General features: G+C 50.6%; 76 protein-coding genes across 76 annotated transcripts; 40 read left to right on the top strand and 36 right to left on the bottom strand.

The window, feature by feature from the left end:
* Positions 1-6,544: 6,544 nt before the first annotated feature.
* On the bottom strand, positions 6,545-8,245 carry BJX67DRAFT_374133 (uncharacterized protein; the record flags this gene model as incomplete). The annotated part of the gene is made up of 8 exons (XM_071031510.1): positions 6,545-6,631; positions 6,665-6,830; positions 6,870-7,064; positions 7,146-7,217; positions 7,266-7,281; positions 7,315-7,567; positions 7,619-8,109; positions 8,206-8,245. 8 exons carry the CDS (start codon positions 8,243-8,245, stop codon positions 6,545-6,547), a joined length of 1,320 nt encoding a protein of 439 aa, XP_070883111.1.
* A 577-nt stretch (positions 8,246-8,822) lies between these two features.
* Positions 8,823-10,133, bottom strand: BJX67DRAFT_374132 (WD40 repeat domain-containing protein; the record flags this gene model as incomplete). Its single annotated transcript, XM_071031509.1, has 5 exons — positions 8,823-8,906; positions 9,213-9,216; positions 9,437-9,678; positions 9,742-9,785; positions 10,109-10,133. 5 exons carry the CDS (start codon positions 10,131-10,133, stop codon positions 8,823-8,825), a joined length of 399 nt encoding a protein of 132 aa, XP_070883110.1.
* A 208-nt stretch (positions 10,134-10,341) lies between these two features.
* BJX67DRAFT_374131 (WD40 repeat domain-containing protein) lies at positions 10,342-13,752 on the bottom strand (the record flags this gene model as incomplete). Its single annotated transcript, XM_071031508.1, has 16 exons — positions 10,342-10,425; positions 10,750-10,860; positions 10,981-11,034; positions 11,083-11,157; positions 11,194-11,349; positions 11,419-11,503; positions 11,633-11,775; positions 11,806-11,847; positions 11,887-11,919; positions 11,953-12,078; positions 12,160-12,254; positions 12,285-12,389; positions 12,420-12,466; positions 12,509-12,590; positions 12,912-13,080; positions 13,258-13,752. 16 exons carry the CDS (start codon positions 13,750-13,752, stop codon positions 10,342-10,344), a joined length of 1,902 nt encoding a protein of 633 aa, XP_070883109.1.
* Positions 13,753-16,842: 3,090 nt separating this feature from the next.
* BJX67DRAFT_362108 (uncharacterized protein) lies at positions 16,843-18,679 on the bottom strand. The gene has a single exon (XM_071029959.1). It carries the CDS (start codon positions 18,304-18,306, stop codon positions 17,338-17,340), a length of 969 nt encoding a protein of 322 aa, XP_070883108.1. The 5' UTR covers positions 18,307-18,679; the 3' UTR covers positions 16,843-17,337.
* A 5,930-nt stretch (positions 18,680-24,609) lies between these two features.
* Positions 24,610-26,208, bottom strand: BJX67DRAFT_374130 (uncharacterized protein; the record flags this gene model as incomplete). The annotated part of the gene is made up of 4 exons (XM_071031507.1): positions 24,610-24,735; positions 24,803-24,880; positions 24,911-26,082; positions 26,193-26,208. The coding sequence occupies 4 exons, from the start codon at positions 26,206-26,208 to the stop codon at positions 24,610-24,612; spliced, it is 1,392 nt and encodes a 463-aa protein (XP_070883107.1).
* A 9,921-nt stretch (positions 26,209-36,129) lies between these two features.
* Positions 36,130-38,107, bottom strand: BJX67DRAFT_228854 (general substrate transporter). The gene is made up of 4 exons (XM_071025888.1): positions 37,766-38,107; positions 37,040-37,706; positions 36,481-36,989; positions 36,130-36,415 (listed from the first exon to the last, which is right to left on the bottom strand). Exons 1-4 carry the CDS (start codon positions 37,964-37,966, stop codon positions 36,191-36,193), a joined length of 1,602 nt encoding a protein of 533 aa, XP_070883106.1. The 5' UTR covers positions 37,967-38,107; the 3' UTR covers positions 36,130-36,190.
* A 434-nt stretch (positions 38,108-38,541) lies between these two features.
* Positions 38,542-40,451, top strand: BJX67DRAFT_374128 (cytochrome P450; the record flags this gene model as incomplete). Its single annotated transcript, XM_071031506.1, has 5 exons — positions 38,542-38,694; positions 38,745-39,321; positions 39,389-39,846; positions 39,910-40,217; positions 40,280-40,451. 5 exons carry the CDS (start codon positions 38,542-38,544, stop codon positions 40,449-40,451), a joined length of 1,668 nt encoding a protein of 555 aa, XP_070883105.1.
* A 261-nt stretch (positions 40,452-40,712) lies between these two features.
* BJX67DRAFT_362098 (WD40 repeat domain-containing protein) lies at positions 40,713-42,628 on the top strand. Its single transcript, XM_071029958.1, has 3 exons — positions 40,713-40,846; positions 40,913-41,078; positions 41,131-42,628. The coding sequence occupies exons 1-3, from the start codon at positions 40,809-40,811 to the stop codon at positions 42,247-42,249; spliced, it is 1,323 nt and encodes a 440-aa protein (XP_070883104.1). The 5' UTR covers positions 40,713-40,808; the 3' UTR covers positions 42,250-42,628.
* Positions 42,439-43,905, bottom strand: BJX67DRAFT_228840 (zinc-binding alcohol dehydrogenase family protein). The gene has a single exon (XM_071025887.1). The coding sequence runs from the start codon at positions 43,755-43,757 to the stop codon at positions 42,627-42,629; it is 1,131 nt and encodes a 376-aa protein (XP_070883103.1). The 5' UTR covers positions 43,758-43,905; the 3' UTR covers positions 42,439-42,626.
* Positions 43,906-44,202: 297 nt separating this feature from the next.
* BJX67DRAFT_384122 (serine hydrolase-domain-containing protein) lies at positions 44,203-45,192 on the bottom strand (the record flags this gene model as incomplete). Its single annotated transcript, XM_071033603.1, has 1 exon — positions 44,203-45,192. One exon carries the CDS (start codon positions 45,190-45,192, stop codon positions 44,203-44,205), a length of 990 nt encoding a protein of 329 aa, XP_070883102.1.
* Positions 45,193-45,902: 710 nt separating this feature from the next.
* On the top strand, positions 45,903-48,067 carry BJX67DRAFT_384121 (transcription factor domain-containing protein; the record flags this gene model as incomplete). The annotated part of the gene is made up of 5 exons (XM_071033602.1): positions 45,903-46,110; positions 46,160-46,394; positions 46,442-46,973; positions 47,026-47,769; positions 47,837-48,067. The coding sequence occupies 5 exons, from the start codon at positions 45,903-45,905 to the stop codon at positions 48,065-48,067; spliced, it is 1,950 nt and encodes a 649-aa protein (XP_070883101.1).
* Positions 48,068-48,154: 87 nt separating this feature from the next.
* Positions 48,155-50,721, bottom strand: BJX67DRAFT_390250 (MDR family MFS transporter). The gene is made up of 4 exons (XM_071034613.1): positions 49,520-50,721; positions 48,968-49,474; positions 48,732-48,892; positions 48,155-48,643 (listed from the first exon to the last, which is right to left on the bottom strand). Exons 1-4 carry the CDS (start codon positions 50,106-50,108, stop codon positions 48,230-48,232), a joined length of 1,671 nt encoding a protein of 556 aa, XP_070883100.1. The 5' UTR covers positions 50,109-50,721; the 3' UTR covers positions 48,155-48,229.
* On the bottom strand, positions 50,610-53,009 carry BJX67DRAFT_362092 (Zn(II)2Cys6 transcription factor domain-containing protein). Its single transcript, XM_071029957.1, has 4 exons — positions 52,677-53,009; positions 51,870-52,619; positions 51,556-51,818; positions 50,610-51,503 (listed from the first exon to the last, which is right to left on the bottom strand). The coding sequence occupies exons 1-4, from the start codon at positions 52,769-52,771 to the stop codon at positions 50,857-50,859; spliced, it is 1,755 nt and encodes a 584-aa protein (XP_070883099.1). The 5' UTR covers positions 52,772-53,009; the 3' UTR covers positions 50,610-50,856.
* A 57-nt stretch (positions 53,010-53,066) lies between these two features.
* BJX67DRAFT_362090 (putative guanine deaminase) lies at positions 53,067-54,868 on the bottom strand. Its single transcript, XM_071029956.1, has one exon. It carries the CDS (start codon positions 54,568-54,570, stop codon positions 53,206-53,208), a length of 1,365 nt encoding a protein of 454 aa, XP_070883098.1. The 5' UTR covers positions 54,571-54,868; the 3' UTR covers positions 53,067-53,205.
* On the top strand, positions 54,824-56,702 carry BJX67DRAFT_384118 (uncharacterized protein; the record flags this gene model as incomplete). The annotated part of the gene is made up of 3 exons (XM_071033601.1): positions 54,824-54,868; positions 54,925-55,948; positions 56,005-56,702. 3 exons carry the CDS (start codon positions 54,824-54,826, stop codon positions 56,700-56,702), a joined length of 1,767 nt encoding a protein of 588 aa, XP_070883097.1.
* A 74-nt stretch (positions 56,703-56,776) lies between these two features.
* Positions 56,777-57,577, bottom strand: BJX67DRAFT_374121 (SDR family oxidoreductase; the record flags this gene model as incomplete). The annotated part of the gene is made up of 2 exons (XM_071031505.1): positions 56,777-56,936; positions 57,003-57,577. The coding sequence occupies 2 exons, from the start codon at positions 57,575-57,577 to the stop codon at positions 56,777-56,779; spliced, it is 735 nt and encodes a 244-aa protein (XP_070883096.1).
* A 664-nt stretch (positions 57,578-58,241) lies between these two features.
* Positions 58,242-58,907, top strand: BJX67DRAFT_228784 (uncharacterized protein). Its single transcript, XM_071025886.1, has 2 exons — positions 58,242-58,716; positions 58,782-58,907. The coding sequence occupies exons 1-2, from the start codon at positions 58,436-58,438 to the stop codon at positions 58,858-58,860; spliced, it is 360 nt and encodes a 119-aa protein (XP_070883095.1). The 5' UTR covers positions 58,242-58,435; the 3' UTR covers positions 58,861-58,907.
* Positions 58,908-59,573: 666 nt separating this feature from the next.
* BJX67DRAFT_374120 (cytochrome P450) lies at positions 59,574-61,420 on the top strand (the record flags this gene model as incomplete). Its single annotated transcript, XM_071031504.1, has 6 exons — positions 59,574-59,826; positions 59,876-59,967; positions 60,022-60,254; positions 60,318-60,689; positions 60,750-61,203; positions 61,265-61,420. The coding sequence occupies 6 exons, from the start codon at positions 59,574-59,576 to the stop codon at positions 61,418-61,420; spliced, it is 1,560 nt and encodes a 519-aa protein (XP_070883094.1).
* Positions 61,421-61,822: 402 nt separating this feature from the next.
* Positions 61,823-63,457, top strand: BJX67DRAFT_384115 (DUF3425 domain-containing protein; the record flags this gene model as incomplete). Its single annotated transcript, XM_071033600.1, has 3 exons — positions 61,823-62,649; positions 62,702-62,792; positions 62,846-63,457. 3 exons carry the CDS (start codon positions 61,823-61,825, stop codon positions 63,455-63,457), a joined length of 1,530 nt encoding a protein of 509 aa, XP_070883093.1.
* Positions 63,458-63,557: 100 nt separating this feature from the next.
* BJX67DRAFT_228759 (uncharacterized protein) lies at positions 63,558-65,295 on the bottom strand. Its single transcript, XM_071025885.1, has 4 exons — positions 65,171-65,295; positions 63,896-65,103; positions 63,800-63,843; positions 63,558-63,743 (listed from the first exon to the last, which is right to left on the bottom strand). Exons 1-4 carry the CDS (start codon positions 65,282-65,284, stop codon positions 63,658-63,660), a joined length of 1,452 nt encoding a protein of 483 aa, XP_070883092.1. The 5' UTR covers positions 65,285-65,295; the 3' UTR covers positions 63,558-63,657.
* Positions 65,296-65,910: 615 nt separating this feature from the next.
* Positions 65,911-67,927, top strand: BJX67DRAFT_374118 (sulfatase family protein; the record flags this gene model as incomplete). Its single annotated transcript, XM_071031503.1, has 7 exons — positions 65,911-65,934; positions 65,971-66,095; positions 66,143-66,228; positions 66,294-66,790; positions 66,846-67,356; positions 67,403-67,512; positions 67,565-67,927. 7 exons carry the CDS (start codon positions 65,911-65,913, stop codon positions 67,925-67,927), a joined length of 1,716 nt encoding a protein of 571 aa, XP_070883091.1.
* Positions 67,928-69,318: 1,391 nt separating this feature from the next.
* Positions 69,319-69,897, top strand: BJX67DRAFT_390247 (cupin domain-containing protein; the record flags this gene model as incomplete). Its single annotated transcript, XM_071034612.1, has 1 exon — positions 69,319-69,897. The coding sequence occupies one exon, from the start codon at positions 69,319-69,321 to the stop codon at positions 69,895-69,897; it is 579 nt and encodes a 192-aa protein (XP_070883090.1).
* A 1,661-nt stretch (positions 69,898-71,558) lies between these two features.
* Positions 71,559-73,511, bottom strand: BJX67DRAFT_228752 (nucleoside phosphorylase domain-containing protein). The gene is made up of 2 exons (XM_071025884.1): positions 71,740-73,511; positions 71,559-71,680 (listed from the first exon to the last, which is right to left on the bottom strand). The coding sequence occupies exon 1, from the start codon at positions 73,390-73,392 to the stop codon at positions 71,962-71,964; it is 1,431 nt and encodes a 476-aa protein (XP_070883089.1). The 5' UTR covers positions 73,393-73,511; the 3' UTR covers positions 71,559-71,680; positions 71,740-71,961.
* A 16,077-nt stretch (positions 73,512-89,588) lies between these two features.
* BJX67DRAFT_228737 (putative MFS transporter) lies at positions 89,589-91,998 on the top strand. The gene is made up of 7 exons (XM_071025883.1): positions 89,589-90,033; positions 90,093-90,422; positions 90,478-90,522; positions 90,581-90,923; positions 90,995-91,057; positions 91,128-91,332; positions 91,436-91,998. Exons 1-7 carry the CDS (start codon positions 89,809-89,811, stop codon positions 91,788-91,790), a joined length of 1,566 nt encoding a protein of 521 aa, XP_070883088.1. The 5' UTR covers positions 89,589-89,808; the 3' UTR covers positions 91,791-91,998.
* Positions 91,999-92,652: 654 nt separating this feature from the next.
* Positions 92,653-94,945, top strand: BJX67DRAFT_390245 (glycoside hydrolase family 32 protein; the record flags this gene model as incomplete). The annotated part of the gene is made up of 2 exons (XM_071034611.1): positions 92,653-94,502; positions 94,584-94,945. 2 exons carry the CDS (start codon positions 92,653-92,655, stop codon positions 94,702-94,704), a joined length of 1,971 nt encoding a protein of 656 aa, XP_070883087.1. The 3' UTR covers positions 94,705-94,945.
* Positions 94,946-95,754: 809 nt separating this feature from the next.
* BJX67DRAFT_228713 (NADP-dependent oxidoreductase) lies at positions 95,755-97,092 on the bottom strand. The gene is made up of 2 exons (XM_071025881.1): positions 96,180-97,092; positions 95,755-96,123 (listed from the first exon to the last, which is right to left on the bottom strand). Exons 1-2 carry the CDS (start codon positions 96,996-96,998, stop codon positions 95,878-95,880), a joined length of 1,065 nt encoding a protein of 354 aa, XP_070883086.1. The 5' UTR covers positions 96,999-97,092; the 3' UTR covers positions 95,755-95,877.
* Positions 97,093-97,278: 186 nt separating this feature from the next.
* On the top strand, positions 97,279-99,078 carry BJX67DRAFT_384105 (F-box protein; the record flags this gene model as incomplete). The annotated part of the gene is made up of 2 exons (XM_071033599.1): positions 97,279-98,748; positions 98,806-99,078. 2 exons carry the CDS (start codon positions 97,279-97,281, stop codon positions 99,076-99,078), a joined length of 1,743 nt encoding a protein of 580 aa, XP_070883085.1.
* Positions 99,079-100,060: 982 nt separating this feature from the next.
* BJX67DRAFT_374111 (mannitol dehydrogenase family protein) lies at positions 100,061-101,575 on the top strand (the record flags this gene model as incomplete). Its single annotated transcript, XM_071031502.1, has 1 exon — positions 100,061-101,575. The coding sequence occupies one exon, from the start codon at positions 100,061-100,063 to the stop codon at positions 101,573-101,575; it is 1,515 nt and encodes a 504-aa protein (XP_070883084.1).
* A 641-nt stretch (positions 101,576-102,216) lies between these two features.
* BJX67DRAFT_228733 (putative hexose transporter) lies at positions 102,217-104,028 on the top strand. Its single transcript, XM_071025882.1, has 3 exons — positions 102,217-102,920; positions 102,974-103,602; positions 103,651-104,028. Exons 1-3 carry the CDS (start codon positions 102,318-102,320, stop codon positions 104,009-104,011), a joined length of 1,593 nt encoding a protein of 530 aa, XP_070883083.1. The 5' UTR covers positions 102,217-102,317; the 3' UTR covers positions 104,012-104,028.
* A 557-nt stretch (positions 104,029-104,585) lies between these two features.
* BJX67DRAFT_384102 (uncharacterized protein) lies at positions 104,586-105,906 on the bottom strand (the record flags this gene model as incomplete). Its single annotated transcript, XM_071033598.1, has 5 exons — positions 104,586-105,000; positions 105,057-105,582; positions 105,636-105,672; positions 105,717-105,742; positions 105,789-105,906. 5 exons carry the CDS (start codon positions 105,904-105,906, stop codon positions 104,586-104,588), a joined length of 1,122 nt encoding a protein of 373 aa, XP_070883082.1.
* A 496-nt stretch (positions 105,907-106,402) lies between these two features.
* Positions 106,403-108,659, top strand: BJX67DRAFT_228665 (FAD-binding oxidoreductase). The gene is made up of 4 exons (XM_071025880.1): positions 106,403-106,913; positions 106,967-107,369; positions 107,420-107,435; positions 107,486-108,659. Exons 1-4 carry the CDS (start codon positions 106,528-106,530, stop codon positions 108,562-108,564), a joined length of 1,884 nt encoding a protein of 627 aa, XP_070883081.1. The 5' UTR covers positions 106,403-106,527; the 3' UTR covers positions 108,565-108,659.
* On the bottom strand, positions 108,659-110,227 carry BJX67DRAFT_390239 (Gfo/Idh/MocA family protein). Its single transcript, XM_071034610.1, has one exon. The coding sequence runs from the start codon at positions 109,909-109,911 to the stop codon at positions 108,754-108,756; it is 1,158 nt and encodes a 385-aa protein (XP_070883080.1). The 5' UTR covers positions 109,912-110,227; the 3' UTR covers positions 108,659-108,753.
* A 19-nt stretch (positions 110,228-110,246) lies between these two features.
* osc3 (oxidosqualene cyclase helA) lies at positions 110,247-112,599 on the bottom strand. The gene has a single exon (XM_071029955.1). The coding sequence runs from the start codon at positions 112,460-112,462 to the stop codon at positions 110,258-110,260; it is 2,205 nt and encodes a 734-aa protein (XP_070883079.1). The 5' UTR covers positions 112,463-112,599; the 3' UTR covers positions 110,247-110,257.
* Positions 112,600-112,868: 269 nt separating this feature from the next.
* cyp5081A1 (cytochrome P450 monooxygenase helB1) lies at positions 112,869-114,538 on the bottom strand. The gene has a single exon (XM_071029954.1). The coding sequence runs from the start codon at positions 114,491-114,493 to the stop codon at positions 112,943-112,945; it is 1,551 nt and encodes a 516-aa protein (XP_070883078.1). The 5' UTR covers positions 114,494-114,538; the 3' UTR covers positions 112,869-112,942.
* A 483-nt stretch (positions 114,539-115,021) lies between these two features.
* On the top strand, positions 115,022-116,518 carry cyp5081B1 (cytochrome P450 monooxygenase helB2; the record flags this gene model as incomplete). The annotated part of the gene is made up of 1 exon (XM_071031501.1): positions 115,022-116,518. The coding sequence occupies one exon, from the start codon at positions 115,022-115,024 to the stop codon at positions 116,516-116,518; it is 1,497 nt and encodes a 498-aa protein (XP_070883077.1).
* Positions 116,519-116,554: 36 nt separating this feature from the next.
* On the bottom strand, positions 116,555-117,407 carry sdr1 (short-chain dehydrogenase helC). The gene has a single exon (XM_071025879.1). It carries the CDS (start codon positions 117,362-117,364, stop codon positions 116,591-116,593), a length of 774 nt encoding a protein of 257 aa, XP_070883076.1. The 5' UTR covers positions 117,365-117,407; the 3' UTR covers positions 116,555-116,590.
* A 219-nt stretch (positions 117,408-117,626) lies between these two features.
* Positions 117,627-119,330, top strand: cyp5081D1 (cytochrome P450 monooxygenase helB3). Its single transcript, XM_071029953.1, has one exon. The coding sequence runs from the start codon at positions 117,663-117,665 to the stop codon at positions 119,202-119,204; it is 1,542 nt and encodes a 513-aa protein (XP_070883075.1). The 5' UTR covers positions 117,627-117,662; the 3' UTR covers positions 119,205-119,330.
* An 82-nt stretch (positions 119,331-119,412) lies between these two features.
* On the top strand, positions 119,413-121,076 carry helD1 (acyltransferase helD1). Its single transcript, XM_071029952.1, has one exon. The coding sequence runs from the start codon at positions 119,435-119,437 to the stop codon at positions 120,887-120,889; it is 1,455 nt and encodes a 484-aa protein (XP_070883074.1). The 5' UTR covers positions 119,413-119,434; the 3' UTR covers positions 120,890-121,076.
* Positions 121,077-121,340: 264 nt separating this feature from the next.
* Positions 121,341-122,724, top strand: cyp5081C1 (cytochrome P450 monooxygenase helB4). The gene has a single exon (XM_071029951.1). It carries the CDS (start codon positions 121,445-121,447, stop codon positions 122,666-122,668), a length of 1,224 nt encoding a protein of 407 aa, XP_070883073.1. The 5' UTR covers positions 121,341-121,444; the 3' UTR covers positions 122,669-122,724.
* A 182-nt stretch (positions 122,725-122,906) lies between these two features.
* On the top strand, positions 122,907-124,497 carry helD2 (acyltransferase helD2). The gene has a single exon (XM_071029950.1). It carries the CDS (start codon positions 123,029-123,031, stop codon positions 124,355-124,357), a length of 1,329 nt encoding a protein of 442 aa, XP_070883072.1. The 5' UTR covers positions 122,907-123,028; the 3' UTR covers positions 124,358-124,497.
* A 79-nt stretch (positions 124,498-124,576) lies between these two features.
* Positions 124,577-125,276, top strand: BJX67DRAFT_228628 (uncharacterized protein). The gene has a single exon (XM_071025877.1). The coding sequence runs from the start codon at positions 124,647-124,649 to the stop codon at positions 125,187-125,189; it is 543 nt and encodes a 180-aa protein (XP_070883071.1). The 5' UTR covers positions 124,577-124,646; the 3' UTR covers positions 125,190-125,276.
* Positions 125,277-127,485, bottom strand: BJX67DRAFT_228630 (amino acid permease/ SLC12A domain-containing protein). The gene is made up of 6 exons (XM_071025878.1): positions 127,100-127,485; positions 127,045-127,051; positions 126,832-126,992; positions 126,394-126,782; positions 125,854-126,342; positions 125,277-125,800 (listed from the first exon to the last, which is right to left on the bottom strand). The coding sequence occupies exons 1-6, from the start codon at positions 127,291-127,293 to the stop codon at positions 125,364-125,366; spliced, it is 1,677 nt and encodes a 558-aa protein (XP_070883070.1). The 5' UTR covers positions 127,294-127,485; the 3' UTR covers positions 125,277-125,363.
* Positions 127,486-127,700: 215 nt separating this feature from the next.
* Positions 127,701-129,483, bottom strand: BJX67DRAFT_362061 (kinase-like domain-containing protein). The gene is made up of 2 exons (XM_071029949.1): positions 128,696-129,483; positions 127,701-128,648 (listed from the first exon to the last, which is right to left on the bottom strand). The coding sequence occupies exons 1-2, from the start codon at positions 129,327-129,329 to the stop codon at positions 127,840-127,842; spliced, it is 1,443 nt and encodes a 480-aa protein (XP_070883069.1). The 5' UTR covers positions 129,330-129,483; the 3' UTR covers positions 127,701-127,839.
* Positions 129,484-131,469: 1,986 nt separating this feature from the next.
* BJX67DRAFT_374097 (major facilitator superfamily domain-containing protein) lies at positions 131,470-133,047 on the top strand (the record flags this gene model as incomplete). Its single annotated transcript, XM_071031500.1, has 3 exons — positions 131,470-131,603; positions 131,654-131,917; positions 131,970-133,047. The coding sequence occupies 3 exons, from the start codon at positions 131,470-131,472 to the stop codon at positions 133,045-133,047; spliced, it is 1,476 nt and encodes a 491-aa protein (XP_070883068.1).
* A 243-nt stretch (positions 133,048-133,290) lies between these two features.
* Positions 133,291-134,107, bottom strand: BJX67DRAFT_390229 (uncharacterized protein; the record flags this gene model as incomplete). The annotated part of the gene is made up of 2 exons (XM_071034609.1): positions 133,291-133,592; positions 133,654-134,107. 2 exons carry the CDS (start codon positions 134,105-134,107, stop codon positions 133,339-133,341), a joined length of 708 nt encoding a protein of 235 aa, XP_070883067.1. The 3' UTR covers positions 133,291-133,338.
* Positions 134,108-134,345: 238 nt separating this feature from the next.
* On the top strand, positions 134,346-135,128 carry BJX67DRAFT_384088 (putative quinol monooxygenase; the record flags this gene model as incomplete). The annotated part of the gene is made up of 3 exons (XM_071033597.1): positions 134,346-134,399; positions 134,453-134,583; positions 134,639-135,128. The coding sequence occupies 3 exons, from the start codon at positions 134,346-134,348 to the stop codon at positions 135,126-135,128; spliced, it is 675 nt and encodes a 224-aa protein (XP_070883066.1).
* A 41-nt stretch (positions 135,129-135,169) lies between these two features.
* BJX67DRAFT_384087 (uncharacterized protein) lies at positions 135,170-136,341 on the bottom strand (the record flags this gene model as incomplete). The annotated part of the gene is made up of 5 exons (XM_071033596.1): positions 135,170-135,366; positions 135,423-135,823; positions 135,874-135,956; positions 136,004-136,100; positions 136,151-136,341. 5 exons carry the CDS (start codon positions 136,339-136,341, stop codon positions 135,170-135,172), a joined length of 969 nt encoding a protein of 322 aa, XP_070883065.1.
* A 238-nt stretch (positions 136,342-136,579) lies between these two features.
* Positions 136,580-137,215, top strand: BJX67DRAFT_384086 (uncharacterized protein; the record flags this gene model as incomplete). Its single annotated transcript, XM_071033595.1, has 1 exon — positions 136,580-137,215. The coding sequence occupies one exon, from the start codon at positions 136,580-136,582 to the stop codon at positions 137,213-137,215; it is 636 nt and encodes a 211-aa protein (XP_070883064.1).
* Positions 137,216-137,545: 330 nt separating this feature from the next.
* On the bottom strand, positions 137,546-137,901 carry BJX67DRAFT_362059 (uncharacterized protein). Its single transcript, XM_071029948.1, has one exon. The coding sequence runs from the start codon at positions 137,862-137,864 to the stop codon at positions 137,634-137,636; it is 231 nt and encodes a 76-aa protein (XP_070883063.1). The 5' UTR covers positions 137,865-137,901; the 3' UTR covers positions 137,546-137,633.
* Positions 137,902-138,636: 735 nt separating this feature from the next.
* Positions 138,637-139,966, top strand: BJX67DRAFT_374094 (sialidase family protein; the record flags this gene model as incomplete). Its single annotated transcript, XM_071031499.1, has 4 exons — positions 138,637-139,169; positions 139,244-139,360; positions 139,423-139,471; positions 139,535-139,966. The coding sequence occupies 4 exons, from the start codon at positions 138,637-138,639 to the stop codon at positions 139,964-139,966; spliced, it is 1,131 nt and encodes a 376-aa protein (XP_070883062.1).
* Positions 139,967-140,664: 698 nt separating this feature from the next.
* On the bottom strand, positions 140,665-143,103 carry BJX67DRAFT_374093 (transcription factor domain-containing protein; the record flags this gene model as incomplete). The annotated part of the gene is made up of 4 exons (XM_071031498.1): positions 140,665-140,852; positions 140,892-141,310; positions 141,362-142,572; positions 142,606-143,103. 4 exons carry the CDS (start codon positions 143,101-143,103, stop codon positions 140,665-140,667), a joined length of 2,316 nt encoding a protein of 771 aa, XP_070883061.1.
* A 230-nt stretch (positions 143,104-143,333) lies between these two features.
* On the top strand, positions 143,334-145,254 carry BJX67DRAFT_374092 (flavin-containing monooxygenase; the record flags this gene model as incomplete). The annotated part of the gene is made up of 3 exons (XM_071031497.1): positions 143,334-143,626; positions 143,674-143,958; positions 144,012-145,254. 3 exons carry the CDS (start codon positions 143,334-143,336, stop codon positions 145,252-145,254), a joined length of 1,821 nt encoding a protein of 606 aa, XP_070883060.1.
* A 637-nt stretch (positions 145,255-145,891) lies between these two features.
* BJX67DRAFT_384082 (uncharacterized protein) lies at positions 145,892-146,827 on the top strand (the record flags this gene model as incomplete). Its single annotated transcript, XM_071033594.1, has 2 exons — positions 145,892-146,032; positions 146,111-146,827. The coding sequence occupies 2 exons, from the start codon at positions 145,892-145,894 to the stop codon at positions 146,825-146,827; spliced, it is 858 nt and encodes a 285-aa protein (XP_070883059.1).
* A 1,365-nt stretch (positions 146,828-148,192) lies between these two features.
* Positions 148,193-149,103, top strand: BJX67DRAFT_362057 (ankyrin repeat domain-containing protein). Its single transcript, XM_071029947.1, has one exon. It carries the CDS (start codon positions 148,267-148,269, stop codon positions 148,840-148,842), a length of 576 nt encoding a protein of 191 aa, XP_070883058.1. The 5' UTR covers positions 148,193-148,266; the 3' UTR covers positions 148,843-149,103.
* A 3,501-nt stretch (positions 149,104-152,604) lies between these two features.
* Positions 152,605-153,192, top strand: BJX67DRAFT_384080 (uncharacterized protein; the record flags this gene model as incomplete). The annotated part of the gene is made up of 2 exons (XM_071033593.1): positions 152,605-152,958; positions 153,037-153,192. The coding sequence occupies 2 exons, from the start codon at positions 152,605-152,607 to the stop codon at positions 153,190-153,192; spliced, it is 510 nt and encodes a 169-aa protein (XP_070883057.1).
* Positions 153,193-160,200: 7,008 nt separating this feature from the next.
* BJX67DRAFT_384078 (uncharacterized protein) lies at positions 160,201-181,907 on the bottom strand (the record flags this gene model as incomplete). The annotated part of the gene is made up of 4 exons (XM_071033592.1): positions 160,201-166,869; positions 166,924-173,478; positions 173,538-181,352; positions 181,410-181,907. The coding sequence occupies 4 exons, from the start codon at positions 181,905-181,907 to the stop codon at positions 160,201-160,203; spliced, it is 21,537 nt and encodes a 7,178-aa protein (XP_070883056.1).
* An 805-nt stretch (positions 181,908-182,712) lies between these two features.
* BJX67DRAFT_362050 (uncharacterized protein) lies at positions 182,713-183,765 on the top strand. Its single transcript, XM_071029946.1, has 3 exons — positions 182,713-183,159; positions 183,250-183,331; positions 183,475-183,765. Exons 1-3 carry the CDS (start codon positions 183,031-183,033, stop codon positions 183,675-183,677), a joined length of 414 nt encoding a protein of 137 aa, XP_070883055.1. The 5' UTR covers positions 182,713-183,030; the 3' UTR covers positions 183,678-183,765.
* Positions 183,766-184,062: 297 nt separating this feature from the next.
* On the bottom strand, positions 184,063-186,186 carry BJX67DRAFT_390219 (MFS transporter; the record flags this gene model as incomplete). Its single annotated transcript, XM_071034608.1, has 5 exons — positions 184,063-184,510; positions 184,726-184,927; positions 185,026-185,413; positions 185,490-185,730; positions 185,802-186,186. 5 exons carry the CDS (start codon positions 186,184-186,186, stop codon positions 184,209-184,211), a joined length of 1,518 nt encoding a protein of 505 aa, XP_070883054.1. The 3' UTR covers positions 184,063-184,208.
* A 1,090-nt stretch (positions 186,187-187,276) lies between these two features.
* Positions 187,277-188,241, bottom strand: BJX67DRAFT_384076 (uncharacterized protein; the record flags this gene model as incomplete). The annotated part of the gene is made up of 2 exons (XM_071033591.1): positions 187,277-187,562; positions 187,634-188,241. The coding sequence occupies 2 exons, from the start codon at positions 188,239-188,241 to the stop codon at positions 187,277-187,279; spliced, it is 894 nt and encodes a 297-aa protein (XP_070883053.1).
* Positions 188,242-190,686: 2,445 nt separating this feature from the next.
* Positions 190,687-196,467, bottom strand: BJX67DRAFT_390216 (uncharacterized protein; the record flags this gene model as incomplete). The annotated part of the gene is made up of 6 exons (XM_071034607.1): positions 196,360-196,467; positions 195,737-196,215; positions 191,348-195,675; positions 191,006-191,040; positions 190,906-190,953; positions 190,687-190,705 (listed from the first exon to the last, which is right to left on the bottom strand). Exons 1-6 carry the CDS (start codon positions 196,425-196,427, stop codon positions 190,687-190,689), a joined length of 4,977 nt encoding a protein of 1,658 aa, XP_070883052.1. The 5' UTR covers positions 196,428-196,467.
* A 795-nt stretch (positions 196,468-197,262) lies between these two features.
* Positions 197,263-202,502, top strand: BJX67DRAFT_390214 (uncharacterized protein; the record flags this gene model as incomplete). The annotated part of the gene is made up of 8 exons (XM_071034606.1): positions 197,263-197,608; positions 197,671-198,712; positions 198,770-199,003; positions 199,057-199,736; positions 199,794-201,217; positions 201,298-201,381; positions 201,452-201,829; positions 201,905-202,502. The coding sequence occupies exons 1-8, from the start codon at positions 197,393-197,395 to the stop codon at positions 202,500-202,502; spliced, it is 4,656 nt and encodes a 1,551-aa protein (XP_070883051.1). The 5' UTR covers positions 197,263-197,392.
* Positions 202,503-202,526: 24 nt separating this feature from the next.
* Positions 202,527-203,969, bottom strand: BJX67DRAFT_362032 (aminotransferase). The gene is made up of 3 exons (XM_071029945.1): positions 203,818-203,969; positions 202,734-203,748; positions 202,527-202,675 (listed from the first exon to the last, which is right to left on the bottom strand). The coding sequence occupies exons 1-3, from the start codon at positions 203,963-203,965 to the stop codon at positions 202,663-202,665; spliced, it is 1,176 nt and encodes a 391-aa protein (XP_070883050.1). The 5' UTR covers positions 203,966-203,969; the 3' UTR covers positions 202,527-202,662.
* A 258-nt stretch (positions 203,970-204,227) lies between these two features.
* BJX67DRAFT_362031 (RTA1 domain-containing protein) lies at positions 204,228-205,684 on the top strand. The gene is made up of 2 exons (XM_071029944.1): positions 204,228-204,580; positions 204,644-205,684. Exons 1-2 carry the CDS (start codon positions 204,377-204,379, stop codon positions 205,568-205,570), a joined length of 1,131 nt encoding a protein of 376 aa, XP_070883049.1. The 5' UTR covers positions 204,228-204,376; the 3' UTR covers positions 205,571-205,684.
* A 114-nt stretch (positions 205,685-205,798) lies between these two features.
* On the bottom strand, positions 205,799-207,251 carry BJX67DRAFT_390211 (aminotransferase; the record flags this gene model as incomplete). The annotated part of the gene is made up of 5 exons (XM_071034605.1): positions 207,088-207,251; positions 206,994-207,026; positions 206,794-206,934; positions 206,102-206,733; positions 205,799-206,038 (listed from the first exon to the last, which is right to left on the bottom strand). The coding sequence occupies exons 1-5, from the start codon at positions 207,122-207,124 to the stop codon at positions 205,799-205,801; spliced, it is 1,083 nt and encodes a 360-aa protein (XP_070883048.1). The 5' UTR covers positions 207,125-207,251.
* Positions 207,252-207,693: 442 nt separating this feature from the next.
* Positions 207,694-208,460, top strand: BJX67DRAFT_228535 (uncharacterized protein). Its single transcript, XM_071025875.1, has 3 exons — positions 207,694-207,863; positions 207,943-208,180; positions 208,242-208,460. Exons 1-3 carry the CDS (start codon positions 207,727-207,729, stop codon positions 208,320-208,322), a joined length of 456 nt encoding a protein of 151 aa, XP_070883047.1. The 5' UTR covers positions 207,694-207,726; the 3' UTR covers positions 208,323-208,460.
* BJX67DRAFT_390209 (acyl-CoA thioesterase) lies at positions 208,440-209,736 on the bottom strand (the record flags this gene model as incomplete). The annotated part of the gene is made up of 2 exons (XM_071034604.1): positions 209,281-209,736; positions 208,440-209,216 (listed from the first exon to the last, which is right to left on the bottom strand). The coding sequence occupies exons 1-2, from the start codon at positions 209,410-209,412 to the stop codon at positions 208,440-208,442; spliced, it is 909 nt and encodes a 302-aa protein (XP_070883046.1). The 5' UTR covers positions 209,413-209,736.
* Positions 209,737-210,131: 395 nt separating this feature from the next.
* Positions 210,132-216,627, top strand: BJX67DRAFT_390208 (acyl transferase domain-containing protein; the record flags this gene model as incomplete). Its single annotated transcript, XM_071034603.1, has 7 exons — positions 210,132-212,418; positions 212,452-212,612; positions 212,646-212,681; positions 212,712-215,415; positions 215,469-215,954; positions 216,015-216,130; positions 216,190-216,627. 7 exons carry the CDS (start codon positions 210,132-210,134, stop codon positions 216,625-216,627), a joined length of 6,228 nt encoding a protein of 2,075 aa, XP_070883045.1.
* Positions 216,628-217,160: 533 nt separating this feature from the next.
* On the top strand, positions 217,161-219,343 carry BJX67DRAFT_228508 (Zn(II)2Cys6 transcription factor domain-containing protein). The gene is made up of 2 exons (XM_071025874.1): positions 217,161-217,415; positions 217,465-219,343. The coding sequence occupies exons 1-2, from the start codon at positions 217,267-217,269 to the stop codon at positions 219,203-219,205; spliced, it is 1,890 nt and encodes a 629-aa protein (XP_070883044.1). The 5' UTR covers positions 217,161-217,266; the 3' UTR covers positions 219,206-219,343.
* Positions 219,344-220,144: 801 nt separating this feature from the next.
* BJX67DRAFT_390206 (alpha/beta hydrolase family esterase) lies at positions 220,145-221,441 on the bottom strand. Its single transcript, XM_071034602.1, has one exon. It carries the CDS (start codon positions 221,247-221,249, stop codon positions 220,341-220,343), a length of 909 nt encoding a protein of 302 aa, XP_070883043.1. The 5' UTR covers positions 221,250-221,441; the 3' UTR covers positions 220,145-220,340.
* Positions 221,442-222,735: 1,294 nt separating this feature from the next.
* On the top strand, positions 222,736-225,263 carry BJX67DRAFT_362015 (glycoside hydrolase superfamily). The gene has a single exon (XM_071029943.1). It carries the CDS (start codon positions 223,147-223,149, stop codon positions 224,545-224,547), a length of 1,401 nt encoding a protein of 466 aa, XP_070883042.1. The 5' UTR covers positions 222,736-223,146; the 3' UTR covers positions 224,548-225,263.
* Positions 225,264-225,741: 478 nt separating this feature from the next.
* Positions 225,742-227,266, bottom strand: BJX67DRAFT_390198 (M20 family metallo-hydrolase; the record flags this gene model as incomplete). Its single annotated transcript, XM_071034601.1, has 3 exons — positions 227,063-227,266; positions 226,756-227,014; positions 225,742-226,701 (listed from the first exon to the last, which is right to left on the bottom strand). The coding sequence occupies exons 1-3, from the start codon at positions 227,188-227,190 to the stop codon at positions 225,742-225,744; spliced, it is 1,347 nt and encodes a 448-aa protein (XP_070883041.1). The 5' UTR covers positions 227,191-227,266.
* A 604-nt stretch (positions 227,267-227,870) lies between these two features.
* On the top strand, positions 227,871-230,061 carry BJX67DRAFT_384063 (sodium:solute symporter family protein; the record flags this gene model as incomplete). Its single annotated transcript, XM_071033590.1, has 4 exons — positions 227,871-227,978; positions 228,028-228,198; positions 228,249-228,272; positions 228,364-230,061. The coding sequence occupies 4 exons, from the start codon at positions 227,871-227,873 to the stop codon at positions 230,059-230,061; spliced, it is 2,001 nt and encodes a 666-aa protein (XP_070883040.1).
* A 1,549-nt stretch (positions 230,062-231,610) lies between these two features.
* On the top strand, positions 231,611-233,863 carry BJX67DRAFT_384062 (Zn(II)2Cys6 transcription factor; the record flags this gene model as incomplete). Its single annotated transcript, XM_071033589.1, has 4 exons — positions 231,611-232,230; positions 232,278-232,712; positions 232,760-233,156; positions 233,204-233,863. The coding sequence occupies 4 exons, from the start codon at positions 231,611-231,613 to the stop codon at positions 233,861-233,863; spliced, it is 2,112 nt and encodes a 703-aa protein (XP_070883039.1).
* Positions 233,864-233,891: 28 nt separating this feature from the next.
* BJX67DRAFT_374072 (putative MFS transporter) lies at positions 233,892-235,805 on the bottom strand (the record flags this gene model as incomplete). Its single annotated transcript, XM_071031496.1, has 4 exons — positions 233,892-233,918; positions 233,974-234,863; positions 234,910-235,474; positions 235,794-235,805. 4 exons carry the CDS (start codon positions 235,803-235,805, stop codon positions 233,892-233,894), a joined length of 1,494 nt encoding a protein of 497 aa, XP_070883038.1.
* Positions 235,806-236,059: 254 nt separating this feature from the next.
* On the top strand, positions 236,060-237,807 carry BJX67DRAFT_374071 (putative extracellular lipase; the record flags this gene model as incomplete). The annotated part of the gene is made up of 2 exons (XM_071031495.1): positions 236,060-236,683; positions 236,752-237,807. The coding sequence occupies 2 exons, from the start codon at positions 236,060-236,062 to the stop codon at positions 237,805-237,807; spliced, it is 1,680 nt and encodes a 559-aa protein (XP_070883037.1).
* A 373-nt stretch (positions 237,808-238,180) lies between these two features.
* Positions 238,181-239,616, top strand: BJX67DRAFT_362007 (putative 1-aminocyclopropane-1-carboxylate deaminase). Its single transcript, XM_071029942.1, has 2 exons — positions 238,181-238,401; positions 238,453-239,616. The coding sequence occupies exons 1-2, from the start codon at positions 238,217-238,219 to the stop codon at positions 239,306-239,308; spliced, it is 1,041 nt and encodes a 346-aa protein (XP_070883036.1). The 5' UTR covers positions 238,181-238,216; the 3' UTR covers positions 239,309-239,616.
* The last annotated feature ends 523 nt before the right edge of the window (positions 239,617-240,139 follow it).

Here is a 240,139-nt window from a genome sequence, read left to right as displayed (position 1 = left end):
TCGCACCAGGTAAGACAAGTCAATCCGAATCCTTCTGAAGTCCCGTGTGAGAGCCCGGGGTTAGGAGCGCACGAGAGGTCGTCGCTTCGATAACACTTAGTTTGCTATCAGGTCCTGACTAGGTCATTCTTGCTCTAATAGTATAGTCTAACATGTTAGTTTCTAGTATTATAGGTAATTCTAGGTTGTATTATAGCATGATTAGTACTATTATAATAGCTTCTTTTATTATATTAAAAGTTTTCTATTATTTTTTTGTCTATTTATATGCTTGTTCTTTTTAAAGTAGCTTAAATAAAGGTGCTATATAGAACATATATTAATTAATATACCTTTAATAGTAATTCAAGAGTCCTAGAAACTGTTATAGTTCTTTTAGGTTTTTTAATATAGGCTATTCCCTAATAGCTATTATTTTAGAGGCTTCAGGTTTTAGCTTGTTTGTAGTAATCTAGTGGCCTAGGAACTTAGTCTTTTAGATATAGAATTTGTATTTCTTGAGTTTATACTACAGTTTGGCTTTCCTTATTCTTCTAAGGACTTGCTTAACATGCTTTACATGTTATTTCTTGTTTTTCAAGAAGACTAGTATATTATTAAGATATGCAAGTGCAAACTTGTTTATTAGTTAAGGTAAGTTCTCCCTATTATTCTCTTCCTCTTCTTTATTTTCTTTATCTTCAGGCTTCAGTACTTCATCAATAAACCTCTAAAATATTGGTAGTGTATTAGTAAGCCTGAATAGTATTACTAGGTATTTATAAAAGCTGAATTTTATTTAAAATACTATTTTCTATTCTTCTCCTTTTACAATTCTAATATAGTAGTAGGCATTAATAATATTAAACTTGGTAAACCATGCTACCCCTTGGATTTTGTCTTGGATCTCTTGAATTAAGGGTAGCAGGTACTAGTCCTTAATAGTCATGTTGTTAAGTAGTTGGAAGTTAATATATAGTTAGTTACTTCTATCTTTCTTTAGTATAAATAGGACTCCATGCCCTATTAGTAAGTGTAAAAGCTGGATATTTCCTTTCTTAAGTTGGTTGTTAATATATTCCTTTAATACTTTGGATTCTTGGTTATTTAGTAGTAGAATTTGTTTATAGTTTAATTCTACACCTTTTTTAATAAGTATAGTGTGATTGTGAGGCCTGTAAGGTAGTAACTCTAGTTTGTTAGGTTATTAGAATATGTCCTGGAATTGACTATACTTATCTAGGATGATTGGTTTCTTATAGGTCTGGTTACTCGTGGCTAGTATCCCCTAAAACCCTACTCCTTTGCTATTTGTGATGATTTTGCTATTCATGATATTGCTAGTAGCCTAACTAGATAAGTTTATTAGCCATATCCTTCTTAATAATCTTAATGTTGCTGCAATAATTTGTTCTACTGGATTCTTAATGCCTGCAGATTGGTTACTAGTCTTTAATCCCCCCATGGATTACTTGGTCTTATGCTTTGCTATATAAGCATACTATAGGGTACTAGCTCTTTCTAGTCCCTTTTACTCCTTGGGCTATTTATTATTTCTCTACTAAATCTCCCTTTTGATCTAGTTAATATCCAGGTTGAGATCCTTAAGCTATAGGATCTCTAATACTATATTATACTTGCCCAAGGGTATAATATTAAAACTTAGTTTGAAAGTCCTTTCCTTTACTATAACAGGCAGAGGTCCCAACTTAACTATTAACAAGGTATTTCCTAGATTTTCCCTGTTTAGTCCTGCTATAGGTATTAGTATTTCTTTCTAAATATCCCTAATCTCTAGTTTTTCCGCGAAACTTGGGTTAATATAGTTTCTAGTAGCTCCCAAGTTAATCAAGATATAGGCCTGCCTTTCTTGCACTTTAGCAAGTTAGGTAAAATATTTTCCTACCTAAGTCTTGGTAGCTATAAGGTACTATTTTTCCTATTTTAGTATCTGTTCCCCTTGTCTTAGGTATGGGAAGTAGTTCCCAAGCTTGGCTTGGTAGTATATAATATAGTAATTCTTATAGCAAGCTGTCTAATAGTATATCCTATACTCTAGGTATTGCTGGTATAATTTATATAAGTATTGCTTTTTTTGACATGGGTATAGGTTGTTCTAGTTAATTATTCTTAGTTGCTTTGGCTAGTAGCATGTAATTTACTTAATATCCTTATAATATATATAGTATAAATTATAGCATATTAGCCATAATATATTATTATATTTGGGATGCTATATATTAGTATTGATATATTTATACCAATCCTGCTAGCATGGTAGATACCTTCTAGATTCCTGGGACTGCCTATCAGATAGTTTGCATAATTACAAGTAGTAGTTACTGTTATTTTATCTATAGATAGTACAGGTTTCTAGGTGCCTTTTACAGGTCTTGATATGCTTTTGCTAGTAATTCTTGGTCTTCCCCTAATATATTAGGTTCTAATATGGGTACTAGTTAAAGAAATCTTTTAGGCCCTTGGTAAGTTTCCAAGGGTCTTTCTATATAGCTGCAATAATATTATCCATCTAATAGGCAAGCTTGTCTTTGCTGGTCTTTAAAAACTCAAGTTATTATCTCTAGTATTGTTTATTTTTGTGTAGTCTAGTGGCCCATGGCTAATACTAGTATGGTGTATATTCTTTAGTATTATCTTTTTGTGGGGCTTTTTCTTCTAGGGTTATGAACCTACTACTAGGTTCCTTCTTGCTAGGCTTGAGGCCTTCTAGCTATGTCCTGTATTATTTGTTAAGTAGGTTAACCTTCTATATGATTGCAGGAAAGTTGCTATACTCTCCCTCTTAAACTAGCTTGTTATTAGTAGCTTTATTATAGTAGGACCTACCCATCCTCTTAGCTTCTTCTTTATTAGTTCACAAAATCGTGGTGCTAAGCTGATATTTTGGCTGGTGTGGCAATTCTTCTTGGAGGATTCCATCTAGCCACTTAATTATTTTTTTAATATTCGCAAGAATTTTGGTAATTGCCTTGAGTATCTTTTCTTTCTTGCATACCTTGCTAGTAATATTGGTGATCTGCTTGACATACTTTTTGATATCCATTCCTATATCTCCAGGTGACATGGCTATTGCCCCTGGCAGGTCTGGTATAAGGTTTGGATCCTGTCCTTTAGTATTTTGTCCAAGCTTATTCCAAGCTGCTAGAGGTATGCTTTGCCTTCTTCTGGCAGCATCCTAGGTATCATCATTAGTTGCAGCATGCTTGTCCTGAGTGAAGGCCCTTCTAGCCTTTTCTGGGGAATTATTGGTTACAGTAGGTACCTTGCTGGTGCTATTGTCCCACTCCCTAGTCATGTTTAATATTGCGACTTCCTGCGTGGCTCTTAGTTGATGTTGTCTAGCTCCTTTCTAGGGTCTCTAGCCATGCTATTTCTGCTTTTTATAGTCTGCTATCCTATGACCTGGCTTGCTACAGGAAAAGCATAGATTCTCCTTCTGGCGACAATCTTGTTCTACCTTTGAGATGGTTGTATCCAAGTCCATAGGTCAAGGTCTATATGGATTACTATTTCCCTAGGGTCTAGTCTAGAGTTATTGGTTATTATTGGCACGATAGCTATTATATCCTCCCCAATTCCTTCTAGAATAGTATCCCCCGTGATTCTATTAGCCTTATTATTCCCTTAGTTCTCTAAGCTAGTTCCCTATCCTAGATGCTAGATTGTATATCCCTACTAGGATATCAGGTCTAGGTAGAAATACTATCTTCTCCTAGATATTATAATCCAGGGCCCTTTTAAAGTGGTATATAAAAGCATCATCTTCCTATGTTAGGTACAACATGATTTGTTAGAATTCCAAGATAAGTAAGTCTATATCCCTTCTAGACTAGCATATCTTTTTAATCTATTTTTTGGTATTACAGGTTTTATTAATGTCTCCAAAGACACGAGTAAGCTGTTCCTTGAAGTGATTGTAGCTTGTAAACAGCTGCCTAGTATTACTAGCTAGTTTGTCTCTATCTTCTCTAGCTTCCTGCTATTCTCTTATAAAAGGCTTGAACTACTTGTATGCTTTTCCCTTAAGGTAGGTAGACACAAATATGACCTTGTTGGTCTTGCTGACTAACTTGTCCTGGTTAATATTAATAAAAGTTTATATCTATATAAGGAAGAAGTGTAGCTTGGTCCAAGTGCTATTAAAGGGCTTGGGTGCCTTAACCTTCAAGGCCTTGGCCCTAAGTTTGGTTTCAAGCATGAGGATATGGTCCTAGAGCTGCTCTAGTATCTCTTAATACTTCTTAGAAGTTTTATTATCTTTAGGTGTATTGGATTGCTGGTTCAGGTTGCTAGTAACCTAATTAATAACCCTAGTTTGCTTGTTAAGCTATGCTTGTATTCTGGCAATAGTTTCCTGCAGGGTTTTATCCTTAGAGAGCGTGGTAACTTGGTGCTGGTATTAAGATATTATATTAGTGGTTTTTAAGTTAATCCAAGATATAACTTGTACTAACTAGTAATCAATTTATTATCAAAGTAATAACCTCTTGTGTGCTTCTAACCCTGGGCTCTTACACGGGACTTCCAAAGGATTTGGATTAACTTGTCTTACCTAGTATAATCATGTTTAACAAGTATAAGGACCTATTATAGTTGGGTAGAAGTTAAGATAAAAGGGCAGGACTAGCCTATAGTATATATACTATAGCCTGTAGAGTAAGTACTAGACAAGTTACTTTGCAAAGACTTTTAGAACAGGTTACTCTAGAATAATAGTAGTATTAATTATAAAAATAGGAAAGCTAGATATAATAGTAATAAGCATTCTTAAGTATTCCCAAGTTCCTACTATTTTCCTACCCTTAAGATAGTATACTAGATAGTATATCTAATTAGATTACCAGGTCCTGTATACTATTTTCTTATTCTTAAGATAGTATACTAGATAGTATATAGCTATATAGTCTTTTACTAGGATAACTTTATTTACTATATCCTTAGAGCAATTTAAAATTCTCCCTTGTAATAATTCCTATTTTCTTTATCCTTGTAGTAGGCTATAATAGTTATATAATAGCCATAATTCTAAACCATAATCTCTCTATTATACTTGGAGGATATATAGTATTTCCTTATAATAGTAACTATTATTTATATAAGTGTATAGTCTATAGGTTATATTCTTGTAGTATTGCTTGTCCTTATCTTAGAGTTGGGCAATACTTAGATTTGTTGGTTTGTTGTTAAGGTTGGATTTAAATCCAAAGTGGCCCTTGGTAGCTGGTCTGTGGCCCAAGGCTCCCTAGCCTTGACTTTCTGCCTTGTGACTCCGCTCTGCTGACTGTAGGCTGAGGGTTCATAACATATAATAGGAAAAGCCCAAGAGTAATTCCCTCACCTCTATTAGAGATATGAAGAAGCTAAGAAAGAGCTCTCTTAACTAAGGAAAACCCTAGCAGACAACACCTAATAGATAGCTTGGAGAGAATATTTTTATAATATACTTGTGCTTAAAATTAACAAATAGATTAAGTAAATACTTGGCTAGTCTAATATTAAGTAGTCTAATACTAATAGTTCCAAGGACAAGGATTAGGAGCTTCCTATCCCTGAATATATATTCCTTGAGCAGGTATAACTTGTAAAAAATTTCTACAGGCTAGAAGTGGAGAACTTTAACAAGGATAAGCTACTTGCATAACATATCCAAGTTACTAAAGATATGGTCGCCCTCTTGGAGCTCTGCAAGCCAACCTGTCAAGGCAACTAAATTAACTGGGATGTTGATGATGATAACAATGATGAAACTGAGAAGTTGGAAGAACCCTTGCCTGCCAAAGGAGAATTATTGGAATGTCCTACAAATGTTTGCATTATCTGTTGCGGTCAATCTTAACTTTTATTATCTAATCCTCCTCCACATAGATTTCCCCCCAAGCAGAAAGATTCACTCTATTAATATGTTATTGATTCTTATCTCGCCTATGTGCATGACAGGGTTAGCTGCACGTGGCCAGCATACCATGGCATCCCTAAGTTTACTAATATTACTAAATTTTTAGTATATGCTATAACCATGCATGTATATAACATAAATATTAAGCTATATTATCTTTTGATAAAACTATAGCTTACATGTAGTAATACTTCATCTATTAACAGTACTATGGAATCTATAGAGTCTTATAATTGGTTAGGTATTAATACTCTTGCTTCCTCTATGGGTCCCAAGATAGCAAGTATTAACCCATGCTTGTTGGAGTCCTACAAGCCCAAGGTTATAGAGCCTCTGTTGTGTTGCTCAAAGAGATTGCGATTTTAATGAGAGTATGGAGGATGCTAGTGTTGTTCTAAGTGTATATTTGTTGGTATCTGTCTGGATAGCTAATTGTATATACTTTCTAGATATATCTGATATATTTTAGACCTGCCTTATAAGAGCATCCATTGCAAATTTACAAGCCACTAGAATATTAGTACCTAGTGCTGATGTTAATACTTTTTATAAGGAGGAATCTACAAGTGGCACTTAGAGTTTCTTTGCTGTCTGCTCTAGTAGGTTGCAAATCAAAGTACCTATTATATATTAATGCTTGTTAAATAACTATAAGCATTTGAAAAGTCCTTCAAGAAGTTGGCTGTCGGTGGTTAACCATCTTAAAGCATTCAATCTGTCTTGATTCTTTAACATCTTTGTTTTGGCAATTATCATATATTGTTAAACTTCAACTGGGCTGATATCATATGAATTTCTTCCACACTCTTGTACTCTCGGGAAGTTTTCTTTTGTTACTAGGGCCTGAAGCTTGCGGTTTTTGAATAATAATAATAGCAATGCTACATCTAGCGTATCAAAACTTTTAAAGCATGCTCTGGCCATATCAACTGCCCTTTGTATGTCAAGCTAGGTTGTTGTATGCTTAATGGACCATCCTAAACAGAGAGACCTAATATGTTTTGTCCATGAGCTACTCGCAGCAGGATCCGCAAATTCAGGATAAAGATCATATAATCCTGCTTGAATGAGCTGTGCTAATAATACCATTCTAGACCGCCTAGTATGATGCAATAGTCCTTGTAATAGATACTCCCTATTATCATAATATGAGTTTTCTAGACAAAAACTAAAAAAGCTCTACATATCTTCATCGAGTTCTGGAGAGTCACAATAGGCCCGAAGTAAGGACATGTCCCGAGCGAATTACCCACGAGGAAACTTTCTTGTATTAATCATGCAAATTTCAATGTTAGCAGGGTCACAGCGATGTTGGTAACGTCTCCAGATCGCGTATTAAATCATAAATAGTAGAGAACTACTCCACGACATTAGGTTGTCGGCATCTTCCCCTCCAAAACATGATTTAGTCAAATAACTATACAGCATTCGAGTTATTTCCTCTCCTGTCCTTGAAAGGAGATTGATTCTGCTGTGCCATGATGTCGTGGAAATGCTCTCAGCAGAAGCTATGATATTATAATCACTCCTGCCAGAGCTTTCTTGGTCAAAAGCTCTAAACAAGTATCGCGGGACATCTGCAAGACAATAATAAGGAAGGTGATTTGCTGGTGGATAGAATAAGGTAGGCCTATTGGGACATTCACTCAGGGCCTGAACCCAAAACCTGATCTATTGTTCCCTTTGTAGCCTCTCCTTTTTGGATTTGTGCTCGCATTTTACACAAAAGGCCTTAGTATAGCTATTGTTGATGGCTAGGCAATCTTTATGCTTGTAGTAGTCCTTGCTTTCAAAGTCGGGGTTGTAGGGCCATTTAAGACTGGCTTTGCCCAGGGGAATAAAGTAGTTGTTGGAGTGCAGGGTTCCAGAGGTATGAAGAGCTTGACTATAGCATATCTCTAAAATCTCCTGTAGAGTATTGCTATTATTGCTGCTGTTATTAAGCATATTACAAGTGATACTCCTCAATTTGTTGGTAAAATATGGTAGCATTTTCTGTACTAGTATCCCTGGACCAGCAAGTAATAAAATATACATGATAATATACTCTTCGGCTGCATTGCTAAATGTCTTTGTGATTCTTGTAAGAGTGGTGGTTTCTCTTCTCAGGGAGCTTAGTTCCATAATATCCTGGCTACTAGGAGTACGTGTGCTTCTAACCAAGGTCTTGACTTGTTGTGCGTGTGCTAAAGTAGCTTTGCAAGACTGTATTACTGTCTAAATTGCCTCTACGAGAACTTGTTAAGTTGGGGTTGAGTAGTTAGAGGTTGATCCAGTCAGTTTAGTTATCCTATTAGCAAGGCTTAAACCTCCAATTAAATCAATAAGACTAGTAAACTGTTTAGCCATGCTTTTAGAACAGAGGGCAATCTAAAAGGTTGCCAAATAGTAGGCTATTCTGTACTGTAGGGTCAGCGAGCGAGAAACAGTCGCGGTATGGTGGTAGGGAAAGGCAAAGGGGTTAGAATACCTACGCTCTTCCATGCTGGACGGCAATGATTTATATTTGATTTACTCTGGTGAAAGTAAAAAGGATTTCCAGCTATTTGCAAGTTTATGTCTCATGATTGTCTCATAATTGTCCTTCTGGGATTAGACAGCGTTGTTTTCGAGCTTTTACCAGAGATCCCTTTGGTAAGGACCGACGAAATACTTTGTTATGTAAATCAGAATCGCCAAGACATTATTAGTGACGACTCATCACTCAGACTTAATTTGCGGTACTAAAGTGGGGCAAGACTATTGACTAAACCTTAACAGATAGAATCCTGGTCAATCCTCTGAAATACTCGCGACTTTAGCGCACCTGAAGCTACAACAAGATTGGTTTACAGTTCTGGTGATACCCTACTTCAGAGAGTCAGCGCAAGAGTAAAAGATACTTGAAAATATAGGGATTCAGAAAACAAAAATTCTTTGATACTAGTTATTTCCGGAATTCAAAAAAGGAAACCCGATCTGACAGATGTCCTAAGGCAAGTATGTTCGCCCTGGCTGCTGAACAAGAAAACTGTCAGAGAATCGGACATTGACAGCCAATGGATTCCGCTGTGCCGCAGCTCTGCGCCGCGACGCTAAGGAATAACGATGTGCCAACCCGGTTGTATTGGATGATATGATGCTAGGGCTAATCGAGACTACAGTCATGCTCGTCAAAGAGAAAGAGCATGATGAGGATGAGCGCCAGCATGCCCGACAAAGAGAAAGAGCATGATAGGCATGATTCAAGAAGCTATATAAGGACTATCATTACCTGTATCTAGAAGTTTTATTCTCTGTCTGTTATGAACCAGATTGACAATACCATATTGTTTACCAATCTGAACCCCAAGCATCTGCCTCTTTCTATATTCGTTTGACCCTTTAACGACTATACTCCCTTCATTTGCTTCCAGAATACCCTTAGGTTCCTACCTTTGGAAGGATCGGCGGACCTAATCTAACAAAAACCTAGCTTTAGGAGGGAGCTATAGGGCGCGTTGCCTATTAACAGCTATCTATTCTCTCTGTAGAGATATGTGTGAGTCTATATTTAGTGACTTGGCGATAGACTGGCCACGGGAGAATTGGATCTTAAACAATCCTAGGTTAGTGAGGAGATAGGAGCTGTCTTGCGAAAATTTGACTACCATGACAGGACTATCAGTGCTCAAGATTTCCTTCAGAGCGCCCGTGGCTGGATCCCAGAGCTGTATAGTCTTATTGTACAAGCCAGATGCCAGCAGCCAGCCATTGGGTGAAAAGGCCACAGACAAAATCAAGCTTGTATGGCCCTCAAGTATCTACTAGAGGGTGCCTATGGCTGGATCCCAGAGCTATATAGTCCTATCATCCAAGCTTGACACTAGCAGCTGGCCATTAGGTAAAAAGGCTATAGATATAACCAAGCCTGTATGGCCCTCAAGTGTTTACTAGAGGGCACCTGTGGCTAGATTCTAGAGCTATATAGTCTTATTATACAAGCTAGATGCTAGCAGCCAGCTATCAGGTAAAAAGGCCATGGACATAACCAAGCTTGTATGGCCCTTGAGCATCTACTAGAGGGCACCTGTGGCCAGATCCCAGAGCTGTATAGTCCTATTTTTCGAGCTTGATGCTAGCAGCTAGCTATTGGGTGAAAAGGCCATAGATATAACCAAGCCTGTATGGCCCTTGAGTATCTACTAGAGGGTGCCTGTGGCTGGATCCTAGAGCTATATAGTCTTATTGTACGAGCTAGATGCCAGCAGCCAGCCATTGGGTGAAAAGGCCATAGACAAAATCAAGTCTATATGGCCCTTGAGTGTCTGCTAGAGGGCGCCTGTGGCCGGATTCCAGAGCTGTATAGTCTCATTGCTCGAGCTAGATGCTAGCAGCTGGCTATCAGGTGAAAAGGCTACAGACAAAATCAAGTCTGTATGGCCCTTGAGTATCTACTAGAGGGTGCCTGTGGCTGGATCCCAGAGCTATATAGTCTTATTGCTTGAGCTAGATGCCAGCAGCTGGCTATCAGGTGAAAAGGCTATAGACATAACCAAGCCTGTATGGCCCTTAAGTATTTGCTAGAGGGTATCTATGGCCAGATTCCAGAGCTGTATAGTCTCATTGCTCGAGCTAGATGCTAGCAGCTGGCTATTAAGTGAAAAGGCTATAGATATAACCAAGCCTATATGGCCCTCAAGTATTTACTAGAGGGTGCCTGTGGCCAGATCCTAGAGCTATATAGTCTTATTATACAAGCTAGATGCTAGCAGCTAGCTATTAGGTAAAAAGGCCATAGAGAAAACCAAGCTTGTATAGCCCTTGAGTGTCTGCTAGAGGGTACTTGTGGCTGGATCCCAGAGCTATATAGTCCTATTATCCAAGCTTAACACCAGCAGCTGGCCATTGGGTGAAAAGGCCATGGACATAACCAAGCTTGTATAACCCTCGAGTGTCTGCAGTTCTGCACTCCAGTTCTTGTAAACTTGTGGGAATTGGTAGATCTAATCAGGAAGCTTTGATTGGAACTGCTCGCAAATTATTACTATTCAAGGGGCAAATACTAGCCCTGTATAATAAATTTGGAGTAGTGCTTTGTTGGCTATTTATTAATTTTTTAGGACAAACTGCTTTGTATCATGTAGAAAGGTGGCCAGACTAGGATTAACCTTATGGTCCTATCCTTATTAGTATGGCTTGTGGATAACTGCCTATTATATACTTACTGTCACTATTGTTTGGAGAATGTCGAGTATACCTATTATGTCTAATATAAGACCTAGCAGGCTTATTGCTTCCATCTAATAAAAAAAATGTTTCTAGAGGAATAGCTGCACCTCTTCTATATCAGAAGATAAAGCCTGGCTATTTTTGAGATGATACATCCAGTAGTAATAGGAGTATTGCAATTCCAATGGTAGATATTTGTGGATATCTAGAGGGTTAATTTCTATCCTATATATTCTAGGGTCTGCTAGATTGCAGATATCTCTCTGCAGAAGACGTCGCATAGTTCTCAGGCAGGATTTTGCAATATCTTTATACTTGCTTGGCGCATCTACATGAAACTTAGTTATAGTCTGGGCCAAAAATTCTGGAAATGAGAGATGTAGAATCCTAACAGGCTGATCTTTGTTGCTTAGGATACTTAGAACCAATTAAAAGGAATCCAATCAATTGCTAATCTAGTCGACTCCTATCTCAAGAAATACAGATAGTATGTTAATAGAAAGCAGAATAGCAAGAAGGATGATAACCCCTATAATATCCTAAAACTCTTGTAGAAATTGCTGTTGTTCCCTTTTATTATTTTCTTGGTCATCGAGGAGTCGCGTTAGTATTGGCAGATATGTCTTGTCCATTTTGGATACATATTTAGCTTGGTCCTTGAGAAGCTCTGTAAGACATGATTTTGGTTCCTATTTTGGATCCTTGATGTAGCAACACACGGTGGCAGCTGAAATAAATAGTGGAACAGATATCCTAACTAACTCTTAGATAATATTGTTGCCAGGCCAGTCCTAAGGAACTTTTTTAAAGTACTGGATTTTTGTAAATTGATACTGTAGGAATAACTGTATGTCGTGTTCTATTACCTCTTCAGGAATCTCATGAAGGGCCGTGTCTTGATATACATGGTTCCCGATTTCAGAAAACCCAAGGCTGATGGAGAGCTCTGGTCTGCTGGTCAGGAAGACCCGAAGGTAAAATGATTTTAGCTCCTGCAGACGAGGGAGCAGTCAAATAATATTTTTAATATCTTGGCCATGCTTATATTTGTCTAAAGCATTAATAATGATTACAGCATTTTGAGAGTGTTGACTACGCCAGTCAAGTCTATGCAATGGTTGTAGGAAAAGTTTCTCAAATTGCTCCTGCAGCGATTTTAATGCTATGCCTGGGTTATTGCCAAGTGCCTTTTGCACACTAGGTTTCAGCCCAGAGCTCCAAAGCATTAATTGCCTGGTTAATGTTGGGAAAAATTTCTTGGCACTTTCTTGGTCCTCTTTGCCCCTCTTAAAAAAGAAACTGGCTCCAAGCATCCCTTATTCTTTAAAATAACGCGAGATTGTCCAAGAAATTGTTGACTTTCCAGTCCCTGCCATGCCGCTTAACTAGAAAATGTATTTTTCCTGAGGTGAATATGCCTACTTTTTAATCTGGTTGAGTAGCTTGTATCTAGTCCCTGGAAGGCACTTGTCATCCTTATTCACGTACAAGTTAAAAGCTGCCCCTTTAATAACACTCAATTAATCTAGATCGAGCTTTATAGAGATCCTGTTCGTGCTTGTCTTCAAGTTTCCAAGCTGCTGGTTGATCATTGCTGTGATGAGAACAAAAGCATATTAGATCCAGATCGTCTCTAAGCGCCAATCAGGAACGTGATGGTAATACTAACAGATCTCTTTTGCTAGCTTCTCCTGTGACACTTGCCTACGGGGGATATAACCAAGCAACTCTTTTGTGTAGGATGCAGCCGCCAATACTGCATATCCTTGCCACTGTTTATTTTTATGCGAGTCAGTGTAGTCGCAGATCCCCTGGATAATAATACACGGGAAGTCCTGCATTAAACCTATAGCTTTTATCTTAAAGCACAAGGTACCTGTTTCTTGCCTAAGTTGCTCCTGTATGCTACCATACTTTATAACTATGTTTCCCAACACAATAATGCTATAATGTGGCTGTGGGTTGTTGTTCTTACGTGGACCTCTTGGGATCTCCTACTTAACCAAACAGTTATCACAAGCGGCTGCGTCTGACAGATGTTTGTACTGGATTTGGAAGAGTTGGTCGTGTTGTGGATCTAGTTGACTGAAACTTTGTCAGGTTCGCGCGGTCCTATACACTGCTTGTTAGATGTATAATGGGTAGAGTAGGTTATCTTGCAGAGCTGCTACTCTTATTTGGTTAACTACAGCCAACAACAACCTGGGCGGACTGTTTAATGAACTGGTGCGGGTATGTTTCCTATTTTCATTAATCTTCCCTATATCATGCTGAAGTATGCCACCGCAACTGCCTGTAGGATAACTGATCACGATATCACCAAGTTGTATGTTGTGTGTAGCAGAAGGGATCCCTCCTCTAATACCCATTATTAAACTAATCTGTAGCAACTGGGAAAATGTTTGTATTATATGATTAGCCATAGTTGTTGCTGAGGTTATACTATAAGGAGCTCCCATGCATGTAATCACAATGTAATGCTTCCCAATGTAGCCTAAAGTGTAGATATTAGTGTCCATATTATCTTGCTCATCAAGTGGCCCAAAGCTTTTGTTAAGTATCTCCTGAGTAGTGGCGGCCTTGATAGGAAGGGCATAGATCCAGCTAATTTGGTACTCTTCGAGTATGGGAGGGGGCATCGCGCCTGTATTAGTAAACCTCTGCATTGTGGGACAAGAATAGTAAAACAGATCAGGAACTAGGGTTTTCCTTTTGAATCTTAGAACTGTTGGGATAGAGGAATCAGTAATGACAGACCCCCTAAAGACATTATTGTCGACGCTAGCAACCCCTATCGCGACGTTGAAACGAGGGGTAAGAAACAGCGGGTAAAATGAGTCTGTGTGAGAGGATGAGTATCTATTGGCGATCGGACCCAATCACATGATTAAATTATGGAGGAGAGCTCTTGGGATGAGTTGTGAGAAATGGCCTTAAGGCCATTTGTTCGTACTCTGCTTATTGGTCAGCGGCTTGGCTGTGGGGCGCAACATACTGTGGTTGACCCCGGTGATTATGTTAGTACGGTGGGTCCAAATCCTTCGAAGCGGTCAAGCCCTTGAAGCACCGCCTTCCTAATTAAATTTTAAAATGAAGCTAATGAAACCTCCGAGATAGCCGGATTTCGAAGGCCTCTGGTGGTGAGCCGCCTACCGACCTGCCCGCCTACCGACCTGCCTGCCTGCCTGCCTACCACGCCTGAGCCTATCGAACCTCCAATGCAGAGATCCGCACGCCTTAGTCGAGATGATCGAATTCGAGTTTTAACCTTGCGAGATGCAGGCATGACATACCACTAGATTGCTTCTCAACTGCAGATTACACATCGACAAGTCCAGTATACCTGCTAATCTGAGCGTTCTACCCCTAAAAAGGCACGAGGGCAAAGGCCTAAGCTATCTAAGGAGGATATTGATAAGATAATTAACTTTATCTCTTCATCAAAGCGGGCCAGGCGCCTATCTTATTATAAGGTTATTCAGGAGCTAGACCTTCCTGTTAGGACAACAGCATTATCTCAAGCTCTAAAGAAATAAGGCTATACACGATGCAAGGCTCTTCACAAGCCACCTTTATCTGATTCTAATAAGCGTGTACGTCTTGCTTGGGCCCTTGAACATGCAAATTGGACAATAGAGCAATAGTATCGAATCCTTTGGTCTGATAAGACTTGGGTTACCTCAGGCTATTACAAGCAAGTCTACATGACAAGACGAGCAGGTGAGGAACTTAAAGAGACCTGCCTACATACAGAACCTTCTAGAAGGCGTGGCTGGATATTTTGGGCATTATTTCATGGATCTTTTAAAGGTCCATATCTCTTCTAGGAGAAGGATTGGGGGTATATCAATGCTAAAAAATACAGCAACCAAATTATACCTATTATTGATAGCTATATCCGCCTAGTACGGCAGCAAGATATCTGGCTTCTTTTCATGCATGATAATGCCCCAGTGTTATGAACCTACGACCTACAGTCAGCAGAGCGGAGTCGCAAGGCAGAAAGCTGAGGCTAGGAAGCCTCGGGCCACAAACCAGCTATTAGGAGCTACTTTGGATTTAAATCCAACTGGGACAGCGAACTAAGGGCAAGGAGCACTACCCGATCACGGGACAAAGATCAACGACACCATGCGACCGGGGTCAACAGACTACGCGCTCTCTGCAGCAACAATCACCATCATCTCTGGGTTACTCCGTAATCCTCGGGGACGGAGGAAAGACCACGAGTTAGAAACCATGGCCATCACGTGAAGCCAACGCCAAAGAGTATTGTGAAGTATACTCTGAGGTAGCTAGCAAGACGCGGAACTCAGCGCCCGCCTTGCTAAGCACGTGACAAGGTATATCGCCAAGAATTGGTATACGACATACCAGCCAGGTATACCGCTACCCGATGGTAGGTCCTATACCACCATGGACCAAGAGGACCGGAGATGGGAAGAAATACTTAAAGACGCTCATTACCACTGTATCTAGCTTTCCTATCTTCATGATTAATACTACTATTATTCTAGAGTAACCTGCTTAAAGGACCTTTGCAAAACAACTTGTCTAGTACTTACTCTTTAGGCTATAGTATATATACTATAGGCTAGCCCTACCCTCTTTACTATAACTTTAACCCAACCATGACAAGTCCTCATACTTATTGGACGTGAACACACTCAGGTAAGAATAAGTCAATCCGAACCCTTCGGAAGTCCCGTGTGAGAGCCCGGGGTTAGAAGCGCACGAGAGGTCGTCGCTTCGATAACACAAAGTTCCTATTAGAAAAATATCTACCTCTAATTGCTCTCTGGATATGTCAAGAATCCTGCCTGCATACACTAAAATTATATGCCTTAATTTAATATCTAGATTTGCTAGAATGCTCTTTTTATTTTAATCCAGTTCAAGACCTTCTCTGGTTGAGCTGCAATATCTTAAGTGATTCTAAATACTTAAAGGAGCTATAGGCTTCCTACCAGACTTCTATTACTTAATTCAGGATTCTCCTTGTCAAGGATACAGAATAGGAAGGCTGGAACAAGTCTTCTTTGCTGGCTCTGTTGATTTTGCCTACTTTATGGACTATTATACTAATAGCAGATTGTCACGGTCGGTGCCTGAACCGACAGGCATCAACGACGACCCCTCTCTGACCCCGCTCAGGTGGCTGCCCGACGGCGGCCCGACGGCCGATTATATGAGGATCCTGACTCTCGCATGTATCCTAGTTCCCTAAGCGATTCGTTCTGTTCCTCTTGCAATAGAATCCTCCGCGTAAACCTGAACAAGTCCCTTCACGAAGACTAGGCAGCTCGACGCTTGCTGGCACCCGGCGTCGCGACGGCTGAATACTTTCGCCGAATCCCGACGCCTTACACAGATGATTATAAGAATGGCAAACCAACTCCATATAGTATTAACAAGTACCAGGAATTTGCTATAAGATACTAAAATAAATATTCTAAGCTCTGCAAAGCTATAGAGCTTAGTGTGTTATATCAACTTGAGTATATAGACCATAATAGCAATTATTACCTAAATATATATTCATGATGAATATATTAGTGTTTGGTGAGGGTCTATCAGGCTCAAGAAGAATATGACTAATGCAAGAACCAGAGCCTGGAATATTAGCCAAACAGTATCTGATATTATCTGTTGCAGCACATACTGAGCTAGTCAATACCATACACGACTGGCATCTGGATGCAGATGTAATGACAACATAGTTATGCAAGTCGCCAATATTAACGCCAATCAAACGCTGCCACACCCTCACTGGTGGGAAAAGGAAAATCGAAACTTAAATACCAGGGCCGCCTGCGACTCACACCTGATCATCCCCGATTCCAAAGCTTCTCTTCCCTTTACACGTACCAAGCAAGATAACATCTTCCGGTGCTGGGAAACTACACCAAGCAACTATCATGGATCCGCCTTCCCACGTTATTCTTCATCACAACCTCAAGATCTGAGAAAACCATAGTGCAATATACAGTACTTGGCTGACAATATCAAGAGTTACTGCATGGCCTAGGGAAGGACATCATCCTGCCGAGCGCGGAAGCAGTTGGCGAATAGGTTTCATCGTGAAGTCACCACAATTTGCCTGGAGAGCAAATCGAATCGAAAATCAATACAGTACTTAGTAAACAGAACCACCAGATAAGTTCCTTCATTCAGCCTCTTAAAGGATCGAGCTCTCGTCCACTAACGAGGATCTGTCCGCCTCGTAGAACGATCGAAGACCCAACCTGACCTCAGGTCTCCCGGATACGCTTCTTGATAATGTTCAAAACAAACGGCAGCTCCGAGTCGCGCCCACCCTCACCGGCGCCTCTGACAAGCTCGGCCATCTCATCCAGCTCTTCAGGGCAATAAACAACAACCTGATAGTCCCTTACAAACCGAATACCCTTCATAGGCTCTACAATCCAAGGAATCGTCACAATCGTCACACCCCTCTCCCAGGCCATCTCGGCAGTGAGCGAAACATGCAATGTCTGCAACCCGGTCATCGAAGCGATAACATCCCAGGCCTCTTTCCACGTTGCAGGGGCGTTGAACTGCCAGTACAGCACTGAATAGGCAGTAATATGAGACATGATGCCCATTACTATCGCACACGTGTCAAACTGCAGCGAGCGGATCATTTGCAGTCTATGCGGACGGATCACCCGTGCGAGATCGCAGATTGCGCTATCTGAGCGGACGCTGAATGTCGTCACTGTGTAGAGAAGGGTGATCGATTCCGCGTACACAGTCCGGCAACACCGGAGGATGGATAGGTAAACTCTGACCCGCCCGCGCTTCCTATGCGGCGAAAAGTCAGGATACTTCTTGTTTCCCTTCGCATCGCGTTTGCGCACCCAGCATCGATGGTTCCAGGGAAGCAGGTTGTTTCGACTCTCGTAGCAGCATACGCTCGCCAGATAATTAGTCCTCTTTTTGTAGTGTGTCGAGATGTGTAATCGTGAACCCGGAGGTGCCAAAAGTTCTCGGTAGATAATCTGGCGAATCTCATAGGGGAGCTTCGTGAGAAAGGAAGACTGGGATTGGTCGTACGTTTCTTGGGGCTTTGGTTTGCGGAACCAAAGCCACGAAGAGGATGCGGCCTGGGGTGGGAGCGGAGGTGTCAGGGCGCGCTTCCGGGGCGGGAGGGCCGGGACTGGCGTTGAGGGTGGGTTGAGCTGGGAGGCTATGTGGCTGGGGAGGGATGTCTCGGGCATTATTTAGGGACCAGAGGTTGCATGTCATGGAGCTTATCTGGAGGGAGAGCGGCCTCATTAAAAGGAGCGCTTGTGAGGGGCAGCCTTAGCTCGTATTGCAAGCTTGGCAGGCATCGAGATAACTTATATCGCTTCGCTCCCCAGAGAGGACCGAGAGGAGAGAGTTTTGAGGAGGACTGTTTCTTCTGTGATCCTGAGTCAAGAATAGCAGCACAGCATCTGTATTTCCAGCAACCATGGAGGTGATCATTGCGCATTGAGGTTGTATTCTTCGAGCTCCTCCCCAGATTGCACATCCACATTTGCGACGAAAAAAAATTCACAACGTGGTCCATGATGTTATGGCTTCTTCAAAGGCAGTACACTTTAAATGCTGTTCACACCACTGCATATGTCAACAGGATTGGAAAGATGGTTTTAATGACAAATCGCGGTACTATACAATGCCTTGAGAGGCATATTTTTTGGCCAGGCTTGCACTCCACGACTGCTCATGGGCTCAGGTAATTATATTATCTAAGAAGCAGCATTATAACAGGTTAAATTTCCCCATGATCTTATTAGCCACGAGTCTGTTTAAATGCAATTGATGACTGCAGGCGCTGAAGTACTAGCACCTTCAGCCAACTGGCTATATAACTATAATTGGTTTACAGCTGATCCCCTGCTTCAGTGGTCTAGCGCTTTGGTATCTCCAGCTGCCAAGGGATAGATATTGTTAAGATATCTTGTCTTGGAAATGGCATGATCTTGGGATGGCCTTGTCATAGGATATGCGTTTCTTGGATCTACTTATTCCTGGGATAAGCGTTCCTGGTATCGGGATAACTATAATTCGATAGGCCCATGACCAATGTAGTCTAAATGGTTTGCAGGATGGACTCTTGATTCAATATAACAAGGGCTGGAATATTTTCTCAGTCAGCTTTAAGGCGAGACAAAATCTCGCCTAGGTGTTCCTGCTCCAGAGACCTGAGCGCTCGAGCATTCTCTAGCATGTCTATCAGCGTAGAATTTACTATATCATAAATCTTATCGCCAGTCGAATTATAGTTGTGGGTCGAGAACTGGCATGTGTAAAGGAAATCATGATATTGTTGGCGCCTGGTACAGTATGTAATGAATAACTCTATGTGTTGGCTCCAAGAAGACTGAAATGCAAGCCCTCATGCAGCATTATTGGGCGTATGTTTTTTTTGTGAAAACATGACGACAATTCCCAGGTTGGCAAATCTAGAAAAGGGGCAGTTAGCCAGGACCAATCAATATCTCGAGGCAGAGGACCTAGTTAGAGGGCTAATGAGATTGGCATGCCAGCAAAAGGCTGTGACATGGCAGCCCTGCTTGCTTTTTCCAAGCTGTATCCTGAAGTATAGTAGTGTCGATAATTGGTTTTCCAGGGGTGCATGACAGCCTCACAGCCTTAGCCTCTAGCTTATTTACCCCTCCATTTCCTTCAGGGGAGAATTGCGCATCTCTTGAAAACAATTGACCTTCGAAACCAGATGTCTAACTCTTAGTCTACCCGGCCTGACTATTCCTAGGCTTACTGTCTAAGATGGAAAGCATAGTTGATGCAATTATTTTGGCTTTGCTACTTAGTTTAGTGTTTGTTATCTTCCTCTTGACATGGCACGGAGACACCAGAAAAAGCCCTCTTAAAAACAATCCTAAGCCTGACCAAACCTCCACTTTGCAATCCTTTCTATTCCCTGCAAGTCCTGCTATACCATCTGCTCCCCTGCTAGAGATCCTTCCTTCCAAGAAACCTATAGATTATACTATCGCCTGGATCTGCGCTATATCAACCAAATACATAGCAGCTCAAGAATTCCTTGATAAAGAGCACGAGGGACCAGACTTTGTATTGCTAGGTGATATAAATAATTACATACTAGGCGAGATTGGAGAACATAATGTTGTTATTACTATCTTACCTAATAGCAAATACAGAACTGCTCCCATGGCCATGGTAGCCACAAATATGCAGAATAGCTTCCTAAATATTTGAATTAGGTTACTGGTTGGTATTGGTAGTAGTGTTCCAAGCAAAAGGCATGATATTTGCCTGGGTAATGTTGTTGTTAGTATACCATGGGACAGGAAAGGGGGTATATTCTAGTATGATTTTGGCAAGATAATGCAGGGTCAATCCTTCCAACACACGCGGTTTTTTAATTAGCCTCTAGTAGCTCTTTATATTATACTAGCAGGACTGCAAGCATGATATAAGAGAAAGGAGCACTATATTAAGAGTATAATTGATAGCATCTTGAACTAGAACCCATGGCTTTGATAAGAGTATAAATAGCTACTAGGAAATGCTGATACCTTGTTTCAAGCTAAAGTAATTTATAATCCAAGGGGCTATATAGAATTCTGTGCTAGTAATATATTAAATATCCTTTAGTAGTGCATGCAAGCTATAAACAAACTAAACCTAGCTCTTTATTATAGGCTTATTACTTCTATAAACCAAGTAATAAAGGATATATTAATACGCGATTAGCTAGTAGCTAAGAATAATATCTTTTGTTTTAAAATAGAGGCCACGGGGTTAATAAATTAATTCCCTTATCTTGTTATTTGTGGTATAAGTAACTATTTGGACTTGTATAAGAATAAGGAGTAGTAAGGCTTTGTAGTAATAATAGTAGCTATATATATAAAAGATATAATCTACTAGCTTCCTTTAAGTTTAATTTAGGCTAAGAAGAAGCTTAGTAAAATTATACTTGGTATTTACAAGTTTTAAGAATTATAATTTTAATATATATTAATTATATCTCCAGGCCTCTATAATACTATTAAAGAAAATCAAGACTTAGCAAAGCAGACCCTAGACAATATAAAAAAGTAGCTTAAAGCCCAGAACAATTTTACCAGGAAAAGGTTATCTAATAAAGAAGAAAAGTGTTACTAGCTGTTCTGCCTTACTAGTAATAGCGGGGGTAAAACCACGTATAAGTAGTATAAGAATCAAATAGAGAAGAGGGTTAATAATACATGCCTGTAGTTCCTACAGCACGAGAATTTCTAGAAATAGTTGCAAGCTAAATCCAGCCCCCTGCTAGTCTTAGTAGATCCTGGCTGTGGAAAGTCAGTGCTGGCCTGGTACCTGGTTAACAGTTACCTGCTGCAATTGGTAATAATAACAATCTGCTACTTTTTCTTTAAAAACAAGGTCCAGGAGAGAGTCTAGCAAGCACTTTATGTGCTGCTTCACCAACTCTTCTCCTAGAAGCCATATCTAATTAAACATGCCATGCCAGAGTACAGCAAAGATAGGAAAGGTCTAATCAACTCGATAGAATTACTATGAAAGGTTCTAAGAAATACAACTAGAGATCCCCAGGCAGGGCCAATAATCATGGTCCTTGATACCCTAGATAAATGTAACAAGTCAGAGCTTCTAGATCTTACATGGAATATAGAAAGCCAATTTAGTAGCAGCCAGGGCAAGCTAAAATATTTCCTAACATGCTATTTATATAAGTTAATTATATCTAGATTTAGCAGCTTATTATATATCTTTCCAAATATTTATATACTAGGAGAGGAAGAGTTGGAAACTATTAGCTATAAGGTAAATCATATTATCATGTATAAGGTTAATTAGCTATTACAAAAAAAGAACCTCTTATATAAAGTTACTAAGAAACTAGATAAAGGACTATAGACAACTCCCTATTATACTTATTTCTAGGTATATCTCATGTTTAACTACTTAGAGAAAGAAGACTTTAAAAAAATAGTAAAAGGGGCCAAGTCTATCTTAAAGATAATTCTAAGAAGTATTAATATAGTATACAAGCAAATCCTTAGCAAGTCTAAGGACTGCTTAAAGGTTTAAAAAGTCTTGAGTATTATCTTGGCTGCAAGCTAGCTATTAACTTTTTTAGAAATAAACATTGCTATAAATATAGAAGATATATTATAGTCTATTAATAATCTTAACTTGAAGACTAAAAAGGACTTTAAAGCATGCCTTAGAGTATTATATAGGTTGTTTATCTTAATTTATCAGGGCAGGATTTATTTTCTCTACTAAATAGCTTGCGAGTTTCTTCTAGGAGATTTAGAATTGTCTAATACTAGCTAGTATTACTCTATTACTATTACTCAAGCACATGAGGTGCTTGCAACTATCTATATGTGCTATCTTGACTTCTTAAATTCTAATACAAATATAGATAAAGATAGTAGCAATATTATAAGTAGCCATAACTTCCTAGATTACTCAGCTAAAAGCTGGACTACTTACTTCTATAAGGCTAGTATTACTCCTACAGCTGCTATACTCTCCTCTGCCCTAAGAATTTATAACCCAAGTTTGAGAAGTTATGTAGCATGGTTTGGCATCTTTTAGTAAACTACAGGTTTTAAAGATACCAAGGATTTTTTAAATCTTATGCTAGCATTATACTGCAGGCATTATATAATTACCAAGATATTTCTAGAACAGGGTGTGGATGCAGATTCCAAAGACTCTAAATATGGTTAAACACCTCTATTATAGGCTGCAGGAAATGGATATAAGAAGATTGTCCAACTTCTTATTTAGACTGGGAAGGTAGATGTAGATTCCAAGGACTCTAAATATAGTCAAACATCTCTATTATAGGCTGCAGAAAACGGACATGAGGATATTATCCAGCTTCTTATTTAGACTAGGAAGGTGGATTTGGATTCCATGGACTCTGAATATGGTTAAATACTACTATTATAGGCTGCAGAAAATAGATATAAGAATATTGTCCAGCTTCTTATTCAGACTGGCAAGGTGGATATTGATTCCAAGTCTTAGTCTGATCGAACACCTCTATCATGGGCTGCAGAAAATAGATACAAGGAAGTTGTCCAGCTTCTTATTTAGACTGGGAAGGTGGATATTGATTCCAAGTCTTGGTCTGATTGAATACCTCTATCATGGGCTGCAGAAAATAGATATAAGAATGTTGTCTAGCTTCTTATTCAGACTAGGAAGGTGGATATTGATACTAGGGACTCTAAATATGGTTGAACACCTCTATCATATACTGCAGGAAATAGACACAAGAAGATTGTCCAACTTCTTATTCAGACTGGGAAGGTAGATGTGGATTCCAAGGACTCTAAATATGGTCGAACACCTCTATCATGGGCTGCAGAAAACAGATACAAGGAAGTTGTCCAGCTTCTTATTTAGACTAGGAAGGTGGATATTGATTCCAAGTCTTGGTCTGATCGAACACCTCTATCATAGGCTGCAGAAAATAGATATAAGAATGTTGTCCAGCTTCTTATTCAGACTAGGAAGATGGATTTGGATTCTAAAGACTCTAGGTATGGTCGAATACCTCTATCATGGGCTGCAGAATATAGATACAAGGGGGTTGTCCAGCTTCTTATGCAGACTAGGAAGGTAGATTTGGATTCCAAGTCTTGGTCTGATCAAACACCTCTATCATGGGCTGCAGGAAATGGACACAAGGAGATTGTCCAGCTTCTTATTCAGACTGGGAAGGTGGATGTGGATTCCAAGGACTCTTATGGTAAAACACCTCTATCATAGGCTGTAGAAAAAGGACTTGAGGATATTATTAGACTGCTTCATCAATTAGGAAGCAGAACTATCTAGCAGGTACTCTTAGCAATATGTCCGCGGCACAACAAATACATTTAACACTAGTTGATTAGCCAAGTAAAACATACATATACTGATGCATATCTTAATAGGCGAAGTATAGCTTCCCGTGATCTTTATATTGGGCAACAAGAGCTTTGTAGTTGATCAAACAAGATAAAAGGGAAGACCCAATAATGCAATAGAGGAAGAAAGAAGTAGCTGCAGTAGAATGGTCGAAAAAAGAACCCCTATGAAGCCTTTTTTCCTGATAGCTCCAGGGATTTGCACAAGTATCCTATAGAAGGCAGGAGACAACCAACTTCATCACACTTTAATGCCATAATGGTGTTCAAGGACCCAAGACTCATCCCGTTCCAAAGCCCAGGGGGGCTCTACCCAAGGTTTATATACGTCAAAGTTCACCTGCTTTGAGGGTTCAGTTACTGTATTTGAGGCTGAGCGTGTCACCGACGGTAAGAACCATGACGTTAATATTAACTATGGCAATAAATTGTGTCAGATGCTGCATCATGAGTCGTGCTTGAACTAGGACAGAAGATGAGATCAACCCGCACATCATTGTCTGCGGAAGAAACTCATGAAGACGCGGCGTTTCCGGCCAACAGGTGTTGAAGCTGAGGTGATATGATCATTGTCAGAAGCATGTCCTGAAGCTGGGTTGGGAGGTGGAATATCTAACAAGGCACAAGGTGGCTGACTTTCTGGGGACTCGCTGTTTTCCAAGCCGAAATGGCATTAGTTGAGGATATCGCGTGCGGATGATGTGAGCCTAATACTTGGTTGCGGAGGTCTGCACATTTCTTAAGAAAGGCTCAAAGCATCTGGGAAGTTTCCAAGTTGCTTTAGAGTAAAGGCAAGGTTGCTGACACTGGTAAGAGTATCAGGATGCTCAGGTCCAAGTACCTTCTCACGACCTTGGAGTGCCTGTTGATACATGGCCTCTGCCTCCCCATACTTGCCCTGTCATGCAAGGACTAAACCAAGGTAGCTGACACTAGTAAGAGTATCAGGATGCTCGGGTCCAAGCACCTTCTCTAACCCTAGTAGATCCCGTTGATGCATGGCCTCTACCTCCCTATTCTTGTCCTGTCGTGCAAGGACTAAACCAAGGTTGCTGACACTGGTAAGAGTATCAGGATGCTCGGGTCCAAGGACCTTCTCACGACCTTGGAGTGCCTGTCGATGCATAGCTTCTGCCTTCTTATACTTGCCCTGGTCAGCAAGGACTGAACCAAGGTTGCTGACACTGGTAAGAGTATCAACATCATCTGGCCCACAGGCTCTTTCTCGCATTTCTAGGACATTTCGATATATAATCTCCGCCTCGCCATACCTTCCATCACTCTGAAGACAGCTTCCTGTTCTTGCAAGGAAGCCATGGTAGTTGTCCTGGAGAGCCAGAAATTCTCCGCTGTTCGCCAAATACAGTGCATGAGGTAGGTACTCCCTCCACTTTTGTCGACTGTCATGGTCGCTATTGGGAAAAATCCTGTCCAACTGGCCGGCAGCTTTCTCTACCCAACTCTCAAGCCTCTCTCTTTTCCTGAGCCAGTTCCGAGTGACAAGATGCACTAGTCGGTGAAGACTAAAGATGCTGTCATCAACCTGTGCACTAACAAAGGAATATGCTTTGAGAAGACCTAATGCTTCCACTTTTCGTTTTGCCGAAGTTGTGGCTGGAAGAATTGACTCTGGTATATCTCGTGGGTTGATACAAGCCATGAACGACAGATAGTCGCTTGCTATTTGATCCACTTGGTGGATCTGCAAGAAGGAGACCAGCCAGGTTGTGGCCACTGGGTTCTGGATCTCTGCGTACTGTCCGTCATCCTCAAACTCCTCGCCAAGCAGTTCCATTGTGCTCGCTCCTTGTTCACCCAGCAGTAACATGTATTTTGCTAAGGAAATGTCGTTTTGGTTGATATAAGCAGTGGCTTGGCTGATTGCCAGAGGGAGAAAAGCAAGCTGCTCAAGGAGCGCGTTTGTCACACAATCATCTTGTAGTAAATCCTTCCGCATGAGCAATTTCCGGAATATCTCCTTGCCAGTCGTTGGATCCACATCGGGAACGGAGACCACGTTTGAACCTGCCAGCTTCAATGCAAGCTGCCGGTTGCGCGACGTGAAGAGTATGTGGCCATTCTCACCTCGTTTTTACGCCTTAAAATATTCAAAGTGGCTTTGCTACAGCTAGTATACAGCCATTTGATCCCTAGCAAGTCCTTAATAGGTTGAATATCGTGCTTGCTACACCAACTCCACCTGGAAGCCATGATGGGGCATCTACAAGCTCCTCGACACTAGCAACACCTTATACAGTTTACTAGCTGCAGAAAAAAGCATCTTCGCTTAAAAAATTGCTTAAAAACAGTTCTCAAAGCCCTCCAACACCTTCAAAAACGGCACTACAGCAAGTTCTAAAAGGTTGCGAGATAGCTCTATACAACGCTGCCTATCTGGCCCAGGAAAACCACAAGCTCCGCGCGGAAAATGAGAAGGCGAGGCAGAAAAGGCGTTGGTCTAAACGCCAGATACCTAATAATGGAGGCCTATCGATACAAGAAGGTAGAGATCTCATGGTGTTGAGAAATGATCAAGAACGTGAGGCAGGGGTGTCTTCGACGATGTCTGCAGGTCAACCTTCTGAAGCGCCAAGACGCGCTCCACCAACATGTTCAAATTGCAATACTCAGGGCCATAAAAGAACTAGATGTCCCGTACCTTTAGATACCTAATTTCAATTAATATCGGCGTTGGTTGGTGGTTGATAATCGCTTCAAGTTCTAAAAGCGCGTTGAAAATCGAGGCGGTTGGCGGTTCGGTGGGGTTGGCGGTTCGGTGGGGAAATACGTTATTAATCTGGTTAACAATAGATAGTAAACAAAGCTTCTAGATATAAGTAATAACAGTCTTTATATATTAGTTGCATATTATAGCCATTATATCCTTTAATTATATTAGCTAGGCTAGCTATTATACTTATTATAGTCTATGGCTTGGATAGCTATGACCATATTTCTTGGCATTATATTAATACATCTATATTGTTATGATTGGGTCAGCATAATATGCTCCTATTAGTATTATAGCAGGCTGCTATAGCATATCAGATTTATTAGCTATTGACATCTAGTTTCTCTAACAATCCCCCTTCTTCAAGGTCTTTGTCCCAAAGATATAATAAATAGTACTTTCTAGGTAAGTTTATTTGTAACTTATTCTATTTTTCTCCTAATATCTTGGTGCTAACTCCATGATATCCTTAAAGTCGAGTATCAACAAGAATAGGCTTAACTATTGTCTCGAGGAAAACAGCTTCACGATAGTTGTTCCTTGTATTCATTATAATCAACTCAATAAATCCTGTGTGAAGTCTAAAGGGTCATCTTGTTGTAACAAATATATATAGTTAGGTTGAAAATGTGTTGTAGGTTAAGAGACATTTTCTAATAGCAAGTGGCAGTGTCTAGTTAATACTTAAAATAAAATTTACTCTTAAGAAAAAGAAGCTCGAGCTATAATAGCCAAGGTAATAATAAAACTTGATTATCTCCAAAAACAAGACAATTTGCTTCAAAAGTGCGTGGGTAATTTTATCATTTGCAATATTAAGAAGATTAAAGAGTTAGAGAAATTAGAAAAAGAAGAGTACAAGCAAAAAGAAATTAAAAAAGCATAACAAGTATTAATTATTTCAAATAAAGCCTTATAGGCCTTTATCGCCCAGGCTACTAATACTTTCTTGTTGCCTTTTTTAGAGGACTTTTCCTTTAACTAGTTTGTTACTAGAATTCCAGAATCTTCTCAGGATAATTAAGGTGCCTGACTAGTTCCCAAGAATTATTCTTAGATAGGTAACCCTTCTACTTGACAAGGTACTAAACCTAACCCTTCTCTGTCTATTAGTCTAGGATTTATTTAACTTTATACTCCTTATTAACCTTAGTTATTTTATTATTAGTATTTTCTAGATTCTTTATTAGTTCAAGCAATAAAATATAGAATACCAGGTAAACTTGTATTCTTGCTAGTAATATTAAGTAGTAGTTATTATTTACAAGTTTCTTTTTGATTTTAAATAGTCTATATTTTATAGTATCAAGTTTATTACTTAATTATTTGCTCTTAATATTAAAATTCTTTTTCCCTATTATTTATTATAGCAGGTAAACTTTCTCTCCCTTCTAAAGTTATAGTATGTCCTTACACTTCTTGTTATAATAAAACTTTATTTTTTCCTCTACCTATTTAATATTATTAGTTATAAATTAGTGTAATATCTTTATATAAGCAACATGCATTAATACCATATTTAATTATCCTTTGGCTAGCAGTATTTCCTAATATATTCTAGGATTTCTTCCAAGATTTGTATAGTAAGGTATAATACCTGTTATTATATTCTTTGTATTATTAATTGCAAATTAAGCTATAGGTAATAATTCTACCTAATTATCTTGATTCTAGTTTACATAGTATTATAGATATTATTTAATTAACTAAATTATTCTTTCTATTTGTCTATTAGTTTATTGGTAGTTAGTAGTAGACATATCTTGTCTTGTTCTACATGCTTTTATAAGCATTTTCCAAAACTTTAATATAAATAACTTGTCTTGGTTAGAAGTTATTTATTTTAGTAGTCTAGTCTAAATAAACACTTCTTATAGTATTAATTATGCTAACTTTTTTATAGTAATATCCTTCTATATTAGTCTGATAATTATATATTTCATATATTTGTATATAATCATGATTATATCTATATACATGATCTCTATAATAGAATCTTTTAATAATAGTAATTCTTGGATAAAATCAACTACAATACTTTCCTATAGTTTTATTAGGATTTCTAGTATTTATATCTTGCTATATAGTTAATATTATAACTACTTATTTTAATTATACTTGTTATACTATATAATATAGTCCTATATTTTTTCATGTATTTATAGAAAGTAGTATGCCTGTTAAATCTTTTTTATTATTTTCTTAATCCCTTAGTATCCTTTAAATAGCAGGTTATAGTGCTTCTAGATCACTTCCTTAACTATTCTATTAGGTACTATAATTATTCTGTTCTATAGTATTACTCTATTGCTTTTTTTAATATTACTTATGTTAAATCTCTAGGTTTAGATTATTTTATCTTCTTTTTACTCTTTCTTAAGTTGCACAAGAAACTTATAGTTATTTATTATAACTACTACTACTAGTTATATATCTTGATTAAATTATAACCTGTTTTTATCAATTTTTAGCATATTTGCTTCTAGGTTCTTAATATTAATTATATAGTTAGGGTTTCTGCTTAGCATGTCTGCTATAATATTTTTCTTACTATTAATATTCTTAATCTTAAATTAATATTATGAAAGTTCTTGAGCCTATTATACTTGTTATCCTTTAAGTTCTTTTATTATTATAAAAAATATTAAATTCTTTAATCTATTTAAATAATTATTTTATACTTGGCTTCTTACAAGTAATATCTCTAATACTTGAATCCTTTAATAATTACAAGTATCTCTTGGTCATAGGTATTATAGTTTCTTTTAGCTTGGATTAGCTTTCTTAAGTAAAACAAAACAGGTTATAGTTTCCTATTATTATTTCTTTACTTGAGGATTATCCCTATTCCTCCTCCTAATACATCTATTTTTATATAGTTCTGTTATTCCAGGTCATGTAATTACAGGATTAGCACTTTCTTAACTATTTTCTTAATTAAATCTATTAATTCTTGCTCTTTCTATCCCCAAATAAATAATATATTATCCTTAAGTAGTTCTATTATTAGTCATAAATTCTATACATATTAGTAGAGATATTTTTATATATATCCTAATATCCCTAGGAATCTTTAGACTCCTTTCTTGTTGGTTGGTATAGGCCAATTTAATATTATATTAACCTTTTCTTATAGTATCTACTATCTTTCTAGTATAAACTTTATTCCTAGATATTTAATTTTAGTAGTATTAAATTTATATTTCTTAATGCTAAGTATAAGTCCAGCTTTCCTTATTATTGTTATAACTTCTTGTATATACTTCTTATGTTCTTCCAGGTTTCATAAATAGACAATCATGTTGTCAAAATAGATAGTAATAGTTTTGTTCAAATATTATTATAATATATAGATTATAAACCTGGCAAATTCTATAGGCAATCATATAAGTCCTATAGGTACAACTACCTATTAGTATAACTTTAAATCTGTTAGAAAGGCTGTTAAATATTGGTCTTCTTTTCATAGCAGGATGTTATAGTATCCCTATTAGATATTAAATACTGTCATAATCACAGCTCCTTATAGTAAGTCTCTTTTTTGTCCTATATATAGTGCTTTATTAGCATCCTTAATTATAAGATCATTTAGCTATCAAAAGTCAAGAACAAATTATTGTTTCCTATCCTTCTTGGGCACAAATATAGGGTATATTAAGCATGGTAAATCCAATTCCTTAATATATCCAATAGTATAGAATTTTTCAACAAATTCCTGTTCTAGCCTTAGTTCTTCTAGTGATTTTCTAAATTATTAAGCTTGCTTCAGCTTTACTCCTTTAACTAGCTATATTTTAGCTTCATAGCATGTATTATATCTTGGTAGTTAATAATCTAGTTTTATAAATAATTCAATGAACTTGTAATACTTCTTTGGTAATAGCTTCTTAACTTTAGCAAGTTTGGCTTTATAAATTTTTTTCAGTTTTGGCTTGGGATATCCATTCTCCTAGAGTTGGATACCTGTTCTATTATTCCTAGTTGTCTGTCTATCTAATGCCTCGTGTATCTTCTTTGTCATTACCAATAATTTAGTCTTTATTTTAGAGGCTATCGTTACCTTTTAATCCTTATTACTAGAGATTATCCCTAATTCTCCTCTAATTTTATAAGCTTGCATGTTGTAGTCTTGTTTTTCCATAACCAAATAGCATCCTTTAATCATGATTTCTTCTCTAATCTAGCTAATACTTGGCTCATGTTTTATTAACTAAGGCATCCCCACAACTGCATTATATTAGCTTTTATCTATTAGTATAACTCTAAATGTTAACTCTTTGTTATATACTCCAGAATTTATTTATATCATTTCTATCCTTATCTTGGGTTCATGGTATAGCATTTTTCCTCCAAACCCAATAATTCTAATCTAGTTTCTAGTAGGCTTAGACTTGATTTTATACTATTTAGCAAACTTAGGTCTAATAAATTCTATTATTGCTCCTAAGTCTAGCAGGATCCTTGCATTATATCTATTAATTATTATGAATATAACTAGCAATATTTGATTCTTAATTATATAGAGCTAGACCTCTAATCAGTATTTCTTATACTATTTCTGCTTTTCTTTATAATGGCAATTCTTGTCATGTAGTATTGCTAGTTATCCCTTAAGATAGTAGATATATTTTTTAATCTTATAGTTGTATGTTATTAGGTTATAATAACATAGATATCCCTTGCTTGTAAAAGCATAATTATAATCTTTTCTTATAGGGCAATTATAATCTGGTTTGTCCAACACACTTGGTTTCTATAGATACTATCTATATTCTTGTTTTACATGGATATGTCTTCTATAAAAGTTATTATAGCAAAATATCTAGTTAATACTATAGTATAATATTCCTCTAGTAGCTAGATAGTAATTATATAGGCAGTTTTGCACATATCTAATTTGCTTATTATAGAAGCATGTCCCTTGCAAGTTTAATATCTATTTAAATTCTTCTGCTACCTATTTCTATACTTCTTTATATTCTAGACATGGTAGAAATATCCAGTCTCTATATTATTTGTATTCTATAATATAATCTTGCCATATTTTCCTAGACTATTCCTAATATATTACTTATGGTAGCATGCAAGTGCAAGGTTTATCTTCTAAAAAGTTACTAATTTTATAATTTTCATCTTCTCGCGGGGTTTCTATCTATATTTTACGAGTCTTATACTAAGTTATTGCTATTTTATTAGTACTTTAAACCATTAACTATCCATGGAACTTGTTAGTTAAAGAAGAGATCTTTTTATTGTTATTTTATTTTTTTTTTACTAAATAATATTGTTTATTATCTATATTATTGGATTTGTACTAGTATATTTCGCGATAATTTATAGGTGATTTGTTTATGTCATGTAATATCTAAGCCAACCTCTCTTTAAAGTCTAGTAAATATCTTCTCTGTTTCTTAGTATCCAATATCAATTTTCCCTTGTTTTCTTTTTGGTACTATTCTTTTCTTTCTTTGTAGATTTTCATGCCAATTTCTGTGTTTGCAACTACATCAGCTAATTTCTTCACGTTCTCTTGCCATTCTTTATATGGCTCATTCAATCTTGAGGCAATTATTATATTATCTCTCATGTTGACAAGTATATATGCAGCACTAATATCCTTGCTTATATATACTGGTTGCTATTCCTAGTCCATTGGTTCAGTTATTAAGTAGGCAGTATTAGCTTGTATAATTATTATTGCAATACTTATTTATAAATCATGGGTGGCTGGTCCTTGATTCTTTTTGTCATGATATTTCTTTATAATATATCCAGGTTTTCCACACTTGTAACATTTGCTATTAAACTTCTTCTTGTTACTATTCTAGTTACTTTAGTTCTTGCTAATAGCAGCATTTATCTACATTTTAATATCTCTATCTTGATCTTTCTTAATACCATATTGTTTCTTGTCTTTTTAGTTATTCTAGTTTTGCTAACAGTTTTCCCAGTATCATTTAATTATTCAGCTTTTGATTCTAGATGCTATCTTAATTAGCTTATCAAGGGTTTTTGGCTTGCACGGGATATACATCATCATGTCCTTGATTTCTAGCTTGAGTATATAGTAAAATCTTGATTATAATGCTATATCATCCTATTCAAGATTCAATACTATCTAGTAGAACTTCACAGATAATTCTCTAATACTTATTTTTCCTTGTTACAATATGTTGATTTGCTATTTAGCAGTATATTTAGTATTAGGGTTACTAAAAGCATGTATAATCCTTTCTTTGAATTTCTTATAGCTGCTAAATATTTCTTTTATTGTATTATCTTGACTATTATTATTCTACTTATAGTAGTCTTTTATATAGGGTTTAAACTAGTTAAACATGGCACCTGTAAGATAAGTACCTGTAAACATAACCTTGTCTACCTTAGCTGTAGTAGTAAGATTATTAATTTAAAGGTACATGTCTATTAAGGTTAGATACCTTCTCAACACAGAACACTTACCATCAAACTGCTTAGCTTTATTTATCTTAATACCCTTAAATATCTTTAGCAATCTAATCTCCAAGGTCATGGTCATAAGCTATTCCTTAAACATTTCAAGTTCTTTAGCAGGGGTAAGCTTTTTCGCGATATTCTTAGTAGAAGCTAAAGCTGCCTTGCTGCTTGCAATACTACTATTTTTACCCATGTTATTAATAGTGATGTCTCTCTTTACTTAACTCGAGAGTCTGTTATTGTTAGATTAGGTCCGCCAATCCTTCCAAAGGTAGGAACCTGAGGGTATTCTAGAAGTAAATAAAGAGAGTATAATTGTTAGGGGGCCTAACGAGTATAGGAAGAGGCAGATTCTTAAGTCTTAATTGGTAAACAATATGGTATTATTAATCTAGTTAACAATAGACAGTAAACAAAGCTTCTAGGTACAAGTAATGACAGTTTTTATATTTTAGTCACATATTATAGCCATTATATCCTTTAATTATATTAGCTAGGCTGGCTGTCATACTTATTATAGTCCATGGCTTGGATGGCTATGACTATATTTCTTGGTATTATATTGATACATCCATATTGCTATAATCAGGTTGGCATAACATGCTCCTGTTAGCATCATGGCAGGCTGCTGCGGCACATCAGATTCATTGGCTATTGACGTCCGGTTTCTCTGACAATCTAGAGAAAATGGTCTATAATTTTTTAGCCACCTGGCAGGAAGCAAGAAGGCCCTTTAGTTCCATAGGATTGGATAAGCTACCCTCGCTTCTATTAGAGAGATGCTTTGTAGGGCTAATATTATTATCTTGGCTATTATTAGCATTACTAGGGTGACTTTTGCAGGACAGGCCTATTCTACAACCTTTGGATATAATTAAACATGTTTTATCAAGGCATAGCCTGTCTTCTATACTTTAGAGGGCTACTAAAGCCTTATAGCTCCTAGTATTACTATTATTTTATATCCAAGAGAATAATTTGTCTAGATAGGGCAAGTTATTACCATTAATATTAATGCTACTTGCCTTGTCATAGTCATTTTCAAGCCTAGGGATCATATCTAGACAGGGGTAAGATTACTAATAAGCAAGAGCCTTAGGCAGTAAGACATGGTAGACCTGTACAAACCTTTACAGGATAAATAGATAACACTCTCTATATAAGGGCTACTTAATACCCTAATAGAAGATGCAGTTGCATAATAGTATATAAAGGCTTTTTCTTGATTATTGTTTACAGGGATGGATTTGCTATAGCTAACATGCTATGCTACCATGTTGCCTAGTATAGTTGCAGGCTTACAGGCAGGAGGAGTATAGGCATGGAAGTGCATGGAAATAGGAGGTTTTAGAGGCAAGAGATAGTTTATCAGGATTAATAGACATGAAGCTGGGAAATTAGAGGGTAAAGGAGTGGAAGACAAAGGGCTATTATAAGAAACTTAGTAATCTATCCAGGAAAACATGTAAAGTAAGAAGCAAAGTATAATATTAAGGAAACTAGTAATGCTATCTATGTTACCTTTTAAACTTGAGATAGATAAGGGTATTTATAACCCGTGGATTAGGCAACAGCTTAATTCCCAGGCCCTTATTCTCTAATAACAAGAAGAATAATACCCCTAAAAGCTAAATTATTGCAGAGTAGCCTGATCCTGCACTCCTGCCTACATGCCTTGGGTCCTAAAATAGTGTACTATATTCCACAAGTATAATTAGTTATTCCAAGGAACTTATTAGGGTATTATCTGTAAAGAGTAAATACTAGATGCCTGGCAGGGATTTAGTAAAGCCCATGTCAGCCTTAGAGCTTGACAATATTCTACAGGAAACACCACAACAGCAAATAGCCGTGCTTGCAACATCATGCTTTCCACAAACATCTACCACAGGGCGCAGGAGACAGGGCGCAGGAGACCAGATGATCGAGGACCAATTGGCCACTAGTCGGGCAAACGAAGGTTCCACAAGAATATGATCAAGGGTAGTAATAATAAGGATAACAGCAGCTAGCAGAGCTATAAATAAGGCATTTATACTACTAGACATGTTTCTCCAAGGCCCTTTTCTTGTTGCTATCTATTTAATCTAATTAAATGCTACAACACGCGGGATTAGCATGGCAGGGACAAAAACAAAGGCACAGGATAGGCAACTACTAGAAAGGGGGGAGAATAGGGTAGGCATAAAGTATAACGCGTAATCAACCTTGCTTGGAGCCTGTCGGGAGTATAGAGTATTAGACTCCTTCTTTAATAAGGGAAGTCAAGAGGGTAGATACTATAGAGGGCTGGCAGGCAAAGCAAGGCCCTAGAGAAACAAATCCTCTAGTATTAGCAGGTGGAAAAACAGAAACTATGAATTATTTTGCTAGATGCAAGCCAAAAAACAAGAAGGAAAAATTTAGCTGAAGAGCTGGTCCAGCCTGATAGGGTAGGGAATCTAGTAGTAAAGGGAATAAATAAAAGGTATAGCCGCAATTTTCAACAAGAAAAAGGGGGCAAAGGGGGCTAGCATTTTCAGAGTGGATAAGACAACAGGCAGCAACCAGGTAAGTATAGAATACGGGAGGGGGCATGGAGAAAAAAAAAGAAGTTGGGAGCAGAGCAGCAAGAATAGTTCTTATATTCTTAGAGAAGCCTCGAGGTGGTGATGACCATACAGCATACGGGGCGGCCATGCCGGAAGCGGCAAAACTAACCCGAACCGGGAACTCACAGGTCCTCGCTTTACAGACACAATAATTATCTTATTCTATTTAATTTCAAATGCTTTTTTTACAATGTTCTGAGAAAAAATATCTCAAAGAGACGCGATTGTTTTTTTGGGAGAAGTCAGATTTTCGTACGCCTGGCGTTTGTGATGCTCCCAAATATGTTTCCGTAGCTAAATATCCATGCACGGAGTATCAGGGCATGAAATTCTACAAAGAGGCCCGCCAGTACCGAAGAGCTCTGAATGCAGGAGAAATGAAATGCCGAGACATCAAACCTATGCCGGACCGAGGTTACTTCCCCCAGTCACTCTTCAGGCCTTCTGCATTTACTGCGTCCATCCTCGCCGCCTCGCGAATCAAACACTGGTAGCCCGCGAACTTGCGAGCCGGAACCCGCGCAGCAAAGATCTCATCCAACTCTTCCAGCGACCGACCCTTCATTTCGGGGATGAAGAAGTAGAAAAACACGAGACAGGCGAGATTCGAGGCGGCCCAAATATACCCATAGCGGGCGCCCTACAAGCAGTGCATGTCAGACTGCGGTCAGTCGATCAGTGGAGCATAGGGGCCTCGTATCTTACCCAGTTCAAGTGCTCCGGATTGATGAAATAAGGGGTACAGAAGTTCACCAGCCATGCAAGCAAGTAACCCAGTGACGTCGCGGTACCGACTGTCCACGCGCGGAGCCGTGAGCTGACCAATTCCGTGGCCACGGGGTAACTCGCTGCGCCGACGCAGCCGTTGTAGAAAAACTTGAAGAGCGCGGTGAGGGCAACGAGCACTTTCCCCGTTACAAGCGAGGTCGGACTGCTCACTGTCGCTGCGATGGCACTCCCCAGTTGGCACAGGCCGCATGCGACGGCCCCGATCATGAGGATTGAGCGTCGGCCGAACCACGCCTTGATCGCGTACAGTCCGACGTTGACACCCAGGAAGCCGAAGCATGTGGTCATGATAGAGAATTCGAACGCCTTTGCTAGCCCCGAGACGGTGAAGAAGTAGGTTTGGTATCCAATTAGAAACCATACTCCTGACGCCGTCTGGCAGCCTATCATACAGTAGCACAAGATCGTCCGGCGGAGATCAACCCCTATTTCGGCATCAGTATATGGAAGTGTTGGAGGGACAGACAAAACTCACCTCGGAACATATCCAACCCTGCGACACTGCCTTCGGTACGCTTCTCCTCTTCAACCCCCTTGACCATTTCCGCCCACTCGACTTCCAGAAGGGCGGGTGCCACCGCGTCGTCGGTTGCTCCGTCAGGCGCTGAGGACATACGCAGCGTGGCATAACTCGTTCCGCGGAGCTGCTCGAGTGCCTTTCTCGCAGCCTGCGTGTTCCCCCGATGCAGAAGCCACCGCGGACTCTCCGGGACAAAGAACAACGCGACAAACAGGAGAGTCGGCACAATGTATAGACAAGCCAAGGGGATCTGGTACGACAAGTGATCCATCCTCTCCTTCGTCTTGTTGTCAACTACGGCGCCCATAATGCTCCCGATGTTCACCCAATACGCGAAGAGCGCGACCATCACCCCGCGCATGTGGGCGGGAGAGGCCTCTGCGGTGTAGATGTTGGAGAACGTGACTAGAAACCCGTTTGCAAAACCTAGGAGGAGGCGCCCAACGTATAGGACGCCCGCTGATGGAGCGCCTATTTGGATACCGCATGCCACGGCGTTGATGATACATGCGAGCCATATGGCTTGCCGACGGCCAAGGTAGGCTGCAAAAAATCCCGCCACCAGGGAGGAGACAAAGGATCCAAGAGTCAGAAGCGACGTTATCAGCTGTTGTACGGTGCTCTGTGGATGGTAGACCTGTCAGCTTGAGCTCAAGAGCACGCGCTTTTGGTCCCACTCACATCAATTGCGTACCCTGTTTCCGATCCTCGAACTGAGTACCCGAACACTTTGAGAAAACCGGGCATTGCCTGGAGGGCTCCGACTGCGGCCAGGTCGAATCCGTATTGCAGGTTGGCCATGGAGACCACGCAGCAGATGATGAGACATTTCCGGTTCTGCCATAGGGTCGTCGCATCAATACTACTAGCAGTCTCCGTCATGATGTGTTGCCAGCCTTTCAGAGAAATTTGACAACTACGGCACCGTGCTGGTGTTTTCCCGACTTTTCTATTTCAATGTCAGTCCCCCACATGTCGATCAGCACGCCTCGGACGGAACACGGAGGACGTGCCGAGAGCCCCTTCGGAATAGAGACTCTCCACTGTGTCCATTGTGAAGTGCAGCCAACTTTCTTCTGTTGGAGGCCAAATGACTCGTGTTCATGGTGTACCCCACAACCCCCGCAAATCCCCAGCTGGGAGTCTGGGGTGCCACCACAAGTGTCACCCACTCGACTGCCCAAGATAATGCCCATCAGCCAGCTTGACAAGCAGCCATCTCCAACATCGTTGTGAATGATGTGGGGCTCTCCTCTTCCAGATGCTTTTGGAGGTCTCAAACGCGGTCCGATTTGACTTTGGAAGACGATCCCCCTGCGGGGGTCGGGATGGCGCACCAGATGTGACGGTGGATGAGGTGGGGAACCGATGATAGGAATGAATAATATATGGAGAGAAAGCCATTGTAATTGCGAGATGTGCTGCGTGTCGGAGGTGTTCAGCTGTGATTGACAACGATGATAGCCGACCGGGTTGAACAGCTCACTTCTCTCAGCCACGGTCTCTGGGAGAGGTTGAGCCTAGCGACCGTGGTTGCGGCGGTATTTATCATCCTGGGTCTGACCCTGATAGTTGATTATGGACAAATGATATACCTTCATTCTCGAATGGTGAGCATCTCCGAACAGAAGGAGTCTCGTCAGATGTGCTAACCATTCAGCCACCGGGCCCATTTCCCTTACCTTTGATCGGAAACACACACCTCTTGCCGGCTGAGAAACCATGGATCTACTTCGAGAAGCTCGCAAAACAGTACAACACTCCGCTGATAACCTTCTGGACAGGCCGACGCCCAACGATCTGGATCTGCGACGCCTGGACAGCCAACGAGCTCCTCGACAAACGAGCTGCGACCTATGCCTCTCGCCCACGGATGGTCGTCTTCAGCGAACTCGGCGCCGGCCAGACGAATCTCGTCAACATGTACTACGGCGACCGGTGGCGGCTGCACCGAAAATTGACACACATGGCGGTTGGGCTGCAGCAGGTGCGCAAGTACCGCGGGTTCCAGAACGACGAGAGTAAAGTCGTGGCCTTGGATCTTGTCCGGGAGCCGAACGAGTACGTGAGGCACTTTGAGCGGTACGCGACAAGCGTTGTCTCGATTATCGGTTTCGGACGACGGGTGGCATCGAACGCAGATCCGATTATCACGGAGGTTATTGCGGTGATGCAGCGGGCGGCCGAGCTCAATGTGCCGGGGAAGTCGTTTCCCATGCTCATGGAGACGTTTCCTTGTGAGTACGATTGTTTCCTGTCCGTTATACGACTTGATCCGTTTGCTCACACAGTCTCCCTCCCAAGTCCTCGCCAAATTCCCGAACTGGATGGCCCCCTGGAAGAAGGGCCTGGTGAATGGCAAAGGCCGCGGCAGGCCATTTTTCTACGCTCTGGCTGAAGAGGCTGCTAGTAAAGCAGACTCAGCGCAGTGCTACGCGAGGAAGCTATTCGAAGAAGGCCCGAAACACGATCTCTCGAGAATGGAGATCTCGTCGCTCTCAGGGAACTTGTTCGGTGCGGGAAGTGACACTTCCAGCTCGACGCTTGTTACCTTTATCCTGGCATGCTGTGCCTTCCCCGAATCGTTGCCCAGAGCGTGGGAAGAGCTGGACCGTGTTGTGGGACCGCATCGGAGTCCGACGTTCGATGATGAGGCGGACCTGTTGTATGTCAAGGCGTTTGTGAAGGAGGTTCTACGATGGAGATCTGTGGCTATTATCGGCGGGCAGCCGCATGCGCCGATTCGAGATGATGAATACAAGGTATGTACCTACATCTGCACCCGCAAACCTTGTTTGTGCTGACAAGACGAACCCACTTCGTAGGGCTGGTTGATCCCCAAACACACCTGGGTCCAAGGTAACGTCTGGGCAATCCACCATCACGAGCGAGAGTTCCCCGACCCGGACCGGTTCAATCCAGATCGATATGTTCCAGGAAGTGCGGATTCCCGTCCGTTCCCTGGTGAGAAGGGCTACATGACATTCGGCTGGGGCCGGCGTGTATGTAGCGGGCAGGGACTGGCCGAGCAAGGGACGTTCATCACAATTGCACGCTTGCTGTGGGGATTCAGAATCGAGAAGGCGCGAGATAAGCATGGGAATGAGATTCCTGTGGACATCTTCGACTTTACGTAGGTTTCTTTCCCCAAGTAACTGCGGATGTGGATGGCTAACGATTGTTTTCCGTCTCCAGGAACGGCCTCAACATGCGACCAAATCCTTTTGAGTGTCGAATTAGGCCTCGTAGCGACGAGATACGTGCCACGATTGAGCGAGAGGGAATGCAGGCACTGCAGGATTTGGCTCAGTTCGAGGGGGAGACAAAGTACCGGATGAGCACGTATTATGCCGCAGAGAAGTTGTAATGCACAGACCTTCTGTTATATATACCGTATGAGGCATTGTTAGCCGACGGCGCACTGTATCCGGTCAGTCTTTCTGTTAAGGGCCTGAAAATCGGGAAGATGTCAACATCATCGAGCACTGGCCAGTTGATAGCGCCTTCCCGTTTTGGCCGAGTCACGTGGCCGCGGAATAGTAAGTCCGACCCCGCGAACCGGGCAGGCGGTGAGGTGCAAACTGCCCGTGCAGCGACAAGGCTCCCGCTTTGCGTTGCCTGAGCCCCGGCGAGAGGGAAGAAATGCCCCTCCAGGTGTAGATGTGTATCTGCATGACTGAATGCGGCGCGTCCGACTCCACTGCTCCATGTGCAGACGATCGCCATGAGCCAGATCCTAACCGCTAATCAAGCAGCGGAGCTGTGAGTGTTTTCGTTGCCCGCTGTTGACCCCCAATGGCGCGCACTGGCTGGCTGACTTGCGGACAGGCACAAGTCGATCGTCGCCTATCTTTCGTCGATAAACGCGTCACAGGGCGCTGCAACGTTACGCGAGGAGCTTCAGCTGGGTGAGGGGTTCGATGAGGCCACGTCCAAGAAGTATGAAGGGCTGTTGGAGAAGAAATGGACGGGAATTGCGCGACTTCAGCGAAAGGTAACTACCGAACACGTTGAAACACTCAAGAGACACGAGCTAACAGCCTCAGATTCTCAATCTAGAAGGTCAAATCGCCAGCCTCCAAGCGGAGCTCGACGCAGCCCCAACCACCCGCTCGAAACAGTCCCAAAATCCCGAAAATTGGCTCCCTAAACCTTCTTCAACACACACGTTTGAGTCGCACCGAGATGCCATTCGATGCATCGCCTTCCATCCCGTTTTCACGTCTCTCGCCTCTGGTTCGGATGATTACACAATAAAGATATGGGATTGGGAGCTCGGGGAGCTGGAGCGGACGCTCAAGGGCCACGTGAGAGCTGTATCCGGCCTTGACTTTGGTGGCCAAAAGGGCAACACGCTGCTGGCATCTTGTTCAGGAGATCTTACGATCAAGATCTGGGATCCAAGCAAGGATTACGCAAATATTCGAACCCTTCACGGCCACGACCACTCCGTCTCCACGGTACGTTTTCTCACATCGACAAACAATCTTCTTGTCTCCGCTAGTCGAGACGCAACCCTGCGGGTCTGGGACGTTTCGAACGGTTATTGCGTCAAAGTCATCCGGAATGACTCTTGGATTCAGGACGTGTCCCCTTCGTTTGATGGCAAATGGCTGGTGTCGGGTGGTCGGGACCAGATCGTGAAAATTTGGGATGCCTCAACAGGTGAACACAGGGCTGCGTTGCTCGGCCACGAAAACGACATTCAATGTTGTGTCTTTGCACCTCCAGCGAGCTATAAGTACTTGGCTGCACTTGCTGGACGCAAATCACCACCGTCCGCTGATAGCTCGTCGGAATTTATTGCCACCGGAGCCAGAGACAAAACTATCAAGCTGTGGGACTCGCGTGGACTACTGATAAAGACTCTTACTGGCCACGATAACTGGGTACGAGGTCTGGTATTTCACCCGGGCGGGAAGTATCTGATCAGCGTGGCGGATGACAAGACGATTCGATGTTGGGATCTCTCCCAAGAAGCGAGAATGGTGAAGACGATTGATGACGCCCACGGCAACTTTGTTACTTGTGTCCGGTGGGCACCCGTTGCCAACGCCGATACTGCTGTGGACGCCAACACGGCGAATGGGGCGCCCGCAAAGCCGAACTATCAATGCGTGATTGCAACAGGGAGTGCAGATTCGTGTGTGCGGATCTTTACATAGCATCGGCGTCTACACGAAGAGACAGGGAACACTCCTCCAGCAGTGTCCCCGCCAACTGATGACCTTACGCATATCTTACTATGTATCTTAGTCATGATCGGACATGGAGAAGGGCCTCCAAGGGAGAGAGCACGAAACCGTCGTGGTAGGTCTTGACGCTGCCTGTGTCTGACAATGCTGCTGTGCTGGAGCACATGGCTCGATGGATTTTCGAATAAGCCGTTTAAAGTGGTAGAGCAGCTTCACGAGTCAAAAGATGGAACGGTTGCCGTCTCTGGGACGGAGAGAACTGAAATGATATAGTAGAATTTCCTTGCAGTGATATTACATCCCATATTATCAACACCGAGTAACTAGAATAGCATCCCTTTATACCCCTACAGAACAACAACAACCTTCCTCGCGCTCACGCCCTTCTTCTGCAGGTCCATCCCCTCCTGAATCCCCTCCAGCCCCCTGGTCGACACCACTAACGCCTCCGGCTTCGTCTTGAGCAGCCCATTCTCCAGCGCCTGCGGCACAAAGTCCCTCCAAACACGCATAATCTCGCCGTCAGGCTTCACCCACTCATCCCCGTCAATAAACTCCGCCTTGATTCGCTTGACCGCAGACCTAACCGCCGTCGCAGCCATCCACCAGACCATTCCGCCAACCATGGAGATCGTCCCGAGCGCTCCCGTGGGGAGCGGTCTCGGCGACGGCGGCGACGCATACGCGATATACCTATTCGCGCAGTCGTCGACCTGCGACAGCACGGCGAAGGAGGTCTCCACGGACCCGACGCCAATCGCATACGCCCCGGCGACCTTCCTCCCCTTGCACGCCGCGACGAGATCCCGCGTCAGCGCTGGGGAATTGTAGTCGAAGACCTCTGCGGCGCCGAGCCCCCTCACGTACTCGTGGTTCTTCGGCGACGCCGTGCTGAGCACGCGATATCCCGCCGCGACAGCGAGCTGGACAGCGCAGGTGCCGACAGAGGAGGCACCACCCGTTATCAGGACAACAGGCGAGGCATCGTTGACCTCCCTCCCCGGTACTGTCGGCAGGTCGAGGCCCAGAAACCGGCTGTGGAACAGCCCGTACGCAGCCGTGGAAATCGCCAGCGGGAGCACGGCGGCATCCTGGAAGGTCACGGCGTCCGGGATCTTCGCGACAAGATGCTCGCGCAGCACGGTGTACAGCTGGAATGCGCCCTCAGCGCTCCGATTCGACTGGGGGGTCACGGCAAGGGCCTGCCCTATGACGCGGTCGCCGACTTGGAACCGGGTCACGGCGCTGCCGACTTCGACGACTTCGCCTGCGACATCGTTCCCGAGGATGAACGGGTACTTGATGTGCCCCAGCAGGAGGTTTCCGAGGGCTTGCTTGGCCCAGTCGACGGGGTTGATTGCGAGGGCGCGGTTGCGGACGACGATTTCGTGGGCGGTGGGGGGCGTATATGGGGCGTCGCGGACTTCAAGGGGGTAGGCCTTTGCGGCTGTGAGCCAGGCGGCCTTGTTCTCGGGCATGTTGACTGCTGTCTGAGAGACAGACTCAGGGTCCGACTGTTCTGGAGCAAGAAGAACTCATCGTGAAGAAGGGATTGTCATCAACCGTCAAGTGTCGACATCTCCTCCCAGCATAACCGGAGTTTCTTTGGCTCTGGGCGGCTTTCAGGCTCCGCTCACCGCTGCTGTCAAACAATCAAGGCTTTTTCTTTGCTTTTGGGGGAGGACTCTGAAGTGACGATCTCATTGGCTTCGTCGTGTCGAGCTGATCGGCGGTGCATCTGGTGTTGGGCCCAGAGGACTGGGCTCATTTACGATGATTCTTCAGGCTCATTATTGGGAAGAGGACAATCAACCACCGAACTCACGGTCCTTCTCCGAAAAGGCCGTAAAACTCAATTCTATCATTATTATCGCCTATCCCGTCTATCCAACGGAAAAAAAAAAGGAAAAAGAAAAAACAGCGTCAATACCGTGTAACCACCCCCGTCTCGCGCGCAATCGCCAGGATCGCATCCACCACGGCCAGCACGTCTTTACTCCGGATCGGAACCCTGTGCTCCCCGTCCCACTCGATCAATCGTGCACTTCCTTCGTCGCACCCATACTCGAGCAGTTCCCGGTGCAGCGGCAAGCCCGGATCCTTCATCCCGTGGACGTGGATCGTCGGGAGCCGAATCGTCTCTGGGATGAAGCCAAATGTCGGCAGAGGCAAAGGCAGACGCAGATCGTCCTCGTCTTCGTCCTCGTCCTCCATCCTCAGCGAGACCATGGGCGCGCGTCCAGCCAGGAGGACTGCGAAGCGGTAGTCCACTGACGAATCTGATAGACTCCGTCGGTCACTTTGCTGCTGCTGCTGCTGCCGTAGCAGCAGACTCGCCGCCATCTTCGCCCCCTGACTAAACCCCAGCACGCCGACCCAGGGTCCCGACGCGCCGGCTTGATCGTCCTCGGCCATGGCAGCCTTGATACTGGACTCGATACTTGCAATGACAGTCCGCGACGCGGACGCGGACTCGCAGATGGGCACGGGCCCGTCACGCGGGCTTCCCGTTGCTCCAACGCCGTACCCCGGCGGGAACCACGAGCGGAAGGGCCCCCATTTCTCGTAGACCTTGACGACGTCTGGGCCGGGGGTCGTGAAGAAGGGTGCGTCGGCGAAGACGAGGCGGAAATAGGGGCCGAGACGGGCGCGGAGGGCGCGGCACTGGCTGCGGAAGATGCGGGCGTTTGTGCCGCCGCCGTGCAGGCAGAGGAGGCGGGGGAGAGTGAGGGTTGGGCCTTTTTGGTGTTGTGGTGCTGGTGCTGGTGCTGGTGTCGGTGTCGATGTGAATGAGGGTTCATGGCGTTGTTGGAGACGGGGTGTTGGCAGGGTGACGGTTGATGGAGTGGAGGACTTGGTCCACGGGGTGAATGTTTGGGCTGGCGTGGCCCATAGCTGGAGTGCCTCGAGCATTGGAGATGTGTAAAAGCGTAGAACCGAGATGTAGGGGTCAGTAGAGAGAGGACGAAGAGGTGGACGGAAGAACGACACCAGAAGTCGATATCCCTTATAGCAAGATGCGACATCGGCGTCCCCGTTGGTCTCACTGCCGACCAGCCAGCCATGCCCAGAACCCTTCGTCACCCAGCGCTTCGTTATCAGGGCATCGGACTTTCTCTCCTGCGAAGATGTCCCTCGCTGTCTTCAGGCATCCAGCACGGTGAATCAACGCTGACGTGTCCCGTCGTTCTGGGCGCTCAGCCTCGGACTCCGGACTTACTTTGCGCGGACGAGCCTCAGGATCTTCAGATCCTCACGCAGGATCCAAGTCGAAAGCCTAAATTATGGGCTCGGGTTCCTCAGGCGGCGCTGCAGCTGAGCCCAGGGGATGTGCGTCTTGGACTCGGTGCTTGTTTGATTGCCGAGGGGCTCGGCCAGCCAATTGACAGACGTCCGAGCAGGCAGGCCAGGGAAGACAAAGTTTTGGTTCTGCAGGAGGGCATTGTGGCAGAATGGCCTTCTTCGTCTGTTTCTTTGCTGTTTCCGTGGGCATTGGCCGATGGGAATCGAAGAAGGATCGTCAGTTTGGACGTGTTGGGGCCAGGCGTGACCGTCAGGCTTGTATAAGGAGTTGGCCAGGGCTACAGCAGCGGTGACACCTGTGCTGCTCCATAGCTTCATCCATGCCCTCACGACCACCGACGAAGCGGTCTCTCCGCCAGCAGCCTGGTCTCGCCTGCGAAGAGTGCCGCAGACGCAAGGTCCGATGTGACCGGGCCCAGCCCCAGTGCGAACCGTGTAGGGTGAAGGGGGAGGTGTGTCTAGTGAACTATAACCGGCCTCGACGGGGGCCAAAGACGGGCCAGCTCAAGGCACTGTACTCGCGGCTACGTGAGTTACACAGCTTCCGTATCAGAGTGGTTTCGTTGACAGAGTATAGACGTGCTGGAGGAGCAGCTCGTGGTCCAACTGGATCCCCCCGCGGAAGAGACACCTACAGCACCAGAACCTCCCTCGCGCAACTCGAGTCTGAGCCAGCAGTCGATCGTGAACGACGACGATGATGCCCCTCACGAGCCGTCCTCGTCGAAATCGTCCGTCGAGGCAGAGCCCCGCCAGTCCCCTGGACCACCATCGTCGAGTTCCAGTCCCATAGACATCGTGCTAGCAGACCTGTATTTCCCCCCTGTCCCTGTGTCCAACGCCACTAACAAATCCCGAGAGATCAGTTATACTTCGACCGCGTGCATCCCATAGCCCCATTCCTGCACCAGCGACGATACTTCTCCTGGACGACTACCGAATCTCCCTCTCTCCCACGCGCTGGTCTCCGCTCAGCCATGCGGACACTCGGCGCTGCAATGTCCGCGCAGTTCGGCAGCCTCACAGACAAACTGTACGCAGAGACGTGCCAGATCCTGCAACAGCTCGATGGGATGCAGTGCGCACCGGCGGTCGAGCAGATCCAGGCGCTGCTGCTGCTCGCGCACTACGAGCTCCTGCACATGCAAGAGTCGCGGGCGATGGTCACCGCAGGCCGCTGCTTCCGACTCATCCAGTTGACGCGGCTGTACGATACAGACGCGCACGAGGCCGAGACCCCTGCAGTGTCTGTGCCCGTGCAAGGACAAGAGACATACAACGAGTGCTTCGCCGCAACAGAGGAGAAACGCCGCACGTTCTGGGTCGCCTACTGCTTCGACCGGTTCCTGAGCAGTCGGCACGAGTGGCCGCTCACCCTCCAAGAAGATGCCGTACGTGCCCTTCCCTCTTTTATAAATAACCATCCTAATGAAGCCCAAGCAGATCCGCACGCGCCTCCCACACCCCGACGCTACCTTCCAAACAGCCCCGGTGACCCTCCCCCTCTCAACGCCCCAACCCCCCTTCCTGCACGAAGCAATCGCCTCAAGCGGACACACGACCCTGCCCCCCTTCTCCGAATGCATCGTCCTCGCAACCCTGCACGGCCGCGCCATGAACCTCCGCCGCATGGCGACCGTCCTCTCAAGCTCAAGCCCCGAACACAACGCATCCACCGCGAACACCACCACCTCCTCCTCCTCCACCAACAACGCAAACTCAACCACGAACGCATGCCAGATGAAGAACTGTAACAATCCTAATACTCATTGTAATAACACGAACGCCTTCTGGACCCGCCACAAGTCTCTCTCCACGCTCGTCGAGCAGCGCACGCAGCTCCTAGCTCGGAACCTGGCATCGCCCAGCGGACTGGTCGACCCGATGCTGGCGTTCACGCACGTCCTTGCGCGGAGCACGGTTGTTTATCTGGGGCTAGTTGCTGGGCGGGTTGTCCCCGGTTCTGGTATGGAGTCTGCGTCGGTTACCGGCGTTGGAGTGGACTGTTGGGGTGTTTCGGGCCAAAGCACCGTATCTAGCACTGGCATTGGAGGAGGAGGAGGAGGAGGAGGAGGAGGAGAGACGACGCAGCGGATGGTCAGCGCGGCGTATACGAGACGGGCATTCCAGGCTGCGAAGGAGATTGTGAGGCTGATACAGGGCGTCAGGCCGGTGAATTGTTTCAAGGTGCCTGCCCCCTCTTCTATTACGATCTGTCGAGAGTTAGGGTTACTGATGCTGACTCCGCTGCCAGGCACATCTCTTCCTTCCCAGCGCGGTATCCCGCGCGGCGGGGTTCCTCGCGACGCATGGGAGAGTCACGGAGTGGGAATGGGGGAATCACACGGGTGGGACGGGGAAAGAGGTCGACGAGTTACTGGGTGTGTTGAGGGACGTGCAGGGTGTGAACAATATGGCGAGGGAGTTGCTGGCGGAGTTGGAGGGGGGAGGACAGTCATATGGGGATGGGAATGGGATATCATGAATGGCCTTGGATTGATGAGAGACGCAGATTCAACAAGTTTAGATGCATGTCTAGGGGACATCAAGCATATACGGCTTGGGATTGCATGTGGATTATAAATTATACCGCGTTTCTTCACCTCCTTGTTCACACAGCTCGTATCCATCCCATCCGTATAGACCATTAGGGCTCACTCTTCGAAGCAACCTCCTCAACGGCCTTAGAGCCTTCCTCACTCTGCTTCTTCCTGACATCCCTCCACCCCAGCCCCCAACACATGACAAACGCCGCCCCCGCAAGCCCAATCCCCATAAACATAACCCTCCGGATACTCTCACTGTAATCCCCAAGAACAACCGCCAGCTCTTCGGGGTCCCTCACAACATTTCTGACACTCCTTGCCCCCGCAGAAATAATCAGCGCAACGCGAGACCGATCCTCCAAGTGCGACGTGAGCAAATCACGCAGACTATTCGTGAAGATCGTCTGCGCGGCGCACAGAATGACGGCGCCGCCGAGGAACTGGCAGAAGACGACGATGGCCATGGCCGTTGGGATTTGAGCCTTTGGGATGAGAGACGGGATTGCGATGAATGGCTACACACACACACACACAGAAAGTTTGAGGTCAGTTTCCACTCGATCAGGCAAAATATAGAGACATGGTGTCGCGCAGCGTACGTACAATGCTACTGGTCATTCCGCACCCGGCGCCGAACAGGATCTGGTATCCGACCCAGTCGCGCACCTTGGTGTCCACGTCGAACGTCGAGAACAGGCCGTACGCGACTGTTGTGAGGGCCGTCCCCGTTACGATGGAGGGGAGGTAGTACCCAAATCGTTGGACTGCCGCCTCATTAGTAGACATCCCTTTTTGTATAGAAGGTTGCGATTTAGAGAGGTTGAAGGGGGGGTGAATACTCATCGACCCGGCAACAAGGGCAAGAATAACCTGCGCCAGAATCGTCGGCAGATAATGCACGCCACTCAGCAGCGCCGAGTCATCCTTGACAACCTGGAAGTAAATAGGCAGGTAATAGTTCGCGCAGAAGAGCACACCGCAGACGAAGAACATCGTCGCCGCCGCAGACCAGATAATCTGCGTCCGCAGCAACGGCAGCGGGATCATGGCCTCCTCCTTGCGGCGCGAGCGCTCCCAGACCAGGAAGACCGCGAATGTGACGCCGGCCCCGACAAACAGCCCGATGATCCGCGAGCTGTCCCACGCGTACTTGTTGCCTCCCCATTGCAGCGCCAGCATGAGCATAACCACTGCGGGCGCACAGAGGACGAAGCCTACGAGGTCGAGGGAGCGCACGGCTGTGCGGAGGACCTCGCGGGGGGCGGGCTTCTTGGTTTCGCCGGGGACGCGGAGGAAGAGGAGGAGGAGGAAGACGGCTCCGCCGACGGGGAGGTTGATGTAGAAGCCTGGTTCTGTTAGTTTCTCATCAGTTAAAGGGGAGGTGGACAAACACCAGCGCCAGGAGACTTTCTCGGTGAAGACGCCTCCCAGAAGCGGACCGCACGCGACACCGAGCTGGCCCAGAGAGACGTTGATTCCGATGATGAGCGGCTGCTTGTGAGGCGGGACAGCGGCCGAGATGATGGTCAGACTTCCATTCATGAGGCCTGACGCACCGAGTCCAGCGACCGCGCGCCCGACAATGAGCATCGTGGACGAGGACGCCGCGCCACAGATGACAGAGCCGAGTTCAAAGACCGCGAAGAAGACTAGGAACGTCCACTTGACATTGAAGAACGTGTATAGCCTCCCACTCAGCGGCTGAAACGCCGAGTACCCGAGCTGATACGCACTGCCATACCAGCCCACATCCAGCAGAGACTTGAAATGTGAGGTGATTTCCGGAACAGCGGTCGAGACAATCGAGGTGTCAAGCATGAGCAGGAAGAAGGCCAGCGTCACGGGGAAGTTGAGCAGGACGAGCTGCAGCACCGACATGGGCTCATAGTCGGGGCTATCGGTCTCATTCTCCTTCGAGACGGGGGACTCAGGCCCGTCCTCACGGGGCGCATCTTTCTCGACGTCAAGACTTGCTGTCATGGTGGCTTGATGAACTGGCGGAGTCAATTCCGCCCAGCGAGTCCTCCTTTCCTGAACATGCAGGCTGATGCTTATAGATTACGAGGATCGCAGGAAAAGATTGGCCGGAATCGGAGCCGGGGACGAAAGCCGGCGCAGCCTGTGGGTCGAATTGAGACGATCTTCTGCAGCAATCAATAGCCTTGAGGAGGACTCCTGGTGGAGAGCATCCTGCAGGACCGAGTGCTTCCTCCAGTGGTTACTCCGGCTGCGACGCTTCATGAGCTGCTGTGGCCAGAGTCGGAGTTTTTCTTGGGTCCGTGTCAGCCACGGGGAGTTGCACGCTCGACGCTCGTTGGACCGGGAGTTGCTAGACCGATCACTCATCGAGTTGAGTTTACAGAATTTTTTCCAGGCCCTGCTCAGGTATTTCCAGACACTGTTCCCCTGTATCCCCGTTGGACCAGTCTCTCATCGGGTTGAGTTTAGCGTCACGTGATCAGGTAAACGCACGTGACATTTCTTCAGGCCAACCAGAAGACAGAACGCTTTGCCAAGAAATAGCTCGATCCCTCTATATCATGATCACGTGGCCCGAACAAGGGCTTACGGCCACCTGCCTACGACTCGCTGCTCACTCGCAATCACTCCGTCACCATGAATATTGTCCTTCTGGTATCGTAAGCTTAACATAGACGCCGTGCGGTGTCCCAAGCAGGACTTTCAACTTCACTGGCTCAGTTTCAACGGTTCAGCTTCATGGCTCGACTCAAGGTGGCATCCGCATCGACGACCCCGGCAACGGCAACGACGAAAGAGTCTGCAGCCATGTCTCATTCCCATACGCAAGAGAGTCCGTCAGCTCCGCGCTCATATCCCAGGGGAACTGCGTTCCTGACGCCGAACAACCCGACGGAGCCCATCCTGGCATACCCTCATTCCCGTCTCTCTGCAACTGCGACTCAAGCCATGCCCGTATCACCGCGCCGAGGCGCGCAACCTGCGTCCAGAAATCATCAGAAACCGGATTAGGGCCCGCGATATGATCCATTTTCTGCGTGGTATGCTTGACAACCTCAAGGAGATCGACGGTGTTGCAAACGACTTCCGGATCCCAACCGGCCTCCGTATAGGTCGATAGCCGGTATAGTGTCACCAGGCTCCGAGCCAGCTGCGCCCAGAGGTGAATCGTAAAGGCCATGCAATCTGTCGACTTGAAGGCGAAGAATACATCCATCCAGGACTTTATTGCCTTCACGGAGCCTTGCATGCTATCTACGCGTTCCCAGTCCGAGCCACTGTTAGGGGGGCTAGGAGCACTAGGGGTTCCGGCGGGAGACTCGAGCGAGCCTTGCGGGAGGAATGCAGTGGAGTTTATGCTCAGTTCTACGTAATACAGGTGCGCGAGGAGCCAATCTGCACAGCAGGGGTCAGTGTTTATACATTACCAGAACCGAGGGGAATTTACACTTATTGGGATGCTCAAGGGGTATCGACGCGCGGAGTGCTTCGAGCTGGCCCCGGAAAGACGTGAGGAAGAAGGCTATGGGTAGCAGCCCGTTATGTTCGTCTCGGACCTGTGCCGCTCGCTGCGCCAGCAGCTGTAGACGCACATGCAAGGCCAAAGCATGGTCATTTTGGTGCTCTGCATTCGCCTCTACAGTGCGGAGAAAGTCCTCCATTTGCGATGTCCACCGCATTGGGTCATTCTGGGCGAAGTAGGAGGAGATGCTAGGTGGCTTGTGAGCCTCCAGAATTCCACGGACAAGAAAAGTAACTTACACTGAAGCCAACAAGAAACAACCAAGAACAGCGCGTTGCTCTTCCAGGGAGTGACGCTCAGGAGCCTCCGATCCCGAGCAGAACGCCTTCCCACCTAACAGGGTCATCATGTGGTGATCACCCGGTAACGGCTTGTTCAGGTGGACGTCATAAACGATGGATAGAGCGATCTGCATCAGTCGCGACGTAGTGGGCGCAGAGTGGATGAAATGGTCATATCCCCAGGCAACATACGTCAACAAGCCCAGAAGCAAGTCAATACTTGAGCGGTTCTCAACCACGGTCGCCTGCGCCAGGGTGGCCTTGAACTGCTGCGCTCTCATCCGCTTCTCGCGCATCGATCGCGTGGTGACGGCGAGAACGGCCTGGAAGAAGAATGGTCGCTCCTTCTGCAGATATTGGGCGGTTACGGTGGGTGGGAGATAGATGAAGGGACAGGCGCGCAACATGGTGTCGCGGAACAACGCCAGCGACTCCTCTGTATTCCGCGACTCATCAGCAGGCATATGATACGTAGGCGGGACAGACGATGGGAGGGACATGGACGTGTCAGACGAAGAGTGATCCCCAGTCACACTGGTCTGAGATGCGGTGGAAGTGGGGGCTGGCGGCTGCTGCACGGCTTGCAGGAGCGAGAAAAGGTCGTCGAGCTTGGACTCGAGCTGAGCGATTCGCGAGCTCTGCGCCTTTTGCGAATTCCGCCTCCGTATGGAGTCCGACGGGTTACACTGCTTCTTGAGGCGGTGGCATCTGGGGAAGCGGGTCAGGATGGAGCATTCACGAGCAGGGAGTGGATGGCGGACCAACCTCTGGCATCCATCGCCCTCGGGACGGCCAACACACTTGCTCTTGGCCTTGAAGCAGTTCATGCAGGCCAGGCCGTACGGCCCTCGTCCGTCCATATCGGAGATCGTTAAGGCAGCGCTCAGACGGAAACGGAGGCCGATGCAGCGGTCGCGTTGAGGCGACCACGAAAGCCGTTGAGAATCACTGGACCAGAGCGTGGGTTCCAGAAGTCAGTCAGAAATAAAAATAGCTACTATAGCCCGTCCTGACCCCCTGAATGGGACATTTTCCCTTTTGATGTTGTTGACGAAGAGAACAAAGAACCCGCGAGGGGCGCGGTCACGTGGCTTCATGTTGGTGCGACTTGTGGTTTATACTTGGATTATGTAAGTAGTGCATGCATAATTAGCGTGCGTCCTCCCCTCAGTTGAACACCTGCCGTGACGGATGAAAAAGCTGGAGTCGGTACGATATTTCCATGGTTTTGGAAGAAGGAATCATTCTTGATTCACTATACTTTGCATACCGATTGAGTCTTCACCCTGCGCGATTACGACCCCGTTCTTGTCCCTGCCACTCGGCGGCCCCTGACATACACGTGGGCTACGTTGCGATCATCGCCCGTCATCACGTATTTCTCAAACACCCTCCTCAACGAGTCCGTCTCTTCTCGCGGTGTCATCGCCGTTTGCAAGGCCGTCGTTGTCGCCACCCACACCGCATCAAACTCCTTGCCGACAGCGAAACTGCCTATCCGGTCCTCCATACATAGAACCTTTGCGCCGCCTAATGTCGCCAGGTAGAAGACCTCCTCAATCGACAGCCCCTTATCGTGGCCATCTGAGAGCACTTCCCGTGCATTCGATGCAATCATTGCTTGCCGAATTACGGCCAGCATATGCGATGCCCACCCGCCGCCGCTGTCCGTCCCCAAGCCCACCTTGATACCGCGCCGCAAGAAGTCCCGCACGGGGGCGACCATGAATCCTCCGCCCACGGTCATGTTGGCGACCGGACAGTGTGCAACACCGCACTTCAATGCCCCAATCCGTTCCTTTTCGTGGTCCGTCATGATGGTGCAGTGGGCGAGGATGGAGCGCGCGGTTAACAGACCGTAACTCTCATATAAGTTAGCTTCACTGCCGCCAAACTGGGGGAATAACTCTGTTGTCGCATTAATCTCCTGCTGGGCCTCGTTGAAATGGGTCTGAATTGCAAGGGTGTCGTCGCGTTTCACAATCTCCCCTAGCCCCTGCAGCAGCTCCGGGGTACAAGAGATGGCAAATCTCGGTGTCACAACGGGCTTTATCAACGCTGTATCGGCATTATTACAGCCAGGGAGGGCTCGTATATGTCGGATACACTCCTCCGTCTCCCGCAGCGAGGCAGTCGCACTGCTCTCGCAGATATAGTCAGGCGCGCTCCTGTCCATGTTGCACTTGCCCACAAACGCTCGCTGGCCCTTCCTGTGGCATATATCGGCCAGAATTTTCGTTCCCTCCAAATGCCGAGAGCTATAGTACGAGGCCGTTGTGATGCCCTGGCGCAGGAAGTCGGCGACGGTCTGCTCGTATACCCTCGTAGCGTACTCGGGATCGGCAAACCGGGCTTCAACGGGGAATGTTATCTCGTTGAGCCAGTCGAGGATGTGAAGGCCCTGACCGAGACCACGCATCGGCCATTGCGGCGCATGATTGTGCGTGTCGACGAAGCCGGGAATCAGAAAATCGCCCTGGGGCAGGTGATGGACTTGGGCTGTGGTGGGGATCGCATCGGCGGGGATTTCGGCATGAGACTTGTAGAAGGCGGATATATGACCATCCGTGACGACGAGGGTGGCATTCTCAAGGACTTCGAGTGCCTCAGGACCTGTGGAATGGATCACGGCACCTTGGAAGACAAGGACAGATGCCATGATACCCTTTCCTGGCGGAGGAGGGGCTCTGAGGGGTGCACCGGCGGAGCGGCAACTGACTCGTGTTGGGTCTGGGTCACCTGACCGACACGAGTCAACCCCATCGCGCACTGCCCCCGGGGGGGTGGTGGGGGTTGGGTGGATAAGGCTTTCGCCGTCCAGCTTGGTGTCAGCGGCCCCTCCAGCAACACGAGGCCAAGGAGGCAGGCAAGGTGTTCTCCTGTCTGCCCGCGTTTTCAACCCCAGTCTCCTGATGGCGACCCTCCCTCTCGAGATATGGAGAGAAATATGTCTGATAGTACGTCGGCTTTGTCTCGACCCTATGTGGACTGTAACAGCAGCTGATGATCATAGCTTCTACATGAAGATCTGCGACCAGAGCTGTTGGCACTCAGCCGGACGAATCGCGGCTGTTATAGCATCGCGGCACCATTCTGCTACAGGTCTCTCACAATCGAGTTCACCACCGTCGAAACTCTGCAGAGCATTACGTCGCAGTTGAGCAATAAGGGTCTCGGCAAGCCGTTCTTAGCCCATGCCCGGAGCCTCAGTCTCATGCCTATTCACGAGGAGCATAGCTTAGGTATAAGACACAACGGCAAAAGCATCGTTCAAGTCTTTAATCCTGCTACGAATGAGGCTTTCCTTCAACCACATCTCACGGGCGTTCCTTGCGGGGGTGGCTTGAGCATTGCGGATCGCGGCGGAAATGATTCCGTGTACCGCCAGCAATGGGAGCCAGTGATTTCCTTGATCGCTCGACTCCGGCATCTGGAGGAATTTAATTTCTTCATACAGAGCGGATTCCCCTCTTCGCTGCGCAAGGCTCTATCAAAATGTCACCCACATTGTAAGGTGAAGATCTGGTCTTCTCAGCCCGCGGCCTACGCCGAGCCGAATGTGCAACGATGGATTCTCCCCACAGCCAGTGAGACGCACAGTAAGGCCTGTCAGATCGATTTCGAAATTCTTTTCTGGGATCGGCTGGACACTTTCAATGCCGAGATTCTCTTAACGGAACCTCCTGGGTTGGTGAACGAAATGCTGCCCTTCGTGTTTGCGGCTCCGAATCTCAAGCATCTCATTCTCACACATACATTTCCACTCGCGCCCTCGCTGGCCCTGGTTGAGTTTGTAGAAAGGAAATGGCGAGATCTGGCTGCCGTCTCCCCACCTGCGGGAATTGCCAATCTGGAGTCGCTTACTCTGTCCTCCGTCTACTTCGATGATACTCTCTTTCCGGCCCTGGCGACGGTTACGGACCTTTCTTGCCTGCGCTCCCTCGATATCTCGGGATACATGCATCCTGACATGCTCGCTGATGCTGCAAAGCTTTTAAAAGGCCTGGAGAGACTCTTCGTAACCGTTGATTTGCCCCGTGTGTATCCCGGCACTTGTTGTAACGGGACATTGCTAACATTAGCCCATCTTCAGATGACGAAGATGTGATTACTGCAATAAAGACCTTCACCCCCCTAAAATTTCTCTGCCTCCGAGGTCACGGATCCGCCGCGTCCGTCCTCAGCGTTCTCGAACAACACGGCCCCTCATTGCAGGGGTTGATCCTGGAGCTGGTATGCTACAGGGGAGTATTCGTAGGGCGCGACGGAGAAAGGCTTCAACGTTTCCACCATGAGTACCCCCTGTTTAATCTTTCCCAGCACAACGAGATGGCCGGACTTTGCCCACATCTCCAGGAGCTGCGCCTCCAAGTCAAGCGGCCTGCAAGAAAGACTGCCGAACTGGAAATGTACAGAGCACTGGGACAGTTCTCGTCCCTCCGTAGCCTCGTTCTAGACTTACATTTCCAGCCTGAGGGTTCTCCTATCGGAAACGTATTCCTCAACGACACGGTCGACGAAAACCTCGCCCGTCAAGTATGGAATGTGATTACCACCAGCCAGTCCTCGCAACACTTGATGAAATTACGTCTCGCCCCTTTCGGCGATATTTACTTCTTGGATGACGAGCTGTACTACTCCCATCATACGCGGAGCTTTCTGCTCACTCGTGGTGGCAGGGACGGGCTTAGCGTGCGAGAAATTGGGAAAGTCACGTCAGATATCTTGGAACAAAAGAACCGCCGCTTATTGAATAAGGAGAACAAGTCTCCGGCTACCAGCCGCGGATGATATTACTTCAGATATAGAGCAGGGACATGGAAGGGCAGGATAGCACCCAATAAATGTAGCGAGGAGCAGGGAAATCACCACGGAAACTCTGAGCCGTCCCAGACGCGCCACTTCCCACCCTCCGTTTCCCGTGTGGCACCATCAATCGTGCGCAGAATCGCATCCACAGTCTCGCCCACGGTCTGCGATGGTGTTGGGATGCCCGGTTTATTGGTCATGTCCGTCAGAACGTAGCTAAAGTCTGACGTCAGCTTGATCGTCCACCACACGAGACGAGAGGGAGGGCCTCGCCCCGCTTACCCCGGGTCAGATACGAAGCTGATAAAGTCCTCATTTTCGAGATGAATCTTGCGCACGAACCAGTGCAGCATGGCCTTACTGGGCCCGTACGCTGCAATGGGGAAGGGTCGCTGCTCCATTCCGCCGATAGTGCCCAATGCGCTTCCGACGCCGACGAATATAGGCTTCGTGCTCCTTTTCAGGAGCGGGTGCGCGGCTTGGTAGAGGAGTAGCGGGCCGTAGGCATTCACTTCAACGTGCTCTTTCAGAACGTCGAGGGGGACTGTGTGGACGGTGGAGAGGTCCTCGCTTATACCGGCGTTTGCGATCACGACGTCAAGGTGGTCGATGCCGTGGTCGTCCTGTAGCGTTCGAATCGCGGTGGCTGGGTTGGTGGGGGACTTTGAGTCGACTTTGACAAGGATTAATAGAGACCCAGGACCTTTGGTCAGGGTTTTGAGTGACTGCGAGGTCTCAGAAGTAGGGTTACGGACAGCCGCCACGACGGTGGTGTCGGGACGAGCGAGAAGAGCCTCAACGAAACCGCGGCCAATACCGCGACTCGCCCCGGTGATCAGGTATATGGTGCTGGCCATCGTGAGAATATTGGCCGATGTGCGAGGAGCATTTTCTCAAGAGGTGCATCCTGCCATTTATACCGAGTGACTGTCCGAGGTGAGATGGAGAGTTATAAAGATGAGTCAGCTGACGAGGCGGCCAACCCCGGCTCTTCAAGGCTTCGAAGCCTTCAAAACCAATCTTGATGACGTCTCTGCGTGGGCCTCGCAAGTTGTGGGCCCTTCCTGGGTTTGATTGTTTGGACTTTGTGGGCGGATGCATAGTTGCAAGAGCCCCGGCTTTGTCTCCGACCCAATGAGTATGACCCTCAATCGAACTGAGGACGAAATACCAGTTCAGCACTAGTTTGCCAAAGGTCTTCGCAGGTCTGAGTCCGTGGACAAAGAAGTGGCAGGTGGGAGAGAGATATGTGACTCGGCTCTCCTGTGGCCAGATATAAGGGATCTGTCATTTAGATAATCAAAGAAATTAGCATTAAAGCTGAAATTACTCATGAAGCAATGGTAGTAAAAGACTGAGCAGGTCTAATAGACAGTCAACTACATATTTTTGAAGACCTGTGAGTAAATTTAACCTGCCAATGCAAACACACCTGAGCACGGGAAACTCTCAGGCATGGGAAACTGGTGATGGGAGCTTGGAACCGTCAGCTTTAAGCCCAGAATAACAGTGGCAGGGCCAGTCAAGCATCGCTGCTGAATTGCCATTGGTTGTCAATCGAGCGAAATCAGAAGCCATACCCTTTTGGCGCCGGACATCCACCATTCCTCGTATTCATCCGCACGCGCAAAAATTGCTTGTGATCAGCCTTAAACCCCTCTTTTAATGGAGAGTCTTTCCTCTTCAGCCTCAAATTCCCACAGTTTCATTTGACGATGCAGCTTTCTTCTCTCCTCGTTGGTGCTTTCTTTGCGCTGGGTCTTCACGCCGCCCCCATTGCCGACAGCCCTGGACAGACCGAGGTCAGTGACGGGACAGAGATCTTCAAGCGGTCTGGTCAGTCTTGCAGGGTTCTCGCTGATGAAGTCAACTGCCGATCTGGCCCGGGGACAAACTACAAACGGGTTGTCGGACTCAGTAGCTCATGGACTCGCGGGTATTACTTCACCTGCGTCAAGTCAGGGGAATGCATCACCCTGAATGGTGCCGTCAACTGGTACGTTTACCTCGTGTCTACCCCGAGGTCAGATAATGTGAAGTTGTTGGCTGATTGTGTTTGAGTGGTTGGGATTATTTCGAGGAGGACAGGTGTTATGTAAATGGCCATTATACTGACAGCCACTGCACTCTGGGTATGTAACGACTGCACCTTCTCTGTCCAGCTTGCTAATGTTGTTCACGATAACAGCCAAACTCGGGCGGTGCTGATGCAAAGATTGCCAGTTACGATGTGTCGAGGGGAGCTCAAGAACAAGAAATTGAAGTGGCAGATATCTCCATAGAATCCAACGAAGTCGCGCTATGCAAGATGTCTCCTCCATGATGTCCTTTGCCTTAAGACTGAACATGCCAGCCTGAGATGACAACAGACCTTTCACAATTTTCAGTCCTCAATCCCTCTCCAATTACAATCCTGGATTTGAACAATCATGACTTCCCTCACGTACGCCCAGAGAGATCTTCGATATCGGGACCCCCCACCTGCCGATCCCACAGAGTGTGGTGCATGCGCAGGTCATCCCTCTCGAAATAGTGTGATAATCCTCTCCCAATGCCGACTCTGAATAAATCTCCGCTTTCTCCGACGATCTTCTGAGATCCACAGTTCGCAATGCCGCCGCTAACGCGTCCCTCCCAATCGGACCCTCCTCCCCCCTCTCTCTCCACACGGGGATCGGATTAACCCCACAAGATGGTGCTGCCCTCGACGTTCGAACAGACATGGCAAGTTTTCGGAGCAGAACACCCGATTTCCCCTCCTCTCGAGTAGGCCTTGATGGCAGAGGCGTATAAACTTGGGGGATAGGGCAGGTATCTAGTCCTACCAACCACTCTTTTGTCTTACCGGTCAACATGCTCCTGTCGTCGTCGTTTTTCTCGTCCTTGAGTAGGATATTCCTTCAGCGGTCGCTGTCATTAGCTCTAAACCTCTTGGCCCCCAGTGTGCTGCTCTTCAGTGTCGGATGGCTTGTTTATACCCGCTTTTTCCACCCCTTAAGCCGTATTCCCGGACCCTTCTGGGCATCAGTTTCAAGGTACTGGCTTGGGTATCAAGTCTTCACTGGAAAAGCGGAGTTCGTGCAGCGCAGATTGCATGAGATATATGGTAGGCTCCTCCTTTGCTGATTTATAGGCCGCCTTGACTGAACCATCAGGTCCTCTCGTGCGAATCGCCCCGGATGAAGTGTCCGTGTCAGATCCCGCCGCTGTCAAGATTATCTACGGGATAAAGAGCGGTTTCACAAAAGTTACTGAATCATTCCTAACGCATATCCGCCGGACTAACAGTATCTCCATACAGACTGACTTCTACCCGCCGTTCGCTTCTGGCATCAGTCCCCATGGAGACCACTTCGCCCAGCAGGATGAGGCAAAGCACTCTGCGCGAAGGAAGCTCGTGAACAATATCTATTCCATGTCGAGTGTACTGGAGTCAGAGCAGTACATTGACACTTGTACTGAGGTCTTCTTGTCGAAGATGGCCAAGTTTGCCGAGAAGGGGCAGGTCGTTGATCTTGGTGAATGGATTCAATGGTACAGAACACTAGATTTCACCGTCCACTTGTACAGATAAGAGCTTACTATTGATCTTTTCAGGTACACCTTCGACGTCGTCGGCGAGCTGTTCTTCGGCCAGCAGTTCGGATTCATGCGCGACGAGCATGATTTTGGAAACTATATCCTCAGCCTGGATACAATGATGCCGACAACGACGCTCCTGTGCGTGCTGCCGGTATTCCTGAGATACTTCCAAGTTTTTCTCGGACTTCTGTTTCCAAGCATCCGCAAGGCTGTTGAAGGATTCAACGAGATCCGTCGTGCTGGGAAGTTCTGGGTGGACCATCGACTGCAGCAGATGGCAGACCGGAAGGTCAATAGATCTGATCTCTTGGATAAACTGTTCAAGGTGCGGCAGAATAAGTCTGATTTTGACATTCCCGAGATTCAGAATGAGTCAGTCGTCGCCATGTAAGCCCTTCTCGTTAGTTTACCCGTTTAGTATCTCTCGCGCTTAACTATGCGCTACAGATTCGCCGGCAGCGATACAACAGCCATCGCCATCCGCTCCATTCTCTACTATCTGATGAAAACCCCAGACGCTTATGCCAAACTCATGGAAGAAATCAACAAAGCCGATAGCGATGGACGGCTGAGCAAGCCCCACGTCAAATACAATGAGGCTATCAAGCTGCCCTACCTCGTTGCGTGCTGCAAAGAAGGCATTCGGATGCACCCCAGCGTCGGCTTATCCCTCCCCCGTTATGTCCCCCCCGGTGGGAGCCAGATCGCCGGCCGCTTCTTCCCTGCCGGATCTAAAGTTGGTATTAGCGCTCCTGTGCTACATAGTAATACAGATATTTTTGGAGCGGACGCGGCAGTCTACAATCCTGATCGATGGATCCGGGATCCTAAGGCGGCCGCAGAAATGGATCGGTATATGCTTCATTTTGGAGCGGGGTCGAGGACATGTATTGGCAAGAACGTATGTACTTCCCCTCAGTACCTTAGGGTTCGCGTCGGGAGTTAGGCTAACAGGTGTCTAGATATCTCTTGCGGAAATCCATAAGATGATTCCGCAACTCTTGCGGTCATTTAAATTGGAGCTGGTAGATCAGCAGAAGGAATGGACAACGCACAATTTCTGGTTCAACAAGCAGACAGGGATTGAAGTTCGCGTCACTTCTCGACGTGATATATAACGCCGAGGAGTGTGCTTCGGGAGGTACAGGTTTCCATTATGTTCCCTAAATTCAACGATGGTCAGCCATTCGCTCTACGCCTAATAGTACTTTTGTGTTGCCAACCTTGTTTTTCAGATAGTTCCCGTGCGATCCATATCCTGGAGGCATCCCGAGGGATATCGATCTGACCGGGGAGGACGACGGGGGATTTTCCGACTTCTCCATCTGGGGATCCCCAACTGTCGGTACCAGGCTTGTGACCTCATTTCCCCGCACTGGCAGGGTTGGCTGCGCTGTCCGAGTACCCCACACGAACTGTGGGATAGACCCCTGGTCCAGGGTCTCCCTTCCTGACTGACTCGTGAAACCACCCCCCCTTCTCCCCCAGTCGCCTCGCTGATACATCCTCTTCCTCCACTCATGGACGGTAATCAGTTTAGTCAGATTGACAAGTTGCAAGATAAGTGCCGTCGCCTTGAATTCGAGAATCGCAGATTGCGGCGGACGTTGCGCTGCGTTGATTGCAACGCGCGCATATTCAGTGCCGCTGCGAAGAGCCCCGTTGCTGCTCCCGGGAAGGCAGGCACAAGGCGTGATCAACAATATGGCCCTACTCCGCGAAATGGCCGTGCTCTTTCCCCGTCTAACGCGAAGATCAAAAAGATGGAGGGCGTGTCGCCCTCGCAGAGAGATTCCAGCAATCCGTTCTCATCTCGCGCTCCCCCAGGCTTTCTCCTATCTCCCGAGCGTGGTAACCTGATCTCTAACCCTCCATCACCGCTGGAGACCACATTGGGTGATTTATGTGCTTCAGCAATGAATCCGATTGAAGAGATCACAAACGATCCGCTTCTATCATGGGCGATTCCAGTAGAGAATACTCAGGACTCCCCTTCTTCCACGGAATTTCTGAAGCCATGGTACATCCCTGCGGATGACTCGAGCTCCGACCAATTATCCATTCTGTTCAATCTCCAAGGAGTAACTCATTTGACGCCAGACATATCGCCGCTCCCCCAGGCACCATCAGTTTCGCCCAACCCCAAGCCTCCAGAGGGCCAGAAAGCGGCACAGCGCCACTATGTCCGAAGCTTTGCTATTCCACCGGGCTTGGATCTTCCAGAAGCAACTCTAGCTCTCACTTCCGGGCTTGGCTTCTACATGGGTGAGGCGCAACAGAGAATGGACCGGTACATCATGGCACTGGGGGTATCTATCAAGCAGGCTTTTGGGATGGAGAATACTCCGTAGGTCTACCCGTCTTGGCATGACAGCAGGCGTGAAACTGACAAGAATTAGTTCCAGGGCTTTGGAGTCATTGGTTTCATACGGGGTCCTTTGGATCGTAAGGGAGGCGTGGCCGGCAGCAGAGGGGTTTTGGAAACTCACAGTAGGCACACGATGGTCTACACAAATCTCTTTGATCGTCTAATGCAATGGTAGGCATCCCTCAATGGTTTCGTTCAATCGGAGCTTTGGAGACTCTTCCCATGCCGAGCATCTTACGACAAACTCCACCCAGCCTATCGACCAACTCCCCTCCAACTGACAGTGCCTCACTCGCCGCTTATTGACTGGCTTCCGTGGCCTGACCTTCGAGATCGTATAATCGAAGTTCAAGACCAGATCGATGTTGAGACTGTGTGCAAGACGGCAATCCAAAATGTAATGGCCCACCGACACCTCGCTCCTACGCATGAAGGGGAGGTATATCCGCCATCCTTCCGGGTCTGGGACCTATATCTACTCGAGAAACAAAGCGGGCTCGGCCTCACCAACAACCAACTCTCATACAAACCACGCTCCCCTGCCGTTCTCGAAATAGAGAACAGGTACAATCTGGAGTATGACGACTTCACGACGCAGAAGTTACACCCCGCGTTCTTCGAGAAGTATCCATTTCTTGCCTGCGAGCGGATAAAGACAAAGTTCTATGCACAGGACGTACCATTGGTGGGCTATGAGGACGTGGGATATCCGAAGCCGTTTACGGAAATGGCGATGGTGCAGCTTCGACAGCTGGCCACAACGCGTGTACACCGACCCGACACGTAGACTTCTTGAATAATCGGCGAGCACGGAAGCCGCTGGGATATACTCTGCGGTAGGGTAATTGTACATGACACAAAGATCGAGATTATTCTAGCTTTAACATGTATCCAGCGATAGCATCCACGATAGAAACCAGTGCTACCCCTCCAATCAGCAACCGCAGGAGGGTATATTCAGAATGCAAGCTGGATCTTGAACAACCATTAAGCCTTGAGTGCCGTGATCTTTTCGACCTTAGGGAAGGTCCAACCTCCGTTTGACAGTTCATCACTCGGGGCATAGAAACGGACTGGATAAGAGTAATGTTAGGCTGATCGACGACCCCCGTTAAAAAGCTTGACTTACGCGTAACATCGAAATCACCACCGCCAGTCGGCGCAGGAAGCCAGCTAGAGTTCACGTAAGCACATGCATAAGCCCGAGGCGCAGAAAGAAACATACTTGGATGTCCAATTGCCGGGAGGAACCACATCAGCTGGCTGTACAACAATCTGGAAGCTTTCATCTCTGTCGCCGCCGTCATAGATAGGCTGACCATCCGAGTACGTCAGGTTGGAGCGATCACCGAGTGAATACCTGTCGAGTTCGTTCGGAATCAAGTACAGGTCCGGCCCATATGCCGTCAAGCTCCAGAATCCCTTGTCGTTAAGAGGCGGCTTCGTGCTAAACGTGAAGAGGTATGCTTCATCGGGGCCAAGGGAAAACCGACCCCCGACTTCGCCTCCCGGAGTGTACATGGGATAGAGAGACTCAGAAGCTCGGAGGGCGAGATACCCCCAGCCAGCAACAAACGCCCTCATCTCGTAGTTTGTCCCAAAATCTCCCTGCGCTTCCGGAGTGAGTTGGATCCAGTTGTTCTCCAGTGACATTATATTCTCTGGTTGGTTTACTGCCGTTGTTACAGAAGCTTGCGCTGCCGCAGCCACAGCAGTGAGATTGCGAACTCTCTGATGGTATCTGCCGTCCCAGATACCGGCGGCTGTCAATGTGGTTTTGACGCGATGAAAGTCTGAGATTTCGCGTGGAGGGTTATATGGGGCGATTCGGGCAGTTAGCTGGAGTGCCCGAGTTATGGGGTCTTCCGGAAGAGATGAGTTGAGCATTGCCACGGTCAGCGGAGGAGCATGGCGACTTTCTCTATTCACTAGTTTCACAGACATTTCATCTTGGATTTCGTGGACGGCCTCTAGGCCTGTGCCGTTATTCTTCAACAGGATGCGAGGAAGGACAAGGCCATATGGAGTTGGGGAATTAACGAGCCCAACAATGCCATGCTGGCACTCGCTCTTTAGTGTTGCCAGGTAGCATAGCTGCACGCCAGGTTCTTGACGTACAGCAGGGCCATATCGTATAAGATACCGGCCGGGAGGGCTGCCTTCGACACTGCCAATATTGGCGTAATTGTTACTGTAGACGTCGTAAAAAGGGAAAACCCAATATCTGTCTTCGATGGCTGAGACATCCAGAATGAGGTCATTCTCGGAGAGATCTATTAGGACGGTCGAGTATAAAGTGTCGGCGTTTGGACGAACAATGGTTTTGTCGTGCACCGTTGAGAGCTCTCTGGCATGGGCAAAGGTATTTGTTGCCCCCGCCGCTGCGAAGGCAGTGAAGGCATACGTCGTGAAGGGAGTGAGAGGAAAGCCATACTAGAGACGTTCAGCACATCAATTGCGAGAACCTCGCATAAATTACATTGAAAGGGGACCAACTTACAATCAAGGCAAACTCCGTGGCTTCTTCCGCAGTGAGGTTCGCGGGGTCATGAGAGCCACCAGAGGCAACGCCCAAAGTTGCGAGAGCCACAGTAGCCCAAAGTGTGTGATACATGTTTGTTGATGTCTTGATGTCTTGATGATCTGTGTGATGTTCTTGCCTCTTTATATCCTGTGGTCCCGGCCAAAAGCCCAAGATCTTGCGAGGTCCCCTAAGGAAGGGGCTGTACGTGCACAGCCTTCCCAAGGCCGAATGCCGCTCCGGCGTATCATTAATATTCAAGCTGTATGGATGGTGCTCCCTTTGTGGCATTGCAGCTCACATCCAGGCCACCAAAAGAATGGCGGCGCACGCCGAGCGAATCAGATGGTCTCAGCTCCGAGGTCGCGTGGATTCTAACCCAAACCAGAAAAGCTTAAAAAAAGTTAACCAATAATATTGAATAATTTGCGGAGCTCGCAAGATCCCTGTCTTGTGGCGCTCCATACGCACGCTGATTGGCTGCCCAGCACCCCGTCGATTTACTCTCGCAAAGGACGATGATGGCTATCCATGGATGCTGTCTGGGAACTCCGCATTATCTTTGTGTAGCGGACCAGGACAGACACGGGTGTTCGCCAGCAGAGAGGTATATATATTACGTTGCGACTTGCCTTCTCTGACCTGGGAGTGACCACCGCTCATTTTTCTGTTTTCAATTTGATCTCAACCACTCTTCGGGAAGAGCCATGATTCGCATCATGTATATTCTGCGATCGCTGCTAGTATTCTTGCAATTGGTACGCGTGCTTGCAAGACAGCCGAATATCATCTTTATCCTTACCGATGATCAAGACGCCCAGATGGACTCGCTGTCATATATGCCATATGTGCAGCAACATCTCGTGGAGCAAGGCACCCATTACCAGCGACACTACTGTACAGTGTAAGTCCAAATGCCGTGTTTGCTTGTCTAGAACTAACGCAGCGAAGAGCACTCTGCTGTCCTTCTCGGGTCAGCCTGCTCACGGGAAAGGCGGCCCATAACACGAATGTAACCGACGTGTTCCCTCCATATGGTAGGCTGACCCTTTACTCCATGTCAATACGTCCAGGCCTACCACTGACACCGGATGTACTACAGGGGGCTACCCAAAGTTCGTCAAGGAAGGATATAATAAGGAATACCTCCCCATATGGCTGCAGGATGCAGGGTACAACACGTACTATACAGGGAAATTCCTCAACTACCACCACCTGCTCAACTACTTTGCCCCTTTTCCTGCCGGGTGGACTTCCTCCGATTTCCTCCTTGACCCTTTCACCTATAACTACCTCGAGAACGTCTGGCAGCGTGACCGCCATCTCCCAGTGAGCGCTTCCGGGCAGTACAGCACCGACGTCCTCGCAGAGAAGGCATACGCATACGTCGAGGAAGGCGCCAAGGCAGGACGCCCATTCTTCCTCACGGTTGCCCCCATCGCACCGCACGCTAATCTCATCGTGGACCTGACGAGTGTGGATCCAACCGACCCGGGCTCTGTGAATTTTGAATCGGGAAACCCGGTCCCCGCTGAGCGGCACAAGGACCTTTTTCAGAACGCCACGATTCCCCGGACGCTGAATTTCAATCCTGATAAGGTACGTGTCCTTTTCACGGTGGTTCGTTCAGGTTTACCGACGCTTTCGATCACAGCCAAGTGGCGTCAGTTGGATCTCGCGATTGCCCAAGCAGAACGACACGGTCGTGGCCTATAATGACGAGTTCTACCGCGATCGACTCAGATCTCTACAAGCGGTGGATGAGATGGTGGATGGTATCTTCCAGCGCCTTGAAGAGCTAGGAATATTGGAGAACACGTATGTCGTCTATTCCTCCGACAACGGCTTCCACATCGGGCAGCACCGCCTGCAGCCGGGAAAGCAATGTGGGTTTGAGGAGGATATCAATGTGCCGTTGATTATCAGGGGCCCAAATGTGCCCAAGGGCCAGGTCACCGATATTGTTACCACGCATACGGATCTGGCGCCGACTTTCTTCTCCATGCTGGGGTTGGAGCCTAGGTCGGACTTTGATGGCGTTCGTATTCCTCTCACGCAGAAGGATATCGAGGAGGCGCAGTGTACTCGTCACGAGCATATCAACGTTGAGAACTGGGGTACTTCTAGCGTGGAAGGTATCTATGGAAAAGAATACAACGGCGAAAGTAAGCAGCCTCAAGGGACGCACGGATTGTGCTAACAAGTAGGCAGGCAATGGCCAGGCAGAAAATACGTACAAAGCAATGCGTCTTGTTGGCCGAGAGTACAACCTCTATTACTCTGTGTATTGCAATAATCAACGAGAGCTCTATGACATGAATGTAAGCGTTCCCTACCAATAGATGCGGCATTCCCAAAGCTAAACGGAGCTAGGTTGATCCATACCAGATGCATAATCTAATTAAAGGAGGCAACATGACCTTTCCATCCTTCCGAAACACCACTGTGATAAACAATCACACGGTTATTAATATCGTGTCGCGGTTAGACGCGCTCCTGATGGTATTGAAGACATGCAAGGCGAAGGACTGCATCCAGCCGTGGAGCGTCCTCCACCCCGGCGGAGATGTCAACACGCTTGAGGAGGCGCTCAATCACCGCTATGACCACTTCTATTACGAGAGCTTTGAAAACAATAAGGTCTCGTTTTCAGAGTGCGAGTACGGCCAAATCCTCTCCTCGGAAGGGCCGCTAGACCCGTGGATCTATAACGATGGCATTGGATGGTCTCCTTAGCAGCTGCAGTGGAGAGGCTGTATACGGGTAGAGTGAAAGAGTTAAAGCAGACCAGTCAATAAGAAACATAAATTGGAGCCCTGAAACCCTTGAGCATAACCCTTCCCTGTGGAGTCCCCACGTACAGGTAGTTTCCATACCATCCTGAAGCCAAACGTTCGTGCCACTATATCAAGAACTCCCACAAAGAAAACAATACAACTCTCCACGAATCTAACTCCGCATAAGACTTGGCACTTTAATCTCATGCCGAAGACATCGCACCATCAGGCCTCGGAAGGATTGGAGCTAGAAGACTTCCCCCGGGCCACGGTCCTTGGACCAACAAAGATCCAACCGGCGCCACTCTAAAGGGATCCCAGGAGGATGGATTGGGGCTGAATTGGTCTTGGGGGGTGTTCACGACAATGCTGAGATGAGTGAGCTGGCGAGCTGAATTCCACACCTCGAATATCCTTCCCGGGAGAGCATAGTTCCTGCAAGCTTGACGCTTGATTCCGAGATACAATTTACAGGGGCAATCGCAGCCTCTGAATTTGGAGTTTGTTCAAGAACCCTACCATATCACCCACAACCATGAGTGCCATCGAGCTTATTAGTGCCATTGGCACCGCGACAAAGACCCTTCCGGGCAAGGTTACCGACGAGGAGCCTATTGCGCCTCCGCAGGCATGCGACAACGCGAGGAGCGTCCTTAAGGTGTGTGCGACCCCCAACCGCACTGAAACGCAGTTCACGCAGCTACTGGATGACGCAGGCTTCAATCTTGTCAATTTTTGGAAACCTGAGGCGGTTGTGCCAGGCTCGACTACATTGTTCGAGGCTGCAGTGATTCCGTGATAGCCCTAAACTGGCCCGCCCAATCGTTTTATACAGTAGGTCAGCCTTTTCTATAAACCACGCTCCATCAGACCAAATTATAAACAGCCGAACCCTTTTTGAAATTGCAATATCGAATGAGAACTTCTCGTCATCCACCTGTATCCTTACGCAGACTAAGCCAGTTCTGTTTTGGGGTCCCTACTGGGTGCCGGAAGCACTCCTCACCCAACCTTGGGAGATTTCAAACCAGGTTTCGAGCTTGAGGGACGCTCCACAATATCCCGGTTTTATGCAAACCCGAATCGTATAGCCTCGGAGTATGCAGTGAATTATGCGGGAAAGCGGTGCGTCAGTAAGCGTCAGAATCTCGTGTCTCTGTGGTGCTGTGGGAGCTTACGATGCCGCGAATCGTGGCCAGGTTTCCTGCCAGCTGAGTGCAAGCTGCCAGCCTGGCAAAGGCATATATCTACCTCGTCATTCCCTTGACAGCATAGAACGATCTTCTGAACACTTCTCTGCTTCTCTTCGCAAGCATTATAGAAACCTTGTTTCCCCAAAACATCCACACAATGACTACTCCAGGCGACTTGGCCGACAAACCCGTGTCCTACTTGAGACAAAGGACCCGAGTCATCACAACCCACCGAGAAGACGGCAAGGCTGTTATCCATTCCTCCCGCGAGGGGAGATGGTATGAGATGCGTGATGTCGCGGTGGCACTCAATCTCGTGTACACCACCTCCGAATTCCCGTCGCAGATGAACGACGACAACGACATTAAGGCGCACAAAGCCGTCGAGCGAAATGGGCTGGGCCTCGTCAACCAAGGAGGCACCGTCTGTCGAATCTCCAATTTTGCGCCTGGCAACGAGGCCATCATGCATCGGACCAGGAGCCTGGATTATGGCGTCGTTTTGGAAGGGGAGATAGAGATGAGTCTGGATTCTGGTGAGACCGTGCTCTTGAAGAGGGGGGATGTGGTGGTTCAGCGTGGTACGAATACTTGGAAGAATACGAGTGCCACTGAGTGGGCCAGGACGTTTTTTGTTCTGCTGGACGGGCATCCTCTCAGCATCGGGGGGGAGCAGTTGGGAGAGTCGCTCGGGTACGCTGCCCACGAGCTGCAGCCAAGCAATAATGTTGAATGAGCGTTGAAGTCTTAGAGAGCCGTATGTGTCTATAATGTTAGAACAGTGAACGTTCTCTTATAACCATTTCTTGCCACGGTTCTAAACAAGCTTGTAGCCGTCAATGTGAGTGCAACGTTTCGAATCTACGAGCATAGTAGCCACAGTCTTAGAACTTATGCATTGATGGACGTACAGTAAAACTGATACATTAAACATTGCAACCTTCCAAAGGTCTATGACTGCCATTTCAATGACAACCCAGTTACATCTTCGATTTCCACGATTCCTCGGCCTGGATTGACTGCATGATGTCCTGATATCCTGGATCGGCGCTCCCTTTGCGCGCTCCATGATGTCTCTCGAGGACCGCAGAACTCAGTCCTCAATTTAGGCCAGTCAAAGTCCGCAAACTGTCCTTTTTCCTTCACAACCCGGCTGTCAATCAACACCGTATCGAGGTCAGATGCGTTGGCATAGAGTACCAGCGCTGCGACGGGATCGTGGACCGCAGTAAGTCTTGGAGAAGTGGTTCGAGTGACTACCAGGTCCGCCTTTGACAATGAAGGTTACACCGGCATTCACCGACTCAGCGCTCCCATCAACTCTCCCAGGTACACATCATGGGCTGTACAGCATGAGCCGTACACGTTCCAAGTGTGGAGGAAATAGCCTACAGCAATGTATCCGAAGTAATGTTCTTCAGTTGTGGTTGGCTAGTTTATAGATATTAGAAATAAATAGGGTGCACTAATTATCTGTGTTAGAAATACTATGCCTGTATTAGTATAGAGCTATATAGCAGTGTCAAGGCTATTCACTAAGTGCATAAATTTCTTTATAAGGGTCCTAATCGTTCAACCATCAAGTTTACATTTAACAAAACAAAGGAGTAGATTACTTCTAGTGACTAGTCTCTCCATATGCTCTATTAGGGAACCGCCTTGACGAAACTAAGAACATTGCCTTGAGTGATAAGACAATCTGGTATTTGTACTCTGGTCATCCTGCCTCTAGTAATTGAAGAGTGATAGAGAAAGGGTCCTTGCTGTATTTGTATCTGCCTTACCTCATATAGATATTATCTGTACACCACCGCAGTAACAATCATCACGGCTGTACCAGACATCCTGATAGCCCTCGCACTTGCTTCTCTTGGTTCTCCAAAAGCTCGTACTGCATCAAGAATAGCCACGAGAACGCAGCATATAATCCCACAATACTCCCGGATGAGTACCGAGCGTAGAGCCCAGATATAGATATAACTACAAAAACTAATAATTGCCACCTCCCACCAAAGCCCCTCCCTCCAGCGTCGATATACATCCTTCCAACCATCAATCACGTCCCAAAATGCACCCAAAATATGCATTATGGTTAGCCCTTTGATTAGGCTCAAGGTACTGAATACTCTCCACCGCATCCGCGGAATGTCAGGGTCACCAACAGTGCCTAGACCCTCTTGTATGCTCGAGTATTGAAGCTCAGATGGAAGTGGTATGACCGTAGGCGGAGATGGGGTTGCGTGATGAGTTCGATGCCGGGTGAGGCGCATAATTGTCGGGTTGTTCAGCAACCAGGTTACGATTCTCCTGGCTGAGCCGGCTGTGCCATCATGGGAAGTAACTGTGGATCCGCCGTCAATCATCTCTTTCCAGAATTTCTCTTTTAGTTCGGCTGCTCTGGCGTGTTGGCGGTCGTTCTCCTCTGGGTCCATGTATGGTGGTTTAGCCCATTTAGTCGTGACTAACATGATATTCTCAAACGCTTGTACTCCACACAACTTTTCGAAAAGATATATATGCTTCGGGACAGTTAGTGCTGGTGTCTAGCATTATACATATGAGAAAGGAGAATACTCGCATTCTCGGCCAGTCGGCCGAATCGGGGCTGCGTGATATCGTGCAGATAAATTAGCCCCTTGAGTAACTTGTCCCTCTGGATCGTGTCCACTATGAGCGTCATGATCTGCTCGTCTGTCAGGCGCGTATCGTCGAATCCGGGCGTGTCAATCAGATAAATCGGCGTGCTGTCCACCGTTGCTTCATAGTAGTCAAGTTCGTTCGTGCCTACTCAAGGTAAGCTTCACAAAGCAAATCCCAGGAGGAGGTAGACGGTCATACAAGATTCCAAGCCATGGCAGACTTCCGGCGGATACCCTGATCTATTCCGTCCACCGAGCAGATCGATAAAACTGCTCTTCCCGACCCCGGTCTTCCCCAGAATACCAAAGATCGGGCGTGTGGTATCTAATCCCCGATTCACTGGCTCGAGTGGTGGCGTCTCAGGGGTTTCCCAACGGCCAGCCCAAACGAGCAACATAGAGCTCATTGGGAGAAGAAATATGGCAAAGAGAGCTAATAACCTGGTCAGATGAGCTTTTGAGGAGGCCGCCTCGATTTCGAACGTCTGCCTTCGAGGAGGCTCCAGTTTAGCATTTGGGTCCACGTCCGCGAACTGCTTGAGAAAGGCCTTCATGCAGGCTGCAGCGACAGCAGCAGAATAGGGCTGCCAGTCCTTGTCCTTGTGGCTGTCCGCGTAGTCACTCACGCTCTTGATGACGACCGTCGACCGGTTATCCCACACGCCTGCGCCTTCCATTTCGAACGCGATCACCCCGTGGCTCTCGGCAATCCGATCACGATGGGTAGCAGATCGAATGACCTGGTCGCCCGAAGCGATCGGACCAAAAAGGATGCGCAGGTCCGGACTGATAATTCCCTCACATAGGCCCAGCTTCGGATCATCCGCCTCTAGCAATCTTCGAAGCCGTGGACGCCGGAGCAGTTTTCCCTCGTCGCACCCGAGTTCTCTGCAGCTTGCCCCGATTGCTGTCTCGCACACCCGCCCTTCAGCTTCAGAACAGACACCACCACACGTCCCCGCGGCGCGATGCACATGGCGATAATTCACGGGAAAGAGCCGATCAGCCTCGACACCCGGATACCGTGACGAATGAAAACCAGGCTTCTCTAGCAGTTCCATCAGATACGCGCCTGTGTCCTCCCTCAGCCGGTTCCGCCCGATATACCCACTCAGGTACTTGATGAACGTCCTTAGTTCGCTGGGCGCCCGTCCCAAACTATCTGCCACGGTGCGCTTTTGCTCGAACCCGCCCTCGTGCAGTCGACCGAAATCAAACTGCACGACCTCGGTGCTGATGATCACATCGCCGAGGATAATCTCGTCGTCTCTGTGGCTTTGAGGGTGCGGGACCCCGCCACAGACTCCGACCACGATCACGAGCTCGATCTGGGGGAAGGAGGCGAGGAGCATTGCGCTGGTGCTCGCGGAGGATACCTTGCCCTTGTGTGGGAGGTAGGCGAGGACGACATTCCAATACCCGATTCGACCGAGTGTGTAGGTGTTGGGGTCGTTGTTGGATTTCCCTAATCCTGTTGGTCGGGGCCAGACCTCGTCGAAGATTCCCTCGACGGCGTTGGATTCGGATCCGAGGGCACAAATGACTGCGATGTTGAACTGGTCTCGGCCGATCGGGAGACTGGAGACGGCCATGCTGTCATCGCGCGTTGTATTAACTGTGAGAGGATTAGATATTCAAAAGTCGAGAGGCAAATTGAGGGAGAGAGAAGGAGAAGTGTTTTGTCGGAGAGTTGGGAATGCTGCGAGGCTGCGAAGCTGAACGAAAAAAAGAAAAGAAATTCAGAGGGGATGTCAGATATTTACCACTAGGCTAAAAAGGCAACATTGCTTATTAGACAGTGGTAAATACCGCCTAATTCTAACAGGGGAAAGAAATCACCTGCACTCTGCCTGCGTTTCCCACCATCGTCGGATTCTATTGGTGGTTGCTCATGTTCGCAAGGCTGAGTTGTCTCTTGTTCCTGCTGTGCGGTTGTTCGCAAGGCAGTAGCAGCTTTTGCGTTTAGTCAAAGGGTATTAGCCCCCAACATGCAATATCTAAGGTAAAAGGGTTGTGGCTAATAAATAGTGAGCACTCTTCCTGGTAACAAGAAACTAATTATAGTTTCTTAAGATCTATGTCTGACTAGGTCGATGGCAGGTTGTGTATTCCCAAGAGGTTTCCAGGCCACTCACTATATTGTCCCTAATACAAGACTGGTCAAATACCTGATAGAGCTTCTAATGAGAAATTCGTGTTAATAGACTCAATGTTCCTTTGCATATGCTACAGTCTGTACCAGTTAACTATTGTACAGCATGTTTATTTCTCAGCCCCTTTCTCTATTGCCAACTGATATCTCCAAATGCGAAAATGAAACAAGCAATAAGATCAACTTTAAGTGACATTTTCCCATTTAGCTAACAAACTGGAGAGGAACAGTAAGATCATAGATAATGTTAGTTTCACTTTATGCTCTAAAGATTCCCAGCCCTAATAAGACCACTAAGGGTTGTTCCCTGAACTATATAAATACTTGCCCAGTTGGTGATGTGGGCTCATTGCGGGACTTTCCAAACAGGGAAATAAATGGGTAATCCCATTTCATCACCCTAGTAGGGTCATGAAATAATTACTGTTTGTTGTTCATTTCCGTTATGGGAGTGGTAGGCAAAAGTCATAGTCATGGGGTTACACCCCGTGCTGAGTACGTAATTGCCTCAGGCTGCTCAGGCCTACCCAGTGAGCAGGAAGTAAATCGAGTACACATATGCTGTACTGGCCTTTTGGTCTACTTTATCGCACAACCTGAATGCTTCAACCCTGTCCCTTTTTGTCAACTCTTGATAATTCCGAGATTTGTTTCCCGATCCAGAAACTTGGACAAGCATCAGGATACACCACAACGAAAAGAAGGAAATTCAGAGGGGAAAGAAATCACTCTGCCTGCCTTTCCCACCATCATCGGATTATCGGCTACGGTCAGTATTCGAAGGGGAAAACAGAACGATCTATTAGAAGGTCTAAACCGGACATATGAAGATGCTTAGGGAAGAAAAAAAAAAAAGAAGAAGGTACGAATCTATCGCAGGGAGGAACGCCATATTTAAATTCCTCCTTATAAAGGAATACGTAAATCTCCGCTGTATTGTCACGGTCGGTGCCTGAAGCGGCAGGCATCAACCACGACATGACCCTGCTCAGCTCGCTGCCCGACGCAGCCTGATGGCTGATTATATGAGATCCTGCCTATTCCGTGTATTCTAGTTATCTAAGTGATTTGTTCTGTTCCTTCTGCAGCATAGCCCTCCCCGTAAATCTGAACAGGTCCCATCTTGACGACTAGGCAGCTCGACGCTTGCGGGCTCTCGGCGTCGTGACGGCTGAATACTTTTGCGGAATCCTGACGCCTCACATGTATCTTCTAGATCCTATGTTCCTTTGGCAACCTTTTCTTTTGTATATTCCATGCAGATTATCTTTATCAATCCAGCCTTCATACAAACAGCTAATTGGCCTGATAATTCTTCTAGAATACTGCTGCAGGCTAATATACCTGCTGGCTATTATGTTATAAAGCTAAAAATATTGCCAAAACAGAAACTAGATAGATAATTATGGTAGTAAATTGGTAAAGTACCTAACACTAATATTAAAGTACCCTGGGCCCGGCAACCTTCCGTAAGTGGCACTGTGACCAAACTGCCCACAAATTATCCCTTGTTGTGTGATAACTCCCCAATCGCCTCTCTTGGTCGCTCGAGGACAGGGCCGCGGTTCTACGTACCCTCCTCACCTTCGGACCTAGAGTCGCCCATTCAGCTCAGAGACAAAGTCTGGAACTCCAGTGCTATATACTGTCAACTTGCGGCCAACACCTTTTGTCTCTGACACCATAACGCACACCATCATGCATGGAATCCCATTTGGCGAGGGGTCTGAACTCCCAACAAGTCTTTTTAGGACAATTTGATGGCCGCCCTCGAACCTGCAAGGCCCGCGCCCTGCTTGCCGTCCGTTCTTTTACTAGTATTAGGAGCCAGGAGATATCTATATTATTATAATAACTGTATTATACTAAATTTACGATGACCAAGATGCTGCAGATTTGGAATTAAGCCGCTTTCGCAAAGACACTCATTATCTGAGGACATTAGTTACTCAATCGTGAAAAAGTGTTATGCCCCAGTCATTCCTTACAACTCCAAACCGTGTTGTTATCAACATGCACGGAGCTATACCTCTCTTGCCCGCTTACCACTCAGGCGGATTTCCTTGGTCTATCTCAGAACTTCAACTTCAGCCATGCTGTAGGTCGAGGGAAATGAACAACTAAACCCGATAATAAGCTAGGTCTCCGATCTGCACGAGCCTCGTCCCAAAGCACCAACCACTGGACTGGGAAATTTCTATAACATATCCTAATCTCCAAGAATATTAATATGATTTGGTATCCAAATATTATAGGTGATGGGAGTGGTCAACTATTAGTGTGCTGGAGATGCATGCTACTAACTTGTTGTAAACATATACCAAGTTCCTAGAATTAAATCAACTCTAATTAATTTTTTAGCTTGTTTTAACCTAGTAAGCCTTTAAGAGAACTAAATTATAGTTTCTTTAAGAATTTTAACTCTTACTAACTTGTTTATTTTTTAGCTTGAAACTCCTATAAATACTAGAATATTTTTAAAACACTTCCTATTATAATAGCCTTTATTCTAGAATTTATTCCTAGGGATACTAGAAGAACCCCTTTATTATATAAAAGTAATAATAATACTCCTATGTTATCGAAGTGACGACCTCTCGTGCGCTTCTAACCCCGGGCTCTCACACGGGACTTCCAAAGGATTCAGATTGACTTGTCTTACCTGGTGCAATCATGTCTAGTAAGTATGGAGACTTGTCATGGTTAGATAAAAGTCAAGGTAAAAAGGCAGGGCTAGCCTATAGTATATATATTATAGCCTATAAAGTAAGTACTAGACAAGTTACTTTGTAAAAATCCTTAGAATAAGTTACTTTAGAATAATAGTAGTATTAATTACAAAAATAGGAAAGCTAGATATAATAGTAATAAATATTCTTAAATATTTCTTTGTTTCCTACTTTTTAGTATACTTTTTAAAGTATATTTTAAGGTATACTTAATTATATTATACAGCCTTGTATATTCTAGGATATATTTTTAGGAGTATATACTAAGATATATAATTATATAATTCTTTATTAGGATAACTCTATTTTCTATATCCTTAGAATAATTTAAAATTCTCTCTTGTAATAATTCCTATTTTTTTTATCCCTATAGTAGGCTATAGTAGTTATATAATAGCCATAATTTCAAACTATGGTCTTTCTATTATACTTAAAGGATATATAGTATTTCCTTGTAATAGTAATTATTATTTATATAAGTATAGGGTTTATAGGTTATATTCTTATAATATTACTTGTCCTTATCTTAGAGTTAGGCAATACTTAGGTTTGTTAGTTTATTATTAAGATTAGATTTAAATCCAAAGTAGCTCTTGGTAGCTAGTTAGTGGCCCAAGACTTCCTAGCCTTAACTTTCTACCTTATAACTCTGCTCTACTAACTGTAGGCTAAGAATTCATAATACTATCTCCCTTTCTTTCAGTTTTTGTCCACAAAAATATAAATAGCGTGAACTCCCCTATTGCCCTAAGGTAGGTTTCTATTTTCTTTAAATCCCTTTGTAATGGTTCATTATGCCTGATTGTTGAGTTGCTAACCACCTCCTTTAATACTAGAAAATTGTTCAGGATAGCATTGCTATTAACAATCCTTGCAAGTACTATTACTCTCAAAATATTCCTTGTATAATAGATTTAAAAAGTTGAAACTATGCGTCGTGTACTTGCCATAGTTAAAAATATGAAAAATAGTTTTATAGCAAGCAAGAGTAGAAGGCCCTGAACAAACAAGCAGGACTATCTCTATCAGGAGATTATAGAGGCCAAAAAGGCTTCTACTAAGATTTTTGCTAAACTAGTCCATCTTTAGAAACAAGATACTTTTCTTAAAGAACATGGGGATAAAATATTTGTTCATGATGCTGCTGTATTAGAATGCTTAGATAAGGAAAATCCTTTAACTACCAAGGATTTCCAAGAGCTAGAGTGCCTTGCTAACAAGTATAAGGCTACTACTTAACTTGCTACTATATTAGATAATCCTAGTCTAACTTAGATAATTAAGTCTCTATCCTTCTAGTAGAATATTAACTTTTCCATGCTAGATGCTGCTAGTAGTATTTCTAGACCTTCTAGATATAGCCTATTAAATTCTTGATAGGTTCCCAAGTATTTTCTAAGATATTGTATCCTTTCTACTATATAAGATATTATAAGCATCTACTGACCTTCTAGTAGTCCAGGATTTTTTTAACTTTATACTCCTGTTCCTCTTCTTTGATTTTGATATTGTTAGCAATTTTAGTGTTCTTGGGTGCTGGTTCTAATAGTAATATATAGAATATTAGGTATATCTTCTTTATAGATTTAGGTAGCTTTAATTAATAGTTGACTAGTCCCAATTTCTTGTTGATTTTAAATAGTCTAATTTATACATGGTCAAGTTTCTGGCTTGGTTACTTAATTTTAATATTTCTATAGAGTAGGAATACCTTCCCCCCCTTTTTAAAGTCTAGTATCTCCTGGTACTCTTTATTATAGTAAAACTTTATCTTAAGATTAACAAACTTAAGATCTTAGATAAGTTATATTTAGATTTCTTTAAATTTCTACATAAAGTGGTTGGCTTTTTCTATGACTAGTTCTTTTTGGATTAGTTTACCATGCAAGTTTAGGTAATATCTATAATTTGCTTTAAAAGGTATCATTCCTATTATATTATAGATTAAGTTGTTATACACAAACTAAGCTATAGATAGTTGCTCCTTCTAATTATTTTATATATAGTTTATATAGTATTATAGGTATTGCTTAATTATCTAGTTAACCCTCTTAGTTTATCTATTTAATTATAATCTATATATAGTAGTTATATATAGTTTAATTCCTATAATATTAGTTACTAATTTCTAAAACTTGGATATGAATAGCTTGTCTTAATCTAATATAATATATTTTAGTATTCTATAGTTTATAACAATTATATTAACAAAAATAGTTACCATTTTTTTTACTATTATATTTGTTTATATTAGTTCCAAGTAGATATACTTTATTAGTTAGTCCAAGATTACTATAAGATAGTTGTGCTTTTCCTTTTCTTGTTATATCTCTAGTAATAGTCTAATAAAATTAACTATAATCTATTCCTATAGTTACTATAGAACTTCTGGGTTTTATAGTTTCCTATATAGTATATACTATTTTAGTTTGTCCTATAGACATACTTTATAATTATTAATATAGCTTTTAACCCTTTTTCTTATATTCTAGAAGTAGTAGTTATATCTAATATATTTACATGTTTGGTCTATATTAAAATATCCATATACTAGTATGTTATAATATTCCTTGATAACTTATAAAACAAGTATTAGTAGAATATAGATAAGTCCTTTAATCTAAAAAATCCTGTCTTTCTCTAATGCTTCTAGTGTTGACGCGAGGACTTGTTATATTAGCTTGTCCTCCTTTATAGCTTCCTTAATAGTATTAATTATAGTTTCTAATAATTATATAATAGCTGCTAGAATTATTAGATTATTTTTAAGTATCCTATTTTTGTTTTTCTTTAAGATTGCTGGTTAAGGTTCCCTAGTCTTGTTCTTGTAGTCTAGTCTCCTGCTAAAAATATTAGCTTGGCTATTCTCTATATTCTTGCAGTATTTAATCCTATAGTTATATTATAAAAGTAGCTCTACCTATCTTGCCTGTTTTCTTGTTAACTTTTTAGTTATTATAAAGTAGGTAAGGTTTTTATGGTTAGACTTTATAGTAATAGTATACCTTGCCCCTTGCAAGTAGACTCTCTAATATTTAAATATTACTATAATAGCTAGTAATTCTTTATTATAGATATTGTAATTTATTTCTAGTCCTATTAGCTTCCTTAACCAGAATCCTACTAGTCTTGGTTTGCTATTAGGTCCTAACTAAGTTATTTTTGCTCTAATAGCATAGTCTGACGTATTAGTTTCTAGTATCATGGGTAGTTCTAGGTTGTATTATGGCATGATTGGTGCTATTATAATAGCTTCTTTTATAGTATTAAAAGTTTTCTATTATTCTTTTATCTATTTATATACTTGTTTTTTTTAAAATAGCTTAAATAAAGGTGCCATATAGAACATGTATTGGTTAATATATCTTTAATAGTAGTTTAAAAGTCCTAGAAACTGCTATAGTTCCTTCAGGCTTTTTAGTACAGGCTATTTCCTAATAGCTATTACTTTAGAGGCTTTGGGTTTTAGTCTATTTGTAGTAATTTAGTAGCCTAGAAATTTAGTTTCTTGGACATGGAATTTGTATTTTTTAAGTTTATATTATAGTTTGGCTTTTCTTATTCTCCTAAGGACTTGCTTGATATGCTTTACATGCTGTTTCCTGTTTTTTAAGAAGACTAATATATTATTAAGGTACACGAGCATGAATTTATTTATTAGTTAAGGTGAATTTCCCTCCTCTTCCTTTTTGTCTTCCTTATCTTTTTTGTCTTTTTTCTTATTCTTATTATTTTCTGGCTTTAGTACTTTGTTAATAAATCTCTAGAATATTAGTGGCATGTTAATAAGCCTAAATAGTATTACCAGGTATTTATAGAAGCTAAACTTTATTTAAAATACTATCTTCTATTCTTCCCCTTCTGCAATCCTAATATGGTAGTAGGTATTAGTAATATCAAACTTGGTAAACTATACTGCCCTTTGGATTTTGTCCTAAATTTCTTGAATCAAGGGTAGCAGGTATTAGTCCTTGATAGTTGTGTTATTAAGTAGTTGGAAGTTAATACATGGTTAATTACTTCTATCTTTTTTTAGTATAAATAGGACTTTATATCCTATTAGTAAGTATAAAGGTTAGATATTTCCTTTCTTAAGTTAGTTGTTAATATATTCTTTTAATACTTGGGATTCTTGATTGTTTAATAGCAGAATCTATTTGTAGTTTAATTTAATATCTTCTTTAATAGGTATAGTATGATTGTGAGGCCCGTGAGATAGTAACTCTAGTTTATCAGGTTATTAGAACATGTCCTGGAATTGACTGTACTTATCCAGGATAGTTAGTTCCTTATAAACCTGGTTACTCGTGGCTAGTATCCCCTAAGACCTTATTTCTTTGCCATTCTTAATGATTTTACTATTTATAATATTGCTAGTAGCCTAACTAGGTAAGTTTATTAGCTATATCCTCCCTAATAGTCTTAATATTACTACAATGATTTATTTTGCTAGACTCTTAGTACCTGTAGATTAGTTACTAGTCTTTAATCCCCCTATAGATTGCTTGGCCTTATATTTTACTATATAAGCATGTTATAGGATACTAGCCCCTTCTAGTCCCTTTGGTTTCTTAGGCTATTTATTATTTCTTTACTAGATCTCCCTTTTAATCTAGTTAATGTCCAGGTTAAGATTCTCAAGCCACAGGATCCCTAATACTATATTATACTTGCCCAAGGGCATGATATCAAGACTTAGCTTGAAAGTCTTTCCCTTTATTATAATAGGCAGAGGTCCCAACTTGACTATTAACAAGGTATTTCCCAGGTTTTCCCTATTTAATCCTAATAGAGGTATTAGTGTCTCCTTCTAAATACCTCTAATCCCTAATTATTCTATAAAACTTGGGCTAATATAGTTCCTAGTAGCTCCCAAGTTAATTAAGGTATAGGCTTGCTTCCCTTGCATTTTAGTAAATTAGGTAAAGTATTTTCCTATCCAGGTTTTGGTAGCTACAAGGTACCTTTCTTCCTATTTTGGTGCTTGTTCCTCTTGTCTTGGGTATAGAAAGTAGTTTCCAAGCTTGGCTTAATAATATGTAATATAATAATTCTTATAGCAAGCTATCTAATAGTATATTCTATATTCTAGGTATTACTAGTATAATTTATATAAGTATTATTTTTTTTAGTATGGGCATAAGTTGTTCTAGTTAATTATTTTTAGTTGTTTTAGCTAGTAGCATGTAATTTGCTTAGTATCTTTATAATATATATAGTATAAGTTATAGCATGTTAGCTATAATATATTATTATACCTGGGATGCCATGTATTAGTATTAATATATTTATACTAATCCTATTAGTATAAAGGATGTCTTCTAGATTCCTAGGACTACTTGTTAGATAGTTTATATAGTTACAAGTAGTAGTTACTATTGTTCTATCTGCAAATAGTATAGGTTTCTAGGTACTTGTTACAGGTCTTGATATGCTTTTGCTAATAATCCTTAGTCTTTTCCTAACATATCAGGTTCTAATATAGATATTAATTAAAGAAATCTCTCAAGCCTTTAGTAAGTTTTTAAGAGTCTTTTTACATGGCTACAATAATATTATTTATCTAATAGACAAGCTTGTTTTTACTAGTCTTTAAAAACTCAAGTTATTATCTCTAATATTATTTATTTTCATATAGTCTAGTGGCTCATAGCTAATACTAGCATGGTTTATATTCTTTAGTATTATCTTCCTATAGGGCTTTTTCTTCTAGGATTACAAACCTATTACTAGATCCCTTCTTGCTAGGTTTAAGGCCCTCTATCTATGTTCTATATTATTTATCAAGCAGGTTAACTTTCTATATGATAGCAGGAAAGTTACTGTACTCTCCCTCTTGAACTAGCTTGTTATTAGTGGCTTTATTATAGTAGGACCTACCCATCCTCTTAGCTTCTTCTTTATTAGTTTATAAAATTATGGTACTAAGCTAATATTTTGGCTAGTATAGCAATTCTTTTTGGAGGATTCTATCTAGCTACTTAATTATTTTCTTAATATTTACAAGAATTTTAATAATTACCTTGAGTATCTTCTCTTCCTTGTATACCTTGCTAGTAATATTAGCAATCCACTTGACACATCTTTTAATATCTACTCCCGTGTCCCTAGGTAGCATGGCTATTATCTCTAGCAGGTTTGGCACAAGGTTTAGATCCTATCTTCTAGTATTTTATCCAAGTTTATTCCAAGCTGCTAGAGATATGCTTTGTCTTTTGCTAGTAGTATCCCAGGTATTATTAATAGTTATAGCATGCTTATCCTGAGCTAAGGCTCTCTTAGCCTTTTCTAGGGAATTATTAGTTATAGTAGGTGCCTTGCTGGCATTATTATTCTACTTACTAGTTATATTTAGCATTACAACTTCTTGCATGGCTCTTAGTTGATATTGTCTAGCTCCTCTCTAGGGTCTCTAGCTATACTATTTTTACTTCTTATAGTCTGCTATCCTATAACCTGGCTTGCTATAGGAGAAGTATAGATTCTCCTTCTAGCAATAATCTTGTTCTATTTTTAAGATTATTGCATCCAAGTCTATAGGTTAAGGTCTATATAGATTATTATTCCCCTAGGGTCTGGTCTGAAATCATTGGTTGTTATTGGCATGATAGCTACTGTATCCACCCTGACCCCCTCTAGAATAATATCCCCCATGGTTTTGTTAGCCTTGTTGTTTTTTTAGCTCTCTAAGTTAGTTTCCTATCCTAGATACTAGGTTGTATATTCCTATCAGGATATTAGGTCTAGGTAGAAATGCTATCTTCTCCTGGATGTTATAATCTAGGGCCTTCTTGAAGTAGTATATAAAAGTATTGTCTTCCTATATTAGGTATAACATGATTTGTTGAAACTTTAAGATAAATATACTTATATTTTTTCTAGACTAGCATATCTTTCTAATTTATTTTTTGGTATTACAGGTCTTGTTAATATTTCTAAATACACAAGTAAGTTATTCCTTGAAATAGCTATAGCTTGTAAATAGCTGTTTAGTATTATTAGCCAGCTTGTCCCTATCTTCTCTAGCTTCTTGCTATTCTCTCATAAAGGGTTTAAACTACTTATATACTTTTCCTTTGAGATAGGTAGATGCAAACATGACCTTGTTAGCCTTGCTAACTAACTTGTCCTGGTTAATATTGATAAAGGTCTATATCTATATAAGGAAGAAGTATAGCTTGGTCCAAGTACTATTAAAGGATTTGGGCATCTTGACCTTCAAGATCTTGGCCCTAAGTTTGGTCTTAAGTATAAGGATATAATCCTAGAGCTGCTCTAGCATCTTCTAATATTTCTTAAAAGTTTTATTATTTTTGAGTATATTAGATTGCTGGTTTAGGTTACTAGTAACCTGATTAATAACCCTAGTTTACTTGTTAAGTTGTGCTTGTATTCTAGCAATAGTCTCCTATAGGGTTTTACCCTCTAAAAATATGGTAGCTTGATACTAGTATTAAAATATTATATTAGTAGCTTTAAGTTAATCCAAGATACAACTTGTACTAACTGGTAATTAATTTATTATTAAAGTAATAACCTCTTATATACTTCTAATCCCAGGCTCTTACACAGGACTTCCAAAGGATTTGGATTAACTTGTCTTACCTAGTGTGATCATATCTAACAAGTATAGAGACTTGTTATAGTTAGATAGAAATTAAAATAAAAGGGCAGGGCTAGCCTATAATATATATACTATAGTCTATAGAATAAGTACTAGACAAGTTGCTTTGCAAAAATTTTTAGAATAAGTTACTCTAGAATAATAATAATATTAATTATAAAGATAGGAAAGCTAGATATAATAGTAATAAATATTCTTAAGTATTCTTTTATTTCCTACTTTTTAGTATACCTTTTAAAGTATATTCTAAGGTATACCTAATTATATTATACAGCCTTGTATACTCTAGAATATACTTTTAGGAGTATATACTAAAATATATAATTATATAGTTTTTTACTAGAATAACTTTGTTTTCTATATTCTTGGAGTAATTTAAAATTCTTTCTTGTAATAATTTCTATTTCTTTTATCTCTATAATAGGCTATAATAGTCATATAGTAGCTATAGTTTTAAACCATGGTCTTTTTATTATACTTGGAGGATATATAGTATTTCCTTGTAATAGTAATTATTATCTATATAGGTATAGAATCTATAGGTTATATTCTTATAGTATTACTTGTCCTTATCTTAAAGTCAGGCAATACTTAGGTTTGTTAGTTTATTATTAAGGTTGGATTTAAATCCAAAGTGGCTCTTGGTAGCTGGTCAGTGGCCCAAGGCTCCCTAGCCTTGACTTTCTGCCTTGTGACTCCGCTCTGCTGACTGTAGGCTGAGGGTTCATAACATCCTACTCTAATATAATAGTATATAATAATAATATTTAATAAACCAGAGGGCGTAGTTAATTACCTCTATAATAGAACATGAATAAGAGTATATCTTATCTATCTATTATACTTGGGATAGATCTTCCACTAAAAAGTTGTCTATTTCTCCTCTTGGTTACTTGGAATTTGAAACTTGAAATATAGCTGTTTGAATATTCCATCTCGAGTTTGTAATGGTGGAATGGTATACCATGTTGATATTGGGAATCCTCTAGACATGATATAAGTGCCAGTCCTTGGGGTAAGGACAGCAGTAATGTTGTTGTTTGTTGCCGCCATAATCGTTCTAGTATCAAGTCAGCCTTATTATTTATATTACTTTGTGTTAGATTAGGGTCCGCCGATCAATCCGTAGGAGAACGCCTAAGGATATTCTTGACAGGATGAAGAGAATATAGATTGTTTGAGGTGAAACGAAGTATAGAAAGAGGCAGATGACCAAAGTGATCGGTAAACAATAGGTGTATTGTCAATCTGGTTAATAATAGACAGAGAATAAAACTTCTAAGTACAGGTAATGACAGTCCTTATATATTTCCTTGATTCATCCTCATTATGCTCTTTCCCTTTGACAGGCATGCTGGCACTCATCCTCGTCATGCTCTTTCCCTTTAACGGGCATGACCGTAGTCCTGATTTGCCCTAGTGTCATATCATCTGATACAACCGGGTTGGCTCATTGTTATTCCTTAGTGTCGCGGCGCAGAGCTGCGGCACAGCAGGATTCATTGGCTGTCAATGTCCGAATCTCTGACACTTTGGTTTTTGTCGGGTGGCTGCTATGGAACATACACCTCTACCATGTCTGTTGGTGCAGATCCTGATATATAAGGGAATGGCTGCTATAAAATTAATCCTACTACCATGCTATTAATATTGGTGGATACCCTAAAATATATTTTATATACAAAGGGGTCCAAGGAGGGGCATGGCTTTGGCATTAGACCTAAGGCTATAATATACTAACTTGATCTAATTAGTATACTATAAGTAGCTGTAGTATACTAGGAGCTTGTATTATATACTAACAGGCTTAAAATATTGCTATTATGATAAGGGATATATAAAGCGTGGGATAGATGTGCTAGAGGCGCGGCAGAGAACTAGCGGTCGTTAAGAGCCATACTTGAGATTTCATCCTGGTTAGCGGAGGCGTAGGCTGCCCAGCTCAATCCACTCATTTCGACAATTAGGCACGTAAATTCAAAGTCGTGATATGAAATGTGAGGTTTTCTTATCCAAAAAAGTCCTGGCAAGGAGAGGGCAGAGGGTCTGCTTTTGATTCTTCCCTTTGAGGCTGTGCTCCTGGGGCTGAGGGGGGCTGTATAATTCTTGGCGGCTCCATCTACTCTGTCGCAATGGTAAAAAAAACCTGATGGTTAAGCGACCCCTGAAGATATTTACTGTTTCCTTTAGAATCAAGAGTCATCTACCTTCACAAAACCCCCAGCATTTTATTAACTTTACTAACACCGGGAGCTAGAACTAGAGGAACTATGCCTGTCCAAATACAGTTTAGTCCATGTCTACAGCCACATAACTATTGAAAACAAAATCCTCATGCTCCAATATCTCTTCCTCAAGAAGGCACTGTTGATACTAACATCGAGTCCTGGAAGTAGCTTAACAAGCTTAGAGGCCAGAGCCTATCGGGCCTTGCTAGCAGGTGCTATTTTATACCCAAAACAATAAACTTCAGCGTGGCGGAGAAATATATCCATATAATTAAATCCAAGATTAGTATTCAAAACTTCTATTCCAACACAACCTCTATGTTAGCTCGCTCAAGAATAAAGGTATAGGCGTCAGGAAGTTTTGCAGGGAGCTGAAATAGATAAAAGATATTTTGCAAATACCAAGCATCAACTTTATAATCCTGACAACCTTAGATAAGACTGTTATAGTAAGGATATGGGTTACCTGTAAGCAAAACTAGAACGCAAGAGCCAGCTTGAGAGCCAAAGTACCAGTGACAGACAAAATGCCTTCCAATATGTACTGATGACGTGTCCCAGATGCCTTGCAGAGCAACTCATACTTGCAGTCCCCTGCTCCTTGCCTTCTGATAACTATATGAAAGGCATTAGGGCTTTTTTTTTTCTTATATTTTGCCAACATTTCGTCTCGCTTTTCTCTCAGTATCACCGAAAAATGGGAAAACAGAAGTCCAAGCGGCCGTCGCAAGAGGTACCCAAGCACCCACTGCCCGTCCAGGTGTCTCCAAGGATTGACTATCATCGACCGTTGTCACCCAAGGCAGCGCTGACGCTGTTTCCACCAATGCAAGGGTAACCGGAGGGTGATATCCACATCTCATTTGTGGATCTGTTTTAGTTTGTGACACCCTGCGATGGTCCTGGCTATATGGTTCCATCCACCTCGAGACATGGCCATACAGATGGACTCGGACGACGACGAGATGTTAGAGGTTCCTCTATTAGGAAGCCTCACTTGCGTATTATCATTCGTCGCCACGATGCTCAAGAGCCTAGCTTACGTGCAGGAACTTTTAAAGCCAAAGATCACCGACGCATCGGAGCTCCTGCTGTCTCGGAAATAATGGACATTAGAAAGTGGCACCGTGGTAAATTCATGTACAGCCCCCGAAGTCCATATATTGGCTTCAGGATCGATGCGCGCACCCACAGCGCGGCCATGTCGCGGGCCGCGGAGAGGCAGTCCTACAGTGGAGCCCAGAACAACGTCACAGGTTCAAGGCTGAAGCCCAAATCGATGTGATCGACGTCTAACCTCTCTTTACAAGCAGGAGGTCGCGCACGAACTATATTTCAACAGGATCACCCAGCTTACACGTAGGTGTTGCGGGGGCACACGGGCGCGCTTCGCACCCTGAAACTGTAACCGTATGTGGCGCTCGTCATACAACAAGCCTGAGGAAATAAACAGTCAGGTTTCCAATTCCGCCCGCTAGCAGGATCTAAGCGGAACTCCCTCGCCTTGTGCAATGCATGCTTTGGTCTGATACGGAGTACATCGTCTTATGCGGACTCCTATCCATTGGACAGGCAGGGCCCATGTAAGATGCGGGTGTAGGGATCAGGGGTATATGTCACTTCAAGTCCTCAACCTACCAGTCCATCGAGTGGAAATGTGGTATGCTTACAAGCGGCTCTTCGGCTTTCTGAAGGAGGGAAGGACCCTTCCAAGGCTACGGCCAAGGGTTTGGTGGGAGATCAGAAACCCGGTATCTATCTGTAATGGAGTTCGAAAAAACAACCTGTCCAGGGATTTCTAGTATAAATATGTGTTGGCTTTAACTCCATCAAAGGAATCTTTCAGCAATCATCTTCCAGTGCCTTCCTCTATCTAACTACAACCCCTTGTATTTTACTGTCTCCATCGTATTATCTTCATCTAGAAACTTGCCCAACACGTCACGCACGCTAATACAATAATACTTTCAACCTCGCAGCTCCGATGACCCCGCGCAGCTGTGCGTCTATCTCAGCAACTACGAGCCCAGCAACGGTGCGACCTCGCACGCAATCCCGGTCGCTGGACTCGTCAAGAGCGAGGCCGGCCATGTCGATATCCCAGGGCGGTGTTGGGAAGATCTAAGACCCCGGTTCGTATATATATTTCTACTTTATTATTTACCCAGCCTTGTTGTCCGGCTAGTCGGATAGGCGCTCGTGCGCCGTGAGCTTGAAATTGGCCTTAAGGATGAAATTGAGGTTGAGATTGAACAGTGAGCGCATCTCACACGTAACCTGCGGGGTGGGAGTGGGGGTAGTCGTAGCTGTATTCAAGGTGCCCTGTTTGTCCTTTCTTTCTGTTCGGACTTCGGTCCAGATTTTTCACCTCGGTGAAGGTTCGAATGCAGAGACGCATTGTGTAAACATACCCCAGAGTCAAGTCCTCGAACAGAACGAACAGCAGTAGTGGCCCGCATTATTATTCAATATTTGCTCGCCTTCGTAACCCGAAGCAGCATGCAAGTCCGAGATCACGCCACCCGAATGTTCCAGGTGCACCGGGACCGAACAGGTGTCGATGCTCAGTACTACTAGGTATAAAGCTGGATTGTAAGCGGGGATCCACGTGGAAAATTCCGAGTCCTGTATCGGAGTAAGGTAAACGCCACGTCGGGGACCTTGGACCGAGTTCGAGATTGGCTGGGAGTTCCCGGTGGATACCTTGTTTGAGAGTTCCGTGGATGCCAGAAAGGCTCCATCGAGCCCAGGCGCTAAGGGCAGCAGCCCTTGACTTGTTGGTGTTCGTACTATCTCTTGGTTCTCCGTAGCCGGGTCGCAACACAGAAAAAAAAAAAAAAAAATAAAATAAAAACGACTTGCGAACCTGTTCGACCCTGGTATATGACCAACAAGATATTGACAAAAACCGTCTCCTTCCCGCCTGCACAACACTAAGCGTGTCCTGCAGATTCTCGGCGCGAAAACTCTTGCATCTTATCTTGGAAGCCTTGGCCCCAATGGGCCAGTGTCTTGGCCCTCCGACCGGCTCCACTTGAGATTATCTGATGATCTGATAAATACGCACAAACCCCAACCTGTCTCGAAAACTCCCAGTCAGCGACACTCGGAACCTGCCCGAAACCGCACCATCTGTCTGCTCCACGTGGTGTCATGAAGGTTCTTGGGCGGGCTGGATTGATAAATAGCACCCAATTTTTCTCGTTCCAGCGATCTTCATTCTGGCTCGTGCACCTCGTCCATTCTCGCCTTGCTGTCTCTCAAGTTCTTTCACAATGGGTGTCGATAAGACGAACATCAAATCACCGGCAGATGTGGTCGCCAACCCTCTTCCTGAGGACGCCCGCTCGAATGAGTCCGACACGAATAGAGCCGATGTCGGGAAGCGGCCGCCGCCATTGCTCGCAAAACTGTTTACAGTCTTTCTGATCTCATGCATCAGCTTCGGCTCGCATTGGAGCACGGGCGTTACGGGCGCGATGAAGAGTACGATTAAAAAGGTACTGACACCTTCCTTCTACCAATGCCCCTCGTGGCTTTTTGTCTAACATGCGTGCAGCAAATGAACATCAACAACACACAATTCTCCCTCCTCGAAGCAAGCGAGGACTTTATGGCGACGGTGCTCATCCTGCTGAGCGGGATTATCACCGATCGCGTCGGTGGAGCCGGGATGATGGTCGCGGGGAACATTGTCTACACGATCGGATCGATCCTCGTCGCGGCGGCGACACAGGTTCGCTCGTTCAACTTTATGATCGGGGGCAGAGTGATTCTTGCCCTGGGCGATATTGCGACCCAGATCGCGCAGTATAAGATGTTTTCGTCGTGGTTTGCGCCGAGTAATGGGTTTGCGTCGACGCTTGGGTTTGAGTTGGCTATTGGCAAGGTGGGCCATTTCTGCCCTTATACAGTTGAGAAACTTGCTAAAGTAGACTATGTAGATCGGTGGATTCGTCGGCAAGTCAACTGCGAATGTTATCGCAAAGGTAGTACCTCCCCCCATGTCTCATCGTATAACCCTTCCCCAATGCTAAAAACGATTAGAACACCGGCAATTTCTCCTGGGTCTTCTGGACCTCCGTCTTCATGAACCTCTTCACCAACTTCACAACCGTCGTCTTCTGGTTCTTCACCCGCTACTGCAACAAGCACTACCTGGGCCGGCGCGACAACGCCACGAAAGAGGAGCTCACCGACAAGAACAAGAAGTTCGAGTGGCAGAAGATGATGCAGCTGCCCTGGACCCTTTGGTGCATTCTTGCGTTTTCCCTGTTCCAGACGAGTGCCGCACTCGTATTTAGCCAGAACGCCACCGAGCTGGCGGAGCAGCGCTTCGAGGTTGACTCCGTCAAGGCGGGGTGGTATAGTGCGTTGTCGCAGTACGCTGGTACGCTTTATTCCATACAAAACTAGGCTGTATACGCGAAGAGAGCGAATGGCTAATTGATTATTGTAAAGGCTTCTTCCTGGTCCCCTGTCTAGGCCTCTTCATCGATATCCTGGGCAACCGCGCCACAATCAGTAAGTAACACTTGCCTAGATCTCCTCTCCTCTTTGCTTCTTCGTCCACATCGCTAAACCTCGTATCAAGTCTTCATCTGCGGCCTCGGCACATTCCTCGCCATGGCCCTCGTCAACTTCGCCCCCTCGCACGGTGGAACAGCAGCCTCCTTTGCCGTCTACGCCATCGCGTCCGCCCTCGGCCCAACCTCCATCATCGACAGTATCCGCACGACACTGTGGCACCAGTCCGTCTTTGGATCTGCTTATGCATTGAAGATAACAATGAATAATGCGTATGGCCCGCCAACCCATCTCCACTGCCTGATATATATCCACGTACCCCCACCAAATTAAACCCAAACATGATGCGCTAACCAACTGAACTGTACCGAGTAGAGTGAACATAATAATCCGCATCATAACCGGTGCACTGCAAGATGCCGACAACAACTCCTACCAGCGTGCCGTGCAAGTCTACCTCTTCCAGGGCGCCGCAGGCCTCGCAATCGGGCTGGCGATCGTCGTCGGCACGTTCTTTGCGCAGGAGCTCGAGCTGCTGCAGTGGACGCGCTGGAAGCGGCTGACCCGCGGCGGACCCGAGATCATCCAGCAGCTCAAGGAGCACAACCTGGTCACGCACCCGCGGCGCACGAGGCGGTTGGCCATTACAGGGTTTGCGTGCATCATGGCGCTTACGCTTGGTGGGTGGGCGGCGTATATCTGGGGGGCTGTCACGGGGCATAATAATTAATTTGGTTTTTCTCTCTGGGAATGGTCGGTATGGGAGTGTGCCGGCAGTTGGCGTCTACTGCACGTAGATGAGGGAACAGCTTGTCTCCTCCATGCCCAGTATACGAGCAAGGAGGGGCATCTTTGTTACCTACCTATACATCCTTTGAACAAGCATTGTATCACACAAGGTGGCCGCTTTCAATATCTTGAAGAAGAAAAGAAAACTCACTCTCCAACTTAAGAAACCCCCTATCGTAGATCCCACAGTAAGTCCCCAGGACCCAGCCAACACCCAGTGCTAAAGGATCAAAGAAAGAAAGGAAATGGCTGCATGAACTAGCATGCTGCGAAGTAGGACGGTGGATCTTGGCACCAACCTAGGTATAAAGAAGCCAAGATGTTACAGTGAAGACTACTAATAGCTTTATTAATGTCATACCTGCTAACTACGGTGTCAATAGTTGCATCCTCACATTCAGCCTCCTGGCTAAGCCTACCTGCTCCAGAACAATCATGGGTCGCTCTCAGCTGCAGCAGCAAGTGCGATCTACCATTTGGCGTATCTAACTGAACGAGACAAAGCGTCTAGACAACTGTATCAGGCCCGACAATTCCAGCAATACCCTGAGTCCAAACTGGTGTGGCCATGGAAATTGCGGCCAGGGGGTCCTGACTGCAATAGTCGACCCCTCGCGATGGCATGCTGGCTCTTTCTCTGGCATGGGGCGCCCTTCCCAGGTATGTTGGCGACCATATCGGAATGCGAGCTTCGACTCTCTCGACTGTGTTGAAGTCCAGCCGTCAGCCGCTCCTATCGTCTTTTTCCCCGATACTCTCCTCAATCTTCTCTTCCCGGAGCCGCTCGACGAGCCACCGCTACCATGCAGCTCCCATCCGCAGTGGACCTTCTGTTCGCCAGGCAGGTGATTGACGGCACTGGTGTCGATTACACCGCACCACCTCCGGACCTCACCACCCTCCCTGCGAATTCTCTGTGGGCAACCTGGCGACCCGAGATTCATGTGCTGCCACCAAACGGCCAGATTGGAGACCCATGTGCCCATTACAATGACCCGGCAACGGGCTTGTTCCATGTCGGATTCCTGCACAATGGAACTGGTATTGCCGCTGTGTACACAGACGACCTGGTCACTTACCGCGATGTCAATCCCAACGGGGATTACATTATTGTTGCGGGTGGGCCCAATGACCCTCTGGCGGTCTTTGACGGGTCTGTGATCCCCAGCGGAATCGATGACCTGCCAACACTGCTGTACACTTCCGTGTCCTCCCTGCCTATTCACTGGACTCTGCCCTATACACCTGGCAGCGAGAGCCAGTCGTTGGCCGTGACTCACGACGGGGGCCATCAATTCGACAAGCTTGCACGGCCGCCAGTCATTCCGCTTCCGCCAGCGGAACTTGATGTCACTGCCTTCCGCGACCCATACGTATTCCAGAACGGAGCGCTAGACGAGGCTGTCGATAGTGCCTCAGACACTTGGTATGCTGCCATCTCCGGTGGAGTCCACAGTGTCGGCCCCGGTATGTTCCTCTACCGCAACGAAGATCCCTCCTATGAGAACTGGGAGTATCTCGGCGAGTGGTGGCAAGAGCCAGAGAACTCGACATGGGGTGACGGTACCTGGGCGAAGCGTTTCGGGTACAACTTTGAAACCGGCAATGTCTTGTCTCTCGATGAGAACGGCTACAACGTGCACGGTGACACTTTTGCCACATTTGGTGTCGAAGGAGCATATGCACCGATTCAGCCCTCCGTCACATCCATGCATGCGATGCTTTGGGCAGCGGGAGACGTCTCTGTGGAGGATGGCGGCAACGTTACCTTCACCCCTAACATGGTTGGTGCTTTGGACTGGGGCGGTGCCGCATATGCCGCTGCTGGAAAGGTTCTACCCAGTACCTCTCAGGCTTCCCAGAAGAGTGGCGCACCAGACCGCTTCGTCTCATTTATTTGGCTCACGGGCGATGAATTCGGTGCTGCGGCTGGGTTCCCTGCCGCGCAACAAGGCTGGCAGAATACGCTTTTGCTTCCGCGTGAGTTAACTCTGCACACAATCCCCAACGTGGTCGACAACGAACTCGTGCACGAGACTGCATCCTGGCGCGTAGCGGAAGATGGCAGCGACGGGTGCTGTGGAGGCATCAAGCTGGAGACGCTGGGCATTGATATTGCCAGGGAGACTTATAACGCGATTGTTTCATCTTCCAACACGTTTGACGAGCCTTCGCGGGAGCTCACTGAAGAGGGAATTATTCCCTTTGAGCATTCGCCCACCAGCAGGTTCTTCGCGCTCGAGGCCAAGATCGCTTTCCCCCTGTCTGCGCGTGATTCCGGCGTCCAGTCGGGGTTCCAGATTCTTGCTTCGGACCTTGAGTGGACGACTATCTACTACCAGTTTTCCAACGAGTCGATCGTCATTGACCGTAGTCACACCAGTGCTGCGTCTGAGACGACACCAGGACTGGGTACTGCAACCGAGTCTGGACGGATCCGGTTGTTTGACCTCCTGAGAGAATGCCGCGACGACGGACACCATGATGGGCAAACAGGCAAGGATGGAGATGACCACGGCAAAGAACAACATGGGAATAACGGGTGCCCTTCGGAAAACCATGAGATGGAGACTTTGGACCTCACGATTGTCGTCGATAACTCGGTGCTTGAAGTGTACGCGAACTCGCGATTCGTCGTGTCAACCTGGGTTCGGTCGGTGCTCCCTGTTTTGCCCTTTTTTTCTTTGTTTCATTTTGAAGGGCTACCGGAAATGTGAGCTAACCTGATATACAGGCCTTGGTACAGCAACTCGACCGAAATTCGCTTCTTCCACAACGGCCAGGGCGAGGCCGGCTTCAGCGATATCAAATTGCATGATGGTCTCTACGATGCGTATCCTGACAGGACCGACTAGGCCAGTTTTTACGAGGATGTCACCGCTTGCGAGCTGGGACAATTTGTTGACCAGGTGATGAAAGCTCTCTGGTACATGATGGTCTGCATGATTTAGTACCCTGCCAGGGTCGACGGAGTGATTTTATGTTGTTAAATGAAATATAGTTAGGGTCTGAAAAACAAGTGAATTCCGGCGATGGATCAAGGTTAGGCAACGCCGAGCCTACGCCTTCTTAAGAGGCCAAAATGGGTACTATCTCCACGATTGCCAGTAACGATATTCGTACTCGTAGCATTCTCATCGAACTTCACATGGCAGATACCCTGCCCCTCCTGTTCCACAACTGACAAATTATCAGCGCAGGCACAGTCAGTAAGATTTGTCTCAGCCTGCGCCCGTTTCAAGAACCGCTTCCTCGTCAGCAGTGGCCGAGGCATTTCCAGTCTCCCCATCCTGGGTCCCAAGGCAAGCAGCCCTCGCAGCGGACCAGCGAACCGGAGCCCAGTTGAGCTGATATGTTTGACGAGATCTGGGTGAGCGTAGCGTTGCCTTTGTATAATAAACTCAGGTTATGAATCATACCTACCAATACTGGTACTAATGATGTAGGCTGCAATCTCAGGAACAGTCATGGCATTATTTAATTGCCTTTCCAGTACGTGTAACAAGCCTAGAGTCACCAGGCTGCAGATCCCGCCATTAAGGGCCATGAGTCCATGACTATAGCAACTTTTGTCAGGGGAAGCTGATGTATGGTAAGCTTAATAGTCTCTTGGAATCAGGGCCAGTGGCTGAGGTCTATATAGTACTGAATGCTCCAGCTGGGACTGCCAAAGATTGTCATGCAGGAAGTAAATCAAGTACATATATGCCTTACTGGCCTTTTGGTCTACTTTATCGCACAACCTTGAATGCTTCAACCCTGCCCCTCTTTGTCAACTCTTGATAGTTCCCCGCTCGGTTCCCGATCGAGAAACTTAGACAAGCATGGGTCAGGATAGACCGCAACGTTTGAACCCGCTACAGACTGACTCTGCGCAATTCAATACCTACATTGGAATACCATACGAAAGCCTTGAAACCCTGACCCCGGGTCCAGGCGCGGATGAATTGGGCCAATGCCAGGAGCGGGTTTCGTGGAACGTGCCGATCGAATGGGGCATCTGGCCTAAAAGGATACAACTTGAACCTTTACAGTTTTGACTTTGCTCCTAGGGCCTCGCTGACCGGAGCAACTTCGATCATCATCTTCCCTGTGTTGGCCCCCCCGTACAGATCCACCAGAGCCTTAGGTGCCGACCTCAGCCCACCCGGTGTGATGTGCTCCTTGCGCTTGAGTTTCCCTTGAGACAGCCAGGAGGCCAGATCCCGCAAGGCAGTCGGATACTGCTTTGCGAAATCGAAAACAATGAAACCTTTCATGGTGACGCGTTGTGACTGTCCACCGATTAGTACACAGATCTCTGTTCGAGCTTGGGATCTTGGCAACCTACAATAACATTCATAAAGCTCGTCGGTCCCTGCGGCTTAGCAGCATTATACTGGCTGATGGCACCACAAATGACAAACCGCGAGTCCCGAGCCGCGCGGGCCAAACAGGCATCGAGAATGTCGCCACCGACGTTGTCGAAGTAAACGTCAATATACTCAGGAGTCGCCTCCTTGAGCTGTTTGCGCCAGTCGGGAGCCTTGTAGTCAATTGCCGCATCGAAGCCCAGCTCCTTTACCAGAAAATCGCACTTGTCCCGTCCACCAGCCAAACCAACAACACGCTTGGCGCCTTTGATCTTCGCAATCTGCCCAGCAACCATACCAGTGGCGCCCGCAGCTCCGGAGACTACCACCGTGTCGCCGGCACGGGGCTGGCCAACCTCTAACATTCCAAAGTATGCGGTAAGACCAGTCATACCCAAGACCGAGAGAGCGTCAGTGGGACGGCCGCCGGGCGGGATGACGACTTTTTCCACGGCATTTTCCCCAAGCACAGCGTACTCTTGCCAGCCAGAATATGCGGTAACCCAGTCGCCGACCTCGAACTTGGAACGGAGCTCACTGCCGACGGCGACCACCTGCGCTATGCTCTGTCCGCGCATGACATCGCCAATTTTTACTGGCTCAATATAGGAGCGTTTGGCCGTTAGCCACTGACGCATGGCAGGGTCGAGGGAGAGATAATGCACTCGAACAAGCACCTTGCGTGCTGGGACATTTTCGGGGCGGGGAACGGTGCGGAGACGAAATGTGCCGGATGTGAGGGAGGGATCGATGGCAGGGGAGGGCGCGGTGGTATATATAATTTGGTTGTACGACATTTTGCTATGCTGCAGGGAAGTTAAACAAAGATGACCAAATCAAGAGCAGAGACTGCAACCTGCGACTCTTATATGAAGGACCGCGCAGACCTCAGACGGAGGAAGGCCAGATTAGGAAGTCTGCTGCGGCAGCCCTGCTGGAGCCGAAAAAATGCCGAGGCTCAACTTGGGGTTATGTAATCAGGTTTATTACGTCATCGGCTCTCCCTCAGACTGAGAGCAAAAAGTCCTGGCCAACAATTCAGCATCATATCCCCCAAGCTGGCGTTGTGGGACAATAATGCAAGTCGGCGCACCTGTTGCGGATCCTCTCGCCATTTTGCCCCCAGAGCTTGTTCTCCGCGTCTTGGAATTTGCATCCCTCCCCGCGATTGCCTCGCTTACCGCCGTCTCTAAGGCCTGGCACCAGTTCATCGACCGCACCCATCAAGACGCCATCTACTCGTCCAAGGTTAAAGCTTCCCAAGTGCCTACCGGATGCCCTCGTGACCTATTATCGCTCTCCGACGTACCCACCTTCTCCCGGTGGTTCGAGAATACCCCATCATGGAAGAGTTTGTGCCAGCGCCAGACGCTCCTCGCGCGGAACTGGGCCAGTTCCTCTCCGGTTAGCCGGGAGCTGGTACTGCAGGTCGGCGACGACCCCGTTTGGCGGTTTCGCGCTGATCTCAAACGTCGCTTCATTGTTTCCACCTCCCACTCCGGTGGGTTAAACGTAACCGACCTCGACACCGGTCAGAGCTTATGGCGGCTTCCCTCGACTCTCGATAGCGATGATGAGGATGCGGTTCGACCGTACGCGCATCTCGAATACCAAGACGGCATGGCCGTTTTTGATCGCGATGGGGATGCTGTTGAGGTCTGGCAGGCGGATTTGGACGGTGCCGGCCGCGGGGAGTTCCGGCGCATCGCAATTCTGGATCATGACTGCCAAACGAGAGGCTTCCAGCTGTCATACTGGACCCTCTGCGTGGTTTCCACCCAGGGACAAGGCTTTGTCTACGACATGAAACAACGCCCTCCCAAGCTCATAACCCACCTTGACATTGAGCGCGACGCCGTCGGCCACCTGGATCAGAGCGAAGACGCTGTGATGTATTCCATGGGATCGCGCGGTTATCATGTTTATAACAAGGCATCTGGTGAATTTATGGGTATTTTGAATCCTTCATATTGCACGGAAAAGTATCATATACGCCCAGGTCTTCCCAGCCTCCCGTCAGCGAGCACAAGGCCAATGGCAGCCGCACGGCATCGTCCGATGCAACCCGTGTCTCTAGGGCCGCCGTTCTCAGATCGCATGCTGCCAATAAAGTTAGAAGAAGGACCCCTTCCGCTGCCAGATGATCCGGACCACGTCCGGAACGGGGAAGACGAATGGGGAGCGGGGATGCAGGATGGCGATTTGTTTGTTGGAGTCTCGCGCGCTGGTCGCGTTTTCATTTGTTCCAACTGGCGTCAAGCTCTCCAAGGATCCAGAGGCCTCGCAGCGTGCAGCGCCATCATCGAGTGTGAGTCGGATGGGTCAACGTTCGACCTCGGGGGGTGGCTGTCGGTTCGCAATAACCGCCTGATGTTTGAGGTTCAAGACCAGATCTACATTGTCGCGCTTGATGGGGAGAACCATATACAGGACGTTGCCCGACCATTGCGAGCCTCATATTCCCTCTACTCGAGTTCAACACCACAACTTGCCGTTCCAGTTAGCTTCATGGCACTGTATGATGATGCAATTATGACTACGTATACGGTAAGTGCCTCCAGATCCTAAGTATGTTGCATAAAAAATCTCAGAGTGCGTTCACAGACTCTTGGGCACCGGCAAACGCCTCCTAATGCTCCTGGAGGGCGCATTTTCCCGACTAAAACAATTCGGATCATTTGCCTCGCACCTGATAGTAACGCGAGCGCTTCCTATCCGACATTCAGCGCGGACGCAACAGCAAGTTCACCGGTCGGTGAAGGCATTTGGAGCCCTGACCAGAACCAGGCCCAGCGCTCCCGCGCCATGTTTCACCTGCTCAGCATGCTTATGGATGAGCATGACGGTGCGGGGGATGTTGTGACCGACGAGGAGTGAAGGCGTACGAGTGATAGCTAGAAGCATGAGTAGATACGCGGGAATGGCAACCCCAGCAGATGTGTCGTTGAGTAAGTTCAAATAATAGGAAGGATGCCACATGTGGGCTGCGAGATCGTCCTTGACAAGTCGTCTCAAAGACTGTGATTCAGAAGGGTGCAGCCAGTGGTCGTCCACGGTCGCTGCCCCGTGTGGGTGTTGGCTGCTCTCCCTTGTGTTCGTGCAGGGGAAGGAGCTCCAGAGGTCCCTTTCCGGGGGGAAGGACCAGCGAAGGAACGAATGCGGGAGGTGAAGGAAGCAAGGTCACATGGACATCAGAAATCTTCGAACAATAAAAACACAGAATTGTCAAAGGGGGGAGAGCCCCTTTATCAGTGTGGGGAACGCGATTGCCGCAACCAAAAAAAAACAACATCCCGAATCCGGAAGGGGCGACCGGGGGGACCGGGGAGATCATGGGACTGAAATTCTCCCAATTAGGACTAGCGTGTGTGCATTGAGTTTGGCTGGACTGCTCGAGACCCGCGATTGCTTCCTGAGGCCCCTGAGGATCTGCGCTGCGTTCCGGATGCATGCTGGAGGCCTCAGGCTCCGAGATCTTGAATCGTCTCCGATGTCTCTGGACGGAGCAATTCACGATAACTTCCTGAGCTTTCTGGCAGGCTTGAGGGCTGGGCGACTCGGGGGCGAACCTGTCCAAGCAGCCAGACCGCCACCGACCGTGGAAGAACATGTCCAACCAACTGAAGACCGCGACCACGGGACTCTGTCGCAGGCTCGACAGCACTCCACCAGACTCCACCACAACCCACCGCGTGACGCAACAATGGCGCACCCGCTGAAGAGTTTGCGGTGACGAGTTTGGGAAGGAATGGGCGGTGAATGTCAGATCGGTATATATTCTTGGGAGATTCCAGATCCTCTTTGGAATCCCCCCTGGGTTCCTCGTCGCTCGCCACCTCACACTCGTTCATCTCCCACAATGGCTCCCTTGAAGTTGAACAGCCAGAACCTGTCGCGCATTTTGAGCGCGGCGAGGGGGCAGATCAAGATCCCAACTTACCAGCGCGGTGGTGCCGTCAAGGAGGGCATCGTTCACATCGGTGTTGGCGGCTTCCACCGTGCTCACCTGGCCGTCTATGTCGACAAGCTGATGCAGAACCACGGGGTCAAGGACTATGCGATCTGCGGTGTTGGCTTGCAACCCTTTGATACCCATATGCGTGATGCCCTGTCGTCGCAGGACCACCTTTACACCGTCATTGAGCGCTCCGGCAAGGGCAGCTTTGCGAACGTCGTTGGCAGCATCAACTCCTTTCTCTTCGCACCGGACAATCGCGAGGCCGTCATTGCGAAGATGGCACATCCTGATACGCGCATCGTGTCGCTGACCATCACCGAGAGCGGCTACTACTATAATGAGAACACGCACGAGCTCCAGAGCGAACACCCCGACATCCAGTTTGACCTCAACCCGGTCAACGAGACGGCACCGCGCACCACCTTCGGATTCCTCTATGCCGCCCTCGCGCGCCGTCGCCAGCAGGGTCTGAAGCCATTCACCGTCATGTCGTGCGATAACATGCAGAAGAACGGGTCCATAACACGGCACATGCTCGAGTCCTTTGCCCGTCTGCGGAACCCTGAGCTCGCCAATTGGATTTCCGAGCAAGGCGCCTTCCCCAACGCCATGGTCGACCGGATAACACCCCAGACCTCCGCCGTTGATAAGAGGACCCTTGCGGATAACTTCGGTATCGTGGACGCATGGCCCGTGGTTACGGAACCCTTCATGCAGTGGGTAATTGAGGACCAGTTCTCCGATGGCCGTCCCCCGTTTGAGAAGGTCGGCGCCCAACTGGTGAAGAATGTCCACGATGTCGAGCAGTTCGAGAAGCACAAGCTGCGCCTGCTCAATGGGAGCCACTCGGCGCTCGGCTACCCCGGCCAGCTCGCGGGTTTCAAGTACGTCCACGAGGCCATGGAGAACCCCCTGTATCGCAAGTTCGTGTGGCAGATGATGCAGGAGGAGGTGAAGCCTCTCCTACCCGATATTCCTGGAGTCGACATTGACGAGTACTGTAACACCCTCATCGAACGCTTTTCGAACCCAACAATCATGGACCAACTGCCGCGCATCTGCCTCAACGCGTCTGGCAAGATCCCGCAGTTTATCATGCCCTCGATCGCGGAAGCGATCTGGGTCACCGGCCCCTTCCGCCGTCTGTGCTTCGTCGCGGCAGCATGGTTTCATTATATCAATGGCGTTGACGACGCGGGCAGGCCATTTGACGTCGACGACCCAATGCGTGAGGTACTCCAGGCCAAGGCACGCGCAGGAGGCACCGATCCAGCAGAGCTGCTCAGCATCAAGAGCCTGTTTGGCGACGACCTGCGCGGCGACCAGCGGTTCCTGTCGGAGATCAAAAGAGCGATGGAAGACATCTCCCGCGACGGCGTCATGAAGACACTTCCAAAGTACGTTGATTGTCACTAGAAGCAGCCGCTTGCAGCTGCACACTGGGTTTAATGGGTGGATCTGCGTTGGCAAGCGAGCGTTCGATTTTGTTTCCAGGTTTCGGTTTCGGTTTCGGTTTCTTTCAGGGGTGTCGGCTTGTACACTACGGGTACTAATTCATCAAAAGCGAGTCATAGAGATAGATGATAGACATACTGCCTAATTCTTCCATTGCATGTTCTACCGTCCACTTCTCGACTGGCAACCAACGCCTTTTCCAACCCTGGCCATGAAATCACTTGCGATGAAATTCCACGGCTGAACAGTTCGCTTGGGAGTCTTCCTCGCGGCTGAATATCTTATCCGTATCCAAGCTGGTGTTGGATCCGGCGTCTTGGGCCTCGTAATTGATTGGCGCTTGGGAACTCTCCCTGTCGTATTCCAAGCCTCTGGCGAGCCAACCCGTTGAGCATCTGGTGTTTCTCCGGTGGGATTTGGCGCTTGACCGTTTCCAATCGATCTCCAACGGTCTTTCTCTTTTGTAGAGCTCCCCACAGCGACGAACCGAGCCTCCCCATGGGGCCTGTGCACTCGCGTGCCAACCCCGGCCAAGGCCCTGAGAACAGGCTGAATTGCTCAACAGCCGTGGAGAAAGAAAGTTATATGATAGCTGGGGATCCTTGTCCTTATGAGACATGGATCTGCGCCCCCTCTGTCCTCTCTCCTTTGATTTCGCTGAAGCAACACCATCCTTCGACCTCACAACACTATCACCATCACCATGGGCTTCTCACTTCGCCCCCCGAAGCAGACGCGCACGGTGGTGCCACAAAAGCCCGCAAAGGGCCACTTCTTCTTCGCGCACAGGGAGTTCCGCAGGCTGCCCTGGTGGAGCCGAAGGAACATGCGCACCCTGTACATCTTCATTGTCATCCTGATTCTCACCAACACCGCCAATGGATTCGACGGGTCGATGATGAACGGTCTTCAGACCCTGTCCTACTGGCAGGAGTACTTTGACAACCCGCGCGGCCCTATCCTCGGCCTCTTCAATGCGTCGATGAGTCTCGGCTCTCTGATCGGTCTCTTCGTGGTTCCCTACCTGATCGACTGGCAGGGTCGTAAGATGGGTTTGGTTGTCGGCTGCGTTATCATGCTGCTTGCTGTCGGATTACAGTCTGGCGCGAGAAACTTCGGCATGTTCGTTGCTGCGCGTCTTGTTCTGGGCTTTGGCGATTGTATTGTGCTTGGTAGTGCGCCTCTTCTGATTGCGGAGATCGCGCACCCCCAGGATCGAGCTGTGCTGGTGACTCTGAGCGGCGCTTCGTACCATTCGGGCGCGTTCATCGCCAGCTGGGTGACTCTGGGGACGCTGGAGATTCCGGTACGCTTCCTGCTTGCCATTGAACGCTAGAACTCGTTGACTAATTTGAGTAGAGTGACTGGTCCTGGAGACTCCCGAGTTTGCTGCAAGCGATTTGCACGGTCGTCATCCTCGCTGGAGTCTATTGGATGCCCGAGAGCCCGCGTTGGCTGATCTACAAAGACCGACACTCGGAGGCGCTCGACATCCTCGTCAAGTACCACGCCGAGGGCGACGAGAACGACGAGTTCGTTCAGTTGGAGTACGCGGAAATCAGGGCGGCCATTGCCCTGGACAAGGACGCCGGCCAGACGGGCTGGATTGACTTCCTCAGGTCGAAGGGAAACCGCAAGAGGATTGCACTCATCACTGCTCTTGGGCTGTTCAGCCAGTGGAGTGGCAATGGTCTGATCTCGTACTACCTCAAGTATGTCATGGACAGCGTCGGGATTACAGATCCCCAAACGCAGCTGGGTATCAATGGCGGCATGAAGACCGAGGGCTTGGTCCTGAACTTCGTCTTCGCCTTCTTCACTGATAAGCTTGGTCGACGGCCGATGTATCTCATCTCGACGATTGGCACCTGCGTCGTCTTCAACGTCTGGACTATCGTCTCAGCCCGGTACGATATCGCTCCGAATAAGGGGCTGGGGTATGCCTTCGTTGTCTTTACATTCCTGTATGGGGTGTTTTACGACATCAAGTAGGTCACTATGTCCTTTTAATACGTCGTCTAAGCTCACCCGAATAGGTCTGGCCTCATGGCGACATACACAACTGAGATCCTGCCCTACGGTCTGCGTGCCAAGGGCTTTACGTGGCTGAACTTCTGCGTGACGGGCGCCCTCTTCTTCAACCAGTACATCAACGCCATTGCGCTCGAGGCTATCGCCTGGAAGTATTACATTGTCTACTGCGTGTTCTTGGGCTTCGAAGTCTTCGTGATCTACTCGTTCCTCATCGAGACGCGATACACGCCCATGGAGGAAATCGCCAAGTTCTTCGACGGAGAGACTGCTGTCGATGTTGGCGAGGTTGCGACGGCGGACATGAAAGAAAGGGGGTTTGAGGGGGAGTCGAAGGGGGCTTCGTATCATTTGGAGGGGAGGTAGTAGAATAGCTGATCTTCGTGTCGTCTGCAGTAATCAGAAGACTACGGGGGTGGTAGTGCGACATGAGGCTATTCAAATGGATATATATTTAACGACCCTGGAGTATTTCAACAGCGCCACCGCGCAATCGCGAGTAATACAACTCGGATCTTTCCGACGAAGATATTGAGTGACGACAAGGTGCTCCCACTGTGCTCCCACTGTCCTTTGATCGGACTCTCGTGCTTTTCGTGGCTCGGTTCCGCTGGGAGTTCCTGACGTGGCTCAGTGAGTTCGACACCTCAGGCATAGCCAGGCCTCCAGATGCCACGTGTTGTAGCTGAGTCATGACGCGACAAGCCACGTGGCCAGCTCCTCATTCATCACGTGCCTCCGGCTCCATCCTTTGCTTTCCCCTTTTGGATCAAAGCGTCAACAACGCCGGCGGGGGTGGGGGAATAATTCCAAGTCGTTGCGTTCAAAATTTTACTCCGGAGTCTTGTCGCTCTGTCCATCATCCTCTGAGAGCTTCAGTTCGCAATCTCTGAGCACCACATCAAAGGGTATATCTGGCTGCGAGGCCAACTTTTGATTCCTATCCAGACAGCTTGTCGCCTGGGTTGTGCGACGCGCTGGAGGGACTGTGACTATGACTATCCTGTACTATAATGCGTTCCTGGCTAACATCCGGGCCATCGTTTGTCTTGATATTCCCCATCATCACATAGGAGGCCCGCGATCGCCCGCGTCGAGTCCCACTTCTGGTGCCGGATGACACTGTCCAATTTCCCGCTCGGCGCTGACGGTCTGCTGTGCGATCGATGCTGGACCAGAGTCCAGGGGCGAAGCGACTGAGCAAAGGCGGAAGTGCTGTGGCTGATGCAGTGATGATCGCGACGTTCACTTCCACGCTGGATATCGTGTGGCCGATGTTGTAAGTGCGGTCGGGGTTATTCGGGCGGAACCGGTGGTGGTAGATTGCCAACCGGGCGATGCCGATTGCAGTGACTCTGGGTCAAAGGTTAGGAGATTCGGCTGACAGACAAGGAATGACTTCTGGACGTACATTACACCCATGCTTAGGACGGCAATGATGGCAATCTTCCTCCGACGGTGCATTTGCAAGCGCCAGACGACGATGGTCGGGATACAAAGCAGCCAGATATCCGTCAGGATTGTGAACGCAGCCGACACAAGGAAGAACTCGACTTGCTTAATGCATGTTCCACCTTTTACGAGCTTCCCGTCTTTCATCCCGTTCTCGTCTGCCCCGGCCGCCTGCTGCGCAGCCAGATCCATCGCTGGGTAGTCGTACATGTAGTGTAACGGCGTGCATTGGAAGAGATCGGCCAGGAAGATGGCGACCATGAGGGCGAGATTGAGCCAGAATAAGATGTGGAGATTCCATCGGACGATCGGCCGACGGTCCTCGAGGCGGAAGATGAAGACGATGATCGACGCCTTGACGATGGCGAGGATCGGGTTGTATAGGAGTTGGTTGGCCAAGTTCACTTTCTGAGCGTTGACCTGCTGGGCAATTGTTTGCTCCGGGACGTCCCAGATGTGGTAGCCTTGCCAGGATAGTTTTGTATCTGCACGGAGGATGAGTCTGGTGATGGGGATGGGACTGGCGATGGGCACATACACATCCAGGCAGTCGCTCCTTGCCCGACGGCGAGTAGCTGGCTGGTCAGCATTGGTCAATGCGACGTGAGGAGGGCCATACCCAAGCGATTACGATCAAGACATCATCTGCGAGATTAGCATGATATCCAGGTGAATATTGATGCACTCTTACCCCAGCCATACTGTCGTATGATGAAGCGCGAGAAGCACCGCAGGATGATCACCAGCGTGCTGAGAATCGGGAAGAGGAGGATAATTGCCAGAGCCTCTGTTTGGATGTTGTCAGGCATAATCTGGGCCTGCAATGGTGAATAATACTGCGTCCAGGCCAGAAAGGGGGGTGGAATACTTTCAGGAGAACAGACGTCGAGAAAATCGCGATGAAGGCGTCTGCCGGTCGGCGAGCCGCAGCATGGAGTTCGGATCGAGAAGATCGAGAAGATCGAGACGCACAGCGGCGTGGATCTGGGTCTTGACGGCATCAAAAGCCCGACTCCAACTGTGAAAACTTTAACAGACGCAATGGTTGACTCCAATACTCCGAAGCATGCATGATAGGTCGATTTCCTGGGCGTTCTCCAGTGCTAAGCTCGGATCTGGAAGCGATGGAGACGCCCGGAGATTGGGTCTGGGGCCAAATGGCCTCGCCTGGGATTTTCCGGATTGACGGTGGAGATTTCGGGCTTCTCAAGTCGTCTCCATCGGATTGAACGACTCGCATTGGATGAATTGGAATGCGATCTTTCCAGGCAGGGCTCTGTCCTGAATCATGCACCCCTGGCGCTGCTTTGATCGTTGCCCTTTTCAACGAAACAGCCCAACTTAAATCCAAGCAACTGACTCTGTCATTCGAGGGGCCGCTCCAGAGTTTCTCACCCCCTGCACTGTAACCTTCAAAAACTCGCGCCATAATGGGGCTAATGCTGCGAGACCTCTTCCTCATCGCCACCAGCTTCACTGCCACGGCTCTCGCCAGCAGGGCGCCAGACTACTTTGACTTTGAGACTGTCCAGCTCCTCCCAGCCGACCTCAAGAGGCTCGATTCCGATGCCACAGCTCTCTTTGCGTTCGACTCGAAAACCCAACAAGATCATTTCCCGCGGTCACCCTCCCATTGCAAGGTCTTTCCAGGAGACCGCGCATGGCCATCCAAAGCTGACTGGGGCTTACTGAACCGAGCAACTGGGGGAGCCTTGGTGAAAGGTGTTCCCCGCGCGTCGTCATGCTACAATGGCCCTTTGTATGATGCCAGCGACTGCGAGTATCTGACGTCGCGATGGACGGATTCGTATTTCCAGTATGTCCATCTCGAAGAATTCTCGAAGAAGGAGAGGATTCTAACTGCTGTAGTTTGGACGACCCAATTGAGATGCTGTCGCCCGTGTATCAGGGCCTGACGTGTCAGCCAACCACCCAGCCTAACGAAACCTGCACGATGGGAGGCTACCCGGATTATGTTATCAATGCGACTAATGTCGCCCAGATCCAGCTGGGCATTAATTTCGCTCGCAATACGGGCGTTCGCTTGGTCGTGAAGAACACCGGTCATGACTTCTCCGGCAAGTCTGGGGGCGCAGGTGCCCTCAGTATCTGGACACACAATCTCAAGGGTGTCAAGTATATCGAAAACTACGACGCTCCGGGAACAGACTGGACTGGTGCTGCTTTTAAGCTTGGATCTGGTGTCCAGGCCTATGAGATTTATCAGGTAGCCCAGGATCATGGGTTGATGGTCGTCGGAGGCGAGGGCCAGGTGCGTTTGACTCCTATTGTTTTGTCCTAAACTGATCTCATCGTGAACAGACGGTCGGTGTAATGGGTAAGCTCGGCTTTGTACCTTGATCTTTCCGATGTATTAACGAGAGACAGGAGGTTATGTCCTTGGAGGGGGCCATTCACCCCTCAGCTCCATTCATGGCATGGCAGCCGACCAGGTCCTTTCAATGGAGGTTGTGACTCCAGACGGAAGGTTCGTGACGGCGTCATTTGTCGAGAATGAAGAGCTCTTCTGGGCATTGCGCGGAGGAGGGGGCAGCACCTTTGGGGTTGTCACGTCCGTCACTATCAAAGCGCATCCCACGATCCCTGTCACGACATCGACATTCTCCTTCTCAACCGGCGGCAATATCACGTACGACAGCTTCTGGGCGGGGTTTAGAGCGTACCTGGACTATTTTATTCCGCACTCAGATGCGGGGATCTACTCCTACTTCTTTATTCTGCCCTCGAACGGCCAATTCACCTTCCTCATGCAGCCAGTCGTTTTCCCAAACAAGACACTGGAAGAAGCTAACGCCCTTCTCGCGCCCTGGTTCGAACAGTTGAACGATCTGGGCATCACCTTCACTCCCGAGACAAAATACTTTGATAACTTTTACGATGCATGGCTGGAGTCTTTTCCTCTCGAGGCCGTCGAGAAAACGCACGTCGCCACAGGTTCCCGCCTCTTCCCGCGGGAAAACTTCCAAGACAAAGCGCTACTTGACCAGACTTTCGATGCGATCAAGGAATCGTCCGACGCGGGCCTCATTCTCATCGCTTTCAACATGGCTCCAACGCTGGAGCGCGGCGGGAACCCCGATAACGCGGTCAATCCGGCCTGGAGGAAGGCCGTCATGCATGCGCTTTCGAGCGTCAACTGGGCTGAGGATGCGACGACGGACGAGATCATGGCCGCCCGACATGAGTTCACTTACAAGCACATGCAGCGCTGGAGGGATGTGAGTCCTGGGGCGGGGGCGTATCTCGGAGAGTCGGATCGCATGGAGCCTGATTTCCAGCAGGCGTTTTATGGGTCAAACTACCCGCGACTCCTGGCATTGAAGAAACGGATCGACCCCCGGAATGTCTTTTACGCGGCCACAGCCGTGGGGAGCGAGCACTGGACGGTTGTGACTGAAGATGGCCTGCCCACGGAAAACGGCAGGCTTTGCCGGGTCCCACATTGAGATCTTGAACGTCTCTGTACATCTCCGTGTATTTATATTGTATCTTGTAAGGCCCATGGCTTTGTTTCGGGAGAACTCAAGTCCGTCTCCGGATTGGGGTTGAATGTAGGTACAAGGATTTCAGTTCGTAGGTATAGAGCCTCACTCTCGCTACGGCTGTCGATGGGATAGCCTAACCCGTGGCTACCTCTAAAGCTTAGAGTCTGTTATCCCAACGTGGCCTGATATCAAAATAGGCAGCCCGTCGTTTCTATCCAGGGCCTGCACAATGGCCTCGCAGACCCTGACAGCAGCTAGACCATCTTGCGCAGAACAACGAGGCGCCTCCTCCCCTCTTACGACCTTGGCCAGATGCTCAATTTGATTTTCAAAGGGACTACCTCCTGGAATTTGGAGGACGTCCCGCTGGATAGGAACATGCCACCCGGCCTCGCGCCCCTTCATCTCCGTCGTCTCCCTTGGATAGGACCAGAAATACCCATCGGGAATACTGATGGTACCCTTGGTGCCAAACACCCGGTACGCGCCCACCGCCATGTCAGACTGAGGGATGAGAGGGTTCTCGCCAGACGCGACCTCCCAGGTGAACGGGCTCGAGACGTTGTCACTGACGAGAAACGTTCCAAGGACGCCATTGTCAAACTCGATGGTGATGGCGGCGCCTTCTTCGACGCGGTCTGTCTCAGGAACTGCAGCGTCACGCAGGTGCCTGCGCGCTGGTGTTCGAACAGCCCAGAGCTTGCGGGCGTGAGACCCAGTCCAGTAGTGAATCACGTCGATGTCGTGGACGAAATTGATCCAGATGGGCCCTCCCCCCTTGGAACGGTGGGCGCGCCATGGGGCAGACTGGAAATAGGAGGGTGGTTTTTTGATCGTCCATAGTCCGGATATTGCGGTTAGTGTGCCCAGTTTGCCTGATTGGATGGCCTCCTTTCCGGCTGCGATGGCTGGGTGGTGCCGGCGGTGGTGTCCGACGAGGATGGTGCACGCTCTTTGCTCTGCAAATTCGACGAGGTCTTGTCCGGAGGCTGAGTTGGTTGAGAACGGCTTCTCGAGGAGGACTGTCTTTGGGGATGCGGCGGCGATGATCTCCTTCGTGATGGGGACGTGGAGATCGGACGGGACACAGATTATGTACGTGTCGGGGCGTGGCTCGGAGGATGCGAGCAGTGCTCCCACGGTGTCGAAATGGGCGACTGATAGTTTGGCGGCCAGTTGACGGCCTGGAGGGAAAGGATCGATGATGGCCGTGAGAGTGCAGGACGGCGAGGAATGCAGGCACTTTGCATGGAGAGGAGCGATTGTGCCTCCGCCCACGAGGGCCACGCGGATCTTGGAGTCATTCATGGCGAAAACAGGCGAGGAGAGTGGCGTATCTTGGAGAGAACTGGACGGGGTTCGGGACGTTTGTATATCCCCATGGGGTCGGATAACCGCTTAGCCGGATGATCTTGTAAATCCATCTTCCCTCCTCAGCTCGTGGAACAGAGTTCAATGGATTAGTATCATTGCTGCTCTCATCATATTTATTGTCATCTATGCAGGTAGGCAGGACTCTGGCCGGTCTGCGACGGCCAACAGAGGGCAAACTCGTAACCCGGCAAAGAGCATATCCGGAAGGTCAGGCTGCTGCGCGTTAGGGCTTCTACACCTGAAAGACTTGTAGAGCAGGAACCTGAACGTGCGTCGCATTCTATTCTAAATATGATGACAAGTCTTCGTCGCCATAAACCTTTGCATACCTCCCCAAGGCCATCAGCGTGAAATGGAACTTGTAGTTGGGATATCGCATCCCTCCCGGCGGCGCAAACACCCCCTCCAGCGTCCCTGGCAGCCACTCGCCCGTGTCCTGCTGCTGTTTCATCAAGTATACGACGGCCCGTCGAAGAGCCGCATGATCACTGCACCGGGCCGCCAACAAACCGATCAACGCGTAGGCCGTGTTGGTGACTTGACTGCCTTCTGTATTCGACACGTACTCCTTCACTCGGACCGTCTCGAGGTCTTCGCCCCAGCCGCCGTCCGGGTTCTGGTGCTGCAGCAGGAAGGTGCAGGCTCGGCGACTGGCCGGACAGTTGGCTGCGACGAGCCCCTGGCAGGCCAGCCCCTGGAGGGCGAACATGGTCGCATACGTGAAGCAGACTCCCCAGCTGGCGAACCAGCCGCCGTTGGGGTGCTGCGAGCGGAGAAGAAAGTGCACGGAGCGCGCAATGCACGCGTGGATGTCGTTGGTACGGTACGAGGGGTGGATGCGGGAGAAGGTCGTCAGGCTCATGATGACGGAGCTGGTGCATTCGGGGTACAGCTTGTCGGTCATTACGTTCTCGTAGAGCTCTGTGATGTTGAGCAGCTCGAGGAACTGCGGCCCTCGGATAGGCTCGTACGCTGAGAACCCGCCACCCGCGTTCTCCATGCCCAGGATGAGGTCCACTGCTTGCGTGAGCCGCTCCGTGGAGATTAGAGGAGGCACGACGCCTGTCTGCTGGAGGAGCAGGACAACTTTGAGTGCCTCTGCCGTCGTGTCGGACACGGCGTAGGACTGATCGCGCGTGCTAAATGGCCACGCCCCTTTGGTCCGTTGTCTGTAGACGTGGTCGACGCCTAGGGGGTCTTCGCGGATCTGCGTCTGATCAATGAACTCGAGGGCATTACGGAGGATGTCGCGGTTCTCCGGTCGCGTCGCCAGACCGGCGTCGAGAGTGGCCTGCACCGTCAATGCTGTGTCCCATAGCGAGGTTCCGTTGGTGCCGGAGGCAGCGAGACCCTCGCGGCACATCCACATCGGGTCGATGATGCGCTCGCGCATGCCCCGGATCCAGTGGCTATCTGGTCCGTGAGCATGGAAGAGGGCAATCAAGTTGGTGGCAAAGCTGACTGGTGCGATGCACAGATATTGCGTATTCCGCGCCTCGGCCTCAATCTGGAAGAGGGCTTCCTTGAGCGCCCGGCGTCGCAGGAACGGGATCTGGAATGCCTCGAACGCCCCTAGAGCGGATGTGAACGAGCGTTGTATCCAGGTTGCTTCTGCGAGTCGGTCGGCGGCGCTCACATTACTTCGCTGTGCCGGCCAGTTGATCTGGTGGTAAGGCGTGTCGTAGAGCTCCTCGCGCAGGCTCAGGGTGAGCTTCGTGGGTGGCATCACGAAGCGGTGGCCATAGAGGTAGCTCATGCTGATATAGACATTGCGCGTGTGCACCCACCACTTGCCAGGATTGAAGGGCAAGCTGCTGGGCAGGAGCAGGGGCTCCGGAACCAGTGGGATAATCCCTTCCCAGTCGTAGATGCCCAACACACACAGCCAGATCTTGCCCCAGGTGGGCGTGGCTCGCGCACTCCCGAGACGGAGTAACGTCTGGCGCGCCTGAATGAGAGCTGGATGGCCAGCAGATAGACCCAGGATGCGCAGCGTGATGTAGTTCATGACCGTGCCAAACGCCGTGGACGGACTCTGGATGAAAAGGCCCCAGCCGCCGTCATCGTTGACCACGTTGAGGAGATACCGGCACATCTCCTGCTTCATGTGCGAGTCGAGGTCGATGCCCACGATGTAGGAGGCCAGCACGATGCCACTCGTGACGAACAACGGGCCGTCGTCATTGCATCCCCAGTGGCCATCGTCCGTTTGCAACCGCTTGAAAAACTCCCAGCCGTTGGTGACCGCTTCAAGCGGCCGCGTTGCCCGTGGACGTCGCGGAATCTCATACGGCAGACCCAGCCAGTACTTCTCCAGGAAGCTCTGGGGTCGATGTCGGTGCTCCTCGTCGCCAGCGTAATGCCACATGTGCCGGCCATTGTTGACGGTCAGTCGCCATCGCTCAAGGTCTGTTCTGTGTTCACTGGCCGCTTTGGTATTGGAAAACTGCGCCTGTCCAACGACGACGGGGTCATTGGTAGGCATGTTGACCTCAGTCAGAGAGCCGTCCTGGCAGTGTGGCAGAAGTTGGTGACAGACTTAATAAACTGGGGATGCCGATGGCGGAGAAGAGGTCGTCAAGGAAAATACATGCAAAACGAATCCTTATCGCCTCAGGAAAGACATTGTCAAGGGAGCCACGCAAGGAGAGACAGAGAGACCGGGATATAAAGGGGAGCCATGGGCTGTCGGAGGCTGGCCTCGCAGCATGCACGCCCTTGCACGTATCATGCTCGTAAAGGAAGTAATTTTTAATCTTGGTTACCAGTCCGTAATGCTCGGAGACTGGAATACGAGGCCGATTGACAGAAACCGAGGCCAGGCTGGAATACGGAAGAGGGAATGTGAGAAGACTGGAAAGGCAATCCGATCCCGGCTGTGGTACTCGTTTGACGTGCCTCGCTAGCATTTCACTCAAAATATCGGCCCTCAAATCCATACAATACTACGTACACAGGAGCCTATCTAAGCAGCCCGTTTGATGAGCATCCGACAATCCTTCTCCGGCCGCGCGGGAAAAGATGCAATAAAACACTTCGATGGAAGCAGCACAGGCAGTCCATTCTCGTCTGTATTGTGAGGGCCGAATTCGCTGTCCGGGGGAAGCGAAATGTCATAGTCTTTGAGGACGTTGGCCACAATAGTGAGCATCTCTACCCATGCCAGATTTCTTCCCAGGCAGTTGCGCGGGCCATACGAGAAGGTAAACACTAAGCGCTTGTTGTCCTCGTTGTCGATGAAGCGATCCGGGTTGAATCGCTGTGGGTCGGTCCATAGCGTGGGATGCATGTTGACCGGACGGAGGTTGACGTAGATTTCCGTCTCTGGGGGGATATAATGGCCTTGCAGCGTAATGCCCCTCGAGTGAGAGATGCGCGGGGTCAGCCCGGCTGTGGTGGGGGATTGTCGAAGGGCTTCAAAGACACAAGCTTCGATATATGGCAGACGGGCGTGCACGTCCTTGTAGGTCACCAGGTAGTCTGGAGCAAAAGCGCTGCGAACCTCTGTCACCGCGCGTTGCAGGGTCTCCGGGTAGAGCATCAGGAGGTGGAAGGTCCACATGATGGCAGACGAAGTCGTTTCGCTCCCAGCTAGCATCATCATAATACTTTCCGCCTGGACCTCATGGGGAGCCATTGGCAGCTTGGACTCCGGGTCTTCTGCATCGATAAAGGCCTGGAGCATATCGGAGGGCTTCTTGGCCGTACCGTCTGCAAGAAGCGCCTTGCGCATCTCGATCGACTCTCGGCTGAATGTCGCCAGTTCGCGGTACATGATCGTCCATGGGCGCATCACCAAGCTGAAAGGGACGAGGGAGAGCAGACCCAGGACTAACGGCGATTCCAGCAGAGACATGATGACGCCGGACCACTTCATGATGGACGAGCTGCCCTTCGAAATGGAGTCGAAGTGCCGGCCGAACGCGAGGGCACTCATGATGTCAAAAGTGACGAGCTGCGTGTCGGCTCTGTAGTTGACCTCCGTGGATTTGCCGTTGCTGCCTTCCAGTAGCTTATTCCACTTGGATTGCAGCGCTTGGTAGCCATGCTGCAAGATAAGAGACTCAGCTCGGCCCAAGTAGGCGTAGTTGAAGAAGGGCCCAAGCTGCCGTCGCCGACGGCTGGCCAGCTGGGGGTCTCGAAGGGACACGATGTTGGGCGTGCTGTTGTCATTGAAGATGTCAAAGAAGGCCGCCTTCCGAAATTCCTGGGATCCTAGAACAGTCCGAATGTCGTCTGGGTGGTTGATGCAGACGGCACGGGGCTTATACACATAGACATCGCCATACTTCTGGACGTCTTTGTCGACGTTCTCGGTCACATTTCCCGAGAAGGTGTCCAGGTTGGCGCGCTTCGTGGTGAGTCGAGCGAGCAGTGGTCCTGGAATGTTGCGCAGCGGCGAGAAGAAGAAGGCGTCCGTCAGGCGCCAGGCAAGCAGAATTGTCAGAATGGCGGCCAGGAGGGGGAAGATTCCGTGGGCTTGTAGAGCAGCCCAATCTTTCAGCAAGGTGATCATGGCGGCGAAGTTGGAGAGACCTTGAGTAAGGAGACGATTTGAAGGAAGTGCAAGAGGACATTGAAGCTGTTGAAAGATATCCAGCTGACGAGCGTTGGAGGGGGGGTCCACATCTGGAGATCCGCTTTGGGAAAGAGCGCACGATCTTTCGTGACAAGATTGTATTTTTCGTACGGGGAGAATGTCATCGCCAAAATACGAGCTTCATTCCGACAAGCCAGAAACTCACTGGGCAAAAGCCGATGGCTGCTTCGTTTCCAAAGTCCGAGAACGAGGGTGAGTCATGTGCCTGACACAGCCCTATCTTGGGGATAACAGCATCAGAGTGACCAGTCGACGAACGCATTCTTCGGATGAAAGTGGGCCACGGTTCCTCAAGACTCGTCGGGAGGACTGGCATTCCCGTGAAAGTTGTAAACAGACAAACAGCCCGCCGCCACCGGTTCCATTACCTGCTCCAAGATGGACTTCGTCAACTTGAGCGGCCGTCTGGCGGAGATGACGGCCGTCGACGTGCTGCAGAGGGCCATGCGCGTCCTCGCTCTCGCTGGCGCTTTGCTCGTTTGCTGGAGGATCCTTGATGCCTTTGTGTTCTCGCCCTTGCGGCGGATTCCAGGGCCCCTGGCAGCACGTCTAACTCCCCTCCGGTTCATCTACGCTCGGTTGCCTGGTCGAGTTATTCCCGCAGCCCTGCAGGACTTCCACGCCTACGGGGATATATACATCTCCAAGCCGAGAACCGTCACCATCAGCAACCCATATGATGTGCGTACCGTTCTCTCCGCGTCCGACTTCCGCAAGGTGGATGTCTACCATGGGCTCAATGATCCGGTCATGGCAAACCTCGTTACCTTCAGCGAGCCGACACAGGCCAGTCGCCGCCGCCGTCAGATCGGCCCATATTTCAACCCAAGCTACCTTGCGAAAATGGAGCCCCTCATCCTCCGTAATGGCATCCAGGCTCTCAAGGCCAAATGGGACCGACTCCTAGATGAGCATGGGGAGTGTGTCGAAGTGAACTATCGCCATGACATGCAGCTGGCGACATTTGATATAATGAGTGCCCTTGCCTTCGGCCGCGAGCTTGACTCGCTCGCCTCCCTGAAGACGCAGAAAGTTGCAATTGTGGACTGGATCTCTGCCACCGCGATCTACATCGGAGTCAGCATCAATTTCAGACTCCTCCTAGCATTTCCCTTTTCAAGGTTGATCCGGCGGTGGCTCCGCGAGTACGCAGATTTTGTGCAGTTTGGCAAGGAGTCCGTTGCTCGTCGCAAGGAAATCTTGACTGCTGGCGAGGATAAACCGGCCGACTTGCTACAGGCCTTCATCGATGCTGAGGACCCAGAGTCGAAGGTGAAGATGTCGGCTGTTGAAGTCCAGGCTGAGAGTGTAGGCATGCAGTTGGCAGGGAGTGAAACTACTGCGGCATCGCTTACCTGGGCCCTGCATCTATTGACGCTCTACCCGGACTGTCATCGCCGGGCAGTCGATGAGGTGCGCGGCCAGTTCCCAGCAGACCACTTGATCACGTACGCCGAGTGCAATCAGCTTCCGTTTCTGGAGGCATTCCTCTACGAGATGCTCCGGTATACACCGATCACGTCCAGCTTCATGCCCCGCGTGGCGAGCAAGGGGATAGCCCTCCAGGGCCAATGGATTCCGCCGGGCACGGAGATCGCGTTCAACCTCATTGCCATGAATAATCGTGGCGACGTCTGGGATCAGCCAGAGCGATTCATACCAGAGCGCTTCTTGAACAACAAGGATCTAAAGCGCAGCATTTTAGCATTCTCGTACGGGGGCCGGAGCTGTATCGGGCGCGGGCTGGCGTGGATGGAGATGATGACCATCCTGGCCAACATCTTGAAAGACTACGACCTGAGTGCACCTGCAGACAGTGTATATGGCCCACACAATCTGGATAATGACGGAATACCGCGTCGGATGCCGTCCAAGTGTCATATTGTCTTTGCACCGACCGATCCAGATCGCGACTGCCGGCTAGTGATCAGGAGACATTGAGTATATATTTGTAGACATATCACTAAATACATATTCATATTGTTAACCCAACCGACATGCTGCTTCTTCCTTCTAGAAACTCGAGTGAATCTGCGTCCCCTCGCGGGCATCCAGATAAAGCACCTTGCCAGCCAGCGACTCGTCCTCGATGCAGCGCAAAACCCCGCGGGCAACGTCCACGGGCTGCAGTCTGTGGAGTCCCATCGCACGCATCTCTTCCTCGGGCGTATACCCCGGCCCTGTCCGGTCGGTTGCAACACGCATTTGCTTCTGGTCAAAGCCGGTGGCGATAGCTGTTGGGGCCACTGCATTGACCCGGACTCGTGGAGCGAATGCATGCGCGGCGAAGGTAAACTGTGCGGCGCCGGCCTTTGCGGCGCCGTAGGGCAAGATGCTTGCATATGTTTTGAAGGACGACGAGGAGGTCACCGTCACGACCTGGCCGCGCAGTTCTGGGTCGGGAGAATCATTCCAGTACTGGATGGCCCGCTGGGTTGCGTAAAGGGGAGCCGTTAAGTTGATAGCGATTGTGTTCTCGATATCTTGCGCTGAGAGAGCCAGAAAGGGGGCGCGTAGAAAGCCGGCATTGTTGATCAGGATAGAGAAGCCCCCAAGGCGCTCACGCGTGGTCGAGAAGAGCTGGTCGACGTCGGCGAGACGGGCAAGATCGCAGCGAACAAAGATCGCCGTTTGCTCGCCGTGCTCCTGGTTGATTTGGGCCGCAGCTTCTTCCCCTTTCTCGGTGTCGATGTCGCTCAACACAACTTTATACCCCTTCTGGGCCAGCAGCTGAGCGATGGAGAAGCCAACGCCCTGAGCGGCCCCGGTGACGATTGCAACAGACATTTGGCGAAGGATTGGAATGTGATGATGAAAGCCCGAGCAGGACATCGGCAAAGAAAAGACGCAACAAAATAAGGACAGCTCCAGGGGGGAACAAGAGCGAGACGTAAAACCCGAAGAGCGCCTCGGAACGGATTGCGAGGGGCATTAATTCCAGAGAAGAATGAGGGCATCTGACGAATACGAGATGCCAATGCTGGAGCAGATATTTGAGCTGATCTTCTGCTTGGGCGTCTCACTCTGCATCTTTTCTCTTCCTTTCCCTGTTGCCTTCCCCAAAGTAGGGCTTCGACGACGCACAATGTTGGACTCCTTCTTCAAGGCCATTTCTCCTGGGGGATATGTCTCAATCCTCCTCATGCTTGTTGCCACACGGCTCGCCTGGAAGGTCGTCTATGCATTCTGTTTCTCCCCTCTTCGCAATATCCCGGCCCCGTTCTGGTCTCGTCTGTCGTCCAAACGGGGGGTCTGGCATCTTCTGACGGGTCAAGGCGAGGCGATGGCACGCAAGGACTACGAGACTTACGGCGACGTGTACCTTTGCAAGCCCAATACGGTCTATGTCTGTGATCCTGCCGATGCCATTGCGGTCCTGGGCTCGCAAGACTTTCGAAAGACGGACATGTACCGAGTCTTCGAGTACGACGGTGTTCCCAACGTGTCTACCTTTACAGACCCCGTCCAGGCGCATCACCGTCGTCGTCTGCTGCATCCGTTCTTCAACAACGCCTACCTGACCCGGATGCAGCCACTCATGATGCAGCATGGCGTCGAGCCGCTCAAGGCACACTGGAAGCGCCAGCTCGCGGATCGAGACCATGTCACAGTCAACTACCGCTACGATACACAGTTGGCCATGTTCGACATTACGGGCGCCCTCGTCTTCGGCCGTGAGTTCCGGGCGTTGGCGACCAACAACTTCCTCTACGCCAAGTGGGTGGGCAACACCCTGACCTACATGTTGACCACCCACTACTTTCCCTCGCTCAAGCGGTTCCCGGGCTCGTGGCTCCTGCGTAACCTTAAGCAGTCCTACGACGATCTCCTCCAGTTTAGCCGCGAATCAATAGCCATCCGCAAATCGCACCTGGAAGAAGGGGGCACCAAGCGTGCTGACCTCCTTCAGGCCATGCTCGACGCGGAGGATCCCGACTCCAGGGTTCGGATGACCTCCGAAGAGGTGCAGACGGAGAGCATTGCCATGATGGTTGGTGGCAGTGAGTCGACTTCATCGGTCATGTCCTGGGTCATCCACTTTCTGCTTCTGCATCCCGAGCACTACCGCCGGGTCGTCGATGAGGTGCGCAAGGAATTCCCTCGCGACCACTTGATCACGTACAGCGAAAGCAAGGCCAAGCTGCCGTATCTCGAGGCCTGCATCTATGAGACGCTGCGATGCATCCCCACCGCCAGCACCTCGTTCCCCCGCGTCTGCGATACGCGTGGGATCACCATCAAGGGATACTACATCCCACCGGGCACGGAGATTGCCACGAATCGGTGCGCCGCACACATCCACAAGGAGTCCTGGACGGATCCACGGCGGTTCCATCCCCCGAGGTTCCTGAACGGGGGCCACGAAGAGCGGCGCAACATGCTGTCGTTTGCCTACGGGCCACGCTTCTGCATCGGGAGAAATCTGGCGTGGGCAGTGATGACAGTCACCCTCGCGAATCTGTTTAACGACTTCAACGTTTCACTGCCCCCGAACAGCTTGTTTGGGCCTCACAATGTGGACGACGAGGGTCGGCCTCGGATTATGCCGACGAAGCTGGGAGTGGCCACCATTCCGGCCAACCCTGAGCGAGATTGCCAAATTGTGCTGTCTCTGCGGGGAGAATAAGCCGGTTCGAGACTGGTGCTCTGTTCAGTCGGCTTTTGTACTTCATAGCTGATCCACTCCATGCAATCCAACACGAGATTCTGCGACTTCCTTCTCGGTTTTTAGGCTCGTATCCCTCCACAGGCGCGAAGTTGACCAGGTACCATTGTAGACGTAGCCAGCCTTCAAGTACAAAGTGGTCGTGCAAATCCAAGGAGTCTGTGGTCGCCGTACCGCCGCAGAGTCACACCATGGAGGAATATTCCAGCCCCGTGCAGTTCGAGACATACCCCTTGTCAGCGTTTGACATGCAAGGGTCATTCTCGAACATCCCGTATGCGTTTTTCTACGAGAATCTGAGCACAACGGGTGAACCGTTCATGCCTTGGGACCTTCTTACGGCCTCGCTCCGTGCCAGTCTGCAGCAGTTTCCGATCCTGACCGGACGACTGCGGTCCCAGGGTGCTGGCCGCATCGTGATCGAGGTGGACGCCACCAATTTGAACCTCCCAGACGTACGTCAGTCGACCTGCGAATCCGTCCACTTCAGCCATCTCAAGGCCTCACGCTTTGCCTGGAACCAGTGGCCCTCCGAGGTCGCCACAGTCGGACCGGTGGCCACTCCTGCCGCGGATGGCGACATCAAACTGCTAAACGTACACGCGGTGCGCCTCGCCGAAAATAGCGGTCTCGTCCTCTTCATTAACATCCCCCACTACGCTGTCGATGGCGTGGGTTTCTTTGCATTCGTCAACCACTGGGCAGAAACGATGAAGAGCATGCAACGAGGACAGACCACCAAGGATTCTCCATCGTCCTCGTTATGCTTCGACCGTAGCTTGATCACTCAATACGTACCCGAAGAGCGGGCACCGATGGATGATGTCTCCCGGTCCATCTACGCCAATCGCGCGCTTCTGGTGGACTGGCTGGCGTGGCTGTCTCCGATCACGCTGGCCAAAATGCTCAGCAAGACCGTCGGCCTCGCTCGCGGTGAGGCGCACCTCTTTCATGTCTCCCGCGCGTCGCTAGACCGGCTCCGCGACGCAGTCCGACCGCATTTCCCAGCCGAGATGCGCCTCTCAGACAATGATCTGCTAGTGGCCCTCGTGAGTAAGACGTATATCCAAAGCCAACCCCAGCCAGAACCACGCAGTTTGCTGCCCTTCATGCGCAAGCCCGACCCCCCGACGCACTGCACGGTTCGGGTACCATGCGACGTCCGTCCCCGGCTCGGGGTCAAGGAGACGTATACAGGCAATCTACTAGTGGGAATGCTTGTGCGGGATCGACTGGACGATCTAACGCGCCCTACCACCGCGGAGACGCTCGCAGCAGCGGCGCTGGAGGTGCGCAAGACCATCAACCGCGTGCAGCCTCCGCTGGTCGGAGAGTACTGGGACGTCCTCACGCAGAATCCAACCAGCCATATGCGTCCGCTAGCGTTCACGGCAACACGCACAACGACTTCGCTAGTGACGACGAGCCAGGTGCGGTTCCCCATGTACGCCGCCGATTTCGGCAGCGGGTGTCCGGAGTATGTTTGCCTTACGCCCGTCTTTGAGAATAGCTATACAATGGCAGCATTTCTGCCCCCGCCGTCTTCTCGACAGGGGGTGGACGTGCTGCTGACGAGTAATCCAGTGGCCATGGAAGGGATTCTGAAGAATGAGTTTTGGAATAGCGTTTGTGAAAGAGTCTGGTAGTGATGTCTGTAGGGAGGGAGCAATGGAAGTGGACGGAATGACAGCCCACAAGTCCTCAAAACCCGAATCAAAGCTAAACCAATCCTAATATAGCATAAGCACCTCGTAGGCGCCTTAAATGTGTTCGTCTCCTCTTCTTCGCTCGTGTTTTCCCTCTCTCTCGTCCTTCTTGATCAAACGTGCCCACCCGTCAACATGCTCTACGATACTCTCGATTCAGAGCGGCGACTCGACGCCATCTTGGCTGTGCTCCATCGTGCTGGCATGATCCGAGTGCTTGCTTCATTGCTTGGGCTGTTTCTGGCCTGGCGTGTCTCCTACGAGCTGTTCTTCTCTCCTGTCCGCCACATTCCAGGGTCGCTCCTCGCGCGGTTGTCCAGCAAACACTCGATTCTTAAGCGGGTGCTGTCGGACGGGCCCACATCAGTGCTTGCGGATTATCAGGCGTATGGGAATATCTACGTGCACCGCCCTAATGGGGTGAGTATCAGCGCCCCAGACGACATTCGGGCTGTGCTGCTGTCGCAGAACTTTCGCAAGACGGACATCTACCAGATGCTGGACATCGAGGGCACGGCGAGTATCTTCACGACGCGCGATCCAGCCCAAGCCAGTCGACGCCGTCGCCAGATTGGTCCCTATCTCAACCATGGCTTTCTCGGCCGCATGGAGGACCTGATCCTCCGGTACAGCATCCTCGCCATCAAAGACAAATGGGACAAACGCCTGGAGCAGAATCATGGGCGACCCATTACTGTCAACTATCGCGACGACACGCAGTATGCTACCTTTGACACAATCGGTGCCCTGGCATTTGGGCGGGAGTTCCACGCCCTCGCCAACGACGACCCAACGATCATTCGCTGGATCGAGGCCACGGGCTTCTATCTGGGCATGACGAAGAATTTCCCGTTTCTCAAAATGTTCCCGTTCTCACGCCTACTTCGCCGTTCCCGGGAGCGGTACCAGAGCTTTATCGCGTACAGTCGGGAGTCGGTTCTCATGCGTCGCAAGCTCCTGTCCTCAACGGGTGCGGATGAGAAACCCACCGACCTGCTGCAGGCGTTCATTGACGCCGAAGACCCTGAAAACCCGCGCGTCACCATGAGCCCGCATGAGGTCATGACCGAGAGCATAGCGATGCAGCTGGCCGGGAGCGAGTCCACGTCCTTTGTCACCTCGTGGGTGATCCATCTCCTGACTCTCTACCCGCAGCACTTGGAGCGTGTCATCGACGAAGTGCGCAGCCAGTTCCCCCAGGAGCATTTGATCACGTTCGCAGAGTGCCGCGAGAAGCTGGCCTACCTGGAAGCGTGTATCTACGAGACCTTGCGCTACTCCCCGATTACATCCGGGTTCATGCCACGGATCTCCCCCTCCGCCGGGATCACACTGCAAGGCTACTATATCCCCCCCGGCGTGGAGGTGGCCATCAACCTGCATGGCGCACACAGCAACAAGGACGTGTGGAACTCCCCCCAGTTCTACGATCCGACTCGCTTTTTAGACAATGAGCAGGCCAAGCGGAATGTCTTTGCCTTTTCGTACGGCCACCGCAACTGCATCGGGCGCAATCTCGCCATGATGGAGATCATGATCATCATCGCTAATCTACTCAAGGACTACGAGATCGCTCTGCCCGAGGACAGTGTCTGCGGCCCGCACAACGTTGACGAGCTCGGCCGTCCGCGGATTATGCCCACGCGCAGTGCCCTCTTCACGACCCCCAAGTACCCGGAGCGAGACTGCCGCCTGGTTGTTTCGAAGCGCTGTACTTAGAAGACGCCCTATATTGAAGCGATGAGTCACAATAGTTCGTTGAAGTTAATTTTGCCTCGAACTCTGTATCGTATTTGTGTATCGTATTCTGCTTATAACCAGTTGTTTTGCAATACGCCGGACGATACCGGACTGCGGCCTTTGCATCGCAACCCTAAAACCCGGCCAAAGCCAAATCGCCAGACATGGTCCCAACGCGACGATTTCTCGAGAATTGGAATCATGGACGCGTTTGCCAGCTGTGTGGCCAGCCAAACGTACGAGCTCTCGCCCCTGGACATCATCCCCAGCCATCTGTACATTTCCAATATCTTCTTCTTCGAGAACACCTCCACCAGTAGCGACGATGCCGCGCCATTCATGCCCGCAGACCGGCTGCGGAGCTCCTTCTACCAAGCTGTTGGTCGGTTCCCGATCCTGGCTGGCCATCTCCGCCGCCGTGGCCGAAATGGGATGTGTGTTGTTGTCGACTGTGACGATCTGAATCTGCCTCTGTATGAGGAGCGAGTCCATCCGACGCTGCATTTCCGCCACCTCCGCGAGAACCACTTTCATCGCACCGCATGGCCTCCCGGTGCAAATGTCAGCGACCCTCGCATCGGGCTAGAAGCGCATGCATCTCCCAAGCTGGCGCACGTCCAGGTCCACCGCCTCGCGGAAAACAGCGGCGTGGTCCTCGTCGTGCGCATCGCACACAGCGTTGTCGACGCCAAAGGCTTCGTCGAGTTTGTGCGCTGCTGGGCCGGCCTCTGCTGTGATCCCATGAATCCAGATAGCCTGTCTCCTCTGCTGACCGACCGGAATGTCATGTACGAGCATCTTCCTGCTGCAGTGCGTCCTCGTTCGCGCTCGGCTTGGGACCCCCTCGCCTGGCTAACCCTTGGCCTATCGCTTCTCATATCGCTACTACTACGCTTCTACGACAGGTTCCTTCGCGAACAAAGTGCCCCAGACGATATCGAGAGTCACTTGTTCCATGTGCCACGCCCGGTGCTCGACCGAGTCCGAGAGGCAGCGTCTAGTTTGCAGCCTCTGGGCCCGAGAGTCTCGGACAACGACATTGTCATCGCGCTGTTCACCCTGGCGTTTGCCCACAGCACGCAGCAGGTCGCGCTTGAGGATGCGTCTGCCACCACAAACCCTTCGCTGTTCCGCCGCCTGCGCCCGCGGCGACAGTCGCCAGTGAGCGCCATTGTCCCATGCGACTTCCGGCACCGCATTGGCGTCCCTCAGAACTACACCGGCAGCTGCGCCATCGGCCTGTACGTCACCACGCCGCCCGACTTGCTACAGGCCGGCACTATCTCGACAGAAGCGATTGCGCGCGTTGCCCTCATCTCCCGGGACGTCGTCGACCACGTCAACCGTACCACCATCGAGGGGTTCATCACCCGTGCGCTACGGGTCATCCGCCTCGTCGGCACCCAAGCCAATGTGCTCTACTCGCTCATGGTCTGCCAGGCGTTCTCGAACCAGTCGAGACTCGGGTTCTACGATGTGGACTTTGGCGATGGCCCGCCGGTCTTTGTTGCTCCCATGGCGTATTCCAACACAGTCGCGGTTATTATGGCATCGCCACCCTCCTCCCTGGCGGGTGACGTGCCGGTTTTTCTTACCCTGCGGCCTCGGCTGATGCAAGCGCTGCTGAAGAAAGAGATTTTGGGCAACCTTGCGACTCTGGTCTACTAGGTGGTGGCGGTAGCCGAGAAGATTGATTTTCGCTATATGTCTCTGTAGATATGCCGTCAGCTCCATACCCCGGCGTTACAGATTATTATTATTATTATTATTATTATTTTACCTTTGCTTCTCTAGTTCGAGAGGAATTGATCGTTTTAGGGATTACATAACCGTCACGGCTAGGTTCGCGAACTAACTGGTAGTTCACTTAACACCATTTGCGATTCCACAACTTTCACAGACAATTTCCCCCACTTCCATCCCTGATATCCAGCTTTGATAATCTGTCACCATAACGATGCCAGCCAACTCCGCAGACTTGCCTCTACCGGTCGCATTATTAAAAGTGGCCGAGATCGGCTTCGAGTTGAGGTGGGATGACGAGACCGACTCAGCCTCTGGCTGCGACTTCGAGGTCTACGAAGAATTCGAGGCCCCAGATGAGACGGCGGAGTGGTTTCGCGGATGGACCGGCAACAGCAACGTTGACGGCAGCCAGTTTCGTTTCTTCGGCTCGACTGGCGGAGGTGACTATGCGGGCTTCTGGCTGGTTCGACCCGATGCGGGAATCGTCAAGCAGCCTGTCGTCTATATCGGCTCCGAAGGCGACGTGGGCGTGATAGCTCGGGACCTCGGCGACCTGCTCTGGTTGTTCGCGAATGGATCGGCCCCGGCAGAGGCATTTGACGACCCAGGGCGTCGGACGCAGCCCAGCGAGGCGTTGCGCGCAATCGCGGAGCAGTATGCGCCAGGGAAGAGCCGCCCCACGATGGAGATTGTTGCTGCCGCGCGAGAAGAGTTTCCAAACTTCTCGGAAGTTGTCGACGCAATGTGTCAGTGACGGTTCAGGTCTCATAGAGAAAGATGGTCTTCTTCGGTGTCTGCCTGATTCAAGAGGTGATCCAAGAGGTGAACATATCGACTGGCAGAAGAATTACTTGAACTATTTATCCACACGTGTATATACTCTGTCATACAACCCATCTATGTACCATTGCTCCAAAGAGACCTCGAGCTAGAACAGCCACGACAGAAACCTCTTGTAGAACTTCTTCCACCCGCGAGCATGCATGTCCTCGATTTCTTTGCGAGCGACAAACTCAGCCTCCTCGCGGTCAATCGCTGCCTTTCCGCTCCAAAGGTCGGCATTGTGAGGCTTCACGAGCTCCGTTTTCTTGACAAATTTCCAGGTGAAAAACGCAGCGACGTACACCGGGATTCCCAGGTATGCCGTGATGAAGGTCTTGTAATCGAAATTGCCATACTCGGGGTCGTGTATAAAGACGTTGAAGCTCCGCGTAAAGGCGATGAGGACGCAGAAGAACAGCGCAACATACGATCCCATAATACCCAATGGCGCCTTATATGGGACGGAGGCTTCGGGCACGGCTTGCGCTTTGCGGGCGCGAATGAAGCAAATATGGGCGACGAGGAGCGAGATCCAGGTCAGCACTGTAGGGCAAGTTAGCTGGGGCTTTCATATCAGGGTAGGTAACGCCTCATACGTCCAACAATGGAGACAACATCGGTGAAGTAGCCAAAGACGTCCTTTGAGCCTTCCGACACGCTCGTAAAGGCGAGACAGCAGAACAGGGACGAGAACCCCAGGGAATAGACGGGAATACCGCTGGCGTTGGTTTTTGCGAAGATCCGGGGCGCCTTGTGCTCCCGAGCGAGACCATACAGCGTCCTGGTCGCGATGTAAAGATCCGAGTTGGCTGCGGAGAAGACAAAGACCAGGATGCAGGCGTTGAGGATGTGAGGCAACGCTGGGACCTGCTTCATGGCCGCAACGAACGGTGAGGCAGCAGCAGAGTTGGAGGACTGGGTCGCGAAAGCCAGCTCCTTTGAGTCGTACGGGACTAACATGCCTACGAGGAGCACGCTGAGCACATAGAAGATGATGATCCGCCAAAAGGTCAACTTGATGGCCTTGGGGATTGTCTTTCGAGGGTTCTGCGCCTCTCCAACAGTCACACCGATGAGTTCCGTACCTGGCTCAGTCAGCCGCCGCCGATACCGTCGATTGAATAGCCTGTTCTTACCAAGATACGCAAATGTTGCAGAGACCATGGTCGACCAGAATGCCAGGAACTGGCCGAGCGAGCCCTCGGCATACTTGGGAGCAAAGGCACCAGGCTCGTTCCAGTAGCGGAAGCCCTTGCGGTCATGATCAGGGCCACCTCCCAGAGCGAGGACCAACGAGCACAGGATGATTCCGATCATGACAAGAACCTTGAAGCTAGAGAGCCAGAACTCCATTTCCCCGAAGATCCTGACACCAAAGTAGTTGATGACGATAATCGTGACCATGAAGATTGCGATCCACACACCCGGGTTGACATTGTCGGCCGATGTGCGCGGCCAGTAGGTGATGACCAGGGCAGCGGCAGTTAGCTGTGTTGGGGGGAGGATGATGTACTTGATGTAGTAGCTGGAGAGTCAGGTTCCCAAGTTATTGCTGGAAGTAAGACATTACTCACCACCACCCAAGAGTGAAGCCCAGCGCAGGGTCGCAGAATCGGGACGCATAGCCAGTGAACCCACTGGGAAGGGGCAGCCACGCAGCCATCTCACCCAGAGCACACATCACGGTCCAGACAATAAGGCCCATAAAAGTATACGCAATGAATAGAGATCCAGGCTGAGGATGTAGTTGTTAGCTGTGCCTACTGTTGCTGGTGCTTGAAGCTTACTCCTGCGCTGGATCAGTTAGCTATCTTGTCCCTGATAGGATTATGAGCAGCGTACGTTAACGCCTTGCCTGTGCCAATAATCAAGCCAGTTCCGATGGCACCTCCGATGGCAATCATACTGATATGGCGAGCCTTCAGGTCGCGGTGCAGTTCAACGTGTTCGTCTCTGGGCTCCTCTTTCGAGTCCTCGTAGACCTCGCCCGGGGCAGATTGCGCCTCAATGGCGTCGACTTCGTCGCGTGCAGCCATGATGGAACGGCAGCTCTCCCTATACAGGAAGACGACAGCTGTAAACGGTTAAGAAGCAAAGAAGGTCAGGAAAAAGTGCGACTCAGAGGGCCAAAATGGCATTCTAGTGAGCCCTCGCCGAACCAAAAACCCCCACACTCCACAGCGGATTTTTTTTTGTCATTGCCAAGGGGCAAACCACGAGTCAGACGCTTACGCTGGCTAAGAGTGGGCGGAAAAGTCTTGGTTTCTCCAGTGCTGCATTTCCCTGGCTCTGGAAAGCCTGCGGCGTGGGTCCACACGGTTACTCGGCCTTCCAAATCGCCACAGAAAGCAGCTGGTGCGACATTTTGATCTGCAGATAGTCACCGACAGCGCACTCAGCTTGTTGACTGACGCTGGCTGAAATATCCCGGCGTGGGGATACCCCGGCACACGTCATACTTCAATCATGACTACACAAGACAAGGCGGATTAGGCCGCATGAAGCCAGAATCACAACGGAAACATCATCCAGGCCAGCATCAAGTCAACACAAGTTGACAAGATCATAGATTCCATAGCTATCTAAGAGCTTATACCAATGGCCTCTTGCATTCTCTGCCACTCAGGCAATCCCCACTGTTGCATCCATTCACATTCAACAACCTCATCGATCGTCGCACGTTTGCTCGGTTCAAGAACCAGCATCATCTTCATCATGCTACGAAAAGCCATCTCCTCCTCTTCCGTGAATAAATCAAGTCCATGTCTTTCCCGTGGTTGTCGTATGTATTGGGCGAACCGCGCATCCCAGTCTCGGTGGGTATTCCCATACCACTGACGGAGGCTGTTCTTCACATTCTTACGGCCATCCTCGTCAAACCAATTGCTCCTTTCCTCCCACTTATTCCACCACCGATCGGGAAGTTTCCCAAGCATCTCAACATGTTCCATTGTAACCTCGTCTTGTGAGACTGGAAAGGACTCAAATGGAGGTCTACATCCAAAAATATCCCAGATCGTACATGCTAGTGTCCAGACATCAGCCGGAAAAGACAGAGGCTCATCTAAATTTCCTGCATCGGTAAAGCGGGATTCCGGTGCCGCAAGCAAGAGAGGCGTATGGCAAGTGTACTGTTTTGTTTCTCGAGGGTCGAAGGCTTCGCCAAAATCTGCAATCTTGATCAGGGAATCCTCTAGGGCCACCTTATCACTGCCTATCCCTAACCATATCGGGATAACAAGCTCAGGAGGAACCCCCGGGTCAAGAGGAGCGCCATCCTCTCGGACAACGAGCTCTTTCGCTGGTTCGCCAGTTCTCGCACGTAGCTGGTCACGAGTCATGTTTCTCATGTCTGGTGGCAATTGAAGGAGGATGTTTCCGAGGTGAAGGTCTGCGGGTCTCTTAGTTAAAGCAATTCGTGCCGGATATTCAACGTACCCCCATGGACAATCCCTTGAGAATGTGTGAATTGCACCCCAAGAACAAGCTGTGTAGCAATAGCACGCGCTGGTGAAAGATGAAGAAGTCGATGATACGGGTACTCCTTCACCTCGTTTATATTGAGTCTTGCAGCATCAGTAACTAAACACTGATGGGTGCCATTTGGTCCTGAAATTGTGAAGGAATCAAGGAGGTTCTGGACGACAGCTTTTCCGGGGAGATTAGATTCGGCCTTCGCTAATCGCAAAAGTATCTCCATTTCGTGAGTTCGGTCGGCTGACTCGGCTGTGGAGATTTTGAGGGCAACGAGGCGGCCTTTGTCTGTATCCTCTGCTAACCAAGTTGTGGCAGAACGACCGAAGCCGAGTTTGTGGGCAATTTTGTATCTACCAGCGCACAATTCATCACCAAGAATGACGGGGTGATAGCCACCAGGGACATAATATTCCAGGCGCTCGACCTCCTCCACGAATTTATACTTCACTCTGCTGGGCTCAATGCGAGTCGCCATACTTCTCTTGTAGATCAGTGAGAAAAGCAGCTGTCTCCGTTTTGGTCGATAGGACAGCACGGGCATGCATAGCCTGGTCTTCATTAATTGGAAAAAAGCGTAGCTGTCATGATGGGACATGACTTGAAAGAAAGTTAGAAGGGGTAAGTGCGGCCTTGTCGGAAAGAAAGGGAATGAAGTGGACTCCAGGAAATTTCTTTGCAAGTACCTCCTGCCCCTGATATCACAACCTTTCTGGCTTCCCGATCGCCAGGATGGACAATTCTGTTCGAGTAGTGGTGGATGCTTGTCAAATGGATGGGCTTGGTCGGCTCCCTTGAGTTACCTGGCGAGGGAGCTTAGCCACAAAGGGGCGTGGTCACCTTCACGGATTTATAGCCAATCAGGTGCCCTTAATTGAAAGTGATCAGAATCGGCCTATTTGCCATGAACGAAGACAATGGTGTGGGAAATTGCCAGTCAACTCTTCCAAGCGAAGGGCTATTCTGGTTGACAAATGGAGTGACAGCGTCGTGTATTTTCTCTCTCAACACCAGACTCAAGCAAGAGAATCATTCTGAATTCTGTTATCAATATAAGCGCCATGCCAAAAATACTTAATGATAGACAGAGCAAGCGCGTGAACAATTGGTTAGGAGGCATGCGTGATCATATGCAAGGTTTTCCAGGCCATAGCAGATTCTTTGGTTTTGGAGATTCTGAACCACCCATTCTCTGGACATCAGCTCTTGTTGGGAGCATGGGCACCGATTTTCGCAAATCAGGCTCAGGGAATGCGGGCGATACGCCTGTTAGTCCTACCTGGAACATGGACACAGCCCGAGAGGGAATTTGCTTAACTTAGCAATAAAAGAGGGCTAAGTCTGGCTATATATGAGGATATGTCTCCTCTGGCTCATGGAGAGAGCGCGAAAACTAAACTTCTCCTGCTATTGCTGTCTTGGAATCTTTAACCATCCACGCTTACGATCTTATCATCACACCATGTCAACCCTGAATGCAGTCAAATTCTGTTTCATGATTCGTGCCAATTCACAAACAATCCGACAATACATAGCCATTGCATACCAGACCGCGTCTGACCAAAATATATATCCAAAAGTTGTCCTCGTTCGCTAAAATTACCTGGCAGTATGACTCTCGTGGCCAACTCCGCTAATTCTCGATAAACTCTAGATCAGGTATACACGCAACAACTACAATAGAAGGGAAACACCAGAAGGATCCAAGGGGTGAGCATTTGACACTGTGCTTTAAGGACGAGGAAATGGTTGCCAAAGGAACCCATGTTGCCAGTCATGGATATGTGACCAACAAGACCGACTCGAATATTCGCGAAGCCACCCATACCCAAGAAAAGGCAGACTCAACTGTGATGAAACGAACCGGACGTCCCGTATGGCCAGGCGATCGTTCTTTTGAATATGAGATCGAGGTGGCTTTTGGCCACCTACCTGATGAATCTGAACTTAGTTAGGCCAAATGATTCGAGTATACATTAGCATCGTGATTCCCGAGAACAGTCTGCACCCTTTATTTTGTTAAGCATGCGCTAGTTGAGATAATGTACATCAAGCACCTACAAAGGCCTTGTTAATGAAGACTTATTGTCAAGGGCTCTAAAAATCATGAATTTCTTCTTAACTACTCTCTTTGGATCAGCTTGACCAATCTGGATCCTGTTGAACCCCAACTCCACACTCATGGTTGCCTGTTTAACAGATGTCACTACTGCGAGGCTCCAGTACATACTTCATTAATAGACAGGCCCTAGTTGGTATACAGAGGTTAAGAGTGCCGCATGGAGCTAAGACACATAATTCAATATCAGTATTATTACGCTACATGGTCTCTACATATTAAATTTCATATTCTGATCACCCGATTTCGGTATGCTGCCTTTTTCCCCGGCCGAATTGACACGGCTCTGACTGCTATAATATCCGCTGGACAACCAAGTCCGCTGCCCGCAAATCCAGGATCCTCAGCCATGGCCGGGAAACCATTGATTTCCGGCCCAAAAAGAGAGCAAACTAAGGCAGGCCAAGAGGTTTACCCCACGGGGAATCAAGCCCTTCTGCGGCGGACATGCAAGTCCGGCACCACACCCGATCCTACAAAAGCAACGGCCACATCCCAGCAAAACCCGGGAATCGATAAGTGACCGGCAACAAGAGGCTGAGGCAAAATGGCGAGCAACAACAAGGAATCATCTTTTCCAACCTCGGACCAGAAAGAAGGCCATTCTATGCACTTCGAGATGTCGGAAAAGCGCGCCCGGGACGATGCCGACCTCGGCCTTTCGCAAGAGGAGCACGTCAAGACATTCCGAAAGGTGGACTTCAGACTTATGCCGATGTTAATGGCGCTTTATTTGATCGCCAACCTGGACAGGTAGAAACCATGTGATGTTATCGAACATGGATGAAGTTGACACTCTTCAGGGCAAATCTCGGCAACGCGAAGATCGAAGGCCTTGAAGCTGACCTCAAAATGACCGGAAACGACTACAACATCGCGAATATGATGTTCTTTATTCCGTATATCCTGTGCGAGGTGCCGGCCAACTCCCTCCTCATCAAGTTCCACAGGCCTTCTACCTGGATTGGGATTATCGTCACAGCGTGGGGGATTGTCATGACATGCAGCGGTTTCAGCCAGAACTTCGGCGGCCTGGTGGGCTGCCGCGTGCTCCTTGGTGTTTTTGAGTAAGAGAGGTCACATACTTTGAAAAGAAATATACTGACAGCGGTCGTCCAGGGCCGGATTCTTCCCTGGCGCCGTGTACCTCCTGAGCCAGTGGTACCCTCCACAGATGACGCAGTTTCGGATGTCCCTTTTGTACTGCGCCGCAGCAATGTCGGGCGCGTTTTCGGGGCTGTTGGCCGCTGGAATTGCCAAAATGTCAGGCCTCGGCGGCTATAATGGTTGGCGATGGATCTTCCTCCTGGAAGGCGCCCTCACTGTCGTACTAGGCCTGGGGTCGTTTTTTATTCTTCCCGATTCTCCGTCGCAGTCGTCACGCTGGCTATCCGAGCGAGAGATCAGCTACCTTGATGCACTTTATCGGAAATACCGAGCGGCTCACAGACAGCAAGATGACCCCCTCAACGAGGCTCAAACACGGCGTCAAAAGTGGAAGGTGGTCTACTCTGTGCTCACCGACTGGCAGATATACCTGCAGGGCCTCATCTTCATGTCCAGTTCGGTGCCCACGTACGCCCTCAAGTTCACGCTGCCCCAGATCATGGTCAACATGGGATTCAGCAGTACCGATGCACAGCTTCTGTCTGCTCCCCCTTATGTTGCTGGTGCGATTTCGGCGATTGTGGTCGCTACGTTCGCAGACAGGGTTTTCTGGCGGTTACCCTTCATCGTTGGCCCACAACTCTGTCTTATGGTGGCCTACGCCGTTCTGTTCTCGTACAGCGCAGAGATATCGTCTCATGTGGCGCTCTGTTATACCTTTGTGCATGTCGCCACGATCTCAGTCTATCCAATCGTTCCTGGAGCCAACACGTGGACACTCAACAACCTCGCAGGCCAGACCAAGCGGGCCATGGGGATCGCGCTTATGATCGCTGTCGGCAACTGCGGAGGCATCATCGGCAGTCTCATCTTCGTCTCTGATGAGAAACCTCGGTACCAGACCGGCTGGGGAACAAGCTTGGGGTTTATATGCGCAGGGGCTGCATCAGCGACGACACTTGAGGTTGTCTATAAGCTCATCAACAAGAGACGAGACCGGAAGACACGGGAGGAAATTGAGGCAACGTATACGGCGGAACAGTTGGAGGCGATGGGGGATCGCAGTCCGCTGTTCCGGTACTCGCTTTAGGTGCTTGGTGTAATGCAGGTATTATCAAGGCATACTCAACTACATATAGTGCGGGCAAGTATTGAAATTTAAAACTTTGTAAAACGCTGCAGGGTCCCAATTTATTGCACTGGGCTTTCATCTTATACCTTGATGCGTATGATCTAGGAACATATATGCGTACAAAAGCAAAGAAGCCATTACACTCTGAAAGCGATGACCATGGTAGGGCACCACCAATCTTCTTGTTTAGCTTAGGTATGAGCCTAATAAGATTCAGACAGCCCATGAGTCCTGGAACGCATATCAACCCTACTCACTAGGAGAAGTCGGGATTGGCGCAGGGCCATGTCTAAACGACACACCTAGAGTCCTTGCCAAACCCAAGCACAGATCCTGCAACCGCTTAAGGTCCTCCCTCGACGCCCCATTGACCAGCATCCCCTTCATATGATGCGCCAGCTGATTTGGACAGTCCATGCCATACAGCGCCGAAACAATCACATACCCGGTTGTCAGATCGTCAATTACACCGTTGAACGAGAAAACTCGTCCGTATAGTATTTCTACATCAGATGAGCCGCAAAGCACAGGGATAAAGGACGAGGAGAGAGAGGGGGCGCGTACCTCGCACAACAAACGCATAATCCGGACTCGCCCGCACCGTCGCCTGCGGATCAAACGCCTTGTTTCGCTCGTAGATCCGGGTCCAGAATGCCTTGCCGCGCGCCCGGGCGGCTTCATCAGACTCCTGTGAGCGGGGAGACTCGGTTTCGCGTAAATTATCCGGGATAAATCGTGACAGAGCGCGCATGGCGTTCCCTGTGCGGGCGGCGCCAACAATACCCGTGGACTTGATCAGACCCTCGCGGAGCTGGCGGGCATACGTGAACCGATCATCGTGGGAGAGGGTGGAGAAGAGGTGTGTGTCCAGGTGTTCGTAGACTTGCGGGATCACGTCCGGGTAGTTGAGAGAGGAGAGCGAGACGACAACGCACATGTACCAGCGAAGGCGCTGCTGCGGTGGCAGGGAGAGAACGGGGTCGAAGAAGGAAGTGGGGAGAGCTGGAGTGCTGGACATTGTTGTGGCGGGATGACTTGTATTCTCCAATATCGTCGCTGGACAGTGAAGTCGTCGGAATTATGCAGTCTCTAATGGAATTGGAGGTCCGCGTGTTGGAGTAGGCGACGCCATGCCTTGGTATAGCTTCACCAGGCGGACATCATTGTCCGGGCCCACTCCACACAGAAGCCGGAAGTTCGAACCCCCTCAGGAGACTCAGAACTCCTCAATCTCCTTTCCAAGGAGAGCAACCACGATGTACGTGATCGCGCCTCTATCCAACTGCGCTTCTCCCGAGAAGCGGGATCGAGTGAGTGTTCAAGACCCCACGCCGACTCGAGCACAAGCTGACTAGAATGCCAGTTCCTCGAATACATCTCTAAAATCGCGCCCGTTACGTCAAAAATAGAAGCCAAATGTCATGGCTATGCCTGGTTCCGCAACGCCGAAGACAACGCCGCGGTCCCTCACCACTGGCTCCGAGGATTTGAGATGTAAGTATCCCATCCGCAGAAGAAAGGAGGAGCTCCATGCTTACGACGGGCGCAGATACGAAGATATAGCGGCGAACGTTGAGACGCACCGCGCCAGTCCCGAGTACAAAGCATTTCGTCGTGCTGTGGGCGCCGAGGGCCTCCTTGAACGGCCCAGCGATCTCCGCTTCTGGCGTCCTTTGCTAGGTTATCTCGTTTATCAGGGGAAGCCAGTGGATTTCTCTGCGTCAACGACTCGGAAATACATCGTGACGGATGAGCTTACGCCATTGCCGGGACAGAAAGTGCAGGTAATCGGGCAACTGCGGCTACTAGCTCATGAGGCGGAACAGAGACAGGTTCCCAGCTTTTGGGTCCTGCATCGCGGAGATGAGGAGCAAGATGAAAGTATTCTAGTTTTTGCAATGTATAAGGATTGGGATGAATTCACTGATATTGAGCATTCAAGGGAGATAGAGGGGTGTTGGAGTAAACTGCATGGGCTATGTGCAGAGAAACGGAGGACGACATGGGTCGAGTGTGGGCTCGGGTTTCTAGGGAGGTAGAATTATACGCAAATAAAATTTCTGGATGAATCCTGACCTGTCTACAAGATGGCTATTGCATTTGGAGGCGAAGCCACAGCGCCCATATAATGGAGCGGCGAGGAAGTAAAGAAAAACGACCAGCGTTGCGTTCTCGCGCAAACGGCAGCCAATGCCTCCAAATCAAATAACTCTCCCAGCGGTGTCCCCCATCCAGCGAGGAGGATAGGGTGCAGATGCCAATGTTTCTCGACAGGCGCTATGCAGGTGTCAGTCTGAAGCCACACACCAGCACGTTGACCGAGAAATACATACGTCGAACTTCAAAGCCCGGAGAATCGCTCGCGACAGCTGCAAATTGTCTCTGCCAAAGCCATTCGGTGGTTTCGCACGACTGGCCCAGGCCGCACCACTCACGGACTTGCGCTACTCGTTCACGCCCAGCAGCATCGAGCTTCTGGTAGGCAGCAACGTACCCAGTGCGGAGGAAAAGCACGTCACCGGTGCGGAACTCAACACCCTGCTCTGTCGCTGCTGCCAGTAGGTCTGGTAACGTAATTGCGTGCCCAGAGAAGTGGTCAATCTCGATGGCGTGCCGATGTGCGTAGGAGGCGTAGTCAATCAGCACTCCTCGACCGGCAAGGCCACGCGAGCACCAAGACTGCATCCCATTGATGGGAGTCCGAGCCGAGGCGTGGATGTCGTCTTGCGTCGCTCTGGAAAGTGCTTGCTTAGCGATACTCAGGCGAGGACTTTCCCATCATACCCGTTATAGAATTTCTTGTCCGCTTGGTACGCAAAATGCCGGAAGCTATCCCACTGCGAGCTTCCTTGCGTATTGAAAGTGATCTATGAACTCGTAAGCGAAGCCAAGAAGAGCGGTAGATGATACTCACTACATCATCATTGACTACCAGCGGATCCTTGTTGATGACCTTTTGCTCAAACCCAGCACGGCCGAGTAGAGGGGGTGTGAAGAAGTCAAGCGGGAGACTATCAACACGTTTAGTCCTAAGTCGGTGCACGATTCTAACAGACCATACTTGAGTGCAACACGCTCGCCTGTCTTTACTTCTTCCTTGATTGCTCTGAGAGTCACCTCTTCTGTGAGGTAGTTGAGCGAGCCCAGACCACTCTCCGGACCATTTCCCCAGAGCCCCCATGCGGAATACGGGGGATCGCCCTCGTGGAGGGGCAGTTGATCGAACGCAGGTAATTTGGACGGAGGGGCCATACTTCTGTCGTGCGAAATTGCAGTTCGAGCTCACAAGCAACAAATGTAGGGCTCTCAGAGACTGATATTCAGCGGGGCGGACATTGATGTCCGCGATCTACAATTAGAGTCGTTTCAAGGAACATTGAATCCCATGCAACAAAATATGGTTGGGCGGCTCAAGATCATAAATCAGGTCCAGTAACCAGCTCTCACCCGCAATTACATGACCTGTATCGCGCTCTTTCTCGTTGCACAAATGGCCACACCAGGAATTGTTATCCGCCTCAGCGGCGCTTCGTCAACCAGCGCACCCTCAATTCCCAACACGGAGGTAGCCTATACCCTCACTGCAGCGGACAATGAGACACCCGAACACGCGAAGATCTATTTTGTCAGCGACGTAACCTCTATCATTGCCTCCGCAAGTCTCTACGAGTCCGATAAAGCTTCGTCCGGTACCACCACTCCTCCCGCCTGGATCGTGTGCAAATTCATCAATGGCCGCGATACCGACAACTCCAGCGGCGCACCTAAAACAAGCCCACACACCCTCCAAACACCCCCTGTACATGACTCAAGGATTGTGATCAACGGATCTACACCGCGTCCGGACAAGGAAGCCGACTACCATGCATGGTACGATCAAGAACATGGCGGCAAGTTGGCTCTCGTGCCTGGATGGCGCGGAATGAGGCGGTATGCGCTGGCTAAGACCTTTGGAGAGGTTGAGACGGCCGACTTCTACGGAGTGAATTTTTATGATGAGGTCAATGGGCTCGGTGGGCCGGAGTGGAAAGCTGGTGTTACAGAGTGGACATTGAGGATTAGGGAGAACGCAGCAAAGGGAAATATAAGGAGGGTTTGGAGAGTTGAGGGGGTGACTGAGGGCTAAACGTAGCTGATATGTATTCAGAATGTATTCAGAATGCCGATATAAGAATTAGGTGTTGCAGAGATGAGTTCAATAGAATCGCCTGTTCGCTTAGCCTTGTTTATTCTTCTTGCTTCTAAGCGGGTCTGTCCTAGCTTGAGGGATACCAGTATTGCCGCTCTTATATCACCCTGTATCGATTTCCTCTAACTCCACCTTTGACATGGGGAGGAGGAAAGTTGTAAGTGCCGGAGAGTAGGCCACACGGCAGAACATGACTCTGATGAAATCTCCCACAGGAACCGTGGAGAGACTTGAGGTTGCCCAATGACCAAAACCTTGGTACCTTACCTGATATCAGCATAGGAGGCTCACGGGGATAATTGCGGCGTAAAAAGCCCATACGGTGCATCATTCGAGATGTCACTTTCCAACTGACTCAGAGATTGGAGCAACCCTCCAGTAATAAGCACCCTGCATCTCGACATTTAGTAATTTCAGTTTTGACCGTCACTGTGGTTCCCATTGCCTCGGAATCAACGTCATTGGCCATGCCTTCTAAGATTTCCGTGTCGTTAGAATCGCTTAGCCACCTCCTCGAGAGGCAATCGCTCCGTCTCCACCCAGAAAAGGTACATGGTAACAGGGAAAAGAGTGTTATACGAGGCATTGACGATATAAAACTTCAAGCCGAGATTCGTCATTCCGTAGCTCATTGTGGGCGATGCTATCACGCTCATGGTGACAGCGACGCCAGCTGACCTGCAACCACTCCAGTCTCCCTCCATCGCTCAACATAGCAGAAGTCACTTATCCTGTTCGTCCTTTAGAGATTAACACCCTCTGAGGATTATTTACCTTCTTATTGAAAATCCGTGTACCTTTACCCTTCTTTCCAGGAGACTGATTGGTCTGTGGTGGTGCCCACGGAACTCCCCAGGTACGGGGACGGGGCAATGACTGGAGAGTGACCAATAATAAGAGTTCGGATCGCCAATTCGACCGTCCCCTCATCTGAACTTGGAGAATACCTCCAATCACCATTGCTTTAGAAAAGGACCCTGTAAATGCCAAGCGTATTTAACACCACGCTCGCATGAGGCTGCAGGTCAGCCAGTGTCGTTTTTTGATGGAGAAGAGAAACAAACAACCCTCCATTTGAAAGTTTTGAAGAGCTGGAGAAAATTTTCTCTTGCTTTGGACACAGCCACAGATCAAGCTTGAGAAAAGAGTAATGCTCCGGATGGGGTAGTTGTCCAGGTAGGAGCAGATCCGCTTTGAGTAGAATCCCGGTGGACTGCGTTCCCCCACATTCCCTGGCGCTCTTCCTGGGGAAGCCCATGATGCATTTCCCATGCCCCAGCTTTGCTATATAAAGAGCTTAGGAGTGGTGCCATATGTTGGTAGTTTTGGTCAAGTCACACTGTCTTCCTGTCCGAGCAATGCGTTTCTTGAGTCTCCTTTCAGTATTGCCGCTTGCTCTTGCAGCGGGCGTGCCTCGTGCAACTGCCCCGACAACCTTCTCGGATGTCACCATTTTCAGCCCACCGTCTGACTATGTAATTCCGCGGACGCTGTACGCTCGCACTGTGCAATTACCAAACGGTGACTTGCTAGCCACTTGGGAAAACTACTCGCCCGAACCACCAATGGTGTATTTCCCGATATATCGCTCTATCGATAATGGGAAGACCTGGGAAAGCTTTTCCCGCGTGGAAGACACTGTCAATGAAGTTGGTCTGCGCTATCAGCCGTTTCTTTATTACTTGGATGAGGCAATTGGGTCGTTTGAAGCTGGAACACTGCTGTTGGCTGGGAACAGTATTCCTAAAGACCTTTCCACCACGCAGCTTGATCTCTATGCATCTACGGACTCTGGAGCGACATGGGAATTCGTGAGCCACATTGCATCGGGTGGTGAAGCCCTTCCTAACAATGGACTGACACCGGTCTGGGAGCCATTCCTCCTTGCTCAGTAAGTGGAGATGTTAACCAAGAATTAGCCCGTGAAAAAAACATATAATCAGATCTAACCTTTTCTTTTTAAAGCAACGGAAAATTGATCTGCTACTATTCCGACCAGAGAGATAATGCAACATATGGGCAAAAGCTCGTGCATCAGACTTCGAGTGACCTAAAGACCTGGGGTGGTGTGGTCGATGATGTGTATGTTGGGATTTTCAGGATGAATCTGACTGAGGAAATTACTGACAGAGATTAATTTCCAGGACGTATCCCACCTACACAGATCGCCCAGGCATGCCTGTAATTACTAAGGTACTTTACATCCTGGCTTGCTTTTCTCCACGTGTCTAAGCGGCTCTGACTGACTCCTGGAAGCTCCCAAGCGGCGATTTCCTTATGACGTACGAACACGGAGGGGACTTTGGTACCTCTAGCTATTCATTCCCCGTTTACTACAAGATCTCATCGGATCCTGAGAACTTCAAGGCAGCTGCTGATCATCAACTTATCGTCTCTAACGGTGCTAAGCCAGATGGTTCTCCTTATGTTGTGTGGTCGTCTTATGGTGGTGCAAACGGTACCATCATTGTTAGCTGCGGTGGGTCAGGCTCTATTTTCATCAACCAGGCCTTGGGGACTGGTGAATGGACTGAGATTACTACACCCGAGCCTACAAGCTACTCGCGTTCGTTGCGCATTTTGCAGCAGGATGCAAAATACCTGTTGTTGAATGGTGGTGGTGTTCTCTCGGGCTCATCGAACGAGGTTACAGTGACTGTATTAAACTTGGAGGATGTGATTGCATAGCTGCACTGAATCTTGTTGTCAGCTATCACTTTTTTGAAGAATATTAGCTCTCTGAAATGAGTTTCTATTGACTTTCCACCACCAGTGAGCCTTTGATAGAACTACATCGCGATTCCATTACCATCGCGAGCCCGTTTGCCCTTCCGTGCGGAGTTCGCGCAGCCGACATAAAATTCCTAGAGTACTCACCAACACCTCAGTGTGATCCCACTGACTCAAGTTCTAGTGTCCATGGTTGCTCACCATTGAAAGGACACTATGTGACGTATACAACGCACTAGGCTGTGTACAGATTTGTATTTACTGATTACAGCCAATGTTGCATGGAAAAGCAAGAAAACCGTCTATTGGGAGATGGTCAAGATGATGATAAATGGAAGAATCCATATTAAGAACCAGGGAGAATACAGCAAAAGGGAAATATAAGGAGGGTTTAGAGAGTTAAGGGGGTGATCAAGGAGTAAACATAGCTAGTGTGTATTTAGACTATATTTAGAATACTAGGGTAAGAATTATATCTTATAGAAATTTAGTGCCATAGAATTACCTGTTCATTTAGCCTGGTTTATTCATCTTTGCCTCTTAGCGGGTCTGTCCTAGCCTGGGGAACACCTGTATCGCTGCTCTTATGTCGCCATGGGTAGACTTGAGATTGCCCAATGACCAAAACCATGGCAACTGAATCCAGTATAGAAAGCTCACGGGAACAGCTGCGGCGGCGCAAAAAGCCCATACAATGCGTCATGCGAGATGTCGCTTTCTAACTGGCTCAAGGAAATGCAAAACCCAGGGGATCCCGTTCCCAGCACCGTGCTTGTATCCAAACCCAACATGTAATCCGGAGACTCAGGCTGCGGCTTGTGAAGTTGTATTGAGGGCAAAGACCCTGAATCAAACGTTGGCTCAACGGGAAGAGCAAACACACTCTCAAGGTCAAGATCGAGAGCCGCACCATCGCAGCTCGCACCAGCACCAGCTCGAAACTCCCTAACCACCTCCCTGAGCACGGTCAACGGCTTCTCAAGGCCAAAGTTGCACCCGCGCTGCAACTCGCTCAGACAGGTCCAGAAGAATTCAATCGTTGCCTTGAACTGCCCGCGGTCGTGGCGCTCTGCGCGGAGGATGACGATGACGGCGGAGTAGACGGCATATGAGAGGAGAAACGGCGCGCGGCGAAGAGTGAATGAATCCCTGTATGCACGGACCAGCTTCTGGATGCAGATTGCGCTGTGAATACAGAGCTGCTCGGATTCTTTGCGGCTTTCTTCCGTTGAATGGCGCCGGAGGTGGCCTTCGGAGAGAAAAGCGCGTTGTAGGAGAATTGTCAGGGCGTGGTAAGTGGTGCTACCAACTAGTTAGGTCAAGCTCAAAAGGGAGGGAGATAAGACGGCCTACTGAGGCGTGATCTGGTGAGGAGGGGGCGTTGGCGATGTGTCGGGGTCGAAGCGTAGATGGGCAGGCAGTGAGCCCTTCCAGTCACGGAGTTCACATTCAATGGAGTGCTTTTGCTCGCGGAGATATTCGGACGTGCACTTGATGGTTTGGATACCGTATAGACTCGTAATCCGCGTAGATATCTGAAACAGACGAGCTAGCCAGCTAAATGTCGACAGAGCGTGGGCAGGCCGTGGCTCATACGGAGGGGGTTGCTGGGCAGCGTGGGGATCAAGATACGGCTCCCACTCCTCCAACTCCTCAAATGTATCCAGAAATCGCAGCGGCACACGAGCCTCGACGGTCGCAAACATGCACGGACGGCCCAGGTACAGGGCCTGTGTGGCGTCGGTGACATAGGCACCCCAGTACAGTCGCTTGCGCATCTCCTGCTCGAGATCCCACCGCAGCAGCTGGCTGTGATTGAGATCTGAGAGGCTTCCATAATCCGGTCCGAGCATCAGATGGCAGCCCATATCAATGATCATTCGATATGCTGTTCCCGAGAGGTTCCATCCGGCACTTGATTTACCTTGCGAGACGAGTGTTGCGCTCGTTAAAAGTAGGGCCACCGCAGTCGGAATGCTGGGCTTGTCGAGCTCATCAACTAGAAGTTGGCGGAAGCGTCGATAAAAGTGCGCACTCATGCTGGTTGGGTCGCTGACATCTGAACGCAGGCACTGCCTGTCGCTGTACAACGTCCCGGAGTAGTATATTGCGTTTAGGAGGAGCTTATTGCAACATGGTCCGCCGCCACTGATAAGACTCTCCATAATAGCCGGACGGTACGAGATCATGTATGCATAATGCTGGCGATTGAAGTGCAGATCGAGCAGATGGCAAGCTAGATCACGGTCACAGCCGTCCAGATCGACTTGATTAGAGGGCTGGCGATGGAGCCGAGCTTCGCGCTGGCGTTGGAGGGCGGCGTTGCTGACGAGCCTTGCTTTGGACGCGGCCACCGCGCTTTCTCCTTTCCAGCCCATTGTGGAGATATTCTTCTTGTGTTGCGCTCGTGAAGTTGGATTGAGAATACTGGCGAGTCCGTGGACTGATGAGACGCAGCCGTCCTCGTGGAATGCCCCGGCCACTCGGGCTTCGCATGGCGACATGCCTGTTGAACTGTCATTGGTATCGTTTCGGGCAGCTGGCAAGATAGCCATCTCGTTTGTCTCAGTAACGTAGGTCGCTCGGGGAGAAGGAACAGGTTGGCACAAAGCGCCCATGTCTTCTCCCGCGTTCGCGGTTGGCGGACCCATCTGGCCATTGTGCAGTTCTTTGCCACGATATGATGATGTCGACGACGGGGTCTGGAGCTGCCTAGCATTCTCTCGAATAGACTGATCGAACTCATATCCCTCACTAACATTCATGATAGAGGTACCTTCGTCTCCACTCGGAGGGGCTGGCATCCAGTTCTTCAAACCAGTATCGACACCACATGCCTTGAGGTGGTCTAACAGGACAGCAATCGTCGCCTCGAGATTTTCAACTCTTGCTCGGGACGGTCGCGGCTCCCTTCGTGCATCTTGAGCATAGACACAGCTGAAACCATTGGTGCTGCACTCCTGACACTGGGGTCGGGCGCCATCGCACTTGATCTTCTTCTGCCGACAGGGAGTGCACGTTTTGCATGGCCCTGCACCTCGGGGGCGGGATATTCGAGGCTGGCGCGACGGGACTCGTTGGGCTGGCGGGCTCATCGTGAGAAACTATCGACGATCGTACGGTGTGAGTTGGATGGGGGGACTGGGGCTCTTCGGGGATAGAAATGCGGAGGTACGAGTCAGGATTACCCCAAATTCCAGGTGGAGCGGAGATCAATGTCCGGACTGCGCACCTGAACATTGGAGACTGGCCGTATATAGCATAGTATTCACTCGTTAACCATGGCTGAGATGCATCGCCAAGCAGAACCCCCAGAATCTTCACAATGTCAATCGTGAATGGAGCCACAAACAGCTGCCAGAACGGCGACGCAAACCGTTATGCAAATGGCCATGAAAATGACCATTACACACATAATTCCTCGACGCTCGATCCATTTTACCAGATTGTCGAGCAGCCCATCGGCACACGGAGGCCAATCCGCGTCGCCTGTATGGGCGCAGGCTACTCTGGGCTCATGATGGCCATCGTCTTCAGTCAACGGATGCAGGACAAGAACGCCGAACTGGTCATATACGAGCGAAACGAGGATCTGGGCGGGACGTGGTTGGAGAATAGGTACATGCGCTGCTACATCTTCTTGCTCCAAGGCCTAACAAGTACAGGTATCCCGGATGCAAATGCGACATCCCGGCCCACAACTACGCGTATAGCTTCGCGCCCAATCCAAACTGGCCGAATTACTATGCCACTTCGCAGCAGATACACGAGTATATGCATGGTGTTGCCGACAGGTTCGACTGCACCCGGTTCATCAAGTATCGACATACCATCAGGGGGGCTGTGTGGGATGAGGAGGATGGCAAGTGGGAGGTTTCAGTCGAGGGTCCCGATGGATCAGTCTTTCAAGATCGCGTCGATGTTTTCATCAATGCCGGCGGAGTACTCAAGTCAGTCATAGTCCTGTCTTTCACAATAGCTCTGCTAACAAGGCAACTAACAGCAACTGGAAGTGGCCTGCCATCGACGGCCTACATACGTTCAAGGGCAAGCTGATTCATTCTGCGCGATGGGACGAAGCGTATGACTTCACGGATAAGAAAGTCGCGACAATCGGCATCGGCTCCTCTGGCATTCAAATCGTCCCACAGCTGGCGAAGACGGTCGCATCAATGGATGTCTACGTTCGCACGCAAACCTGGATCTCGCCCGCCCCAGGGATAAACGAGCCTACCAAGAACGATCTCGAGATGGACGCCGATTATAACTTCAGCTCGACGGCCCTTGAAACACTCAAGGATCCAGAAGTGCTCCGCGCGTACCGAGCGGCGATTATGGACCGACGAATAGATAACTTCAAGCGCGCGATTGCGGACAGCGACATCCAGAAGCGCGCCCAGGAGATGTTCAGAAACAGTATGGTCGAAAGATTAGGGGATACTCCGAAAGGCCGCAAAGCAGCCGAGTATCTCCTACCTAGTTTCCCCGTCGGGTGTCGCAGGCAGACGCCCGGTCCGGGGTTCCTAGAGGCTCTCACTCAGGATAATGTCGAGATGCAATGGGACAATGTCGCGGCCATCACAGAGAAGGGAATTCTCACACGTGCCGGTGAGGAGAAGGAATATGATGTTATTGTCTGCGCGACAGGCTTCGATACCTCGTTCCGACCGGCCTTCCCACTCATTGGAAGGAGAGGCGTGGATCTCGCGAAGAAATGGGCCATTGAGCAGCCCAAGGCATATTTCGGCTTCCTGGTGCCTGGCATGCCGAATTATTTCTGTTTCATCGGGCCGAATAGTCCCATCAGCAACGGGTCGCTTGTGCTTGGTATCCAGGCCACTGCGATCTACGTCTACAAGTGGTTGGAAAAGCTGCAGACAGAGATGATCCGCAGCTTCGAGGTGCGAGATGATGCAAACGAAGAGTATAACCAGCATATCCAAAAATATCTCGAGCGCACGGTATGGACGCGAGGGTGTCGGAGTTGGTATAAGCGAGGGACGGTGGATGGGCCGGTAGTTGCTATCTACGGGGGAACATCCTTCCATTTCATGGAAGCAATCAAGAACCCCCGCTGGGAAGACTTTCACATTGAGAGGGTAAAAGAGGCAAAAGGCAACCGATTTGCGTACCTTGGGAATGGATTTAGCAGCAGGGAAGCAAAGGGAGGGAGTGTTGGCGCCACGCAGACCCTGGACTTTGAGGAGTATTGGAGGTTGTTTGTTTTGCCAGATATTCATGACTAGAAGAGACGCCTGCAGCCGATAAAGATTTTAAAGCGAAACTGTGCTGAGCTTTGTAGGAAGGATCTCTCCTTGTGCATGAATCATCGATCACAACCTACCGCACGTATGTTAACCACAGCACCTGGTATCTCTACATCATATGGCCAGGAGGTAAGACAACATAGTCTATTCTATGTTAGCAAGAGAATCTCGACGGCCCGCATCCCGAGGTCGACTTAACTTCTTTCCCTAGCCCAACTGAACACTTTCATCCCTATAAGTAATGAACAATAGATGTCAATTGTACACTAGAATTATTGAGCAACATAAGCAATACTCAATCCCTCCTAATCTTTTATTCCTTTTCCCCTTTCTCTCGGTAATCGTATCGGAGAAGGGTTTCACTCAGAACGCCGAGGGAACAATTTAAGGGCATTTCCACGGTCGATTTTCTCAGCATCCTGCTTCGACAGCCTCAGGGGCGTAGGGGAAGTCGCTTCCGAAGAGGATATTATGAGGAGCGAACTTCTGCAACAGCCGCAAAGCGAACGTCGAATCTGTCAAGGCTAAGTCAAAATAAAACATGTGTGCATTCTCCATGAAATGCTCGGGCGTCATGTTCGAGAGACCGAGCGAGATAGGGCAGGTTGCCGCCACCATGAGACAATATGATCTTACATTGAGAATACTTGCGGGCGGTATCGGTGGAGATAAGATCCACGGCTGTGCGGGTTATTTCATGCGGATAGTCAATCATGGGCTGGGGGAGCATTTTGTTGACGAGATTGGTGTCCACTGGGTGAGTGGGATGGACAAACACCACCGCGGCGCGTCGATTGAGTTCTTCCCAGATGGGTTGGATGTCGGGGTGTCCTAGATAGTAGTTCCCCTTGCCATATCGGGTGAAGAGAGTGACACCGTCTGCTTGGAGCTCGTCAAAGGCGTAACGAATTTCCTCCAACGCTGCACCCATATCAAGTATGTCGGGCAGCGCAGCAAAGAACCCGTAGTTTTGGGGATATTCGTCTTTCAGAGCCTTGCCGAAGTCATTGCATCATCTTGCCAGACGGGCAGACTCGGCTCCCTTGAGAATTCCCGCACCGGGAGCAGTCACTACGCTACTGGGTTTGACGCCTTGACCGGGTCGTACGAGGAAATCGACTACTACGGCGAGGGGGTTGTTACACTCAATGAGGTCTGGAAAGACGGCCCGCAAACCTATCTGGGCATCATGGTGCCGGGCTTCCCGAATATGTTTAATATTTTAGGACCCCATCAGGGAACAGGCAATATACCGCACGCGATAGAATACGCGGTGGGTTTTGTGACAAGGCTGATGCAACATCTAAAAGTTGCCAACGTCACCTACATCGTTCCCGACCAGGAGGGAGTGAAGAAGTGGACGAAGCATGTTTTTGACTGTACTGAGGGCGTCCTTTCGGCCAATGTCAATTCGTGGATGACCGGGTACAATTCAAACAAGAAGGGCAGGGGACAAAGGGGAGTTGTCCGCTACTTTGGCGGGCTGGTCAAGTTCCGCCAGCAGTGTGAAGATGTTGCTGCCGACAACTATCGTCATTTCGTGGTCAAATAAGGGGTTTATACAAAAGTTGTAGAAAATAGTTGACTTTCTCTCGCCTTGCTTTGCCTTTTTTTTTTTTGACATCTCACCTATGGCAACATATATATATTATAAGAAATCCTTACGCAAGTAGATATAAACAAGTAGTAGAGGGACAAGATGTAAACCGTAGATTCGCAAAGAGCCACGTGCTCGCACTAACTTTGGCAATATTTCGGATAAGCAGCAGGTCCTCGTGTTATAACTTCATACCTTGGTTGGTCCATAACCCCACCCTCCAAGGCTCCCTGCATGCATCCTTACTTATTCACTGAGCGTTGTGCCTTTTGTCTTCTATCAATCTAGCAATGGCCCATCTTTTCGACCTCCCTGCTGAGATTATTTTACTCTTCACTTCATCACTAGACCACTCTGATATCTCGCGGCTCGTCCAGACCTGCCGCTTAGCGCAAAGACTCTTAACGCCTACTCTGTACACGATTGGGTACGGGACAGCTCTCCCCTGGGCCGCGAAGGATAATCACAAGCGGACAGTCGAAAATTCCCTCAAGTATGGCCGGCCTAACAGGCACATGCTATTCTGTGCCCTCGTTGCAGCCGCGCAGCACGGCCACACCAAAATCGTGGAGCTACTTCTTGACCAAGACGCGCCAACGGAGCTTGAGCTTGAACTTGAGGGGGGTCAACCGCCCACAGGTCTCTTGATTTTTGAAGCAAGACCTTCAAAGGACTCGCCCCTGGTTGCAGCCATTGTGGCGGGTCACCTGGAGACCGTCTCGCTTCTTCTCGCCCGAGGCGCGAGAACCGACGTCGCAGACCGACACGATTGGTTTCCCTTGCACCACGCGTGTGACCAGCGCAAGGTGTCGTCCTGCGTACCGTTACTGCTCGCCGCCGGAGCAGATCTCCACGCGCGCAGCTGGGACGGAAAAACAGCGGCCGAGGTGGCGGCGGGGAAGGGGAGAGACGGGTCCGCGCCGAGCAGTGCAATTCTCCGTGACTTGCTGACAGGGACCAACGGGCAAATCCTGGCCGATCGGACGGCAAGTGGGGAGTCGATCGCACGACTCGTGATATCTAATGGGGATGGAGAGTGCTGCCGTCTCGTGCTGGAATTTGGAATGCCGCTTATCCCGGCTGTCTCGCCTTCTGAACTCTTGATGGCAGCTGCTGTTGTGGGTGATCAGGTCATCGTCAGCGACCTTTTGCAGCGCGGGGACCTTGATCTACCAGCTACAACGGATCTCGAGGGAAACAATGCGCCGATGCTAGCTGCGAGATACGGCCATAATGCTGTTCTTCGGATGATTCCGTCCCACGTCGTCGGCGACGCTCACACCTGGCGTAACAAAGACGGACAAACGATCCTCCATCTCGCTAGTAGCAGCGGAGACGTGGACACCGTTCGCACTGTAGCCAACTTGGTGAAAGCGACACCTAAAGTCCTGACGATGCGGGACCGCCGCGGAAGAACGCCCCTTCTACTTGCCACGGAATGGAAGAGCAAGAACCTCGCGGTCATCCGACTCCTCGTCTTCCACGGCGCGAATATTCAGGTGATTGACATTTCTGGTTCCTCTCCAATACACAACGCGGCCCGCCATGGGCATATCGAAACGACCCGATTCCTTCTTAACACTCTGGCCAGCCTACCATCCAGCAGGGATGCCCCAGCTATAATTCTCAAGCCATCAGCAAGACTAGCCACTCTATGGGGCTGTGACGACTTGATCCCTGACGACGACGAGCTCCTAGCCATGCACCAGAACCCCCCGCCAGTACAAAATCGAAATCTATTCAGCTTTGGGGCTCCGACATTTGCACACGTAGTCACGCGCCAGGGCCCGCTGATTAACCTAATGGACGATAATGGCTTTACTCCGATGGCCCTGGCGTTGATGGGGGAGCATACGGCCGTGGTTGAACTGCTCATCGCGCATGGTGCAGTGCCGTTAAATGAGGCTCGCAAGCTGCCGCAGAATGCATGGTTTACTGGGCTGAAGAAGGTTTTGGGGTATAGGTCTTGATGCTCGCGTTGAATAGATGGGGGTGATGATGAATACAGAGTTGATTCGGAGAGGGCATGTTTTCTTACGTTCATTTAATGGCCGCACATTCGTATACCCATGGAACACTACCTTGGTGCCTGTTCTCTTTTCTCCGGGCGCCACATCTATTCTAGCAACTTCACGGAGCGTTCGACTGTGAGATGTGGCAACGGGGATGTTACTCATGACAGTGAATTCGAACAAGAACATAGTGCATGCGAAATTCTCCAGGGACGGTGCCAAAGTCGTCTGCATAGTCAAGGATCAGGGAATTACAGTATGGGTCACAAAATCACAAGCGCTGGTGCAGATATTCGACTGCCGTGAAATATGTTTCGCAGACCTCTCACCCAATCAGAGCCAAAGTGCAGTTGCAGAGAGGAATGGCGAATGTGATATCTATACTATCGGCTACTCCTCAACTACACGAACAATTCGGCCCTTGACGCTCCATGGCCCATTCTCAGCATGAGGAACGACATAGTCACGGGCGAAACGAACATCCTCCGCTGTGGTTCCACACAGCTCGATGTCGAACTGGCGAGCAATCCGAGCAATTACCAAGTATAACTCAGCATACGCAAGACTGGACTTCAGGTTAGATATGCGCAAAAAGCCACCGGTGAGGGTGACCCGCGGGTCAGGTTGGGTTGTTTTTTCTCTCCCACTGACCCGTGGATTACTTCTAGAAAAAGGTAATATTCGGACTCTGGCCCTAATAATACCCGGTTGGGTTTAGTGTCTTGGCAGGTTCCAAGTATAAATTACTATATTAAGCTAGTATAAATACATTAAACCACCTAATTACAGGTGTATTTTAATAGTCTATAAAGGTATTTTATTAATTTTTATTAAATATTACAGATATTTATATAGTAATATATATAAATTACTAAAAATACCAATAAAAATTACTAATATAGTTAAATTGTGGGGCATTTTGGTGGGGTTGCTGGATATAAAGCCGATTTCTAGTTGTAGACATGTCAAAATATATGTATCCACTTGACCATATTATATAAATATTTTTAAAGCTTAATGACTCCACCAATTTTAGAGATTTTTAAATTTTTATTAAAGATTTAGAATATAGATATATATTAAATTACCTAAAAATAATATTTTTAATTAAAATTATAATGAATTACCTATTATGGCATAGTTTAAAATTTTAAGTACCTATTTATTATGGGCTGAAGTCAAAGCATACGGACTTGGCACAGCGAGATGCTGGGGAGAGCAGCCTGGGGCTTCCCCCCCCCTTTGCTTGCCTTAGATAAGATGAGGATCGCTCGCCGCCAACCCAAATCCTCACCCCCCGCCATAGAACTCTGAGTCACCAAGTTTCCAAGTCCATCATTCTTTCTCGCCTCCTCCGGAGTAGTACCATCGCTATATCGTCTTGGTTGTCATCTCACAATGGATCCACCTAAACCTAGCAACTCAACCAAGAATTCCAAGGATGGCTGGCGTTCCCGATGACACAGAGGCCATGTTTAAGGCCGGGTTTCTTGCAGATGTTTTTGAGGAGAAGCCGGCCGATAAGGTTGTTACCCGCTTTCCACCAGAACCCAATGGTTTCCTTCATTTGGGTCACAGCAAAGCTGTCGCAATTAACTTTGGCTTTGCACGATACCATGAAGGGGTTTGCTATCTTCGATATGATGATACGAATCCGGCTAAAGAGGAAGAGAAATACTTTACTGCTATTGCAGACATGATCCAATGGTTGGGCTTCAGGCCCGTCAGAGTTACCTAACAGACTCCTATCACGGAATTCTAGCTTGGCCCCTGATCAGCACAGAAGCTTCTGCTCATCGACCCCCAGGTGCCCATACACTGCTCCAGTGGAGTGATCTTTGTGTTGAAAAGGAACCAGTTGAAAATGAGTGCGATTGAGGAATTTGTTGACTCTCTTACTATCAGGGGCTTGTATTACAAGTACTAGGCAATTTAACAAATGCATATCATATTTCATATGGAAGGGTAAATCACGACTGCCTTTATCGAAATGCAGCTGGCTCACAGAGTTCAACTTCGTCGAGTGAGCACTCTATAGTTACCGCACGGAGATATTGCCTGTTTTCAGACTTCGGCCGCCTGTTCCTGGCCCCTTTAGGTAAACAAGCAATACCCCTAGAGCGCGAATGTCGTCCAATTTGTTCCCATCATCTCGCTTTTAAGATGCACTCACCCACATTGGCTGGATAGTTGCATAGTTAGTTGCGTCCACACTAAGCTTCCAAAGCTTAGGAATCATGCGACGATGTAGGTTTGGGTCTATGTATGTCAAAGCGGGCATTGTCCAGACAGACACTCAGCGCGAATGGCCTCCATGGAAACCAACCCCCACGCCCCGACAGCGAACCTGTTCGGTGTCGCATCTCGACCCTGTTTTCGCATGGGTCCTTGGCTATGGACAATTAGGACAAAGAGTAAATTGCCCTTGCTACCTTGTTCTTTTAGAGGTTAACCCTCCTAAACCCGTAAACCATCTGGCCGCGCGATAATTGCGCGATCGTTTGGTTTCGCATGGCCTGGATCTCAAGATAATCACCCACGAGGGCGGCTGGGACAGACTTGATCTGGTTGGCTGCGGAAGCTGACCCACAGATTAGCGCCACAGACGCGCTCACTGCAGTGGAACTCCAATTCATTGGCCCTGCATTCCAGGGGCGGCTACCGCTGCGGCAAGAGCAGGGAGAGAAGAGCTCTTGGTCCCGTTCTACAACCAAATCTGCACGGTTGCTCTTCAATTTCAATCAACTGACAGGGTAGACTAGTGCGATGGAACTGGTATGATCGTATGTGTTAGACAGCCACACGAAGCAACCCTCTACAGTACCTCGCCACATTAATCTAGAGCATTCTTGCAGACAACCAGCGCAGCAACCATCTACACTATCTAACATGTCACCCTTTCCGGTCTGAGCTCCTCTAATAGCCCGAGGCCTATCTAACCATATCTCTTGGTAAGTTTATTCATGTCCAGAGACCCGTCTTTGACAATATTGAGCCGCTGGAGGTCAGATGGGTGGGGGAGAAGACTCTTGAGCTGCATGTGGAACTCAGACTACAGGAAAGAAGCGAACGGGACTTATTAAAGTCAGCAGTAAAGGAGATTTTCCTTCCAGGTCGAGGAAGAAGAAAGCACTTTCAGCATGTCGTGATTTGCGATAGACACACATGACACACACCCCAAAAGAAAAGCCATTCAACCGCTGATATTCCCAGAAACAGTGAAAATAATTCCTTGGGCCGCTCTCTGGAGCTCGGTTCTTGCTCGAAAGATTCTTTGCTGATCTTTCCCTCTGGGCGCCATGATTCTCCGAGATGACTTTGCGAAGTCCGTATTACAGTCACAGAAGCCTTGGAAGCTGATAGCCACCATTAAAGTCAACGGGATTCGTCAAGGGCTGCTAATACAATTTTCATTATAGGTAATAAACCTCTCTACGTCTAAGCTTGATTGGACGAAGGTGTCACACATACTCATAGTTCATGCACGACGGCTGACCTGGACGGGGTTTCTTTACTCCGTCCATACAGAAGGGATCCCTCCATTCCGGCATATTGCCTTGCCTGTCCTTTGCTTATTCCCTGCCTGCTGCTCTAATCTCCTCATCCACGACCAGAGTGTACCCCAAGCACTTAAATAGCTGCCCAACACCCCGAGAAAATCTAATGCAGCATCTTCCTCCTTGTCTTTCTTGTCAGCATCAAATAATTTAAGCAACCACCATGTATCTTTCTAGTCTCACGCCAGCTGCGGCACTTTTCCTCTCTCTTCTTACTACCACCCAAGCTCAGGTTGGAGAGCCCCAGCCACTTCCCGATTACAATGGCTGGGTTTTTGTGTATACTGGTTCAGAGCCTAACCGCGGGGAGTGGCTTGGATGCCTTAATCAAAATGCTGAGTGGTTTAGACCAGAAAGGAACTCCAGCTGCTCGACATATGTTCCCCGTGAAGGTGGAACTATCGGTTATTCCTCAGGAACAGCTCCAAGGCTGACATTGAACAATAACAATGAGTTGGTTTTTGATAGGGGAGGAAGAAGCACAACTTGGGCGCAGTTCCACGAGGGGCCGGAATGGGTAAGCACGATGTTCTCCTGTCTCTAATGAAGTATACTCGAATGGCTGTAGACTAACCTGAGACTTGACAACATTTAGATGCCCCGAACCGATTTACTTTACCTGCGTCCTACGACCGACGGCGTGCCTCTGGGACTTACGTTTGAGCCTTCAGGTGTTGGCTTACCTGCTCGCCTACATCCTAGTCAGAACTTCGTTTATGCCCTTTACCTGTCACTTATGCCGCGGGACTAGATCCTTTATTCACTTTTTCTTGTTTACCGGGCCTGCATGCTATGGTGGATCTAGCAATGGAGATAGGTCTTGTTTAAGAAAGCTCAGTCGCTTGAATATCTTTTGTCCTGGCCGGCCTACCTAGGCAGGTGCTTGGTGGAGAGGAAAGGCTAGATCAATTTTCTATGTGATATAATTATTTTCTTGTGGAATTGGTAAATCAGTATGGCAAACATGATTTTTATATATTAGTATGTTTAATGAGGAGACAGGTAAATTATAAAGGACATATATCGTCTTGCAGCTTTACTGGCTCGGAGCTCGGACCTTGCTGTTTGAGTGCGTGGCGTCCTTCTCGACGGGCACTCGGTGGGCTTTGCGGAATGGCAAGTGGACTTTCGGCGTGGACTCTGCCGCAGAGCTCAGCCGGGCAACCAGCAGGTATACGTTGGAAGGGATCAGTCATGACATTGTGACCCCGTGCCTCATTGTTGACGCGGAAAACGACCACTTTTTAAAGGGTCAGCCAGAGTTGCTGAGAGAGAAACTGAGCTGTGAATGTGAACTGGTGAGTCTGAAGGCTGACGAGGGCGGAGACACGCATTGCCACCATGGGGCCTTCTTTCGCCTACATCAAGTTATATTTGATTTTTTGGAGTCACGGCTCGGGACCCTCTAGCTTTGCTATATCTTTTCTCTCCCTATTTTTGACTTGTCTGGCAGTTGGAAGAGACATGACGGTTGAACTGTGTCTATGCCACAATATAATATATAGATGGTAACGCCACTGATGACCCAAAGACAGCCACAAATACAAATGGAGTTCGAAGCCCAATAACAGCAGAAACAAACGACCAATCATGATTATATACAAACAAGTGACACATCCAACTAAACGTTGATAAGGCCTGTATAAATTAGTTCAGGAAGCTAGATATAAGATAGTATACTTGTACAAGCAACTTTTCCTGTCCTTTAAATAATAACAGGAGTACTAGGCTAGATATAACAGAGGAAGGCAACTTGAGGCAAAAATTAAGTAGTGCTCTAAAATTCATGAACTATCTTGTAAGGTAGATCCAGTTATAGCCTTCTGAGGGTTTGCAAGGTGGCTATGATCTAAATATACACTATACTAAAATACTTCTCACCCATTATTGTTTTTATACTTTTGCAGTTAAGTATGATTTAGAAGAGCTGTGTGATATCTGCCTTTTCAAGCTGCTACACCTCTTGCATGTTTTCCTGATATACTAAGATTGGGCTGGAGATATTGTTCGGTTGATTAACTTTGCCCTTAACATGGAAACTAGACAGTACAAGAACCTAACAACAATATTGCGGTATTACGTCGCTTGGTTTATCAAATTGTTTCTGTCCAATACCAAGTTCCAGGCACTTCTGCTGGATCAGCCTACTCTAGCTAATCTTTTGCTTAAAACACTTGGTGGTAGTCTTTGACAGTGCTATTGTCATGGAGAGGTTCAAGAACAACAGTATATGAGAGTAACGTGGCCGGCTGCAAGTAAGCCGTTGCTGAGAGTACAAAGGTTAGTTGAGACTACATACAGCGTTCTCGGAAATCAATATACTTTGGTATCCTCCGTACAGTAACAGCTACATCATTTTGACAAGTAAGACCTCCTTTGCTTCGTAAGGTCATTCCTCTCAATGTCGGTTCCATCTTGCCAATACGCACTGTAGTTATCAGCTGGTACTCCAAATGCCCCTGTCATTGTCCAAAAAACCTCTCTACTTGAAATTTTCTCTGTCTCCTCAATCAGGAAGAAATAACCAGCCCAAAACCAGCTTTTTATGCTGGATTACATCTCTGACGTCTGTATCTTGAGCCAGCAACAAAAAGGGTCTCTTACAATTAGAAGATTCTTTAAGCTGGTCTCTTACACCCTCTGCGCCACCACCTCACAGGAATGACAAGCTGACTTGGGGATAGTTCCTTTGGGAGATAACTGTTCTTGGGGGAAGTGGGATAGATTGGTTGGGGGACAACATACTGACATCAGGAAGCGAAAGAGAGATCCAGGCCAGGAATGCCTTTTGATGGGGGGGTGGGGCGTCGAATGAAGGCAAGAGGTAATTATGCAGCAAACAACGAACATCTCCACACCTTCCGATACATCGCACTTGCTATTCTTGGGGAGCACACGAGCTCTGAGTCTGCCGACAAACCGGATGGGGGCGTTCTTACGAGGCACGTCGAACTCCAAATTCATGGTTATCTGGTTGGTTCCAATACTAGCAGCGCTGGAGGCCCAATGGTGTGGTGGGGCGTGGGCGCACAGATCTCAGGCAGCGAATCATGCAGGCATGAATGTTCGAATTCTAGTCTGATCAACCCCGCATTTCTTTGTTATTGTGTGCAGACAGAGGAGCTAGCGGGTGCGGGTTTGGTGGGGGCGGCACGGCAGCATCGCTTCCATACAAATATACGTGGCACCTCTCCTTGACCAAGAAAATACCACCTTATCGCTAGTGGTCCACACTGAAGGATCTGCGGCCAAAGCCAGCCTTATTGGATCTTCGCCGCAGGCCATTTGGTTTTCGCTTGCAGCCGAAGCTGTTAATGACTGTCGAAGCACTCCCTTCCGCACAAGACACGTTGCGAGGAGGCGGCTGAGAGCTGTCTCTGACACCATCATTGTGCGACACAAAAGGGCATTCTCATATTCCCAAGCCAGGGAAATCCGTGTCACGCACATCTCTGAGCTCTTCAACTTGCATTAGTGCTACGCCGCAGAGGAGACGACCGCCACAATGCAAGACGCAGCAGCATTGATGAGGCATCTAGCCTTAACCGGATGAGGAGATGGGGGTCGGCTTCTCATGAGATTACGGAGCCTCACGATGAGGTGCCTGGTTGAGTAACTGATAAATTCGCGGCCTCGCTTCGGCCTGAACATTGAAGACAACCCATAATCATCTCCCGTCTTCTTCTCCGCGATCGATTAAGCACCTAAATAGCCTTATCACCTACTCGCTTAATTGTCCTGTCAAATATGCCACCCGTATCAGCCGCGTCTCCTGGGAGCCAGCATCCCCCTTCGACCCAAAGCCAAAGCACCGCCGCCCAGCAGCCACCCAGTACTCAGGCGTTGGCAGATCTCCTGGACCTGCTGAGCTCGATATCATCACGTTCCAGCTATCAAGTCACCGAGGAAATCCTTAACGAGGTTGATAGTCTTCGAAGTCAGCTACAATCCAAAGAAAAAGAGCTGGAACAGGTTAGGAACGAAATGTCGAAGCAGCTTTCAGCGAAGCAAATTGCCATCGAAGAAATGTTTAAGGCAAATGAGATCGAGCAGTCGAAGCGAAAAGAGGCTACATCAGAGATAGAGTCTCTTAAGAAGCAGGTTCAGGAGGGGAAGGGCGCTCTCTCTCTCAAGGATCGAGAGATTAGCGACTTCCAGGGCAAATATAACAAACTCCAGTCTACCAAAACCCAACTGCAATCCGACTTGAAGACAGCTCGACAAGATATCGATGGCCTACAGCACCTGGTCAAAGAAAAAGATATCCTCATTGATAAGAAGAAGCATTCTCATTCAGAGATCCAGAAAAGATTAAATGCAGTGGAGGAACGGGCCAATGAAATGGAAAAAGAGAAGTCTGCTTTAAGCAAGTCATTGCAGGAAACAAAGGCTCGCCTAAACAAGATCGAGAGCTATACAGCCCAGCATTCCCACTACGACGAGGATTCCCTGTGGGTTACATCTAAAACAACGGAAGTTCTAATATCTAACTTTGCACAGCATAGATGCCTTTGTCAATCTATGGCAATATGCCACCGTCGAGGTCTATCCGCACTTGAGTAAAAACCTCTCTGAGGGAATTCTGCAGGTGGGTTTACAACGCACAGAAAGCTGTCACCTTTCCATGCTCACACTCCCCGTCATCCCCAGAACCGCTCAATCTGGGACAATTTCAAACGACAGAGCAACGTCGCTGTCAACCACCGTGTGCCGCTTCCACAATCCAACTCTCCAGCCGCGAAGCAGATGCGGCTGGCTATATTCCTAGCTATGCTAGCGAGGGAAGTCGATAAGCAAATATTCCAGCCCACCTACATTGTGCCTGAAGACGCAGGTATTCGAGAGGTTTTCGCCAATCTCGCTGCCTCCGATAATGAGAAAGAATCGTTCTGTCGGTCTATACTTCTTTCAATCAACCCCGACGCGCAGAACACGACTCTTCAGTCAAGGATGCAAGAGGTCATTAGGAATGCTTCTTCATACCTATATGGCATGCTTCCTGATGACCAGTTCGACCAACTCCGCGTAAGTGTCGGAAAAATCGTAGAAATGGCTGTTAAGGTTTGGAATCCCCTTCAGCGATCGCGGCAGAGATATGAACCAGATTTCGAGCCGCTTGAATGGGGAGACGAGGAATGGAGCCCACTACATTTCCCGGTGGGAAGCCACGAACCCGACCCGAATGTGTTGGACGAAAGTCTGGTTACTGTCTTCCCGCGCCTAACGGTGGTGGAGAAAGGAAATCGATTCCCACTTACCGACGTTGTGCAGTTGAGAAGATCTCAACCGCAGTGTGTGGAAGCAGGACGAGAGGTGAGCAATGTACCGACCAGCCCTGTTGTTGGTCGGGTTGCATCAAATCGGCCTCGCAGGAAGTCTACCGCTTCAAGCAATGCCAGCTATACGAACGGTGCCCTGTCAGGCAAAAAAAAGTCCCAGGGTGCTTAGTTGGATAAGAGACCCCTCTCCAGGAATGTCGCCACGCATTTCTAATAGTCTTGTTACGCTAAATGTTCCAATTGAAGCTGAAACTTTTTCCCGGTTGTATATCCTGTGTACCCTTCCCCGTCGGTGCAGCGAGACCTTTTTGTTCAAACCCAAGCGAGTCTTCTCCTGAACTCGTCCCGTTCGCTCTCCTCCTAGTCTTCTTCCTCTCATACTCGAAACTTATGTTGAAAGCAATACTTACCAAACAAGGGCGACGGAGATGGAAGAAGAAAGAAAGAAAGAAAGAAAAAAAAAGGAATCACAGATGGGGACAAAAACCGCAAATGGAGGTAGCAACTAAATACTGAGGTCTCGAAGATCTGACCAAAGAAGCCTACGTCCGCGCATTCATTCAGTGGACAGGCTGGTCTCCAGGCAGTTGGACTGGATAAGTGCACCCGTTCAGCACCCTTGTTCCATCCGAAAGCAGATCGCCAAGGAGTGATAACAGGAGTGAAAGACACTCAAAAGGAGTAGTAACCTTCGGCGGATCGACCCAAAGTCGGTCCATAAGACCGCGAGTCTCATTGATGTATGGTGCACAGAACTCGTATCTCACTCGGATCGTAACGAATTTGGAGGAAGCCCAACTGGACCTGGATTGAATGATCACCCAAGCACGATAAATTGCGAAAGTACATAGATAAGGGTTTCTGGATAAATGCGATGGCTCGAGGGCGAAGGGTCCGGCCAGAAGGGCGATAAAGAGGTTAGTCTCAAAAGTGCTCGAACGTTGCTTGAGCGGGTCAATCTATCTTTGTGATGTAATACGCCCGCCGAGATGACATTTTAAAGACCTTACTCCCCTGAGACGTACATGAATACGTTAAGGCCCACTTGGTGGTGATTGAGAGTCCATGTCACTACGGCGGCATGGTAGGGGATAGCTGCAGCGTAGAACAATTCCATACCTTTGCAGCGACCGAGCACCTCGCGCATTTACCTGCCCTACATCCCACTGCGCGGGGCCCGAGAACTCCAGCTACATCCTCGTCGGGGTAACCGGGTCCTGCGAAAACGTCACCTTGTCGTCCGTGAATGCCTGTAACTTTCCCATGTCGTCCCTAGACGGTGACTGCACCATCACCACTCCCGGAGGATTCAACCTCACATCAAGACGGCGCCATCAAAGCGCAACCTTTCAGTTCACGCGCCTCGACACGACGGGAGATCCTTCCTGGGGAGGGGCGCCGCAGACCTAATCAACTTCGTCGTCTGGCGGCTGACAGGATTCGACCTGTCGGCATTTGATGTGCACTGGTGCAACGTCTCAGTCTCCCGGAATACAATGCATATACAAGGCCAGGTCCTGTGCCATTGGAACGCATAGGTGTCTTAAATAATGGCCTCAATTGGTTCGTGCCATCCGTGGGCGAATTCCCGCCAGAAGTCCAGTTCGCCCTCCGCGCCGGGGATGCATCGAAGATTTACGACGTCTTAAGCGAGATCTTCATCGGTATAGAAGCCAAGACCCTCTGGGGCGAACCAACAACGGCTATAGCCGACGCCCTGATTCCCCGGAATCTATCCCGCATCGTTGAGAATATTGCCTGGGGAATGACGGAGCGGATGCGGCCGGGTCCCCATAGTACCATTGTGGGAGGGACCGCGTATCAGGCCGAGACGTATATCGCTGTCAACTGGCCGTGGATTACACTCCCTGTGGCCGTAGTATTGGGTGCTGCGGTCTTGCTGGTCTCTAGTGTCGTTGCGAATTCGGGGCGTCAGGCGGCGTTGTGGAGGTCTTCGCACCTGGTGGTCTTGTTGCATTCGATCCAGGGAGTGGAGGGGGGACCATGAGAGTGGTCCGTTGCCTTTTTCACCATCGGGTGATGCGCCCCTCGCGAGCGTTCAGGCCTGGGCGGAGAGTATACGGGTCGTAAAGGGCGATAATATGGTCTTCATACCTCGAGCTGTACAAGTGGCGGGACAAGCTGCAGACAGAGATGATCCACAGCTTTGAGGTGGGAGATGATGCAAAAGGGGGGGAGTGTTGGCGCTATACAGACCCTCGACTTTTGAGGAGTATTGGAGGTGGTTTGTTTTGCCAGATATTCATGACCAACTAATTCATGGTCTGTTAATAAAAGAACGAAGGTCTGATTCGAGAGACATAACCGACCCGTGGGGATGGTAGAAATCTCCAAGGCACAATATAAATATAAACTGCCCCTGATGAACCCAAAGAGAACAACAAATACGATCGAGTTCAAATCCTAATAACAGCAGAAACAAAAGACAGTCATGATTATATACAACAACTCTTATCCAACTAAACATTGCTGCGTCCAAACACTGCCTTCTGCATGCCCCGTGGGGAATCACCCTGCAGATAGCCAATCTGGCGCATATAGCGAATACTCTTCCTCAGCGACGCCAGCAACTCCTCTTTTTCCGATCCTTGCCCCTGCAACTGGCCGCCTTCTACAGGCAGGCCCATATACCCACCGCCGGCTTCCAGGAAGTGCAGCACCGGCCAGAGACGATGCGACTCGCCCTGCGCATGCACCGCAGCCCGCATCGCGTCCAACCACTCCGCCGGTCCCATGCCGCGCATCGTGTACCCAAATTCTTCGCTGAGCATGCGCCAGAGTTCGTGCGTTGTGATCGCGAGACGCACCTTGGTTTCGACGGACGCCATTGCCGCCGGGCTCAGGCTCAACTGCAGCTTATCGGTCACGATGGAAGCGACCTGCTGTGCGCCAGCAAGCAGGATGACATTCTCTGGTTCTTCGGCGTTGAACCCGCCGATCTCCACGGCGGTCGCTACAACGCGCCAGAAGAAATCGTCCGTGTTGGATACCCCGGACTGCGCGGTGCCCAGAATCAGTCCCGGTTTCACGATCGAGACGGCGGACGTCGAGTACCGCGCCGCAAAGCGCTTGACCAGGAGGTCCGCGACGAACTTGGACTGCCCATAGCCCGTTGAGTGGGCGAGCACGGCAGCCATTTCCTCGTCGGTGGGGTTGTTGTCGTCTAGTTGGACGTGGCCACCAGAGACGAAGGTGAAGGTTGGCGGTGCCTGGGAGTGCGTCAGCGCCGCAAGCAGCGAGACGACGCTAGACACGTTGACATCACGCAGCCGGTGGTAGTCGGCGCCCCAGTGGACTAGGGCTCCGTTGTGGATGATTGCGTCGATCCGTGGCTCAGATCGAGGATGGCCACGGCCTTCGATTGCCGACCACTGGCTCTCGCTGAGCCCGAGACGCGGCGCCGCGAGATCGCCTACCCAGGCGGTTACCCGCGACCGGTACTCCTCTTGCCACCACTGTGCTGCTCTGGCGGAAGAGACAATTCTCTCCATTGCGTGATCCTGGTCCCGGGCGCGGACAAGGGCCACCACGCTGCGAGAGCTCGCCGGGTTGGACAGAAGCTGTCGAAGGATCTCAGTGCCGAGGAACCCAGTGGCACCGGTGAGGAGGATTCGCTCCGCTCGGGGCGTTGGCTGGCTCAGAGTCTGCACGTCGGGGGACGCTTCGGCCACGAGAGAGTTCATCATGCGATCTGCCTCGGCGAGGAGATCGAGTTGCGATGCAGATTCTTGCTCGTCGGTACCGGCGGGAGCATTACCGCGCTCGATCATGCGCGCGACATCGTGGATCGTGACGGTGCTTTCCATGAGGCGATCAATGGATACGTCTGCGTTGAATTTCTCGCGGATCATCGCCCGCATCGAGACCACGGTGATGGAGTTGAGTCCGCTTTGGGAGAGGACGATGTTGCGGCCCTTGAGGGTTTCAAGGTAGTCTTCGTCGTCGCCAGCCAACAGCCGGCTAATGGGCTCGCTCAGGGCGAGAGCGAGCGTATCGGCCGGGTCAATCGGGCCTGCTTCGTGGGTAGCAGTCTTGCCGACTTGAGCGGCGATCAGTTCACTGGTTGCGTCGTCCATGTTCTCCAGCCACCTTTGAAGCCTGGGACGGTCGATCTTGCCAGAGGCCAGGAGAGGCAGCGTCGCAACACCAATGTAGGTTTGTGGGACCATGTAAGGGGGAACATGGGCTGTGAGGTGCGTTCGGAGCTGCGCGGGGGACATCTGGATCATTTCCAGATCGGTGCTTGATAAAGGTCGCAGGTTGGACTGTTGTTCGTGCGACCCGTCGTACGCGTTGACTGTGTATACGACGACAAGAGACTCTTTCATGCGTCCGGCGCGTGGAACGTCGACAACGGCATGCCGGATTGCCGGGTATGTTGTGGCGTGGTGCTCGATCTCTCCCATCTCGATGCGCAGACCACGCAGCTTGACCTGGGTGTCCTTGCGGCCGATGAAGTGGATCGTGCCGTCTGCGTTGAGTCGGACCAGATCTCCGGTCTTGTAGAAGCGGCGGCGTTCTGAGCTCTTGGTGCTGGGCAGGCAATGCACCCAAGCGGGATCCTGGATGAACGCAGCTGCCGTCTTTTCGGGCTCTTGGAGATAGCCTCGACCGACTATGGCTCCCTCCACGAGCAGCTCGCCTACCGCGCCCATGGGCAGGAGGATGTCGTGATTTTGCGCGTCAACAACCCAGACATTGCATCCCATCTTGGATCCGATGTGGGCTGGTTCAACGGTCGTATTGCAGACTTCGTTCGAGGAAACAGCCACAGAGCATTCACTGGGTCCGTAGCCGTTAAGGAGGTGCAGTTTCCCAGCCCAGGTCTGGATGTCGACCTTGGCGAGGGCCTCGCCGCCCAGAATCAGGGTCTGTAGGGTTGGCACTTCCGAGGGAACAAGGGTACGGGCGACAGACGGAGTCATAAAGGTCCAGCTAATGTTGAGATCGTTGATAATGTCGGCCACCCGCGCACCCTGGTGTGAATCTCGGGGCAAGCAGATGCAGCCACCGCCGATCAGGCCGGTGAGCATCTCCAGGATACTCACGTCAAATGTGTATGGGGCAATCTGCATGATCCGCGTCGATGGGGAAATGCGAGACCGGCGCGCGTGGTGGACGGCGCCGCTGAGGAAATTGGAGTGTTCGATCACGCATCCTCTGGGTCGCCCGGTGCTGCCGGAGGTGAAGATGCAGTACAGGATATTCTGAGGAGTCACTGCAGTCACCGGCAAGTTCCCGTCATGGAGGCGAGGGAGCGACTGGAGCGCCGAGTCGGTGACGCAGAACACGGCGAGCTTCTCTCTCCAGGTCGATTCGAGGTCTGGAGACGTGAGGACCAACCGGGCATCGATCTGGCGCAGGACAAACTCAAGTCTATCAATGGGATGCCCGGGGTCCAGGAAGACAAAGGCACTGCCGGACTTGATCACTGCCAGCATGGCCACCATCGCCCAGGGAGAGCGCCGGAAGAAGAGAGGGATGATTTTATCAGGGCCCGTGCCCAGACCGATCAAGAAGTAAGCAAGACGAGTGGAGAGGTCGTCCAGCTCGCCGTAGCTAAGCTGAACCTCCTGCGCATCAATGGCGATTGCCTCTGGCTGAAGACACGCGCGCTCATGGATCAGCTCATGGGCCAGCCGGTCGACACGGTCATCGGGCGACTGGTTAAGCGCTTCGAGCATCTTGATCTCGGCGTCCCCCAGCAGCTGCATGTCCTCGAGTGGTGTGTTGCGTGCGCTCTCGCTCCCCAGCTGGTTGACAAGGAAGTCGAACTGGTGCAGGATATTGGCCATCTGCTGCTCAGAGACCACGGTCCTATCGTAGCCAACCGAGACCAAAACCTGCCCATCGGCAACTTCACATTCAGCGACGATGCCAAAGGCCGGGAGATCGAGGTCTGCAACCGGGATTCGCTCGAGACCCATGGGCGAGACCATCTGATCCTGCTGGGTCTGGATGAGGAGGAGGTTTTCGAATCTGCATGCCGCCTGGCACTCGGCGCTGAACTTGCTGATATTCTGCAGGCCGACGTGTTCATGGGGGATCATGGCGACCATCTGGTCTTGGACCTGCTGAAGGACATTCCAGACGGTCTGCGATCTGTTAAAGACCACCCGGACTGGCACCGTGGTGATCAGGGGCGCAACGATCTCAGTCACCCCCGGGATAGGAGCGTTGCGCCCCGTCTGCGTCATGCCGAAGACCACATCGTCGGAGCGCGTGTACTGAGAGATATTCAGCGCCCATGCTGTTCGCAGGATCGTCGGCACAGTGATCTCGGCATCCACGACCTGGGGCAGACGGATTGAGTGTGTCATGGCTGCCTTGGCCTTTGTTCGATAATGCTGAGGAACAGACGGGAACTGCGGTGCGGAGCAAGCCTCAAGCGTCGATTGCCAGTACTGCCGCGTGGCAGTCTTGTCGAGATTGGTGAGCCAGTGGATGAATCTGTTGAAGGGGGGGCTGGGGATGGTGGACGCCTGTAGGTATTTCTTCTCGACCAGATCCATCATCAGACCGAGGGACCAGCCGTCGTAAATGGAGTGATGCGCAGTCCACACAAAGTATTTCTTATCCTCCTCCTCCTCGATAATGGCATATCTAGCGAGTGGCTTTCCGTAGCCGACGGGTATTTGCTTATCTTCGCGCAGGTATGTAGACAGCCTCTCGCCGTACACCCAGCGAATTTGGGTGATGACTGGGCTAATAACGACCTGGTAAGAACCCAGATGACCGAGGTCAACTAGTCTGGTACGCAGGATGTCGACTTCCTCTGCAACGGCCAACCAAGCGAGTTGGAATTGCTGGATGTTGATCATTTCCGGCAGCCTGTATACCGCCTGCAAGGTGTAAAGACCGTGGTCTCGGGCAGTGAGGGACATGAGACCCTCCTGAAGGGGGGTGCAAGGGTAGATATCTTGCAAGAGAGTGCGGTCTATTCCGACCTTGGATGCTGCGAGCTCGACAACATTCTCATCTGGTCTCGGTTGCGGCAGCAGGGAGAATGGCTGGACGGAGATCTCCTCGGTAACCGCAGCAGCGTTTCTCGCGACGGCATTAGCCATCTCGCTGAGCTTCTGGTGCTGGAAGATATCGCCAACCGTGATTAACAGACCAATCTTGCGCGCTGCAGAGACAAGTTGCATGGCGCCTATAGAATCACCCCCCATTCGGAAAAAGCTGTCGTCCGCACCGATGGACTCGGGGCTGATCTTCAGGACACCGGCCCAGCATTCCTGCAGCCGCTTTTCCATCGCCGTCCGAGGAGCGCGTTTGTCGCCTTGCACGAAGGAATAGGTGGCAATCTGGTCGCGGGTGAGATTGGCTCCCAGAGTGCGAAGCGCCTTTCTGTCGATCTTCATCGACGTGTTTCGGGGAATGTTGAGCATGCTGATGAAGAGAGATGGGATCATATAGGAAGGCAAGGTCTCTGCCAGCGAGTGCTCGAGTTTGCGGACAATGCTCTTGAAGGTCGCGTCCGGGTTTCTCAATAACGAGACTGCCTCCAGGGACGGGCTGCCCCTGTTCTCATCACCACTGGCCCCCTCTGTCATGATGAACCCAGCCAAGGTCTGTCGACCGTCCTGGCTGAGCGGCTTGATCATTTCGACTGCAACCTGCGTGTTTTTGGGCAGTCGAGCGCGCAGCTGATATTCGACTTCGCCAATTTCGACCCTTTGCCCGTGGAACTTGATCTGCGTATCTTTGCGTCCGACGAACTCCAGGTGTCCATCGGAACAGTGTCTGACCAAGTCACCGGTCTTGTATACACGCTTAGCCATGGATCTCGTATCGTTGCGCAGCCACGCCGGCGTATCAATATAGGCAGCCGCGGTTTTCGCTTCATCCTTGAGATACCCTCTCGCCAGGTTCGGTCCTTGCACGACAAGCTCTCCGACACACCCGATAGGAACTAGTCGGTCGTGGTTGTCGGGCTCTGTAACCCACAAGTGACAGGTGATACCCGCACCGATATCAGCGCAAGAGCTGTCCGGGAAAAGCCGCTGGTTGCTTGTCCAGATGGAACACTCCGCCGGGCCGTAGCTGTTGATCAGTCGGACTTTATCAGCCCAGGTACTATGCAGGTCCCGAGAGATTGCTTCCCCTCCCAGGGTGAGGGTCTTTAGCGTCGGGACGTCGATAGGGTTTAGTAGCGAAGCGACAGAGGGGGTTAGGAAGGTCCAGTTTGCTTGGAGACGAGTTATTGCGCCCGCGATGTCGTTCATTCGCTCGGCGTCGGTGGGAACGCAGACGCATCCGCCTTGCGTTAACGTGATATAGGTCTCCGCGATGCTGACGTCGAACGTATAGGCTGCGTACTGGAAGGTGCGGGTGTTTTGATCGATTCCCACGACTGACGCGTTTGCCTCGAACATCGTACACAGGCCCATATGGTCCAGGATGATACCCTTTGGTAGACCTGTACTTCCCGAGGTAAATGGCACAAATGCTGCATTTTCAGGCTTTGCAACGTCGGTCTGGAAATTTGACGGCAGATCAGGCAGACTCTGCATCAGTTCGTCTGTGACAGCAATGACAGCTGCGTTGCAATCAGGCAGCCTCTCAACAAGGTGCGGTGCAGCAAGAATCAGTCTTGCTTCGCAGCGAGAGGCTACTTCCTGAATACGAGCCGGTGGATGCGATGGATCAAGTGGTACACAAGCACCGCCTGCTTTCAGGATACTCAACATGGATACAATAGTCCAGCAGGACTTGTTAAAGTACACCGGAACCAGGACCTCCGGACCCACTCCCTTCGCACGCAGGAACGACGCGAGGCGTGTAGTGAGATTGTCTAGCTCGGCGTACGTGAAGCTACCGTCTGTGGAGCAGATTGCTTGGTTTTCAGGGTAGCGCAGAGCAGCACGGTGGAAGAGTCCGTGGACGGTAGTGCGAACGGGGGTGCACGGGGTGGCATTCCAGCGAAGAAGTTGGTCTCTCATTGCTGCACTGGTGAAGTCGATCTTGTGCAGGGGTAAGTCTGGGGAGCGGGTTAGGATGTGGATGAAGTTCGTGAATGCTTGAGCGACAGCCGTGGCCTGCTGCGGCGAAAGAGCTGAAGACCAGTAGCTGAAGTTGATTTGGAGATCTTCGCCTACGACGGACGCGTTGACGGCCACATCATACTGTCCGAATTAGCACATTATACCGAGAAAGCATTGTTTGACTGATCGACCTACCTCAGTAGAACCACTCCCGGAGAGGTTTTTGAAAGAGACCCAGTCTCCATCCTCGGCATCTGCAACGGCGGATGCAAAAGAAAGAGTAGTATTGAATGCTGATCGTCCTTGCAGATCAAGGGCATGGTGAATCTCCGCCAGCGAGGTGTGCTGGTACGGCAGACTGTTGAGGACATCGTCGCGAGTGCCCTCCAGGATGTCGGTTAACGTCCTATCGCCCGACATAGCCACACGGAGAACCATCATATTGATCATAGGACCGACGATATTGTCGACCGCGTCAAGCGGGATATCTCTCCCGTGCGACAAATATCCAAAGCAGACCTCTTCAGTGCTTGTGTAGTGGCGCAGGACAAGTGCCCAGGCTGTCTGGAGAATGGTGGAGACGGTGACGTTCTTCCTGGCGGAGAACAACAGGGTTTGGGACAGACCCGGGACGTTGAATTGGAGTGATTGGGGTGTTCTCGTGCCCAGGGCCTGCTCATTGATGCTGGGGAAGTAGCATGGCTCGAGGTCTTTGAGGTATTCCTGCCAGTAGGCGAGGGCATCATTGCCCCCTTGCTGTAGCTCTTGCAGGTATGAGATGTAGTCCCGGTACAGTGGTGCTGGGGTAGAAAGACTCTGATTGTATGCCTGAGCAACCTCACGCAGAATGATATCCATGGAAGACGCATCAAATAGGGCGTGGTGCATCCGGATCCCACAGCAAACACTCCCACTAGCATCAGAGCAAATCGTCACGCTATGCCAGGGCTCGGAGGTTTGATACTCTGGAGAGGCAAGGTTCTGCAATAGGGCTTTGGCACCGTTGCTCTTGTTATCCTCGACGACGCGGGGGGTATTGTGCACCTGGCGTAGAACGACTTGGTTGAAGGCATTGCTTTCTTCAAGTCCTTGGATAAAGATTGTTCGCAGGATCTGATGACGACGAACAACGCTTTGCCAGGCATTGGCGAGTAGATGAGGGTTGACTGGGACAGATGAGTGTTTTGAGGGGGTCACTTCGTAGATGTTGTACACGTTGTAGCTTCCTACGCCCTTGGTTTGTGCGAGGAGAAGACCTTCCTGGAGGGGAGAGCAAGGGTAGACGTCCTCCACACGAGCCACATCGGTAAGTCCCATAGTAGCAAGGCGCTGTTCGAGCAGCGTCTCTATTTCAGTGTCGTCGACGTGCAGGAGGGGGTATTTTTTCTCTCTTTTCTGGGCGACATGGGATGATAGCCGCGGGTTCACTTTCTCACCCTCAACCCTGGATGTAATTACGCCGGCGAGTTCGCTAATTGACCCAGTTCGGAGTAGTTCCTTGATTGATGAGTTCATCCCGGCATCTCGCAATTGATTCATTAACTTGATGGCTGCGATGGAATCGCCACCAAGGCTAATAAACGATCGGTTCAGCGCAATCTTCTCGGCAGGAATACTCAAGACTTTGGAGACCGCTCCCTGAATCAGCTTTTCCACCTCACTGCCAGGAATGGTGAGCCCAGGCGCCGTCGTCTCAAGATCAAGGACTTGCTCGGCAGTCCGCTCATCCAGCTCATTGACCCATTTCTTCACCAGCTTGACGTCAGTCTTGCCCGAAGTTTGTCTCGGCATCTGCTCCACGGCCACAAAGACCGTGGGGACCATGTAAGAGGGGAGGCTTTCACGTAGCACTTGCCGGATGCTCGCGATCTGCGAGTTAGCATACTGGCTGGACAACGGGCGTAGGACCTCGGGTGGAGTGATTTGGTCTTCAGCGCCATCGAGAGTGAGCACTGAGACAAGGCGATTCTTCAGGGGGCCCTGGCTGGGCAGCACGACCGAGGACTGTCTGACAGCTGGATGAGACCACATCCGGTGATCAATTTCTCCCAGTTCGATGCGTTGTCCGTGGAGTTTGACCTGCGAGTCCTTTCTGCCCACAATCATGAGGTCACCGTTTTGCGCGTAGTAGACCAAGTCTCCAGTCTTGTAGAGCCGGCCACCGCCAGTCTCGCCAAAGCGTTTTTGTAGCCAGCGGGGATTCTCGATAAACACTTCCTTGGTCTGATTATGGTTCTTGTAATACCCGCGCCCAACAATAGGGCCTTGGATTAGCAGTTCACCAACCGACCCGATAGGTGCCGGGTGGTTGTGGTCGTCAGGGAGGGTGATCCAGCTTCGGCAGGCCATAGGAGCGCCAATATTTGCCGGAGAACCACCGGGAACAAGATCGGTCGTCATACAAATCATGGAGGTCTCTGTAGGGCCGTAGACGCCCTTGAGGGCAACCTTGCCACCCCATGTTTGCACGACATCAGGGCTCACGGCTTCGCCTCCCGTCACCACATGCTTGACCATGGGAACGTCTTCTGGCTCGATCATGCGCAGCACAGTGGGTGTGAGCATGACCCAGTCCACGCGCAAGTGGTTGATTGCGCGTACAATGTCTCCTTGCTTTTCCTCTTCGGTAGGGAAACATACGCACCCGCCTGCGCAGAGGGTGGTGAAGATCTCCATGAGCGAGGCGTCGAATGTCAAGGCGCTGAATTGAAGGACGCGCGATTCATGGTCGAAGCCAAACTCCTGACTCTGATAGGTAAAAGATGAAGAGGCGGAGGCGTGCTCAATCATCACGCCCTTGGGCTTCCCGGTACTTCCGGACGTAAAGATCACGTACATGAGATCGCACGGGTTTCTGTGGATCTCGAAGTTGATGTCGCTGGCACTCGCACTGCGAAGCCAGTCGAGAGCGTTGGCGCCTATCTCGAGCGTCTGAAGATGGCTGCTGAACACAGGCTTTGTTTCTCGGTCGACAATGACGAGCTCTGCCTCCACATCTTCGATGATGCTATGCATCCGGCTGGACGGAGAGGAAGGATCCAAGCAGACAAACGCTGCACCAGTCTTGAGGACTCCTAACATTGCTACCACGACCCAGACGGCCTTCTTCAGACAAATGGGCACAATCCTGCCTGGCCCAATGCCGAGAGTAGACAGATGGCGAGCAAACAAGGTGGACAGCTTCTCAAGCTCGCCGTAGGTCAAGCTCGTCCCATCCGACTGCGTAACGGCCAACAAGTCTGGATGAAGGCGAGCTCGTTCAGAAACAAGATCATGCGCGCACCTGGTGATTTCGGGGAAAGGTTTCAATCGTGCATTCCACTGACGAAGTTGCTTCTCTTCGTCTGCACTGAAGGCGTCGACGTCGCCGACCTTCAACAGGCCGCCTTCATTCTCGCACAGCTGACGGACAATGTGGTGGAACTGGCCAGCAAGCCGCTGGATCTGATGATCCTGCATGACCTTTCCGTCGTATTCAAAGTTCAGTGTCGCCGTGCCTTCCTCGGTCAGGATGCATTCTACGTTCAGAGCGTAGGTATGCAGTCCCTTGGTTGGAAGTTCAACGCGCTTCATACCGAGAGTAGCGGAGTCACCGATCATCGCTGGCTGAACGACGAACAGGTTCTGGAAGTCGCATGCAGCTTTGCACGCGGGGCTGATTTTGCTGATATTCTGCAGCCCTAGGTGCTCAAATGGAATGGCTGTTGTCGCTTGGTTCTGGACCGCGGCGAGGAAATCATCTACCGACAGCGATGGGTCAATGCTGATGCGCATGGGGACAGTGGCGATAGTTGGCCCCATAAGCTCGGTCGCCTGAGCGAGGTCAATATTCCGGCCGCTGCGAGTTGAGCCATAAATCACCTCCGAAGAGTTGGTTAGCCGGCCAATCGTCAATCCCCAAGCGGCGGAAAGGAGGGTCGACGCTGTCACAGTGGACGTGGTGCTGAAAGGGAAGCTGTATTTGAAGGTTCGGTCTACGTCCACCTCGTAAAGAGAGCTTGGAAGCCGCGGGAATGCACTCGACGAAGAAGCATCTTGCAGCTGCGATTGCCAAAATGCAGCCGCATCGGCCTTGCCATGCTGCTGCTGCAGGAATCGAATGTATTCAGCAAAGAGAGGGCGAGAAAGGACCGGCTCCTCGTGGTATCTCTTCTCGACCTCGTCCAGCATCAATGCGAAGCTCCACCCATCGTAGATGGAGTGGTGAGCAGTATACACAAAGTATCCGTCCGACGTCAGGCCATACCGGCTGAGGGGTGTTCCGTAGCCCATGGGCTGTTCTCTGTCCTGCGCCAGGTATGCTTCCAGTGTTGACCCGTGTGACCACTCAATAGACTGTCTCAAAACAACCTGGCAGGTACCCTGAGTGTCAGTTGAGATCATTACGGTACGGAGAATGGCATTCGCCTCGACAACCTTTGCCCAGGCGTGGCAGAAACGGCCCAGATCAATATTCGTCGGTAGCAGGAAAGGAGCTTGGAGGACATAAGCACTGGCTTGACCGCTAGTCAGCGCAAGTAGTCCTTCCTGGAGGGAGGTGGAAGGGTAGACGTCCTCGACGAGATCCATTTGCACATCTGGAAGATGCTTCTGGACAATGGAGCGTGCACTCTCCTCGCCACCGACGAGGCTGAAAGGTGCATCGTACTTGTGAGTAGCAGCAGACGCACCGTCGGCTGCAGCGACAATCCTCGCCATGTCGCTAAGCGTGGGGTGATTGAAGATATCCGCCACCGAGAGGGAGAGACCCTGCGCACGGCCAGCGGCAGCCAGCTTCATGGCTTCAATCGAGTCTCCGCCGATCCGGAAGAAGTTGTCATTGGAACCGATGTTAGGCACCCCGAAGAGGTCCTTCCAGAGGTCTGCAATCTTTTTTTCCATGGGCGACTCGAGGGCCAGTTTGCCGCCGCTCGCGAGGGAGTACTGCTGAAGCTCTGTCTTGGATAGGCCGTTGCCGAGCTGCTTCAGCACTTTCCGGTCTGTCTTGCCAGATGCAGACTTGGGCATGGTGACCAAGGGAAACCACAAATGGGGGACCATATACGGTGGCAGGCGCTGGGCAAGCAGCGCCTCGATCTCGAACATCGCTTCTCGATGCTTGTCGTTCATGGCGCGAAGGAAGCTGTTCTCGTCCTGGAATTCCTCGCTTCCCTCATCGACCTTGAACTCGAGGAAGGCGGACAGAATCTGGCGTCCGTTGGCATGCTCGGGCTTGAGCGCGTCAACGGCCACCTGCAGGACCTGGGGATGCTCAGTCTTGATACAGTGCTCGACCTCTCCTAGTTCGATGCGCTGTCCGTTCACCTTGACCTGGGTGTCCTTGCGTCCGACGATCGTCAACGTCCCGTCGGAGTTGTATCGGCCCAGATCGCCTGTTTTATATAGAGTCTGCAGCCCCGCATAACCATAATCGGCGACCCAGCTCGGGGCTGAAATGTAGCTCGCTGCGGTTCTGACAGGGTCATTCAAGTAGCCTCGACCAACCGTATGGCCGTGGACGACAATTTCCCCAATAGCCCCAACTGGCACTAGTCTATCATGGTTATCTGCCTCGACAATCCAGAGGACAGCTCCGACGGGGTATCCAATAACCTCCGGCTTAAACCCACTGGAGCTGAGAGGATTATAACAGCAGTATACGCAGCATTCGGCCGGTCCATACCCCCCCATCAGGTCGACGTGGTCCTTCCACGTGTTGATACTATCCTGTGGAATCGGTTCACCACCGAGCATCAGAGTCGTCAGGGACGGAACATCTGCAGGCCCGAACAGGCGAGCAAGCGTGGGCGTCATGAACATATTGTTAACCTTCATTGCACGCATCGATTGCACCATGCTGCTCATTCGATCTTCCTCGGACGGGACACAGACACACCCGCCGTGGTACAAGGTGGTGAAAGCTTCGAGGATGATGGCGTCAAAGGTATACGAGGAGAATTGGAAGATACGGGAGTCCGGCCCGTAGTTCATCACTTTTCCGTGATGCTCGATGGAGGAGCAGGCTGCCCTGTGGTGCACCACGGCTCCCTTTGGCTTTCCCGTGCTGCCAGATGTGAATTGGACGTACATGATGTTCTCGGGGGCTACGGCTGTTGCTGGGAGGGTATCGTCCTCGTCGGCGTGAGGAAGCTCATCCAATATCTTGGGTGAGACAACAACCAACGATGAAATGAGGTCCTTGCAACGGTCATAGGTTTCTGGTGAAACAATGAGGAACCTCGCCTTGCTGTCCTCGAGAAGGCCCCTGAGACGATCATCAGGATGCTTGGGGTCCAGAAGCACAAATCCTCCGCCAGCCTTGAGAACTGCAACAAGGGCAATGATAGTGTAGAGTGATTTCTCAAAGCACAGTGGGATACAGTCATCGGGCGAAACTCCCTGCTTGATCAGGTGTCGCGCAAGACGAGACGATGCCCTGTCGAGTTCCCGATATGTGTATGCAGCCTCCCACGACTCGAGAGCCGGAGCGTGAGGGCGTTCGATGGCATTTTGATGGATGACTTCGTGCATGCAGCGGTCTACCGCCAACGGTAGCTCCTTATTCCAGTCTCGTAGAGACGCTTTATCCAGAGGGCTGAGCATGTTTACATCGGCTAGGGCCGTCTCAGGGTTCGAAAGAAGTGCCATGATGACAGTACTGTAGGTATTAGCCAGATGCACTGCTTGCCCGCTTGATAGCTTGGACGTCCAGTAGGAGAGGTCAATTTGCAATCCTTCCTCTCGAGTGGCGACGTTCACGGTGATGTTGAACTAAGATGCCCAAGTGAGCGAGTTATTCTTACAAAATTCATTCTTCCCCGGGGACTTACCTCAGTGGGATCATAATCGTAAACCGTCCTCAGACTTAGATCCATCGGTTCCTCTGACGAATACCTCTGGAACGACATCGCTGTGTTGAACAGTCCCTGCGCCGCAACGCCCACGGCATGCTGGATTTCCGCCAAAGACACGTACTGGTGGGCCATGGCCTTCAGAAACCCATCCTGTGTGTTCTTCATAGCAACTAAAGCTGGCTCATGAGGATCAAACTTCAGGCGACAGACAAGCATGTTGATGAACGGACCCACGGCATCCTCGATGCCGTCTAGGGGAGCATCACGGCCTGATGTCAGATACCCGTAGGAGACAGAGTCTGTTCCAATAAAAGCGCGTAGCACCAGGGCCCACGCGGTCTGAACGACATTGGCGATGGTGAATCCCCAGCGCTCTGAAAAGGCACCCAGGGCCTTCTTTGTCAAGCCGGGCAGCTCTACATTAATCGATTCCAGCGCCTGCGCTTGTTCTCGGCCGTCATTCAGACTGGGGAATTGGCAACGCTGAGCGTCTTGGAGGTAGTCGCTCCAGAATGCGACCGATTCGGCCCTTTTTGTTTCTTGCAGGAAGCTCACGTAGTCAACGTATGCAAGAGGGGGCTCGCTGCTGAGTTTCTCGCTGTAGGCGCGCTTCAAGTCCCGCACAATGATCGCCATAGATGTCCCATCGATCAGGGCATGATTGATCTCCAATTTGCAAAAGATTCGGCCGTTCTCACCATGGCAGATTGCTAATTGATGGAGCTTGGCCGTCTGAGGTAATGTGCGTAAAGCACGGACAGGGTCGTCGCTATGCAGCTCTACCACCTGCGCCTTGAACCCCTTCAGCACTAGCTGGTCGTAAGGCTGGTCTGGGGCAGCGCTCTTGATGAAGATGGTTCGCAGCATCGGGTGCCGGTCAATCACTTGTTGCCAGGCTGCAACCAACTGTGCACTATCGACTCCCTCGCGTGCAGTGGCCTCCATGATGGTGAAGAACTCGTAGGTACCCTCGGATTTCAACTGGCTCATCAACAAACCCAGTTGCATAGGCGAGCAAGGAGAGAGGCTCTCAATATCGTCGATAGACTTGACTCCAGCTTCGGGCAGGATGGAGGTAGCCAGGTACTCCAAGTCGTTGTAGGACAAGCTCATTAGGGGGAAATCGCTCAGTGTGGGCATGAATCCGGCCTGCCCCATGAGTTCGTCGATACCAGCCTCGAGGACTTGGCGATAATGATTGATCCAAGAACTGATTGTATCGCGATGGCTCATTTTCTTGTTATACTCGAAAGTGAACTCCATCTGCCCGTTGGAGACTCCGGCGGCGATCTCAAACAAAGAGTAACGCTGCATCTGAGGGCTGATCTCAACACAGTCGGTTCCGGTGATGGAAGACTCCTGGAACAAGGCGTCGGCTCTCTGCAGTTGCTGGTAAAGGCCGAGGTAATTGAAAACTACCTCCATATCCTGCATCCCCTCAGCCAGAAGAGACCGCGCAGTGAAGTACCGCCACCCATTATCGGCAATCTTTCGCCGGTTGTCCTTCAATCTCTTCACAGCATCAATCCAGTCATCTTCGGACGTCTTGTAGCTGACGGGGTACATGGTCGTGAACCACCCCACGGTACGTGAGACGTCGATGGCTGATGTCCAGGGTTCACGGCCATGTCCTTCAAGGTAGACGGCAGGGGCATTTCGGTCGGAGAACGCGTGACGGAAGGAATGAAGCAGGGCAGCTACCATAATATCCGTCGGCTCGGTGCGCAGAGGAAGATTGCTGCCTCCGAGCAACAGCGCGGTCCTCTGAGCATCGATGGTGAAGGATTCGGTGACAATGTCTCCCCAGGTGTTGGCTTCTCCCTGCATGTTCCAGTAGGCCAGATCCCCTGCCGGTACCTCAATCTCCCAGGTATCTTGATTTGAGAAGTGCTGGGAAACATATTCGCGCTGCAGCTTTGCCCAATTCTGGAAGGAAATCGTGGGAGTTGAGCTGACACGGCCACTTCTCAGCACATCCTCCAGATCCTGCAGGACAATGCGCCACGATACGAGATCAATCACCAAATGGTGAGCCGCCAGGAACAGATACCGGCCCTCAGGAGCAACCCAGATCTGGGCAGTCAACACCGGTCCGCTGTGGATGTCGAACAGAGTCTCTGCCTCACGGAACCGAGCCATCATTCTCTCGCGACTACCTTCTTCTCTAGCGAACATGAAAAAGGAGCCAGAAACCTCGTTGGTGATTTTCTGACTCCAGGACCCGTCAACCTGTTCGAACCGGGCTCGAAGCATGGAGTGGTGCTGCACAACCACCTCAAGTGCCCCTTGAAGCTCCGATTGTGAAATATCCTGGGCTAGCTGCAAAACAAAGCTCTGGTTAAAATGGTTCTGCCCTTTCGGCTGCATCCTGAAGAACAGCTGCTGAATGGGAGCGAGTTCAAACCAGTCATCGATGACTTCGGCTTCTAGAGCCGAGCTCTCTGTCGTGAACTGCTCAATGTATTGAGCTCGTCCGGCAAGAGCAGTCACAGTGCGGAGCGTCAGAATATCCTGAACGGTGATGCGAAGATTCTGCGAGCGAAGACGAGACATGACCTGCATGGCCGAGATGGAGTCACCACCTACACTCAGGAAGGAAGTGTTCAGGCCCACGGATTCCACGGGGATGTTAAGCGTGGCGCTGAAGGCAGCCTGCACTTTCTTTTCTATCTCTGAGGCAGGCTGCTGGAGACTGGCTTCTTCTGGTGTCGCTATCGCGGCAATGGACTGGTACGTGCCTTCGTCCACGTCCTCGAGCCACCCTTTGAGCAGCTTCCGATCAATCTTGCCGGATAGGTTCAGCGGCATCTTCCGCAAGGGAATCCACACAGCAGGTACCATATAGGGAGGAAGCTTCTCCGCGAGTCGATTCTCTATCGTGGAAGCTGTCTGAGCAGCGCGAGATCTGTCGCCGCTCCCTTCAATCAAGGCGACGCCGTTGCCATCTCGGGAACTGCCATCACTGCGTCGAGCAAGTTCCTGCAAGGACAGGACGCACACAAGTCTGCTCTTATAAGGGCCGGCAGCCGGGACAGCGACCATGGCATGTTGGATCTCTGGGCTTTCAGACAAGTGGACTTCGATCTCCGCCAACTCCACGCGCTGTCCTCGGACCTTGGCTTGTGTGTCTTTTCTCGCCACGAAGCTCAGAGACCCGTCTGGGTTAAAGCGCGCAAGATCTCCGGTCTTGTAAATGCGTCGGTACTCTCTGAGGAATGTGTTAGGCATCCAGGCTGGATCCTGAATGAAGGCTGACTGTGTCTTCTCTGGTTCATTCAAGTATCCGCGGGCAACTATCGCGCCTTGAACAACTAATTCACCCACGCAGCCGACAGGAGTCAGCTTATCATGATTGGTTGGGTCCACCAGCCAGATTAGGCCCCCGATGGCGTGTCCAAGGACAGCGGGATTGCTTTGCTTGCTTGCTGGCGGGTTCGCGGAACAGTAAACTGAGCACTCTGCAGGGCCGTAGCAAAGTATCAAGTTCAGGTTGTCCGCCCAAGTCCGGATATTTTCTCTCGTCGGGGCTTCTCCACCAAGCGTCAGTGTGCGAAGGGTGGGAACCTGCTCGGGGCGAAGCAAGTTCGCCACTGTTGGCGTGAGGAAGGCGTAATTGGCCTCCATACGGTTAATGGCTGAGGCGACATTGTTCATGCGCTCGAGGTCGGAAGGGATACAAATACAAGCACCCTTCATCAGCGAGGTGAAGATGTCTCCGACACTGACGTCGAAGGTGTGCGCCGCGAACTGGAAAACTCGCGACTGAGCAGTGATGCCGAAGGCCCTGCTGTGAGCGGCGGCGCTGGAGGCAAACATGCCGTGCTCGATGATGATACCTTTCGGCTTTCCTGTACTTCCAGAAGTAAACAATACAAAGACCGGGTTCTTGTGTCCCGCGCGTGGAGGGAGAGTCTCGGAAGGTTCATCGGAGCCGAAAACCTGTGGGCTTAAAGCAACAACCTTGCTAACGAGCCCGTTAAATAGATGACTATGATCTGGTGTAGTCACTACCAAGTCAGCATTCGCGTCGTCGATGATAGCCTGCAGTCGGTCCACGGGGTGTCCAGGATCTAGGGCCACGCAGGCACCCCCGGCCTTGATAATGGCCAGCATGGCAATGACCGTCCAGGCGGATTTACTAAAGCAGTGCGGGACCAACGTCTCCGGCCCGACACCCATGCTCACCAACTGTCGAGCGAAGCGGTTCGAGAGTCGGTCCACTTCCGCGTAGGTGAAATCACCATCCCAGGAGCAGATGGCCGGTGCGTCAGGCGTGGCAGAGACTTGATCACGGATGATCTCATGGACGCAGCGCTCCTCCACGACAGGAAGCCTAAGGTTCCAGTTCATGATCTGAGCATAGTCATCCTGGCTCACGAAGCTCAGGTCACCGATCTTGACGCTGGGACTGGCTCGGAGCACTCCCACGAGATGCTCGAGCTGGCAGCAGATCCGCTCCACCTGCCATGAGGACACCACTTGGTCGTCGAAGTCTACTTGCACTCCGACCTTGTCCCCCCGCAGCAAACACTGAATTACTAGCGCATAGGTGTAGATCCCCACGTCAGGAGACTGAATCTTCCTGATACCCAGGGAGCCCGTGGTATTTTCGTCGTCCTCGGGCTGCACGACAAGCAGATTCTGGAACCCGCACGCAAGACGGCACTCGCGGTTAATCTTGGCTATGTTTTGCAATCCCGCGTGCTCAAAGGGCATCATGTCGACAGTTTGTGTCTGGACTCGGGTCAGAAGCTCAGTCACCGTCTCATCGCGGTCGATTTGCACGCGCACAGGGACCGTGGTAATCATTGGCGCAGCTATCTCGGAGACGCCGGGGACATCAACATTTCTTCCAGCAACGGTAACGCCGATGGTAATATCGTCTCCTGCATCTGTGTATTGGCTCATGAGGAGGGACCAGGCGGTCCGGATGAGAGTGGACGTCGTGATTCCCGATGAGCGACTAGTGGCCGTGAGGCCGAACTCGTGGCGATGGATGTTGTTAACACGAGGTTTGTACGTCTGGGACGGCAACTGCGGGAACTTGGGCGGGTTGGACGAGGACAGATAGGACTTCCAAAAAGCGTTTGTGGCCCCGGGATCCATGTCTTGAAGATGGGCAATAAATCGATTGAAAGGGGCGATATGTGGCTGTGATGGGAGTCCACTGCCCCTGTACGCCTCCTCGACCCGTTTCCACAGAAGCGGCAGAGACCACCCATCATACAGCGCATGATGAGCGGTCCAGATAAATGTCGATGATGAGCTGCCTGGGGTTCCTGCAACGAGAGCGTACCGGGCCAGTGGCTCTCCATATAGCATTGTCTGCTGCGCATCTGATTTCAAGTACTCTTCCACGCTTGCTGGGTACTTCCAGTCGATGAAAGACGGCTTGATCACAACCTGATAAGTGCCAGCAGTGTCCGTGGGAAGCAGAGTGGTGCGCAGGATCTCGGTCGTGTTGACGACAGACGCCCAGGCAGCACAGAACCTGGCCAGATCAATCTCTGCTGGTAGCTCGTAGACGTTCTGGTAGATGTAAGTACCGGGCTCTCCCTGGGTAATTGCCATGAGGCCTTCTTGTAAGGGGGTTGCAGGGTACGCATCCTCAATGCTTGACCGGTCCAGCCCCCATTTCAGAGCGAGCTGGTCGATTAGTTCGAAGGCATTCTCGACACCAATGAGAGAAAATGGCATGACTGATCCAATCTCAGTATGTGAGAGTTCCCTGGCGATCTGCGACATGGCTTCCAGTGTGGGATGGCCGAATATCTTCGCTACGGTCAGGCTCATTCCTGTAGACCGCGCAGCCGCGGACAGCTTCATTGCTGCGATCGAATCGCCTCCCAGCTGGAAGAAATTATCATCCAACCCAATACTTCCGTATGGGATCTTGAGCTCCTGAGACCAGAGACGTGCCGCAGCCCTTTCAGTTTCTGTGATAGGTTCGCGCTTGCCGGCACTGGTGCTGCCCGCGAGGGAAAACAAGACAAGTTGCTCGGTGGAAAACCCTACAGATAAGTCTCGAAGTCGTCGCCGATCCAGTTTGCCATGGGCAGTGGTTGGCATGTGCGCCATGGGGACAAACACCGACGGGATCATGTACCCTGGAAGATGTAGACGAAGGTCCTCCTTGAGCTGGCGGAGCTGCTGTCGTCGCTCACTGGATACACGGCCCAGCAGCTCATTTCCAGCTGCTTCCTCGTCTTCAAACTGAATAAATGCGCCCAGGGTCGACTGCTCGTTGTACCCCTTGGGCTTGATAACTTCAGCCGCCACAGCCTGCCAGCCAGTGGTGAAGAGGCTCTTGATATTGAATTCGATTTCCCCCAGCTCGATACGTTGACCGTTGACCTTGACCTGTGTATCCTTCCGGCCAACGATGTTGAAGGTTCCGTCGGGACTGAGAAAGCCCAGGTCAGCCGAGCGATAGAAGCGACGGCCAGGGCTCGCCTTGGGTAGCCAGTCTGGGTTCCCTATAAAAGCCGCATTGGTTTTCTCTTGATCATGGAGATAGCCGCGCGCCAAACCCGGGCCTTCAATCAGGACTTCTCCGATCGCTCCAATCGGACATAGTTGATTGGGGTCCGTGGGATCCGTGATCCATTGGCGTGCCCCAAGAGCGCGGCCAATATTCGAGGCCGGAGTGGTAGGGCTCACCGCGGCACGACCGGCGCAGAGAATCGTCGTTTCTGCGGGTCCGTACATGTTGTTTAGCTGGACGTGATCCGCCCAGGCTTGGATGATATCTTGTTTCATAGCTTCACCTCCGGTGGAGATGGTTCTCATGGAGGGGACGTTTGCCGGGGTCATCATGTTCAGCACGGTGGGGGTTAGCAGGGCCCAGTTTACTTCCAGACGGCGGATGAAGCCCTCGAGGTCATCGAGTCGTTCTTCTTCTGAAGGCACGCAGACGCACCCACCGTGTATCAGAGTGTTAAATATTTCTCCGACGCTGAGGTCGAAGGTATAGGTCGCAAACTGGAGAGCCCTTGTAGAGCTGTCCAGACGCATGATCGTGCCGTGACCGATCATACTCGAAACCAACGCTCGATGCTCCACCACAATTCCCTTTGGCTCGCCAGTACTTCCTGAAGTGAATACGATGACGGCTGGGGTTTCAGGACGAGCAGCCCGGACGAGGCGTGTTGCGCGATACTCAGCGGCAAGCTGGTCCAGGGACTCTTGCGTCACCTCGACGGTGTGTTTGACAAGACCGGAAAAAGTTGAGGCGTATCCAGGCCCGGTCAATATGACCTGCGCATTGACTCTGCTGAGAATTGCTGCCTGGCGTTTAACAGGATGGGCCGGATTGAGAGCGACGTAGGCACCGCCGGCTTTGAAGACGGCCAACATGGCGACAATAGGCAGCGTGGATTTCTCAAAGCAGAGTGCGACGTACGAATCTGCGCCGACTCCCAGTTCTTGAAGGTATGTAGCCAGATGGTCAGCCTGCGTGTCGAGCTGCTGGTAGGTCATATCGCCCCCGAAGCCCGCGACTGCGAGGGCATGGGGCTGCTCGAGTGCCTTGCGCTCAATGCGCGTGTGCACACAGTCATTGATGGTGACTGGCACATACGCATTCCAGTCGAAGATTGATTCCTTATCTTGTTTACTGCAAAGGTCGATCTGCGAGACAGGGGTCGAGCCATGGTTCACAACCGCCTGCAGACTCCTTTCCAATGAGCGTGCAAAGCTCTGCGCGTAGACCGACGACAGAGCAGAAGCGTTATACTCGATGGAAATGCGCACCGAGACGGGGCTGATTTCTGCCACCAACTCAATTACGCGCTGCGCCATTATTAGCCTCTGCGATTCGATTCAGATCTCGGTCGGACCACTACTCACCGGTAGAGTCGGAGACACACTGGGTGAGCCAAAGTGCTTCACCTTTAACCCAGTATCAGGAACCACATGCAAGAGCCGCTCCAGCTCCGCTAACGGGATATCCTGGTGCGCGAATGAAGTCTCATCCCACCGCTGAAGCTGTTCCAAGAGCTCATGCAGCGTAGTAGTGCCCTGCGACCAGCTCGCACCGCAGACACCGTGCTTCGACTCGTCGCCATTTTCCAGGCAGCTGGCGAAAGTTGCAGTGTCCGTCGCAAGGAACCGACCCAGAACCGCGGCCCACGCGGTCTGGAGAATGACCAGGAGCGAGATCCGGTGCGCCTCGCAAAACGCGCCCAGCCTCTGCAGCTCGATGCTGGGGTTGACGGGATAGCTCCTCCACTGTGCTTGTCCCTCGTACGAACGGGTGAGATGGGAGAGGCGACTGATTTCCAGCCCTTGGGTGTTTCTCTTCCAAAATTGCGCAGAGGAGTCTGCGGCCGCGCTGGTGGAAGGCATTATGATTATGGTTATAGTGTATCGGGTATGATCTGTCTATGTTAGTTATCTGTCAAGGATGTCGTACCTTTTCTTCTCTTCTCTTCTGCTTGTCTAGGAGTTCATAGTTGCAACGACAGGAAGTGTAGTGAATTGAAGCCTTTTGGATCTTGAGCGAGGTCAAGTTGAATCTGCCCGTAGCCAAATGACTTCCGGCATAGCTAGCCCGAAGCTGGAGGGTGCTCAGCCATGCAAGCTATGGCAACAATCCCGACTCTCAGGCTGTATACGAGGCGTGACATTATGCAGGCAATTCCTTTTTTAGCAATCTCAGCCACCACAGCAGCCGACAGTGATGTTCTCAACGTTTCTAGCGCCATACCGGAAATCCCAAGATAGTACCATAGTATAATCATCGACTCTCGGGGAGGAGCCGGATCGGGGAATCGTCGATCGGGCTGAGACATGCTAGTGCCTGAACGCACCTCAGCTTGCGGAGTACAGCCCCCTAAACTGCTTCTAAATCGATGACCGATGCAGCTAAGGTAAGGCTTCTGGCCCCTGGCGCGTGCGGTCCGGACGATTATCCATCTGGCGCGGCTGCAGGAGTGGAGGCCAACGTGCATGTCACCAGGGGCCGCCCGTATGTGCACGGTCTGAAATTCCGGGACACTGATACGACTCATTACCACTAGCACAATTACCACAAATACCATTGCCACCCGTGGACGAGTACCATTACCACTAGTACCATTACCAGTTGCATCCACCATAAGTACAACACTATATCGTATATCCAACTGGAAACATCCTCATCCTCACCATCAATAAATCGTATCCGCAGCCCCAGAGTTCAGCTGATTGATCACCTGGATCCTGAAGCTGCTATTAATTTCCTCAGCCTCCACCAACGAGCTTCCGCCACGCACTGTACATGGCCCAAACGTCTCTCCAACCCCGTGGTCAGTGGGTCGCCTAAAGGGAGCAGCGCATGGCAAATGGCGGCGAGAAATGTTGAAGGTAGGACATAAAATGGGGGCCAGCCATCAAGGAGGTGTCAGTGGCAGCTGTAATCGCAGTGTACACCCATCGAACCAGATCCACTTCTCCCTTCACTCGATCAAGTCTTCTGTCTCACTTCAGGATGCGTATGGCGATCAGAATTGGCGCGGTCCGGAATTCCGCCCTTCAGCTCTCTCATCTCAGAGGCAGGCAGGCCTCGTCTGCTGCGGCGAGAGAATGGCTAGTGCTCTTTCCCGATATGCCCAATGTGGTGAGTAATGGCATCTGGCCAGACCGACCCCATCACCTCCCACTCTAGCTCCTCAACAGGGCCTCCTCTGATATTGTTGTGCTGGCCTAGCTTGACCGTCGGCTTGAAATTCGCCCCCGGCACTCCCCCAACTTTGTGCGTCTTCACAAGGAACAATGGGTTACCTGGGCTGGTGAGTCTTTTCCGTCCATTATTCTCCCTTCCTCATACCCTTTCTCTCTTCCCTTCCATCCCCTTCTCCTCCTTGAATCATCGCATCTCCATGCCAACTCGTCCTCTTCAATCATCACTAAACCAAGACGTTGGTCTGTCCAGGGCCCATCTTCGAGAAGCACACCTTCCCTGGAAACCCTCGTCGGCCCTTCAAGGGGTCTGTGATGGTGGTCAATGATGTCGGCAGAGAGCAGATCTGGGAGCGTCTGAAGAGTGATCCGTATATCCAGGAACATATCTGGGATGTGGATAATGCACGAGTGATTCCCTTTGTCACCAATATGAGGCGGATTCCGAAGAAGTAATTGTTTTTGCTGGGTTAGCATAGTGAAGTAGGTGATGTACTGGGCTAAAATATGTCCCCTGAACGAAAAATAACATCAGATATCCGTCTTAATTTGGTGTTTGTAAAAAGGATGGTGCGAAAAAAAGACGATAGAAATGTAGTGGTGATGCTCATCAATGTTCGTTGCTTCAGGGATATGAGGTTGATAGTAGCGAAATAAGTTTGATCATGTATAGCAGAACCGAAGTTTGTGGTAACTAACAGTCACCTCTGTAATGGATCTGTAGAGAGGTAAACCCAAACAATAGGAACCCATCCTCTTTTATATTCCACATCACTCCTCTCGCATCCCCCAGCAAATGCAGATCCCCTGCCCGTCCTTACTTATGTATATACAAAAACATGGCTGCCTGCCTGCAGGGTGATCCATCTATCCATCTATCCATCCATTCGTCCCACTGTAGCACAATGCAGCTCATCTCATGTCATTCCATTCCTGTATTCGTTCCGTTTTCATTTTTTTTTAATTCAAATCTCAGACAGACCGGTATCACGTCTCACGTCTCCCTGATTCTCGTCCTCGTTCTGGTAATCTAACCGACAACAAAACAACCGCAATCCCTGCACAGAGACCCGAAGCCACAAAATAAGGTAGGCCCACCCACCCATGGCCCAGAGAAAGGCCGATCCGATACATCATGGAGATCAACGGACCGGCGATCACGCCGCCCACCGCGAGGATGATGGCGACGGTGCTGTAGAGACTGCCGAGATTGGAAGGGTTAGACGCCTTCCAGAGAGAGGCGAGAAGGCTCATTACGGCGGGTTGGAAGCCCGCGCCGAGGGTGTAGACTATTAGGCCTGTCCCGGTCAGCGGTGAATATGGTAGGCGCGTGGGTGTGTATAAAATCAAAGGTGCGGGTGTACGTAGTGAGGGGCAGGGGAGGGCCGCAACGCCGCACCAGCCACAAATGCTGTGGTAATTCTGTCTGTCTCTCTCTTTGTGTGTGTCCTTTTGGGTGCAAAATTTGTAGCGGGCGGGAAAATAAAGAAACTCGGACGCTCACCAAGGATTGCCGGGGCGACGGTGGGGGACAGCGAGAGTATTAAAAGCCCTACGACGATGAGCCCTAGACTGAGCCGGGCAATTGATAGATCACGCTGTTGGGGATCACGGAGACCCTGACTCTGGACGAACAAGAGCAGGGACCCCAGGATGAGTAGGAGCCCAAACTCTACCGCCGCCCGTAGAGAGAGAAGCATCGCCGACTAGATAGGATTTGCAACTACGTCAGTCTTTATCAACCCAAAGGACGAGAATGGGGCAAGACAGGGGCAGGGAAAGAACAATGCTAGATCCTGCATACCTGAGCGATTGACCAGCCGTACCGTTGCGAAACGTACTGCAGGAGGAAATCCAGCGACTCCGCACTAACGGTCAATATGAGAAGACTGAATACCAGACCAGCGACGTTGCGGTCAGACACGATGCTGCGGAAGTTCGTTGCCAAGCAGCCACGCAGCGTCGACTCCTCTTCCTTGCAGCCATCGATCGACGCATCCGACGACCGTGACCCCCCAGCAAAGTCTAGCGTTTCGGGTAGTGCCATCAGCAAGACGGTAGCAACGACCTGAATGCCTACGCCTAGAAAGCAGGGGGTCCACGCATTGTGGGCCATCAATGCAGACGACAGGGGATTTGCAAGGATATCGGAAATCAATACCGCAGCCTGCAACTGGAAGTAGATGGTGGACCTTTTTGAGCAGTGTGCGTCAGGATGTAGGCCCTGTTGTAGTATTGTATACAGGAGAACCAGAACAGATCACCTACCTTTTATCATCCGGCACCACATCGGCAAGGGAGGCTTCCAAGACTGCGGTAGCGACCGCCGGCCCCCCCCCTAGGCACTGGAATAAAGACGAGATCCACGTTAATTCTAAGGGCCACTGCATCCAGCACACGAGTAAAGCCCACGCAGTCGACAGCGCCAGGCCCAGGAAACACAGTAATAGAACCAGCCTGCGGCCTTTGGAATCTGATAATGCTCCGTAGGGAATTGCCAGGAAAACGGCTTCAGAGGGTTAGGGCAGTTGATCTGGCAACAGCGCATACTCATTGTAATTGAAACTGTGATCGACATACCGGGAATCCCGTCAAATACCGTCTGCCAACCTATCAAGCGCGCGACTCCGGACTGGATCTCCTTCGTCTTACATTGGGACTCGGGAATGTTCTGCATCGGCACTGGGAAGGCATCGCCGTGCGTTCGATAGTATGCCCGGCACAGGATGGACTCGAACAGGCGGATCTTCGGCGCACGAACAACCGCAAGACCAATGTCCAAAATTAGAGTAGCCGACGCACATAGTAGAATTACTCGCAGGACTCCTTTCCCCGACAATGGAGTTGGGGGTGAAACTGCACCAGATGAATCTGGGATTAAGGGAGTGTGTTCGTCCTCGGCTTCTGTGTCGCTAGCCGGATGCTCCAGTGAGCGACAAACCTCATCTTGCTCCTCGCACCTCATGGTAATACAGCCTCCCGGTGTCGTATATGCTTGATGTGAACGATTGGAGAAAAGGTCGTTGAGCGAGCAACGAAGGATGGAGGATGGTTGGGCCCGCACGTGATGCCTTTGTAATGACGAGCCCTCGCGCGCGACTGCGAGGATGTCAATAATAGCGAGAGTCGAACCCTTTCACCGACCTCAGCAGGAACTGCTGCATCCTTCCCCGAGCCATCTAGTAACCAGGTTGCTATCCGTGTCTACCGGCGGTAACTCCCCTTTCACTACTCTCAGCATCCCTTGCTACATATCGTTGCATCCACCTTTGAGGGCTGAGCGGCAATAGATTACCATCCCATATTATTCCTGAGTTTATTCCTTGGTTTCAAAGTTTGTATCGTCTAAGGTACGGATACAACAGGTAAGAATATTGTTTGCCACTAGTAAGACCATCGAAAGCAATACGCATACCGATACGGCCCTGCCCCGAGGGGCTTCTCCACAATGATCTGCCTTTCATCTATTCTGGAACACAACATACGAAAGGTCCAACCACTGCAGTGAGGCTGAAGCCAACAGATCCTACGGCTGGTTCCTATTGGCCGGCTGAGAGCCCATTTTATTGCCAAGAGTGTGGGCTGATGCGTTGGGTTCATTGGCTGCACCGAAGAACTTGCCATTTCGAGGCAGAATGCGCCGAGATGGCGAACTGTTAATGCCAGTGGTATTATGTCCGGTCGAGCCTCCTCCTCGGAGCTCCCGTTGGTGGGTCCAGGTCCCAGGTTGAGGATCTTCCGGACGAGCGAATAATCAGGGCGAATGCTCGGGAACTAAAACGGGCGTCTCACCGGAGCTTCCACCCAACAATCAAGATATCAGACTCATCTGTTGAGCGACGTTACGTACAAAGTCCACTAGAGGCTCAGATATTATTCCGAATTCCAGGAGCGACCCTCTCCAGCTCCTCCAGAAGTTCCTGGAACAATCTCTCCTGCGTGGCACGGCCTTCTTGGCTGCGTACAAACGTTGCAGGTCTTCTTGTATTCAGCCCGTCAGCGCTCGTGTCCTCAACGTGGGAATGGATGGGAGGGTAATGTATGACGGGGAATCCTCACTCAGTCACCTTGCAGTCACGGAGGTACTTTCCGTTTGTTTCACCGTGGTCAGCCGCAGCGGCGTGGACCAATGTTCGGCTTCCATCCTCTGCATTGCGAGCAAGCATAGCCATGACGGGACTGGTCAAAAGCTGAGCCACAAGCGGAGTCTCACGACGAAGTCTGGTCTTGCATAATCCCGGCGACACGGCGTTGAGTGTCACCGGGGGTTTATCAGACTGGCTAAGGCGTTCTGCAAGGGCACGCACGAGGTAGAGCTGGATAAGTTTGGATGTATCGTAGCTGAGAATTGATCAGTCTAGCTGTTCTAAAAGGGTACTTCAAGGGTAACGTCGGTATCCGGGGATCCTCACCGTTCATCCATGTTCGCCTGCTTCTGATCCCTGAGTGCGTCGAAAATCCGCGGGGCATTTTGCTCTGCGAAAGCCGTCGTCTCGTGGCCCTCGCTGGAGACAACCACGACGCGGGGACGCGCACGGATCCGGCCCTCCATGTCTTGCTCTTGCATCTTCGGTAAGAGGGCCAGAATCAAGAGGAATGTCGACAAAACATTCACCTGGATGGTTCGTTCCACATCGCCAACTAGCGACCATTTGCTGGTTGAGATACTTGCATTTGCAACTACCACGTCCAGACGGGGGAGACTGGATGCCTTGGCGGCCAGGCTTTGGACGCTGCGGACATCTTCTAGATCCAGCGGCCATACCTCGACGACACCTTGTACCTTGGTGGATGCCTCAATCGATAGCTTCGCCTGCTCGCCTTTTTGTGATTCGCGAACAGCCAGAATAACCTTAGCGGCTTGTAGCCGCACAAAGTGTCGCGCGGCCTCGTGACCGAGCCCGCTATTCCCCCCTGTCACTAGGATTACTTCATCCTTGAAGCATTGGGTAGGATATGGAAGCCTTGAGAACTGGGAGGAGAAAAATCGAGAAAGGTACGAGGGCTCTGGGTCCGCCATGGTCAATCGGTTCGTTGTGAACGTGTGAGTGAACTTGAGGACCTGGTCACTAAAAAGGCAACTAACAGCACTGTTCAGCTGGAGATATTGGGCGGATGGATAATCCATCAGATATCGGTTGCCAACATCCGAGTTGGCATGCTTCCTTATTGCCGCGATGTAACCTTTCCTCGGAGCGCAATCGTGGCTGTAGTACTCCTCCACGAGCAGGCAGATGGATCGACAAGGGAACGAGATGTGACGAAGATTACAGACGGAAAACATACCGTCCGTCGTAATACAATACCGCCCCGGGCCCATACAACGTGGCACCATGCGGAACGCCATACCGCAGATACACAAGGATACCGATCCTTCATCCTCCATACTCTTTTGCCATGTTCCAACCGCAAAGGCTGAGTTTAAGTCAATCATGACGGGAAAAGAAGGGAGCAGGGCTCGTCAGAATGTGGGGTTGCAACGTTGGGCGCGAGGCTGCGCACATCGCCCTGGCATCTCATGATGCCATTTTTGTCCATTCCCTTTGGGTATTTGACTCAGCCCAGTCTCTTCCTGCTTAGACAGAACATATCCGAATTGAGAGAGCAAGATACGCAGTCCAGTATGCTGCATACTTACTTTGCAACTTCCAACTTCCTGGCCGCGTTCGCGGTGTGGATGAGCGTCGTTGTGCTTGCGGTATCATTACCTCGCCTTAGTTCCTCTCACTGAGTTAGTAGCGACTGACAGTGTGATAGTTCACCATTTTCTGTGTTCGTCGATTGTACTTCCACCCATACTCCAAGTACCCAGGGCCTCTACTGGGCAAGCTTACCAACTACTATGCGGTCTATCACTCATGGAAAGGTGACCAACACATCGATATGTTGCGCTGCCATGAGAAGTACGGTAGGTGGCATTGAATCCTTTTCAGAGTTGATAACAGCTGACACTTCTCTATCATAGGTCCGTATGTACGTTACGGCCCTAATGAGTTGAGCATCAACACCGCTGCGGGACTGAAAGGTGCGATGAGGCCTTCCAATACTGCATCACATCGTATCCCAAAAGTCGTACTGACCAGCCGTAGAAATATACTCCCACGGTAGGACTTTCAAGAAGTCGGTGAAATACAATGCCCTGGTCCACCAGGCCACAAACACCTTGACCACAATCGACAAGCGCAAGCACGGCAAGAAGCGCCGCTTGATCAGTCAGGCATTCTCCGACGCAGCCTTCCGCAGCTACGAGGAAACCATTCAGCAAAAGATCGCGCAGCTTTGCACGGCACTTCGTCGGCGAGACGACGATTCAAGTGAAATTGTCCCGGATGGGAACTGGGGGCCGGCCAAGAACATGTCCCACTGGTGTAAGTCAACCCTTGTATCTGCGTCAAGTTGTTGACCCTAACTGATGGACGCAGGCGACTGGTTCACATTTGACGTCATGTGCAGTGTCATCTTCGGCGTGCCCTGGTCATCGCTCACAGAGAAGAAATACCGAAACGTGCCTCACCTGATTGAAGTGTCCAATGTGCGTGTTGGCTGCTTGATCGAGGCGGGCGGATCGAAGAACACGAAGATTGATAAATACCTCTTCCCCGCGGCCATTGCAGCTCGGAATCAGTTTGTCAAGTTTGTCAACAATATCATTCAGCAGGGAATGGCCATGTCAGCCAAAGGCTCCCTGAAAGGGGCATTCGCGTTGCTGCGCGATGCAACCGATCCGGAAACCCAGGAGCCTCTTTCCTTCAAGGAGCTGTGCGGCGAAAGCGCAACATTAGTGGTCGCAGGTACTGTAAATCGGATCTTCTTCTCCATGGATAGGAAACTAACCCACCATCATAGGAACCGATACCACATCGACCGCCCTGGCCGCGTCCATATACTACCTTTGCAACCACCCCAAAGTCTACGAACGCGCCGTGCAAGAAGTTCGCAGCACATTCCAATCCCGCGCTGAAATCTGTCTTGGTCCAAAAGTAAACTCCTGCACGTACCTCCGCGCAGTCATCGAAGAGAGCATGCGTCTGTCGCCCTCTGCCCCAGGTCCCCTCTGGCGCCAGGCCGACGCAGGTGGTGCCACCGTGGATGGACAGTACATCCCTCAGGGCCTTGAAGCATGCACATGCGTATATGCCATCCAGCACGACCCGGAAATATATCCGCAGCCCTTCAAGTTCGTCCCAGAACGGTGGCTGGGACCCGACGCGGTGCCTGAGCCGTATCGTAGCAATTATTCGCCGTTCGCGGGCTTTACTCCCTTCTCAATTGGGCCTCGTGGGTGTATTGGGAAGCCGCTGGCGTACGTTGAGCTGACTTTAACATTGTGCCATATTTTGTATGCTTTCGATATGCGGTTGCCTCAGGGTGTCAACGTAAATGAGGATGCTGAGTACCAGCTGGCCTTGCATATAACGGCTGCTAAAGAGGGCCCCTTGGTTGAGTTCAGGCCTCGTGCAGTGGTTTAAGGAGTGATGAATTTACTGTTATTATTGTTTGCTAGAATTGGTGTCTCAATAACATATTGTCTGCTGAACGCCTCCTTTTATTATAGTTTTGTGATACCTGGTGATGAATGTGCATATATACTTATTCTTATTCCGACACGCTTCTTTGAATTCAGATCAGTAAACTTATGTGGTTCAGGCATCGGGTCCCACAAGATACTCGAGTATGGACACACTGTTGTATATATGACCGTCTTACTACAGATTCTTGTTGCACGACAGCTCTACAAGCCATTGTGATCTACGTAGACTACATCCTGCTTCAGATAGGCTTACCGAGCCACCCTATCATCACCATTGCGTCGTGGACGCTGGCGGAAACATGGATATGCTGTTGCCTAGCGCGGTGGCATAAACGGGCAGATCTCATTCTCACTGCATCTTATATATATATCATTCCCAGGAGTACTCGATCCCGCCTCAGCCTTCAATCCAGCACGTTAACACCCCGAACGACGTATTGCAGCATGATTTACAATTGACATATACATTACTATATACTTCATTGCTATGCAGAACTCCAGATCTAAAAGCAAAATCACGAAAGAGAGGAAAACCCTAGTCCAAGACCATCGCACAACAACAGCCAACACCACCTCCCCTTCCCTAGAACCTGACTGTGGGATCTAGCAGCGTCTCCAGCTCCTTCTGCGGTGCCCATGGCGGCGCACTCTTCAGCTCAAAAAGCCTATTGGAAGCCAACCCCCGATAGAAGAATGAATCGGCCTTCTTCTGCCTCTTCGCTCGCTTGTCCAGATACTCCTTATATTCATGTTCCTCCAGCGTCGCAAACAAATACTTGGGATGCACGACAATGGTCTGCGCGCCCTTCTGTCCGAATCCAAAAGAAGTGACGCTGACCGCACGCATGCTGCCGCGGCCTGTCTCCAAGGACCGATTTAAAAACGCAATCTGCTCGTTCTTCTGCAACTCGGCTTCCACGTTGTCGAGGTTGCGGTTCCCCGGTACGATCCCGGTGTCCAGGATTTGCAGAGCGCCGTTGAGCATCCATGCTCCGGCGGCGCCTTTGGGGTGTCCGGTTAGATATTTCTGGAAGACGCCGAGGATGACATTCCCCTTTGCGCGGCCGAGGTGAGAGAGCTGTGCCTGGATGAGACTGCACTCGTTCTTCTCATTCAGCTTCGTGGACGTCCCGTGAAAGGAGGCGACGTCGAGGTCATCGATAGTAAGACCCCAGACAGCTAATGCCCCGCGCAGGGGCGCTATGCTGGGATCGTTGTGCCAGAAGGCATTGCCCAGGGAGTACTGGGCGTTTGTGAGATCCTTCCGTGCTTCGGCATCAATCTGTGCCGTACGCTCGCGGATATAATCCTCGGCCTCGGATTCCTCAATGTGGGCAATTTCAAGCTCGAGCTCTTCGAGGGCAGTTTTCCTAGCGAACTCGATCTGCTTTTTGCGAAAGTCGAGGCGCTTGCGTCGGTTCGAGATCTTGAGCAGTGGTGAGGAAACGCGTGAAGAGGAGGGCGCGGAGGATCGCGCCTCACGGGCCTTGGAAAGGATCCCCCTGCCAGGCGCAGGAACCGACCGACTCGCCTTGTCGCTGGATGTCTCTGCAAAGGCGATCACGCCGCGTACAGGCAGGCCCATCTCGACGGCAAGTCTTGCTGTTGTGAGGATCTGAACCCCGCAGCCGTGGGATTCCATGAAGCCGTTGCGCGTGCTTGTCGCGGGGCGAGACATCTCGGAGGCCTCGCGGCCCTGCTCGAACTCATCGACCGTGTTGGCGGTCGCTTTCATGTTGGCGAATTCATAGAGAAGCTCTTCGCCGAAACCGTCGCCGCCGCCGACGAAGCAGAATTTCGCTTTGCCACTGATCAGCGTGTCATAGCCCAGCTCTACGGACTCAATTGCGGTTGCGCACGCGCCGACGGGAGTGCGGATTGGCCCGGCAGAGGACATAAGAAGCATGTTCATCCAGGCGCCGATGGTGTTGACGAAGGTCTCTTGCAGGATATCCTTTTGCACTTCCTTTTCCGTGTACTGGCCGCGATACATCTGCTGGAGCGAGTTGAGGCCACCCAGGGAGGAGCCGACGCAGTTGCCCGCCTCCGAGACGTGGATATACCGGTAGATCTCATAGGGGTCGGTGATTCCCGAAGCGAGCAGTGCTTCAATCGAGCAGGCCAGCATGTACAAGGTCACCGGGTCCACCTGTGAGATCACATCGTCCGGGATTCCGTACTTGCGCGCGTCCCAGCCCGTGGGAATCTGCCCGATGACCGTCCGATCCAGCCGCAGCGCCTTGGGGACCATCAGCTTTGCCCCCTTCTTCAAAACCACGCGGCACTGATCCTGATCGCGCCCCTCTGGATCGGGGATAATGTCCACCTTGTCCCCGTGCTCCAGCTTCATTTGCTGCGCGGTAGCTTCGGGCACCTCCAACTCCGGGAAGTCCTCCTGGATGAGCACTTCGTGCAGCAGCTGCTTGTGTTCGGGGTGGTAGTTCGCACCGAACTGGTCGGGCTCAATGAGACGAATACCGGTGTGGGAGAGAATGTGCTCTTCGTACTTCTGCTTAACCTCATGGTCGTGGACACGCTCGTGGGTCTTTGCGTCCACCCAGCCCGGTGAGGGACCGTTCTCGTACTGGACCAGACCCATCAACCAGGCCATTTCAACGCAGCCTTCGAGGGAAAACTCTCCGTAGGCTTCCATCTCCCATCGCGTGCGCGCGTTGCCCCACGGTCCGATCTCCCCAAACCCGGTCACCACGACAACACGGTCGAGGTCGACCATACCCTGGAGGTCGGCTGCGAGGGGCTTAATGTCCTGGTTGTAGTCGATGGTCGGGGGGAAGTCCAGACGGACGTGAGCTGTAGGGGTGGGGGTGGCCGCAGCTTTCGCGGGTTCGGAATCGGCAGTGCATCTGGCTTCCATCTCCAGCTCCTCCAGAAGAGCTCTGCGTGTGTCCGCTGTCTCATTGATCTCTTTGCGCAGCTCCTGCACCTTCTGTCTGAGATCTGGCACCGCGCCCATGCGGCCCGATAAGTCGGCGTAGAGAGGCGCCTCCTCGCAAAGACTGCACATTGGGTTGAACATGAGGCAGAGGAGACACTGCGCCATTTCCTGCTGGGAGAAGGTTCGGCATCCTAGCTCCTCGATGCCTTCCGCTACCACGTTATTCCCGCTCATGAGACCTGTTCCCCGGGTCCAGCCGATCACGGCGCCACAGACGGAAAGGTAATCGGACCAGTCTTCCGAGTGCCAGCGGTTGAAGAGTGCCTCCAGGCCCAGTTTGGACTCACTATAGAGACCGTCTCCACCGAAAACCCCGTGGTTGGGGGAGAGAGGCAGGATGACCTGGGTTGGCCGCGTGTGCGCGCCCTGAGCTTCTTTGCGAGCCTTGACCGCACCGAGCAGGCGCAGCGTGTTGACCATCATGGCCCGATGAGCCAATTCGGAATGCGGGTCGATCTTGTCAATTGTTCGGCCATTCTCGGGCATCGCCGCAAAAGGCAGGATATGATCGAGATCCCAGTGCAGGCCGCCCTGGGCGTCATAGATGTAGTTGACTAGCGCGGTGACATCCTGCACGCTGGCTTGGTTGAAGGGCACGACGACCAGCTCTGACCCGCGAGAACCAGCCTGTGTATACAAGTCCTGGTACATGCGGACCACGCTGGACGAGAAACGGCTCGTAGTTACAATCACGCGAGCACCGCCGGCTAGGAGGCCCTTGAGTACTTCGGCGCCAATGGACCCAACGCCCGCGCCAGTGATGAGAACCGAGCGACCTGCAAAGGACTCTCCGACGGTTGTGGCTTGCTCCAGGACGGCGCGGTACTTCTCCGTGAGGTCGCGGCTGTATGTCCAAGCCGAAGAACCAGCGGCTCGTTGCTTCAGATGCAGGAAGGGCTCCAGCGGTGCTGCCTTCGCCTCCGTGCTTTTTGGAAGATACACCAGATCCGCGAGAGGCACTGGTTCAGCGCGGCCCTGCTCGGTGTAGGAAATCTCGCCCTCTGCGCTGATTGTCGTGCGCGGGCCCCGCTGATCCGGCTGCGCGAGGTATCTCCGTCCGTGCAGCAACGAGTCCCGACATCGCTGAGCAAGCTGCGTAAACAAGGACGACAGCACGGGCTGCTGCTCGAACCGGCCTACAATCCGCTGCAACACATCCAACAGCTTGGGGTCTGCCGCATCCTCAATATGCTTGCATCGATTCGCCGCCGGATCCACCTCTGTCTCACCCCCCGTCCTCGACACCTCATAATACAATTGTAGCAGATCCTGCAACGCCCAGCTCCAAGCGCTATCGAACCTCCTTGCCTTCCTCGCACTAAACACGGGCTGGACGCCGTCGATAAAATCCTCCCCAAGCTCCTGATGAATCTGGTCCAGCGCCAGCCGCAGATCCTTCTCCACGGTCGCCTGCAAATCGTGAACCGCACGCCGGTCCCCATCCAGATCGATATCCAGGTGTTTAGCATAGATCTTCAAGAGCGCCTTTGACAGCGCCTGCTGCCCCCCCGTCAAGGCTGCCAACGTCTTCTGATCCATCACCAAACTTCCCCCTGGTCCCGATGCCTCATCCGCGGCGCCCGAATCCGCGCCCAGCGTCAACCCATGTTCATCGGCGTAGAATTGTACGAGCCCATCGAAGAACGACCGCGCTTCCGGCTCCTCTTTCAGTCTGCTTCCGGGCTGCTGCGCAATCGCCAATAACAAGACAGAATCTTGACGCCCAGCACCCAAGCCCCAGCGGGACTGGAGGTATGTGCGCGCCGTTGCAACGGTGAATTGGCCGGGCATTTTCGACGCGAACATCGCGTGGAGCGCTTTCAGTAACACCTTTCGCATCTGGCCCGTGAAGGTCTTTTGGAGGGCAGCGCTGAGGTCGCTGACTGTGAGGTCTTCGGCGCGGTCGGGGAGAGACCCGAACTCGCTGGCGAGATCGCCGATGATTTCATTTTCTAGGGTTGAGCGGCCTGCGGTCGTTGTTAGATTGATAAATCCATCGCAGCGGGAGAGCTCAATAAATCTACTTACCACCGGCAAGCGATTTGATACTTTGCGTCCCGACTACATCTGTCAGGGGGATCTTCAGAATTCTCGACAACAGTGTGCGAACGATTTCAAAAGCTCGCGCGGGTTGGTCTTCGATGGCTTCCATGCCACCAGTCGGTTCTGCTTTGGCGGGGGCGGGAGAGGGCGCCACCGGAGCAGTGGGACTGCCAGTGGAAGCCTGGGCTTGGGTCTTGGCACCCGGAGCAGGCGCCTCCGCATCAATGCCAATACCAACGCCATGGTCCTCGTAGTAGATATCCTTCCCCTGTTTCTCGGAGGCGAGGAACTGACGTTGCAGCAGGGTGGCTCGGTCGCTGTGCAAGAATTTGGACTGGGCGGTTTGTTTGATCATGTTGGTTAGCGTTGCGGCAGGGCCGATCTCAATGATGCGTTCGGCGCGATATTGGCCGAGTACCACATCTTGAGCTTCGATCCAGCGGACTGGTGAGGCGAATTGGTATCTGGTAAGTGCATAGGGGTGTAAGTACGAAGCGTAACCAGGAACCGAACAGGAGGAGGGGGTGGTAAGGAAGGGGAGAGGGATCAACAGAGCTCATGAACATAAACAATTCAATAGGTGCACAAGGGGGGGAGGATGAACGTACGACATCAGCTCCAAGAGCAGAGTATAGGCAAGCTTCCGCTGCGCGCCATCATCTTGGGCGGCAGCCATGGCTGATCCCTTCGTCTTTCCCTTAGTTTGTTGGAGTGACACGGGTGAATGCTGCACGTAAGAACCCTTTTCAACACTGAATTCCGTCCCAGACGGCCGGAGTTACTATTATACCCTGTGGGCTCGGGGGAATGGCATCTATTTCGAAGAATCCACCAGCAGACTTCGAGATGACCTCAGACCTACTTCCATGTTCCCGGCGAGGCTGGTGCCAGCAGGGCAATAGCAGAAAGTGTCCGTTCTGGCCACTTGGGTGTTCCTACAGCGTTGGGTCGTTGGATTCGCAAGTCTAGAGTGGGTGAAGACCATGTGGCCAGATGCATCCTGCGTATGTATCTACCCGTGTAGTCGTCAAGCGTATATTACTGTATGTATGTAAGGCTGTACTGTACGTATGTATCGTATGGATCTTACGCTCAAGATGATCCTTTTCGATCGCATTATTAGCAACGCAATTCATTGGTCTGCTCGGAAGCCCTAACTAAGCCGAGAACCTTCTCCCGCTTGGCCCACAAGGCTGATCAAATCCCTGAAGTTCGATCCCGCCGCCACGGCGCGCCCGAATCCTTCCAGGCTGTGTAATCGGCTTTCGCTCCTCCTGGCCTTGGGGCCGAGAACGCTGTGTGTTTACGCGAAGTCGAAATTTCCGTTCCGAAGTATACCTGCAGTCCCCTCGACGCAAACCTAGGCGGAGCCCAGTCCGTTTGTCGTTCCAGTGATCAAACACAGCCTCTGGCTTTGGACTTAGTTCTATTCCTGGCTCTGGCTATGCAGGCGGGAGTTGGAGTGGCAGTAAGACCGGCTTTGTCCTGTCCCGGACTGTGCTTTCTTCGTGAAGCAGTGAGGCAGACGCGCAGCAACTCAGTGAAGCATCCCTTTCCCATAAACCCAGGAGGCTGGGTTGTACGTGATGAACGGGGGGTGGATTTGATCCTCTATCTCTGCTTGCTGCCTCTGAACTCGCCATGGCGGGCTCTTGCACGATCGATGAGCACAACCACTTCGGCCCCATAGTTGGAGACGCCTGCTATGGGGGGTTGGACTTTACCTTGTACTTTGAGGAAGCCTTTCTGTCTATCCTTCCTGCTGCAACGTTGATCTTGGCTGCGACCGTCAGGTGTTTCCTGGTTCGCAGCGCCAGTCTCAAAGTAAGGGGGGGCTGGCTGCATTCTCTGAAGCTGGTATGTCTGTCTATAATAACTGATGCCCTGAAAGGCAAACAGAACTGAGTAACCGAACTTAGCTGTTGCTTGCACCCTACTGCATGTCGCAACTCCTGTTACTTGCATTATGGATGAAATCCGGAACCCCAAAGACAGACCTCACAATTGCGTCGACAGTCCTGCGGTTCATTGCCACGCTGCCATGCGGGTATCTATTACACTTACAACATCATCGCTCTCTCCGACCATCGAAGATCCTAAGTATCTACTTCCTCCTCACTCTACTCTTCGACATTCCTCTCGCTCGAACAGTATGGACCATCCAAGGTCTCCGCACCGTCTCCGCCATCTTCATCGCAGGCACAGTAGTGAAAGCCCTCCTTCTGATCCTCGAGACCTGGGAAAAGCAACGCCTGGCGAGACCGATGTACGCGAGTGCTGCCCCTGAGGACTGGACCGGCGTCGTCAACCGCAGTCTCTTCTGGTGGATCAACCCCCTCTTATTCCGAGGCGCGCGCACTAGCCTATCAGTGGGTGACCTCTTCCACCTTGAAAGCTGCTTGCTCCCCGACCCGGACGGCAAGCACCGCGTCGTGGGTCACTGGGAGAATGTTACGGACAAGACCAAGGCAGGCGCGATGGTCGCACCGATGGCCAAAGCCTTGAAATGGGAGCTGATGGCTGGAGTCTTCCCCCGTCTGTGCCAGAGCGGGTTCATCATCTCGCAGCCGTACCTTGTCCGCGCCACGGTCGAGTTGTTTGTTTCTCGGGACCAGCCGGATTCCCGTAGTAAGGCGACACTGTTGATTGGTGCTTATGCGCTCGTTTACGGTGGCATTGCGGTTGCGACTGCGACAGCGCAGCATAAAACGTACCGGGTGATTACGATGATGCGCGCGGCGCTGGTGGATATGATCTTTGAGAAAAGCACGGCCATCAACGCGCATAAGAACGATGACTCGGCGGCCCTGACGCTCATGAGCACGGATATTGAGCGCATTACGCACTGTGGCCGGTACATCCATGATACGTGGGCAAGTCTGATTGAGATTGGCATTGCGTTGTACTTGTTGTATAGAGAACTGGACACAGCAGGTATCGCACCAATCATTATTGCTTTCGGTGAGCCTGGGCCCCTTCTCCTCCCATCCAAATCGTAACATGCTTACCTGAAAATAGGATGCACGGTGACAGCCATGAAGATCGCCATGATGGCCGGTGAGCGACAGAACCTGTGGATTGAGGCTATCCAGAAACGAGTGGCAATCACAGCGGAGATGCTGGGCTCCATGAAGGGAGTCAAGGTATCCGGTCTGACGGATCTCCTGTTTACCAAGATTCAAGCACTGCGAGAGCATGAGATTCTCGCGTCCCTGAAATTCCGCTCGCTTCTGATTGCTGTTGTTGGACTTTGTATGTCTCCATCGTCCTCTCCTATGAATGATTAAGCTAACTAGCGGCACCAGCCAATTTTAATACGCTCATGACGCCCATTGTAAGCTTCACCATCTACGCGATGAGCTCAGGGAGCGCACCAAACGAAATCCTCGGCAGTGCGCGTGCTCTAACCTCCCTGACTCTCTTCAACCTCTTCGCGGTCTTCATCGGCACCCTTGTTGAGTCGATCAGCGAGACAGCAATGGCTCTCGAGTGTCTCGATCGGATCCGCAGCTACCTAGCCCAGGAGGCGCACCAAGATCCGCGCGAGCTCATCCGTTCTCCTGTGACCGAGAAGACCCCCTGCATTGAAGCATTCGAAGTTGACGTTGGATGGAAGAGCGGCGAGCCGTCGATCCTGCACCGGCTCTCCTACCGAATCAAGCGCCACAGTTTTACGATGATTGTGGGCGCTGTGGGCTGCGGAAAGACGACACTGGTGAAGGCGATGCTCGGCGAGGTGAACTGTTTAACGGGCAAGATGAAGGTCCACTGCGACCGCATGGCGTATTGTGGGCAGGAGGCATGGTTGACGAATGGCAGTATACGGCAGAATATCCTTGGGGGTTCGCCATATGACCCGCCGTGGTATTCGACTGTGATTGCGGCTTGCGGGCTGGAGAAAGATTTTACTGAGCTGACTGCCGGCGATCAGACTGCGGTGGGCAGCAAAGGGGTTTCGCTGAGTGGTGGGCAGAAGCAGAGACTAGTATGTATATCCTTCTTGCCTGTTTAGGGCTGCCTTGATATACTGACAAGAGCCCAGGCCCTCGCGCGAGCCCTCTACTCCGGCGTCGAAACTATCCTCCTCGACGACGCTCTCAGCGGACTTGACCCAGCAACGGACGAACACATCTTCACACAGGTCCTCGGTCCCAACGGACTGGCCAGAAAGGAGCGCCTGACCGTGATCATGGTCACGCATGCCGTTCACCGACTTCCCTACGCCGATCACATCATTGCGCTAGATACCGACGGTACCATCCTCGTCCAAGGAACGTTCGACGATTGCTGCAAACGGCTCGATCACATCCAAGGGTTCGCAATCGCCCAACCCCCCGCGATTCAGATGAAGAGCGCCATGCCCAAGGCCGTCGAGGTCACCAAAGCAGCCCCCTACTCTGACGAGGCCATTTCGGACGCGCACAAGTCCAGCGACTACCAGACATACCTGTACTACCTCACCACGGTGCCGTGGCATAACTGGCTAGTATACTGCGGGCTCATGGCCATCTTCGTCTTCCTGCAGGCCTTCCCGACGGTCTGGGTGACCTGGTGGGCGCGAGATAACGACGCTCAGCCGAACAGGAACAGAAGCATGAGGATCGGGGTCTACTGGATGTTCGGCGTGCTCGGCGCCTGCTTCCTCCTCGCAACGGCCTGCTTCTACATGCTCAAGATCGTCGCCAAAACGGCGTCGGTGATCCACTCGCGCCTTCTACGAACCGTCGTCAACGCCCCGATGTCCTTCTTCGCCTCGACCGACTCGGGAACAACCCTCAACCGCTTCAGCCAGGACCTCGAGCTTATCGACATGGAGCTCCCACTCGCCGTTCTCCAGACGTGCCTTGCGCTCTTTCTCTGCGTAGCCCAGCTCATTATCATCTCCGCCTCGGCCCGATATATCACGGCCACGATCCCGCTCTGCGTCTTGGTCTACTGCATCATTGGTACCTTCTACATGCGCACCTCGCGGCAGCTCCGCATCATGGAAATCGAAGCCAAATCACCGCTCTTCTCAAACTTCATGGAGCTGCTTAACGGCCTCGTTACGATCCGCGCCTTCAACTGGGCCGAGCAATACAAGCTCCGCAACCGGGCTCTCCTCGCTGAATCCCAGCGCCCGTACTATCTCCTCTACGCCGTACAGCGCTGGCTCAGTCTCGTCCTCGACATGACCGTTGCTGGGTTTGTGCTTGTACTGATGGGAATTGCGGTGGGAACGATGCATAGTACGAACGCGAGCTCGTTGGGTCTAGCGCTTGTGAATGTTGTTTCGTTGAGTGCGAGTGTTAAAGCTCTTATTACTGATTGGACTGTGCTAGAGACCAGTCTTGGGGCTGTGACTCGGGTGAAGCATTTTACTGAGTCGACTAGGTCGGAGGATATGGTGCGGGAGAAGGATCTCCCGCCGGAGGACTGGACCAGCGGGGGGACCATAGAGTACAGAAACGTTTCAGCGTTCTATCGGTTAGTTTTTCTCGTCCTGTGTCGTCTCTAAAGTTAGGTTGATTGTTTGACTGACTGACTGACTGATTCAATCTCTTTAGGGATCCGTCAAAGCCCGTGTTGAAGAATCTTTCTTTCCGTGTGAAGAAGGGAGAGAAGGTCGCTATTGTCGGCCGCAGTGGAAGGTACATCCAATATACCTCAGCCCGCAGCCCTTCTTTAACCAAGCTACTGCTAACCACAATGTATTCCCAGTGGCAAAAGCACCCTTATCTCCGCGCTGTTCCGGATGATCGAGCTCTGCGAGGGCACTATCTGTGTCGACGGGATCGACATCACCACGCTCCGCCGCCAAGCAATCCGCTCCGCCATCATCGGTCTCCCGCAAGACCCCCTCCTCCTCGAAGGAAGCACAATCCGCGAGAACGTCAATCCATTCGACTACTGCCCCGATGAGGCGGTCATCAACACCCTGAAGCGCGTGGGTCTGTGGGAGATCCTCGAGAGCAAGGATGGGCTGGAGACGATAGGCAGTCCTGAACTGTTGTCGCATGGCCAGAAGCAGTTGCTCTGCATGGCGAAGGCCATGCTGCGGCATGGAAATATCATTGTTTTTGACGAGGCAACGAGTGGGTGCGTATATCCTTTTTTTTTTTTTTCTCTCGTCCCCTTTCATTTGCCATTCGATGAGATCCTAACAAGAAGCAGAGTCGACCCCGAAACCGACGACATGATGCAAGAGCTCATCCGCAGCTGCTTCGCCGAACACACAGTGCTCACCGTGACGCATCGGCTGGACACGATCATCGATTACGACCGCGTGCTCGTTATGGATAACGGCATCCTGCTCGAGAGCGACCCACCGCGGACCCTGCTTTCGCGTCCATCTGTCTTCCGCGAGCTGTACAAGTCCTCGCGCGGCTGGGAAGAGTACGAGCGTCAAGAGCGTGCCGATGCTGAGGCTCGGAGGCGTGAAAAGGCCGAGAAAGAGCGCGCAGAGGAAGAGCTACGTGCACAGAGGGGACTTATTAGTGAGAAGGAGGAGCCAGAGACGGTCAGTGCAATCCGCGAGCATTGGAATGTGGTGAATCAGCTGTTCGGAGGAATTATTCCCAGGACGGTTTCGAGGAGCCGGAGTCGGAGTCGGGCTCGCAGTCGGGAGCATAGTGCAGAGAAGCGAGAGAGCAAAAGGTACAGTGGTGGGGATTGGACTGGCGAGGGCGACGGGGATGGTGGCAATGGGGGGTTGGCGAGGAGGGACACAAAGAGGCATTTGACTGGGCTGGCTGCGAGGGGGCTGCATTAGTTCAGATGGTATTGGATTTAATAATTTAATAGAAGGTGGGCTTGGCGAGAGTTGGGAGATTTACTTCTACTAATGTACATATATGTATATGCTACCCTCGACGCAGAGAAACCACTGTCTCATTTTCAGAGCATTTGTCCTTCAGTTGCTGCTAAGATTGTTATACGCGATAGCTAGACATTCGTTAGTTATGTTTTTCTTTAACTCCCTCCACTGTGTTGACAAACTCACCTCCAAGGATGCTCAACCAGGCCATACTGCACCTCCTCAAGCCACGTTTTCAGCTGCAGACTCACCGGGCCAGCTTCTTCTCCATCCCGTAGACCGCAGGAAATACTCTGGTCTCCCCAGCGAATCGATCTCACCGGCGAGACCACCACCGCCGTCCCGGCACCAAACACCTCCAACAGGCGGCCCTCCTTCGAGGCAGCCGCCAACTCCCGCATGGTGATCCTCCTCTCTACTACTTTCATACCAGAGCCTGCGCCTCCATGCCTCTCCCTTGCGAGCTCCAATATTGACATTCGCGTCACCCCAGGCAGGATCGTCCCATCCAATTGCGGCGTCACCAGCTCTTTCTTCCCTGTGGAAGGGCTCACCCAGACTACAAAGAGATTCATGGTGCCAGCCTCAGTCACAAACTCCTCGCCACTCTCACGATCAGCCAGCAGCCACAAATTCTGCTGGCTCCCTGCCTCCGCGGCCGCTTCCTGCGGCACAATACTCGGCGCGTAGTTCCCCCCGACCTTGAACTCCCCCACACCACCTGGCCACGCGCGCACTGGCGACCGTGTCGCCTGCAACGTGACGGCCTTCATCCCATTGGCAAAGTAATCGCCCATTGGACTGGCAATGACAAACAGCATTGCGCTCCGGGGCCGTGAAACACTAATACTCGCGTCGGTGCCTAGCAACGTCGGCCGCAGGTAAAGGGAGTGACCCGGTAAGTGTGGGATGAATCTCTTTTCGAGATCGACATATTCCGCGAGGAGCTCCAACACACGGGATTCATCGAATATCGGAAGAGCGAGTCTAGCTGCGGATCTGTTGAGTCGCGCCAGGTTCTTCTCGGGCCGGAAAAGCCGCGCGTTGCCATGCGGGTCTTTATACGCTTTCATGCCCTCAAAGCAGGTGAATGCGTAGTGGAGGACGCAGGACGCTGGGTCGAGCCGGAGGGTGTCGTACGGAGTGATTTGCGCATTGTGCCAGCCTTGGGTTGCGGACCATTCGAGTTTGAGGATGTGATCTGTGGCAAGTATAAGCGCTATGTTGCTTGGGAGCAGGTATATATATCGGGTCTATGAGGGACACTTGCCGGTGAAAGACCGCCCAAATTGCAACTCGGACGGGTTGGGCTGTGCTTTGGGAGACTGGGTCTTCTCAATGCGCAGATGCTGGGGTCGAGATGAATAGTGGCGCCTGGCAAGTCCAGGCAAGTGCCAGCGGAACAGCAGCCGTGCCATCAGCGGTGACTGTCTTCTTCCAGACTGGTCGTGATCGGCGCTACTATTAATAAGTAATTCTTTGACAGCTCAGCGGCAGCAATCCTCCTGACGCGGTGATTGGCCAGACTAGTCCACAAAATAAGCTTGCCTGAAAGACTTAGCGGATCCGATCGCACCAATCAGCTGTTTGTGGGGGCTGAAAGCAAATCATGCTGCCTGACTGGGCCCTGTTTGGAACCCTGCTGGGCCAGCCCTGATCTGTCATCCTCCAAGAGTCTTTGTTGGTATAGACTCCCAATACCCTGACCGCCCGTTTCACCTTTTGCTTCTGCCTGAAATGCTGCGACTGGTTATATAGGGTCTCTAGTTCCTCAGTCTGCCCCGTCGGACACAATCCAGCTTTCTGGCCCAAGCCAACCAGACGCCACGATGAGTGCCACCACCACGTCCGCATCGGAGACCAGCACTCCAACATGTCTCTCTGTCCCTCCGAAAGAGAATGGCTATGTGCCGCCCGGCGCGTGTGGCAATATCCTCATGTACGAGGCCAGCTTTGCAGCGCCGGTCCTGTTTTCAGTGTTGTTCGGCCTGACGACGATCATCCATATTGTTCAGGCGATCATGTTCAAGAAGGTATGTCTACACATCGTACTGAAAAAAAAAAGAAGGAAAAGGAAAAGCAGCTCACCAATTCAGCGCTATGCCTGGGTCGTAATCATGGGCTCACTATGGGAACTCCTCGCCTTCATCATGCGGTCTCTGTTCGCGAAAAACCAAAGCAGCGAAGCCTATAACACTCCCTTCACGATCTTCTTCCTCCTCGCCCCAATCTGGGTCAACGCCTTCCTCTACATGACGCTCGGTCGTCTCATCTACTTCTTCCTCCCCAGCGCCCGTCTCGGCGGCATCGGCGCAAAACGCTTCGGACACATCTTCGTCTGGCTGGACATCCTGGCCTTCCTCATCCAGCTCGTTGGCGCGGCATTCACAACGGACACAGAGGCGTCGCAGGACACGATCATGCGCGGGGTGCATATCTACATGGGCGGTATTGGCGCGCAGGAACTATTCATCTTGATTTTCACCGGGCTGTTCATCCACCTGCAGCGGAAGATGGGCGAGATGGAGCGGCATGGAACCTTGGATGCGGAGAAAGTCGGAAGAGGGTCGATTCCGTGGCGGTGGCTGTTTTACGCGATATATGCCTCGCTGTTCCTGATCACGGTGCGTATCATCTTCCGGTTGGCGCAGTATGCGAACGGCACGGATATCGATAACCTGGTGCTGCGGAACGAGTGGTTTGAGTATGTATGGGATGCGGCACCGATTTTTATTGCCTTGGTTATATTGAACGTGGCGCATCCGGGGAGAGTGTTGGTAGGCCCCGATAGCGAGTTCCCGAGGGTGAGTCGGAAGGAGAAGAAGCAAAGAAAGAGGGAGAAGAAGGAGGCCAAGATTGCAGAGAAAGAGGAGAAGAAGGAGAGGAAGAGGAGGAGAAAGTATGGGATCATCGGCGTTGATCCGCTCGATGCGCAGGAGAGGGGTTCCGCCCGGACTTCGCGGCCTCAGGGAGAGAGCCAGAGGACGTGGTATGACAATGGTGGGAATGAGGTGAGGCCGTGATGAAGCGTTCTACTCGTGGTGTAATTTGGTTAGTTCATGGCGTGGGATATCTTTGCAAAATTCTCTTCGATCTTGTTATCATACATCAGTAGCTAATGCAAATATATGAAGAAACTGATATACTATGATGATGGAGATGAAGTAAAGCGAAGGTCTAGATTGATGTCGAGCTCAATATCCTTTTGAAAGAAACCACGGAGCTCAACATGCGGCTGTGAAGGAAATATACTATATACTAGGCAGCACCTCAACCCTCCTCAACCAGCCAAACGGATCCTTCTCGTCGCCTTTCTGGATACCCTTCAAGCGCGTCGACAATTTCTCGCACGCACTGCCAGGTTCATCGCTAGTCTTGTACCTGAACACCTGATCCTTCGAACGATGCGTGATAGAGCGGATGGAGGTGATCATAGCAGCAGTGCCGACGGCAAGAACCTCATCAAAGAATTCCAGCTCGTCGTACGGGATCTGCTCAAATACCAATCAGCCTCTGAGCTTGTGATGTGTAGGAAAGTCTGCATGCAAACTCACCGGCCGAGCCTCGACCCTCCATCCCAGAGACCTCGCCACCTCCACAACACTCGTACTGGTCACACTCTTGATAATGCACTGGCTGTTCGGCACAACCAGCGTGTACTCTTTCTCAACCCCAGATTCAGTATACTTGATTCCCACAAATCCTGATGTACTAAATTCGTCAATCTCGCTCCGGGTCTTACTGTCCAAGTGCAGCGTGATCCCAAACCCCTCCTTCCTCGCCTTATCACTCCACTTCAACACCGGCGCATAATTTCCGCCTACTTTGACGTTGCCCACCCCCAGCGGGGCCGCGCGGTCCAGCTCCTCCAGCACCACCGCGTCAACGGGTAAAGTGCCATGGTATGCGCAGAAGGGCAACACGTACACGACAAACTTGTACTGCGGCCCAGCGGCAACGGGCATCCAGCCGCCTGAGCCGAAAGCGAGAGGGCGAATGTACATGGCTGCCTCGCTGGCGTGCGGGGGCACGAACTCGCTGTTTTTGGCAACGGCGAGATTGACGGAAGCCCAGAAGAGGGGCTCCGAAATGGAGGGAATGGAAACCGCGTCGCAGGAACGTTGCATGCGGAGGGCGTGATCCGCGGGCCGGAAGATTTGAATCTGGCCGTGGGGGTCGCGGTAGGCTGGCATGGCACAATTAGAAGACGGAGATGATAGGGTGTAGGGACAAGGGCGAGACATACCCTTCATCCCCTCAAACACCTGCTGTCCGTAGTTCAGCCCGGGTGCTAGACCGTGGACTTTGAGGTAGTGGTCTTGCACGAAGACGGGATCGGACCAGGTTCCGGTCTGGTAGTTGAAGTCGCTTTCAACATGGCCGTTTACTAGTAAGTCTGGTTAGCATGGAGATGTGAAGACAAGAACGCAGACGCGAGAGGACTACCATCTAGGAAGGAGACGCCGACTTTTTCCCATTCTGTCCGGTATCAGCATGCATTACTCACGCAGCGACAGAGCCAGGATCCGTAAACACATACCAATGTCGCTACGAGGCTCGGCAGGAAAAGCAGACATGTTCACGGTGGCTAACTAGGCTGGGTGCAAATGTGAGTGATTGAAGGCGTGACAATTCTACACTGAGTGATCCCAACAAGCATCAGCATAACTTTTATAGCCAAGTATTCGTTGCCAGAGAACAAGCCATTGACGTCCGTGAAGTTCGTAGCCCGCAAGCTGAACATGCTTGCTTGCATGCTAACTTTGCATTCCTTGGACCGTCTTCTCTCAGCGAGTTTGCATCAGATCATTGGGCTGTTGGGGGCCATTTGTTCTAATTTTGATTTTTGATCTATTTTTTTTTTTTTTTTCCCCAGTCGATGCTTGAAGGAGGTGAGATCCACCGGGTAACAACTTCAAGAACTGCTTCGATTGTGTGTTGTCATAAATACCATACAAACCGTATTACAAACGGCTGTATCTGCAGTAATACTCGCTCTGTATATCTGACTTTCAGCCTCATACAGAGCAAGATGTGGGCCAGTCTCACCCCCAGCCACGGCAAATTGAGGAGCTTCTCCATCCCTGGGGGGCCGTAATCTATATAAATCCATCCCTGGGCGCTCGACCACACGCACCAGCCAGTCGGACACAGCAATAGCAACCACAAGCAGCACACCATGCGCTCAGTCATGATGATCAATCAAACTGCCACGTGGGTCACTCGCTCACTTCGTCCCAGGGCTGCCATGGCCGGCGCTGGCCTTGGCTACCCAAGTCGATACCTCACGACTGTCGAGTCTCCACTGCACGAATTGTAATTATACTCTGCGCCCTTTCCGGCCATTTCCCCGCCGCCGTACCTGCCTCAGTGCTGACAGACATCGTACCTATAGCTTTGTCGTCATATTCAACAAGAAAAACGCCAAAGAGTCAGATCTGGCCCCGGCGGCCCAGACCATCAAGTTCAGGGAGCAGGATGTCATCCTCACCTTCGCGGGCGACATGATGGCCTCCGCGGGGCCGGCCACGGATTCCGCCGCGGAAGTAACCCTAGGAGCCTGCTTTGCGTGCCAGGCGCGCAGCGAGCAGAGAGTGTTGCAGGCGATTCGCGCCCACGAGAACACCGCCAAAGTTAGTAAGATGCTAGCACGAGTCAGCGGGTGGGGGCTAATATGCACATTTTCATACGTAGGGGCTGTGGGATATTGAGACGGTAGAGATTTCTGCGTTGGAGACGGTTCACACGGGAGATTATGAGAGGGTCAGGGAGTAGAGAGTGGAAATTGAGGTGACTTGCGAGTCTTCGTGGACTTCGAGGCTGTATTGGCTGATCCATTTGTACGTACATTCTGTCCGAGTAGGTGTCTCTGCTTATTCCCATCCTCCCATGTCAGAAATCTGTATACCTCCCCAGCACCCCTGATTCTCTAAACCCCGTCACCAAAGGCAGCACCTCCAACCCGGAGAACTTGCCTGCAATCACCATCCCCTTCTGTCTTGCTTCCTCGAATTGCTCTTTACCCCAGCTGTCAGCGGATGCCTTTTCGACCACGACGTCCTCTGGCAGTGGCAACAACCCACACTCTTGCAAAACCCGCTCGGGCATCACAGTGAGCCTCCCCTCCTTGAAGACATACCTTGCCATACAAGACGCCAACACTGCCTTTGCATTTCCCTTGGGATCAAGGTCAAGATCTCCGCTGAAATTCCCGTCCCTGCCCAGCGACCCCTTCTTCACAAAATAACTCACCACATAAACCCACTTCTCATCCCACGCCAGCACGCGACTCCAAATCTCATACCGCTGTAGCGGCTTGATTTCACGATGAAATAAGCAAGAAACACCGCCCAGAGCCATCATGAGGGGCCGTTTGCTTTCCTGTTCGTTGCCGTTGCCGTTGGCTGTCCTGGTCTTCCCCGGAAATGATGCAGTAGAAAGAACATGCTTGAAATGCGCAATCATCAACTGCGTGCGGTTGATGTCGAGGTCTGAAAAGAAAGTGCTGTTGGACTTGTGCAGGTTGTAGTCGCACTCGATGACCGGGTTACTACACTCGGTGACAAAGTAGCTGTAGAGACGCGGGCGGCCCTGGCTGTCGAGCAAGGGCGCTGGGGCAGTTGAGCGCTTCCATACTAGCTCGATGAAGAGACTTTTGAAGAGGCGGTACTGAGTTGAGTGTCTCTGAGTTAGTAGAGAGTTGAAAATCATTGCATTCTTGCGGGTGACTTACGTGCCAGACACCAGGCAGCCCTTTCGCGTTGAGGAAGAGGAATAAAACACCCGCGCCAGTTAAAAGATGGGTGAGGCTGATGGATTCCCAGACTGTGTTGAGGAGGGTTTCGACCGAGGGGGACAGAGCCATTGTTGCTGGCTGATCTGGTGAGCTGTTCACTGAAGAGTTCTGTGAAGGGTGTGGGAGCTGCTGTTGCTCGAATTTCTCGCTCTCGCTCTTGCTCCCTCTGGCCACGGTCTTACTAGTCCTTAGTCAAGCACATAGTCCATGTCAGCAACAAACAGACTCGATTTACCATCCTTCCTGCCAAGCCGTATATGCAGATATTAGCCTCACGAACGAAGGGCTCGCCCCCGCGTGCTGCGCCGGGCGTATCGGTTTCGATCAGCCACGATGCGTAATGACCGCTAGAAAGTTAGGCTCGTTACTTGGTATGAACCGTAACGACAGTTAAACAGTAATGAATGCTAAACGGTAATAACCGCTAGGAAGAATGGCGATGTTGGGGAAGGTTCTGATGATGAGGGCAATGAAGGGCTACAGTCCACAGCCACCAAGCAGGCCCTGCTGGGTTCCAACGACTTCATACGACGGAAATAGTCTTGTGGCTGCCGTGGCCGACGTCGAGAACGGGGTTGTCAGGTTGACTCAGTCTGCGAGCAGAAAGTCTATCTATCGTCCCAAGCCTTGCGCTTCTAAGTCTCGTATGCGCGAGTCTGACCTGTCCATGGCCAGCATCTTCATTCTTTCACTCATCGTTCTCCTTCTTCTGTGTACGGCTATTCTGTCTTTTCTTCAGATCTGACTCTTTTTCTCTCTTTCTGCTGTTCCTGTTTCCTTGTGTAAAGATGCTCAGCTTTCTTCATCCCGCGATAGACCTGGCTTCCAGAGTGAAGTCAAGCCCGCTCATGGGCGGCAGGTCGTCTGCATCTTCAGAGGATCTCTTGTCTACTCCAATGATGGAGGATTTGGATACGCCCATCACTGAGTATCCCTTGGGATCCCCTCCGCGCATGCCCTACCGCAGTGAGGACATTGAGGCTGCCTTCCTCCGCTCCGAAGCCTCCATCAAAAAGTGGTCCCTGTTCCACGACAAGTTCGCAGCTACGTTGGACGATCTGAGGGGCCGACCCATCGACAGTGCCTCTCTCATTGAGAAACTCCAGAGCGTGACCCGTTCTGTGCGCGAGATTCTCGACAGTGGAGACCAGCTGGTGCACGAGGACGGCCCGCAGGAGATGCTCAAGCAGTTCGTGCGCGTCGTCAACAAACATCTCTGCCAGGATGAAGACATCCACACTGTCCTGGCGCCGTTGGCTCTAGAGCCGGAAGAGAAGTTCCACATCATCCAGACCTACTACGAAGCGATCAGTGTGACCCAGTTTATGCCACTGAGGAGGACCAGCAGTCTGCTCACGGACGCCCTCTGCCGTCGGGCCAACATTGTGGCGGTCTTCAATGGGCAGGGGGTAGAGAGCTACTTCAGTGAGCTACAGCATCTCTATGATACATATGGAGGACAGCTGGCGGAGCCCTTATATGCCATGAGCAACCAGCTCCGGAGGCTGGTGTCCGATGTGCGCGCCCAGGACATGTATCCCCATGGCCTGGATGTGGTCGGCTGGCTCGAGAACCCAGAGTCGCGCCCGTCCGCTGACTATCTCCTCTCTGCTCCTGTCAGCCAGCCTTTGATCGGTCTTGTGCAGCTTCTAAGTTATGCCGTCACCTGCAAGATCCTCAACAAGAACCCCGGCGAGCTTGGCCATCATCTCAGTGGCGCCGCCGGCCACTCTCAGGGCATTGTCGTCGCAGCACTGCTGGCCACAGTCGTCTCATGGCCGACATTCTTCGACGCCGCAAGCACCGCGCTCCAGGTGCTGTTCTGGATTGGGTGTCGTTCGCAGCAGTGCTTCCCATCTTCCTCCATCCCCCCGTCCCTGGTGAATCAGTCTGAGCGCCTGAGCCCCATGCTCAGCGTCAAGGGCGCTTCGCGTGAGTCCCTCCTCAAGGACCTCGACGCACACAACCGACATCTCCCCGCCACACAGCAGGGCTCCCTTGCCCTGATCAACGGCCGGCAGCAGTTCGTGGTGGCCGGCAACCCGCTCTCGCTCTACGCCTTCGCCAACACGCTGCGCAACAGCTCCAGCACCACCAACACAGCCCGCGTGCCGTTCAGCCAAAGGCCCCCGTTGATCACCGCGCGCTTCCTCCCCATCTCAGTTCCCTTCCACACCAGCCTCTTGAAGGATGCCGAGGCCCAAATTCTGGAGGACCTTCGTTCCGTTCACGTCCCCGGGAACAGCCTCCTCTTCCCTGTCCTCCGTACCGACAACGGGGCCGACCTCCGCGAGTTCGACAATCTCATACCCGAGCTCGTGCACATGGTCGTCTGCGGCCGCGTCGATTGGGAGCGAGCCACGCGCTTCCCCTCTGCCACTCATTTCCTCGACTTTGGCCCCGGCCGCGAGACCGGAATCGGGGGGCTGCTGGCCTCCGCAAAAGCCGGCACCGCTGCACGCGTGATCCTCTCGACCACCCTCACCGGCCCCAGCAAGACGCTCGGCTACATGTCCGAGTTGCTCAGCCGGCACCGTCCTGTAGTCTACAATACCAGCTGGGAACAAGACTTTGCTCCGCGGCTCGTCCGCGTAGGCGACGACATCCTCCTCGACACCAAATTCTCCCGCGCCTTGGGTCTGCCCCCAGTCATGGTAGCTGGCATGACCCCGACCACCGTCTCGCCGGACTTCGTCGCCGAGGTCATCAACGCGAACTATCACATTGAAATTGCCGGCGGCGGTTACCACGATGCAGCCGGCATGCGCTCCGCCCTCACCCGGCTCGTTAACCTCATCCCCGCCGGCCGCGGCATAACCGTCAACCTGATCTACGCGAACCCGCGTGCCATGGGCTGGCAGATCCCCCTCCTCGCCCAATTGCGGCAAGAGGGCTTCCCCATTACCGGGCTCACAATCGGCGCGGGCGTGCCCTCCCCCGACATCGCCAGCGAGTATATCCGCGACCTCGGCCTGAGCCATATCTCGTTCAAGCCGGGCTCGAAAGAAGCAATCGATAATGTGCTACGCATCGCGGATTCGAATCCTGGCTTCCCCATTATCCTGCAATGGACTGGTGGGCGTGCGGGCGGGCATCACTCGTACGAAGATTTCCATGAACCCATCCTGGACCGGTACGCCCAGATCAGAGCCTATTCGAACCTCATCCTCGTCGCGGGTAGTGGGTTCGGTGGAAGCGATGATACCATTCCTTATATCACGGGGTCATGGTCTACCGTCTTGGGATACGCGGCCATGCCTTTTGACGGTGTTCTTGTCGGCAGCCGCGTTATGGCTGCCCAGGAGGCGCGGACCAGTCCCGCTGTGAAGCAGGCGATTGTTGATACCCCCGGAGTACCAGATTCCCAGTGGGAGGGGACATACAAGAAAGCAACCGGGGGCGTTATCACAGTGAAGTCCGAAATGGGCGAGCCGATCCATAAGCTTGCGACGCGCGGGGTCCTGCTATGGGCAGAGCTTGATAAGGAGATATTTTCTCTTCCTGCGGCGCAGCAGCTCGAGGAGTTACAGAGACGCAAGGGCTCGCTGATGAAGCGACTGAATGCGGATTTCCAGAAGGTTTGGTTTGGCATCGACCAGGAGGGAAATCCCGTGGAGATCTCAGAGATGACCTACGCGGAGGTCCTCACAAGGGCTGTTGATCTGCTCTACCTCAAGGATCAGCAAGCCTGGATTGATCCCTCGTACCGGACCTTCGTGGCAGACTTTATTCGCTGCGTCGAGAACCGCCTGAGCGCGCGCCAGCCTCGACCTCGTGCGGTTTTCCAGTCCGCGTTGCAGCTGGATCGGCCCCAGGTCTTCCTGAGCGAGTTCTTGCAGGCCTATCCGGCGGCTCTGGAAGATGTGATTGTCCGCGAGGACGAGGACCAGCTGGTAAAGCTGTACAAGCAGCCCGGGCGCAAGCCCCTGCCGTTCATTGTCGCGCTCGACGAGTCGTTCGAGTACTGGTTCAAGAAGGATTCTCTGTGGCAGTCTGAGAGACTGGAGGCCGTCATCAATCAAGACGTCGGGCGAATCTGTATTTTGCATGGCCCCGTGGCGGCGCAGTACACCAAGGTCGCCGATGAGCCGGTGAAGCAGATCCTCGATAACGTCCATAAACCGCATGTTCAGGCCATCCTGAAGCAGCAGTACGCCGGTGACGTGAGCCTAGTCCCAACTCTGGATTACCTGTACTCCGCAGGAACAGTATCGCCCGTTTTGTCAGCGCAGGACGAGCTGCTGCTGCTGCCACATATCAAACACAGTCGTTCATACGACCCGCCCACCCTTGCGTACGATCTGGAAGGCCCCGACGAGAGCCTGCCGACCGAGAAGCAGTGGCTGGCTCTCATCGGCGGGACGAAGCCATCCTGGCGGAAGGCATTGCTGACGCTGAACGAGATTGTGCAGGGGAAGATGCTGGCAAAGAATCCCATCCAGGGCCTTTTCGCTCCTCGCGCCGGCCTATCCGTGCGCATCATTCACCCCGGACGGCCCCAGGAGACGGTCATCCTTATGCGGCAGAAAAGCAGCCATGGACAGGAGAAGGACGAGGCGACAGTGGAAATCCGTGCTTTATCTGCCTCAGAGATCATGCTGACTCTGCGAGCTCCTATGACGGGGGGCAGTGCTGGCAACCCCCCGGTCGATCTGGTGCTGCGCTTCACTTACAAGCCTACATACGGCAGTAACCCGATCCACGAGGTCATGAGCACACGCAACCAGCGCATCAGCCGGTTCTACAAACAGCTCTGGGTCGGAAACGCAGGGGATGATGGAATAAGCCTGCAAGAATCCGCCGACGACGTGCAAGTGCTGACCCGCGAAGCGATCTTACAGTTCACCAAGGCCATTGACAACCGGAACAGCGCATACAATGGGAAAAAGAACTCTAAGTCGCTTGCGCCGCTTGACATGGCGATCGTGGTCGCGTGGAAGCCGCTGATGCGCTGTCTCTTCACGGACGCAGTCAACGGCGATATCCTCAAGCTCCTGCATCTGAAGAACGATTTCCGGGTTCTTGACAACGCGAGGCCCATGCGCGAGGGCGACGTGTTGTCTTCGACAGCCGAGATCGAGTCGATTCGAATCCGCCCAGAGTCAGGGAAGGTAGTTCGCGCTGTTGCCACGATCTCCAGGGAGGGCACGCCCATCATTACCGTCACCAGTGAGTTCATTCTCCAGGGTCGGTATGAAGACTACCATAAGACGTTTGAGACAAGAGAAGAGCAGGTGTACAAGCTGCCCTTGAAGTGTCAGCGGGATGTGGTCCTGCTAGCATCGAAGCCCTGGTTCCGCATCGCCGCGGCCGACCTCAGCCTCGACGACCACCTGGACGACGAGCTCACTTTCCGGCTGAAGAGCTCGTACCATTTCCGCGACGCCAACACGTACAGCCAGGTCTCAACGTGCGGGACTGTCAGCTGTACTGTGGGGAACAAGGATATGATAATCGGCACCGTGATGTTCAAGAGCAACTCGCACTTCCGCAAGAACCCGGTCATCGACTTCCTGGCCCGTCGAGGATTTGCCGACGACGATGTCAAGCCGCTTCCGAATGCTGTGCCCCTGGCCGCAGACGTCCGCATTGAGATGCCCGTGTCTAGTGACCAGTACGCTGCCGCCTCAGGAGACAGCAACCCAATCCACATATCGCGTGCATTTGCGCGGTACGCAGGCCATAATGAAGGTCGGGTCATCCACGGCATGCAGACTAGTGGCCTGGTCCGCGGCGTCGTGGAGTTGCATGCGGCAGGAAACGATCCGCAGCGCATAAAGGCCTGGTCTGCTTCTTTCAAGGGCAAGGTGTCCCCCGGCGAGACCCTCCTCGTGGATATCAGCCACACGGGGATGAACAACGGCCGCTTGATTGTCGTTGCTACCGCACAGTCGGAGGCGTCCGGTGTAGAAGTATTCCGCGCGACGGCTGAAGTGGCCCAGAAGCCAGGAGCCTACCTGTTCACTGGCCAGGGCAGCCAGAAGCCGGCGATGGGGATGGACCTGTACGAGACCAGCCAGGCCGCACGCGACGTATGGCACACGGCCGAGCAGTTCTTCATGAACACCTACGGTAGGTTCCTCATCCCAGCCATACCTGGAAACCAGGACGCTAACAGCACACAGGCGTCTCAATTCTCGAGATCATCCGAAACAATCCCAAGGAGTACACCGTGCACTTTGGAGGCAGCCGTGGCAAAGCCATCCGCGAGAACTACATCTCGCTGGACTTTGAAGTGGTGAACGAGCAGGGTGAGATCGAATCAGTCCGCGCCTTCCAAGAGATCACCCATCGCTCGCGCTCGTTCACCTACACTTCCACCGGGGGTCTGCTGCACGAGACGATCTTCACGCAACCGGCGCTGGTGCTCATGGAGCTGGCGCGGTTCCACGACATGCGCGCTCGCGGTCTGATTAACGAAGACAGCTGCTATGCCGGACACTCGCTTGGCGAGTACGCCGCACTCGCTGCGGTGGGCGAGGTCTTCACCGTAGAGGGAGCCACCGCTGCGGTCTTCTATCGTGGTCTGACTATGCAGAAATCCATCGAGCTGGACCGATCCGGCCGGGACTATTCCATGGTTGCTGCGAACCCCAGCCGGGTATCGAAGAGTATGTCTCTCGTTCTCCCTGTTACACCTTTCATCCCCTGCATGGATCTGACATATACAGACCTCTCCGAATCCGATCTCTGTGCTATTGTCAGCTCGGTTGAAGCCGCAACAGGGGGTCTCTGCGAGATCGTCAATTTCAATGTCGAGTCTACGCAATACGTTTGTGCTGGCGACGTATGTGACCCGTCTGCCCTCGTCTGCCCCCGTCTGCCATCATACTAACAACTCCGTAGCTCCGGAGCCTCGACTGCCTTTCCAACGTCCTGGACTCTCTCGTCACGCACCCTGAACACCTCAGCTCACCCGAAACCCTCAGCACCTCCGTCCCGGCCATTGTCGCCTCCTGTCTCGCGCAGACTGACAAGAAGCCCACGCCGCTGGTCCTGCAGCGCGGCAAAGCCACGATCCCCCTGAAAGTCAACGTCCCCTTTCACAGCAGTCTTCTGCGCCCAGGCGTCGACACCTTCCGCCGCTCGCTCCGTAAGGCTATTCCAGAGCATATGGTTCGGCCGGAGAAGTTGATTGGGAGATATATTCCGAATCTGACGGCGAGGCCGTTCGAGTTGAGTAAGGAGTATTTTGAAAATGTTCTTGCTATTTCCGACAGTCCGTTTGTGAGGGAAATTCTGGACAGGTGGGATGATCATAATGTTGCCGTTGCCGTTTGTTGAATCCAATCAGATTTGTTATGTTCGCCGTTTGATTCCATGTCGCAATTGAGAGAAAGAGTATTGTCCTACGGTGTAGACTCCGGACAGTGAGAGGTGTCACGCATACTGCAACCAGCCCAGAGAGGTCACTACAATACGGACCCATGGCCTAACTGTGCTATATAACTGGCTGGCACGTAACTTGGTGCCATGGACCCCAGCACCACCATCCTCTCCCCGTCGTAACAGACGTACGTGTGGAAAATAAACGTCCAAGAAGTTTCGTATTTTATATCACCGGCCGTATATGTTTCTAATAAAAGCTCAACATAGCCTGATTCCAAAACCACGCTCTCCTGTGGCCCCCAGAGCAGCGCCATCTCCCCTGTCACCTGTGTCGGGCAGCAAGACAAACATCGATCGCCCGCTGCCCGAAATAGCTCGATAAGGGGATCCGAGGGAACCTCGACTTCGATCCCATTTCCGAACTCGGAGGACGTCTTTGTCTCAGGCTGTCAGCTTACAGGGATAACCTGAGGAGGGCCTGCACGCTGGGTGGTTCAGCTGAGCAGACGCCAGCTGACTCAGACAAGGCTGGCATGGGGCCATCCCAGCGTCATCGCCACTGCCAGCACGGCGAACCTGCTTGGGATTTCGTCGATGGCGCCTCGAGGCGGACCTGATAATGAGGGGAAAGCGCCCGCCACAATAACTCCTCAGGACTCCCAGGTCAACACATTGAAGAACATGACCGTCAATCCTTCCCGCTCCCTGCAGGCACGGTCGCGAAATGGGTGCATCACTTGTCGGTGAGTTGGATGCCCCCAGGTTGCCGGGCGAAAGGCTTAACGGCTGTAGCATCCGTCGGGTGAAATGTGATGAAGAACGGCCGCACTGTCGCCGATGTCTGTCGACCGGCCGCGAATGCGACGGGTACATGCCTCTCACGGGGCAGCAGCCAAAACAGCAACCGCAACAGCAAGTGTCGAAGGCAGGCTCCTCGGAGTTGCGCATCATCCAGCACACGCCGCAGGTGACCCAGCCCACGCAGCTGCGCATGTTCCCCGGTGCCAATGCACTCCTCACGGAAGACGAGTATCGAGCACTGGAATTCTTCAACGTGCAAACCGTCTCGTGCTTCGGACCCCGTGCTGGAGGCTGGCTGCTGAACGCCGCCTGCCAGGATCCGGCCATTCGGCGAGCTGCGATGGCCATGGGGACCATGCACCGCGTGGTGTTGTACCACAGCCAGATGCCCCCGCATGACCGCCGCAGGGGGATCCAGCTCGCCCTGCAACAGTACAACTCGGCGATTCATCAGGGACTGAAACTCTTTGCAGGCAGTAATGACAGCCCGGCGGACCGGATCCTTTGCATGTGCGTGCTCTTCTTCTGCTTGGACAGCCTCCAGGGCCACTTCCGATCGGCTTTGCGACACGTTGGCTCAGGGCTGCGCATCCTCGCCCAGCGCCAGCTACGAGGGCAACAGGCAGAGAACACGCTGCTGCCGCCGGACGTGATCCAGTCGCTGTTCGCCACCCTGGAGGCCCAGATGCTGGAGATCGATGGCCAGTCGCCGCTGTTAGACGATAAGGGACTGTCCGGACGGGACGCCGGCCGGATGGCGCCCCTCTGGACGCTCGAGGAGGCACAAGATACCTTCCAAAGCATCTACAATGAATTCCTGCGCTTGTTGATCTTCTCCGCAACTCTCGAAGAGCCGGTTGACGCACTGCAGATGGTGGAGATCATCGAGCAGGTAATGGTCCGCAAACAACAGGTGCAGACGGATCTCGACTCCTGGTCCCTCGAGTTCGACCAGTTCCTCGCGCACATCTTCCATTGGGACAGCGCAGGCCATGCATCGCAGCAATCGATCCGAATGCTCCAGCTCTGGCGCACCATGCTGACCATGGTGCTGCACATGGGGTGGCCTCCCCAAGACACTGCTTGGGAGAGTCATCTCAGCGACGTAAATACCATTCTCGACCTCGCGGAGCAGATCATCGTCATGTCGTCCCCTGTAGAACTAGAACCATCAGCCAGTGCGACCTTCAGTACCCACGGGCACTCGCCCACCGACAACCCCTCCGGTTCCCGCAGCCATAGCTTGTCCACGTCGTCGTCCGGCTCTCGCGATAACTCGCCTCCTCCAAATACAACAGCAACAACAACACCACCCCTCCCACAACTGAAACATGAAACCCAGAGTGAGCCCACCTTCACCCCCATCCTCCCCCGCGGATTCCACTCGACACCCCCGCGATTCACTTTGGCCTTCGGCATCCTCCCGGCCCTCTGGATCATTGCAACCCAATGTCGCGACTCTGGCGTACGCTACCGCGCTATCGAACTGATCGGGCGCAGCAAGCGCCGCGAAGGCGTCTGGGACTCAGATCTGCACTTTCGCCTGGCACTGCAGATTGCTCGTCATGAAGAGCAAGCGGCCGGGCTGGATGTCGGCATGGAATACACCCAAGCGTGTATCCCGTCCCAGGCGCGGGTGAGGCTGCATGGGAGATTTGACGAGGGGCGCAAGGCGAAAATCAGCTATATCCGAGAGAACGTGAGGGTTGGGGAGGAGATTTTTAGTTGGTGATTGAGGAACCAAAACAAAAGAACAAGAGGATTCTTTCTGTGTTCTTCTGGCAGGAGAAGGAGTGTGAGATGAAAAAGGGGTCCTCATGCTGAGCCTCGGCTCGGAGCTGTTGGGACCACATGCTGTCATATGTGAACCGATTAACAAGTGGCAGTGACAGATCATCCAACTATATCAGGATTGGCCAGTAGAGTGCTTTGCTACCTCCTCATCACCCTTGTATCTTTACAGGCATCCTCTCTTTCCACTTCCTCTTTCGGTATTGCTCCTGTCCCATGTCCCCATCAAGCTTTCATGTTACCAAATATATATCTCTGCTTCAAGTCTCTACTTCAAGCTCGCTATCTCTACCTACTAGCTTTAGCTTTCTCTTGCTTCTTCCTGCTGACCTAGCTCCTTTGGTGACGGGCAATTATTTACAGGTCGACAAGTTTCTTCCACCTTGACATATCAATCGCCTTTTGACTCGTCGGTCACTCCTCACCAGGCGCATCCCCTTTATAAACCCGTGATTTGAGTTAATACTATATTTAATGGAATCCAGTTCCACGTTGTGCGGATCTGCGCCCAACTCGAGCGGAGCTTTAACTCGCCCATAGTCTGCGTTTGCAAGAACGGACCATAGTGGCGTTCGGCCTTTTTCATTCCTGGACTCGATATTGGCTCCTGCTTCGACCAAAACTCTTCCAGCCCCCGTGTGACCCCATCGTTTATGGAGAGCTGCCCCATCCTGATAGTTTGCATCCACTCCATGCTGAATGATATACTCAGTGCTCAAGAGCCGGTCCGATAGGCGAGCATCCCCCAGTGCCGTTCAGGTTAACCCCTCCGTCCACGAGCAATTGAAATCTCTCGATTGATCCACTTCCCTACCAGACATGGAGAAACACCTGAACAGCTAGAGCACTCATCACAGTTAGAGACGTCTTAAGACAACCCAGTCATATACGGGGGGTTACCACGCCAACTTAGCAAGAGTTAAATATTCTTGGAAAAACATCATTCGGCAGTTCACTACAAACATGTTCCATAATACCTGCTGCAAGGCAGTAACCAGTGCCTAGCAGAGTCCCTCCAGTACGTTGGATACTGAGGTGCCATTGCAAACGCAGAGACTTCCTCTCCTCACACAGGCTCAAGCCCCCGAAAGCTCCGGTGAAGTATAAAATTCCCAAACCGCCTCCGGCACCCAAGTATTGACACCATCCTCTTCGGGATAGGGTGCGTCAGCCGCGCCCTGGATGTGACCACCGTCGTGGGCCGCCCACTTGACCGGATAGCCCGCCATGCAGCCGGTTGCGTCGGTCGTGATATGCGTTCTACTGCCGGGCGTGGGCTCCTCGGCGCCATCCATGGAGTCGCAGCCGTTGTTCGTGACGAAGCGGTCGCGTAGGGCGCGGCCGCCATCAATAGGGAGGGTGCCATCATTGATGCCGTGGATGCCAAAGTAGGCGATGGGGTCGGTGCCGCCATCGCATCCCGAGAGCTCGCCGCCGGCAATGACCGTGACCGCACGGAAGTCGTTGGCGCGTGCACAGGCGATGGCGTAGGACATGGAGGCGCCGTACGAGAAACCCATGGCGAAGCGCTGGCCCTGGTCAACACACAAGCCGGCGTCGATGTATTCGTTCATGGCGTCGATAAATGCAATGTCCTCACCACCAGAGTTGGCCCAGCCGTTGTTAATTCCCTGTGGTGCCACGAGGATGGCTGTGTCATTCGACTTCACCTGCAGGCCAAAGTAGGCCCATGGCAACCCGGTGGTGCCGCCACTCGCGACTTGGTCCATGGTTCCGCCTACCCAGTGCAGGCCGTAGACGAGCCTGTGTCCCTGATCGTTCTGGTAGTTCTCCGGCACATGGATGGTAAACTGGCGTTCCTGGCCGTTGACGGAGATGGTCTGGACGCCCGACGTGATGGTTGGGTCCGAGCCGCAGCCGGGGCTTAACACTGGGGCTCTGATGTGCTGTCTGTGGGGAAGCGCAGTGCCGAGGACAATGGTCGGGGCCACAAGCCCCAGGAGAAGGGTACTAAGGGGAGGCATGTTGGCGAAGGTTGAAGAAGCAAAGCGGTGCAGAAACGATGGGAAGAGTTACGGAGAGGGATGTTATATACATACATACATGCCCTGCGGTGGCATGGGAAATCGTCAGGCGATATGTCCGGTCCATTTCTGTGACGGATATGCTCACTCTGCAGGATATCGATTGATCGGTCTTGTCGAGCTTGTTTCTCTTCCATTCCCATTTTCTTGTCGATCCTCCCCGCTTTAATCCACTCCGTATTTCTCGATTGGGTGAAATTCCGGAGGTGGCGGCACAGACTCCAATCGAACCACAGAAAACACCTGCAGAGTCTGGGGACAGTTTTCTGGGGAATGGACCCGTGAATTTGCCGACGGCTGATACATCGCGGCGCCAGCTCCAACGATGTTTCAATTGACCAAAAATGCCCGAATTTTGCCGGTGATCTTCTGCAGGTGGGAATATAACTCGGTTTGTTTGAGGATCGAACTGCTCAACGGTGCTGTGATTGAGCACTCAGCATGCCCCTCCACCGAAAGTTTCATCCCAAACACCCAACGTTACAACGAATCCAGCGGCTTCCTCAATTCGGCACGGACATGGTTCGACTCTCTGTTCAACTTAGCGTGACGCTGCGACGGTTGTGGGTCGAGATTACGCTGTCAAATAAGGAGAACCTCATCCGCCGCAGGTTTCTGGAACCTTGACCACGGGTCTTTTCATAATCCCGGGGATTCTGGCATCATGCGCATCCGATCACTCCTTCCACTCTTCGCGGCGGCCGCATCAGCCAAAGCAGCTGAGACTCCCGGCCGCGACCGCAGCAGCCTCAATGCCGGATGGAAGTTCTCGCGCTTCACATCCAACCCAGACTCGCTATCATACGACACGCTCAAACCATGGATGCTGCCCTTGGCCAATGACTTCATCGTCGATGGTTCACAGCACGAAATCCCCTCAGATACGCCCCCGGGCGGCGATGTTGAGTATGTCCAGGCGTCCTTCGACGACTCCGACTGGCAGAGCGTCGACCTGCCCCATGACTGGGCAATCGAAGGCCCTTTCAACGCGCCTGGTATCAGCGGCGGCATGGGTCGGCTGCCCACGGACGGGGTGGGCTGGTACCGGCGCATCCTCACTGCCACGGCGGACGACGTGGACGGGAGCAAGTCCGTCTTCCTCGACATCGACGGCGCCATGTCGTACGCGGCGTTGTGGCTCAACGGGAACTTGCTGGGTGGTTGGCCATACGGGTATGCCTCGTGGCGGTTGGACCTTACGCCGTACCTGAAGGCAGGAGACAACATCCTTGCCGTGCGGCTGGATAACGCGGTAGATAACTCGCGTTGGTACCCCGGTGCCGGCATCTACAGGAACCTATGGCTTGTCAAGACGGACACGACGCATGTCGCGCAGTGGGGCACGTATATCACGACTCCTTCTGTGTCTTCGAGCTCGGCGACGGTGGACCTAGTGGTACAGGTCGAGAACAAAGGTAATGACACTCGACGGGTTGGCGTGAGCACGGATATCTATGCGATCGACCAGGCCACGGGAGAGCCCGGGACGGCGGTGGTGGCCTCGTTCGAGACCACTACGGTCAATGTCGACAGCGACACGAAGCAGTCCCTCAACGGATCCGTCAGGATCCCCAATCCCAGCCTCTGGGGTCCGCCGCCTGGCCAGACACCGAACCTTTACGTCGCCGTCACGACCTTGTCCGACAGCGAGACCGTCATTGACACCTACACGACCCGATTCGGAATCCGTTCCATCACATACGACCCGAACGAAGGACTCCTGGTCAACGATCAGCACGTACGTGTACAGGGGACGTGCAACCATCACGACCAGGGCTCCATCGGCACTGCCTTCAACTTCCGGGCGACGCAACGCCAACTGCAGACTCTGCAGGAGATGGGGACAAACGCTCTGCGCACGTCACACAACCCGCCTGCGCCAGATTTCCTCGACCTGGCGGACGCCATGGGCTTCTTGGTCCTCGACGAGGCCTTTGACTGCTGGTCGGTGGGCAAGACGACCAACGACTATAACCTTCTCTACTCCGACTGGCATGAGCCAGACCTGCGTGCACTCGTGCGGCGCGACCGGAACCACCCCTCAGTCATCGCCTGGAGTCTTGGAAACGAGATCCCGGAGCAGGGGGAAGACCTGGGAGGCGAGGAGGGCCAGGAGCTGCACGACATCGTGAAGTCCGAGGACCCGACGCGCCAGTCCACCTCGGCCATGAACTCAGCCCCCGAAACGGCGCCGCTGGCGAACGTACTCGACATCGAGGGGCTGAATTACCAGGGCGAGTACGGCGCCTACGGCAGCTTCCACAGCCAGTTCCCCGACAAAATGGTCTGGGGTACGGAGACGTCGTCGTGCATCAGCAGCCGTGGTACCTACCTCTTCCCGCCGACCAGCGAGAATAATGATATGTACAGCAACGACGGGGGGTCCGACAGCAGCAACTTATGGGTCAGCGCCTACGACCTCTATAACCCGGGCTGGGGCGCCAGTCCTGACCAGGTCTTTGTAGCGCAGGACGACTTCCCCTTCGTAGCCGGCGAGTTCATGTGGACTGGCTTCGACTATCTCGGCGAGCCGACACCCTACGGCGACAACGAAAACGCGCGCAGCTCGTACTTCGGCATCGTCGATTTGGCTGGCTTCAAGAAGGACCGCTACTACATCTACCAAGCCCGGTGGCGGCCCGACCTGCCAATGGTCCATATCCTCCCGCACTGGACCTGGCCCGAGCGCGAAGGGCAGACCACCCCCGTGCACGCCTTCAGCGCTGCGGACGAGGTTGAGCTCTTCGTCAACGGTGTCTCCGCCGGCCGCCAGACACGGCCTGACGAGTCCGTCTACCGCTTCCGCTGGGACGACGTGCAGTATAGCGCCGGCGACCTCCGGGCCGTGGCCTACAAGAACGGCAGCCAATGGGCCGTCGACACGCGCAAGACGGCCGGCGACGCAGCGGCGCTGAATGTCACGGTCGACCGAGCGAGCATCGCCGGCGACGGGGTGGACCTCGCGTACGTGAGCGTTGCTGTCACGGATGCCGATGGGACGGTCGTTCCACACGCGGACAACACCATCACCTTCAGTGTCAGCGGGCCGGGGAAGCTGGTGTCGACGGATAACGGCAACCCCACCGACCTGACGGCCTTTCCGAGCCCGACCCGCAACGCGTTCTCGGGGCTCGCGCTGGCGATTGTGAAGGCGAATAAAGGAGCTACGGGGCGGATTACCGTCTCAGCCAGCGCGGATGGACTCACTGGCGGGGATGTAGTCATAACGGCGGGGTGATGCAGTACTTGCACCAGTCCTCAGTATTCAACATACTGAAGGGACTCAATTGCAGTGGTACAGAGTATGGAGATGGAGATTCATCGTGTATCTATATGTACGGCATTCAACTGCCTCAAAAAAGACAGATAGTTCAGGACACCTCGCGGTGATCAAATCCATTGCGGTGCAGGAACCCTCCTTTCCCAACCAGAAGAACAGCACTTCGAAGCCTCCTATCCGTCGTCGGGAATATTCTCACATCCAAGTCTCCTATTATTGGGACATCTAGACTGGACTTATTTTCTCCTGTTATGTGCCTTGACCCACCATAGCCTCCTGGACGCACGGCTACACATTGACGTGGACATGCGCCTTGCCGCTGGAGAGGGCCGTCGCCCGCGTCATGTTGGACACACCCCACAACCCGCCGCCTAAACTCTCCCCGGACTTGAATGCTTATGAATTCGGCGAATTAAATGGCCACTATATTGTCATTGCCTCGCTATCCTCGGGCGTATACGGAAAATCTCTGCGGCAACTGTTGTGTCTTGCATGCGTTTAACATTCCCACGGCTTCGATGTGGATTGATGGTTGGAATCGAAGGCGGTGCTCTACCCTGATATAGATGGTGAGAGTCATCTCCCCAAGGAAAGGATTGCATTGCTGGAGAGGAAAATCAAGCCAAGGTTAAGGTAATATAGGTCTGAGTCTAAAAAATAAAATGAAGACGGAGTGTGCTCTGGTTATCGGGAGCTCTACACAAGACTTGTTGATAAAAAGACATCTATAGCAAGAAGAGTATCTGTCTAACAGCTAGCAGCCTGTAGAATCCAGTAGCAGCAGCAGCGGATCTTATAATACTAATGCAGTGACTCCAATCTGCTTCAAGACACGATCCAAAGAGCAGAGAGAGTTCTCCTTGTTTATCAATCCCCCTCACTGCAGTCGCATCCTATAACCATGGCCTTCCTATCTGCCCCTGTATAAAATAGGGATGCCTTCTTCTTGTAATAGTGTTTATAACTATAGTTCTTTCCTTTTTGCATCTACCTAACCTTTAATATTCATCTTAGCTTTAGAACAAGCTTTTCAATTTCTAGTACACAGGCCATCCTGCTAGGTATACTATATCAAAGTTGCAGGTGCCCGGTAATACTGCAGCCTGACCACGTGAAACAATCCATATTAAGACCAACGCACAAGACTAAATCTCATGCCTTCGCCACTTGCTGCTGCAGGTACGCGTCAAAGTTCAGCACTGCCTTACCAAGTACCAAAGCGCCTTCTTTGCAATCCTCCTTGTCGCTCCATTCTTTTGCACAATGACTGATTCCATCCTTACCCCGCACAAAGACCATCCCCGTTGGGCACTTTAGTCGAGTCATCGTGGAGTCGTGTGCAGTGCCGGTACGAGATCCAATGCCCTTGTCACCACATGCTCGTCGGACACAGTCGACTGCCTCCGGCCAGAAATTATCGGGTAAGAGATGCACTGGTCGCGTCAACTCATATTCAAGCCCATGAAGAGCCGCGATTCCTTGGATTGAGCGAACAATATCGATCCCCATGTCCTCAAGACCCTCGGTCTCCCTGTGCATTAGGCAGAAGACGACTTTTGTCTTTGACTGGATGTTGCATGCACCACTTGGACCACTTTGTATGTTAGTCACAGTCGTGTATCCATTTTTCGCGTATGCTAATGTTTCCAACTGGACGATGAGCTTTGCTGCGCCAGTCAACGCATCCCGTCGCCCATACATAGGGTACGTGTTGGCGTGGCCGTCCTCGCCTGTGAAGACAACCTCGTAATATGATATTCCTTGCCAACCCTCGACCCAGCCAACCGGCTTGCCAGCTTTTTCTAGGTCTGTTGCTTGCTCTACATGCACTTCGAAATGGGCGGATATAGGGAACTCCTCGAAAGTGTTTGGGCCATCGCCGACATAGCCGATTTTCGCTAACTCGTTGCCCATGGTAATACCGGAGCCATCATTTGAGAGAGAAGCATGAGCCGCGTCGATACTAGACTGACCTGCATAGACAGTCGATGACCCCAAAGGTGGGAAGAAGCGAGCACCTTCTTCGTTGGTCCAATTGATAAGCACGAGAGGAGCACGCGTCATAATGCCCTGCTCCTTGAAGCTGCGGATGACCTCAAGACCTGAAATTACCTGCCGCAACAGTGAGCCATTCCTTCTCAGGCAATAGCATACTATGCAACTTACCCCGAGTGGCCCGTCGAATCTCCCGCCTGTAGCTACTGTGTCGAGGTGGCTGCCCATAGCAATTGGTGGGATTGTGTCGTCCTCGCCACCAAACTTGGCGAATTGGCTTCCCGTGGCATTGACCTTGTACTCTGCGCCCAGTTGCAGTACCTGCTCTCCGAACCAATCCCGCGCCAGCTTGTCATTCTCGTCAGCACAGAGGCGTGTTACACCTCCGGGAGAAGGGGCGCTAAACTGGGCAGTGTAGTGGATATCATCCCTATGTGCCGTCAGATATATTCATTTGTAACAGCACAATTCGACACACCATAACCGGTCGCCATTTATAGTCAGCTTCTGTGCGATTGGCACGGAGCCATACGAACGGCGAACGGATGCTGTATGCTCAAAGGCGAGAGGTGAACAAAGTCGAGTACGAAGAGCACGTGTGAACATTATGCTGCTATGAACTCTCAGTAAATATCACTTCACATATCTTCGTACAAGAGCCCTCATTATATCTGCCGTGGAGACTACGGGCTAGTCGCAAAGAGGAAAATCGGCAGAGAGGCGGCAGATATCCCTATCTATGAGAGTATCGAATTTGGAGATGGACTCCAACAGTAATAAGGCGCCGGATTTCATCAGCACATATCTTATCAACGTAGGCGTGTCGTCGATATGTGCATCAATCGTTCTCCTTTTAGAGAGGATAAGCATCTCCTGTTTCGCTCAGGTTGGCGTGTACCCGAATAGGAAGGTCGGCTGCCCGCCAACCTAGCCTAGTCTCGAAGACCTCGTAGTATTGTGGAACTGCATCCTCCAGTGCTATCTCCGGCCCACCTTCAGCCGGTACACACACATTGATCAAGCATCGATGATCGACAGTCAGCGTGCCGATAACCTATCAGGCTTTGATTGGTATTGAAGGCTCTATCAGTCGGAGTCAGGGTTGTTGTGTCTTCACCTGCATTATCTGCCTGGCTGTGTTATCCGATTCCCGGCCCATCGTCTCGGCAGATCTGGTACTCATCGGGTTCCCGATTGCCAGGGATACGTTTTCCTCATAAATTCCCAGCGACCTGCCTGCGAGCTGCCAATTCGGCGTTTCGATTTGAGAGCCTCGAAAACCAAAAATGAGCTCCGCAGTAGCTCCTGTCTTGCCCCAAGGCGCTGGGTACGGCGTTGTCGTCGGAATCGGCCTGTTCTTTGCGCTGCTTATGGCATTTGTCTCATATCTCCAAGTATGTGTCCGAGGAGTACGGGGTGGGTGGACTTCGCTGATGTGTGCAGAATCGATATACCCAATATTCAACCAAGGCAAGCGAGGAGTTCAATACTGCGAGTCGCAGTGTCAAGCCAGGTTTGATTGCCAATGGTGTTGTCTCGGCGTGGACATGGGCCGCAACGCTCTTGCAGAGTAGTACTGTGGCCTACCAATATGGGATATCTGGTCCGTTCTGGGTACGTATTTAGCCCATCGCTGGATGCCTTGCCGGTGCTGACCGTTGCAGTGTGAGTCCATCCCTATGGAGCATGTATTGATGTTAGTAACCAAGAAAATCAGACGCTGCCGGCGCGACAGTACAAATTTTCATGTTCTCGATCCTTGCCTGTAAGGTGAAGCAGAATGCACCATACTGCCATACCTTTCTGGAGATCGTATACCATCGCTACGGCAAGACGACACATATGGTCTTCATCTTCTTTGCGCTCATGACAAACACCCTTGTTGCCAGCCAGCTACTTCTTGGTGGAAGTGCGGTTGTGACAGCACTGACTGGCATGAATGTATACGCCGCCGTGTTCTTGATTCCTCTAGGCGTCTGCATCTATGTCGTCCTTGGCGGCTTACGAGCGACGTTCCTATGCGACTACTCTCACACCATAATAGTCATGTTGATTATCCTGTACTTTATGTTCGACGTCTATACCACAAATGACTCCATCGGCTCGCCATCCCGGATGTACGATCTCCTCCAGGCAGCGTCGCTGGAGCGCCCGGTGGACGGGAACACGAACGGGTCCTACCTGACACTCAAGTCGAACTACGGTCTAATATTCGGCGTCATCCAACTATGCTCTGGATTGGGTACAGTCTTCCTTGATCAAGGCTACTGGCAGCGGGCTATTGCCAGTCGACCTACTACGGCTGTGCGTGCCTATATTATGGGTGGGCTTTCGTGGTTCGCCATTCCTTTCGGATTCGCAACAACTCTAGGTCTCGCTGCAGTGGCGTTGACGGATCATCCCAGCTTTCCCACGTATCCGAACAACATGACGAGCAGCCAGATCTCAGCCGGCCTTGCGGCTCCGTTCGGTGCTACAGCTTTGGCGGGAAAGAATGGCGCGACTGCCTTGCTCCTGACACTGTTCATGGCCGTGACCTCCTCGGCATCCTCGCAGCTAATCGCTGTCTCATCGCTCCTGACTTTCGATGTCTACAAAACCTATATCAGGCCCAAGGCTCATCCACAGGAATTGATATTCGTCTCTCACTTGATGATTTGCGCCTTTGGCGTGGTAATGGCCTGCGTTGCTTGTCTCTGGAACGGCATCGGTATTGATCTCGGCTGGTTGTTCCTCGTAATGGGCCTCTTGATCGGCGGTGCCGTGTTTCCAGCTGCCTTTGCGATACTTTGGAAGGGACAGACGAGAGTTGGCGCCATCAGTGGTGCCATCGGTGGCCTGGTTGCCGGGCTCGTTGCCTGGTTGGTCGAAGCTAAGGTGTACTACGGAGAGCTCACCGTCAAGACAACCGGTGCCGAATATCCCACGTTAGCCGGTAACATGGCCAGCGTGCTCACCGGCCTCATCCTCACAGTTACAATATCTTACCTCAAGCCGGATGATTTTAACTGGGAAAAGACCCGCGCTATCAATGCTCCTGACACGGCGAGGATCGTGCCGACTGAAGATCCAAAAGCCCCCACGATCGAAACAGCACCGAGTGATGAAGGAAACAATATTACTGCAGATGCGACGGTATCTGAGGACCCCAAAAGTCTCCAGAAGACATTCGTCATGGCTGTCATTGTATCGACTGTATTGTCAACAATCATGGACATTATTATCCCTATACCCATGTTTCTGACTCACTATGTTTTCTCCAGACCGTTCTTCACGGCATGGGTAGTGATATCTTTTCTATGGGTGTTTGTGGCGTTCTTCCTTTGCGGAGTTCTGCCTATCGTGGAGACGAGGAAATTCTGGGCCGCGGTTCTTAAACGGATATTTTCTGAAAAGGTGATTTTAAATGCAGAACAGGGACAGGGACAGGCGTCCGATGAGGATGCGGAGCCGGTGATGGTGGTCTCAAAGGCATAGGAACGCTGGGCATGAATGCTGACAGGGTATATACGAATTCTAGACATATCCAACTATCGTATTTACATCAGACCCTCGGGAACCCCGCAACTGGTCCCACCATGGACGTTTCTTGGTATACAGGGACGAACCTCATAATTGTTCACAGCCCTACAGCCGTGCTTCTCGTAGTCCGTGCCACGTAGGCGGCGATGACAAGTCGCTCATTTCAGTAGCCTTGCTATAGACTAAAGTATATGAGCCGACGGGTCAGGTGGACCTGATTGAACGACTTGAGCAGTAACCAAGAGGCCATGGCGATGTAGTAGTCCAGGTGGCTGCTAAGGTAGCATCACAGCCCACTGCCCCGATACTCGGTGCGTAACCTTAAATCGAGTGAATGGCCCTAATGTACAAGACAGGGTGCATATTTCCCCTATGCAGACCCGACCAATACATGATGCACGTTTTGTGGACAAACTTGCTCAATCAAGATCCTACTCGTTTTCCCTAATGCACAGAATTTATATAATGTGTGGAGTCGAAGTGTTGGTGAATGTTTATTCTTCAGCCCAATCTATTTTGGAAGATCTCTCTACGGCAATGAAACTGATGCAGTGAGAGTGTGTCATAATGTTCCAGCTGCCAAACCAGAGGAGTCAATTTCAACTACGAGGACAGCGCCCAGCGTCGGCCTAAACCCAACACTAGACGACCCCATAACATATTCACTTGCGAGTAGGGGGGTGTTAAGACGTGATTGCAGGTCAGCTGGGGTCGTCGCTCGAGTCGAAATGGTGTACATAAGACTTTTGTCATGCCACTGTAGTAGGTGAGTCAGCTATTCCACTTTGTTTCCAATCAAGGCGTGTGTTATTGTGTCTGTTCGACATCCTCAATATCGCACATCCTTCGTCCTCCCCTTTCTTCTCGACAAATTCCCGATTTCGACGCTCCTAAAAAGCCAAAAAGAAAAGAATGGAAATCAACGAGTGAGTTTCTGCCTGATCACAGATAACCAAAGTCTTGGACCGTCCACTCATAGTTGTACACAAAAGTGGGAACGCGTCCACTTCCAGTAGAGCGTCAAGCTCCGCACAAATCCGCGACTCCGAGATTAGACAACGTCACGCGAATCTTATGGAGAATCGGACCTTCGCTGCAAGATATTCTGGCTCCCCTGCTGACTTCTGCACGGAAACCAATAAAATAAAACAGGCGGTTGACCGTATGCAGGGTATGCTCCCTCCTGAACCCTCGGGGGATGATCCTTATTGGCGTACTTAGCAACAGCACCTGCTTTAATATGGTTTTTGGCCCGTCTGAATGTTCTGGGTGTAGGTATAGAGCTGGTCACGAGGGTTTATTGCTGTGCTACAGAGCTATTTTCTGGAAGGGGTTTATCCGCGTTATCTTAATCGATAATCACTTGAATTCAGCATTGGGCGACCCCAAGTCTCCAACAGCCCTTCTCCACCAGGTCTTTCGTCGGTCCCCAGGCGCCCCTCTTCCACGCCCACATTTCTCCGACTCCAAACTTGTCTGAGACCACATTCCTCCGACTGCGAAAATGCCAGAAACCGACAAAGCTACACTCTCTGCGCGCCCCTACCGATCGCACAAGATTCCCGCCTGCGATTTCTGTCGCAAGCGGAGAAGCCGATGCACCCAGGAGGTCAACGGCCAGCCATGTCTCCTCTGTCGAATGCACGGGGCAACCTGTTCACGGGCGACCAACAATCAAACGATCGACGAGCAAAGCCCCACTACGAGCGCAAAGAGACAGCGGATCGCAAAGGAAAACCAGGAATACCATGACGGATCCCTTGCATCACGGTCGACACCTCGGCCATCGCGCAATTCCCCTCCGAGAGGCTGTCATTCTGCACCGACACCGGAGTTCACTCCAAACAACGTATCCAGCCAATCGAGGCATATTGTCGGGCCGGCAATGGCTCGCGATGCTCAGGTCCTTGAGCGGTGCATGTCGTCGATCTATAACGCTGCAGTCTCCTATGCCAGGCCTAATCCGTACAGCGTCTATTCTGATGACACGCGCAATCCCGTAGTCTATATGAAGGTTCCACGACAACGGGGTGCCGTGCCTTCGGGAAACGGGACTGCGGGATTCAAGCAGTTTGAAGCCATGGAGAAGGTTATTGAACCACTGGGGTCTGAGCTGTGTAGCGTGTTCGTCTCCCTTCCGGTTCGGTGGGTTCCTTCTAACCGTAATGCAGATACTTCAACACTGTGCACCCGCCATTTCCGATACTGGATGAGAAGACGGTCCTGGAGGCTTACCAGAAAGATGGCCTCCCTCATACCCTGGCCTGTGAGATCTATGCGGTCTCCCTAATTCTCTGGAAACGGTCTCCGAAGATTGTGGCCACCGGCCGACCGGCTCCAGACATTAAGTACATGTGGAATCTAACCGTCAGTGCGATGAACGACGATTTCCTGAGCCCTAACTTCTCTACCGTCCTATCTTGCATTCTGGACCTTCTGGGCCGTCCGATTACGTCCATCACGTACAACGCCGTCAATATCGGTCGCGTTGTCGCTCTCGCGCAGAGTCTGGGATTAAACCGCAATCCTGCCAGCTGGGGTCTTGATCGTCGGCAGAAGAACTTACGCATCCGGACGTGGTGGGGGATCCTGATTCATGATCAATGGTATGTCTCTCTGCAGCATATTTGAGAGTTATGCTTACCGGAAGAAGGGCGAGTCTCTCCCACGGCACACCTCCTCACATCCACCAGTCGCAGTGGGATGTACCATTACCAGAGCCTGACTCGCTGCTGATCAATATTCCCGCAAGTCAGGCACTTCCTTCTGATATTCGAGTACAGGGAGGTCAATCCTTCATCGCCCTTTGCTCCTTGACCACTATACTCGGACAAATACTGCCTCTCATTTACGCCTTGGAGATTCAGCCACTGGAAAGCTCATTCAGGACTCTGCGACGACATGAGACTACACTCAACGAGTGGGAAGAAAGCTTACCGCCGTGGCTACGTCCTACATCTCTGGTATTCGAGCGGAAAGCGGTAGGGGCTCTCAATCTGCAACTCTCGTTTCTGGCAGTCAAGCTCTGTCTGTCCAGGATTGCCCTTTTGGTATGTATCTCGGTCTTATCTCCCACGCAGTCTAACATGGGTATTAGGAAATACATCGATCAAACGAGTCCGCTTCCGAGGAAGACAAGTCATACTACCGATCGAGATGCCGTAAATGCGCGCGAGCTGTAATAGACTTCGCTACCAACCTCTCGGAGGATGAGATCGATGCGTTTTGGTTGCCGTATACCGCATATCATTTTACTTCAGCGGCCACACTAACTCTTCGCTGCGCTTTGGAAGCTGAGAACGCTGATACAGCGCAGGAATGCGTGGCTACCGCGAAGAGTTTGATAGAATTCCTACGCCGCATGAAAAATGACGTGGATTGGGATCTTGGAGATATCTGTCTGGGACAGTGTGAGGCCGTTGTGGATAGATTATATGATACTAACAATCTGGACATGTGGCGGAAAAATCCTCATCCTGGGCAATATCAGAGTGAAAGGTTACAAGGGAATAATGATTCGGCGGCGCCTATTCCAACGCCTGCCTATACAGTACCCGAGAGCCATGCAGAGGTGTCATTCCGGCATACGAGCCATCCAATGAGCGGTAACTCTTCCGACATTGAACAAGCGAATCCGGATTTCCTCCAGACATTTATGACATTTGGCTCTATGCCTGGGATACCAGACTATCCGGCATTTCCTGATCTCTGGCAGATGCCATACCCCGACGACTACGATTTCCGCACATTTCCATAGCCCGACGCTCCCTTCATTCGCCTAATATTCAAAGCACATACCTGAAACGAGGGTTCTGTCGTCCGCCATTAGTCAGTATTTTCCGGTCACAGTGGTTGGACACAACAAACCTCAAAATCAGTCAGGTCTCCCAACTCTTCTTCGCCTTCTCCCGCCGGTTCAGCCGCCACCGCAGCATTCCTCAGCTTATTCCGTCGAATCAACAACAGCCGCAAGCAAACCGCCAGCGCAGCCTGGGCCGAGCAACAGGCCAGCATGACCTTGCACCCTGTTTGATAGATCGGGGCCTCCTCCGCCAGAAACGCATGCGGCCCAATAATGTTGCCGGCGCAGTAGGCCAAAAACACCAGGGCTACGCTGGTAATCCGCTTCGTATACCCACCAAGATTCGATGCAGGCATTTGAAGTGCCAGGACGAGCGAGCAGACATACGCGCCGACGATGTAGTATCCGAAGAGCACGCCGATCTTCTGAGTATCATGCGGGAGTTTCCACAGAATGCTGACGCCGATGATAGTCGGGATGAGATACATGAACATAACGATAGTGCGACAGTTGGGTACCCGCGAAGCTATAAACGTGCCAGAGAGGACCCAGAGAAGCTGGAAGGCACCGAACGGGATTCCCAGCGCGACGGTGGTGAGCGCGTCCCCCGTGAGGCCCTTGATGATAAGCTTGCCGAAGCTGGCAATCCCGCCGTTTATCGTCTCATTCAGCAGCATGAAGAGGAACAGGATCCAGACTTGGGGGTCGATCAGGGCTTCGCGGATCTGGTACCACTTTATCTGGTGGTTGAGGATACCTGTACGCGCGAGGCGTCCGCGACCGACCAGAAGAGCCTTCTCTTCGAGGGTGAATCTTTTCGCGGAGAGAATGTCGTCGGGGAGGAGAATGAGCATTATTACTCCCCAGAGAACCGTAATTCCCCCAAGAATAAGGTAGATTGCTCGCCAGACAGCTATGGTGTCAATCTGTCCGATTCCGAAGGTCAAAAGTCCACCTGAAGTCTTTAGCATGTATTCCAGAACCACATGAGATTGTCTTACCCAACATAGCCCCGAGCCCGTTGCAGGAATAGAAGATTCCCGCGCGAAACGGCTGGTCCGACCGGGTGTACCACATCCCCACGATCATCATGAAACAGTTCGTGATCGGAGCTTCGAACGCGCCCAGGAGGAACCGGCAGATCGCCATTCCCGTGAAGGACGTGCAAGCGGCAGTGATCATTAACATTGCGCCCCATGCAATGATATTTCCCGAGACGACTTTGGCCATCTTAGTTTTCTGCGCCAGAAACATCCACGGATACTCTGCGACAAGGTACGCAAAGTAGAATATACTAGCGAGCCAGCTATACTGCTCGCTACTCATGTTTGTCGACGGCAGCAGGTCGAAGACAGCCGAGTACGCTAGCGCCGACTTGTCGATATACTGCAGCATGTATGTCCCCGCGAGGAGGGGGAGAAGGACGAGATCGACTTTCCGCACGAGTGCCTTGTTGCGGGCCGTGTCGTCTAAGAGGCGCTGTAGATCTTCGTTTGTGAATCCATGTTGTCTGAGGAAGACTTCGCCTTCGTCGAGGTCTGTGATTATCCCGACCTGGATGTCTTTCTCTGCCTGGGTGTCTGCGGCTGGAGTGGCCTTATCTGCCATTTTCTCGGCTTGCATATTGATCAGGGAAACTCAAGATCATACAATGCTGAGGATTCATGACCACGGCGGGGTTGGGGTGATGGCTTTTTGTAGGCGCCGGTTATCTGATAGACAACACCCCTCACGACAAGAGATGGGACGGCTTATCTGTGGCGAAGAGCTAATACGAGGGTTTTCCGACAGAATATCTACCAAGCCAGTATATAATTCTTATTGAATGTGGCCTTGATATGTGAGATGTAATGTCGTCCATATAAGTGTAAGCACTCTTACATACGCTATCCTCCATGTCCAACCTGACTTTGATGGGTTTAGAAGTTCAATGTCGTACTTGTTATAAAACGGAGCTCACCCCACCCACTCTTCAAGCCGCAGACATCTACTCCAACGGACTCTTTCCGAACTCTCGTGCCATTGGAGGATAAGTGGAAGCTTTCCGTCGATTCGGTCCTACTTCTACCTCCGATCGTTGACTACATGTATCATTTATTAAGACCCGAAACTCAAACTACTTGCACAGCACCATCAACCCTCTACAGCAAGATGACCTCACATACACAACCCTCCGTAACCCTCCCCCAGGGCAAAGTCGTCGGCATCCAACTCACAAACAATAACACCTTCCCTCAGCCCGTCGATGCCTTCCTCGGCATTCCCTACGCCCGACCCCCCATTGGCGACCTCCGCTTCAGACCACCCCTCAAAGTCACCCCATCAACAAACACAATCGACGCATCGAAATATGGCCCCGCCGCACCGGGAAAAGCACTTCTACCCGGAGGACCAGAGCTAGAACAGAGCGAGGACTGTCTAACAGCGAACGTATTCCGACCGGCCCCCAAAGCCGAGGCAGGTAAGTCTGAGGACAAGCTTCTCCCCGTAGCGATATACATCCACGGCGGGGCATTCAACCGCGGGTCGGCGGCGATGCACAAGACCGCGTCGATGGTCGCGTGGTCCGCTGAGCCGTTTGTCGCTGTGAGCTTCGGGTACCGTCTTGGTGCGCTGGGGTTCTTGCCGTCGGGTGTGACGAAGACCGAGGGCGCGCTGAATCTGGGTTTGCGCGATCAGATGTTGCTCTTTGAGTGGGTACAGGATAATATTGCGAAATTTGGGGGGGATCGGGGGGCTGTTACACTTATTGGGTTGTCAGCTGGGGCGCATTCAGTATTTCCCCTCCTTTCCCCCCCCGGCCTTCTGATGCTAGGGATGGTAGGGCTAATATCAGGAGGTAGATAGGCCACCACCTCCTAAACTACGACCAGCACAACCCGCAAAAACCGCCCTTCCACAGGGTCGTCATCGAATCCGGCTCCCCGACCTCCCGCGCCGTCCGCCCCTACAACGCGCGCATCCACGAGGCCCAGTTTGCCGATTTTCTAACTGAAGTTGGCGTTCCCCCTGACACCCCAGAATCCGAAATATTCAAATATCTCCGCACTCTCCCAAGCGAGATCATAACAACTGCCCAAACAGCCGTCTTTGATAAATACAACCCGTCTCTGCGATGGGCGTTCCAACCCGTCATAGACGGCGAGATTATTCGACGCAAACCGCTTGATGCGTGGCGATTGGGATACTGGCACAAGGTGCCCATTATGACTGGGTTCAATACGAACGAGGGGACGATGTACGTTGATAAAACCATGGATGACCCCAGAGACTTCCGCGGGTTTTGGGCCATGCTTCTACCGCAGCTTGAAGATGAGGATCTCGATACGATTGAGACACTCTATCCCGATCCTAGTATTAGTACCCCCGGTTCGGTGTCTCCGTATCTCGAGACAAGAGAGGGATATGGTCTTGGGTCACAGTATAAACGCATCGAAGCGGCGTATGGGCATTACGCGTATGTTGCCCCAGTCCGACAAACGGCACACTTTGCGTCTTCCCAGGGTGCGAACGCATATCTTTACCACTGGGCTCTCCCGCGCACGGTCGTGGGTGGGGCCAACCACGCGGATAATATGTACTACGAGACATATAACGATGAGATCACTGGCATCTCTGACTCGCAGAAGGACCTCTCCGGTGTCTTGCACGGGTATATTACCAGTTTCATTACGGCCGGTGATCCGAATGTCGTCGGCGGACGGTATAAGGAGCGACCGACGTGGGAACGGTATGACTCCGCGAAACCGCGGGTTCTGGTCTTTGGGGAGGGGAATGAGGAGCTTGTTGGTGGGGGACCTGGGGGTGAGAGGGAGAGGGCCAAGTGTGTGGATGATACTTGGGCAAGGGAGGAGACGGAGTTTTGGTGGGGGAAGGTTGAGATTTCGCAGCTTGCTTAGCTCGTATTTATGAGATTGGATATAATGGGAATCAGATGGGCTGGATTTGGCACCGTGCATTAGATATATGTAGTTGACGTGAACTAACTCGGATGCAATATATAAATCGCGATATTGCATTAACTCTTACCATTGCTTTAGCTATCGTCTTATCCAAGATAGAACCCGCAGACAAGAGAAACAGCATCTCCGGTAGAAAGGACATCCTGAAGGTTAGGTAAAATCACTCCCCGATAGGCCAATTCCAGATAAGAATCTCTAACCAATCACCTTCTCTCGTCTCCGTCGGAAAACACCTCCCCTTCCCAAGGTGGATACTCCCCTCACAGGATACTTCTCCGTTATATATCCAACTCTCCAACTTTCGGATTGACTCGTCTATTTGCCTACTCACCTACTTGTCAACAAAATGCCGCTCACCCTCCCCGAACCCTTCGCCAGCATCCCCCGCGAATCCTTCCTCTTTGGGCCCTCGCCCATCCAGCACCTACCCAATATCTCCAAGGCCCTCGGTGGGAAAGTCGCCATCTACGCGAAGCGCGAGGACTGTAACTCGGGACTCGCGTTTGGGGGGAACAAGACGAGAAAGCTCGAGTACGTACCGTCCTTACCAGGCGGCGCCGTTGACTAATACTTGACGTGGAGGTATCTCGCCTCCGACGCCCAAGCACAAGGCTGCGACACCCTCGTCAGCATCGGCGGCTTCCAATCAAACCACACCCGCCAAGTCGCAGCGGTCGGATCCAAACTCGGTCTCCAGGTATCCCTCATCCAAGAAAAATGGGTCGACTGGTCCGACCCCGTCTACGATAAAGCCGGGAACATCCAGCTCTCCCGCCTTATGAACGCCGACACGCGACTCGATCCTAGCCCGTTCGGGATCGAGCATAAGGATACCCTTGCCCAATTGCAGAGGGAGATTATCGAACGGGGAGGGAAACCGTATTATATCCCTGCCGGGGCGTCGGATCATCCGCTTGGAGGGCTGGGTTTTGCGCGGTGGGCGTTTGAAGTTGAGGAGCAGGAGAGGGAGATGGGTGTTTTTTTTGATACAGTGATTGTGTGTGCGGTGACGGGGTCGACAATGGCCGGGATGGTTGCGGGGTTTAAGCTCGCGCAGAAGGTGAAGGGTTCACCTCGTCGTAGGGTGATAGGGATTGATGCCTCTGCGACGGTGAAGCAGACGTTTGAGCAGATCCTGCGGATTGCGAAGAACACGGGTGTGAAAATCGGCCTTGACGAGGGCGATATAACAGCCGAGGATATTATTCTCGACGATCGGTATCATGGCGGTGTGTACGGGATTCCGGATGAGCGGACGGTCGAGGCGATTCGGTTTGGGGCGGCGACGGAGGCGTTTATTACGGATCCGGTGTATGAGGGGAAGAGTTTGGCGGGGTTGATGGACCTTGTGCGGAGGGGGGAGATTGCCCCCGGGTCGAAGGTGCTGTATGCGCATCTTGGGGGGCAGTTGGCGTTGAATGCTTATACGGGGATGTAACACGATTGTCAACGGTACGATCGGGAGGCTTTCCGTCCATCAAGGCCATCTGAACCAGCTTCTCGACTCCGGGAGATGAAAGGGTCAAGCTTCGCCGCGTTTATTTGTCATGATCGGAGCGCCAGCCGCAACTAAAGGGCGCACTTTGCCCTAAACTGTTGGACATTTGATGCTAAGTGCCAACAATGTGTTAGATTAGTGTCCGCCGATCCTTCCGAAGGTAGGAACCTAAGGGTGTTCTGGAGATAATGAAGAAGATATAAATCGTTAAGGTCAAATAAAGTATAGAAAGAAGCAGATGCTCGACTCAGATTGGTAAACAATATGGTATTGTCAATCTGGTTAATAGCAGACAGTAAACAGAACTTCTAACTACAGGTAATGATGGTCCTTATATATTAATCCTTTACCATTGCCCGGGTAGGCCATATCTTGCCCATGCTATGCTATGTCATGCCCTGGGTTTGTTGTATCGTACCCTGGGTAAGCTCTTCCTTCTTGGCATCATATCGATACATCCATATCGCTATGATCGGTTCAGCGCAACATGCTTCCGTTAGCGTCATGGCAGGCGGCACATGAGATCCATTGGCTGACAATGTCCGAGTTCTCTAACAACAAGATACGAGAAGTCTGGAGAATAATCTTGGCCATTTCCTTCACATGTAAAGGTCTAGGAGCGGCTCCACGTGCATCTATAAATAGTATCCCATCTAGCAAAGTCTCTTCCTGAGTTTTACAGTGGCATGACAAAAGTTTGCAAAAATCCCCACAGTAAGCGCTAGTACAAAAGTAATGCCGCTTCCTAATTAGTCTTAGTCGAAGCTATTC

This window comes from Aspergillus lucknowensis, assembly GCF_044049455.1.
Source record: "Aspergillus lucknowensis strain CBS 449.75 chromosome Unknown BJX67scaffold_44, whole genome shotgun sequence".
Classification (NCBI taxonomy): Eukaryota; Fungi; Ascomycota; class Eurotiomycetes; order Eurotiales; family Aspergillaceae; genus Aspergillus; species Aspergillus lucknowensis.
This window is presented reverse-complemented; position numbering and strand designations above follow the sequence as displayed.

Coding starts and splice junctions, on each gene's coding strand:
- BJX67DRAFT_362057 (XM_071029947.1), top strand. CDS start 148,267: ATGCGGGACCGCCGCGGAAGAACGCCCCTTCTACTTGCCACGGAATGG.
- BJX67DRAFT_362061 (XM_071029949.1), bottom strand. CDS start 129,329: ATGTCCCATCATGACAGCTACGCTTTTTTCCAATTAATGAAGACCAGG. Junction 128,649..128,695: donor TCAAGGGATTGTCCATGGGG/GTACGTTGAATA, acceptor AGAGACCCGCAG/ACCTTCACCTCGGAAACATC.
- BJX67DRAFT_228508 (XM_071025874.1), top strand. CDS start 217,267: ATGGCGCCTCGAGGCGGACCTGATAATGAGGGGAAAGCGCCCGCCACA. Junction 217,416..217,464: donor AATGGGTGCATCACTTGTCG/GTGAGTTGGATG, acceptor TAACGGCTGTAG/CATCCGTCGGGTGAAATGTG.
- BJX67DRAFT_390250 (XM_071034613.1), bottom strand. CDS start 50,108: ATGACAGCAAGTCTTGACGTCGAGAAAGATGCGCCCCGTGAGGACGGG. Junction 48,893..48,967: donor CCTTGTTGCCGGGTCGATGA/GTATTCACCCCC, acceptor ATGAGGCGGCAG/TCCAACGATTTGGGTACTAC. Junction 48,644..48,731: donor GCGGAATGACCAGTAGCATT/GTACGTACGCTG, acceptor GTGTGTGTGTAG/CCATTCATCGCAATCCCGTC.
- BJX67DRAFT_228535 (XM_071025875.1), top strand. CDS start 207,727: ATGCGCTCAGTCATGATGATCAATCAAACTGCCACGTGGGTCACTCGC. Junction 207,864..207,942: donor GAGTCTCCACTGCACGAATT/GTAATTATACTC, acceptor TCGTACCTATAG/CTTTGTCGTCATATTCAACA. Junction 208,181..208,241: donor CCCACGAGAACACCGCCAAA/GTTAGTAAGATG, acceptor TTTCATACGTAG/GGGCTGTGGGATATTGAGAC.
- BJX67DRAFT_362032 (XM_071029945.1), bottom strand. CDS start 203,965: ATGGCACGGCTGCTGTTCCGCTGGCACTTGCCTGGACTTGCCAGGCGC. Junction 203,749..203,817: donor ATTTGGGCGGTCTTTCACCG/GCAAGTGTCCCT, acceptor TACTTGCCACAG/ATCACATCCTCAAACTCGAA.
- BJX67DRAFT_362015 (XM_071029943.1), top strand. CDS start 223,147: ATGGGGACAAACGCTCTGCGCACGTCACACAACCCGCCTGCGCCAGAT.
- BJX67DRAFT_362098 (XM_071029958.1), top strand. CDS start 40,809: ATGAGCCAGATCCTAACCGCTAATCAAGCAGCGGAGCT. Junction 40,847..40,912: donor GCTAATCAAGCAGCGGAGCT/GTGAGTGTTTTC, acceptor ACTTGCGGACAG/GCACAAGTCGATCGTCGCCT. Junction 41,079..41,130: donor TTGCGCGACTTCAGCGAAAG/GTAACTACCGAA, acceptor TAACAGCCTCAG/ATTCTCAATCTAGAAGGTCA.
- BJX67DRAFT_228854 (XM_071025888.1), bottom strand. CDS start 37,966: ATGACGGAGACTGCTAGTAGTATTGATGCGACGACCCTATGGCAGAAC. Junction 36,990..37,039: donor AGGGTTGGATATGTTCCGAG/GTGAGTTTTGTC, acceptor ATGCCGAAATAG/GGGTTGATCTCCGCCGGACG. Junction 36,416..36,480: donor ATCCGGAGCACTTGAACTGG/GTAAGATACGAG, acceptor CACTGCTTGTAG/GGCGCCCGCTATGGGTATAT.
- BJX67DRAFT_390206 (XM_071034602.1), bottom strand. CDS start 221,249: ATGCCTCCCCTTAGTACCCTTCTCCTGGGGCTTGTGGCCCCGACCATT.
- BJX67DRAFT_390239 (XM_071034610.1), bottom strand. CDS start 109,911: ATGAATGACTCCAAGATCCGCGTGGCCCTCGTGGGCGGAGGCACAATC.
- BJX67DRAFT_228713 (XM_071025881.1), bottom strand. CDS start 96,998: ATGTCGTACAACCAAATTATATATACCACCGCGCCCTCCCCTGCCATC. Junction 96,124..96,179: donor CGAGCTTTATGAATGTTATT/GTAGGTTGCCAA, acceptor ATCGGTGGACAG/TCACAACGCGTCACCATGAA.
- helD2 (XM_071029950.1), top strand. CDS start 123,029: ATGCCCGCAGACCGGCTGCGGAGCTCCTTCTACCAAGCTGTTGGTCGG.
- BJX67DRAFT_228630 (XM_071025878.1), bottom strand. CDS start 127,293: ATGGCTGCACGCGACGAAGTCGACGCCATTGAGGCGCAATCTGCCCCG. Junction 126,343..126,393: donor TGCAACATTTGCGTATCTTG/GTAAGAACAGGC, acceptor TGACTGAGCCAG/GTACGGAACTCATCGGTGTG. Junction 125,801..125,853: donor TGTTGTCTCCATTGTTGGAC/GTATGAGGCGTT, acceptor CTTGCCCTACAG/TGCTGACCTGGATCTCGCTC.
- BJX67DRAFT_228752 (XM_071025884.1), bottom strand. CDS start 73,392: ATGGCCGTCTCCAGTCTCCCGATCGGCCGAGACCAGTTCAACATCGCA.
- cyp5081C1 (XM_071029951.1), top strand. CDS start 121,445: ATGCTGGACATCGAGGGCACGGCGAGTATCTTCACGACGCGCGATCCA.
- BJX67DRAFT_228733 (XM_071025882.1), top strand. CDS start 102,318: ATGGGCTTCTCACTTCGCCCCCCGAAGCAGACGCGCACGGTGGTGCCA. Junction 102,921..102,973: donor TGGGGACGCTGGAGATTCCG/GTACGCTTCCTG, acceptor TAATTTGAGTAG/AGTGACTGGTCCTGGAGACT. Junction 103,603..103,650: donor GGGGTGTTTTACGACATCAA/GTAGGTCACTAT, acceptor TCACCCGAATAG/GTCTGGCCTCATGGCGACAT.
- cyp5081D1 (XM_071029953.1), top strand. CDS start 117,663: ATGTTGGACTCCTTCTTCAAGGCCATTTCTCCTGGGGGATATGTCTCA.
- BJX67DRAFT_362031 (XM_071029944.1), top strand. CDS start 204,377: ATGAGTGCCACCACCACGTCCGCATCGGAGACCAGCACTCCAACATGT. Junction 204,581..204,643: donor AGGCGATCATGTTCAAGAAG/GTATGTCTACAC, acceptor TCACCAATTCAG/CGCTATGCCTGGGTCGTAAT.
- osc3 (XM_071029955.1), bottom strand. CDS start 112,462: ATGCCTACCAATGACCCCGTCGTCGTTGGACAGGCGCAGTTTTCCAAT.
- BJX67DRAFT_228784 (XM_071025886.1), top strand. CDS start 58,436: ATGCAGCTTTCTTCTCTCCTCGTTGGTGCTTTCTTTGCGCTGGGTCTT. Junction 58,717..58,781: donor CTGAATGGTGCCGTCAACTG/GTACGTTTACCT, acceptor ATTGTGTTTGAG/TGGTTGGGATTATTTCGAGG.
- BJX67DRAFT_228628 (XM_071025877.1), top strand. CDS start 124,647: ATGCCAGCCAACTCCGCAGACTTGCCTCTACCGGTCGCATTATTAAAA.
- cyp5081A1 (XM_071029954.1), bottom strand. CDS start 114,493: ATGATCACCTTGCTGAAAGATTGGGCTGCTCTACAAGCCCACGGAATC.
- BJX67DRAFT_228737 (XM_071025883.1), top strand. CDS start 89,809: ATGGGTGTCGATAAGACGAACATCAAATCACCGGCAGATGTGGTCGCC. Junction 90,924..90,994: donor TGCGTTGTCGCAGTACGCTG/GTACGCTTTATT, acceptor ATTATTGTAAAG/GCTTCTTCCTGGTCCCCTGT. Junction 91,333..91,435: donor AAGATAACAATGAATAATGC/GTATGGCCCGCC, acceptor TGTACCGAGTAG/AGTGAACATAATAATCCGCA.
- BJX67DRAFT_228665 (XM_071025880.1), top strand. CDS start 106,528: ATGGGGCTAATGCTGCGAGACCTCTTCCTCATCGCCACCAGCTTCACT. Junction 106,914..106,966: donor TGGACGGATTCGTATTTCCA/GTATGTCCATCT, acceptor TAACTGCTGTAG/TTTGGACGACCCAATTGAGA.
- BJX67DRAFT_362007 (XM_071029942.1), top strand. CDS start 238,217: ATGCCGCTCACCCTCCCCGAACCCTTCGCCAGCATCCCCCGCGAATCC. Junction 238,402..238,452: donor AACAAGACGAGAAAGCTCGA/GTACGTACCGTC, acceptor CTTGACGTGGAG/GTATCTCGCCTCCGACGCCC.
- BJX67DRAFT_362092 (XM_071029957.1), bottom strand. CDS start 52,771: ATGGACGGACGAGGGCCGTACGGCCTGGCCTGCATGAACTGCTTCAAG. Junction 52,620..52,676: donor GAGGGCGATGGATGCCAGAG/GTTGGTCCGCCA, acceptor CCGCTTCCCCAG/ATGCCACCGCCTCAAGAAGC. Junction 51,504..51,555: donor CCTTGAGCATCCCAATAAGT/GTAAATTCCCCT, acceptor CCTGCTGTGCAG/ATTGGCTCCTCGCGCACCTG.
- BJX67DRAFT_362050 (XM_071029946.1), top strand. CDS start 183,031: ATGCGTATGGCGATCAGAATTGGCGCGGTCCGGAATTCCGCCCTTCAG. Junction 183,160..183,249: donor TTCCCGATATGCCCAATGTG/GTGAGTAATGGC, acceptor GTGCTGGCCTAG/CTTGACCGTCGGCTTGAAAT. Junction 183,332..183,474: donor ACAATGGGTTACCTGGGCTG/GTGAGTCTTTTC, acceptor TGGTCTGTCCAG/GGCCCATCTTCGAGAAGCAC.
- sdr1 (XM_071025879.1), bottom strand. CDS start 117,364: ATGTCTGTTGCAATCGTCACCGGGGCCGCTCAGGGCGTTGGCTTCTCC.
- helD1 (XM_071029952.1), top strand. CDS start 119,435: ATGGAGGAATATTCCAGCCCCGTGCAGTTCGAGACATACCCCTTGTCA.
- BJX67DRAFT_228759 (XM_071025885.1), bottom strand. CDS start 65,284: ATGTATCACACACTTTGGGCTACTGTGGCTCTCGCAACTTTGGGCGTT. Junction 63,844..63,895: donor CCCGGCAATTGGACATCCAA/GTATGTTTCTTT, acceptor CGTGAACTCTAG/CTGGCTTCCTGCGCCGACTG. Junction 63,744..63,799: donor TGGTGATTTCGATGTTACGC/GTAAGTCAAGCT, acceptor ACTCTTATCCAG/TCCGTTTCTATGCCCCGAGT.
- BJX67DRAFT_362090 (XM_071029956.1), bottom strand. CDS start 54,570: ATGGCATCTGTCCTTGTCTTCCAAGGTGCCGTGATCCATTCCACAGGT.
- BJX67DRAFT_228840 (XM_071025887.1), bottom strand. CDS start 43,757: ATGCCCGAGAACAAGGCCGCCTGGCTCACAGCCGCAAAGGCCTACCCC.
- BJX67DRAFT_362108 (XM_071029959.1), bottom strand. CDS start 18,306: ATGCCCGAGACATCCCTCCCCAGCCACATAGCCTCCCAGCTCAACCCA.
- BJX67DRAFT_362059 (XM_071029948.1), bottom strand. CDS start 137,864: ATGCCTCGTATAACACTCTTTTCCCTGTTACCATGTACCTTTTCTGGG.